The sequence below is a fragment of the Chlamydotis macqueenii genome, chromosome 5 (genome assembly GCF_036417535.1).
Source record: "Chlamydotis macqueenii isolate bChlMac1 chromosome 5, bChlMac1.mat, whole genome shotgun sequence".
NCBI lineage: Eukaryota > Metazoa > Chordata > Aves > Otidiformes > Otididae > Chlamydotis > Chlamydotis macqueenii.
In genome coordinates, this window is record NC_141560.1 from 15323716 (window position 1) to 15612073 (window position 288358).

The following is a 288358-nucleotide window of genomic DNA, read 5'->3' on the forward strand; positions in this document are numbered from 1 at the left end:
CCAGCAACACCCTCTGTATAGATGCAAGAATCCCTTTGCTAGCATGGCTTATGTCACTCAAAAAGGTAGTTGAAGAAAAAAGACTCCTTTTGCTAATATATATTCTTCCTCTGGTACAGCTCAGCCAATAAAGTCTGTGTATCATGGACCAATGATTCCCAAATTTTCTGAAGTCAAACCTTGCTTGAGAAAATTGGCAATATGTAACACTTCCCTGCATCCAGCTCCCTTCCCCCAAATTGGGCTTTTAGTTCCACCTTATGTCCCTCTTCTTGCTTCCTATCTCTCTGGCACTTGTTCTATGGCTTCCCTGTCTCCCTCCCACCTCATGAGTCCCCTGCTCTTTGTGGGACCATTTCTGTCTCAAGTGACTCAGACATGGTCACCTCATATCTCCCAGTACTTCTGATTGTGGCTGAACTCACTGATTGAGAGACCTCAATGCAAACTGTTATGGAACCTGTCAAAATGAAAGCAAGGAAAGACTTCCTATGTTACCATTTAGTTTTGTCACTCTCACCACTGAGACTCACTGAATCTCAGGATGGTTGAGGTTGATAAGGACCTCTGGAGATCATCCCATCTGATCCCATGGTCAAAGCAGAGCCAACTACAGCAGGTTGCTCAGGATCTTGTCCAGTGAGGTTTGGAATATCTCCAAGGATGGAGATAATGGAGAAATACATGTTGGAACCAGTATCATTTAAACCATTCCCCCACGGAAAACATCTCAAAGTCTGCACAGACTCCAGCAGGTTTTTCTCATTTAGTTTCAATACCCTCGTACCTGTCTGAGAGACAATTACAGATAGAGAACATGCATGGGGGAAAAAAAAAAAACAAAAAACAAAAACCACAAAAAAACCAAAATTGGAGGTGTTATTTTGATAAAAGAACATATGTTTAAAAAGCAGGCATCCTTTGAGGGGTTCATCTATCTTTCTGACTAGCCTTGAGTAACTGGAAGACTGTGTCCTCCGTTTCTTTGTATTGAGGTTGTTACCTGGCCCCTAATAAGTTTGTATCTACTGATACTTTAGGGGATATGAAGAGGTTTAGCAGGAAGGATTGATTCTTATTTTATATTTTTGATTTAGAGTCATGTATTTCTACTGAGTAGGCTAAGGTTATTCTTATTTTATACATTGGATTCAAAAATATAATGACTGCTTAGAAGTACGAGGAAATCAGTATGAAATACAGAGTTGTCTCTAGGGTGTAGACATAGCCTTACGAAGACATGCTTATCCCCTCCTCTCTCTTTTTTCTTCAAGTTATTCTCAATGGGTTAGCTTGCCAGACACACCCTAAAGCCACTTTAGGTTCATTTAACTGAAGATTTAATCTTCCAGAATGGAATCCTCCTACACTATATCTTATGCTTGGATAGATCTATGGCTAACTGGACAGGTGCAAGGATGAATGATAATACATCACTATATTAGCAAATGCTGCCTTCACATATAACTGTCTGAAGGAAACTCTGGCCTATAACGATGCTTCATTTGCTTTCCAGTTAAATACAGTACTTCACCAATGTCCATGGAGTTACATTATTTTTTTTTTTAAAAAAAGGTAAATTAAAAGAAAATTAAGTTCTGCAAAGCCAAACATAAGGGTTCAATATTTTGTTTTTTGTTTGAAACTGTGTCTTTAATCTTAAAAGCAGAAGAGTAGTTAATATAATTTAACAATAACATTATCTTAATATTTATATGAGGAATTGACTGAGCAACTATTACAAAGAATCTAACTTTAGAAGCATTCTTTTAGAAAGTAAGAAAAATGTTCATGATTTCTTCTTCAAAATTAATGGAACCATGTGAAATCATTCTTCTGTCTCTTATCCATGCCACAATATTATAGCAAACTAGCAACAACATATCATTAATATATATGCATTTGAGAATTTCTTCCCAAAAGAGCATGAAGCTCTGTATAGACAATGAAATTTCTTCAGCTGCCTCTGAAAATCAGCACCACCAGAGGTGAAACAGAGCAAGTACTTAACACATAAAAAAAAGGATGACTCTAAGTGAAGAAAAAGATTGTACTCAGCTGAAATTTCAGGGAACATAAGTAGGGAGAATGTAATTACCCAGTCAGAAGTTGATTAAGATACCACTCTTTCAGCTGTGAGATCTTTAGTTTTTGTAAGTGGCTAGGACCAAGTTAACATTTCATTCAAAACACGCTACCTTGCAAACAGCATAGTCTTCCCAACAAGGCAGGGAAAGCCATGCAGAGGAAACAGCCATCGTTGGCTGACATCCTAATACCACGTAAGTTCAAGTTCTGGATTCTCCATCTCTCTTGCCCCTAGAGCTGCTTCATTCCTTGAAACAATAAGTTTAGAAAGAAATCTTATAAGACAAGAAAAGAAAGTATATGGTACAAAAGAACTAACCCTATGCTTGCAAGATTACTGAAAACAGCATAAGTTTCCTATGTAAACTGCAACAGTAATTCCTAAGTGGTAATAGTATTTTTATGTTTACAATTTTTTTCTCTGTTTGTCAATTACTCATACTCTAGTAGACTATTTTTCTCATTAAAATTCTCAGTAACAGTTGTGAACTGCAAAATTCAGCTGAAGTGAATGGCAGAACAGGCTCAAACTGACTTACGACATTTTGTGAAACCTGAGTCTCAGTTCTGTTTGTCCTTAGGGACATTGCCGTAGCAATCCCCAAAAGTCCTTAATTTGTACCATAAGTATTTGGCCTTTAAGGATACAAATACATAGTGCTCTGCACCTCCATAAAAAAATAAAGGTAAGACAAAAAAAGCCATGGTCTTAGAGAGTTGCTTAACGCATCACTGAAGCCTCTCCCTGTAGGAGGGAGACTGCAAAACCAGCCTTAGGGCAGCTGCTTCCCCAGCAGCAGCACAGGACTACCACAGAGGTCATAATCCAGAGCCTGTTCGTGTGTCCACCATGCCCTCTCAGTGCTTCTTGTGAAAGACGGACACTGATTTAGCAAAAAGTTATGCCAGCAGTAGATCAATGCAAACTGTGCTGCCTTCCAATAATTTTAATGCTAGATCATGATTGAGTAAGACATCAGGTGGACTGCAAAGTACGGCATGACACTGCCCTACTGTTAAGCTTTAATTAGTTAAGGCAGCACAGAGCCTCCCTGGAACAAGATGCTCATATTTCTTAGAAATGCAGACAGTCTTTTATAGAAATATGACTTAACAATAGCTTTTTTTTTATATATGCAAGGTAAAGGCAGGGGAGGGAATTAGGGCATGAAATCCTCTCAGGACAGCTCATGAGCTTTCTCTTCTGGGTGGCATTTGAAATATAAATACTCCCTGAAGAACAGCAACAAGTAACAGTCTGTAAGTGCCAGGAAGTTCTGTACCCTGTATGACACAAGTGCAGCGTGTACAACAGGAGGGAGGAAAAGGATTAAAATTGCTTGTGCGTTACCGTCTCCTGCCTCTGCCACCGGTGCTCTGTGAGATCTTTAGTGATGCACTTCACTCCCTACCAAAACTGAGAAGAAAATATGTGTGCCATAAAGGTACTGCGTGTTTCAAGTATCTGCAAAAGTATTTTGATCTGTGGATTAAAAAGCCATAAAAGAAATTGAATCTCAGGGCTGAACACAGGAGAAACACTGGGGGGAAAATCCAAAACCATAAACATTGGCTTGCCTGATTATGGGAATGTCACCTGCAGCAAACGGGCAGAGGTGACATGGCCCTGCCTCAGAAAACAAGGATGTTGACCAATGATGTTACAGCATGAAGCGTTAACACATTCCTACAGCATAATATTGTATTAAGTTTCTGTATTGGAATTTGAAGTCTACGGATATGCAGAATGGAACAATTTTAAATGAACAGTGTAGTTTATCCTAAGTATAGTCACTTCAGTTAAAAAATGAATGGGTTTGCAGGCATGTATTGGAGAATAGTTAAAATTGACTGGAGTACTCTTCAGAATATTGAAGTAATCTAGCAAATCTAAATTGGTCTGCAGTGCCCATGCCCAGAGCACCCTATTCACTTCCAAAATGAAGTGCTCTTAAAAAAAAAAAAAAAAAAAAAAAAGTTAAGGATTGCATTTGGAAAGGATAGGAGTTCTGGAGTTCTGGGCATGCACTATGCAGAACAATTTAAAATTACTGGAGCACTTCAGTTTCTCTTTTTTTAAACACACACTTATTTTTGGAAACAAATAAAAAAAAAAGCATTCTGTCATTGTAGGCAAACTCATTAATGACTTAAAAATTGAACCCTATGTAAAAACAAAAAGAGGAGAATAATTAAAATGATAACACTAACACCCTCCTGCCCTGAAACCCACTGAAAGTGAAGGGGAGATGGAGAAAAAAAGTAGACAAGAGAAGAAAAAATCCATACCTTCAAGGGATTAAAAAGAATTGTAGGGACATCTCTGACCTGGTCTATATGCTTTGCAGAGATCCACAAATCAATACGCCGCTGGAACGATAGGATGGTCTTCGGAATAGACCATGGTGACCCTACTTCCTCACCTTTGGCTACATGAGCGTCCTTCATATCATAGAAAATGCCTGTCCTCCTTCCTGGTTGTATCTGAGTGCCTGCTCCCTTAACAGTTGCACTTAGTCAGGACTGCTTAACAACTATTTTTGTATAGATTTTTCTTTCTTTGCTGAGAGACATCTTGTACAGGCCCATTCTACAGATTTTGTTGTGATTTAGTCAGGGTTAAAATTCCAGATCTTCAGTGTGTAGGACTAGGGTGAATTTCAGCTTTCATTTAACAGGAGAGTGTGTTTTCTAGCCCCTATAGACAATGAAAAAACTTGGAAATGTATCCCTAGGAAACTATAGACTCCAAATCCCAGCAGGCAAATAGAAAGATCTCACCCTTCTCACCCCTCCCCACGCAAACCAAATTATTTTTAAAGCTCAGTATTTAGAAACCATCTTCACAACTATGGAACATTTGGGTCTGGCAGTCTCCGTTTGCTTTGCCTCCTTCCTGGTATGCAACGTTTCCTTGTGAGCTAGATTAAACTGAGAACCAAGAGACAGTCCCCGGTTTGACCTACGCCGCGTTGGAGGCAGTGAGACAAGCCTGGAGCTGGGAGCTCAGCCTCCCCAAGCATCAAGGCAGAGGCGTTGCCCCTCCTGGAGCGGCTGCTGAGGGTGAACGCGCAGACTGGCAGCCCACCGCCTTGCCGGGAGAAATCCAGGGAGGGTTTATGTCTGCGGGACCGAGGAATGCTGCCGGCCCCGCTCCGAGGAAAGAAGGAGAGTCGTCTTCGCTGCCAACAAAACTAGGGCTCTCTTCCAGCATTCAGAAACTTACATACTTTTATATATTTGCCACATGGCTTTGCTGTGCAGCAGCACATGTGTTGTGGCTGCGCAACACTAAGTGAAAAGAGCACCCAAATCGAGGAGCGTTGCAGGTGGGGAGGCGGCACCGGGTGGACTGTAGTACCTGAGGCTGGGGGAGACAGCTAGAAACACTCATTTCTGCCTGCCAAAGAAAAGGGTTGCACCTGATTGCCTTTGTGCAAGAGCAGGAGACACATTACCACCACTGATCAAAGGTGCTTGGGAAGCTCTAGTCTTCATTTTCTTTCCCTGATTTTCTTATTGTCGATATGTACCCTGGTGTTGCTGTCTGCAGCACAAAAGCCTTAATGGAGACCAGGCCCCATTGAACCAGGCAACAAAACCATAGGAGATAATCGTAAAGAGCTTACATTGAAATCTGACAAGAGGGGCAAAGGGTAGAAGGAATGAAACATTATTATTCCAATCTCAGGTCCCCAAAGTCCCACACCAGTGTCTTAACTATAAAAGACATCCCTCCTCCTACGACTTAGTCAACAGGGGAACAGCCATTGAAAAATCAGACCCTGTTTTCCCACTGCTCTCCTGAAAACAATCCACAACATAATTTCCTGCATACATCTGTGCTTAAGAGGAAAAATTCTATGAAAGGGGACGATTTTGACAAACACGCCGATGGTTCATGAATAGCCTTGGAAAACAAGGAGGCAATTTAGGAAGAGTCAGTTACAAATGCAAAAGAAGGTTTTCCTTGCCATGACTGCAGTCAGTATTTGTTCAGCAGAGAAGCAGGTGACACAAGACAATCTGCATGCAGCCAAAGGCTGATGGAAAGCTTGTTTGTGCTCAGTGCGCTAGAGAAGTTGTTCGGGAACAGTTACGTAAAGATTAGCCCTGTAACGCTGCCAAATACTTTGTGTTATTATGTGTTGTGTTTGTGCCAGGCAGCCCCACATGTCAGAACTGCCTCATAGGGCAGTTTTAACACCCACATTTTCAGAGCGCTCGGAAGAATATAAAAGCCACGGAGAAACCAACTCTGACCCCGTTCGCATGGCTGCCGCCACTGATTCCCGTCAGCTTGTACCTGCCTGAGTGCAACCAGCGTAGAGAAGGAAAGGCATAACCACCGCATTTTGGAGATGGCTGTCCTTGCCTCCCCTCCTCCTCCTGACCCATCATGTTCCCTCAGAGAATCCCAGCTGCATGGATAAAAAAAAAGTAGCAACTCAGCCATGTGGGAGCATACAAATTTAATGTCGGCTAAATAGGAAGGCTGTCTAAATAACACAATGATCGGAGTTATGCAGGTCATAAGTCTAGGGAGTAAGGAACTCACAGTATTTCTTTTCTTTTCTCCTTTGCTCTGTTTTCTTCACAAGAGTTCATTAAACAATGATTCTTTCCCCTTAAAAAATTTATAAATGAATGATGTGTTCATGAAAATAAGAGAGTAAAAAGCACTGGCCGTAGCCAGGCGCAGCACAGTCTGGCACTCTGCAACCTCCCCCATGCACCCTCCTCTCTCAATGCACCTCAAGCCTGACCCGAAACGTTACTCCCCATGATGCCCACGTCCTCACGGAGGGACAGACTCGTCAATAACGCATTCGGGTATTACATATGTGGGATGTACTTGTCCTGGCAGGGAGTGGATGTGGAGCCCAAGACACAGGAAAACATTGCTTCATCAGCCCAGCACACCGCTTTCATTTGCACTACATAGATATCAGTTATGAGGATGCCACTGCAACAAAAGAAAATAAGAATCTATCTGCAAATGTAAATACAGATCTCTTTATCTAAACTAGTATCAAAAATGGCACCATCCTCTTCCAAGGCTGGACATAGCTACATCAGTGTAGCTTGCCTGATGAGAAAAAGGCAATAAATAACCAACAGTAATGACAAGTTTTTATATAGCCCTTTTCATGGGCAGGTTTCCAGTACTTTGCAAAATATAAAACTGCCCTTAGTTTCTCACTCATATTCTCTCTCCATCTCCATAGAATCGCTTTCTCTTTTTTTTTTTTTTCATTTTAAATATCTACATTTATTTCTTTATGAGGCCTTTTAATTTTTTTTTACTTTTTCTTTTCTATCCTCTTTATTCTCACTTAGTTTCAGTTTCAGACTTTTTGCAGTTTAAGTTTCTCCCCAGTTTTTCTAATATTCTACTTCTTTTCATTATTTTGTATTTCTGTGTCTCCTCCTCTCTGTTCTTTGCCTGTCTGCTTGCCCTTTCCCTACATCTCTTCCTCTTTATCTGTTGCCTTCTCTCTTCATCCCCTGTGACGGTGATTCTTTTCCTTCCCAGCTCTGTTTTCAAAGTTCTCTTCTCACATCATGTTCCTTACAGTGATCATTTCACATGCCCCATTCCCTTTCTCTTCTCCTGTTGTTCTTGCTCTTATTTATATAACTTACTGCAATAGTGCCCAGAGATCTAACCTTGACTGCCCTTTCAAAACTACCACCACTGTCACCCTTCTCAGTGATCTACTGAAACAGTAAGGGGCATTCCCTTTCTCAAACATCTTCTCTTTTCCAGCTGTATTTTTTTACATCATCTGTGGATAGGGCCTGGCTGACAACAGAAATGTTAGGATTAGATTGTCCTTGCAGTATGTTGGGAGAATAGGTTTTGGCTCCAAGGGCAGTCTGCCCTGGAGTCTCCAAAGAAGGGGCCACACCACAACATGATCTTCAGGAAGGAAGCCAACTCATTTATTACAGAGTACCTGCCAGTTTCAAAGGACACAAACTCCTCCAACAGCTCCAACTCTTCCATAATCAGGATGGCCGGTGATTGTAGAGAGAAAACAAGCAAACTCCAGGCTGGGTGGCTGTCACCAGCAGCACTCTTCTCTAGGATTGCCCTCAAGATTAAGACTGTAAGTGAAGCTACCTGGGCATGCCTGGCACAGCAGGCTCCACCGCAATAAGCATAATCCCCACTGGGACAGGAGACAAAATGATTCAGAGTACCTCATGGCTGGAAAGTGGGACATTTTCCTTGGTACTTTTAAAGGAGTAAGCCTGATAATAATTAGGTTTAAAAAAAAAAAATAAAAAAGAGTAGAGCTTTCTGGGCTGCAGAGGGAGTATTTCAAGCTGCTCCTTAGCTGTGGTAAGGTACAGTTTTACTGAAGCTCTCAACTCACTTCCACTTGCCTTGAGCTGAATAGTGTTTTCAGATAGCAAACTTTGGCCTTAAGAGGCTGAATCTTTTTGTGGATTTCTCTGTCTTTGAGCAACTGAGCCTCAGAGCTTTGCTGGATGGGAATGGTATGCAGGACCTCAACAGAAGAGACAGGACCTGCTTCTTTCTGGAAGGATAAAATGTAGACGATGATTAGTTGTACCACTGCCAAAGGAACCCCAGGTAACCAGGGCAGGTTGAACTTCCCTTACTTTGACAGACTGCATTGTGTGTCATAACTAAGAGAGGTCTTCAATCCAGAGGGCTGTGAAAGCTAGAGGAACAAAACAAAAAAAAAAAGTGAGAGGGTTGGAGTGACATAAGGAAAAAAGTGGCTGCAGGAACACTGAAACAAGGCGGAGAGGGAGAGGGAAGAGAGATACAGACAGCAGAAGGAAATTGAGAGCAGTATAGTTGTTTAAAAAAATGCTACATATGGAACAAAGATCCAAAAGCTGGCCCTGCATTTACTGAGGTTTTTTTCATCTTTTAATTCCTCCTTCTTTCACCTTTCTTTTGCAGTCAAATGAGTCATAACCCATCAGTGTATACTTGTTATGTCTCTGGCCATGCACACCATTATGACATGGTCAGAACATTTTGAACACAAGAGCTAATAACACCAACATATTTTACACTTACTTTTACATTTTGGAACACCAATATCTCTCCCAGGCTTGTTCCATCCCCAGATGCATATTATATTAATTGGGCTACTTCCACATGCTTCCATCCTTTTTTGTAACAAATGATTGATATTTAAACCCTTTCCACACAAATCTGGGAGAATAAATCAGAGGCTTCAGCCAAATCTACATTGTCTGGCCAGTGGCAAAGAAAGTTTTTTTTGATACCACAATTTTCTTTCCTTTCTGTTTAGTGTGTGTGAGTTTTACCTAGGAATTTTGAAGGTCATTAAGCATCTTGGGGAGCAGATTTGCAGTCATCCCACAGATCAGAACAATGGGAAGACTGCTTGTTTTTTTTCTGGGGAAAAAAGTTTTACACTAATACAACAATGTTTGATGCCACTAGCAGGGATATATATTCAAGCTGCGCATCGTCAGCTGTATAAAAAATAGATCAAGAGGGATTTTTTTATTATTTTGAGAGGAAAAGAATGAAACTTAATATGTTTGAAATGTTTGTAAATTTTTAAACATAAAAACCCGACAATCCCGTATCCCTATCAACCTGTAGCTCAAATTATTAACTTAGCATACAACATTAAAAGAAGCACAGTTATTATTGCATGCAGGAAACAGGGACGGATGGGGAAAGAGAAGGGAAGTTAAAGGGGAAAGATTGTTATTTTCATGTACTTAAGTTCTGACATAAAAAATGGAGATTTTTGTCTGTTAAATGTTGATGTGCACAAAATCATAGCCAGGTCTAAATGCCTTAGTCATGGCAGGGGTTTAAAAAAGAGAATATTTGAGAATAATGTGAATTAAAAAGGCAAGTTAGTTTAAATTTCTGTTTGGTAGGGCCTGAGGCCTACAACTCCGATGGGAATACACTGTAGCCGGAGGGCTGATGAATGCCCTTAATGAAGTTGGACAACCTGGAATACATGCATAAAATGATTTTAAATATTGATATGATGTCATTGTGTGTCTGAAGATATTGAAATGTTCATTTTCAGAGCTAGACAGGTTGCATATAATTTATTATGGGGAGGGGAATGATTATTTACATTTTTTAATGTAGCAATAAAACAATTATGGGATTTAGGGAGAGAGAAAATATTCATGCTTCTTGGAGAGCAAAAATGCATGTTGCGATGGAAATTATTTAAAGGAGCTTATACCAGCAGATATTAAGAAATATACGTTCCTTTTTTCCTTCCCGATAATTGAGGTAATACATTCATAAAGTATGTAAAGTAAAGGGACCTTTTGACCAATGTTAATTATATTTAACGTACTGTATGTATAGTAGAAGGAACAGCTTAAATTTATCACTGGGGACGACTAACTCACCCATATATTCTGGATGTGTCTATTATAACATTTCCATGACATTGCCTGGTTTTCAGAACAATTCTTACCGTGAAGAAGAGGAGATGTGGTGTTATAATGGTACGTTCAGTTCCGTTGTGATATGAAAGTTTTTATGGAGAATGCCTCAGGGCAGCTGTCTGCCTTGTGTGTTCAGTATTACGGCTGTATAACACACAGGGGTGGAAGTGTATTAAAGGCAGAGCCATTGCAGTCTGCTGGAAGTTGCTGGTACTAAGGTCCAATCCTGATGATCCTCAGACCAACCAAAAGCAAAATTTGCTTAGGTTACTTTTTCACCTGTTCTTTTGTTCCCAGCTGATATTCATCCCTTCATCCCTACCTGCAAAGAAAAAGAATTTAGATTACATTTCAGCTCTAGTGCAAATTGAAGCAGCTCCCTTATACATGGAGGCATTGGAAGGGTGATTTTCTGTTTCTCTAAAGTATCTTTTTGGCATTATCCGCACTTATGATATGTGTTAGCAAGCAGGAATGACAACTTTTGCACCTCTCTACTCCCATGCACACCTTTCACATCAGTGGTTTAAAAGAATTTAGCAGAATAGTTAAGCACATGCCTAACTCTAGTCATGTCACTGAGGCTGTTTCTCTGCACAAAGATGGGTAACTTCTTGCTGAATCATGACCTGTATGACTACAGACACAGTGTAACATCAAATAGGTCCTTTAAAGGAGATAGATACGTGCTGCACTCTCTTGTTCCACTTAACAGATCACTGGCAACAGAAACACTGCCTATGATATGGGCAGAGCTCTTGCTGTGTCCGGTCTTGAGGTGAGCTCCAGAATGAGCAAAATACTTTCAGGAAGCAATGGTAAAATTCCCCCAGAAGCCCTCTTCCACTGGATGACCTTCCTCTTCCTGCAGCGTATGTATTGACAATGACTAGATGGGCAAATGAGGCAGGGAGAGGAAAATCTTGAACAATATGGCTAGATCCAGTCATCAAATACGAAAAAGAGTTAGAAAACATAGAGGGAAGGGCAGCATGGCTGAGGACAAAGGATATGTGAGAAATTCACATTTTCTAGTGAGTAAGACAGATAATTGAGGAGGACTTGACAGGGATATGTAAGGTCGCAAGTGGCCCAGCAGAAGCACGTCTGCATTGATTACTCCTCTTCACACAGTATCAGAAGGAAGGAGAACTTGATGAAATGAGCAAGCACCTCATTTACAACAGAAGAAACCATATTTTTTCCAGAGACCACATAGTTGTGCAAATTTTCTGCTGCAAGATGATTAGAAGAGGCCAAAAATACTAACAGATTTTAAAAGAATAGACAAATTCATGGAGGATAGCTTCTTAAGTCTGGATATAACCTCTGATTCAGGAACTCCTAAACCAATGATTGTCAGAAAAAAAAAAAAACAAAACAACACTTTGCACATCTGCTGTTTCCTCTGCTTTTCCCCTGACTTTCCATTCCTGTTCATGCCAGATAGTAAACAGTGCTAGAGAGGCTACTCAGCCTCTTATGAAGGTGTAAAAGTTACAAACAACCTTCAGATGTGTATTAGTTCATCTCCACCACCTAGTCACTGAGAAGTGAGTGAGTTCCTGGCATTCTTGACCCATTTCATCCAAACAGGAGCAGCTGTCAAGAGAGAATGGGTTAGAGACTAAGAGCACAGCAGACAGGGAAGCGTCTCTGCAAGCTCACTCTTGGTGCACGTGTCCGTGAACCTCCACGTGCACTTTCACACATCAGCCCTACCTCCAGTCCTTGTTTGTGCATCCTCAGCTTTCCAGCCATGTTTCACACACCATGTCTCAGCAGCTATTTGCTTCTTAGATTTTACAGCACATACATTACAGCTATATAAAACTAATTTCAATTAAGGAATGGATCAGATCTCATGACAATTCCAGCTACCCTCTTTTCTGAAGTGATTGCCCTGGAAGGAGTGGTGTTTGGATCTCAATTTGGTAATCAAATAGCCAACCTGTGTGATTAGACTATATCAAATTAGTCACTGTTCACCAGCTGACACCCCCAACTAATGCCTCCTGCCACTAATTGACTTTATTTCCACTTCCTTTAATGTGGCTACCTGTTTTCAAGCTGTTAACTGGATTTACAGGCCTTTCAGCTCAGTCTCTCTGATGAACATCCTGCATCCCTCCTGCTCTTCACCTATCTCTACCAGCATCAGTCCTCTCTCCTTCCACCCCTCTCTTCTCTTTTGTCTTGCATACACTTCTATTCTTAAGCTTCATCTCTCAAATAAACAGGTATCATCATTTTGGCTAGTATATAATGAAACATTGTGAAAATTTAGTGTGAGAAGGCAGGTGAGCGCTACCTTTGAGTAGAAAGGTGTCCCACACACGAACAAAAAAAAAAACAACTAAGCCAACTGAGAGGTCAAGACTCTAACTACATGGAGCTTCCTAAACTTCACCCGCTCAGGCTTGAGGGGTGGAGCATGGCCAATAACAGGGAATCATGCCTGAGTCCTGCGTACCCTCAATTCAGCCTTGTTTAATGTGGCCGCTCAAAAATAATGTGTCTCCTATGCCTTCACCTTGTACTGCCTATGTGCACAGAGCAGGTGTAAGGCAACCTTGAGAAGGCAACCTCAGCTGGGACAGGGCACTCCTGCCCTGTGGGGTGCTGGTGGCACTCATCTCTGTAGGAACATATAATGTGCTGTAGCTTTGCCCGGCTACCACAGTATCAGCTCCGGGTTATCTAGCACAAACCAGAGCAAACCCCGGGCAGCTGTAAATGGTGTAAGCAGAGCTCAGAGTGCTACGCTTCTCTCCAAGTTGTGCTGAGTAACACAACAGCCTTGACCTCTCTGCTTCTAAGTGACAGATCGGCTACATACACAGCCTGGCTCAGGCTGTACCCTTTATTTGGCTTAAGACTTTTTAGGTTAATGAATATCACTCACCAGTCATAGAAAGTTTGCTAAGAAAAACAGCTATACGTTAGCATCATTCACTGCTAATGTGGGATACAAAGGCATTTTAAAAGCACCACAGCAATGCCAACTTTTCCTGGGAAGAACATAAGCATGGTAAGAAACCATTATTTTCATTATTTTTTAAACCTTTAAAATGTTCCTAAATATCAATATTATTTTAAAATACCGTAACATTTCTAGAATAGAAATGTGATCTTAGCCGTCTAAAATTGCATTCACCAAACAGAAAAGTAGCATTATTTTAATGCTCATAAAATTGAAGGAAAAAAATTTAATTCATTTATTCAGATGAAAAAAAATCTGAATACAACTGTAATTCAGAATAAGTGAAAATATGTTTCAATTCACATTTAACTTTTTGACACTTCTGTATTGTAACATATACAATTCCAAAATTATTTAATGTACTTTGTTTCTTCTTTTACAAGAAAAATGAAAAGCTTTCTACAATATGGGTCAAAGCAAAATCCTCATTCCTAAGCTTCCTAAAGAATTGTGTTTACTCAGCTGATCTTTTTTATGTGTATAAAAATCACCACTTTATTTGTTTTCTGCTAATCAGCAACCATCATTAGAAATGACGGACAGCAGAATTTTTCTGAAGAGCTGCAAAATTTTTAGAATACATTTGCAAGGCTGATTTAAAGATCACATCTTATAATATATATTACAACATTGTCTGGGCTGCCTTAGAAGAAATCATTGATACAACTGAGTAAGCCAGCACTGGCCTTGATGGAATAGCACTGGCACAAAGGAAATAATGCAGTAATGCACTCCTAAGAATTGAGAGCTAATAGAGAGCAACAAAATGGATATTACCCAGGATGTAATACCCTTATTCTCATATGTACCACTTCATTTCACATCAGGATGCAGACAAGCTCAGAAGAGAACTTGTGGGAGGAGAGAGGGAGGATAACGGACAAGGGTTTGCCCATGAACAGATAAATCTGATTTACCAATGAAACCTCTCAGGCCCAGGTGCAAGGCAGAGATTCAGCAACACTAGGTGTGAACTTTAAGGAACTCTCTCAAGCTAACCAATTTTCCATCACTCCTTATCTGCCTTTGAGCTTTATTCCTCTTCTACAGCCCCCTTCTCATCTTCAGCTGGGAAGTCCCATACTGGTAAACGTCTGAGGGCAGCAACCCTAGAGATGGTTCTGAATTGGTTGAAACAACTGTTGGTTTTGGCTGGATCTGGATAATTTAGCAAAAAAATGCTGGGGGGTGGAGTGGGACAGTTCAGTCACATTCATTACACTTACTTGTGTTACTCTTGTGCAGCAGCCCAACTTTGTTATAACTTCACAGGAGTGAGACAGCCCCTACCATAAAACTTGCAGTAAGTTCTCCTGGCCAAGAAATACAGAATTATATTGAAAGAGGGAAGGGCAGGTTTCTGAGTCTCTATGAGTTCCTATATTTCGCTGAATGTTTTGCCTCCCAACATCTGTCCTGTAAAAAATTCAGATTTCTGAATCAGCGACTCTAAAATCTTAGTTTAAAATTGTCACTCATTTACCATCCTTTCACAGAAAGAGTTTCTTTGTGTGTGCATGTGTGAGTGTCCATATCCCCCCACACTTGCCATGATCTGAATCTTTTTGTGTTGTAGCACACAGGTCTGCATCTCTGCTGTCCTGCATCTTCAGGCAGGCATCCACATCACCAGGATGCAGATGCTAAACATTACTATTGTTATCAGGCTCTGTCTTACACCCACTCTGCGCTCACCTAAACAGCTACACAAGACGTATGGCAAAGGACAATCAGCCCCCAGGTTTCTGGGCAAAGAACATACCTCTCGATTCTGCCATTGATTTGTCAGGCGATGTATACTCAAGTAGGTGGTTCAGAAGAGGATCCTTTAGGAAGAGTGTGGTCAGATTGACCTCACTTTCACTGAGCTGACAGCCTAGTGAAGAAAGTTAAACTGAATATCAAAATCATCAGCAAAAACCTCCTCTTTCTTTGATTGTACAGTTTAAGAGGAGCCGTTCGAGCTCAATTTATTCTCTACACAGGAACTTCATTGATTATCTCAGACAGTCATGCAGGAAGGAAGATGAGATAAGAAGAAAGGTCTCTTTTTTTTTTTTTTTTTTTTTGTTAAAGTGATTGCAAGATGGAGAAAACTGCTTTGTGAGTGTAATATATACCATAAAGTTCCTTTTGTGTAATCTGCTACTGAAAAGTGAGAAGAGTTTACCTTTTCTGAACAAAAGAAACATTAGAGATGGGCTGATGATTACCAAGGGCAGAGATATGAATACTAGGATTAGGGTATATATTCAGATGCAAGATTAGCATACAAAAAATAAGTTTTCTTGGCAAAAATATTGTGGAGGTTCTTCCATTGTCTTGTACTGTCAATCACCAGCATTGTCAAGAAAGACTGAACCCTATTCATTCTTTTCCAAAGGATATTCTGGTTTGATCTCAGACCATAATGGGGATTTCCACTGACTTCGAGAGGGAATCAATCCTGACTCAGGACTGCTGCCATGGATGGAGGTGGGTGTTCAGTTATGTTCTACCAAGTCAAATGGCTGCTCCACCAGTCTTGCTCCAGTGGGGAACTGTGGGACTGCAAATCTGAACTTTGGGGGCATGGGGAGGCACTGCATCACTGCTTCACACACTGGTACATTACTGGAAACAGTGAGGAAGCTGTATGTGTTTTATCTGAGCTTCGGTGGTTGTAGTATGAATTGAATGGATTAAGTGTAAACATACCCTGGGATGGTCTCTTTTCTCAAGTCAGTTGTTCAAACGCTGTTATCCCCTTCACAAAAAAAAAGCATCGCACTTCCTAAAGGAGCCATGATGTGTACCTTTATATCAGCAAAGCTCTTGTGCATTGATTAATGCAGAAACTTTAAGTTTACAGATTTCTTGGGTCTTTTCACAGAGTACCAAGAAAAACTTCAAAGGCAACCTCCTCCTCAAGCAAGCTTTTATGGGCACACACTTTGAAACAGCTGTTTCAACTAATCATCATCTGGGAAGAAACAGGGACAACAAGGCTCAGTCAAAATGTCTTTGTGCTTTTTTGATCTTGGGATTGCTCTATGTCAGTCCAGTCCTTTGGCACAAGCCAAAGTGACATGTGAAATTAATCAGTCATGAGTGGCACTAAAAAGCTGTAACAATTTGCACTCTTATACATAACACCTTTGCTGACATCAGCTGAGGATTGGCATTGGGGACCCTAGAACAGCTGCACCAGAAAAATAGCTACAACCCTCCACGACTAGCTGAGCAGCCTTCAAGTCTCCTTTACAAAACACCTGGAGAGATTAATCTTACCAATATCTTAAAATAAAGAGCATCTCTACTGTCCCAGCCAGACAAACATGAACTAAGCTAGCAGAATCACTCTTGCTTCACAGGTCACTTCAACAGGGTCACAGCAGAGCTGGCTATAGCTACTTCAAGAATTAAGAGCTGCAAAAGCAACTGGAAGCATGCCTCAGGGAGGAGCTAAGCAGATCTGTATCCATACCATCTCTTCTATATCTGCTTCTACTGGTGTTAGATTTTGGTGTAAGTATAAGCTATAGAGCACAGAAGCAAGGGACTCCTGAATTCTAATATCCTCTCTTACATTAACCCCTTTGGCCTTGGGCAAATCTCCTAACTTTTTCGACTCCTATCATTTATCTTCAAAATGGAAATAAAACTGTACTGCCTATGTCACATTAGAACTGAACGTTTGTATACTACTACAGGTTTTAACCAAAGATTTATGCAGAAGTAGGATTTCTCAGAAAGAGCTTGTAGAGAAGCGGTATCATGTCACACCTTTCAAAAGCTTGGTACAAGGTAGAATATTTACGTTTTGCATTTCTCTGCAATACACATGCAGGGTGGGATACTTTCTAATATTTATTGTCTCCCAAACGCTCTGAAGCTGACAAATCAAGCATTATTAAATAGACACTTTAAAAAAAAATTACTCAGCTGCTAAACCAATCACTGTAGGTTGCAGCTCAAAATGAAGTTGGAAATCTGCACCTTTTAATAAAAAAATCTGCTTGAGAGCTGATGATATTTGGTTATGGAATATATCTGTAAATATAATTAAAAATTCAACAAGAGAGTGCTCTGAACTGAGGGGTAAATATTCAGCACGATGCAGAGTGCTCAAGCTACATGATTCCCATTATCGTTAATGGGAGTCCTACAGCTAAATCCCTAAGCATCACGCTAAAAATTTACCCCCTAGTGTTTGCAGATGGAACAAAAGGATTATTGTACATACCAGCAGAAAATAAAGTTACCACTGACATTTTGACCAGAAAGCTTCCATCAGGATTGATCAGCGGAAGATTTAGTCTGCTAATTCCCCCGCAGACTGTTTCTTTGGAGTTTCTCCCACCTGAAAAGGCAGTCTTGATTTTTATTTAATTCATTTCTGTTTACCGGCTTTCATATCATTGTATCTCTCAAATTCCTCTCCTTCTGGCTTCCTACCAGAACACTTCTCTCTGTTTCACCCCAGGCTTCCTGGCTTCAGTGTGCACAATTTCACGTCCTTGAACCTTAAACATAATGGACATAAGGACAGAAGAAAAGTACGTATGCCAATGACCTTTCAGCTGCGTTAGCTGAGTGTGCAAATTTACCCAGCACTAAAATGCTTCAGGGGACTTTGGGGGTGATTAAAAAGTTGAGGGGGAGGGGAACTCGCATAAGCAACTTCATTCTTTCCTGATTTGCACCTTCTGCTCTTCTTGCATCGGGGCTACCAGCTGTCAGGTGCCCTTAGCCCTGTTGAAATCAATGTCAATTCAGGAATTTAAGCCTGATCCTGCCAGAAGATTTAACAAGCACCCTTGATTAGGAGCAAAACAATGTAATCCATTAACTTTTCTAGGTGTTTTTTGATAACACTTTCTTAAATAATGGAAATAATGCTCCCGAGACATCTTTTAAAATGTAAAAATGTATGTACATACATACACATACCAAAATGAGAGAAAACCTCTAAACATCTAATTTCCATTCTTGATTTCACTTATTCTAACTCAAAAAATAGCCAAAGGGATTTGCTTATCCTTTGTGGACCATGCTGCAATCCTGAGTGAATTTTTATGTGTGAGTTTTAAAGCCCTCAACAACGGGGGCTTATAATGGAAACACTGATAGACCGTTATTATAGTGCCAGTCACAAATACAATGCAATTTCATTTTATATAACATTCTTCATACGAAATATCACAAAATGTTTTACAGTAAGCATCAACTGCAAGAAAGGAAAGGGAAAGAGAATTTAAAGGAAAAATTTCATTGACTTTAGCAAAGGGGAAAGAATTCCTTACAGGGTAACATAAACAAAAGTGCAAGCTTTCTCCTGCCAGGCCTTTCTGTAAAAAGCTCTTAGGAGGCTGAGAATACATGTATAAAACGTACCCTTTTCTCCAAAATTCCAGATTTCAGCTCCCAGTTCCTCTGTTTAAATTTATGTACCCGCGAGGCTCCCTTACATACCTCGGAAAGGATCTTCGATAAATATTCCGGCAGGATCAGGCCTAAACTCCTGAATTGTCATTGATTTCAAGAGGGCTAAGGGCACCTGACAGCTTGTAGCCTTGTAGCCCTGACCCAAGAAGAGCAGAAGGTGCGAACCAGGGAAGAATGAAGTTGCTTATGCGAGTTCCCCTCCCCCCTCAACTTTTTAATCACCCCCAAAGTCCCCTGCAGCATTTTATTGCTGGGTAAATAATATAATGAAAAAGTGCCTACATGACACAAGCCACATGGGCAGAGACAGCTATTAAAACTGAAATGATTTATTTCATAACAATGCGAGGTAGCACACTTTAACTCTAGGTACAGCAACCCCTCCATTTCTGCTTGCCTCATTTGCATAGGTAATTGACAGCTTGTTAACAGCTCATTAGGAACACTGAAAACCATGTGACAGATACAAACCTAGTGCTAGAGGGGAGAAAATCTGTGAATTACAGTATATTGAAAACTCAATCAGATTCAGAATTACAGGTCACAAAACAAGTTGGTTACTTTATTAGGTTAAAAAAAAATTAAAAGGTTAACATACCATTTTTTGACCTGTATTTTTAAAATAGCAGGCTACAGGGTAATTAATTAAGAAGCTGATTGTGATGTGAGCTACTCTCCACTGCTGCGGATAGGTTTAGGAACAATACTAGGTTGATTCAGTAGGACAAGTAATAATTGCTGAGAATTTTTAAAAACATTTAAAAGTCTTGATGTGGTATTTAATTTTGGTTTTGGAATATATCTTTCTCAAAAAACTAAGTAACCTACAGACACTGCAATCTAATATTCTGTAATTGAGAAAAATGTGAGGAATAATTTGATTTTAGTCTATAAAAAGAAGATAAGTGTTCTGATTTGCACACTCTTACTATGTGTAAATTTTGATGATGCTTTTTTTTAAGAACATTTGAATATAAACAGTGCAAGTAACAGTTATATCAGCAAATCTACTTTTTGTATTAAACACACACACCCCATAATCTTGTTTTTCTAGCACTGTTAGCAGAAATACAGTAATTTGTAGAAATAAAATGGTCTTCTTGCAAAAACTCTCCCTTTCCTTGAAACCTGATGTGGATTCCCTGTAACTCGAGTGGCATTTGCTGATGAGGACAGAGCTGGCCAACTGCACGTTAGTCTGTAGAGGAAACCAGTAAGCTGTGTGATTTCAGATTTTCTTCTTTCAGACGCCAGTGGTTTATAGATTCTTCCCTCATCCCTTTGAAAAAAAAACACCAACAAAATGTGTGATCAGATCTAAAACCCTGGCTATTTAGCAAAAGGAACAACGCCATTAAAGTGCGGGATTATCAAAATCCCCGGCTGCTTGTTCACACGGAGGGTTGTGCTGTTTCAGTTCAAGAGGTGCAGCTGCTGCAGTATGGATGCATACGTTATTTAGATAAGTCCCATAAAAATAACTTCTGATAGAGTTTCTTATCTGAAATCATGGATCTACTACTGTACTATGAATATAGCCATATGACTACAGTACTCTGGCTGGTGGGGATAAAATCTCCCTGTGCAGACATGGATTAAGAGTGATTAATGAACCTGTGACCTGTAATACGACAAAAGTTGTGCTTGTAAGTCACTTCAGCACTTTTGAAAGCTCCATCTTTAGTCTTCGTTATGTATAAAACTAATAGGACTGTTGAACACCCAGCATTAATTACACTGATTCCTGCTCCCGCTCCAATGGTATAGAGAGAGCTTACACATGGTACAACTGACCCCAGATTTACACTGAGCTTAGGCAAGGCATGATTCACATAGACTGAAGAAAAAATAGCTCATTTTTTGCCCTTGAACCCATATCAACTGAGGTGTTTTGTCCAAAGAAAAAGTTAGTTCATGACTGCTGAGAAGCGACAGTGATAGAAGAACAGTCAAAGTTCAAGATCATAATTAAGCAAGCCTTCATATCATGGCAAATAAAAGAGCTGGTAAACTTAACAGAGGTGAAAATAAGAAATAGGTGAAACTGAGGCTCCTAAACCAAAAATCAGTGAATTTTACTTTACACTCCCTTTTCTTTTATCATACCAGTACAAACAACAATGCAAATACTGTGTTTGACAATAGGTCTCATACTTGAGTACAGAGCCAAAAATCTCAGGAAAAAGGACTTGATCTTGATATTTTCCTCGTGCCATGCTTCAGTCATGTACATGTCTAATGGAATGACTTCACTAGCAATGTTCCTTGAGGCCTGGGCTTTGTTTTTCACTTTCTCTTTTTTTTTTTTTCACCTTGGTTTTTACATATGAGAATCCCACTTTGATTTGGTTCCTATAGGGCAAAGATAAACATTTAAAATCAGTAACTAAACTTTTTCAAAGCACAGATCACTTTCCAGTTAGGCTGGCCTGAATTACAGCTAAAATTCTGGGAATTTCTTCTTTTTCTACATTAACCACTCAGTCAACCCTTATAAGCAGATGACATGATTAAAATGAAGTTTGAACTTTTTCTGTAGATTAATTCTCTGACTTATGACAAGAGTCTTCTAGTTTTCATTAACTTAAGTGCCATTTCCTTAGGACTCTTATTTTCAGCTTCTAATCTACAGCTTTGTAATGACCTGGTCTCAGGAACATACTATGCTAGATTTTCTTTCCTTCAGTCCTCGAGCAGGGGGCATACAGGCTTTTCAGAAAAGCAAAAAGGGCTGCTTCACTTTGGCTTCCAGCTTATGAGGACATAAGATACTGGATTTTGCTACTGAGAGAGCTTGATGGTCAACCCATAGCTGCAGTCCTCTCACCCGCTTAATGAGCATTCCGGTTTCAGCGTCACTGGCGAAAAGCCTCCAGCTCACTAATTGTTCCCTATTCTTGTAGCACATTCCTAGAGCATCGTTAGACAGAATATGCTGCCCATCACTTCACGCTGATGTTAACTAAAGGTTCACTTCCAGAGTACCAACCCAGCACAAACAACTGCTTCAGCATTCAGGTGCCCAAGTGCAGTATGATACTTGAGGGAACAGAAATGACCTGGAAGCCTCTTTGGGAAGCATGGGATAGAGTTTGGGCTTTGCACCAGTGTGACACTATTGTTTTGAGCAAAACCAAGTAATTCTTCATCTGTTCACAGCCTAAACTCATACAACAGGATCTATCTTCTAGTATCTTTATACAGCCCTTGCCACAGTGGCAAGCACATTTGCCCACCAGCTTCCCTCAAGTTTTTCAGTTTCCAACTGTGATCTTAGGATGACCTTAATACAGATAACAAATATCAGAAGAAATTTTTTATTCTTAGATCTTTCCTAACAATATATATTTTTATGTGTTTGATTATTGACAACAAGAATAAATAAAATGTATCTGTAAAGTTAACTCCTGCTAACTTCTCCAGTGCAGCACTTAGCAATAAAAACATTTCTATATAGGCTTCTAAAAGGCAATAGCCCTGCTGCCAGTTTTGCAAGATAGTTACTGAAGACATCTTTTCTTTTTTGCATGGCTGGAATATATGTGTAAGTGACATAGTGTATTTTTAGCTCAATGCCCAATGCACTTGCACCAGGATGCAAAATCATGTCGGGGCCAGTAAATCAGAGGAAGGAAAATACATATTTAGAAGCAATGAAGTCAAACTTGCAAGTCCATTCTTCAGATATCCAACTTCTTTTATGCTAGAAAGCTTTAGACATCTCATGCTTTCCTAAATATTCTTCCTGTTTAAACAAATAATGTAACTAGCTGTAATGTGTGCAACAGATCTCTCTAGGAGTCTGAGTGGGATAAAAAGCTTCCTCAAAGCTTTGGAAATAAGATCAGATTTCAATAATGACTGACAGAAATCACATTTTGCATTTGGAGTTTTGTTTTAGGGGAGAAGGAATTCAACTGTGGAGTAGGTTTTGCATGTGTTCTTTCATAAATTATGGCAACACTACATCAGCTTTATGGAGTGGCAACCTACAAAGGTTCCCCATTTCGACTCTGAGCACCTTGCAAAGTACAGCAATTCCTTCAGTAAGTCAGAAATGAAAGTGTAACTAGAAATGCTGTGTTCTGGGGATGAAAACAATATCTCTCCAATAAACCATTCTAAAAAAAACTCTTTGAGTTGCTGTGTCTATATGGGTATTAGGCAGTAGGTAAGTTGAAAATATAATCAAATCCACTAGTGACATTTTCTCTAGACCATGATCTCACTTTCTGCTACACTTCTACTGGACATTGCTTCCTGTGTAAGATTGTTCGACTCTGAGGATGCAGCATAGGAAAGAATAACACAAGGACTAAAAAAAGCCAGGTTGCAAATAAGCTGCACACAAGGAAGGGATGTGAAAGTATGTCCCTGAAGCAGCCCACCTACAAATGTTTGAATACGTTCCTGAAAATGCAGATGCACCAGAAATACCTCTGTTTGTACTCACTAACATAACTGGTTGGGTAAATGTGTATAAAGAAATAGCCAGGTGTTCAAACATCTTCCCAGCTTTTGAAAACATTACCATTCCAGAGAAGCACAGTTAGCACATCTAATACATACACAGATTTGGACAAATTTACTTTTTTTTTTTTTCTTTTTTTTTTTGGTAACTTACTCTATAGATGCACGCTATCGTGTGTGCCATAAATTAGAGCCAGAATATAATTTACCTGTTTTTATCCACAAAACTTCTGAGCCACTGCACTAAAGTTCCCCATGCCTCACTAAGCACTACAAGAGCATGTAAAACAAAAGCAGATGGAGCAGGCACACACATAGATTTTATACATATTAACACACATACAAAAAACACAAGCAAGTTTTAGCCTTTTGTACACCCGAGCCAAAACCGAGAAAAGTAACTTAATTCCTGAGATGGATAACATCACTCAGGATAGGCTTCTGCATCTTTACCTTTGTTCTAGATCCTAACATATTATTTCTTTTTTTAAGATCCTTTCCTAACTGGAATAGCAATAGCAAAGTGGGATTCACCATACCAAATCTACATCTCAAAACAATCGTATACTTTTACATTGCTCATGTGTGGTGCAGTTGTACGTACATCTGGCTCTCCCCACCAAGCACAGAGACAATTTCTTCTTCGTACTTTATAAGTAATAGTTCACTAGTTACTGTCTTCTATCAAACCTAAGTTATTAATTCAAGATAAGACTTCTTTACCAACACTAACTTTAAATGCGTGCATATTTTTAGGAATGGGTGTGTTTATGTGGATGCCTGTATGGGTGTGTGTCTGCACATGTCTGTATTTCTACACACAAATACACAAAATCTCTATTTCAGGTAGAAAGCTACAGAAAAACGCCTTCTTTCGACATCACCTATCTGTAGGGTAAGTACCACAGGCAGTTCCCTCAGATACTCTGGAGTAGCCACAAGCGCTGCCCTGTGACTACACTGCTGATGGGCTGTCATTTTATTTTAATTCCTTTCTTTGACGCAGAAGAATCTGCAATGAAGTTCCTGGGCAATCCCAAATGACATCTGTCTTTTGAGGCAGTCAGTCAAGGTTTTGGGTTTGGTTCTTTTTTTTTTTTTTCTTTTTTTTTGTGAGGTGTAACTGCTAAGTGTTGCCTTGTAGGCTTCAAAAGCCATTTATTTAACACGGCAAGTGAGGAAAATCTAAAGCTTCTCCAGTTTCTTGGACATAAAGTTTTTATCTTGTCATAATTTGCTAATTCAGCTGCAGTGAAGGGCAGGCAGATTACAAAGAGTAACCTAAAACTGGAAGATTAGGTCCTATGAACATTTCAGACAGCACAGATCAATGGACTGGAATATCTCCATCCAGAATTATTCTTAGCTCCACATATGTCGTAGTTCAGCCCTGATCGGGACCAGACTACGCAGTCTCTCTCTCTCACTCCCCCCACACTCCGAGAGAATAGGAGGAGATGATATAAGGAAAACGGCTCGAGGTTTGAGATAAGGACAGGGAGAAATCCTTAAAGTTACCGTTACGGGCAAAACAGACTCAACTTGGGGAAAACTATTCATTTATTTCTAAAATTAGCAGGAGAACGAGACAGGGAACAAGATAACCTCCCCCCACCCCTCCCTCTTCCCAGGCTTAACATTATCTATACTACCTCCCCTCCCGAGCGGCACGGGGAGGGGGGGAAAGGGAATGGGGGTCACGGTCAGTTCATCACGTGTTGTTTTATGCCGCTGCGTCATTGTTGGGGGAAGAACTCCTCGCATTCCTCCTCTGCTCCATCGTGGGGTCCCTCCCACGGGGCACAGTCCTTTGTGAAACTGCTCCGGCGTGGGTCATCTCTTCCACGGGGTGCAGTTCCTCCAGAACAGCTGTCCCAGCGGGCCCTCCACGGGCCACAGCCTCCTTCAGGCCTCCACCTGCTCCAGCGTGGGGTCCTCCACGGGCTGCAGGTGGATCTCTGCCCCTCCGTGGACCTCCATGGGCTGCAGGGGGACAACCCGCTCCACCATGGTTGTCACCACGAGTTGCAGAGGAATCTTGGCCAGGAGCCGTCTTACTCCTCCCCCTTCTTCTCCACTGACCTTGGCGTCTGCAGCCGTTCCTTACAACAGGCTGGCAGACGCCTCTCAGGATCCTTTTTACATCTTATTCACTTCCTTCTCATCTCCTCTCCACTTCTTGCAGCCAGGCCAGGCCGAGTTGGGCCCAGTCAGCTGCCCAGAGGGAGGCCAGAGGGTGAGGCCTGCAAGGCCCATGAGGCTTGCGCCCCCCCCCCCCTGCCCCCCGCTCAACTGCTTCACGTCTTCTCTCCTCTTTTTTTTCTGTTTTCCCCTACTTAAATACGTTATCGCAGAGGTGTTATCGCGGGACATTCTGCTACCAATTGGCTTGGCCTTGGCCAGCAGCGGGTCTGCCCTAGGCCCGGCCAAGTCCACTGAACAAAGGGGAGCAACTTCTAGCAGTTTCCTACAGAAGCTACCACCTTAGGCCCCCCCTACTAACAAAACCAGAACAACATATCACAGTCGAAAGTCCTAATAGTGCTGCAGTATGGTTAGTCTTCATTAAGATTTTTTTTAATCTCTGCTTTCATTAGGAATATGTCTAATTAAAGGTAATTTACCCCCACCTGGGAACCCCTTGTGCGTGTCTGAATGAAATAGTTCAAAACTCTGTCCTTTTCTGCTTCCATTTCATTCAAGTAATGACAGGGTTAAATTGCTAATAGAGGTTTCATGAGGTCTGCCAGAGCCCACTCTCCAACACTTACATCTGTTCAACAATTATTACAGCATTTTTGTCATAAAAAATTCAACACCCTGAGTGTCGTGCTAGCAAAACCTGAAAATTTATGCAGTGAATAGAATAGCTAATTTCTCTGAGGAAATGCAGGGGGAAAAATTACAGATTTAACTTAAATTCTCAAGTACTGTAGAGCACACATCTGACTCCCTCTTTAGGTTTTGTCACCATGTAACATAAGTAGGAATACCGTCTACAGTAGATCAAAAAACCTTTGAAAAGCAAATTTATGCCTTCGAAGAAACAATGTTTAAAACTCAGAAGGGGGGTGTACTGGATTCATCGTTTTACCTCACAAAATCTCATTTAAATAATAAATTATTCAGTTTATTCTCAGGATAGGGGTTTTCTCTCACTACCTCTTGCTGTTACAGAGTGAACCGCACCCTTCGCAGGGTACAGGTAAACGACACAGATGCAGAGGCAGAAAGCCGACAGAAAAACATTCTTTAATCTCGTGAACTTTTTGTCGGGCTGCTTGATGTTTTCGGTAAAAGGAAACAGAAAACAGAACCTGCCTCGCTCCTCCACAAGGTTAGGAATATGGATTTTATGCTAAAACTAACGCTGTCTAGTTAAGACGCCAGTGGACTGGAACAACATGCTAGAGGCTATAGCCTTCTATTCTCAAGGGCCAAACTCTTCCTTCCAGTACCAGTGGTTCAGCCGTAACAGTAATTGCAGCCGCGATGAGCAGGGAGCTCTTCCAGCGATACAAGAGCAACAAATAAGACAAATGGTTTGGGAGCAGAGGGAGAAGTCATTTTCCAAACATAAGGTGTGAAGAGGACGCTGGCTCAAGCGAGGACAAATACTGCACATTCCCTTTCTTCAGGCCGTATCCTGCTGGGATGGCAAGAGCTGGACAAATGTTGCTGTGCAGAGGCATTCACATATGTGAGTTCAGATAAAAACTGCAGATTGGCTCAAAAGACATTGACAAGTATTTTTGCTGTTTTTCACAAACAATATTAGTGCAACAAGCTTATGAAAGTACATGCTCAACCACAATTCTGTAGGGGCTGGACCTGCTAGACCAGGCTTTCACTCGGGCATCAGAAACCACGAGTGCAAGCACCCAGTCCCTCAGGAAGTTCCTAGGGCAGCAGAAAAACTATCCAGAAAAACTTTGGCATTGGAATTAAGTGTTGGACCAAGATTTCAAGTAGCCACCATAATCAAAACCAAAGTTTGCAATTTTCAAACTGCCAGGTGACCAGATTTCCAATGGGTTTGGGGTATTCCCTGTAAGCCAAGCATTACAGAATAGTAGGCAGTGTCCAAGCTTCAGCCGTTTGCAGTATCTGCTGAAAAGCCACTTCTCAAAATGGATATTGCTTCTATTTCTGCCTGTTTCCCAAATACCAGCGGTGTCTTCATAGAAACTGCCAGATTTAGTTCTTTCTTACTACTACGTTTTGCCTGATGTTCACATTATCGATCTGACTGCTAACAGGAAAAATATGTATGACAACCAAACACTTTGCTTAAATAAGCATGATTTTCACTCTAGAAATTAGCAACTAGTGCCAGCACAGGGTCAGGTCATGTACGCTCTGTGAAGCCTGGGACCTGCAAAAATACCGTTTCAATGATTTTTGTCACTCAGTATGTTATAGCTATAAAATCAAATATCTCAGAATACTTTTCAAATATATATTTTTGACAGTGGTGTGTTTTTTTAAATACAAATTGCAAAAATGCATAGACAAAATGATTTCAGTTTCCTAGGTCCTGATTCTAAATTACTGTGAAAATTATGGGTTTGTATGTGAACAGATAATTCTCTGCTACTGCTCTCCTTTTCCTTCTTTTTCCAGCAGGGGAGTCAGTACCCATGGAGGATGGTTGGCCATCACAGGACACAGATGCCAAGTGCTGGCAGATATTATTCCAGTGTCAGAATCTTTTTCCTTGTCAAACTCCCCAGGCAGTTGTGTTAATGGCTCTGGAGCTGCCTCTGGGTCTGTCACGTGGGGTAGCAGCTGATGAGTTGTTTTCTACAGTGTCCTCCTGCATGACATCTTCCTCTAACTCATCTTTAGTCCTGAGGAATTTGTACACTATTACCTAATTGCAAGTGAGAACCTAAAAATTTTGCATTAGGGCTATGATTTCTTCACAGATTTGCTTACCGCCCTTGGAGCTCACGTGCATTTTCTTCTGTAGCACAGTCTCTCTATAGCTTTGAATGCCTTGCACTCAAATTACACCTTGGCAATGAAGAAGTATTTGAGCAAATGAAACTGTTTACTAAGAATTTGTTTCTCTGCGCCCTCATCACCACCCTGTCCTCCCTCACCCCCATTTTGTTTATGATTAGTGAATCTTTCTTTGTGAACTGAAGCCAATCTTTTTCTGTGTTTGTTACTTCATTCACAGGCTAGGAGCAAGAGCTTTCAGCCTTTAGGTTGTTCATAGACTGGCTATATAGATTATTTGCCATTCATGCTGCATGAGTTAGTCACTTAAATTTCAGGATCTTAATCCTGCAAAGATTAGCTTGAACTCAGATGGGTTGCTCAGAACACATGTAAATCTTTGCTGCACGGCAGCCTTTGAGGACCAGCCCCTATGAAGTCTTTAAGCTAAAGAGTCCCAGACCTGAGCTGCAAGATGCTGATCATCTGTGCTTCCATCCAGCAGAGAACCCCAAGCATGAGAGTAGCTCTGCTACAAGAACCAGATCAGGACAAAAGCACTCAGAAATTTGCGCTGGAGGCAGTGAATGGAGATCAGTCCCTGAGGAGAGCTGCTACGCTTGACTGCAATATAAATACTGAATGTAAACAAATATGTAAAGCTAATCCACGTCATACTATCATTGCTGCTACTCAACTGAAATATTTTAAGAAGGAAAATAACAATTAAAAAGAGGCAAATTACATACTCTCATGCAAATTTTGAGAAACATTCATTGCAAACTCTGTGAATCTTTCCATTCTCGCAGGCACTTTCAAGAACACAAGACAGATAGCACATTCACAGATAGCAAATTGTATCTCCTACAAAACAGAATCAGCAATTTTATTCACAGTTGATTTGGGAAATATACAGTACAAAATCTTTGTGGTTCTTTTTTTTTTTCCATTGTTTTAGTTTTGATAACAATTTGTGTAAGCTGGTTTGGGATCTAATACCTTTCTTTGTAACTTGCAAGGGAAATCTCATGGAGTCTATAAAGGATTACTGGATAACCCAGTAAAGGGTTGGAAAGGAGTAAAGGAGTATTGAATAACCCAGTCACAGAAACAGCCTTTGAAGGTCTTTCATTCTTGTTTGGTAACAACAGTCAGAAAAATCCTGCAACAAATTTTCTATTTTTCTATTTAAAAGAGAGAGAGAGGGAAAAAAGCTTACTTTGATTGCTTATAGGCTTCTCTGATGTGAGCAAGAAGCAGGCCTTGACAAGGTGCTCTTTTCTTTGGTGGCAAACATGGATTAAAGACAGGCTACGCCGAAGAGTCACTTCACAGGGCATCTTCACAATTGGTCTTGTTCAACTGAGAATGCCAGAAACTACAGAGCAGGATGGGGAACATCATAAATGGATTTTGCCATCAAAACAACATTCAAGTTGTTGCACCCTCAGCTGAACATCAGAGACAGATCCAGCCTAAGAGCTGAAGAAAAGGATCTGCCCCAAGGATTTCAGTTGTATCCTGCCCCTTAAAAGAAGTGAGGTTCTTTATACACCTTATAAAGGAGGAGATAACAGCAACTAACAGACTCAAAACAAAGTAAGGAAAACAGTATTTAGTTAATTTTCATGTACAGACTGATTTAAAGGTATAGCTTGTTGATAGCATGTTCGTATAAACTTTGCAGATTCCACTTGCCCTTTTAGCTGTAAATTCATTCTTCATCTAAAAAAAATCCTAGCTATGTTAAGGTCTTAAAACACTCCTGTAATGCTCTGGATGAAAAAAAAAAAAAAAAAAAAGAGAGGAAAGACCTGATAAGTCTCTGCAAATGAAAGCAATGGGGAACTGGTAGCTCCCACCTCCTAAATGCTCTCTACCTTCAGCAATACACCTCTCCACACCCATCCATAGGAAGCTAGCTAGTCAGTTTTCATTCATAAGTCACATAGGAAAAAAAGTTTTGAGGAAATGTCTACACATCCAGCTAGAAAGACCATGGGGTCAAGGCCCTTCTGCCCTGAGTTCTCTCCCTTTTTGCACTCCCATGGTTCAGTCCTATCTGAGCACTGGAGAGTTACACACAACCTGTACAGCCAGGGTCACTAAGAAGAAATTGACATTCAACTTGACTCAAGGTCAGAATGCAAATAACTACAGTAAAATATAGATTTGTCTAGATTAAGTGGTTGTATTTTGTATTCAAATTGTTCTTCACATCCTTATTCCTTGTACAAAATATTTTAAATTTTTCTTTTTTTTTCTTTAATGTAATAAAATTCATTCTTCCTCACTATCCTTTGTGATCTGGGAGCAGAGTGCAGTTTTTCTTCTTATCATAGAAGAGTTGTGAGTGAGCAGCTAATGAATTTCTCTCCTTGTACATAGGCCAAAGACAGACTCAGCAGCGTCTGCCTTCCTGTGACAAAGCCATTCCTTGATGCAACAACACAGACTGTCCTCAGAGTGGGACTTCGGCAGCATCACCTCCTGAAACAAAGCCTCAGAAAGGTCGTATTACCCCAAATACCTCCTGCAGGCTTAAATGCTTATTTTATTCTTAGAGTATCCCTAAACTGCAATGATTTGAGCCTGATTCTCGGATCTGTCCAGGCACGCACGTGGGTGTAAAGTCACAAATTCCAGTGGGATTACTTCTGTTGCACATCTGCACAAGTGGCAGCACAAACAGGACCATTGTTGGTTTTAAGTTTACCTGGCTTTCCTTCATACTGATGAGTCAGTACAGAGTCACAGCTATCTCTTATCCTCCCAGAGTATGGCTCCGTTTCAAAAACCCAAAATAGCAAAGTCTGCTGTACTGCCAAACAGGAGACCCAGATTAAAGAATTTCAGACAGCAGTCTATCACAAGCCCGTCAAAACCATGTATATCGTGCAAATAGTGATCGGAGAGACAGATCAGGTGACTGAACCAATATAGCAGCGCAATATGTTCGCTACCTTAATTATCCCGACTTTTTGTGTGTGTGTGTGAGAAATCAAAACTATTTGCTTCTTCCCTCCTTATAAAGATATTTAGTGTTACTATGTCTATGGTTGTGGAAATACTTTTTACACAGGATTAGTAAAGGGGAATGTTTTTTGAAATAGGGCTTTTGTTTAAAAATGTGTAATGTCATTGAGTTGGTAACCAAATATAGCCATTTATCCAAAAATACCCTCTCTCCACTGTTTGTCCTGCTGTCCTCTTTCCTCCCTCTCCCCTGCAGCCTGTGAGGATATCTCCTAGCTTTTATTGAAGAATCAGCAATGAAGACAAACTAGTACATACAAGAGGAAAAATAATAGTTTAAAAAAAAATGTTATTCTTTGAAAAATAGTCCTAGCATTATTTTTAATTCTGAGCACAAACAGAAATGTGTAGACTAATACTGCTTCAGTTGGTTTCAGTTTATAACACGGCCATTAAGTCCATATTAAACGTGTGTTTTAGAGTTAAATCCTCTAAGACAACGAGATGAAATAAGTAATCATTTGATAGAAGTGCTTATAATGAATTAGATTTGAAAATGTTGGAAAGTCGTTCAAGGAAAATCCTTCTTTTACCTTACACTGAAAACATATCATTAGCCTTAATTTAAGTCAAGGTGAGGAGGGGAAGGGGGGCGATGGGGAATAGACATTGCAGGAAACTCTTGAGTGACTATTGTTTAATCCCATTTAGGGACACTTTGAACAATGACATATATATAATGAGATATTTAAAATTCTTTGGTCAATCTCTAGCTAAAGGCTTTTACTGTGGATAGAATGAGTAATTCAATACGGACTACACAGCCTTTCACATGCTTTTATTCTTGATTTGTTGGACATGTGTAACATAAATTTCAAAACCAATCTATTAATGACTTAAATTGGAAACTGGTTTCCTTTGCTTTACATGCAGCATTTCAGTAGCAAGCATAATAACAGGTGGATCAATAGATACTATTTGGTGCAGTATTTGCAGTATGTTAACATTAGTCCTGTATCTCTATTATTGAACATTGTATCATCAAATTCCTGTTTCAAGGAGGATGGTAAAAATATTTTCCAGTGTCAAGGTTATTTAACCACATGAAACGGTAAGAGTTTTTTGTGCATTTTGTTTCCTAACCTTGCCTCTTCCTCCTCCTTCTTTTAAATAATCGATGTTTTGATCAAATCAGTGGATAAAAAAATATTTTTGCATCGAATCTGTCTGCTGTCAACTCAGATTATGTTCTTTAAAATGGACAGTGGTTCTGGGAAGAAAATCAATTTTTTTTTTCTCTTAGAGAAATGTAAGGAAAGAGAAAGGCACTAATGTAAACAGAAATTTAGAAAGAAACAGAAAGAGAGAGAGATTACAAATGGTTGAGTTTACCATTTGAAGAAATTTAGCTAGGGAATTATTCCCAACCTATAGTTCTCAAACACAGCATGAAAAGACAGAAAAATGAAATTTTAGTCATTAGAATTTGACAGCTCCCAGTCATAATATGCTGACATGTGTAACAGGAATTAAGGGGTTCTGCAGGCAGTATAAGCACTAATAATTTTTTAGGCAAATCATTTCTTTCAGCTGCATGAATCACACAATGTTGGAGGATCACTGGACGCTTACAAATGACAGGTATAATATAACTGTACTCTGCTTTGTATTCTTTGTTAAACGGATTTAATCCAGAAGCATTAATTACCATCTAACTGGAACAAAATTCCTATGCCATAAATAACTAAGGGCTCTATGTGAAGACCACAGCCACAGCAGGGAACAGCTTGATGGCTGCAGTCAAAATCAGTTCTGCAACTCCTTGACACTCACCTATAAACTGAAGATCTATTTTTTTTTTACCTGTTTTTTTTTTTGTTTAAAAAAACCACCACCTCATTTAGCCCACAACGGCTGTTTCACATTTGACTGATGGCCTCCAGAGTAGGACTGCACCAGAGTTTCTCAGACCTCGAAGGTGTGAGGCACTCTTGGTTCACCTGATCTTTAAGCAATCCACCAAACACACAACAGTGTTGTAGTTTTACAATCTACACTTTAGCTACTTAGTCCTGCAGATTTTTGTATTATAAAAGACTGCTTAAATTATTTTCCTTTTATAAATAAATTTAAAGATGCCTACAGGTTTTCTGGACACTTTACAATCCTTTCAGAAGAACGCTTGGAGGTTCTAATCCACAGACTTGTAACTCAAAGCCCAATCCCAAACACATATGGCATTCACATTAGCTATATGTTGGGCAACACCTTAGATCACATTTAAAGGGCTCAGGCAGCTGATGAGAGCTGGCTCAAACTGGGAAGGTGAACTCAATTGGCTTGAGCTATGTGGTATGGCAGCAGCTGAGCAACGGGTAACAACGGCAGAGATACAGCATTGCTTTCACACTTCAACATATGACTCATGCAGAATATGAGTGACTCACATGCAGTATGTCATACCCAACAAAACTGAGCATACTCAGGGAAAACCTGAATGTAATACGGAGCATCATGCTCAGGCCCTGATCACCTTGTAGAATTAGCCAGGATATATCCTTGCTACCTCCTGCTATATCGCTGCTAGCTACAAAGAGAAACAAGGATGAACTCAACATGCTGATTTCAGGATATTTCTCCAGTGGAATCACTGGCATTTTATGAGCAGTACATCATAAGGCTTGTTTCCAGCAGGTGTAACTTTATAACATCTAGGTCAGGTCTATTAAGCAACAGGGGATGCATTTCTTTGGCAGTAATCTGCCGCTGTGGCACAAACAATCAGGGATGAGTATCTGACTCAACAAACAGCTGTTAAAATTCTCCCTGGTCTTTCCTTTCTAAGCAGATGGCTCAATCCACCTAGCCTGTACCCTGTGCGTCATGCAAGTTCAAAAAGCTCTTCAGCCAGTGCAGAACTGGCTCCTAACTCAGTTCCATAAATCTGCTAACTTCTTTTTGCATATCCTTGAATCGTGTGGAGAGGATAAAAATACCTCTGGAGTTGACAGTCTCTATGTTTTTACACTTCTGTGTTGCATAAACCCTGTGAAGTCCAACACTTGGTCGCCGTTTCCAAGTAAGGGATGGGCCAAGGGCAAGCAGTACTATTAGAAATCTTTTTGACAGAGAATGTCATTTGCTGTTGGAGGCTTCAGGACTGTCTGTTAGGGCAAGGAAGAGGGTTAGTTGTAGTCCTCAATCTGGGAAGAATTTCTCTTTACTTCTTGTTGAATATTCATCTGTGACAATAAATAAAATCCTTTGTGAAATCTATGAAAATTTTAAAGGGAGAACGTAGAAGTAACTGATAGAAATGAAATAGCACACATCTTGGATCCTGAATTCAAGATATTCATCCTTCAACCCTCCAAACCCCCTATGCTTTTCTGAAGTTTATCATATGTATCAAGAATTTATGTTCTTGTCTTTCCTCTTCATTTGTATGCCAGCATTCTTTCATGCAATTTGAATTTTTCCTTCTCAAAACCCATCCCCTTCCTTCACAGTAGAATTTGCTTTCTATGCCCAGACCTAAGGAATTGCTATGCTCTTTTCTGAAGCTTTTGTTTCTATTTCCATGAGTTCAGTACTAACCCTAGATACCTGAAATTAGATGATAATTTAACACATCAAATCTTCTGGTTTTGCCATGCCCTGCATGTCTTCCTTTGGATTAGCACTCGAAGATGCGTTCACCTCAAAACATACTCTCCAGACTGTCTGCAGTGAGAGAATAAAAAGAATGAATGAATTCTGCTTGAAAGTGACAGCATGAAGTTTTAATTTCAGATAATAAAGACTGAACCCTACCCTCCAGAGGCCTGTGATAATGAACAGTCTCTAATGTTGGCAAAACCCACCTCTCATATACACTGCACTGTGTTCATGGGCTCAGCATTGAACCAGCAGTGCCCTTTATTTCTTCCTCTTTGGATCTGGAATGCATGTGTCAGTTGAGGTATCCAGAGACAGCACAGATGCCCAAACGTGGGCAGGAAGCCAGGCTGCAGGGCTTACGGTATAAATATATATTTTTTTAACTTTGTACAGACCCTTTTTTCCCAGTAAGTGTGTTTTTTGGGCTTAGAAACTCTGTGTTCTTAGCTATTTTAAGAAACCTGAAGGGTGAGAGATGGAGAAGCAGCAGACATGTTGGCAACTAAGATCTCTCCATGAACAGAATGCCAAGATGAAAAACAACCAAAAAAAAAAAAAGGGATACCTTTGACTTTTTCTTGCTCTTCTATCTCAGAAAATTGGCTCATCTGAAACTGTTGGATTCTGGCAAAGATTTAATATCAAATGAGAGAAATAGCATGTTCCTGAAGCAAGGTGATTTCCAAAGTGAGGCTAGATGTGCATTCAGCTCCTTCTACTTGGCAGCTATAATGAAGGGCAAAAAGATTTACCAGTTCTCCAGAGGGTATATAACAGGGTTGCCCCAATCTGTCAGGAAGTGTTAGAACTCAGAAAGACTTGAAGTGGGACTTAAAGTTACTGAAGCTCAGATGCTCACAATGTCAGGTGTGGATCCACCCCAATCAAAAAAGAACTAGGAAGAAGCAAAAAAATGTGGGGAATCCTAAAGTGAAACTCTTCACACAGCCAAGCTTAGCGAGAACACTAAATAAAGAGGACAAATGGAGAAGTCCTTGCAGTTGCTGTGTATCAGCTGGTCTGTCGGCCCTATCCACACGAATGCTGTTTGCCTTCAACAAATATGAAGTAAAGCTGAGTTAGGCTGGTCTATCATCACAGGGAAGTTAGGCATTTTATATATACAGAGACAGAGAGAAAGAAAGAAAGGCAATATTATCCATCATACCAAACTTAATGATTTTGGACACTAGCTCACACTTTGTACGAGGAGATGATGATGGGATACTAACGGAGGTTCTACATAGTGTTTCTGCATTTGTAAGAAAAAGAAAGCTAAAAAACAGCACTGTGTAACCTCTACAAAATGGGTCACAACTGGACTAGAAGTAATTGCAGAAGTCCCATTTTGTCTAACAACATTTCTCCAATGCTCTGTCCAGATTTCTGTCTAATCTAATCAATTCATATGCCCATCACTTTGAAAATGACTTGCCATTTTTCACATTTTATTAATTCACCTTTGAAAATTGAAAATATAACTCAGAACCAGGAAATAGACTTGTAAAGCAAAAATAATAATCATAATTAAAGGCACATGCTTAAATCTGCACAGTCTTACTATGCGAGAGTTAAAATGCATATTGCATCTCAAAGATCTTTTTATTCTTTCAAAGCAAGAGCTAATGGAATAACGGAGGGAAAAGTTTCCACGGCCCAGATATGTCTTTGCTGAATCACTTTGTAAGGTGCGGACAATTGAGTCATAAACTTTCACACTACAGATGGCTGTGTTTCTTTCATAGTGAATCAAGCTCTAAAAGATCTGTGACACTTTATGTTATATGTTAACTAGAGAGGCATATTATGTAAAAAACACATAGGGTTTCACATGCACTAGTGCTCTCTACACAAGAGAGCATCATTTTCAATATTCACTCATAAAACCAGCTTCCATTTTTATTTACTAACTTGCTTGTGCAATTGCCTGAAGTACATGTAGGTTGGTACATTCATATTGCTATCGGACTTATTGGAAATCCTGCTGTGTAGAGTTTCACAAATTCATTAAATGCATCTTTTTATATCCCATACAATTGGTATTTTTTATTGTAACATTTAAAACTTCCATATGTAATATCTTTCTAGATTGTCACCCAATCAAATGCCACTTTAAGAAATGAAAGAAAAGACAAGCAACTTGATATATACACATTTGTGTGTTCCCACATGATAAAAATGTCCAAATATTTTAGACACATTTTAGAATTTTGGAGATAATCTGACAATGGAAAAATACTTGGTGTCTATCTTAAAGCAAACCTCTCTTCAACACAAGGCCTCACAACAGAAAAGCTGATACCTTTAACTACGGGTGCACCGTGTACATTTACATTGACACTGCAAGAGGTTTAAGGGCTCCAGTAAAACTCCTATTTTCATTTTGAGTGTAAGTATGCTCCCTATAAACATTAATTTTAAAAACAGATAAAAAAGCTCAAAATGATGCCTCCCCAGCTGACAGGTGGTTCTGTGGCAATGGACTGAAGTGTGATCACTGAGGAGGATCAATAGCTAGAACAAGGTTTAACACTTCGTTTGTCTGAACAAAGAACATCTTGTTTGTACTCTTCTGAACCTGTGGAACATTGCTATACACCATACAAATTGTTTCTAAGGCAATTATGACCGACTTTATATTTAAAACAAAGAAGAATTATAGGCAAAATATTACTACAGTCCACCTCTCGGGATATATCCTCATCTTTGGACAACACTGCCTCACACAAACCTATAATTTGTTGTTCAAGAGGAAATTGTATTAATTATAAAAAGGACTATATTCACAACCACGCTTCCAGCCAGACAGGGGCTAATGCTCGGGATGAGTCCCTGTATTTTTTGAGTTCTTCTTCAAAGATTATGCCATCTGAGCTTTTCTGGAGATGTAACAGTGTGTCAGGCTGAATTATAAACTATTTATGTCTTAGATCATGCTGGATAAACATCTTGACCAAGCAGATGAAAATTTATTGGAGTTACTGAAGGACCACATTCCAGTCACATCTCCAGGTGCATGAACTAAAGGGAACAGTAAAAATAGGTAGTGGAAAACAAGAGACACAATGAGAACAGAAATGAGAACAGAAAACTGTCTTTCACTGGCTTTACAATTAAAGATAACTTCAAACACACTAGATGCTCCATGCAGAAGATTGGCTTGATCACTGTTCTAAGGTCTAATGATTGAAAGTTTGCTACCAACACTTTTTCAGCTTGAGGTAATAATCAGATTTCCAAATATATAACCTGTAAGATATTTAATTTGATTTTTTTTACAACCTTTCCATCATGTCCCCACTTCTCTCACCCTGATACGTATATATAGGACCATGAGATAGATTTTTGGTATTCCTTTTCAATACAATACGCTGTCCTTCCTAAGTGGCAAAACCGGAGCAGTGTCTGCTTCAAGCTAGGTTAGCCTAAATAAACATTGAAAAAACTACTGTAACCTGATCCCCAGCATGTCTTCTCAGAGGGGTTGGATTACACAGGGTCCCACTACTTGAACTGGCTAGGAAATTAACATCGGTAGCAGTCTACTTCTATCAACAGAGACCAAGGACAGCAAAGGGTACATACAACCCACTTCAACACTTTCAAAATTATTTCCTAAGACAGGAAGTACAAACTTGTGATTCAGGTAGCATTGTGTCCATCTCAGGTTCTGCATGACGGCTGCACACCCTTCACTCTGGCTCTGTGAAGCAACCATGATCCCACAGCTTTTTTTTATGCTCTTGCATGAAATAACTATATTAACCATAATATAGCTTTTACCTCTCTTCCCCATTTCTTGACAGCAAGAAGACAAACAGTGTTATGAGGGTTCCTACTAAGTCTATTTCACAGACACCTTTATTGCCATCCATCTGAAATTTCTCACAAAAGACAAGCCATTGCTTTTGCTTATCATCCACTTTTACTGTCAGCTGGTTCCCAACTGAAGGCTACCACTGCAGGTATGATGTCTGTTTTGACTGCTCTTAGATGTTATTTCTGCTGTGGTCTTTTAAATACCTTGAGGTATTTACAGGTAGTAGATGAGTTATCTAAGCCATGGAAAATGTGTTTGATTATGGTGATACAGAATTTGATGATTATTCTTTCTTAAACTATGGTTTTATAATGCATTCTATGAGTCTTCAAAGACATTTGAGCCCATTTTGCCCAGGTGAACCACTGCAAATTCTTTCCTCTGGTCTTATCTCCCTGATGTCACTATGCTCTTTCAGGTATGCATTAAAATCTCCAGCAGTTTTCTGTTTATTGCACATAAGCTCTTTTACATGTGGCACAACTGGAATTTCAGACACTCACTCATAATAACCTGCTCGTTAAATTACTTCTACACCCACATCTTTAGACAGATTATGAAGGTCTTGCAGACTAATTTGTCCCACATAATTAGGTCCTGTGAGCTTTGCAATATACTTTCTTACTATGCTTTAAATTCCAAAGAACGTCTTTGGAGGTAATTTGACACATAAAATGCATGCAGTCCTCAGTATGTTTGCCACATGTTCTGCTGTTTCCTGCTATGTTATTATGGCCTTTCATCATTTCCTCTCACCACATCCTTTTCATTGTGCTTCTTTCATCCCCTCCTCCGTATACTTTCACTGAGTTTTCACTGCTCCTCAGAGAGTTTCACTTTCACTGGGAAGTAGCAGCTGTAATAAAACCACTTGGTTATAATTTAGAAAAGAAATTATGGCAAATAATCAACATTTTGAATTTCAGATCAAAACATTTTCAGTGCAACTTTCAGCTTCTGTTTGTACTCTTTTTTTCCCAGCCATGGCTAACTATCCTTTTGTCTGTGTTCATTCCACACTGAACAAGCCCATTGAAATCTATTTTACTGGCAAGTTTAGAAAGATTGAAAATGAGTGTTAACAAAATCATGCATTTTCAGAGCAAGGGCAAGTTTTGACAGACTTACTCAAGTAGGAAACAATGTGATCTCTCAAGGAATAGAGTACCAAAAGGTAGATGTTATATTGCTCCCAGTGGAATCCTTAAGTCCCTTGCCAAAAACCATTTAATGTGCAACCATCTCTACTGTAAAGCAAACGCTGACGAGGTGCTGTCAGTGATATTTGCACAGATTCATTCTCATTAAAGGCTTTTATACTAGCATTCACTCTGGTGTAAACTTTTAAAAATTGACTCCTAGACCCATTAATCGCTTTCATCAGCTGCTCATGGACTTAATGTGTGACATTGTAGGTAAAAGGACTAGATTGGTCCTTAGATGAATAAACAAGGGAATACAGAGTAGAAGTAGAAAAGTTACACATGTTTTTAATAGCAGTGGGACCAGTCCTAGATGGGTTGGAAAGACTTTGAAGCAGGAAAGACTTCGGAGCAACTAAAAGACTGGAGAACAGGACTCAGAATGAAAGACATAAATAACTCAGTCTATTTAGTCTAGATAAATGCAAGAGATAGCTTGATTATGGTTTAGGCATGTCTTTAGAGATAATAGGAACTTAATACTAGGGGAATCTTCATCCAGGAGGAAAAAAGAAAAAAGATTGCAAAAATCAATAGGTAAAGACTAAAGCTATAAATCAGATGCACAGTTCTAACAGCATTGAAACAGCTCGATGACGTTTAAGGTGGATTCTTCGCCACTACAGCTAGTAAAAATGTTATTGGGTAGTTGAAAAAGATGATACATATCTTATCCAACCACAGCTGTTAGATTTGAAACAAGAATTAATCCAGAGAAGCTCTGTAGCCTGGAATATGCAAATTAAATTTTAGATTTAGTCTCCCCAGCTTCTGAAAATAATTCTTAAAAATCTTCCTGCAGCTGTAGAGAACACACTTGTGCCCTACTGCTGTGATACTTCCAACCTAATCACTGCATAGTCAACATCCCCAACTCTAGCTTCCTACCTTCCACTCAGTGAAAGAAAGGGAGGGACTGTCAGGGGAATGTTGTCACTGGATGCTTACCCAGGAAGACACTGCTTCCACTGTTGTCCAACTTCTGGCAGCGTCAAGAATTTCTACCTAGTCAGTAGAGCTTCTGGAGTATAATTCAAAACACCGGCATTAAAAACCTGCACCTTTCTGTTGACTGTGCATGAAGCCTGGGATCCTGTTGATACATGGTGGGATGGCACAAAGAGCCATCAATGCATTCTCTCGTGCAGCCCTATTATTTTCCCATAAACATAATTGAAATTATATATGAAAGAATGAGAGGAATGCTGCTTCTCTGTTTTCTCCTTAAAAAAACACATTCTGCTGTGTCCTTCCTTTTATCTGTTTTTTCACTTCTCTTGTTCATTCCCCTCCCTCCATATTGTTTGCAGAGTAGAAAGCGGGGCTGCAAGAAGAATTGTTAGGATCTCTGCTCTGGTGCAGAGAACTCTGGTCCTGGGGCTGTTCTCCGCCGTCATGGAGCTGCCCACGGCTCTGCCTTTGCCGTGGGTGTTTCCCAGGGTCTATATTGGTGCGGCTTGTTCAGACTTCAGCACTCAATGTCATGTTATACATCGGGATAATGCTTCTGTGCTGAATGTATGCATTGGCCTAGCTGTGTGGGCACAACAGACAGGATTAAAAGTGTTTTCTAAGGTTCAGCACTGAGCATATAATGACTGTCACAGGGGAGAGCCACTTCCCAAGGTGATGAAAGAGCAACACGCCATTACACATTATTTAAACACTCTCTGACATCCCCTGCAAATGCATAGCCATAGTGTAGCGGCAAAGTGAGTCTTACAGCACAGCTCAAAAAAAAAAAACAACAAAACAAAACTTCACTGAGGAGAAGTATCCTCAAACCATGTCATGCAGAACTTCATTATTATAGAGATTATGGTCTACCTCCTTGTCCATCGTTAAAACTGCCTTCCTCACTACAATGCCAGAGGCTAGAGTATAAATTGTTCAATATTGTTCTTCAATATTGTGCAGTTGGAAAGACCACACTTTTCCTCCTTGTTTTTCCCTTAGCAGTAATTAGCATAGGGGACACCATTAGCTTAGCACTAGAGGGTTTGTTTTTACAAAAACTAAATTAATTTCCCTTTGCCAAAAGCAGAGGACCTGTTGATAACCACTGTAAGAGTCTGATGAAGTGGGATGCACCCTGGCACTGTGCCCTAGCGCTGAGCTAGACTTTGGTGGACTTTCCTGAGCTGGTTGTCACAAAATTCTCCTACCTGAAGCTGGTAAAGCTGAGTGAAATTTCATGAGGGTGAAGACACCCTGTTGACTGGAGTTTGTTTCCAAGACATTATGAAAGCAGGATTTAAGTACATGCGCCTGATTCCACTTGTGCATGTACCTACAAGCTCACTATGCAGACCGTGGTTTAGGATAAGAGTGTATCTTGACTTGTGGGACCAAAGATCCTTGAAATCAGCTGGTACCAAAGATAATATCTATTTAACAGTAGAAAGATTCTGAATTTCACTTCACAGTTAACTCTGAAAATAATTGGGATTTCAGGTTGAAAGGGAAAGTTGCACCAACCTCATATGAATTATTGTTTTATTCTTTAAAATAATAATTAATTTTTCTAAATGTCAATCTATTTATACATAAGAGAAATTAGTCACTCCTATTTCACACTAATGAGGAACCTTCTTAATGGCTTATGCAGACACAAATATGCCTATATCTTGAAGAAGACAGTAATACACAAATAACGCCCCTGTAAAAATGCATAATGAAAACAAATTGAATATCCACTTTTATTTCCATAGGGAACACAGCTATAAAGATTAATGCTAGACAAAGATATTTAATTAAAGCTTATTTACTTTATAAGTACTTCCACATTTTCAAGAGTAGTCTTCTCTTTTGCAACAGGAAGCTGTAATGCATTTCTGAGCCATCTAACAGTCATGAGCGGAGGAAACTAGTTATGATCACAGCACAGCGCTTACAGCGATACTGACAAACTGTCTAGCAAAATTTTTCATATTAAAGAATTCTGGTGTTAAAGAATTTACATGCATTTTAATTGACTGTTCAAAATTCCATTTTTTATTCACAGATACACCTGAACACAATAACAGAAACTCATTTTTATATGCATTATTCTCTCTGATGGCATATTGTTGTACTGTACACATACTTCTCTCTTCATTTTTGACATACAAACTAAAAGGTTATGCTCTTGTGAGTAATAACCAAATAAGTTTCCTTTCCTTGGGCATTAGTCTGCTGCTGTATTCCAGATTTTTTTTTTTAATAAAATGTTAACTACTGGAGAAATTAGGGGAACTAGTTTGTATATGAATGCAGAAGAAAATTTCACAGAATGGCACTTTCATTCCGGTTATTGAGGTTAAAAATTACAACAAGATTTTTGAACACGATTTTCTAAGAGGAGATCTAGTTTTAAAATGCACGAATTGTTGGGATGTATGTGGTTGATGCTTGTTTCTCATCAGTATGAACACACAAGCTCCAAACACAACAGTTCCAATAACAGTTGTATTAGTCATCTACAGCTACAAAGCTGTTTAAGGTACACAAATAAAATAACTTTATTTGGATTGTAATTAACATGGCACAATATCACAATATTCTACAGGAAACCAACATTCTGAATCTATGTGTTTTATTTCTTCTGACAACTAGCAAAGTATATTTTAGTGCAGAATGCTTTATTGCTTCTTAACTATTCACCCTACACAGTATACATAAAAGCTTAATGAGTATAGCTGCATAAAAACTAATTTTAATGCTTTTAAAATCAATGGTGAACAAAATGTTGTTTAGATTGTTTTTCAAACTATACCACATCTGATCCTTTGAGGAAAAGCAATTACTTCTTCTTGTCATAGCCAATACATTTCTTCATTCTCCCATTTCAGCTGCACCATTTTTAGGGACCTTTACACCAGTTACCATGCAAACAGTTAAATATTTGAACAAATGTAGAAGAATGTTGTTATGAAATCTCTAATCAATAAAATATGACTTCCACTATAGGCTAATAGTGAGGAGGGCAAGAGGAGAAAAACTAAAAGGATTTTTTTTCCAAATTAATAAATAGCATATGCAAGTTTGCCTAATAGATCTTCAAGGAAAATTTGCAGAAAATAATTTATATAAAAGGTATACAAAGATCTCTACAAGACAGCTGCTATATTCTGAATTTAGCTACTGATTCTTTTATCCACTGTGTGAATAAGCATCAGCTTTTTGTATTTTCTAAGGAAACATCAAATGTAATCATTTTTCGTGAGTTTCAAGTGCTATAAATCATTTGGAACTTATGCACACCTAATTTATGCAATCGTATTGGTAGTGAGGAAACCATCATTCTTTAGTGTTTTGTATCTCTGTCATTCTCTCCCAGAGAATTTCTTTATTACAGCAGGCACCACAATAGTTGAGAGTTTCTCGGCGTTTATATTAGCAAGACCAATTTTTTAAGGTATGTAATTCAGTCATAAAAACTGAGACCATAGCCTGAAAGTGTTAGTTTGTGAATTTCCAAACATGAACACACACACGCGCCCAAACACACCACACACACATTTTTGGATTTAAAATGCCTCCTTTTTCTTTCTCCTCCCCTGCTTTCCTGAAATCTAAAAATGTATTCCTTCTTTTTAGTAATTTTGCAGACCATCAGGCCAGAATACAGACTACCTCTGCAGTACAGTCAAAGAAAAAAATAACAACAATCACTAACCAAATGGCTGAAGTACTGAGCTTTATAAAGAATTCTTAACACATCTAGAAAAGCTACTTTTCCTTTGGAGTTGTGATGCATTCTGGAGTATGTTTCAGAAATACAAGGAACATATGTAATACACAAATGTGTACTATTGTTCACAGGCATTTGCTGTACAGCTGTATGAAGGGCGTGCTGAATCCATATTAAAAGCCACACAGAAACATCACTAAATGTGCTTCTTTAATATAGCCCACACTCTCCTTTTATGACAACACAGCCCCTGTTGGCAATGTTAGAAATAGATGTTTCTTTAAAAAGTCATGTTTCTGTCAGAAATTTTGCCTGTGCGAGGACTTCAAGCTTCGACATCACCACAACCGAGCAACTGGTTTTGGGGCAGCTTGCTCATACCACTGTGAATTAACTCAGCCATTTGGAAGAAGGCTTTTGGGGAACACCTTCTTAACCTCCTTCTAGCTGCCTGTCCCAGTAAAAATCTTCAACATCGCAAGTCTTGTAATTTCTAAGCATAGTTATTTAAGTATTTCTATTGTAATGAATTTTTTTCCTTGGGAATGTAAATAATGAGACAGCAATAGCAGCAACAGAATCTGAGCACAAAAATACAGCCCCAGCCATTTCAGTCAGGAATTAAGTAAAAATCAGGAAAAAAAATGAGATTAAATTTTGACTTTAAGGTAATAAAAGATGGAGATAGAGGTGCCAATGAAATCTGCCGAAACTAAATTTCAGAAGCACGGCTTTCTCATCTTGAAATGTTACACCCATAAAAGCAGCCTATAAAATTAATCTACCTGGAGATTTTCCATGTTAAATCAGCTCAGAAATAACTTTTAAGCACTTATGGCATTATATCTAAAATACATATTCTCCTGTTGTCCATATATCAAACTCCTGTGTATTTCGAAAAATAAGATCCAAGCTGCACTGAAATGTTTGTACTATAAGAAAGAACAGTAATAAAGTATATCACTTTCAGAGAGATTTGACATTTGTAAGCATTCTCTAAAAATTTGCATTGGGTTGCAGTATTGGAGGGGTATGCTGTTTAAATGTTCCCAAATTAACTTTTTTTTTTTTAAGAGAAGTATATAGAACAGTGAAAGGCAGCAAAATGAGGCAAAAAGCCTCAAACTGGATCTGAAAATGAAATTCCTAAAATGCTACTGTTGTCTGTTTTACCTGGAATGCAATATGGCCCATTCATATAAACTCTTTTATTCCATTTGCTTAAAGGAAAGGATGTTCAACATGAGAAAGGGAAAATCAGTGGAGTAATTTCCAAAGAAAACAAACCTTTACTTTTATCAGGAAAATAATGTGCTTTTTCAGTTTGCCAGATCTGGAAATAAAGAGCATTTAGATAACGATGTTTATATTCTAATCAATTTGTTCAAATTAGGTTCTTGTAAAATTTAGCATGATCTATATAACAATATGTGAAAATTCAGAGGTGGATTATTTTTTTCTGCATAGAAAGCTTTAATAGGCAAAGTAGCAGATACAAGAGGAAAAAAAAAATGAAAAAAAAGATTTTATACATTTGGGTTCTTTCCAAGAACTTTGCCACATTTTGCAGATTCTCAGTTTTCAAATAAAGGTGTCTTAGCCCTTGCAATTGTGAAGGTATTCTTGCCTCTGTAAATCAATGTATTGTTGCTAGCCAGCCTTGCAGAAATCTGTCTACAGCCAGCCAGACAGAAACAATAGGAGCGACAATTATATGTATTCCTTTTCCTCCCTCCAAAATTAACGTGGTTTTGCTTTAAAATTGCAAGACAATTTTAGTAAAGGATGTGTTCAAAACAGTAAGTTGGAATCAAGCAGAGGTTGCATTGTAAAAGCACATATAATTAAAGCGTACAGAGTCCTTTTTTTGCTTATACAATGTCAGTTTGGGTTACTTTTATCAACTCAGCATTGCAGATTAGGCAGGGAGACAAATGAACTCTGTAAGGAAATAAATTTGGGATGAGCATTTGGATTTTATCAGGTCTGGATGTTTGGTTAAATATGATGTTTCAGGCAAAGTTATTGAAGAAGGAGAGAAAAAAAGCCAGTTGCAGACTGAATTGTACCAATCCAAACCACTGTTAAAGTACTGCATGCCAGGAAGGGATAAACTTCAGAAAATCTTGATTAATGTCATAAAAAAAAAACAACAAAACCCACGCTAGTGAAATATCTCTGCATTTCAACCAACATAGCTGAGTTCAGGACCTAGTCCAATCCTTTTTTTTCATTTTTTCACCTGGAACTTTAATTAAAATCTATTTTGCCCTCCTGTTTCAGCCCTTTATAACTCTCCTTACTTTACCCCTCTGAAAATTCACCTGAACTTGAATGAAAGGTTAGGTTCCAGAATATAACAACTGTACAAAGGTGGTGTGGTATAGCATGTTGTTAATGTGCTTTATATTTCTGAATCTGGAACCTCTCAGCAACTTAAACGTGTTCACTCACGTTTCTGACACATTTATCCGCAGAATGGGTTCAGAGGTGGACACTCTTTGATGTGAAATCAAGGTGTTACAGAATTCTGCAGAATCTATAGAAATACCTCCACAGATTTTTGCCAAAAAACCTCAGCAGATTTATATTGGCCCTGCCAATGACTTTCTGTTTAACTTGTAATCAAAACAACTCAAACCCAGTTACTGTTTGCATATCTGCCAAGCCTCTCAATTTCAGCAGTAGGCAGCAGACTCTCAGTATGACAGCCTGTCTTTCAGATTCAAGCTGAATCTGCCAAGGCTCCACTACAGAGGCAACTGGTAAATTAAATGCCAACAAGCAAGGACATTCATGTACCTTTACACTCTGCACATGAAGAGACATCACAGGCCTCTTCATTCTAATGGGTGCTTTGTGTGTTTTGGGCTGCAAAGCAAAGAGTGCCCGATCTCATGCATAATGAAGCCATTGCATATATATTAGTTTAACTGTACTGCTCTACTTCTATGGTCACAAATTACCTAACAGGTTTTCTTGTTACCGAAAACCAGAAAATCCTTTTGTTGGTGAAATTAACCCACAGAAATCAAGCAGTGAAAGAAAAATCAACTTTCAAGACCTCTTCTACCTAAAGGCAGCAGATAACATTATATAGCCAGGTTACAGCAGAGCTATTGCAAAGGGTAACAAAATAAGAAACATTCAAAATCGTACTATCAAATCTTTAATTCTGTTGTTCATAATACAGGCAGATCTCTGGTTCTGAAAAAGGGCATCTTTTTAAAGCCATCAGCACTACAGATGATTCTTTACAGCAAGCAGAATATGTTAATTATATTTACGTAATTATTGACTCTTATTAATACTTACAAGTAGCATGAGACTTCTTGATTATTGATAGCTGATGCAGTCACTATTACCAAGTTTAGATTGTATTAGCGATTTTGAGTGCACAACCATAATACAGGCAGAGATATTAATACCAGTGAGCATAAATAACAGTACTTGACAGACTCAAGTGGGGGGAAAAGCACTAACACTGGTTACTCTAATGGACAGAATAAATGATAGAATCATATAATGAGTTTACAGCAGCCAGGTTTAGTGAAATTTATTTCTGAAGTAAGAAGCGGGGGGAAAGGTAGCAGTTTTGGTAACAGAATGAGGGTACGAACTCATTAAAAATTAACAGGGTGTTTTCAGATAATTGAAAGAAAAAGCACCGACATGGTAAACTTAGCTGTTGTAACTCACACGGCTCTACAGTGGGCATTATCACTGTTTCCTGCCACGGATTTAATCTGCCATCACACCTACAAATGAAAGAAAGAAATATGAGCTTCCTAAGAGTTTTTACAATAACATGAGAGGATTTTCTTTTTTTTTTTAATAGGAGGAGGAAGAGAAATCCTCGGTCCAATATAAAAGAGGTTACTGTTGTGCAAGTGTCTTTTTTATTTACTGTAATTTGGCAGACACAGCTCTGCACGACTTCAGAACTAAGAAAGTGGAAAACTTTGATGTTCCTTTGACATGAGCTGGTTGAGATGCATCTTCTTCGTAATTGTGGAGAAATATTATATTGTTGCAGCTGCCTCGTGCTAGCAGTGAACTATGCTTCATTTTACAGTGCCAATTCCTCCCTTATCCACTTCCCTCCAGCATCGGCAGTACTTACCTTTGTCACACCAAGATTTACTTTAACTGGAACCATGTCAGGTGTCCCCAGAAAAATGACAAACTAAAATTAACCTATAATTGTAATACGAGCCTGAAGGCATGTGCTTGGTGGGAAAGAATTCACCTTCTACGGACACACACACGGGGGAATGTTAGAGGGGTATTTGAAATTCCAGACACTGCAATTTCATTAATCAGTGAGTAAATCAGTTAGCAACCAGTCATGCTCTTTTGCAGTGTGACCTAATCCTTAGCTTGAACTTGCCATTGCCCCCATTGTATGTCATTTCCAGGCTGTGATGCAGTGGTTGCTGAAGATACTGGGAAAGCTCCTGTGAACCAGAGCAGCTGCGGCATCAGGTCCCTGAAACAATCCTTCCCCTTCCACTTATTAATGATGTAAGTACAAAAGTGAAATCTGTCACTATAAGAAGTGCCTAACTGCGGAAGTAAAGTTAAAGGCATGTGTCCCTCAAGGTTAAAAAAAACCACAGCTCCAGAAATCCTTGTAGTTTTCAAGCTCCCTTTTTCTCTATCCCTTTTTTTCAGTCACCTGCCTATAAGCTGGAAGTTAGTTGCAGGCTGGCCTGAGACAGGGATATTGTAGCCAGTAGGACAAACAGCTAAAAATCTCATGTAACTGTGGTGTATAAAGACACGCTATCCCCTCCCTGAGGCCTACCTAAGTTAGAACATAAAGTGCAAGTACATACAAGTTAAAAATAATGAAACTTCTCCACTCTCCAGGAGCTATGGAACTTGACTTCTGCAAACAGATATTTCCATGTAAATATTCTCCCAACCCTAACTTGAAACAACCCAGTTCTGTCTGTCTCTGCTAGACCTGTTTTGTTAAAGCTTTTTTTTTTTTTTAAGGTAAAAAATTCTCATTGGAAAATGATTAATAGAGGTAGTTTAAAAAAAAAACAACAAACCAAACCCAAACTAAAACAAAAAACCCTGCCACACACTTTGCACTAATAATAGGTAAATAATTTATCGGTTTGCATTCTGACCCACTGGAAGGCAACAGATTTGGGACTGGGGGGAGGGGAGCAGGGTGATTAAAGGGTTAATATTCAAATGAGAAATTTGCAAGGCCTGCATAATGGAACTGCCACCCTGATAACAATAGGAATTTTTAACAATATCGAGCCTTGTTAGCAAGAGAGTTACAAGCATTGAGGGCAATCAGTGTGTCTTGTCAGTTTCTTTTTATCTACCATCTCCAACCGCCAAGGAACCGAAATGAAGCACTTTGGAATTATCAATTTCAGCCACATTTGCATAACAAAGCCCCCGAGGAAGAGGCATGATAAATGTGAAGGACCCCTCTTGGAAAAGGAACTGTCAACCGCGCCCCGAAAGATTCTCCGACCGAGCGCATTCTCGGGGATTGTAGTCAGCGAAAATAAAATGAAAGCATTAAAGAAAGTCATTCTCTCAGAGAGAAAAATCTCCCCCTCTGCACAGAGAGAACTGGATGAAATGACATTATGCATATGAAAATGTCCAGAAAGATGTTTGATTTATGTATGCATTAGATGCAAATTCCATTACCGCACGCGCGCTGTTGTGTGATTTGGCTCTGAACACATCACTGCCCTGATCAAATCTGATCTCATTAATTCCGACAAGGAGAGAGAGAGGGAATTGAGAAGAATTTATGGCCTGGACACTTGAAAGAAGTAAATTGTAATTCTGTTTAAAGCTGTAGCGAACCTTTTAAACACCTTTTATTATAGAAAAAAGCACTTACTTTTATAACACTGTTAGAACTTACTTAATCTTGTACTTGGAACTTCTAGTCCTCATTTTAAAAAATCTATGACCTTGTTTGGGGGGGGGGAGAAAGAGAGAGACAGAGAGATAGAGAGAGAGAGACAGGAAAAAATATGCCTGTCTTAGACTGAAATCCAGCAGAAGCATCATAATAATATGATCAAAGAAGACCTATTGACTATCTGAATAATCGTGTGAAAATTCTGCTCTGCTGGTATATGTTTATTTTTAAACAATCTTTTAATATCCTCAAATAAAATATCAAATACTTTACAAGTGTTTTTATGAGACTAGATAGACATTGCATGCTTAAAAATGTTATTAATTGTGATCTAGATAAAAATGGCAATGAGCACATATTTTATAACAATATTCTCAGGCAGTGCAGTGGTGTCAGCTAAAACTGATATGTGTTCCAGTCTGAGATATAGACAATTTAAAGACAAAAACTCCAGATCTTTGCTAAAAAGGAAGTATATTACTGTAGGGAAAAAAAAAAAAAAACCCCACAAAAAATCAAACGCCCAAAAAATCCACAAAAAACCCAGATTGTTTCTTACATTAATAAAGATTCTTATCCTTGTTTTGCTCCTGAGAAAGACCTTAATAACTCATTTCCTCCCTTCATGAAAGATAATCACCCTTCATGGGTGAGATATCCTGTATTTACTTGATACCAAGTGTAAAACTGAAATAGTGTCTCAATATGTTATTGCATTGTATAATCAGTGTTCCTCCCCCAACATTCATGAACCCCTAGGGTGCTTCATAGCCTAGAATAGTTTCTTTTCTGTTATGCATCTTCCGTTTTAGTGAGATATGATAAACTACCTCCCCAGTAAAGAAGAGAGAGGAAGAGAGTGAAAAAAAAAAAAAACAACAAACAACAAACCCCGCTTGATTCCTAAAATCTTAGTTGCCTATCATGATTCATTTTTAGAGAAATGAAGTGATTTCTGCAAACAATTTACCCAATGAAGCCTGCAGTTTTCTTTGATAATCTGCTCCAGTTGAAGTAATTGTTGAACAAATGTTATCGAAAGAGGTACAGGAAACTTATGAGTTATTGTACATATAAACACAAAACAATAACTTGTAGGTAAACCAGGTGAATGTATTTTAAGCATCGTTCACATTTTCAATAGTTAATATTGATTTCTTGTAGAGCTTTTTTTATCTTTCCACATGCAGAAAGTATGTGTTTACAATTTCCATTATTCAAACACAGAAAAATGGGGTTTTTTTAAGTGTTACTTTAGTATATTTGGCTACCAAATTCAATCGTTAGTTTAGAAAAAAGGGAACATAGTCCTGATATACGCAGAAATTTCAATGGAGTCCGAAGTATACATTCAAAAACCACTTTACAAAAACATGCAGACATTACAATACATAAATTAGTACTGATATGTCCTGTCATTTTATTATTTTGTCATCGGTATGTACACATTTCTGTTAAAGTATTTGAATGTGTGTAAGTATACATGAAAAACAGCAGAGAGAGATATTTTGTAAATTTATAATAGACTGGGCATTTGTTAAGGTGAATATAGCACAGAATGCTGCTTTTTTGGCTGTACTAAATTGAGCATACTGAAACGTGCAGTGTGTATTGTGCTAAGTGTATGAAACAAATTAGCAATTTGAATATCTAAAATATAATTATTAATCATGCAATATTTGTCAGACTGAAAGTGCTAAAGACATATTTTTTGTTCTAAATAAATATTCTTTCCATTATTAACTAAAGTGTGGATTACTTTATGTCTAAGGGAAAAAAAAATCACCCAGAATTTTCCTTACATATAGACTTTAAGAAAATAAGCACAGTTTGAGAGAAACTGTAATTGCTGAATTTGGTTTGGTGTTTTACATAAAGTTATCTCCCTCCTCCTATATACCCTTTAGCGTATCACTGTGTTGATGTTTAAGTGTGTGTTTAAGTTTAGTGTTTTATTAAAATATTCTAGCTACCTGTCCATTTGAGCCTGTTTCAGTTATCACCCAAAAATAAAAGCAATTTTGTACTTCAGAACACAGAGATCCAGAAATAAGTTTCCATTACGGGTGGTTAATTAAGAAAACTGGGCTTGTTGTCCCTTTAAATTAAAAAAAAAAAAAAAAAAAAGCCCAAGACAAAACACACCACCAACAAAAGAAACCACATCCTTTTTGCCACCCTAACCCCTCCTCTTGTGTCCCCCCCCAACCCCAACCACATACACAGACTTCCCCTCAGTGAGTGGTTCAGGCTCCCTGATTAAGGTCATGCCGTTTGTTCATTACTGGCCTGGCTAATGTGATTGAATTGGAACAATACCTTTGAACTCCTTGGCTCTGATCTGCATACTAATTGACTCTCTTGTCCTTGGCAGTGACCTTGACAGGCTTTCCACCATTCTCAGAATGGCTGACCAGTTTCTCATCAAAAGTTCCTAGTAAAAAAAAGCCCTAACCCCAAAACAAGCATTAGTTGTTTACACCACTTTTCTTGATAATATTTCCTTACATACCATTAGAAAAAGCTAAATTGCTACTCCCTAGCTCCCCCTGGATGTTTATTAATATTTGAAAATCACAGTGTCACTTTAAAGTACTGAAACAGTGACAGCATTGTTTGGAAAGAGTTCATTGTTGCAGTCTAAAACACATTTTACACATATTTTCAGATTTTTTTTCCTTGTTACACAAGAGTTTGCAGTTTAACTCATGAACCTTTACATCATCATAATTTTTTTTCAAATAAAATAAATAATACTGGGTGTATCCTAAGAAAACAGCACAAATTAGTTTCCTTTTTATGATTTACATTAGCACTCCAACAGCCTGGGTTTCAACAGCTCCTATAGTAATAGAAATACTATGGTTTCAAACAAAACAAAACCAAGTCATGCAGAACACGGCATCTCAGAAAATGCCAGGTTTAAAGTAATGAGCTAAGGATTTTATTTTTATATCTCTGAGGCTCTTAGACCAATATATTACTCAAGAGAGGCATGATTTCTATACAGAAGACATTATTAAACATTATAACAATATTTTTAAAAAATATTACAGAAGAATACTCTTCTGACTGGAAAGGAGAGATTTACTTCATTTGCACTTGAGTGGAGATTTATTTTGTGAGACAAGCGTCAGCCTCAGTGAACTTTTATTATTAAAGTAATAAAGTAATAACTAAACCAAACTAAAATTAAGCATCATCAAGAAAAAGAAATGGACAGCATGCTGAGGAATGTACTTTCATCAGGCTGTCAGTAAAGATCCACCTTAGAAAAAGTTCTGGTGTTTTCTTTAATACTCATTCTTACTTTAGGCAAAATCTATTGCGGGGAAAACAGCTGGAATTTTAAACTCATTTAATGACACTTTGCACTTCTCTAGCAGCTCTTTACGAGATTCTCAAAGGGCTTTAGAAACATGAAGGAATGAATATGTGTTATAACCAGGTGAGGTATTATTATGAAACGTTAACAATGACCTGCAAATCTATAAATAGTAAATCAAACTACAAAATTTCTAACACACTTTCTTTAATGCAATTCCCATTTTTATTCTGCTGTTGCAACCAGACCAGTTGGGTTTTTTTTAAAAAAAAAAGTCTCAAAACAGAGGTTTTCACTATTGAGAAAATTATTTTTAGTTTTTAAGGTACTAGTACACAAGCATCTGGCCAATATCCCGGTACTTAGACACTGCAGACCTCAAAATCTGGCATTCAGTTCAAGATCGTTACAGAAATAAGTCACAAAATACAGATCTTGATCCAAACTTTCCTAAAAATTCAAGGATGGCCTGGATCCCAAATTTCAGTATGAATTCCAAAATTTTAGTACAAAGGAACATGTGGGGCTCCATTTAGTTTCTATGACCATTTCCACTCAAGACCTGATACTGGAACAGGCTTCTCATCATCACACTTGAGCTTGCACGTACCCCTTACCAGCAATGCCCTTGCTTTGCTGGTGAAAGCCTCAGGCTTGCTCATGAAACCAGAAAGCTGGTGCTGAAAGAGGGAAAGCCAGAGAGGGCAAAGCACAGACCTCAGAGGGAAAGCCAGAGAGGGCAAAGCACAGACCTCAGCATCTGTGGAGACCTGCAGCAGCAATGCTGAGTAAGCCTGCAAGCATGACACCTGCCGGAGCATCGTGGCTAAGGAGAGGCACGTGCAAGCAGTTGGATCTGTGAACAAATTAAAGCTCCACAGAGCCACACAAGTGACATAGGACTGAAGAACACATCTTTGAAGATATTTTGGTACCTAAAATATGTATAGACAGTTATAGGAGGTTCAAAAGCATTTGGGCCAAATTCTCATTGATTTCACTTTGCTTAGGGGTTCTAGAAGCAGCAGCTAAACAGGTGGAGTTAGCATTTTATAAATTACCAATCAATTTTTCTCACCAAAAATAGCACTGCTTACATAAAAATTTAACATTTCTGGTATTCTGAGACCTTCGTAAAGTGTACTGAAATACATGTAGTATTTCACAAACCGCTTAAAATCAGCCACCTCTGCAATAAAATATACCAGGTGTCACTGCAACAAGAAAGCATATAGAGGAGTTTTAGAAAGAGTATTTTTAAGTGAAACTGCAAAAGGAAATATTATGTAGATAGAATGCATTCTGTTAAACAAGGCTCTGCTCTTTTATATACATATATATTTTCATATATTTTTTTTTTCATCAAAAAATGTGCATCCTTGGTTTTAGGACTCAAACAAAAACTGGTATGCCCATCACTGTCACTACTTAATTTTATTTAAGCGGTGAGCACCACCTACTGCAGGGGAAGATTGCAACCTATTTACTCAGTACATCAATCACTTCCTCTAATAATTCGTTTTCCTAAAGCTGTTAATGCTGAAGTTCTGACCAGAACTATGTATAGCTTTCGTGTGAGATTGGAGCTGATCGCTGCTCAAAATGGAGTGTTTGTAAGCTATCTATAACATGTATAGGCCTTAGATATTAACCAGATGAAAAATGAAAAAAGTCTAATTGATTAACCTGGTATACAAAACCAGAACTCAAACAAAGGCAGCTGCAGGGATAAGCTAGTTTATCTTACCCTCTACACTTGATCTGTCACTAGCACATTAGAGAAACCATTCACTGACTGGTGAGAGAGCGGTTGCACTCCTTAAAATAATACATGAGTAAGTTTTAGCACTGAGATTGATACACTTCTATACAAGCGCTAGACTCAATTCAGGAGAAGGGAAGGGAGAGCACAGAAAATCTCTCCCTTTTCCTGAAGATTGGCAGGGGTTCTGACACCACTTACGTGGCACTCAGGCACCCTCTTCCCATTGCAGATGAAACCCCCTCACCCGCTGACCTCTTATCTGCTCCCTCACAGCTGCTACTGCCTGCTCACCTAGTTGCTCCCTAAACTGATTCAATAAAAGCTATTTCCTTAACCTGCATCAGCTGGACTGCTTTGGACCAGAAAGCCGGTGTGTGACTCATGTCGGTAGACCCAAGGAGGCGGTAACTTTCAGCAGGAGCCTGGGCGTGAGCTTCAGGGATGCTTAAGGAGGGAGAAATCAGGGTACCATCTGCAGCCAGAACAGGCTGTCTCACTGCAGCGCTGAGCTGTTGCCAAGCTATGCTAAGTTACACCGGTCATACAGGTTCCTTAACGGCTTCTGTCTGTGATGGAAAGGTAGAGAAAATCCGAGCTCTGTCAGCCCTGGTCCTACCATCGCAGTCAGGATAAAGGTAAAGATCCTCAGCAAATGTACTTCTGAGGATGAGGATGCTCAGTTAAATGCCCTGCTGGGCATTTACAGTAAGATTGCACATGCCTGCACACTGAAAAGAAGCTGCAATGCATAAGACAATTGATATGTCAGAGGACTATTAAAAGAAAAATACTAAACACCTGCAAAGCAATATAGACTCACGCTCTGAGCACTTACTGTTTTTTAATTGCAGCTGACATGCTGTTGGCAGAGTAAGGCAGAGAAAACCTTCCCCCCCAATCCCATGATAATGACCATAAGCTTGCTTTGTTTCAAAATGTGTAACAATATGTATGTAGAGATCTACATATTATAAAAAATAATCAAAATTTGTCTGGGTGCCTTTCTGCCCAAGAAGAGTGCAAGAAAACAAGCATGTGACAGCTGTGGAAATGCACAGAGCAAGACAAACAGTGAGTGTGGTGATGAACAAGGTGTAGTAACTAGAAAGAAGAGAACAGAATGCAAGTGGAAAGTATTAATTATTGATAAGGGGCGCACAGATAATTACCGCACTTCATATCTGCCTACCTGCTATAAGGATGCAGAAGACATTTCCTAGCTGTCTAGTAAGTAGCAGTGGAGGGTTGCAGTTTGCTCTTTTGGCTCCATAGGCAGGTTCTCTTCTTCCTTACTGGCTGGCACTGTCATGTGCATGCTACATTATTCCAGGTTACTGTTAGTAGTCTATGGAAATCACTTTAATAATAATAATAATAATAATAATAAGGGTAATTATTACAGTCAGATCTGATCAGAACAGAGGTTACAACAAAAGTCCAGGACTAAAGTACATCCCTCAGTTGAGTCATTTAGTAGAAGGAAGATAGATAAACACATGAAAGGAGTCCATTATTTTACTTCGGATAAAAAATACAGTGAGAGATTTATAGTCAGCAGCAAACTTTAAGCTGTGTCCTTTTGAAACCAATGAGAGAGTAAATACCTAACATTATGCATGTGAATATTCACATGCAGAACTTAGGATATACATTACCTGTATCATGCAGAATGGGTAAAAAAGCTTAATTAAATTCTGAACATCTACCTGCCAAACAGACAGCTGAGGCAAGTTTCAGGATTGCTTTTGATTTAAACTGGTTTTATTCCATCACTTACTGTACTGCATGTGTTCATTCTTAATGCAGTAATTTAATATTTAAGAGATACAGAACTTATATTTCTCATCATTTTGCTTCGATCACTATCTCTTAATGACTACCTCTGTTAATTGAATAAAGACTTCTCTATTTACTGTTTAATCTAAAAGATTAACATAAAAACATGTGACAACAATAAAAACAGCAAAGTTGAACCTCAAGGCACAAACTGTATGCTGTTAGTTATCCATAACACACTGTAATGAGAACATTCATAACAAAATCCTTCTTAGTGGTAACGCACCTGTCTTCAGGCTTGCAACATATTTGTTGTATCAGAGCAATCTTGCTAAATGTCAAGCTGGTTTGCGTTCCTTTTTGTTTAGAACTTTTTTTAAGTTGGTAGCTTGATGGAGAAAGCATCAACATAGGTTTCTGCACTCTTTTCCTGACATGATAGGAGATCATCCGTCAGTTGGGAGTAGGCAACATTCCGGACGTCCGATGACAGTCCTCCAATGCCCCAACCTCTAGTCAGATCTGAATCTGCTGATGTACACACTCATGAGGAATGCCACGTTCATGCCCGAGAAACCAGTGAGCCACTCTGCTACCTGACAGGTACCTCAGCTGCCAAAGAAATCCAGTGATATTGTCCTCCAAAGCTCTTCCTGCCACTGTGAATCCTGATAACCCAGTGTGCGTGAGAGGACTCTTGTCGCTGGGGCCATGTAAGCACTTAGTGAGACTCCTCTCAGGAGCCACAGCTTGGCTACACCCACCTCATTCAAACAGCTGAGGAGCTCTGAGCCTATGTTTGGTCTGAAGGATAGGCCAGATCACCTTTATGTGTTCACTCACTTCAGAAAGTCTCCCTCTCTTTTTAGTATGTTTGCATTTCCCTTTCACTGAGTGGAGGCACTGGTTAGCAGTGCAAGACAGTTTCTAACTTCACAGGTTATAAACAGTGCCATTTTTCTAACATTTCTTGCTCCTGTTAGCTTACAAGGAAAGAGATTTAAAGTACCTTATGCCATGAGGCATCTCTGTGGAGATTACGTGATTGCCAGTTTGCAAGATCGCCCTCATGAACAAGTTCAGTGACTCCCAGACAAGGGATCATGACCTCTGATGACATGAGAGAGACTCAGAAACACAAAATGCAGCAACTTTCAGCTGACAGACTGCAGTTGAACAGGGAAGTAGACTATCGTCTTTGCAACTTTCAGGTGCCAAAAAATGGGTGCTGGCAGCTAAATCACTTGCCTACCTGCAACAAATGTGTTTTCCCTGAAGCACCTTCTGTGAATCTAACTGCCTAAAGATATATGCTATAGGCTGAAGGCCTGACCTTGTAGTCACCTATTTAAATCTGAATTTGGAGGAAAAAGCAAACAACTTCAAAAAAGGCCACTACATGGGGACAGCGAAGAGAGAGAGCGCACAGAGAAACAGCTGTCAGATGGGGACACCACGGTGACAATCCAAACCGGTCCCCCTGACTAGGGTTAGATTATGGCATCTCTGCTCTACAAACAAAATTATTTTTCTAGGGATCACTAGCCACAGGCAGTCTCTTGATGGCACACAGCATGGCTTATCCAGGCTCAGGAGACAAAGCATGTCTTTAGAGGGGCACTTGTGAGAGGCAGAGACTCCCCTACCTTCCACGCTCAACAGGGGCTGAGAAACTACGGCTTTGTGCAGAGAGATGATACCTCCAATAAGGTCATTGGCAGCATCTTGCTTCTGTGAAAGGCAGTATCTCCCAGCTCTTGCTGAGTTCCTAACAGCACGCTTAACTTCTAATTTGGGAAAGAAAAATACCATCTGGCACCTCAACTTTGAAAAGTTGCCAAACCTTGACTTACTCTCTGATTCCACCCCAGGAAATCATGGGAACTACCTACCAAGAACAGCATTACAAAGTGTGAACAAGGCTCACATGAGCTAGCTGCATGTAATCTACCACAACATGTCTTTAAACAGAAAAATAACTGATCTGGAGAAGTTTAGTCATGCAGTCACCTTAAGAACTTGCTTGAGCCTCCACCTGAAATTAATGAACCAGTGCTATAAATTCTTGGTGGGTTTTCAGAATAAGGAAACAAGTTGTCTCTTCTAAATTAAAAAATTGGAGGTGACTTAATTTTAGCAGGAAGGCTAACGATGAGCCCTGCAATATCATGCTGGATAACACTGGACAACACATGAGCATTTGATTCGTGTTTGTGCTTATTAAAGTCTTATTTGTGTATTGTTAAGAATAATCTTTTTTTTTTTTTTACATAAAATTATTTTAAAATAAATAGTCTCAGAAGAGTCACTTTGTCAGAAGAAAATGCATTCATGTCAGAGAAAAGATTTTTAAATTGCAGCCAATAAAGAATGAAGAAGAGAAATTTATGAAAAGGGAAAATCTGGGAGGAGAAATAAAATTGTTGTTCTTTACCACCTCATTATTTGTAACCAGTGGTATGTAAACTCCATATTATAATACAGGATCAATTCAGATGCAAATATCTGAGCTGTAATTGTATATGTGGAAGAAAGAAAACAGTTAAAATATTCAAGCATGCTTTATATTACTATTTCTGTGTCCTCCAATACATACATTCAAAGTTTAAGTAGTAACACATTACCTGGGTAGATTTATACTGAAATAAGGTAATAAAAGCCATTATAAATATTACGTTAAAATTGAAAACCAGAGCAAGATGCATTGTACTATAGCCAGATTGCAAATCTGTAATATTATTAGCTCAAATTATTTCAGATGAGATGTATTCTATAATAATCTTACATATCAGTCACTAAGGTGTTGAACTCATCCCTATGTTACTTTACTCAAGAAAAATTTCTTTTGAATTCAAACATACACATTCAAACCACTTATGTTTTTCAGTCTCATACATGTATCTGTACAGAGAAGATGAAGAATGTATCTATTTATTCTTTAACAATATGCTGAATAAAGATCAAGTGTACCAATTTATGACAATCCGTTTCTTTAGTCTAATTGTTAAGTTGCTTTTCCATGGGGACAGATCTTTTTCTGCACAAGTCTACTCTTTCTGTGATTCCATGTACGCACAGTTCTCATTATGCTAACTGCAGCTGTGCATGTAGCTGGACACAAAATTCACATCCCTCGTGCAAAGCCAGATATCACTGGGTTTGCAACACTGAGTCCTGACATGAGGATTTACAGACGTGGAATGCCCTTCCACCATCTGCCAGAGTACCAAAATCCCACATCCTTGTGTCTCAGTTCATTATGTTCCAATCCTTCCTGTTTTTTTTTCAATCAGGCTAGATAGTTTGCATTTATAATGCAGGCTCAGGTCAAAGCTCCCCTGAAGTCAATGTAAAGATTCCCTATGTCTTTGACAATCTCTGGAACACAAGATATTTCCCTTAGCCCTTCCTAGCTCACATTCCTGCAATACCATGGGAGGCAGGATTATGAAAATCAACCCCATAGTGTAAACAGTGCTACAGAATTTCCTTTCGTGAAGCTTTTTTCTTTCCTGGCCTTGTGCGCAATTATTTGAAGCTCAGCATCATTTCAGCATGTGTATGGCATGGGTGGCAACTCAGTTTCAACCAGATTTTATCCACAGCAAAGGAAAAGTCTGTCACTCAGACTATCCTTAATTCTGTAAATTTAGTTTAATTTGCTAACAATGTACATAAAAGCATCACAGCCATACTCAAGATATTTATATAGTTCACAAAAATGCTATACACTTCAAAGGCCAGACTATAAACAGGCATGTATGTATATGTCCTAACTTGAGAAAGTCTTAGTGAAGCTCAAAGAAGGGGTCAATCTTGTGCCCAAAAGGGGTCAATCTTCCAACTATGGGTGACAGCAAAATGTTAGGAAGTTTTCTAGCAGAACTGGAGAGTAAAGAGGAGACTAGGGTAATAACTTCACCCCAACCCATCCTGCCTTCCTTCAGTAGAATATTTCTGCTGTGAGGAGTCTGGTGCTCGCTCTGTGTACAAGTGGACTGGAATGGTGCTTGACCATGGAGGTGGAGAACTCAAAGCCAGGCCTAGTCCTGTCTACAACATCTCTGGAAAATCAATCCAGTGTTTTCACAATGATCCGACAGTGCTCAGCTTACCAGCACACTTGCTGCCATTCGTCATTAAACTGACACATATCCAACATGGGCAGAAAAACATTGATGCAGATAAAAAGCCTATGAGAACATATCATGTCCTGCAGCAGCATGATGAAATGTAATATACATCCAAATGTGCAAAAGATTGCATAATTGAACTATTTTTTTCACTATCCACATGCACAGGATGCTTTTATCAAAGGAAAAAAAAGGGGGGGGGGGAGTTAAAAGTTTCTGACTTTTGTTAACCTTCTCTTGTAGTTCAGGTTATTTCTTTAATGCATTTATCTGCTTTAAAATTGTCTCCTTAGCCTCTCAAGGGAAACCAATATAATACACCATCACATTTCTCACAGGAGAAAAAAGAACACTTACTCTTAATAGGTGGCAATTTTGCCAGATGTTATTGACATAGTAAGTGCGAAATTTCAGTGATACTAAATGCAAAGTGCAGCAGATTAAAGAACAATGGAACAAAGTGCAAAATGAAGTTTAAAAAGCAGCAGTGTCAAAGTCAGAGAAAGTGTGAAAAAATTACATTTTAACAACACTATTAAGAACAAGTTTACTAATTACTGTAGCTGGCACAAATTTAAAAGTACGTTCCTTAGCTTGGGAAAGTTTTTTAAAGTGTGATATTTTTTTCTTGTCAGTATTCCTCCTTTTCTTTATGCACTGTAGCAGAGACATAACATTGCTGGTACTAAAACAATGAGACTTGGAGCTCTTTATCTTTCACTTCTTAACCCTTTCTTACCAAGTAATATTGCTGCAAATCCTGCTATTTGAGCAAGGTAGTGAACTACATAAAATGCCGTGATAACTAATACTGAACAGTTTAAAATAAAGACTATGGGATTGATTCAGTCATGCTTTACACATTCACCCACTGACAATAATGGAATTTACACACTAAGAATGACTTCTCATTACAAGATTGGCAAAATTCTGTTTTCCTGCTACAAAAAAAAAAAAATCTATATAATGTTCACAGTTTCCTCATCTTCCAGTATCCACTAAAATGCAATAATAAAATATTACAGTTGAGATGCGCATCGTCTATAAATCAGAGAAGCTCCACTGCTTTCAATGGCATTACACCAAACTTAAAGAACTCAATTTTCTAGATTTCATTTGTATTCTTTTTATTGTAGTGACAAATATGACCTGCTTCTTAACTGGCAGCTATACATGGACCTCTGCTGAATCCACTGCACTACTCTTTGTTTGGCTCTCAGTTCTGGTACTGTAGCCCATACAGTCTTCAGTCAACAGGAGCACAGCTAAGACCTAAGTGTATATCCATAAAAAAAAAACCCAAAAAACAAATGTAATGTTTTCAGGCATATGAATGACCAGGTCTGTTTTGATGTTTTAGAAATGAATGCTCATTGTAGCAGTGCTTCAAGCAGTTCAGAAGTCCTTGCCCTGACTGGTGATGCAGCCATCCACACATCTGTTGGTCTAATGTGGGAGAAGATAACCTCGCTCTAAATTGATTAGTTTTCTTCCTGCTTTTTGGAGACCCTAAAGTGCCTCAGATTTCAGGGACAATTCTTGGGCCAAAATCTAACACCAAAATCCTACGACTTAAAACAATTTGCACTAATTATGATTCCGTTAGTGGGAGTTCTTCTAGCGTATGAATGGCTACCCTTCTCATGAAAATCTGATATTATGCAGCTGAATACATCTGCACAGCTTTCTTGGGGCACTTTTCTTTAAAGTGCATTTATCATAGTCATCTATCACCACTTTTCCACCTCATGACTGCACTTGACTCAATCAAATAATTTGTGAACTAGAAATAAAATTGATTCAACTTCAAAAATTGTGAAATTGTGTACTGTACAATTTAATGCAAGGCCTAAGGCTCTACTCACTTAAGGAAGAAAAGATGTGGCATGGTAGATGATTCATTTGCTGAAAGATCTAATTCTTTCTAATAAACAAAACTCAATGTATACAAAGATATACCCTCTAGATCTTCATAAGACCATAAAGAAAGCTACTGGGTTTTTCCTGGGGAGAGGTGGGACGAGGCAGAAGTGCCATTATTTCCCATGAATGTACTTTTTAAAGCCTCAGAAACCAAGTATAGATCCTGAACCCTGATGTCCCATTAATATCATACAGTTTAATATTGCGAGCAGTGAAAAATAGCCTATAGCAGATTTAAATGGAAACTTGCTTTTTCATCTTGTGTTGTGGGTGTAGTTTGCTCCCTTCTACCGTGAGCTAAATGCAGTTGATGGTGTTCACACTTTTCACTGCCTTTAGCCAGAGGTCATCAGCAGTAACCTGTACCAATGACATGCATTGGCTTCCCATCAGGTGTGATATTACTATCAGTTTAGTGTCTCAAGTCTGCAGTAACCAGTAGCCATTGGTTTCCCTGTATCAAACAGTATATATGTGATTACCCAGATGACTGGGTTGTCTTGGCTGGTGACCTCACTTGTTACTTCCAGATTTTAAAGTAGTTATTTGATGTTAAAATACTTATTCTTCTGGCCCTCCTTGCTATTTTTTTTTTAATAACAGTTTCATCATATCTAGGGGTCCAGGTCAGAATTATGCTCTGTAATCACTATCTTCTATGTGCAAATCCATGGACAGCCTTAGCCCATAAACAGTTTGTGCTGGGATGCTGGAGGAAGGTATGCAGTGTGCTAGGTGCAGAGGGGGCAATCTGGCTCTCAAGACTTGAGCCAGCAGGCAGCACCACTCTTTCAAGCACTGTCAAAAGTTCAGCATGACTCAAGGTGAGTCTCTTTGGCTCCTCAGCCCTCTTGATTTCCTTTCCTTTCCTCTCATACAGGTAAAGAGAATGGCCATATTCTGTGCTCTATTCTGAAGTGCTTTGAGATTTTACTAACAACAATCATAAAGGACAAAAAGTATATATTTTAAATTATTAAATTATTATTAACTTTAGCATGCTAGTTCTTGATGTAGATCTACGGCCTCAGCTCTTTACATAGACCCTCCATTATTTTCATTATTTTAGAACTGTGATAATATTATCTCTTTACATCTTTTTCATTAAGTAGTTACAAAAAAAAAGATGCACCTCTGAAAGTCCTCCCAACCACAACTAGTGGAAAAATAGGAGGCAGTTTTCACCATTTTCCCATTGTGGCTTTTTAAAAAAAATTTGTTTCAGTAAGTTCAGGGTAGGTTTGCCAACCATGACTAATGTTGAACCATGATGTCAGGAAGGGGGTGGAGGGTCCTTACTTGACTTGATATTTTTGTCTTGACATGTTTGTGCTAAAAGAAAGTTCACTGTCTAGGATTTCATCACATTCAATTATTGCTATCGGCTTGTGCATTCGAGATGTATTCCTAAAATCTACCATTAGAATAATTTGTTCTGCCTCCTCCTTCTAGACTGGTAGTAATTGCCCACCCATCTCCCCCTCCTTTATCTCCTTCTCACCTACTGAGTCTCTTCCAGTTCCCTAGGGGGGCCTCATCAGAGCTACATAAACCTTTGCTATATATATTTTACCTCCTACTGCACTGTTAATGGAACTCTTTGATCTCTTGCTAAACCATAGTGGACTTCTTTGAGATAATGTTTAATCTTTTGCTGGAGTTACAGGTATTCTGTAAGTCAATAAAACTGCCTTTTAAAGTTACAACTTCATAAAGAGTCATCTCTCTATTAAGCAGTCTGTATGAAAGACACTACAATTTCTTGCTACACTATACCCAGGTTATAGTCCATCTCCTCATTCTTCTGGAAGTGCTTTTCAAACCACTTTGGGGATAGCTGAGGTCACATGTTTTGACTTTGACTTATATTGCTTTTTTTTTTTTGTGACCCTGCACAGAAACTGTTTGAGTACTACGAAGATTCTCTTAGTTTGTGGCTGATTTAGGCAACTTATAAGCCAATTCAAGCAGAGTCAGAGATATTAATAATCAGCAAATGCAGACGAGGGAGCCATAACAGCAAATTTCAAAGGAAGAGAGATATCAGATCAGATATGGCAAATATCCTTCATTCAGTAATTCTACTATTTCAATTGTAAACAAATCTATGAAAATAAGTTTTTGTTTTTAGTTCAGCATGGCTAAAAACATGTAATATCATTCATTCTCATGTGATTGCATCTCAAGGTGACACACATCATGAGTAAGACTAGTTTAGACATTCCTATAGTTTAGTGCTGACATCACAGAGTAGCTTTGCAGCTTTCCCAAATCTGGACCAAGAGGCTCAAACAATTGCCTAAACCCACCTAAAATCTAACCACTGCTCCAGAGTCAATCTCAGTTGCTGAAATGCTGAGGGTGTAAAATGTTCATACCACAGGAGCAGCTATCACTACTTGTCTTATGAAAATTATATTAAGCTATCTATATTCTTTTGATAGTTTCTGTCTGACTGTTAGCATTCTCCACTGGAAACAGACAAGACTTCCAGAGAAAGATTGAATGAAATTTTGGGAATAGACACATCCTAATTCTACAATTTCTGCCCTTTTGAAGGATATATGTTACATTTTTCACCTCTCACACTGATTACATTATAGCAGAGAAGTCAAGTAAATGACTGAAAATCTAAATAATCACAAAACCTATTCTGATTTTTCTCGCTTTTTATTTTATGTTAATTTAAAATTCAACAGTAAACTGTTCCCACCGCTGGCTGAATGTGCTGCTTTCATACAGTGTGCTCTGCCCATGCCCCCATAAACCTCAAAGAGTAAAAAGAGAAGGAGCAATAATAGAAGGCTCAACCTCATATAGTCTGTTCAAATAATCAGCCACACTTGTTTATTCACATGGGCTAGACACCTAAACTCAGATTGACCTTGATACTTCTAGGCTACAATAAGGAGGCAGAACTATTTGAGCCTGCAGAGAACTCCAAAAGACACTGATTTAATAATCCATTTTTAGATCTGTTTGGAAATTAATGTAAAGCTGCATTTCATCATACATGGAGTAAAATATCATGTTTCTGCATTTTGCCAGCATGATACGAGGCGATTAATATACATTAGTAAAAGAGTGTTGCTTTCATGATTATTAGGCTTGTATATCTTTTACAGTCATTACAGCTTTTATACTTCCCAAGTAAAACCGTCCAATCTATCTTTTCCCCCTGAATTTGCATGAAATTGGCACTTTTTCCTAGAACTCCCCATGAAATTAGCACTTTTCTCAAAAGGTCACATGAAATTTCATAATACTGTTTTTGCTGTGGTTTTGTTTACTGCAACAAGTTGGCTTGCATAACTCTTTTTCAGTACACTCATTGACAGATATTTCCAGTATGATGGGGAAGTGGTAGGCTACAGTAGTATTTAAAATTTGCCTTCAGTTATGTGCCTGATTTGATAGCTCCTTAGAAATCGTCCAACAGGTCATTTCTGCATTAACTTCTCTGTGATGTCTTGAGAAGGTAAGAACAATTTTGATACAAGAAAGAGAATAATCAGGAAGTTTTTCAAGGATGTATTGAAAATGTCACAATACTTTACTTGCAATTGACTTGCGTTTACAACTATGTATGAATTACTAGTGGGAGTGTAATCTTTGATTAAAGATATGGATAAAAGTTACCTCTCTAAGCCCTCTTCATCTGTTCTTCAAAACATAATGCAAGACAAAGAGTATGAGGAGGAAATAGGAAAATGAAATGTTACAACCAGAAATCCCTCTTTTTGCCTTTTTTAAAATATCTTTATATGTAAGCTCAAACATCCACTTTCTTTTTTTCCTTGTTCTCATTCCTCACCAGATAGAAAGCAATAAATGTTCATTCTACCTACAGTCTTCTCAGAAATCTGTCATTCTTCAATGACTGCACCAACAATGCTAACAAAATAACTTGTCCTATCTTCTACTTCTTCAACCAGTTTCTCCCTATGGAAATTAAGACTTGACTGAAATAATGTGCCAAAAGCTGACCTGCAGAGACTGTCCTCAAGGCTCTCTTGGTAAGCTCTTGCTCTTGATTCTCTGTCTTCCTGGTTCTTAAATAAGAGATGTCACTGCAACCACAGGAGGTAGGAAAACCCAGACTTCTGGTGGCCATGTAAATTGATTGACTGCCAAGAAGTTCTTCAAAACACTAACCCTCCAGGAGACATGCAGGATGCACAATCACCTAAAAATGGGGAAGAAAGTTCCTCAAAATCAATACTAAATTTTGACAAAATGGCCAGGATGAGCTGCAATCTAATTACACTCTCTACAAACCTACATAATAAGTTACAGACTTACAAATATTACCAGCAAGAAGCAAAAAGAACTTCCAGCCCTCAGAGAAAATAATAAAATATACCTCCCACTTCATTTGTCCCAGAAGCTCAGGAAAGAAAAGACAAAATCATTAGGTTCCAGAAAATTTCCAGAATCCATTTGTTTAACAAGACCATTCCAATTTAAATAGTATAGCAGCAGTAGGGTCACAGAATAGTGGGAATGCATACTTAAGAATTCCTAGTCGTGTTCTTAGAAGTAGGAACCTTAGGAAAAAGCCCTCAATACAAAAAGGTAAGATCTTACATAGTAGGAATGAAGTGAATATAAAGGGGACAAGACAAGTTACATTACTTTCCAAAAGAAAGAGTTAAATATGTTTAGATTCCTGGAATGTGCTTTTCTGCAATTTCAAATATTTTAAAATGTAAACTTAACTCCTAATTTTTCTTTTTCTAATGTATATTTTGATAAGTACAAAATGGTCTCCAAATATAAAAACTGTTGCATACTCCTAATCTTCATTCCAGCTGAAAAATGTTTTTAGTTAAGTATTTGCATAGTCGCTCTGGACTGGATAATTTCTGTGAATTCCTTTGTTAGTAATGGCATGTTCTCTGAATGACTGAAAAAAAAAAACAAACCCAAACAAAAACAAAATCAAAAATCAAAAACAAACAAACAAACAAACAAACAAAAAACAAAAAACCTTCAATATTTACCTTCCTGAACGATTTTATGGTCTCCTCTGAAAATTTTCCAAGTGTTTTTTCCTCCGAATTGTGCAATGAAAATACTGTCAGATCAAACTTATTCTGACTGGCATTTTTGTCAAGACAAATCTTATTCTAACTAGGTTTTTTTCAGAGTCTGTCCTGCAATGCTGCTATCCATCGCAACAGGCTGTTCTTAGGAGAATGCTGAAGCCTTCAAAAGCAAAGATTAATGGAACAAAAAAGACAAAGCCTTATAGGTGTGGAAGGCGACTCAGGCCAAGATAGTATAACCAGCATAGTCGGAAAGTGTAATTTTCAAACTTGTGTTTTATGTTCTGGCTTTTAAAATGAAACAGGGAAGCAGATATTGGAAATAAATATATGACAAGGGATGATAGAAGGAAAAATAGGAAGACAGAAAAAAAGTAGAAAACTGAAGAGGAAGGGATTGTTTTTAAGGGTAATTGGGGAAAAAGCACAGTGTAATGAGCAATAGACTAGAGGCAGAGTTAGTGCAGAAAGGTAATAGAATTTGTTAAACCAATTGACATAGTTAGAAAAGAACAGATGAGCTTTCAGGCATGTGAACTCTTCTTCAGATCTGAAACAGCAGGGAGTACAATGAAACTTTTCAGGTACTGGATCTCTTATTACCCACCCACAGACAATGTCAGAATCCTGACTGGCAGAGGAGGCATAGATTAGTGATATTTGACATCATCTAAATTGTTCAAAATACTGATACTCAGAAAGTGTTAAGATACGACTAAATTAAGATATGCCATTAAACCTCTTGGGCAAGGACTCAGTTGGATATGGAGAATGTAAATTTGGGGATCTGTTCTCATTCCATTGTTAACTCCTCACTTTCCCTTTGACATTTCAGGGAGATATGACCAATTCCAGGGTTCTCCTGAAGCACTGATAATGCAGCACAACCTGTCCTTAGACCCACAGCTGATCCCATAAGCAAGGCAGCACTGTTTTGCTCTTTCATTTTGGTGCGAAGGAGAGAAGTGCTCTCAACTGGATGATGGAGAGCAGCTCCAGCTCCCATACCTACTAAGAACATCTGAACAGAGGCATAACAAGTCCAAAAAATGCAATAGGAAGCTGATCTGGTACACAAAGGACAGAGCAGAAGATTGCATAGAAAAGCACAGCAACAACATTTAGGGTGCCACAATGTTCTCAGCTTCAGTTTAGTATTATTGTTTAGCCTTTACCACTCTTTAGAGTGATGGTATTGTCACAGAGTTCAGGTATCACTATCGTTTTCCACAGATGTATGAGTGTCGTACCCAATATACAGTAGGGGCACATGTGTATGTGTGCACAAATGTATTTGAATAGAGGCTAGTCATGAAGGATGCCAACCATCTGGAGCAGACCCATTAGGACTTTGGGGTTTTCAGCAACTGCCAGGGTCAGGGCTTGGCACAATATCTTTTACTGAGTTTACTATAATAAGGACACTATCAACCACCAAAAATCAGAACCAGTAAGTACTGTCAAGATGATCCTTCAATTTCATTTTAAATTACAACTGTAACAGAAACATGTTAGAATAACAAACTGTTCCCCAACTACTATTACTTATTGCAGCAGCTCCTGGAGGACTAGCAGATTGAGGTCCTCTTGTACTTGGTGTTGTTCATGATGTACAGTAAATAATAGTTCCTGTCCTCAAAGCTCCAAAACTAGTAAGCTGACACAGAATCTTAAATATTTAATATGCTTTCCATACCAACGTAAATACCTCACTAACATCAAGATGCTACAAGACAAAAAAAATATTTCATAGTGTAGTAATCTGAACAGATTAATTAATATTTCTTGGAGTTTTCCTTCCATGTTCAAGAGAAATGGACATTGAGGGGCTGGGTGAAACATCTGCCATACGTACTTCTATTTCTAAAGGAAGAGGTTATACCAAACAGCAAACACACTAAAGGAGAAGTGAACAAACCTGCTGAAAATACAGGGTGTAATTCTATACTTACACACACCCATCCAAAAGATGTATGTTGACTTCTTGAGACTTTTAGAAAAAAGAAGGCTTTTCTTCAAGAGAACAGAAATACTATTTCTGAAAAAGCCATTCCTAGAGAATTCTGTGGGAGCAAGAATGGTACATTTGGGACAATAGCTATTTCTATCATCTAGGTAAGTCCATCCTCTTTCAGAAAAAAAAATGGGCCAACTTTTCTGAGTCATACTGCTGCAAACCCATTAGTACTGTCACATTTCAGAAATGCTATTGTGAGTGCCTCTCATGCTGACATCATTCACTGTGTGTAATAAAACCACAACCTTTTCTCTTGGGCGGACCCACAGCTTTGATAGGTTCTTTGGTTTCTTCTCTTTTTTTTTTTCCTCTATAAGCAGGCTGTATCCAAATTCTGCCATGTCTCCTTGAATTATATCTTCAATAGTCAGATGTTTCTTTCTGATTGTATCTCTAAAATACTTGTTCAGGCCCTTATCTTCTGCTTTTACCCTAATTACCTCCTTCACTACAGCTCTTCCTTTCTAGCCTCCCACATATTCATATCACCTTCTTCTCTGCACAATCCTCTACAACTAAGGAACATCTGCCTTGCCTTTCAGTCTGACCCGATGTATCTTTCCCACACCTTGAATCCATCAATTCCCTGATTATGACATTTAAGCTTCTTCCCACCATTTCAGAGCTTTGCTCTGCTTATTTATTCAAGTTGGCCCTTATTGCACCTCCTCCCCACCACCCTGGCAGCAATTCCAGCTTTGACAGCTGTCTCCCTATTTCTCTGTCAAACTAATAATGGTCTCTTCTTTGCTACCCTTTTTTTTAGCCAAATAGCAAGGCCACTGTCCTATTTTTCTTTTAAATTCCTTGTCAGTACATTCTTCTGATGAAACGCCTACGTGAAAAAGTGCAGCAAAGGCTGGTAAGAACACAGGTAAGGATGGAGATTGTGAGACTACTTTTGCCTAAAGCATTCAGAGCAAAAATTGCAAGTGCTTGCCCTTCTATCTGTCTGCTTAGTATTTGCAGAGCAAGGTCTACGCTTGACCACTGCCCCATTCTTTCTGAGCTCATTGCTTGCTGCTATACAAAATCTATCAGCTAGGACAAATGCCACCTTGGTCTCCACCTCCACATTGGCCATCAACTTTGAAGCTGAATGAGTTTTAACTGAGGGCAGAATTTGGCCTGTTTCCTTAATTAAATATGGTCCTGTCAGAATGCTCTTACATTAGCTGGGGACAAAAAGAAAAGGAGAAGAAAAATTAAATTATGGAGAAAGGGTTTAAATCAGGAAAAGTCATTAAAAAGACATCATTAAATATATGGGAATTTAAGCAGCTTTTAACAAAGAATGCAGCTGGAAAGAAAGCCTAACTGTATTTTAAAATCTGACAATTATGTTCTGCTTTATAAATCCTAATCTTTAAAAGACAACACTACTGTACATTGAGGAAGGCTAGGGAAAATTTTTCATGCAAAGCCAATGACAATCCTAAAATTCAAGGACAGATAAGAAATATGGTTCAGTCTTATGTTTATAAAGTGCTATCCATCCACACTTGCATAATATATTTTTGCAGAATCCTAAATCACCTAATAGTGTGATAAAATGCATGTTGGCCCAAGTGCCAGCATCAGGATGTTGCAATAAATTAAGTTCTGATACAGAAGCATAGCTCTGCTTATTTATCTATGCACAAATACACATTTGCATGTATACAGCAAACATGTGACCAAAATCACAAAACAAAAGCCCTAATTCTACATGTCTAAGATGACAAAACTTCCAGCAATGTAAATGCAAAATGAACGGCATAGTGCAAAACCTGAGTCCTCTATAACTGCATGCTGCATCCTGCAAGATTCATACTGAGTTTAATTAGAAGAGGTACTTAAGGACTAAGTGAATACCACATAAAATATAGATTAATATCCAGAATCAGAAATTGACTGCTGCTGCCTTTAACTAAATATTGGCATGACAAAATTGAAATTATATGGGTATAACCTTGTATATACCTCATCACACTTTCTAACCACTCCCACTCTCTACGAGGGGTCATCATTTAAAACTTTACAGCTTAATTTTTCCAAATAGGTACCACTACTCTGGCTTTTATAATACTTTCTATGGTTAGTGTATAGAAAATATACGGAATATTAAGATGAAGTTAATGACTTGCAATGTTATTTATAAGAATTTTAATGGATGTTGCTGTATTCTGTCTGATGTAAAATTTAAAGTATAATAATTTCTCCTGTTTTCTCCGTTTTAAACAGATTGCTCTAAGAGTTTCCATGTATCTCCAGTAGCTGTAAAGAGTCTGTTACTGTGGGAACTGAATATCACCTCAGTGCACTCTATATGTAATAGCAATGTGTGCTTTTTTAACAAAAATAGCTGGCTAAGGCCAGCACTTTTTCCTCATTTACTTTGCATTGATATATGGCAATCCTGATAAGAAAGAGATAGACCTGCCATATTTATAATGAATAATTTTATAATCAAATACTGTATATTAACCTGGTCTCTGGCCAATCCAGCACCTGGCTGCCAAGTTCATAATTACACTGTTCTACAGTGAAGGGTATGAAATAAATTAATTTCATGCCATTTTTGGTCTTACTCTAAAGTACATTTATTAGCTGGCTAGTGTCTGCAACAATTAAAGTTTGCTAATTCAGGTCTTGATTTTCCCTATTTAAATTCTTTTTGATGTCTCTTTGCTCCATATTCTCAAGTCAAATCCATTTTTTATACTTATTTTACATCTTCTTTCTTTGCTTAGTGGTTTTGTACTTTACAGGCTTGTTCCAACTTGTTCTCTAGTGAGAACTTAAAAACATATATTTTTACCCAGACTGTAGCAAGTCTAAAGCTAGAATCATGAACATGCTTAATATAAAATTACATTTGGATTGCTGACTTTTATGGCACATCCAGCTGTAATGATACATTACTTATCAATCCTTCATTTTTAATGTCAGACATGTTATGTTAAGCTACCTTGTTCAAGTAATGGATTTACTGATTAGTTCCTGTTTTGGTCTATAATTGTTCAATGATTTCCTCAATATTAGCTTAACCAAAAAGCTTATATATAATTCTTTGCAATGTGCTTGACAGAAATGCAGAATCATTCATGAGAGAATCACAGTTTAAGTTAATCAATAAAGGTTTTATCAAGAGTTTTTATTTATAGCTAATGCAAATGTTAAAAAAAATGTTACAGCCATTAATTATTAGCAGTTTTTTTAAAGCACAAAGTAAGAGTTGAATAAATGTACTTTAAGACACTTAAAGCCCAGGCATTCTTTTTAAAATGACTAGCTAAAGAGCCCCTTGGGCTGTCTTTTTACTGCTTTTCAAAGCTCTAATAGCACTTTTTCACCAACGACACACCCCTTGAATCCTCGGAGAGATACAATAGCATAATTGTTCTTTTAGGTTTTAAGGCCTTGACATATCTGTCACTGAAAGAACAGTGAATAATAATACCAGAACTATTTTATGCAAATTCCACTTAGAGGTTTCAAGATTTTTGTGAGACTGATCTTGCCTCCTTGTTGACAGTTTTATTGTCACATTAGCTTTACATGAGAAAGTGGTAAAGTTTTCTTCTTTGTTAAATAATACCCCATTTAAAAATCTTTTAGATAAAGTTAAAAACAAATACAAAAACAATGAGATGGAAACATCAATTTGGAAAGATATCAAAGGATAAAACAGTAGTCACTTGTAAGAATTTTCCCACTGGCTTTCATTTTCCAAATTATAAATCACACTCATTATAATGTGTAATATGTACAAAAAGAATATTTACTTGCATATATGTGTATATTTACACACATATATAGGGCTATGAATAAAACATACCAGGATGTGTATTCTTAGGCTAGTCAATGATAAATGGCTCATATCTCAAGGTCGCAAAGCTACCAAATACTTTCTGTGTATATACATGTTTATAGGCGGCTGACTGTAGACAAACAAAATACATGCTAATATGTTGCAACTACTAGGTTCAGTTGGCAGAGAGGGAAAGAGAGAAACATATGCATACATCATAGAAGATGCTTTTAGGTCAGTTTTGCAAAATTTCCTAAGATGCAGAGATATGAAGAAGATGCTATCTAAGATGCAATCACAAATACATCTTAGATACATTTCACGAATACTCATAAATACATTATTTGTGAATGTATCTTAGATGGAGCCTGGAGCCTGTCTGTTACAGTGCCAAACAGTATAGACTATAGATCTCTACAGAATTTACAAATAACTCATTCTGCAAAAAGGATTTCTTTCTGCTACACTGAAAACAATTCTGTATTTTGCTGTATTATCCTGTTCACTAAAGAAGGTAAAGAAATACCTTTACTCTGAGCCACAAGAGTCTTTCACCGTACATTTAAAAGTATCCTCAGAATTCTTCAGACCATGGCTCTAGAGCCAGTCCAGTCCGGACCCAATTCTTGTGGCTCAAGGGTCTCTCGTTAAGGTGCAGTAGGACAGGAAGAAGAGCAAGAATGACTACAGAAAACTCATGTTTAAAGAACAAGAGGTGCACTAGGAGTCACATCCTTCTTTTTGGGGAATGCCTGTAGGATAGACCAAAAGGACCTCATTTTCCTTTCAGTATAGTGTCATCTTTATATACTTGCATGTAAAGTCAGAAGTTCAGCCACCTCCCAGGTCCAAATCTTTTACAGAAAAAAAAAAAAAAAAAAAAAAAAGCAGAAAAATATTATAGACTGAAACAACAGTGCTCTCTGTTAGCCCAGCTTGTATGGGAAGCAACCCCAGGATGAAAATCAAACTCCCTGCAGAACAAGGAAAGGGAGAATATCCCAGTACAATCCCAGGATTTAACCCTGGGACTGTTCATTACAATCTAAGCACAGAGGCCGCAGATAGTCCTTCCTGGAAATGGGAGAGGAGAAGGTAGGAATTGAACTGTATGGCTTCATATCCCACTCATGAGTAGGGATGTCTCCAAGCACACAGAGCTCGTTCACATACAGACAGTGAGAAAAGAGGATTCGCAGAATCCAAGAGATTTACGCTGCACAAGTGTTTTTGCAATGGATTTTCCACTGTTCGATTGTACTCTTCTACATTTATATCATGCCTCCAATTTGACTGTTTTCAAAGTATTGTCTCAACTTATAGACATTTGTTTGGCTGCGCAGGGGTGCAGAACTACCCAGTTCTGGTGGAAAGGTAGCTCTGCTCAAGGGTGTGCTATATCTGCATGATTATTCAAAGAATCCTAGGATATTTAATATTCATGAGGAGCAAACATGACCTCTAATTTTAAGCTCTTACCTGAAAGCACTATTACAGAGTAAACTGCACAGAACTGTAGTATAATAAAAAGTTATTTTGCATAAAGTTGTGCAAAAACTTATACATTTACTGTAAAATAGATTCATACTATTTTTATACTCAATCCAATTGCATAAATTCTTAGTACTGAAAGTCAAGAAGTACCAGGTTCAAACGAACTTAGTTTTCCCTTGAGTTAAACTCATTACATAGACACCAATTAGATTCAAATTTACCAGTTTATAACTCATTTTCAAAAAAGATGGAGATTCACAGGACTCTTAATTCTCAGTACTAATTCAATAAATATCTCTGATCTGCAAAAATCAACACTTTCTTTTGTAAAGCAAAGGATTGCTATTGACCAGACTGTGTATCACTTAGTCCTGGTGGTGAACCTGGTCCCCTGGTGGGGACCTCAACCAAGAACCTGTAATATAGCCGAGAGAATTACTTGTAAGACTAACTGATCAGCACTGTGTGAGGAATTCAACACAGTGCTCAGTGAACCCAAAAGATACAATGATAATGAGACAGCTCCCATTAAGTGGCAGAATTACAGAAAAAAAAAAAAAAAAAACGACAATGTGCTGTACAGGTTGGACAAATGCAAAGACTGCTTGAGTTTTTTTTTCTCCCCTCATTAAGTTGTTCTTTAAGCAGTTCATATAATTCAGATGACAAGTACTCAACCAGACCTCACACTGGCTCAAGCTGGCCCAGCCTGAACTGTTGGATCCTTCATGGCAAATAATCTTTTTGATAGGGACTGTGGGGAAAGAAAAGCACTTAAAGCAGAAATCTGCCCAAAACTAATTTAGGATATGGTTTTCCAAGGCATGCAACCATCACAGCAGAAGGTATTTGTTGATGTGTACAAAACTATGCATGCTTGCTACTTACACCACCCTAGCAGGAGCAGGGCAGCTAGGGGGGGCACCAATGGCAGCCCCAGACCCCAGCACTGGGCATCTCCCTAGGGACAGGCTAAGGCTAGGCTGGAACATGGGCCCATAGGTGGGCCCACTTTGGTGGGACACATGGAGAGCTCCCCACAGCCAGGGCGGAATGTGGCTGCGGGGAGCTGCAAATCAGCCCTGCTGTAACATCTCTGAGGCAGGGACTGATGGCTCCAGGAAGCTGAAACAGGGTTCTAGGCCATGGGCAGGATGGGGGAGCCCCGGGGATGGAGGTTGGACAGGGCCATTTAGGCCCATCAGGGCCCTGATGGAGGTAAATGTTCTGAGTCACCTGCTTGGAGATTTCAAGTGGAAACCATTGCTGAGTGAAGTGCGTGGACCGCATCTTAAATCCCAGCAGGCATGCAGACGAGAATGCAGTAGGTGACTTTTCTTTTGAGTGGTGCATCTGCATGATCCATAAAGGAGTTCTATTAAATTACTACAACTCCTGCATTCAGACAAGCAGTAATATCAAAATCCATACTTCAAGGCTTCAGTTGGTCGGGAAAGATTTATTTCTTCTAAATGCACAAGTACTCAGCAGCAGGAGAGAACTGCCTTGTTCTGAATGAGCACAGACTAGCTATGACAGGAGACAAGCACACTAGATAATATATACCTAAGGTGAATTTTCATTTACAGATGCCTGATTGATATAGCTATCTTGAATAACTCAAACTGGTAGGGACACCAGCAATTTTCTGCCTTTCCCTACAGCCTGGAGTAGGTTTAATTTCCTGAAATTTCCCATGATCATATAGTTTCTTCCAGTTCTTTCCCTTTGCAGGGGCTCAGGTACCGTGTCACAGTGGCCTTTCCAGTTCTATGCCTGTTGATCACAACATTGGGTCCCAACAGTGTTAGGTCATTATTATTTTGATTTATCCTGAGAATCCCAGAAGGTCAAGCACCTGAATTTCTGTGATTCTCAGGTTCAATCCAAATAATAATGACCTAACACTGTATGAAGCTCCACTGAAGCCAGGTCTTACTCTAAGCACTTTGGCTGTTTGAGCTGAATTTTAACATTGACCTAATATCTAGTGAATGGATACCTAATTTATATCTAATTAATTCAAAAAATCACTTAAATTCTAATTAATTCAAGATTGGTATCTGATCTAATACCAGTTGTTGTCAGGCATCACGAGTACATTATGGTATAAACGTAATAAATAAGTTCATCTAGTTCATTTGTTCCCTGAACTAAAAATTGTGTCCTAGAGATGAAGCGGGTTCAGAAATTTGTTCACGGTGAGATTGTAACACAACTTTAAAAATTACAACTAGAGAAGACAATATCTGTCTTCAGTATAACTTTAGAAATCAAAGAAGTATTTGTGGGTTGTTTTTTTTTTAGTCAGTAAGAGGCATGAAAGAGAAAGTATATTTTTAAATACAAGTGAAGACATTTTTTTTTCTGCTTTACCTGTTAGTCTATTTATGTCATAATTTTCTGGGTCCTATCCTTAATTCCCTGTACATTCTCAAGCATCAGCCCTGAAGTGAGATGATTTTATCTTTTTATCTCCATGTATGCAGCTGAAACTTGTCTGCCTGCACAAGCTGCTTTTCCTGCTAATTTAGTATGTACAATCAAATGTCTACATCCAAAACACACCTTTCTACAAATCCAGCCCACTGAATAAAACTCATTATCTTAACACATTTCTATGGACAAAGGTTATGCTTTTCTAAACTATATTAATCTCTTTGTCTAAACATCCCTGTCTTAATTGGTTTAGATCAGAGCTATACTGTTTTGAGTAAAAGGGTGTGATTAATGTGAACTAAATACGACTGGTTCAGCTCAGCATCACTCTACAGTATACACAAACCTATTATCATTAGAACTGTGAGAGTGCTTGGGAAAACCCAGCCTTGGCAAGCAAATTTCTTGTTAAAACCACCAGAGAAGGTGAGCAGATGAAAGATATCTTAACTGTGCTGAGGACTTTCTGTCAAAGAAGGTGTATTGTGACCCAAGACAGTTTTCACCAGTCAGAAGGGCAAGATATGACATGAAAGGTTACATTTCACATTTGGCCAGGAGGCATGAAATAAATAAATAAATAGGAAGGGTATCTAAATGCTGCAGAAGCAGCTCTTTTACTGCAGAGCACATTGCATTGATGCTATGAAACTAAGGACAGAGCGAAGGACAGAAGCTGGCGGAGCTGAGAAGAGTGAGGGAGTGGAGTAGTCTTGTCATGCAAAAGTGTTTCCTTGCATCTGAGTATTGCCTCAAAGGGCAGAAGCCACTCTCTCAGCTAACAAAGAGACAGAAACGGGCTCTGTCCTGAACAGCACGTAAGTCTATCTCAGGACTTTAGAGCCTGATAAAATATTCAATTGCCAAAGACGTCAATAGGAATAGCCATTGTGGCAAATAAGGAAAAGAAGAGGAGAGTTGAACAATCTCATACCAGACAGAACGTGGCACAAAGATACTACAGAAGAGTGGAAGCTCAGGACAACAGATACAAAACAAAATCAGTAACAGAAGGCCCCATGAAAGTACAAAGGAGATGGAAAAAAACACTGAATGGAGAATGTGACTCAGAAGCATAACACAGTGCTGTGCAGATTAGATTCATGACTGCTCCGAGTGAGGAAGCAGGGGTACCTCAGCAAGACTTCCAAGCATGGCTCTCGGCCCTCTCCCTTTCAATAGCTGGAGAGGAAATGTAATAAACATTAATCTTGACTCCACTTGAGAGACAAATAGGGAACAAAGTCTTACCCAAATACTCCTTCCTGATCTTCAACTCTCCCTTGAAGTGGCATTCCTGGAAGGCATGAAAGTATTTCACACGTCACCTCTATAAAACACCATGAAGTTTCATTCTCTAACTCCTGAAACTCCAACTCCCATAGAAATCTCATCATCTTTATTTTAGCTTGTTGTTGGAATTGCAAAACTTATCTTTATCATAGCTATCGCACACAGAAAGAACATAGTTGAGTCTCTGCATTTATAGCATTGAATTTTTGCAGTCAGCCAACAACATCCCTTCGTGGCTGAGCTCTAAGTTCTCAGGTATCTTATGCATTTCCCCATTTCCCTCATGAGCCTATCTCCATCCAAAGTAAAATCTAAGCGTTTCTCACACACATCTCTTTGCAGATGTAAATTAGTCAGCTCAGGTTTAACATGGAGAAGAAAGAGCTACTTCTCCCATTCTTCCCAATCACTACAGACAATATCCATAGCCTGTCTGCCACTCAGACCCAGAAAGTCAGAACCCTCTTAAGCTCAGGGCCCTCTGTCTATGCCCGCACAGTGAAACTCCAAGTCTTGCTAAGACTCCTTCTGCATCCCATTCATCTAAGGAACATATCCAGGCTCCCATCTCTCATCTTGATAGCTGCAACATCAGATGCAAATACAGTCATGCCTGCTCATATCCCTTCACAATTCTGCTGCAAAGATAATTTTCTCAAAGATAATCTTCTCAGGCTGTTGTTTTGACCATGTCATTCCTCTTTCTGTATCTCCTTGTCTGTCTCCAAGTTATGTTATTACATCAAATATAAGCATCTCCAGCCTTCCATGGACCAGCACAGTCTATCCTCAGCCTATATGTCATTTCTCAATCAATTGCTCTCACCTCTGATCAATTTATGATGTTAGCTTCCTTCTCCAGATTTTCAGGTATCCTAGCATGAACCAGTTGACTATTAGTATTCTTAGAGAGTTTTCAGAGCAAAAATCCCTCCTAAAACCTCTTTTTTTTTTTTTGATTGATATCTACAAAACGCAATTACTTTGCTGCTATAATAGTTCTGATTCTCTTCTGCTCCAAGATCCCCTTGGGACAGGATGAAGATTTCTTTCAGGGAATAGGTTACATCTCCCAGATTATCCTGAGCTACCTGTACTGACTCTAACAACTGATTTTGAGGCAGGCTTCTTCAGGGATGTATTTACTTACAGTAGCTAGCAGTAGACACTTTCAAAGCAAATATCCATCAAGAGTCAGTAGAAAAAAGATTCACTTATCTTGCCTTTTCCTCAGACTCCCAAACCATGAAGGCCATCCTCTAGAAGGTAGAGTTGAGCACATGATTTAAGAGGTGCCTCAATTTCCGTTATTAGTTGAGTCTGAGTCTTTCTGAGCTTGGCAAGACTCTCCGCTGGTCAGCTTGGTGCTTTATACTTCTTTCACAAGTACAGATTAACAAGAGAGAAGGGAAAGACTTTGTCGTTGCTGCCTGTTGTCTGCTTCTTCCAATAAACATTATATATATTCCATTCCAACTCTTGTTATTCTGCCTTCTCATCCTTAAGCTTTGACATTTTTGCAAGGCTTCCAGGCAGTACTTGTTCCTCTAAATTCCGTGAGATTCTCCTACATGCACTTCCAGTTGTGGTAAGAGCTCACTTTGACCTTCCATTACTGTTCTTTAGCCCCATCCTAACATACTGACAATATGGTTATTGCTGTTTCCTTACCTTTCTTATTTAGATATTCTCTTTCAATATACTTTCCGCTGATTCTGTTCAATTCCTGGAGTGTGCCATCAGCTACAACACTAGTCTCAGTTTCACTAGTGCATTTCACTTAATACAGAGTAAAGTTTTTGCCGAGTAATTCAGGATCTTTATCAGCTGAAACAATAACAAAATATAGCTTTTAATGTGTAATATGACTTGAAATGCAAATAAAAGTAATATTGTGGACAGTATCTATTTGTACGAGTCAATTGTCTTAAAGTGGGTTAGTGCTCAAAAATGAAAGCTCCTACTAATTTGGATACTGGGAAAAGTACTAACATTCAAACTTTCAGAGTATCTAATGTTCTGTGCCTATTACTTACCTTGTGTTGGTCTCTCCATTGCTTGAAGGCCAAAATTCAACTTCAAGAAAAATAATTTAAGAAAATAATCACACAGATGTATAGAAAAGTACATAAAAGCATCCTTGACACAAAAAAAATGTAAATCACTTATAACTTATTTTCCTTTCTTTGTCCTCCCCTTCTTTTTGTAAGGCATAAAAAGAATTAAAAAAAAAAAATAAAACAAAGGGAAAAAAAGGAAACCTGGCATAGTTATCATTCATGTTGATGTCAACAGCCCTACATAGACAGGTAACAGGAAAATACCACCCCAGGGATCCTATTCATGGTGCACAGCAGGGCCTTGTCTGTAATTACTGTGGCCTAGTTATTTCTCAGGGAAAAAAGTCCAGCACCAGATCCCTTTTTTTCTTAATAGGTGAAGTTGAACCTAAAGCACTGTAATTTTAATCAAATCTTTCCCATCTGCGTGTAGTGTCTCTGAGAAGTTGAAGATTTAAGTGTATGTTGTAGGGTTTGCTGAATAGTCCCAGCGGGGGGAGAAAGGGCAGAGAAATGGTAATTATGTTACACTTAAAGGTATTTCTGTTGCCAAGGAAGGGGGGTAAGGGGGCTTGTTGTTTTTTTTTTTTTCTTTTCTCTCTCTGTCTGTTTTTCCCCTTCCCCTAGTGAGGGTAAAAATTATGTCATGGACGGAAAGGAAATAGTGCAATGGAATAGAAGGCAAAGCCAGAGTGAGAGGGGGAAACGATAAAGCAGCAGTTTATCATGGGTCCATGAATTGTTTTAAACATAAAAGGTTTCAAGAAGGATGATGGCATAGTGGGAGGTGGTATCTTCTGCATTGCTTCTTTTCCTCAGTGAAGTCTCATACTCAGAAACCCCAAGTAAGAGCTTATAGTAAATATGTTACCTTTAAGATTTTTTCTTTCTAATCTGTCATCCCTCTTTATGAGGAGATTACATAGTTTGCATCACAAGTCTGCTCTTTGTGCCATTTGAATTGCATCACACAATTTGTCAGTTATGGCAAAATTTAAATGGGAGAAGGATTAGACTCCTGTATCAGATGTTTCAGTCTAGCAGCTACTTGGCCATAAAAGAATGTTAAGGAAATACGTCCTTTAGCACTTTTCATGAACAGAAGTCAAGGAACTGACAGCTAATACAAAAAGGTTATCCAGAGAAGGGCTTATTCAGTTGTTATTGTTTTAAAACAACAACACACTTAAAATCAAGTGTGCTTGCACTCTTGCTATCAAAATATCATATTGTTTCTTTAAGTTGTGGTTTTCTGTTTTGATCTGTTGCCACTCTGGTTTCTAGACAATACCAGCATAACAAGGGTAATGCTTAGTGTTGAAATATTGCTTATAATAAAACTATTTCCTCCCACTGGTTAAGTTGTGTGTATATTTGGGCAGCCAGCCCACAGCTCTAGAGCCAGTCAAAACGCCAGCTCCATTCCCATGGCGTGTCCTGTGAGCAGGACAGTAGCTGTGTTCATGCAGAGATTAGTAACGATGCAAATAACTGGGTACCTCAGACGTGCAGTCTAAATAACAGAAATTGTGGTTCCGGTATCTGCCTTAACATCCTCCCAAGGAAAGTATGATAAGATTCTATATTTACTGAAAATGGACAGTTAATTAATCCCTAAGTTATTGACTGACTAACTCCAATACCACAGTTCCACGAGTGTGGTTTTATGTCCTATCTCTTTGAGAGGGTGCAGTGTGAAACACCAGCATTAGTTTTGTGGCCACAGCCTTTGAGTTTCCTTATGCACCAGTTTGGACACACTTTCATTAATGTTAGATTAAAATAAGTTGTTAGACAGAAATAGCAACATGAACAAACTATACATCCTGAAGCAATTGTTTCTTCTGGTCTAGCATTTTCCAGGATATGCAGGAAGATCTCCACTTGGAGTCTACCTTGCTGAGGGGTCACTGAATTACAATAAGAAGTCAAAGTGTAAAAGTGCGACAATCCAAATATGTGGTAAATATGTAAATATGTCAACTCCAGACAAGACGGGAGGAGTAAAACAAATAATTATTTTTTAAAAAAATCACAAAACTGCAAAGTATAGGAACATTTAGAGATTTTTCTAACAAAAACCCAGAGTCTCTCTTTCACTGAAGTTATATTCATTGCATCTCATAATATTCTCACAAAACTTAGTTATTAGAAAAAAAATAAGGAAAGAAGGAACATTAAGAATTAGCTTTGCTTTTTCTGTTAAAGTTTCAGGTCATTTAAACAGTTTTCTGTTCTGACTCACAATTTTGCAGTAAATTTCACTCCACAGCAACTTCTTGGTTTTTATATATATATACTCTTGATGATTGTTGTTAATTTAAGCAAATATTTTTAATTCTAACAAACATGATGTCATGGTTTTGTTTAGTAGGGGGTGGGCCTAAGGTGGTAGCTTCTGTAGGAAACTGCTAGAAGTCGCTCCCCTTTGTTCAGGGGACTTGGCCAGGCCTAGGGCGGACCCACTGCTGGCCAAGGCCGAGCCAATTGGTAGCAGAATGTCTCGTGATAACGCCTCTGCGATAACGTATTTAAGAATGGGAAAACAGAAAAAAAAGAGAGAAGAGAAGAGAAGAGAAGATGTGAAGAAGCTGAGTGGGGGCAGAGGCGCAGAGGGGGAGGCGCAGGCCTCATGGGCCTTGCAGGCCTCACCCTCTGGCCTCTCGCCAGGCGGCCGACTGGGCCCAACTTGGTCCGGCCCGGCTGCAAGAAGTGGAGACGAGATGAGATATGATATGAATAAGATGTAAAAAAGATCCTGAGAGACATCTACCAGCCTGTTGTGAGGAACGGCTGCAGACGCCAAGGTCAGTGAAGAAGGAGGGGGAGGAGTAATGTGGCTCCTGGCCAAGATTCCCCTGCAGCCTGTGGTGACGACCATGGTGGAGCAGGTTGTCCCCCTGCAGCCCATGGAGGTCCACGAAGGAGCAGAGATCCACTTGGAGCCCGTGAAGGACCCCCTACCGGGGGAGGTGGATGCCTGAAGGAGGCTGTGGCCCGTGGAGGGCCTGCTGGGACAGCTGTTCTAGAGGGACTGCACCCGTGGAAGAGATGACCCACGCCGGAGCAGTTCCACGAAGGACTGTGGCCCGTGGGAGGGACCCCACGCTGGAGCAGGGGAGGAATGTGAGGAGTTCTTCCCCCAACCATGAAGCAGCGGTGTGAAACAACATGTGATGAACTGACTGCAACCCCCATTCCCTCTTCCCCCCCTATGCCGCTCGGGAGGGGAAGGTAGTAGAGATAATGTTAAGCTTGGGAAGAGGGAGGGGTGGGGGGGAGGTTATCTTGTTCTCTGTCTCATTATCCTGCTGTTTGTAGTAATAAATGAATAGTTTTCCCCAAGTCGAGTCTGTTTTGCCCGTGACGGTAACTTTAAGGATTTCTCCCTGTCCTTATCTCAAACCTCGAGCCGTTTTTCCTTATATTTTCTCTCCCTGTTCTCTCGGAGTGTGGGGGGAGTGAGAGAGAGACTGCGTAGTCTGGTCCGATCGGGGCTGAACTACGACACATGATTAATAACACAGCAATGTTGCATAATATACATGTGCATTTGTATACAGCAACCATACAAACATGGTAATTTCAGAATTTATTCTTATTAATAAATTCTTCTAAAACAGTTACTTATCCTCCAAGACAACTTTAGATAGAGAAATGCATGACAATGCAACATTAAGGCTGTCAATATCAGAGTGAGGGAATGCAAAAGTTAACAGTTTAAAGTAGTGGATGTTCAATGTTAATATTTTCTCATTTTATGTTATCCATAGACAGCAATAGTAGTAAGCTACATGTCCAATAAGAACAGCTGGAGTGGAAAAATACCATCCAACCGATAGCTGAGATAGAAGTTTTTAAGAGCCCTATTCTTTTCATTTCCTGACCTTCATTTTAACTTAATTATTTACTTATTATAATATCAACAAAGAGGTTTTACATTGTCTAAATATTTCAAATAAAATACATTAAATTGGCAAATGAAGAAAAAAAGTGAGTGCCGCCTTCTTGAAAACACTGAAATATTTCTGAGGTCATATGTGTACAAATGTCTGTAAAACTTATACAGGCTTTGGTACAATATTATTCCACAAATATTCTACCATTCAATATGAACCATGTAACTGGACTAATTATATATATGGACTGTTAGGACAATACCGTTCAGCTTTATGCAGTTTTGAGTGACATATTTATTAGAGTTAAAAAAAAAAAAAAATTTAAATTCTATAGAACTGTTTAATGGTGGCTATGGTTTGTTCCATAGGGCTTAAAGAGTAACGTTTACAAGAAAAGAGTCTCTGGCAACTGGATACAAAGACAAGCCGGAATTTTGTCATGGCAAGTAGGGCCTGGCAGTAGACTAAGTTGCCTCATAGGAAAAAAAAAACCCTCGAAATTCTTTCCCAAATAAGCAAAAAAGACGGCAAATATGTTTAGGGATCAGCTCCCCTGTTATCATCGACAGCAAAATGGTAAGATACAGCCTAATTTCCTCTCTCTAGTCGACTTGTGAAACCAAAGGGTAGTTATGGATTTGCTAGTTGCAAGATAATTTGGTCTCAGTTTTGCTTTCACTTACCCTTTCTGGAGGTTCCTCTCAATTAACAGAGCTGTTTTGCTAGATTCTCTTTTATCCTGATCAGACAATTTTGAAACAGGGCTGAAGAAGTTCAAGAGGAATTTTTCACAGAAAAAAAAACGGGTAAAATATGTTGGAAGACTTTTTTGTTTAGGCTTAGTTTTGCCTTGGTTTTGGCTTAGTTTACTCAGTTGCTGTTTGTATTTACTAAAATATCTCTAGTGGCCTAGATCACTCTGTCTTAAGAACCAGAAGAAAGAAATAACAATTGATTTGCTGCTGTGGCTGGTACTAAACATGGCTTTTCTAGATTTGTCTTGTTTATGGTAAGTTGCTCCCTGCCTATAACTTAGGGATGCAAGGGCTGAAACACTTCAACGTTTATTTTAATGCTGAAGTAGGCAAAAAGTAGCCTTTTCATTTGGTATGTCAGTTTAATATTGCTTTTTTATTTTTCCACAGTCCCTCATAATTGTAATAGAACTCCTATCCTGTTGAATCAATTTACAATTAGTACAGTTGCAACCTGTTGCTTACTTCCATGTTGTGTATCTTGCTCTTCTTGCATGCACTGAACAAATACAAGTGACCATGTATTCTGAGGGAACAGAATTTCCAGATTGCATTTTACTGCAGTGGTTTTCTTTCTGGAAACTTGCAGACAGTCTGGAAGAAAGCTATAGGATGGATGCTAATATGCATTGAATATAATATTCACCGACTAAGTTGCTGTATTTCCTGCCCTGAGGACCAGGAATATCTCCCACCCTCTGAGTTTCTGTCAGCAATCAACACCATTTACAACACATGCTGTATAGAGAAAAATTACATTACAATGATAGTTGATCTCTGTTATGACATGTATCTTCCTGGCTATAGAGGGGAGTGATAACTCATCACTGAAATAGCCATGAGTGATATATCTGTCTTTCCTCATAAGAAGTGTCATAATAGATATTGGCCCTCATGTATTACCTATTTACAAAAGCATTGTTCTTCAGAACAGAAAGTTATTTGTAATATCTAAGAAAATTAAAGCCCAGAAACATAACTAGAAAAGGAATTTTTCAATCCTCTACAACTTAAGGAAGTCTGAATTTTGCCATTACTCGACATACCTAACCCCAGCCCTACATCTAAACATTAATGTTTGACAGCATATTATTGCATTCATACTTAGAGGTAAGTGCACATGTTACATGGAATATAAACCAAAACGGTACACCAAAATGTTATCTTCGAATAAATTTACTATAGCTAGGCTGTTAACGGGTGAGGGAAGAATAAGTCATCTACAAAGACAATTCCACAAGAGCTCCAATAAAGCCTTTATAACATTGTGATCTGTCACATATACTACAGAAAGACTGCCTTCAAGACGGGTGGGGATGTTTGAATTTCAGCCTACTTTCTCATGGAATAAAAGAAATACCTCCCATATGCCTGTCAGTCTCTCTTTGCACCTTTTCAAACCGCTGGCCAACTGCATCTATGTTTGAAAGAGTAAAACTTTTAAAGATAATTAAATTCCTAGATGTTTTGTGAAAATCAGTGGCTGAAGAAGGGAAGTCCCTCATGACTTTCCATCTAGGAATAGCAGGGAGAATTTGGCTATTATCTGTTCCTCTGAGCAGTAGCCAGTCAGCGTGTGCACATGGTAAGTTTGCCATACAGGTGATCTGAAGTCAGTAGAGGGTTCGCAAGGGGTAATCTTGGGCTTCACTAGGCGGTGGTAACACCCAACAAACACCTTAGGAAACTTGGCCTTGCATGTTCTGCTGCTTGCAGACAATCTGATTTTTAAAAAATGAAAAAATCTTCTGTGTCCCTCCAATTGTACAATCAGGGCTGCTCTAAAATCTGCCTTTGCCTTCGGCAAATTTCTTTTTAAGAACTTCAATTCATTGGTTTTTATGGCCAGAAAGGAATTTCTAAAAACCTTGAGCTCCTAGCTTGACCTGCATAACATAAGCCACAGAATTTTATCTTGTAGCTCCTGCAGGATTATTCTCCTTTTCTATTTAAGTTAACTGTATTGAATTTAATAAGTCTAAGGAGCAAAAAGATTTAGAGGTGAAGGATTATTCTCATCTCCAGGTTAAGGTTCCTATCCAGCAAAGTGCTCGAGAACTGGGAAAATCGTACGAATTCAGTAATAGTATGTGTCAAATTAAGCAGGTATTTATGTTTTTCAAGGGATCTGAACTAAGCTTGTTACGGGTTGCTTCGGAGTTAGGCAATCAAATTCAGTTCTGATCTATAAATCTTCATCCTTCTACAATGCAGTGACTTTGGTCATCAGCCTGAAAAAGTCCAATCTTGACATCACTGTACAAATGCTAAGTTTTTCAAACTCTTCAGAAAGTTATTGGTACACTGGGTAACCACTACATAAGATTATGAAACATTGTCTAAAGTGACAGATAAGTCTACAATTTCAAAATACTCTTCTTATATGCACTGTCTTTTATTTTGATTAAGAATAATTACGAATAATTAAGAATATTATGCTATTTTATTTCACATGTACACTGAGATATAGTTTTCAACATAAGATATAAATCGCAATAAGCTGAAACACATATTTTTCAAGCTCTAAATCTATTGAAATTCCTAAAAAGCAAATTAAACAAATTTGTATGTTCACATTTTGTTACCTGTTAACACCTCTGATTTGTTAAAGTAAAAACATTGCTTCCTGATAAAATATCCATAAAACTTAAGTGTGAACTACTCTATTTCCCCTTAAATATACATAAATGTTATAATTTAATATTATATATACAAGTGCATGTAAGTATTTAAACTTTAATTTATAGTTTAATATTTATATAACTAGCCACTTTTGAATATACTTATGTGTGAGATATTTCCTAGGCAAAATAGATATTAAAGTGAACACAGCATAAAAGTAACTTTTACCAAGTTACGGATGCTTCATTTTACATAAAAGAAAAATCTATGAAGTGCTAACCATCTACATAGTGAAAATAATAACTCTTTCTTCCTTTATTCCCTCTAAAACACAACACAAGTCATTAACCTTTTCAGAAAATTTGAGGGTTTGCTTCTCACCTCAGCAGGTTTTTAAGAAAAATATTGCACACTCAACCTAAAGAGATACTTTTTTCTAATCTCTTGAAATTGGTTTTGAATGTTGGTTGGACCTTGTCTTGTCTATGCATTTTGATCTGTACATTTTACAACAACATGCTATACCAAGACACTGTATATGGATATAATGAAGTGTTTGGGTTAGGAAGCACTCAATATATACCTGTGATATTACATTATGTCTGTATGATTTTTAGGCTGTGGTGTGTATTATTGGTTAATTAAGGCATGGGAAATAATGTATATGAAAAGATATGTCTTCTTTACTTCCAAGGAAATAAAAATTTCAAATCAAAAACATCTGTCTTTTTTCGTTTATATGTCAAAATGTAATTGGCTATGGTTGGGGTTTGTTGCCTTTATTACTTTTAATAGCTGTACAGCCACTGATTGCCCAAGCTGATGGTTAATTTAATTTCTGTCAATACAATATTGGGGCTGTCTGCATATTCAGGCTATGATTAACTGCAGTAGAGTCCATAACAGTAGTGTTATTATTACTGCATTTAACTACCTCTCGGGAGAAGACAAATTAAATTATGTTGAAAATGCTGTTGATTATCATTACGGACTTATTTGTAGAGCACAATTACTGATCTGTTGTAAAATAAATCAAATTTTTTATCATCTTGGTATAAATTAAATGTAATGCAGGCGAATGGAGAGTGGTTACTGAAAGAGTTCAGGCAGCTTTGTGTAAGTCAACCGAGCACTGAATTAAAATAATAATCACAGATGAACATGATACTATATTTTAATAACAAGCTACTTCATGACCAAGTGTGCCTCATAGATTATGGGACTTCAACAATAAAAAAGCAAACTTAAAATGCTTTATGTGCTGTTGACTTAAACAAAAGGTTGAGGCCTTCATATAAATTATTTTCTACTGTTTCTTCTACACAAACTAGGAACACAGTTCAAGTAACCAATTTAAAGAACCACTTAAAAATATAATTACACTAATAGCTTACATATGACAGTACTTTAGCTCTCCTCCTCCCTCTTTGATATACTTATCTCTGCCATACTGCATTAGTACCTTATGGAATGTGGGGCTTTACTGATAACTTCAGTGAAAACAAAATATGTGCAACATACTTGCAAATATTTAATTACATTGAATGCTCACTATTAAATGTCCCCCAACCCTACTACTTCAGAAAGGGCTAGGCAGTTACTTACTGATTCATGAAGACAAATGTGAGCACGTATAAATGAGTCTTATCCTGCCTTCTCCATAGATGAGTGACCCAGCTTCAGTCAGATTTCTTAAGACCATCAAAAACACCAGGAAATCAAGAAGAGGTAATGCAAGGGTAAGACATAAGTAGAAGATGCCCCCACTTTCTTTCCACCCCAGTTAGCAGAGTTCAGCCTGAATCTCTCTCATGGGAATAGTTCCTCAGCTGGCATGTATCTGACATTGTATCTCCATCAGCTTCAGCAAAATTCAGACAATTAACATCAACTAGAGATCTGCTTAACTTAAATGGACCTGTACCACTACAGTGTCCTTATGAGTCATACTTGCCCAGCTCAACCATTCCTCAACAATCTCTGATGCAAAACAAGCCTTACTAACTACAATGTATTCCAGCACTCCTTACACAGAAGAAAATCCCGCTGGTATCCATGGGCATTTTGCTGACAAAGAAGCTACATAAAAAGCCTCAGGATAAGCCATTTCAGTAGATCTCCATCAACTTTAATTATAGAATTCTACTTTTAATTTTGCCAAACATTAGTACTTTGGTCTACAATCATCCACACTTTCTCTTTCTGCCTCAGAATTACTATCCTCCCTATATTTTCAGCAGGAGTCACTCAGTCATTCCTACAAATGAACTAAATCTGCCCTAAGAGTACTTGAGCCCCACAGTTCCTGACATGCCAAGTCCTCTGAGTTTTTGTTCCCGGCACACTGAGCTCCAAACTGCATTAGGAATGCCTGGAGCTCCATGGCACTCCCAATATGCTACTCACATCCATTATACTTCAAGCATTGCAAAAACTCATATAAAGCTCCAGAGTATACAAGCAATTTACTTCTATAAAGCACCCTTTGGCCTAGCAAAAATATGATGGGCAGTGAGCCACAAGTTCTAGTTGCAGCTCTTCATCTGACGATAATAATTCTGTGCACTACATAACCCTTATTATGCAGCAAGGCCTCATTAAGAAAGAGACAAGTATCATTTGCCATATTTTGCAGATGGATTAGCTCAGGATCTGTCATTTTTGGTGCAGCAGGAATCAAACTCCATACATAACAGAGCAGACCCAAGCTGCACATGCTTAACCAAGCTGCATTGCAAATCTATGTGTTTGGCTGTGCTCTCCACAGGTACCAAACCACATTTCCACAGAAAACCAGACGTTGAACCAAGAAATCTTGTTGCTGCTGATAAACCTATGAACATTAGCATGATTTTGGATGACAGCAGTTTTGTCTCCGTGTTTTCTCTTATATAAAGACATGAAAAATGTCACATAAAATTCTGTCTGTCAGTAAAACAGCAATAAAAGTAATTTGGAGAAGTGTCTTAATTAGAAGATCACAGGAATCAAAAAGTGAAACTGCTCAGACTGCTCTCTGCCTCTTTGTACAACACATAAAAGCAATAAATGAAGTACAAGGCATTAACATTTGTTCCTTGGCGTTCGTACCACTGGGTTGAAATCTAGAGAAGTCGACGTCTGTTTCTCACTCTGCTGTAGACTTCCTTTGGTCATGGCAAGGTATCACTATCATAATTCAAACTGTTCTTGCTATTATTTGTATTAAATATACATCATTACATTCCTACTTTATTTCAGTTTGCTTTACTGGCCTGAAAAGCTCACTTTTAGGATAATTTAAAATGAGAATGTGTGTCACACAGCCTGTTCATTTAAACCATGCATATCAGCACCACAGCCATCCATAGACTTGTATATAACCAAAAGGATTTTTAAAAAATCTTTAACCATTAGCTTTTCAGTACATTAAATTCTACTAGGCATTTCAGACTGCCGTAAGAAGCAACAGGCCCTGTCACATAGAATTTATAATACAATTTCAAGTGTGAGACAAAACAAGGGTTAGCAAAACCAGAAGAAGGGCAAGATTTTAGCTATACTTTGAGGAAGAAAAGATATACTGCAGAAGGAAATAGAAAATGTGCAGATATGATCTGTGTTTAAAATACTCTCAGAATGTGTTATGAAAAAGAGTGGTAGACTCTGAATGGAAGGAAGTTGCTAGCAAGCTTTCCATAATATGTGAGGAAAACACTTTTGTTCAGCTTATACTAGCAGCCAAATGATTTTCAGTTTTCAGTGTAGAACTCACTGCTTACTTTCTTAGTGTTTCAGCTTTAAAAATAAGGACTTGTAGAAGCCTGGTCCTGGAAAGCCTTAACAGATCATGAGGGCAGAAACAGCACGTGTAGTCCTAGGCTTCCTATGTGCACATTTATGTGGGAAAGGCAAGACAATCAAAACCAGTGTTTATTTTTTAGCCATTATTTCTGTTCACATACTGCTTCTCTCATCCTAAGATGGTGCTTTACGTTACAACAGAAGTAAATTGAAGCTACACGGAAGTCAAGGGTTTTTTTTAAAAAGTGTTAAAGGTTTCAGTGTGTGTAGATACGTTCCTACCAGCTTGCACCATTTAAACTTCTTGTTGTTCACTTCCAATACAGCAAATTAACACAAAATTGATCAAAATCTTCTCATATGACATTGAGAGAAAAATGTGTGAAATCATACGTGCAAAAGAAAATGAACTTAATATAGTATTTTATATTTTTTGAAGAGGTATCCAATGTAAGCTTTGAAGACACAGGAATGTAAAAGAATACATCACTATTAATAATCCACTTGATTAAAGACTAAAAAGACTCATAAAAAGCACACCAGTCTGCAGTAAAGTGTGCCGATACATTCTCTTAACAATTAATGCTTCAGTGGAAATAGCTATGCTATTCCAGTAGCTATTCTTTTTCAATAGCTATGCTCAATACAGGTGAAATGCACTCCACAAAGGGGGAGCTCTGAAACGATCCCAATACAGTAGTGGAGGGCACTGAGCTTATTTGATGTGACACGCTCCATTCATCTTCATAAAAGTTTCAAACCTATGAGATACAAACTGGTGTCTATTGTCATTTACTGGCAAACTACGAGGTGTAAACACTTCATACAGCTCCCTTGGAAACATGAAGCAGGATGATAGCTTTGGTGGCACTGATGGATAGTGTCCTTACAGCCAGGGGAAGGAGACTCACATCAGCACTGACATTGTGGGATCTATGAGCTGTCTTTAAAATAAAGTGGATCACAGTATAGTACCAGAGCACAAACAGACAACAGTGCTAAGACTCCATTTACTCCTCAGGAACAAAGCACAGATAGTTTGACAACTGCTTACAAGATGCCAACTGTGAAGTTCAGATATTAACTCTTCTTCAATATGTGATTATGCCTTATAATTGTATCTTCCATATATGATTAATATATCCCATATATGATTAATCATTTTATAGTACGCTTTTGAACTAATCCTCCATATATGATTATGCTACAATAGGTAGACCTCTCCCAGGACACACATGGGGAAAAAAAACTACTGTCTCTGAAAGAATAGTTGCACACAGCTTGCTATATATCTCCATGTAAAATGCACCTAGCACGCACTCTCACATCAGAAACACTTATGAATGAGAAACAGGAGTCTCCAATTTATCTTGGGCAAGAGAAGTTATGTTGCTAGGTAGGAAAAAAATACTGCAATAGCCATTCAAGTTATTACCCTCATTAACTGTTTAAGCCACCTATCTGCTCTTGTCTAAGCAAAGCCATCTAGGAATCCTCCCAGAGCTTGTTCAGCCTCAGGACAAACTTTCAGCATGGTCTTTAAATATCTTTGGAAAAACACATACAATACTTTTAACTACCTACATCAGCCTTCCCATGGACCTCTGCATACTCAGATACAGCTTTCTTAATTACAGCCTAATAGCTTTCTTAATCATTCCAAGTTATAATGAATAGCATCACAGAATAGAAGTAGATGATAATATAATATGTGGCACACTGACAGAACTGAAAGTAACTGTAAAGGGAGGGTATAATTATACATATTTTACAGATCTGTAAAATGAAGTGCAGAGGGGTAACATCTTTCCCTGGACACAGGGAAGCCATAGAAGACACAGAAGCAGTCGTGTAGCCTTCACTCCTATATTGTCCTACTGTGTTTTGAAATGTGGAGTAAATGAGATATTACCATAAAATACACTGTAATCATGATTTTGACTAAACCCAGATCATGTTAAAACACTGGATTAAGCTCAGTATTTTAAGAATAATTACATACAGTTCAATAATAGAGGCACAGGTTGAGCATTTTGTTTTACTGGCTCTAATTAGAAATATATGCTTTGTTTATCATAATACTCTCCATAGGAGATCAAGATCCACAAGAGATTTCAATCTGATGTCACTACATGAGGAGATTTGGAATACGTACTTTTCTAAAAATTAAACTCAACCCTTTAATAGGAAACAGAAAAAAATGCCTATAGGAATGAGTAAATGACTGTTGTATCAGTATACTACTTACCTGATATGTGACTTTTAGATTCCTACTTTTTAATCTTTTATAGGAAATATATTCATCAGACTGTTAGATCATATTTACATCTTCCATCATATAGTTCTAGGGTACATGTTATAATGAAACTTCTGCTATTCTAGGGCAACCTTATAAAAGCCACTCAAATGTCTCCTTTTGTTAAATCAATAAGATGACTGTTGTAATTCTCTGTTAGACTAATAGCTCTATATTCAGTTATATATGGCAGATAAGTTACTAATGCCTGTAAAACTTGTTCAACTAGTATTCTATGCTGCTCTTGGAAACCATACACTTTACCGCTTAACCAGTGAAAATATATCTGTTTAATTTTGTAAAATAATCCCATACCTTATGGTATATTTTGTGTACTATGCAGCTAACTGAAAAAACTGTCTTTCTGTAAAACACATGGCCTGACCTGAAGCCCACCCTTGCAATTGTAATGCTTTAGACAATTATGTTACTACTTTCTATGGTGTGCTCTGTAAAACATTTTGAATATTTGTGCCAGATTAACTTAGTTGTTTGTCACAAATTGGAACTAATATGTCATTTATGTTACAAAGGTAAGTGCTAAGAAAGATTTCGTTCAGATAAAACATTTATTTTCCACCATTTTTTCCATAAAGGGGAATATTTTAATATCTGACCACAGTCAGATTCAGTCTGCAACGTCATGTTTTTAACTGACTCACATTATACTTATTTTATAAATATGACTGAAATTTCCTTTGGAAACTTCTCCCATTTTCTCTCACAAAGAAAGTGTACTTGCTGCACATGTCCAAAAAATCAGAATCACAGAATCACAGAATTATCAAGATTGGAAAAGACCTAAAAGATCATCCAGTCCAACCATCACCAATACTTCTCAGCTAAATCATATCCCTCAACACAACATCCAAACGTTTCTTGAACACCCCCATGGTCGGTGACTCCACCACCTCCCTGGGCAGTGCATTCCAGTGCCTGACTACCCTTTCCGAGAAGTAATATTTCCTAATGTCCAGCCTGAATCTCCCCTGGCGCAGCTTGAAACCATTGCCTCTAGTTCTATCACTGTCTACACGAGAGAAAAGGCCGACCCCTAGCTCACTACAACCTCCCTTCAGGAAGTTATAGAGAGCTATAAGGTCTCCCCTGAGCCTCCTCTTCTCCAGACTGAACAATCCCAGCTCCCTCAGCCGCTCCTCATAAGGCCTGTGCTCCAGACCCCTCACCAGCTTTGTAGCCCTCCTCTGAACGCGTTCAAGGGCCAAAATGTCTTTCTTGCAGTGAGGGGCCCAAAACTGAACACAGTACTTGAGGTGCGGCCTCACCAGTGCCGAGTACAGGGGGACAATTACCTCCCTGTTCCTGCTAGTAACACTGTTTTTGATGCAAGCCAGGATGCCGTTGGCCTTCTTGGCCACCCGGGCACGCTGTCGGCTCATGCTCAGCCGAGCATCAATCAGTACCCCCAGGTCCGTTTCCTCCACACAGTCCTCCAGCCACTCCGCCCCAAGCCTATAGTGCTGCCTGGCGTTGTTGTGGCCGAAGTGCAGGACTCGGCACTTGGTCTTGTTGAACCTCATCCCATTGGCTTCAGCCCAGCTCTCCAGCCTGTCCAGATCCCTCTGTAGGGCCTCGCTACCCCCAGGCAGATCCACACTCCCAGCCAATTTGGTGTCATCTGCGAACTTACTGAGGGTGCACTCAATGCCCTCATCCAGATCATCAATAAAGATATTGAAGAGGACAGGCCCCAGCACCGACCCCTGGGGAACACCACTTGTGACCGGTAGCCAGCTGGATTTAACTCCATTCACCACCACTCTCTGAGCCCGGCCCTCCAGCCAGCTCCTTACCCAGCCAAGAGTGTACCCATCCAAGCCATGGGCTGCCAGCTTCTGCAGGAGAATACCATGGGAGACAGTGTCAAAGGCTTTGCTGAAGTCTAGGTAGACCACATCAACAGCCTTTCCCTCATCCAGCAGATGGGTCACTTGATCATAAAAGGAGATCAAAATGCAAATAGCAGAGCAAAAGTATTTGCTACCAGACTTATTTGACAGATAGAGTGTGTCTTAGCATTTAAAAAAAAAAACCCTTGAGACATAAGAAATAAAAATTGTGGAAGTCTAGATTAAGAGTACAATTCAAGCTGTTGCAGATGGGTTTTTATTATTGTTGTTGTTGTTATTTACTGATCCACTGACATGTTGAATTCGTTCGTGATCCATTCCACGGATATCTGTAGTTAATAAGAAAATGTATCAACAGAAAAATCTTAGTCCTTTAAGGGCATGCAGGCAAAAATGTACATTCTATACACCAAAGTCTTGATTCTCTTGGAGTTAACGCATAAGAAACTGACCTGGAAGCAGAAAGTTCATGTGTCTGATCCAGACCATCAGGCCTTATGTCTGGTTTTCTTGGGCAAGTGTCTCAGAAAATCAGTACTTAAAATACTCTCATGTTTTTGTTTTTATTGCAAATTATAAACATTTTGAATGTTTCTTCCTGCATTACTTAGAGTAGCAAAAACCAAGGGAATACATCCTGACAGACATATTCTCTCACTTCCAGAACAAACCAGAACAGTGACTTCTGTTTTTTTTTCTCACTAAAACTGAATTATGATTTTCTGGACAGTTGCACTGCAAGGGGCATCCCTACTGCTTCTAGTTTCTCTAAGCAAGAATCTAATTGAAATGCAAACAAACCCACAAAAATCTGAGCAGAGGGTACTCTAAGGAGCAAACAGAAGAAAATACTACAAAGGTAGAGAGCAACAGTAGCTTGTTTCCTGCACAGGTGAAGTTTACTTTGAGGTAGTATGTCCATGGGCCTGACTTGTGATACCAGCTGAGGATCGCCTTGACATGAACTTCAGAAGTATTCACTACACCCTGTGCTACAAGGATTTTTATTATTTTGAGACTCATTTTCTTACTACGCTTTTGAACATGATACCCTAAATAATCAAGTACACTGAAATCAACTGATGAAAAATGCTAAAAATAGGTAGAAATTTTATTATCAAGGGCACTAAAAATGAGGCTGAGCTGCTTTAAATGCAGATATGTATTCCTAGCTAGTCTAATCGGTCCCATATAATACATGTAATTGCAACTTTATATCTTATTATTGTCTCCACAGGGGTTTTGTGGAAACAAGATGCTACACATTACACATTTCGTACAATAACATACAAACACTAAATTATGTTTTTAAAGAATACAAGCATGGAAGCCTCAGTGAAAAAAATGGCAGCATTCTTTTGCATGGGAAATCTTGTTTGTAGAGATGCAGCCCAAGGACTCATTTCCCCCAAAATAGCACAGAAAAATGTCCAGCTGCCTTTGATCAAAAGAAAAGCAAACCCTGTTAAGCAGAAAAGTATAGCAGTCAATGAAAGTATGTGAAGGACAAAATTAGAGAATCAAGCTGAGAAAGGATTCAAAACTAAGAATCTATTGTGGCAAAACAAATCCTTAATTTAAAATGCGACATCAGAAAAAAAACTTCCCAAAATCCATTGGTTTTTTTAAGCATCTTGCACTAATTCAGCAAGGAATTACAGTGATGAATAATTGTAATAAATTGTTAAATTCCATCACCTTCAATAGAATTCAGGAAAAGAATGTGAAGGTGTTTAGGGGCTGTGATACCGAACTGGAAATTATTTCAACAATCTGTTGTTTCTTACTTAAGAATCGGAATCCTTATCCATGTCACAAAACAAATCTAACAATTTTCTTGCTCACCATGTCTGTGCCCTTTTAAATCATTATAATTATTATTCGCAATAAATTTTTACTTATTCATTTGTCCAAGTATTCTGACACCAAGACCATGGATATTAAGCACACAAGATGCTGATGAGCACTACGTATATTTTACTGTTTTGATGAAACAATGCTGTGGAAGGCCTCTGCAAATAGAAACTATGATGTGTTCATTATCATAGGCTTCAATATTTCACTAACAATATGTGACTTGCTTTGGCATTGTAGGCTAAAAGCATACTGTACTTCAATATTTTCAAGAAAATAAAATAATCACCTTCAAAGGTTAATCTATGATACTGCTTCTGCTTATCACCTTTGCTTGAGATTACTTCCAATGTACAAAAATTATTTTTTCTATTTTTTAATATTCCATTCTACTCTAACTACCTATCTGCTGATCTAGATTCACAGATCATCTTTAGACAAAAATATTCCCTCTTGATTTAGTACCATCCATAGTGAAAATTACTTCATGATTAATTACTCTTGCTGCTGATGTGTATCCAGTTCCTTGTCATCTCCTGCCCAGCTTCAGCTATCAACAATTAGAGTTTTTGTTCTAGTTCTACCTGACAGGTCAAAAATTCCTGTCATGTTCTCCAAACAGATATCTAAAATAGCGTGAAGAAGTTAAACTTTACCTTCTGGAGGAGGTGTCTTTCATTATGTTAATCATTCCTGTAGTGTTTCTTTTCTCAGGCTCTCCATATTTCAATATTCTTTGTAATCATTGATATCAAGAATAGATACATTATGCCAGGAGCTATTCCTTCAGTATCAAAAATATAACGAATCCATTCCCTTATTTCTAAAGAAATCTTCTATATTGGCCCCTACAGATCCCATTAACTTGTTGGACCATGGCGCTCTATTAAGAACATGAGTACATCTGAATATTGACCAATAAATCATTTCTGGAGTTATTTCTCACATAACAATTTTTTCCTACACTTCTTTGCTCCTAGATACACAACACTATCTTTGGCTACTGAAATGGAACCTATACTTAACTTTTACACTTGTTTATTTTTCCATCTAAAACATATTTCAATAGTAATCTGCCACCAACTGCAGATTTCACCAGTTCGAATTATTTGCTCACTTCCACATCAACAATCATGCTAAAAGTGGTATTAGGTAAGAGACTGTAGAGTATTAGCTGTACTCTACAGCCTCCCTCATGCATACTCAACTTACAAAATTGAAACACTTAATTATAAAATTTTACACTTTAGTCTTACTCCTACACTTACACTAGCAGTGTAGGAGTAAGCTAGTTTTCTTCTCCTAGGCCCAAAATAATACTCAGACTTTATCAAATAACCTGAATGTAGCTGTGTGTATTTCTCCCTCTTGAATTTTTTTTTTCTCCTACATCATACATGAAACTAGTTTGTTTTCTCTGTAAAGAGCAGGACAACAGTGTAACTCTGCCATGCTGGGGCACATAGATTGTCAGAAAAAAAATATCATGTAAGTTGTAACACTATTGTTAGGAGAGTAAAAAAGGGGGGAAAAAAAGTTTTATATTTCCAGGAGACAATCCTAACAGTAGTGTAGCAACTGTGTTTTATTTTCAAAAATTTGATACAACATGAGTTATATATTCTTGCCTATAAAGAATGGCCTTTCTGCTATCTCTCAAGGCCTTTTGGACAATAGGTGTTGGCTGGTCAGAAAGTTACAGAACTCAGTAGAAGTCACCTGATAAAAACGTTTCAAGGAAGAAGATAAAGGTCAGGTCAGTGGTTCATGTAGGAAATACAGCCTTCAGTCAAAAAATAGTTCTCTTCCCACCACAAGACACACACTGGAAACAACAATTAAAATAAAGACTGACAGCTGTATTGGTCTCAAGGGATGTCAAGGTCTTCTCAGATCTTCTGATGTCAGGTCACTGTTGACTGTAATGACTATCATATGATCATTTATATGCAGAGGTCTAAATTTGGGGGGTCTATCACAAATTCTTTACACCTTATTTGAATATATTTAGTGCATCACTGTGAGACTTCTGGCAAAAGGTACTAGTTTGGGCAGATAATATCTTATAACCACCCATAAGGCACAATTTTATCAGAAAAAAATCCATTACGTAAACACGGGTTTTGATTTTCTATCACTGCAAGCCTTTCAGTAGAGCATGTCTTCTACAAAGTGTTCAGTAATCCACATTTTAGGATTAGCTTTAATTATCATGGTTACAGATCAACTCTTTGAGACTATCCATTCCCTTTTGGGTGCCTTCTTCAGTTAGTTATAGATAGACTGTTGTGAACTGAACAGTTGTAAAGCAGAATGCTGGCAATAAAAGCATTTCAAAATAGTCATAAGCCACAGAGAATATTTTTCTTGCCTTTGGAATTTTTTTAGTGGATTTGCCAATCTCTATGCAGACAACATTTGTGTTAGTGGAGAAACAGAAATTTCAAAAAAATTTACTTATTATCAGTTACATTCCATGAAGATAAAGCTGTGCTTCACTACGTCTGAAAAAAAACCAGATACGGAGAGAGTAGCCTGGTACATCATGTGAAAAATAATGCAGAGATGCCTAAAATGGCATCTCATTGCTGAGGTCAGCCAAAGATTTTGGAACAGTATAGTTATTATCACTGAGTAGCTGGTAAGGACTTGGTTTCATAGAATCATAGAATAGTTTGGGCTGGAAGGGACCTTTAAAGGTCATCTAGTCCAACCCCCCTGCAAGAAGCAGGGACATCTTCAACTCAATCAGGTTGCTCAGAGCCCTGTCCAACCTGGCCTTGAATGTTTGCAGGTATGGGGAATCTACCATCTCTCTGGGCAACTTGTTCCAGTGTCCTCATTGTAACAAAAATTTCCGTTATTTCCGTTATATCTAGTCTGAATCTGCTTTCTTCTGTTTTAAAACCATTACCCCTCATCGTATCACAACAGTTCCTGCTAAAGAGTTTCTCCTCATCTTTCTTGTAAGCCCCCATTAGATACTGGAAGGCCACTATAAGGTCTTCCCGGAGCCTTCTCTTCTCCTAACTGAACAGCCCCAACTCTCTCAGCCTGTCCTCTGAGGAGGCAAATTACTCTATATTCTGCAACGTATATCAGGAAATTGTAAATGTTAAACAAGGATAAGATATGAAATAGAAATAGTATAGTGAGGACCTAATCTATAGAGGATAAAGAATAACAGTTCTTCAGGAAGGACCCTTTGCAACATGACAGATCACAGGAGACTAAAGGTGCTCTCAAAAGGGAGAAGCAAGGTCATAGTTATAACACGTACCCTGAGATTTTCTTTTCACGTATATCAAGCAAGGGAAAATAAAGCAAGTGTAGAGCAGCACACAAGAGATCATTTGTAAGATGATGAAGACAGACTTTAAGTTACTATAGTAGATTTTTTCTTTCACAAAATTAATTTGGTTGACTCTTGTTGCCAAGTGATGTTTGGGAGAGAGCCAAGAGACTTATGGCAATAAATCAACAGGAAATAAAATAAACACAAATTACAGATATTGTCAGAAAGTTAGTATCTTGCTACCTTGCTTTTTATAATACAAGCTAATTCCTCATAAATGTTCTAGTTAGTTTTACAAAGGAGTATTTCTTTAAAAAAAAAAATGGCATTAACCCTAAGGACAATTGAGAGGACTTTAGTCAGAGTAAGCAGAAAGAAGCAAATAAAATTTCTCTCTGCTAAATACAGTGTTTGGAGTTTTTTTAATTAAAAAAAAAAAAAACAACCAAAACACACACCTAAAAACCCCCAACCAACAAACACCAAAACAAAGTCAAAACAACAAACAACAAAAAAAACCTGAAGTGAGTGATGATGGGAAGACTGCAATGCATAGTTCATGCCGTGGTCAACTCATGCTTACATTATACTTAGTGCTGACAGAAAGTAAGCTGGGCTGACACCGGTCTGTTATCAGAAGAAATCTGTTCAGCAATAACTCAAGTACTACAATGCCTGATGGATAATATTATCAGTACAATTTGTATCCTCTTTGTAAAATCATGATATTGGGAGGCACAAAGACCATTAAAGTCAGCTTTTAGATCAAATCTGAAAAAGGGCTAGGGTACATGTAGTCATCAAGAAGTCATGACACTTCATTCCGTAATGGGTATGTATTCAGGAATGCAAGTAATTACAGTCTGTCTTTTCTAAAAAGGTATCTCTTTTGTTTCATCCAGAGGATTCATTATTTCACAGAATCCACTCTGGTGCAGAATTGCAAACAATTTGTATTGTATTGTATCACAGGAAAATGGGGCATTTTTAAAGAAAAGGGACTGTCCTTGTATTTATCCAGCTTTTGAAAGATTTTAACATCTCCTGATAAAATTGTCATATAAATACAAGATATAAATTAGTATTATTATTATCAACAACAAATATTTTCTTATTTGAGATTATTTTCATTCTATACAGCAAACAGAGAGATCCAAGAACCAAATTGCCCATCCTTCCATGGCAAGGAATGCACATACAAGCAAATGAAATTGATAATTTAAAGTACAAGTAACAAAGAAATCTCACTTTCACCTTCCACTCCCTCCTCTACTCATATATACGCCACACAAGAGAGGTGAGGTGCTTAACAGCATGATAAAATGATACTCCAATAGCAGCCACTTTAGGGAACCGACTTTCAGCTTCCAGCCAGTCTTTAGGTTGGCCTTATTGCTTAGGTTGTACAGTCAGAAAGTTATTTAGCTGTACACATTATGTTCTGAGTGGGCTGAGTTCATGTAATTTATGACTGTTGCACTTTAATGCATATTTAATAAAGCTGCAGACATTTATACACCAAATCAACTGTGTCAATTTTGTTTGCTTTGGGAGGATGGAGATGTCCCATGGCAATGCTGACGCTCCTAGTGAGAGATTTAAATTGTAAGACATTTCATTTGAGAGGAGAGCACTTTTAATATACTGTAGCTTGATACAGCAAAAATAATCAGCAAGGGCTGACTAACAGATATAGGGAATAACAGAAATAGGATAAGTCTTGTAAAGAGCCTCACCTTTTGCTTACAGACAAAAAGAAGGAAATTATATACTGGCTGGTTTAGAAAACCCCCAACCAAGAACCAAAGCTGACGATCAAATTTCATTTTACCTCAGGTTTTAAGGGGAGAAGGGAAGTGGATGGAAAACAGGGAAAGGTGGATAATCTTTCAAAATAAGCATTGTCTACAGAAGTTCTGAGCATCATTTCTTTGTTTCCATGCAAGGACCACTATATAAACAAAACTGACTTTTCTTCTCTGCCATTGAGATCCTCTCCAGATGCAGCCTCTATCTCCCAATTGCTGTTCCTGTATTTAGATGCAGAGGTAAATCATTCCATTTTTTTTAATCATATGAGAGGCATACCTTGCAATATTAATTGCAGTTTTAATCTGATATATTTGTACCTATTACAAGCAGGATGCATTTGTATTTCATCTCTTCTTATGCTTTTCAATCAAATAAATGAAAATGTTAGGGCAACGGTATCAGCTGACTCTGTAGGCTATAAGGGCTTGACTTTTAACTAGCTGTGCATGGGAGATGTCTTTCACTCAGTAAAGGAGCCCGGACTGAAGCTCGCTGTTATTTGAAGGGTAGACCTAGACTGCAGTCCTTGTTCTGACAGTCTTTCACACGGATCCACTTTACCTAGCCAAGTCTCAATACTGCTAATAGCCTGGAGGTCTGCAAGGCAGATTTTAAGAGACCATGCCAAGTTGCATACTGCTGCATCTACACAGCTAGCAGTAGCCAAAGCAGCTAATTTGAAGATGTGTGGATATGTCAGAGTAGTGATTTCAGGGTAGGCGTGTCCTCAAATGTCCAAGTTTTGCCCACCTTTGATGGTATGAATATTGCTGCTGAATCAGGTTGTGTATTTGAACCTGTTTAGATAATTACTTCTTTTTTTTTATAGTACATGTGAATTGCTCTATTGGGTACAACCTAAGTAGTGACATATATATATATGCATTGTGTTTGACTGAGGAGCCTAAAATCTGAACTAACCAACACAGCTGAGAGGTGTTAAAGCCACAAAATCCTTCTTAGACAAAAATGCACTCAGACATATGCAATATATATTCTGAAAGGATTGATGATAAAAAAATGTAGTCCTAATTAAAACGATGAATTAACACTCAACAAAAATGTGTCAAAACATCTGTACATTTTTTTTTGTAAAAAACCTAGGATACACAACCATTTAATTTGGAATATTTTATTCTTTAAAGAACACTAGGAAAAGGAACATAGGGGACAAAAAGTTGACTCTAGGAAAATCAGCGTGAGCTTTGTCAGTGATGTCAACAGATCAGGATTTCACCTGGTAAGGGTACTTTGCTCCCACATACTGGATTATTGTTATTCTTTTTAAGTCTAAGTCACTACTTGTACTAACGGTGACATTTCACAATGTTCATATATACACAGCATGTGTCATATTTATTACTCTCAAAACTTAGGGCTATGGTAGAAAATTACTACTCCCCGTGCTCAGTTTACAGAGAGAGGGATCACTGTCTCTCAATCAGGGAACAGAGCCCTGCTGGAGCCCCATGGTTCATAATGGGAGACGAAGCCTGAAAGCAGGTATGTGTGCTAAATAATCTGTGTGCACAAACAGGTAAGAGTGAAATATCCTGATTTTATTGAATTTCTCGTTATATTTCCTTTTGATTTCTTTTTTCCCAACAGATTTTCCAGACTTCTTTCTTGTTTTCCTTACACATTTTTTTAAAATGTTCAGCAATTTTGGTTTTGATTTTTTTTAAACAACTTCTTTTAATCTAATTTCTACCTTCCCCTCCCCACCCCCCCACCAAATGCTAAGGCTTTCCATCATTACACAGAGAGAAAACATATTAATATAAACTACAAAAAATTACCCTGCATGTATGCAGTGTTTTCCAGTTTGAGGAGCAAAAAAGGTGTCCAAAAAGCCACATGTAAAATAAGCTTATTTGGAGACAGGTCATTTTTGCCATAGCATGACAGTACAGCACAGTATGCTATGGACTGCCTATTCTGATAGCGTGATTTATTCCTGCTCGTCTGGTGTCACCGACTCTATCCTCACTGTGGATGATTACAGTACAAAATCTTTTAAGGTTACAAAATCCTGCTAAATCAATACTATTCAGTCCAGCAGTTCAAGGGTGTAAAAAATACACTGTATCAACTGTTTTCTATTCTACTGTATATATTTAAATTGGACCTTGGGATGACCATTTATTATACTGCATGTTATGGGTTCCCCAAAATAAATGACTTTTTGACACAAACTTTCAGGCTTTCTAAATCCAGCTTCCACACTGCTTGAGGCTAGAAATTTCATCTAAATATTATTGAATTCCAGCACAACATTAGCATGCAGAGATATTTACAATAACACAGCCATTACAACTCAATCAAAAGCTGATTTCAGCCAGAATTATGCAGAATTAAATCTTGCAGGATTCAAATTATTAAAAATCAGAGACTCAATAAAGTGCGGTCTAGAAGTGCCATTTATCAAGGGAGCAGAAGTGCCTCTACAGTTATAGTGACTTTTTCATATATATACTGCAAGAATTTGCATGCATTTTAAAAGATCCGAGTTTAATTCTTACGGAATTCAAGTAACTATACTATATTTATACGGCAATAGGAGCCAACTCAGAATCACTTCTTTATGTTTTCCTTTCTACATATCACATTTTAAATATATTACTTTTTTTCTGGTTCCCACTGGGTAGAAAAACGCTATGCCAAAATACAAGAAATGTATGTATGTTTCATTCCAATAAAAGCTGAATCAACATACCGTTAAAAGTAGGTAGAATGAATTCCAAGCAACAATTAAAAAGAACGTTGCTATCCAGATAATGTACTGAAAGTAGTCTCTCACTTATAGTTGGCCAGAGTGATTGTTTTCAAAATTTAGTATATTTATTTTGGCCATTTTCCAACTCATCAAATGCAAGCAGGGACAGAGAGTCCAATTCTCAAAAGTAAGGCACCCCTGACTCGATATACTCTACTTAGCCGTCTTCTCTTACCCCTTTCCACCCAAATCCTTCAAAAAAATCATCCTGGAATTAATATCAGGATTTTTCGTCAACCTATTCAATGTGTGATGGAGGGAGTCCTGCCACCTGTCTCACTGAATTCTTTTCATTACATGCTTTTCTCCAAACCACAGCATTAAAATCCTAATCCATGTCTCCAGTGTTCACAGGTAAACCGAGAGTCTGGCTTGGCCCTTATAATATAATAGTAAGAAGTAAAGGAACGGGTCTTCAGCCAGTGAATTCAACATGCATTTTGTACCAACTAAACATTTAGTTACAGAATAGTAATATCAAACTAGAAACAGAAGTTATTAATTACCCTGGTTTTACCTCTCCTCTAGAAATTATGTCAACTGCATTTCTGAGCAAGTGCCAATCGTTTTTGTGTTAAACAGATGTAATTTGAGAGATTATTAAGAATTACCAACGTCAATGATGAAATATCACTTTTAATTCTTGTTTCATGGTCCATTTTTATAGTAACCAAAATAGTATAAATAACCAAAACCACTGATGTCAAAAGAAAATACCTCATGCATATTCACAACGGTAATTAGCCTTGCTCACAGCGAATTTTCCTAATGAATTAAAGAACTGAGTTGCCTTCGTCCTAACCCAAGCTACAGAGGATGAGGCCAGCTGATACTAAAAGCTACTGGCTAAAGTAGCACCCATAAGCAGCATCCATAGCAGTCTAGGCAGGACAAACATAATCATGGACCCATCTCCCTGATGCTCTCTTATCTAATCTCTGTCTTTTGGCCAGCAGCAGTGTCAACGCACACAGGCTCTTCAAGCACTATCTTTGTCAACCCAGACATCAGCAGCTGTGCTGCTTTATGGAACCAGTTTCTCCAATTCTGTCATCGCAAAACAGCTTCATCACATGCAGTGCAACTACTGCAACTTACACTACAGGAAGATCTGATCTCAGGCTTTCTGCTGTATTGACTAGAGAGGAAGGATTTGGCTCCAATTTGCCATATTCTAATTTTAATTTCATTCTTATTTAAGATTAATTTCAAATTGACCAATTATTCTTTAAGTAAACAGCTCAAAATTAAAAGGAAATAGGCTCAGTCAGCAGTAAGAACAATCCAATAGCTAAACCACCGCTAAGAAAAGGTGTTAAAACACCATCTGTAGATATATTTAAAAAGGGATTATAGGACATACTGAAGATTAGATGATCTAACACCCCTTCTAGGAATCTCTGTGATTCTGTTGTTCAATTGGTTTAACAAAGCATAACCACCTTAAAGGCGGTCATATACAGTCCAACACTGAAGGCTTTTCAGGCACAATTTTCATTGACTGAACAAGGAACAGTCATAAAGTAGTAACCAAGCATTTGATCTTTTAGTTATGACCCATAAGTCTACAATCATGTGTTCTTCGCTCAGTTGTTTTTCTTTTAATTAACATTGTATTTTGATGAACGTATAAAAGGAAAAAGGTTACATAGTATTGGTCAAAATTTGACTTTGATTTAGGATGCAGAACACCAAGTTAATGGAAGCAACAGGGGCACATCTAAAGGCAGAATTTGCCCCTATATGATAATATAAAATTATACAGCAGAAGAGGGTGAAAAACTTAAATAAGGAATTAAGTAATTTAAAAGTAGAGGTTGCAATTTCTATCAGAATTTGGATGTCTACAATCACAAATATCTTATGCTCTTTGACATGTCCAAAGAAAAGTGATTATTTTCCACTTGGGGAACATATTTTAGTGTCACTTAAACTTTTATGCTATAACAAATTTCAGAAATGAGCCTTTCCTCAAAGAAAAGAGATTGTTTCTTTATACTGAAATTATTTTTTTTTTGTTACTTCCCAGGAGATCTCCGAAATAAAATGGTAAAATTACTACATGGAAAGTATGTGTGCATGTGAGTGCATCTGTATGTGTCAGGGAGAGCGAATTATTTTCTCAAGCAAATAAAAAAAAAGTGCTCTAAAATCTTTAAATCACATTTATGAAAGCTAATACTTTTAATAGCCTTTACTATGGATAGGAAGAAATTTTCATTCACAAATGGATAGATGAATTAAGATACATACTCAGACATAATTAAATTTAATTGCAAGTATACAAAGAAATCTAGTTCAGATATCCTTTGTGCAAGTACCAAGTTAACAACAATGCATCAAGAAATCAAGAAAAAATCTCCAATATTTTTGGCCCATTGCATTTCTATAACACAAAGGAAATTATCAAATGAAATTTTGAGATAGCATTTATTCATAAAGAAATGTACATTTTATTGCACCATCTTTCACATCCAGTGTTCCCCAAAGTGTTTTAGAAACCAGTATCTTAGGCATATGTGCACATTGGAAACGAGTATTGCCAGAATTTAGCTTTGAAAGTTATAGCTTGTTTTAGTGATAAAGAGAAAACACTGCTAAGAGGAAAGAAGTTTCAACTTTCACTCTCAACATTAATGAAAAAGGAGGAATCACCCTTTATTTAAGGTAGCCACCACTGATGGGCTGAATAAAGCATAGCTTAATGTCTGAAAGGCTGGAACCATTTTAATCCTTTAACACAGCTTGCGACACTGTGGACTTCAAATGGAGGAAGAATGAAAACTGTATTAAACTAGAGATGAGTCCAGTCTTTTTTGATGACTGAAGTGACAACCCTTCCACCCAGGCATAAACAAGCTGAACTCCATACAACCTGAAAGTTTTTCCTACCCATTTTGATGCATTTACAGGCATTCCTAAAATAACAGTTCTAAAGAGTACGCTCTTCCTTAGGTTTTACTTCTCATGCTCTCAAATGGTATAAGAGATGAGTGAAAACAGGGAGAAACCGTGATATTTGTATTTGCGCAGCACCTATCACAGAAGTTTTTGAAGCTATCTAATGCAAATTGGAGGTGTAATTCTCACTTAAATTAATGGGGAACAGATACCTAGGATCAGTCATAACAAATATATTTTTCTCAGTTTATGCTAGTCCATTTCAGCTGAATTGCTTTCTGACAGTAAAACAATAAAAAAATTTGTTCCATACAATCCATAGTAAATAATTCACAACAAAAAGATGAATGAAAGTTCTGCTAATAGAAAATGAATGAAAGATGAATGAAAATTCTGTTAAATAAATATATTAGCACCAGTAAATTAAAATAGGAATATTCTCTGCTAAAAACATAATTGTTAGAAAAATGAAATTATTTCTTAATTTTCAAATACTTTTTTTATACTCTGCAGAAGCTCAGATAATTTTATTTTCTCCCTGTCAGGCTAGAAAGCCTTAGAATTAATTGTCAATACTCATCTTGATTTTCACTACTTTTAAGGACTGTCAGTTCAGCAAGCTTCACTTACATCTAGTTTATTTTCGTGGGATTTAACCCAGGCCATTTCTAAATGTTACAAAAATTACTTTGTATGATATATTACTTATTTTAATCAAATACAATTTTTTCTAATTGTCACTGCTAAGACAAACTCGCAGGGGATGGTCTGACTTGTGTACATTTCTGACAGTGAAATCGGTAACAACAGCTGCTTTGTGCCAGCTAGCGCATGTACCATACCTCTCAAGCCTTGTCATTCACATCTCCCCTAATTACCAAACATCTGCTTTCCATTTCCATTAACACTGCACTACCAGCTTGCCTAGTTTAATACCAATGACTCTTGACCTCCCCCAAGGAAGACACTTTCTGTCAAAATTCCCCCAAAAGAAACCAGCTCTGCACACTAAATTTGTGTTTAAAAAAAAACAAAAAAAACAAAAAAAAACCCAGCCCAAAACAGTTCCCAAAGGAAAAGCCTCCTGCAATCAGATAAATAAGATTAAAAGTAATTTTGAACAAAAGCAAACATCCCTTGCAAATTGTGCTTTATGTCCCCAAGAAGCTTAATGTCTTTAAGCCCAGAAACATGAATATTCAAATGTAACATACAAAGCGATGGGTTACGTGACAGGTTACAGTAACAGCCTATAGGTTAGGGTGACTGCATATCTGGCAAATACAGAACTATTATCTGTAATGATATCTGTCTACTTAAATAGAGACCATAATGGAAGGTCCCAACTGCCTTTATTATTTTTTTAATTATAGGTTATTATAATGGTGTTAATGTTCACTGGTTAATCCAGGATCCTAAAATTCAAAAGAATTATGACTCTATAACTTACAGCAATTCTTTTTCTTTATTCCAGGTTGTGATCTCATAAAAATTTATTCCTATTTGGAAATCAGATGGTACTTAAAATATTTAATAGCTTCATTTTGTTTTCAAGTTACAGTACACTATAAAAGTACAAGAATAAAAAAAGGTTAAAACTGGGGAAATGTCTTATTTTAAAGTGACTGTAGAATATAACCATTGCCCTTAAAATCAGAGAGAAGTCTACATTTCCCTTAGCCTTGATGACATTTTTACCCTGGACTATGATATGCAACTTAAGACATTGTGTTTCTTAAATTGAAATTTATAGAAAAAAAAAAAGGGGGGTGATTTTATAGGAATTCTGATAATAAAGCTGAAGAAAATCAAGCTGAGCCTCTCCCATTTTCACAACCATGATCTAACTCAATTCTTTTCCATTCCGAAGTTTTCCACGCAGTTATTTCATTAACTGTAAGACAAATAACTACAATATAACCAGGCTTTTTTTTTTTTTTTTTTTGCCTCTATGACCCAGTAATATAATACTTTAAAATGCTGGCAGCAGGTTCATTGCCTTTACAGAACAGCTAGTTTCCACTAGGGGAACGGACACTCAGGAGAGATTTGCACTTCTGAAAACACAATTCTAGAACATAGTCTTCAAAACTGTCATATACTAAATGTTCAAGTTTAACTTTACTAATGAATGGGAAAGATAAATTGCTGGTGGCAGGGGAAGGAAAACCAAAAATTAAAATCATTACCAAGCAATAACACAGCATCTTGTTATTTTCTACCAGTAAGTATAAAAGGATTCATAGCACTTTATTGCAGGAAATCTGCATTGGTATCAGCTTAGTGTCAGTTGATGGCATCATGGACAATGAAACAATAAAGAATTAAACAGAGAGGTTTGTTTTGTGGGGGTTTCAATGTATTTTGGTTGTTTTTTTTAAAAAGAAAATAAAGTGACAAGATAAAATGCTGGAAAAATGATGATAAAAACTATGGGGTTTCAATGTATAGTATCTTCCTAATTGTCAACCTCCCTGAAGAACCTATCACAGAAAAACAGTTTAACGGAAGAAGAAAAAAAATGATCTTTTAATCTCAACAATAAAAGCATTCCAGCCTTTGTATCTGCTGACTTACAAAAAAGTGCTTTCTAACAACAAAAGATGAAGCAGTAATTACATAAATCTCTTCATTCTTGATGAAGACACAATGGAGTATAAGGAAATCAATAGTGTTTCTGCTGTAATTCTTGTTTTTATTATGAGCTGAAAGCAAACTTGTTAAAATTGGATTCCGTTTCTTGTGTGTGTACGCCTGTGTGTATGAAAAAAAAAAAAATTAAGACCAGCAACACCAAAGCAAGAACATGCAGCTTTTAAAAGCTTTGAAATTATTCTCCCCCTATAATACTTATAAGACTTATGGTGCTGTGAAATCTTACATTAGGAAATGGGTATTATAAGAGCAATTTAGCATTTTACATATATCTTGAAAAATTGATAGCAACATAAAAAATACAGTTTTAGTGGTTGTTCTGCAGACAGCCAAAATGCCTAAAGGTTACCAACAAAATTGAAATCCATGTATTAAGTAAACTAAATGCACCCTGAAGTCAAATGTTTCCACCTTATTTTCAATAAATTGGCTGTAATGATTTTATCCCACAACACACATTTATAATATATGCCGCTCAAGAATGACTAATACTGTTGATTTTGCAAAGAAAAGGTGGAAATTATTGCATTTAAAAATAATTAATAGATGGGTCTGCATACCTTTGAATTAAATTAAAAGAAAAATATTTCTTTTTTGTGGAGATGATTGCATTCATATCCTGTTTGGTGTGAAAAGTAGATTCCAAAAAGCTTTTAACTAATTTGTTCAATTTGTTTCAAAGCCAACATGAATAGGCTTGGTGCAAATTCAGATTCATTAAAACTTAATTAATATGCATCATTATGCAAATGAGGTTGCAGTTAATGAGTTCTTAAAAGAAGCTTTCTTTAATTAGTTCAGTTTTAATGGCATCATCATTTATCTGACTTGTTTTTAAAGCCACATGACATACAAAAAGTGACCATCCTCTACAATGTTGCAGTTTTCTGTTCCTAATTGTGTTTCATCTTAATTCTTTAATGCTGAAAACTTTGAAAAAGTTAAATGTTTTGATGTTCAGTTCTACTGGATGTTATTTCAATTAAAAATACAGTTTTGTTTAGACTTGAGGTATGTCTCTCTTCTTTTTTGTTATTTTTGCCTCCTATTATCTAGTCACTGTTGTTTTCCACTATGCATACAGCAAAGGCAAGGTATGTAACAGCAGGAATTCTTAAACTCTGGGCTGACTTAGTCTGTGCATTATTAGTGGAGTTCACAAGGTTGTATCTGTACTGATAAGACTTTACTAAAATATGAGAGTTCATTGAGAAGTAGTACTATGAGGAGAATCAGAGGATAAATGTTGGTGTGAGAATAAACAGGTTAAACAATTGCTTGAGAAGTGAATAGATAAAAGCAATGTAGTTACACATTTCTGTAGTTTCAAATCTGGAAGCTTCAGAAATATAATAAGTTTAAAAACATCTTTAAATGTACAAAATATTGTGCTACATAATTACAATTATGTTTTGACAAGCTTTCTTCAGAACGTAAGTTCTATGAGGGGAAAAATTATAACTCTTTTACAAAGGTGTCATTTGCAACGCAGCAGAGAACGATTCTTAAGAACACGAGAGTAGCAGGATCTCTGCAATGAGCGACTCTGATCACCTCCGTACGGTGATCATATGCAATCATGAGACTTTCATGCTTGCTTGTTTGAACCTCAAAACCATTACAACCTAGGTTTTAGGTAACAGAAAAACTGCTTGCAGTGACAGTAAACTCTTTGGAACAGGTTCCTGAAACACACATAATTCAGTGGAGTGCTGGCCTGCAACTAAGTATTTAAGTTACAAGTAACTGGAACACTTGAGGCTGACTCCAAAAACACCTCTTGTTTGCATTTGTTTACAACTCAGGTTCTGATAGGCAACCAGATTGGTGGTGTCAATAACAATTACCAAGTAGGAATCTTGAATGCCTTCTATGTTTTGTTTATTCATGTCTAAACCAGAATGAATTTATATCAACACAAAGACTCCTAATGTTTCCAGTGAGCTCCAGATCAGGTTGTTGTCATATCACTTATTAAGGGAAAACGGAGTTCTACACAGCTACTCTTTTCTGTTTAAATCTGTAGATCTGTTTGCATGAGCAAGGACAGTTTACCTCACTACATACTTGAAGGATCAGGCATGTAATAGATAATTATTCTTTCCTTCACCATTAGTTATTGACTACTGATCTATAGTGGTACATGTGAGAGGACAGTTACTTTTCTAATACCTTCTCAGTGGTGGTCCTTTTTCCAGACCGCTCCTCATTCAAAAGCAGATCACTACAGAAGCTGAAGAAATAGAACAACAATAGGCAATTGATACCTAGGTCATTTGGATTTAATGTACACAGGACAAAACTTCCATATCTTTAAAAGAGGTTTTAATGTGCAAGGATGAACCTAGTGATATTATATCATGTAGAGAAGGCCATCTGGGAAAAGGCACGAAGGTGATTATGAAACTTTGGTAGAAGATATAGTAAAGGAAGGGGGAGAAAAGAAGACCTGGGCAGTGAGGAAGAGTTCACGTATAGAGGCAGACAAAACATTAACAGTATGGGTGCTATATGAGTATCATTAGCAAGCACTCACAAAATATTTGAAATTCAAGTAGTTTAAGTGACAGAAGGGAACTGAGAATCTGTTACAACGGAGGGCAGAAATTTCAGTCTTTTGATGTTGTACCAGGTTTTCTGAATACAGTAAATGGAAATCTGTACATTAGCTCCAGCTCTCCATCATGTGTGGACTTCACTTGGATAGCAGCAGCTATATTTTGGCTGTGATTCTCAGGCAGCTGGACACACCCATCAGAAGAGTCCAACACAGATCTACTCTATCTTCTATGAGAAGTCTACTACGGCCTTTTCTCTGTCATCTATGCTTCATCTACACCTACCTTCACACTGGTCAAGCGCTGAAACTAATCAGGAAATGCACCATGAGTTATCTTCAGCCACTTTAAAGCCAAAAAATCCTAGCCAAACATTTTGAGATTTAAAGTGATACAGAATATTATTTATAGAAATTTAGCTTCCTGGACAGGAAGGTTCAGCTACTCAAACAGTGGTTCATTCTATCTCCATGAGTGCTTTGCATGGAAATAGATAATGAAATCTGTAGTGAATATGTGAGAGGATGCAGAGTGTTTTGTTTTGCCTACAGTAACCTCCTCCATCTGCAAAGAGAGCAGAGGTTAAAAGCTATGAACTTGTCACCTGGAAGAACAGAGGATTCAACAGAGATTGGTGGACAAAACCCAAGAATTTCCAGGTACCAACCGCTACACAGATCATCTGTATCTTCCCACTATTGCAAACTTTTCTGTATCTGTGCCTTTTTGATAATCGATTGCCAAAAATTATATTAAATAACAAACATTTTGACAGGCCAAATTCCCCTTCTCTCTTTTATTCCTATTCTTATATAAGTATTACAACTAATTAACATCATTTCTATAAGAGGAATCAAGTTCCTCCACCCACAAGTTGTTCTATCATTTGAAGCTTGGGTCAAATATCTAAAATGTCACACTATCATCATTATACTGATGTTTTAATCCTCCTTAATACATGACAGAAATGAGCTGTCAATTACAAGAGGAATATTGACATTTTATTCCTGACATCATTTTCAATGGCAAGAATAAAACACCAATTAAACAACAATTATACACCAAGGTATGACATGTTATATATTTGACATACAGTATAATAATTAAAAAAAATAATTTCTCATCAATAGTAAGGAGAATAGGAGTTTATTAAGAACATCAATTACCTTGTCTTGAGTCTTTATCTTTGCACACCTTAATACTCCAGTGGGAGTACAGCCCAAAAACACACCACCAGCCTCTTAAGTTAGGAATAGAGGAAAAATACTCAGAAAATGTTAAAGGAGGCAGTGACTGATTTCTGAACTTGGCTCTGGAGAGTTTCAAGAAGGATGGAAGTCTTTCTGCAGGGACAGAGGCAGAAGAAAAAAAGAAATAAGCAGAGATTAAAATAAGAAGACTAATTTTAGGAAAGTTACTTCCGCTTGCCAGTGCTTCCTCTTTGATCATGACTTCTTTTCACTTTCAGCACTTCTCAATCTGTGCTCGCATGTTCAGGAAACGTTTCTTTAGACATGCAGGAAAATGCTCTACCAGCAAATCACATAATTCCAGGGGATTCATCTATGCTGGATTCCCAACAGAGCACTGTGAAAGGAATCTGCCATTAGTACCAGCTGTATGTATACCACACAATCACTCTCTGGTGATTGCAGGGAAAAGGCAAGTATTGGTTGAACTCAGCTGTATCTTTCATTTTAGAGAAAGCAAACGGCTACAATGTGTCAGGTCCTTCACAACTTCCAACGCCATGTCTCTGTGAGAAAGCTTCCTCTTATTAGGCTTCAATGAAACCTGTCTTCTTGAGGGACTGACTGCAGAATGAGAAAATCTATGAAACTAGGGTAGCTAGAACAGCTGCATCCTCCCCAGCTCTTGCAAACATTAGAAGCTTTTTTTTCTGATGTCAAGATAAAAGAGATTGCAAAAGATGGCTTTCTATTTTAACACAGTAAAAAATTTTAGAATCCATTTTCATTTGTGTTTATAATTTCACCAGTGACTTTCACTGAGACCAGAACTAGGCCTTATTTTTGAGCATCGTATAAAGGCATTTCCTAAAGGCTGAGATTCTTTAATTACAATATTTTTTTTTAGCTGTGGACAATAATAGGAATCTCAGACCCAACACATTGTATAGAAGATCTCAGTAGGACATTGTTAGGAAGCCTGAGAATGTCTTGCAAAATGTATTCAATAGGATACAGCCAATAGACAAAGTCCTGTACGTAGATAACCACACTCCACTCTGGATGTTATATTTATATTCAGTTGAAAGCTTCATTATCCTTCTGAAGGTGGGAGAAAACCTTAATCTGAACAAGAATCAGTCCCTAGACTATCATTAGTGTCTTTCAAGTACAGATAAGAAAGCTTAATTCTGATTTTATGCTCAAGTAAAGAAGAAATAACTCTAGTGGAACCCGGTGTGAAAGCATACAGGCTGAGTCACCATGGTTCCAAATATTACCATCCACCAGCTGAGTTCTGGTAACAAATCACATGTCTACTCCAAACTAACCTGACTGCAAAAGAAAACTTTTTTTTTCTTTAATATGCTGCTCTGTGGGCAATCAATAACTCATTAACTGCAATAACTCCTTAACTTGCTTAAATACAGTGACACCTCCCCCCTCCATTTTTTGTTGTGTACTCTTCAGTAAATCAGATCTCTTCATCTACATTAAAGCAAGAGATAGTTGTTGTCACTTGATCTTATCCTCAATTTTTGCATCATTTTCCTCTGGTGGAATTGACACATTTAGCAAACATCCTGCGATACCATCACCATTACAAATGTCTACAATCCTTTTGCCATTGAAATGGCTGTCTCTCAGACTCAAAAAAGGCCTTGAATAGTAACACCCTTTCTTAGCCTGGATGCTCTCAGGTGATTCTTCTCAGCAAATATCTTTCCTTTGTTTGCCCTTAGGCATCCTATTTATAGGCATTATTTCTCCCACAACTGATCTGGCAGGCCAGCCAACAAAAGCAAAAATATATTTTTATTTATGAAACACCCAAGAAAACTTTGTTGATCTAGTTGTAAAACACTGTAAGGGCTAAGCAGTAAATAGGAAAGCAAACATAAAACTGATGAGCGCTTACCCTCTATTCCCTACTGATGCTTCTACTTAGCCCTGCTTAGCATTTCAATCTATATAAAGTCAATGGGCCATATAACCTTCTTCTATATACACTAACCAATTAACATTATTCTTTAATAGGAAGAAGTTTAGGGAATTCTTTTTTTCCTGTTTCATTCAAAGTAACATTGTTACTAAACAACAATGCTAATGGGTGCAAGAAGATGCACTTGTGCTATGAAGACAACTGGTATCTAAACTACCAAAATATGCATTTCTTTTTAATAATAGAGCCATCTAAGCAATAGTTTCTTAATATTAAGTCAATGGTCAAGATTCTTTTTACAATAGTTACAGTAAAATTTTAAACTTTCAGCACTACTTAGGTAGCCATTTACTTAAAGATTTTTAAAAGATACAGCAAGGTACAGTAAAGTAAAAGGGATTGAGTCAGGTTAAAATAAAAAATTACCTTGCTTGTCTGTTGTTTTTTTTTTTTTTTCAAATGGGCAAGAAAAACAAATTTTTCAAGTCTACTTTTGTTTAGAGCATGTTTATAACTCATTTCACTTGCAATTGTTCAAACACAAAAATAAAGCATTTTTGCTTGCAAACCCTTCAAAGGAGATAGATTGGATAGTTCTGGTGGGGAGGTTCTGTTTTGGGATTTGGAGTGGGTTTTTTTTTTTGCTCCCAAGTGTCTAATGTTGGATTACTTTGAGGGAAACATATCTTGTTGAAGCCTAGATTCAGCAATTTTAGTCAGTATAATCTTTTCAATATTCTTTTCATCTTACTACTGCAATATGACAGTACGATGATTTGAAAATGTGTCTTTAATATCACCCAAAACCGGGCCTCAATTTACATCATCTTTGCTCTTTCCAATATAAATTCTTTAATCATGCTTTTTAAGACTTCTCTGTGGAGGATCTCAGCTACACCATCCTAAAGAAGGACAGTGCCTGAACAGCAAGAAAACGGCCCAGCGTCTTGCAGATCTCAAGGCATACCATCTGTTTGCTAAGTATTTCTGGAACCTCATTCTTATTTCATACCAGAGAGATTCTCGCCTGCACCTGCCCTTCAGAAGCAAATACAAATGCTCCTGAAGATTCTTCCCCAGGGTTCTTCCCACCTGTCTTTACTTTTAAAACAGTAAATGGCAAATGTAGGAATACAAAATGGATTAGGTTTTTCCTCATACGGGAAGGATAGTGTGTAAAAAAGTGCTTTGGCCATCTTTTCATTGGCTTCTTGTGTACAACACAGGCAGCCACACGAACCATTTAGACATGGAGCGGGAGAGACTACAACGAAAACTTAGGCTTGGTGAGAGTTGATAGACTGACAATGCAGGAAACTGATTTAACAACACAGCAGACTAGCCCAGTATTATTAATTCTGACCACTAAATCAGGAATAGGGAGATGAGATATTTTTTGAACATTTAGCAAAGAGGAGACCCCAGGACCAAATGGCAACAAGGATATAATTTATTGGATTAGCAATGCTGCAGGACAAAAGCTGTCCAACATTTATTGGAACATAGCACCTAAGACTCTGGATTTAGATGGAGATGGTAACTAAGGGGAAAGCTATTTCAGGTTTAATTTCGATCATTTTGGTCTCATTGAAAAACTGAATGTGCAAAGTAACACGAAAGTTACTGTGAAAAGACTGTAATTTGAAAAACAAGGAAAAAAACATAAAGTATTAGTAGAAGACTGGAATTCACAAAAGAAGAGGCCAGAAAACTTTGAGAATTAGTGGCAAAAATTCAATGGAAATATGATCTAAATAAATTACTACAGAAAATAAAAAAACTAAGAGACTATTAATTCAATACTCGGGATACCATCTCTAAGGAGCTGTTTCCAAATATTCAAAATTTTCATTAGCAGTTTGGATGATACAATAAAGAATAATTCTGTGGTGACTAGGGCTTAACTACCACACAGATTATTAAAGTAGACTCAGATTGAGAAAGAACCAATGCTGGTACTGCAAGAAATGTCAATGTCATCCTGGAATTATTAGCAGGAGTACCCCAACAGGAAGAGAGAGTTTTCCCCTCAACTAGGATGGGAGTGCCCTCAGCATAAATTGTGTCCATTTAGGGCACTCCATTTAACCAAGATGTAGACCAAATTGTCAGAAGTTTCAAAACCAGCAAGAAGCTTAGAAAACATCTGCTGCAAATAAAATCTGAAGGGAATGAATTTGTTTAGAACTAAGAAAAATGAAGAAGCAGCACAACAAAAGCCTTCCCATATATAAAGAAATTATTATAAAGATAGTAAGCAAGACTGCTTTGTGCCCACTGAGGACAAAAGCAACCTGTTAATTTGCAGGAGAAAAAAAAAACGGTTGTTAGATATTAGAAATACTTTTATGTATAAAGCTTTAAAAAATGAACCAACTTAAGTAGGTAAAGCACTATCTTGAAGATTAGGTAAACAATTGTCAAGGATGATTATATACATATATTTTAAGAGAAAAGGCGAACAGGTCATGTTAACTAAAAAACTAGCTCCGAGTTGCCAAAAAGTGCAAGTTTCCCCATACATCCCTTATAAATATTTTTTTTTCTTAGAAATTATACTTGGGATTTTTTTCTTTTCACTCCTTTGAAGGCTATTCTAGAATCTCTTCATTTTAATGGTTCAGAAGCTTGCTCTCCTTTCCACTTCACATTTCCCTGTTTGCCCTTCTGCCAAGTGTCGCTTCCTCCTAGACACTTATTTTCCTTCTACCTTCCTCACTCTAGACGCAAAACACAGATGAAACATAATTGTATTAGAATCTTTAACCGTCAGTCAGAAAAGAAATTTTAAATTCCAAAAACACTAATACACAGAATTTAAACAAAGAAGAGTTTCAGACAAGACTCTAAAGTAGGTAAAAGTTTTGTGATTTTGGACTACCAAACTACTAAGTGTCAATTTTGGAACTCTAGATGGTTTCTGAACATTCTCCTTACTTACAATTTCTGTCAGAACCACCTCACTGTTGTTCATTATTGACCTGCAGTTCAGATTTTTCTTTATAATTTTATTTGTGTTCCTTTTCATATGGTCAAGAGACTCTTTGCATTTAATTACTTAATTTCTCTAGTAGCTAAAGTTACATGTCAGTAGTCTACTGAAATAAGAAAAGTCTGTTTCACTTTCCTTCACATGCTCTTAATGGACCCTATCAGCATACTTAATCATAAGAAAACTCCACGGTCATACTCAAAATAAAATCTTCCTTTGTGGTTAAAACCTTGCCTCTGCTGTGGCACAAAATTATCATGAAAGCATACACCAGTCTTTTTCCCTAAGTTCCTCTCTCTCTTACTGAGGTCCCTGTTTATGACATTGGGAAGATTCCTCAACCTATCTGAGCTGTTTCCAGCTGAGATTGTTGGCCCAGTCAATAAAGATTTTAAAGTCTCGAAGAGCAGAATGACTTCATCCTACATACCTAATCAACATCTAGTATGATAAGGCTTCAGTTTTGGTTAAGCTCTTTACCTACAATTGCATTGTAAATAGTAATGTTTATTGATACTCATTTCAAACTTGTCGTCACCTGGTTTGATTAATAACGGGCAACCTGATAATGTGAGAGAGTTAAACCATTTTGTTGTTACACATTTTTCATTCATTTTTAGGTCTAATGAGGTGATATTTCAATTAATAATGTTTAGTTAATATTAAGTATTCACCATTTATATTACACAGTGTAAAGATTTGAAAAAATAGTGCAACTAAAATACAATTTTTCTGAACATGGACCACTGCATCTATTAATAAAAATGCAAACAATTTGAGCTTAGACATAGTGGGTAACTACAAACAGCCACGTACACAGAAGAACAGGAAGTCCCTTCCTTCCATTATAACTATAAAGTTCCAAATTTCTTTGTCAAAACACAAAAGCAAAAGGAAGATCAATTGAATTAAACAAAACCAAATTTTAAACTGACAACTGCAACTCCAGGTCAGAAAAAAAAAAACCCAACTCTTTCTCCTGAAAACAGGGGTTTGGCAGGATTAAAGTAAGTTAATTATAAATCTATTCTTAAATTTCCAGTGTTCTACCACCCTCAGTGTAAAAAAAAAAAATTTCCTAATATCTAGTCTAAGTCTACCTCCCTCTATTTTGAAATCTTTACCCCTAGTCCTGTCACAACAAGCACTCTCCCCATCTTTCTTGTAGGCCCCCTTGACCTACTGCAAGACCGCTATAAGGTCTCCCCAGAGCCTCCTCTTCTCCAAGCTGAACAGTCCCAACTCTCTCAGCCTGTCCTCATAGGAGAGGTGCTCCAGCCTTCTGATCATCTTTGTGGCCCTCCTCTGGACCCTCTCTAACTGGTCCATGTCCTTCTTATGTTGGGGGCTCCAGAACTGGACATAGTACTCCAGGTGGGGTCTCACCAGAGCACAGTAGATTCAGTATGCAACTAAAACAATCAATATACTTCATCAGACTGCAGGATATGAATAAACTGGAAGGCAACATAATGTTAGTATGCTTCAGTTAACGTGAGCCAATTAGCAGATTATACATGGTGGCAGAGACAAGCAAGTGACTAGTTTAGCATATCCTGGAGGGAAAGTTCAACTTAGATTTCCTGTTCTCTAAACACAAAATTTCTGTTGCTGTCTACCCAAAGCCTAACAAATTTTGGATTACGCTGCTGCCCTGGAGTTCCTTGTAACTTCTATTGATGCAGCTGCTGCCAGTTAGAGATAGGATGTTGGACCAGAGCGATTTAGAAATACTCAGTCTGGCATCCTGGGTAACAAATCTACCAGAGAGCTGCTTAGCTGAAGTTCAGAATCCAAGCCAGTCCCATCCAGCATGACCAATTTTTCCAGGAGAACTAATTGTGAGTGCTCAGCCACAAACAGCAAATCACGTTCACTCTGTTATCAGCCAAACTCGGGATGTTCCTCTGAACCTTCGCAGTTCTTCTGCAAAAACATTTCTATTTTCTAAGGTGCATCAGTTTGGGGGACCATCACTTAATGGATCAATTTTCTCTCTGAATCACACAGAAATACGCAGTGTCAGAATCACTTTTATTCAATGGTAACCGTGGGTTAAGTCACATGGTATTGTAAAAGAAACTGTATATATTTTGGCTTGCAAGCTTTTTCTGTGAATAAGATTTATTTTTAAAAGAAAGAGAGCATGTATAAGTCAAAAGGTTCATTTACAAGGCTGTCATGGAGACAGCATTTTTAAATAACCACAGTTACATCAAATGATAATCATAAAACCAAATAAACTAAATGCCAAAATACTCTGAAACCTGAAAATAAGAGCCAAGACTAAATTACTCTATTTTCCAAGGCTTTACAACATTTCAAAAGGTAAGTCACGTTCTGAGTGTATATTCTTTGTTTTTCATTCTTGAAGAGCAGTGAAGTGGTTTGTGAATCAGGCTTTTAAGACATTTGATTGTAGCAAAATTGTAATAAAAAATGCATAATATGTACTTAAGAAGGAAAGTAACACCTCTGCCATAAATTGGTTCTTTGAAATATTTAAATTAAAAAATATAAAGCATACTATGCTTGCATAAAACAGAATTAAACAGCGTGTGACTTAAATACGTGGGTTTCCTCACAGGGATAAATTTAAAATAGGGATTGCTCAAGGAAAAGAAACTTTTTTGAAGACAATATCAACATTATTAGTGGGATTTTCTCCAATTCAGGTTTTCTTTTGTCATTCTCTGAGAGATCTTCCTTTGCACTGTAATTCATGGAAATTATCATTAACAATGAAAAAATTACTCATTTACTTACATTCCCTTTTGAATAGCAGAGGAATTTCACTGAAAAAAATAAAATAAAAAAACATCCTTTAATGAACAGCAAAGTATATCTCTATGGCTTAATGCCTTGTTCTACTCTCCAAACACAAAACCTTAAAGTCCTTATACTCTGTTCCCACTCAGGCATAATTCCCACTCAAGTAAACTGGCATTTTGCCTGAATAAAATGAGTAACATGATAGGAATTCAGCCATGAGACTGTATCAGTTTATTGCAATATTTCCCCACAGACCACAAGCAAAACTGTACTCTGGACGACAGAAGAAGGCTGCCCAGCACATATGCAGCTACTGGAATTTTGCCAGTCGGGCAATATCCATTGTATTTTTTTCAGAATGGAACAAGAAACATACTATGAGAGGCAATCAAAGCAGAAGCCCAAGGTAAAGCCAGTTCTGCAAGCAAGGGCATATTTCTTCCCAACTTCCATTTTAATATATTTGGGGAAGACATAGAATTTAAAACAAGATGCATAGAACAGACATATCCCAAGTTCAGGCGGATGTCTGCATCTAACTTCTAGTTGCCAACTAATTCCAACACTGAAATATATATCTTTGTAAAGATAAAATATGTTCTTTTACAATTTCTCTGTCTCACCTGAAGTTCAAATGGACCATGGACTGGGACCTACTAAAATATAATACATACATTAATGTAAATTCAGGATGCCCAGAATACAATATTCTAAAGTGGAAAAGGATAAAGCAAAGTAAAAATAGCTGAAAGTAAATACAATCCCTCCCTTCTACATGTGTGTGCCTCTCTTCTATCTTAAGGAGTTTGCCTGTTCTGTTCAGTGACATTTATGTAGAACCCCTGCATGTTTTGTTTCAAATTCTTCTGTATTTGTCTCAGTTTAGCCTCTTGGAACCTGTGGTTATTAGTACATTACCAAGGAAAGTCCTGATCTAAAATGAGAACCACCTCTATGGGCTATAAATATAAAACAATTAACTTCAATCATGAATTTATTACAAAATACATCCTCTTGTTATATAATGACCAACACTTAAGAGGAATAAAAATGTATCAGTAAATTTATATTTATTATTGCATTCATTCTGCTTATCATGTTTATATATATCACATACACAAACAGAATTATTAATAGCCTTCTCTCTTCATTCTCTGTATTTTCAGTGGATAATAAAATAATAAATTTGTCCTCTACAACTTTTTGTGTTCGAAGTCACTTCACTGTGTGCATGCCTCTCAGAATCTCGGGAAAAAAAGGCAATATTTATTAACTATCCAATTAAATGTATGTATTATATAGTTTCTGTTAGTGACATGGTAGTAAAGAGAGTAAAGAGAAATCTGTCAGCATTTCCCTTAAAAACACTGCTTTCAGAGATTTATAATTACAGTGCAAAAATTTGCCTTTTCCACTGCAAAATTTCAACTTGAGGAGAAAAATTGTTCTACAAAGATCTGCTTTCAGCTGTCCAACATACACTATTTAAACATGTAACCAAAATTTTCATTAATGTGAAATGACGTTCATAATATATCAGACTTTCTTTCCTTTAATTTTTAGTTAATGTGAGATGGCCATATCCATATGTAGCTTGAGACTTAAGACACCTACTCAACACCTCTCAATGCCAATTTCTGCAAAGATTATGTGGGAGCTATGTGACACAAACAAAAAAAAAAAATCTGTATTGAATAATCAAGATAGTACAGGCCAAGTCACGCAGAATTGTTTCTTTTCCTAAACTCTTTAAAAGAAGCTGCTGATAGAATCATTGAATAGTTAGGGTTGGAAGGGACCTTTAAAGGCCGCCTAGTCCAACCCCCCTGCAAGGAGCAGGGACATCTCCAACCAGCTCAGGTTGCTCAGAGCCCTGTCCAGCCTGGCCTTGAATGTTTCCAGAAAATCAAAAGCACTATGTAGATATTACAACTTATATGGTCACTACAAGCTTAAGGAGAACTAGGTAAGTTTTAGCAGAACAGTAGGTATTGTCTCTTGGCTAAGCTGCTCGTTTTTACCTGTCTGCAATGCAAATGTATGTAGTCATTACTGTTGCATCTTGGCTTGGTCTCTCAATATCAAATCCATCTGCCAAATTGAAAAAAGAACTAAGCTGCCTATGTAATAAGTGAAAAGAAAGGCTGAATTGTGGTACTAGTCACTGGTTTCAGGAGCATCCATATATGTTACCACAAGAGAGGGAACATAACCCCAATTTTTAAAAAGGGGAATAAGGAAGACCCAGGTAACTACAGGCCGGTCAGCCTCACCTCTGTGCCTGGCAAGGTCATGGAGCAGATTCTCCTGGAAACCATGCTAAGGCACATGGAGAGCAAGGAGGTGGTTGGTGACAGCCAACATGGCTTCACCAAGGGCAGATCGTGCCTGACCAATTTGGTGGCCTTTTATGATGGGTGACGGCATCGGTGGACAAGGGACGAGCAACTGACATCATCTACCTGGACTTGTACAAAGCTTTTGACACTGTCCCGCACGACATCCTTCTCTCTAAACTAGAGAGACATGGGTTTGATGGACAGACCACTCGGTGGATAAGGAGTTGGCTGGATGGCCGCACTCAGAGAGTGGTGGTCAATGGCTCAATGTCCATGTGGAGACCGGTCACGAGCGGCGTCCCTCAGGGGTCCGTGCTGGGCCCGGCCCTGTTCAACATCTTTGTTGGCGACATGGACAGTGGGATAGAGTGCACCCTCAGCAAGTTCGCCGACGACACCAAGTTGTGTGGTGCCGTCGACACGCTGGAAGGGAGGGATGCCATCCAGAGGGACCTGGACAGGCTGGAGAGGTGGGCCCGTGCCAACCTCATGAAGTTCAACCAGGCCAAGTGCAAGGTCCTGCACCTGGGTCGTGGCAATCCCAGGCACAAATACAGGCTGGGCGGGGAATGGATTGAGAGCAGCCCTGAGGAGAAGGACTTGGGAGTGCTGGTGGATGAGAAGCTTAATATGAGCAGGCAATGCGCCCTTGCGGCCCAGAAGGCCAACCGCATCCTGGGCTGCATCAAGAGGAGCGTGGCCAGCAGGTCAAGGGAGGTGATTCTCCCCCTCTACTCTGCCCTGGTGAGACCCCACCTGGAGTACTGTGTCCAGTTCTGGAGCCCCCAGCACAAGAAGGACATGGACCAGTTGGAGAACGTCCAGAGGAGGGCCACGAAGACGATAAAAGGGCTGGAGCACCTCTCTTATGAGGACAGGCTGAGAGACTTGGGGCTGTTCAGCCTGCAGAAGAGGAGGCTCTGGGGAGACCTGATAGCAGTCTTCCAGTACCTCAAGGGGGCCTACAAGAAAGATGGGGAAAGGCTGTTTAGAAGGGCCGGTTGCGATAGGACGAGAGGTAATGGTTTTAAAATAGAGGGGGGTAGATTTAGATTAGAAATTAGGAAAAAATTTTTTACGATGCGAGTTATAGAACACTGGAACAGGTTGCCCAGAAAGGTGGTGGAGGCCCCATCTCTGGAAACGTTCAAGGCCAGGCTGGATGAGGCTCTGAGCAACCTGACCTAGTCAGGGATGTCCCTGCTCCTTGCAAGGGTGTTGGACTAGATGACCTTTGAAGGTCCCTTCCAACCCTAACCATTCTATGATTCTATGATTCTATAATTGTTAACACCAGTTGTTCTGTACTATCCAGGCACAAATGTAGGTGTAACTCCTAATTCTTACTTTTTTATTCATGCAGACAATACTCCGAGGTAAGAATTTAAACGTGGCTGTTATAAACTTAACTGTATATGAATAAAATAATTCAGCCATACTTAGGGATCTGCACCTTTACACTAGATTTTTACATTGCAGATAAAAACTTTGCAAAATGAAATCCATATAATCACTGAGAGAAATATTTCCTATATGCGTCCCCTGTAACACAGCAGTCACCAAAGCTCTCAAAAATAGCTTAATTTTGTCTGAGGCCCACACATTTAAACTACAGGTAACTCCATGAATCCAGTTTCTTCTAAAATCTGACACATTTTTATTTAGCTCCTCCCTTCATACTAGGCCAAAACTGGGGCTATGCAGCTGCAAGCTACTAGTAAAGGACCCAAGTAGGTGGTCTGCAGTGTATCTATACTGGCTTGCAGAGGCACATGTTCTTTCCAAATATATTAAACTTAAATCGATTCTCATTCCTCAAACAACATGGTCCAAGAAAAGCTAGTCCGACCTTTGAGAAGAGATGTTAAACAGTTCCTGGTTAGGAAGACTTCTTTGTTTTTGATTGGCAGCCCCACCTAAGAGCGCTCTGTAGGGCTGTTTACAAACAAAGCCTAATATATTTGTGTGAGGTGCAGTTTGGCTGCAGAACATGATCTGCGAATGGGTTTTGTTGGAGCTCAGAAGAATCACAATTTCAGCACAATATGTTTTACTGTTGCCTTTAACTACCTGTTCCCTGCCTCTGTCCATGCTTTCTTTTCTTTCTCTGGAGGAGAGAAATTTCCTAAGAGGAAAATATCTTCCTCAGGGTGGCCTGTGTCATACATGTCTCTCAGAACATGAGTATAACTACATATGCACATATAAAGAGATCTTGGACTTAAAAAAAAACAGAGCTGACAAACCTCAAAACTTAGGAGTATTTCAGCACAGCTGCCTTTCTATCTCATCTCTTCTAATTTTTTTTTCATTCTGTTAAAGTACTACACAAAAAATCTACTGAGCCAGCACAGAGACTGAAGAAATTAAAGCCCAGAAGGAATCTAGATAACTTGAAGTATGTTGCTTCTGTACCATAGTCTAACCTAGATCACCTTAGAGGCAGCATTTTAGCAGTTTGAGGCTGTACTGTAACCTGCTAAACTGTCATCTCGCTGCATACTCCAACATTTCCCTCACTGGGCTCTTTCTGTCCTTGGTACCATCTGGCTTGCAAAGACATCCTCAGAAGTCCTCATTCTATAATGACTCCTGTGAAAAGATCTTCTTCCCAAAGAAATGGCAATTTTAAGAGCTCATAAGATCATTCTAGATCTTTTATCAGGACAGAGCAACCTCAAAATTTGACCTTGAATGCTTTGTCCCCTCTTGCTGCACATCTGTGTGATTTAATGTCAGCTGTCAGGCTTGGGTGATGTTTTTGTTTGACACACAGCAGCTGGAATCAAATAATTAACTATTGCACTTCAGTTTATATTAAAACAGAACTAATTCTTAGCCCTCAGAATCACTAAAGAAAGTTTAAAAATGTGAATTCTACCTTTTCAAAAAAAAACAGAAGGCAAATAAAAGAATTTCAAATGTTTTGGGTTTTTTTAAAGTCTCATGAATTTTGAGTCAAAATCCTGATTTTTGCCAATGACTTGGCAATACTATCTAGCCTAGCAATTTTACAGTTATGGCTGCATCACAATGCAGCTGAGATAAGCGAGATCAGCACTCCCTCAGATTTGCCAGCGTAACTGCACGTGTAGCTGCCCTCTAATTTCTCTCCTGTCAAAATGGTAGGGAGTAGGGCTTTTCAAACACAGCTGATTTTGACTAATGTAGGGTAGGGAGAAATACACACACAAAAAAATATGCATTGGACTGAAACAGTGATAACTTCTGTTGTGGGAACGATAGCAAACAAATGGAGGAAAGGCAGAAGTGGTAATCTCTTCAGTCAGCTCAGCTATATTCAGAACAAGAGGCTGAAGACCACCCACTTCATTTAAGGCAAGGAACACTGGGAGAATAAAAAGAATTATTTGAATATCAGGCCAGGTAGCTACATTATAGACAACCTCTTACATAAAAACAAAATTTGTCATAACTTGAGACATTAATTTAAAAAGTTTATGCAGCTATTTTTACTTTTAATTATTAATGTTATATTACAGCATTAGGAACTACTGCTGCAGTTATAGACTAACATATTTAAAAGTATCTTTATGCTTTCAGCTGTGACAAACAATGCAAAGATTGCTCTAGAAGGTATGCCCACTCAATTTTTTTTTCCAGACACTAAGCATAGTTAATATTAATTCAACATTAAAGATAGATTTTGCAGAGAATCCTGAAGATAGGATTCTCTGTTGCAACTTAAAAAGGAATTTATAAACACGTATGTGAACAAAATTGATCTTATAAATGGAAATAATAAGCAAAAATTTTCACCCAAATTTTCAAACTGTTGTCCTTCAGCACAGATCCACACATCATCTGGCAGCAAGAATGAGCATAGCCAAAAGTAATCTATAAATCTGATTTTTTTTTATATACCTGGCTTCTTCAACATCCTTATTATTGTGTGACTAACAAGTCCAGCTCTGATTTCAAGCACACAACCAACGGCCCAGAAAAGCTTTTCTGTTGTCTATGGAATTTCGCACAAGCATGACCATGGTCAGAATCCCAGTTTTCTCTTACAGAGATAAATATTGTACTTTTGGAGCTTAAAAATAAGGAGAGAAGGAGGAAAATAAAACCAGAAAATAGTAATTTCATATTAAAAAGTCATTTAAAATACTGCTGTGAAAGACAGACTAAATTGATTTACTCTATTAACTTCCTTACTTCTGAAAGATATTTTCACCATGGAGTTTCATACAGAGTAGAAGCAGGTTGGCCTGCAGCTGCTTGCCTACCCCTCTGGAAAACATGTTTTTCATGGAATTTGCCACCTTGAACCACTTTATTCCCAAAAAATCCAAAGGATTTGTTATATTGGGGCTTTCAAAACATTTTTTGCCAAAAGTGTTAATGTGTCATTAAAGCTGCCAAGCTGTACATAGCATAAAGAGACTCTTGCTCGAGTTTATAGAATCTGACATAAGAATGTTAAAGAAAACAGAGCACATATATGGAGAGTGACAGCTGATTATTTATTTTTACATATTTTTTGGAGTATCAATAAATCCATCTGAAACTTCATGGGGTTGAGATGTTGTAAGAACAGCAAACCACAAATTATAATTTAGTTTCATTTGCCTGCTACACAGTTTCCTCTCAGCCCCCAAAGAAATTTAAACAGAATATATGCCCAAAATGAACTTTTCATAATTAAACAAAATTCAGCTTTCTTGAACGCCTAGAAAGTTGCTATCAAAAGAAAATTATAAAGTAATATTCACCTCACAAAACACCTAGAACTATTTAAACTTCATTTCTGGCTTAATAGCTCAGGATGATAAATTAAAGAATAGTGTGTTTGATTCACCACAGAACTTACATACCTGCAGATTGCTGCTGAAGATGCAAATCCTGCCTCAATCCACAGCCTGTGACAAGCTTAAAGTGCCAAGTTCAGAGACCACCTATAACCACAACCAGAGGGGAGGCTGCTGATTTAAGGTAAGAGAGCATACAAAGCTAGTTATAAAATCTTGACAAATTTTAGTCATTTGGGATGAAATACTCTTTATTTGCCATATGCTTCACATAGTGAATTATTCAGGGCAGAGGCTTTCTTTGGTCACTGCTGCATCTTTTGACACCACCATGGAAATTCTTCTACATCTGCTCACTTACTAAGCCATTACTATAGCTACATTTTGTACATGCTCCACAAGGACCTCTTCAGGGTTCAGCAGCTCCCTAAATGTTCTGAACACTGAACCTCTAAAGACCATTTCAACACTGGGGTCAAGCTTGTCTTTACAAGTGACTGCAAGAAACAGTTATGAGCACAAAGGATCCTGAGGGAGACTTGTGTCTGCCATTGTTTGCTTTAGCCAGATCTCTGGAATCCAAGCTGGTTACCTCTGAGGACTGGCTCAAAATGTGTCCAAGGTCAGGACCACTAGTGCAGGGAAGGAGAAAAGGTTGCTTCTGAGATCAGCCCTCCCCTCACTGCTCTCTGCTCCAGCAGTAGCAGTGACCGCCTTGAGTTTTCCTCCCAGCTCTACCTCTTACTTCTCCTTACAAAAGAAAAAGCCCAGCTGGGACTATAGTTCCTTATCCTTTTAAATTTTGCCTGCAGAACTGAAAAGCCTTGAAGTGGCTCTGAACACAAAGCTGGCTCCAGGTGTCTCCCTCCTGTGTTCTCAATGGACTACATGCCTTGCAGCCTGATGGACAATTCAAATAGAGTAAATTCAAATACAGATTGAACAAATGTTAAACGTACTCAAAGAGCAAGACAGTCTATGAAATAATCCAACATTAGATAAAAATTGAGACTGGAGGCTGCTAAGGAGAGAGAAGACAAGGAGTAAGTTCAAAGTAAATAAGGCCTAGGATCTTTCTCTGAGATGTTTTGAAGCCATTCCTCACCTCCCAGTGAGGTGTGGGTGGAACACTAGGAGGTAGATTTCTGCTGCAAGGATGTTCTGGAGATCCCAAGATACAGCTGAAACTACCTTAGCCAATTCCTATGCTCTGTACAGGCAGGAAAGGCTAGAGGATCTGGACACACACAAAGGGCTTAATTTAATTCAGAAGCTCCTACTACTCTTTCCAATGCTGCCTGAATTCACCAGAAACCTTTCCAATCACCTTAGCTTCCCTCCGTGCATTGAGTTCTCAGTTTTCAAATGCCAAAATTACTCCAATCTGCACGGCTCAGTGCCCATCTTCTACTGGGATCCACAAGTAAGGTACACTATGCAGAAATCTTCTAATAGGCTTGACTTAGCATGTTGGCTGGGCAATGTAAGATATATTTTGTGATGATCTTTTCCCCACTATTTAAGCAGAGAATACAGTCTCCAGTCTCCAGTATATTGTAGTATAGCTCATCTCAGAGCATAAATTTCCATGAAAAAATAAGAAAAAGAAAACCTGTATTAATTAGTGACATGCTAGAAGGAAAAAAAAATCCTCCTTCTTATTAAAAAGTTGCTATATATTATATTCCCTTAGAGCCTGGCATTTAAACATAGCTGGCTTTTTTTTTGTTTCCAATAACATCTCAGCCACAATTACTTAATAAATTATAAATCACAATATAGTTTTTATGTAAATGCACTTTTGTGTTCAAGCACAGGATTAATGTTTGTGTATGCAAATGATAAAAGGATATGTACAAAGAGGTTGTGGTTCAAATCATTGCAAACTTTAAAATGCTTTACCATGTTCATGGTTGAATATGACATTGTTCTCTTTTTTTTTTTCCCTTAACAATTAATAACTTGTTTTAAATGCACTTGTTGCTAATACCAAATTTCTGTTTAGTGCAGCTTCATGGAAAATATGGGCATGTGTCAGTGTATAGTTCCTGCTTGATGTTGCATATAATTCTTATAATATTCTGAATGGCATGTGCTAATTATTTAGCACAATAGCTCATCTTATGGAGCTGTAAGGCTGTAAAAGAAGGGTGGTAATTACTTAGGATGAGAATGTCTATTTTTTTTTGTAAAAATCAAAGTGTGGGAGGAAAAATAAAAAAAAAAATTAAATGGGAGAAAAGATTGAGTAACAGCCTAGGAGCATTGGAAGGGTTAATATTTTGAAGATTTTATTATCTCTAAGTCTAGCTCTGAAACTTACAATGCAGATAGTAACGGCTACACATTTCCATGTGCTATACTAAGTGGCCAGCTTCTGTTCTTCCACCACTTCCCACACAGCTGACAGAGCATAAGTTCTTAACCTACCTCTCTCTTGAAACTTCATTATAAAAGCTTACCTATACACTTTATGCAGAGGAGATATGCCTTTGACAGATGTTTAAAGCAGTTTCAAAAATTCATGCACAGAAAAAGCTGCTTAAACTTACATAGATGTGAAGAAACCACAAAATGAAAGCCATGAAGAAAACAGGTTCACAGAATATATATACTTCTATGCTTATGCTAGACCTAGATTTGAAAACCCACAAATCTGTATGTGGAGTAAACAGAAATAATTACAAGGACAATATCTTATATTTTAGAATATGATCTCTTGGAGTACTGAGTATCACAACTGCTTCAGGCTAAAACAAAGAAGGAAATACTCAAAAACTCATTCAGGCAAAGATGAGATCATGACTTGGAGGACTAATCTGGAGATTGAGACAAATTGGATGGAATATGTACAATTTATGAGTCCAATCTTTTGGTTCTACTGCTTTTAGTCACAAGATCTTGCCAGAAAGGTCACAGAAAGAGGTTGGACGTGTAAGCAGAATCAAGACAGACTACGAAAAATATACATGTAATACAAAAATAGACATAAACTACCAGAACAGCACAAAGAACACATAGACAGGACAGACTCTCAGATTATACTCTGAAAACTCACTAACCGTGTGGAGATAATAATGAATAAAATCATATGAATATTCATTTAAATAATAGATATACACACTCTTCTGGTCTTTTCTCACAGTAGTCATGGAATCAAGATTTATTAGCTCAAATGCTCAGAGAGAGTGAATCTTCAGCTTCTGTATTCTACAGTTCACCGAGATACAATTTAAAGACCACAGTTTCCAAAATCCTTGCAGCAGAAAGCAGATTAAAAGGCTTCCACTTATCCAGCTGAAGTACAAACAAGGCCATGAAAATCACATCACCAGCCACAACTAAGCTATATATTTTACATTTCTGTGTACTAGGGATTAGCTGTAAGTTTCAGGTAAAAAGGAAAGGGTGGAGAGGACTGCTCAGGAAAAGCTCCTTTCATGAATTTCTAAGAATGGAAAAAATGTTGAGAAAATTGCAATTTGCTTGTGAATATTTGTATAAAAGAACTGGTGAAGTCCACTGAATAGATTGTACTCCAGGTTGTAATTACAGAACTTGGATGTCATTTTAAATATAGACACAGAGCACAAAGTCCATACTTAAATTGAGAAAGGATAAACTAATATTACCTTAAACTGCTCTAGATCATCTTTGAGGCAGGACTCAACACAGAAAGATCCAGCTTAAGCTGAAATTTTACAGGACATTTGTGAATTGCTGGTACAGAGTTCACAACTAACTCTATGCTGAGCATTTATCTACAGTGGGCTTCCTGCTTCCACTGATGATGTGAACATTAAATTGCCACTGACTTCTAACAGAACCAAATCAAATACTATAATTATACACTTTGTGCTATCTGTACTGTACTGTATTATTATCTATAATTGATTATTCAACTCAGTAGCTATTGTTCTTTAAAATGCTTTTGACACATTGTAGAAAAAGTGCGATATAAAACAAAGTTGATGAGCATAGAGATTTTGGACATTCTACACATGTAATGATGAAGCTGGTGCAAAGCAGACCAGTTTCACTAGTCACATCCAAGTTTTTTGAGTCTGTGTTCCACACTGACAGCATTCAGCTGAGAAACAGACCTATTCCAGATAGTGTGCAAATGCAGTAAGAGAAAAAACCCTACTGCTAAAAACTTTTCTACATAGACAAGAAAAACATTTAGTGTGGTGGAAGAAAGGCAGAAAAAGCATAGAGCAGTGAGTTACTTGCCAAAGAGGCACAGCATCTTAAGTTACAGCCTAGCTCAAATTTCTGTAATACCCATCTCAAGCTGCCGTTACAGAGTCATTTCAAACAAGTATGAATCCACACAGTCACAGACCAGTGTCCCTCTTGGGGCAATCTATTTGTGGCCATGTGGCCATGTAGCAGACTGGACCAAAGAACAGAACTGGCTGAAAACTAATGATTTCCTTTTCTTGGGCTAGTTTTCAGGTTTTGTCCTCAGCTCTTAAAACATGCAAAAAAAAAGGCATTTTCAGGCTCTTTAAAAAAAAAAAATAGCACTCAAATTATATTCTCAAGATAGGAAAACACTGTGGTTTATCCCCTTAGATTTCTATATATCAACCTGTTTTGCTAAGCACAGAAAGTTGTTTTTATATTTCCCTTTTTTTTATATTCCAGTAAGATAAATAAGGGCTGGGTTTTTAAGACATCTAAAACTAGTAGGCTTAGTTCCAAGTAGCCTCAGTATTTACAAGAATGCCAAAGTAATGTCTGCATTATTTTCAGATTAAGAAAAGAACCCCAAGAAAAAAAATTATTGTTGGAGTGTAACAAGTTTCCTAATCACAAAAATATTTATTTTTGTGTCTTCAGAACACATACTATTGCTTCCCATAATTAACAAATGAGATTAAATGTTAACCAGTTCAAATCTGTCAAAATATTTTAATAAGGGGGGCAGATGTTCTGTTTTGTTAAGTATCACTATTTACTTTATGAGGTAATAATAACCTTACCTTTCCTCTGCAATAGTTAATAGTAAATGGTTAGAGCTTGCCAAAGAGCAAATAAATCATTACACTAAATACAGGTTGTCAGGCTAGTTTAGTACCTTGTACACTTCATTTTGCTTAGATAAATGGCTTAGAATGGGACTTACTGTCTGTGCTATTTTCTAGAATATTTTGGCTTTCCTATTGTGTGTAGTTTCATACCAGATGCTAAGAAAGGTACTACATCAATATGTAGCTTTTACACTCACAGGCTTACTTGTTTGGGTTAACTTCATAAATGTACAAATGTGAGACAAGCTGCAGACCTCCCAGTAATGTCATTTCAGAGAGTAATTTTTTAGAAAGACCATGGCTTTGGTAAATAAATAAATACATCAGTGCAAAACTCAAGGAAGTTGAATAGTATAAAATGAAGGCTCCGAAACATTCCTCAGAGTTCTCTTTGATTTAACCATATTAATACCTCTCATATCCACTCTTCATCAAATTTGCTATTGTTCAGTTTTAGTAAAACACACAGGCAGGTTTTAAAACTATTGCTGAACACAGTAAGGGTACATTAGATGTCACGCTTTTCTGAACGGCTGAGACATTTTCAGGTCTAAGCACAAGTGGATCTGGACAACACAAGACCCTCACTCCTGAGAAGGCTCCTGCCGAGCTTTTACACAACTCAAGCCTCAATAAAATCCACCTGTCAGCTAAGAGTTTATTTATTCTTGCAGTTATATAGATAATGGCTGCTTTTTGCACAAATAGACATATTTGAAATTTTGTATGAAACAGTATTTGCACAGAAGTATGCTTATTCAAGATTCACTATTTCATTTTTTCCCACTTTAAAAGTCCTGCCATGTAACCACAGAAAAGCAATAATTTTGAAAATTACGCAAGGCTAAGAGTTAATAATGGTTGAAGGAAAGAGATCACAAGTTCCATTGGCCGATATTCATATAAACTATTTACAGAACACTTGAGAAAAGCAGCACTGGTCATGGAAAGAAGGATGAGGTTGTGAGTGATCTGTGAACAAGGAAAAGGTCCAATAAATTGGCTCACTTATTCACACTGAATAATTCAAAGAGCTTGACTCAACACTAGACACACTCCTTACTCCTTTTAAAGGATTAAAATATTCATGGTTTCTTCTGTCAAATGCCATTATAGCTCTGTAATGTCAGGAGCAATGGTTATCTTCCCAAGGGCTGTAGGAGACTTGGATGTGGGTCATCAACTCCAGTTGTAGAAGCTGCCTGGCAAACACTGCTTCTACCAGTGATCGCAGACTCAGATCTGTGTGTCCCACATCTCAGTAGTCCTAGCAAAGGCAAGTTGAAACACTATTGCCATCTTTACTGCTCGTGTTCTAGAGCCACACAAGCACTTTTGTGCTGCCCAAGAGCACTCCGTAGTGAAAGCTCCAAAAGAAGGATATCTCCCCTCTATCACAGTTGTGACAATAAAAGAATAAATTCCATTCACCAGCTCAAGAATGAACCTCTCTCTGCCCCTTTCCACAGCCAAGCACACCAAGCTGCATGAGAGCAAGACAAGGAAGGAGGATGCCGAGTCTTAAGTATTTTACGTCAGAGAAATCTACTACAACAGGTTATACATAAGCCACCAACATCCTTGAAGTGGCTGTTAGCATCTCTCCTCAAAGAGCTACCCTTCAGCACATTCCCAGACATCAGCTCCCAAAGATACTTAGAAGGCAACATTTCTTTACCTGTGTCAACATTCCAGTCTACTTCAATTCATGTTTTGCAAGATGTACACACTTTACAAATTCTTTAAGAATTCTCTGTGAATTTGGTAAATTCCTCTTTAAGACAATCCAACCTGTTCAGATTTTCAGTAGATTTTTTCTTCCGCTTTCTTTTAAGGACATCTTAATTAGTCTAATCCTGACTGGTCTGTTTCCAATGTTCCTGTTGGCACAGTAGGATTTCAATTAACATTCTGCTTTAGCGCTGCAAATGCCCTTGCTCAGATTTTTTTTTTTTTTAATGTGCTATTTTGGATGCCATCTCTCTTCTCTTTTCTTCCTCAAAAATTGTTCAACTTCTAAAAGGTTTTGGAAACAGAGGTTGTTCTGCCAACTTGTGCTTTCTGAGCTTATCAAGAAATAGCGCATCATTAATTTTTTTTTTTTAACTTGAGGGTTATATTCCTTGTCTACTCTGACCACATCATTCATCCCCTTTTCAATCCCTCCTGGTTTCACAACAGCAAGTTCATGCTTCAAGCCTCTTCAAAACTCCACCCTTCTTTATTTGTCTGTTCTTGTCTCTAATTGCATTTCTCTTTCCCTCTTTCACACACACACACACACACACACACACACACGCACACACTTTCTTCTAATCCACTGACAATAACAATCTTCTCTGCTGTTTGTCAGCTTCTCTCACGCACAGCTCCACCCTGCCCCTCACACATGGAGTGCCCTCTCTGAACTGAGCTGTCAGGCGATTGTCCTCACTTCTTTGAAATCTATCTTTAAAAATCCACCTCTGCTGCAACGTCTAAAATAAATCAGCTAATTAATGATGGTTATGTTGAGGGGCAGATGGAATAGCTGACATTTACTTTACAATAATAATAAAAAAACACAAACCCCCTTTTGTGCGAGTGTGAGTAAGTGTCTTAATCTATGCTAGACTGCTCCACCAAAGGGATAGCAATTCGGATGGAGCAGGGACTGAATCCCGCAATCTGTGCACATCATCCCTGACTGATTTTAGATCATGAGAAACACTCTCTTTTCCTACTCTTCACCTGTTTTGCATGTTTAAGCTATAAACTCTGCAGGATAGCATCTGTGGATATGTCTACTCTGCATACCATGTAGTAACTGATAACCTTTAAGTGAAACAGGAGAGGATAGTCACAGCAGCATGGAGCTAATTTACTCAGAAAGCATTCTGTATTATGCAATATGTGTCCACAGTAATTAACACAATAACAAAATTATCTTAATTGAATTATCTTGGAAGTGCACAGCATAAACAAAAATAACAATACTGAGCTAAGTACTTTGCTACTACTGCGATGCTAAGTAACAAAAATATAATATAACCAGACTTATGCTTAACCTGCAAAAAGCCAACTGTTCAAACATGTGGGCTTGAATTCAAAGACACTGCTACACAAAACTATCCACTTATGTCCACTGTGTTTATAGTTGCTCACAGGCAAACAAAATCCTACTGTGGATCTCAATCTGTACATTTCAGTTCCAATCCATACTTATGTAAAATTCTGCTACTTTAATACAACTGGAAATCTCATCTATTAGGCTAGAAAGCAGAGAGGGACACATCTGTTGCTAACCTCTCCTTTGCATTGCTCTTGGCTATGGAAATTGGCACACCTTAACCACATGAGCCCAATAAACCAGTCAGACCTTTCTATGCTTACTCATCTTCTCTGGAAAACTAGCTTATGTTCTTTGTACATTAGTTTTCAATCACTAAAAAGAGTGTAAAATATCTACTGGTTGACAAATTTGTTCCAAAACTTAAATATTTAGAGAAGATTGCTGCCACAGTAAAACTACTTCAAACAGGAACAGTTAACCCAGATAGTAATCTGCAGCAGGTGGATAAAAGTTTTCAGCTGTTCCAAAAGATGTGGCTAAGAAGAAAGTGACTAATATGAAAATATTAATTTCTACTCCTTTCATAGTGGCTGAATACCGTTTACTCTTTGTGACTTCATATTACATTCCCCTGCTTCCAAAATCCAATACAAAATTTGAAAATAAATAGTAAAATTAAAAAAACCTGAAAAACTACTGCAACATTCTTCCTGCATTAAATCCAAGTACATTTTCCACTCTACAGTCTATCTGAAAGCAATACAGATCACCCTCCCCGTTGACACTGAATGCTGCTATGAACTTCCAAGATTTCACAAGAGATCAGGTACAACCATATGGAGACCTAACAATATCACCTCAGGAGCCCAAATGATCATCCTATCCCATTTCCACACAGTGTGACCCTACTATGACCACTTTGTGGCTGCACCAGGAGTTTCCATTCCAAAGCAGGCCCCAGCAAGCCTGGGTGTCACCTGCTATTTAACACCTTCTCATGAGTCTTCATACTAAGGAGCCTCACCCATGGGTTCTGGGATGAAAGCACTGCAAGAGACACCCAAGCAAGTCTGCTAAGGTGGAGAAGGAAACTAACTGAAAGAGAGTTTGCTCTGTATAAGGCTCAAGTAAGCATAATTTGGGCCAAACACCTCAGATTGTACAACATGTCAAAGTCACAATTAATTTAGCATCATAATCCTGTAATACTACTGGGTTATAAGTTCTACCTATCAGGGAAATGTGAATGTCCTGTTACTTTAGCTTTCATACAAAACATGAAATGAGGTGTTTACCCACTTAATATTTTGAGCATGCAAACCTATATATGCTTTTTTCTTTCTTTTCTTTTTTAAATTAAATTGATGGTTCTAGCAGGTAGGGGAGGAATATGTAGCTAGTAATGGTAAGGAAAAGAAGTGTGTGGGATCTTCTTTTGAGTATAATTCTTCAGTATATTAAATGAGACGAACAAAAGAGAAATTAAACATAATACTGTGCCATGGTACTGTGACATAAGTGTCAACTTAGAATTTCAAATACAATTATAAGAGTCTTCTAATAATTATATAGGTGGCAAACAAGGCTTTAGGGCAAACATATGTGGCAAAAAATTACTAATGGCATTCTACAGAAAATCAGCTAAGCCTGACCCCTCCTATGCATCATATTGTGGTAAGGTCAACTTGGTGGAAAGGTTAAGAGTAGTTAATGTTAAACACTGACCCATCCCTTCCCAGTCTTTTCCATATTCATGGGAAACTATCATCCATATTCATGCAACAAGATAAGTACCTTCAACATACAGAGGTTAAAAAAAAAAAAAAAAAAAGATTTTACTTCTTTACAATCTTATTCAGTGCCATGACACTAATTCCCAGAGCATGGATCAGGACATAAATTAGTGTGTCTGTAAGCCTGGGCAGGATGGGTGAGCAGAAAACACAGAGCAGCCTCTTGGTGACACTTAAATACTGAAAATATACATTCTGTAATCCTGAAATTGTAACAAGACACATGAAAACATAGCTCTTGTACATGGGTAGAGCACAATGATTTCAGGATACATGATGCATGCAAGGGTCTGCCTTACACAGATTCAGCTGCATGCCTGTAAACACATGGATATCTGGAACCTGAACTTCTAGCCCTTGCAGGTAAGTGGTATGAAAGGTCCAAGGCTACTTTATGAAATCTTAGGCCAATATCCTCAAACCACAAAAATACAAACAAAAGGCACAGATATTCTATTGCCACTGCAAGACTAGGGCTACTGGTACTTCCCTTTTTTTTTTTAGTAGAAACCTGTCTAAGAAAATTACAATGTGTTATGTACCTCTTCTTTTGCTATTTGCATATCTTTTCTTGCACAGCAGTGAATGCACTTGGAAAGGAGCAGGGCTCAGAACTTGAAAGCACCTGCTCATTTTGCACAACTTACCCTCCATGCACCTTGTTTTGTCTTTCTTGTGAAATAACTTTACAAACATGAGTTCCTGTTTAGTTTCTCCTTTATTTTTCTGTCTTCATTTTTATCTCTTATAATAAATAAATAAATAAATAAATAGAAATCTTAACATTAACTTTATATTGTGTTGATATTCCTTTGCTAGAAGCTTTGGGGTTTTTTGTTTGGTTGGTTTTTAAACCAGGCTAGACAGCTAAACTGATAGCTTTCTATTGTTATTGTTTGGTATAGATTTATATAGCACTTTTGCAGGCATCAATTTACTGTTTTTTAAATGCAGATTGTATCTTCCAGGGTTTACTTACGGAAGCCCAGGTGCCTGTGCTGGGACTTTGGTGAGGAGAAGTCTGGAAACTTGCACATATCAAGAGCTTGAGGAGCTACTTCAACCTCAAGTGATTAAAAAAAAAAAAAAAAAGAAAGAAAGAGAGGGAGCAGGTGACAGAGTCACAAAGGACTCACACTGGGCAGTGGCAGGCAAAACCTTCAAGCAGTGGTGGAGGCCTGGCAGGCTGCCTCCACCACAACATGGCAGCCAGAACAACCAGGCTGCTGCCAGCAGATTACCAGGGCCTCTAAAGGAAGGGCCCACGCCCATGCTGAGGCACTCTCTCCCTCTGGACATCAACAAGGTACTAAGAAAAAAGGTGTACTCTTTGGAAGGAACTGGGGCTTGCCCTCAAACACCAGCTGAGCCCCATGAGGTTTCTAGGCGGTGTGTGGACAATGGGGCCATGCTGCCTCCCCCATACCACAACATGGTGAGCTGGGGCGCGTATCCTGGCTTCCCTCCTGCAAAGGAGCCAGCCCCATGGACAGCAGGAAGACACAGTGCGACATGCAGTGCTGATAGGGGCAGAGGAGACCACCGCCATCGCATCTGAGCTCTGGTGCCACCACACGCAACTGGTGCCTCACAGCTGCAAGGAGACAGCCATGGCCAGGGCCAGGCTTTAGGGGAGATTATGGAGAGAGGGTGGCTGGGCATCTGACAGCAAAAAACCCGTAAGTTGTCTCTGAAGATTAAAAGGTTTCACTAAAACCTCCACTCTTGTTTGTAATATACAACTAGGCTGTAGGGCCTCCTCTGATTCTTAATCATTGGTGTCACAATAATTCCATGCTAGCCTTTGCCACCATGATAGTAGCCTTTCATTTTCTTACCTTATACTCCTTTCTCCTTTGAAGAATAAGGCATTTTTCCCCTTCTATGTTTACTTCAAAGAAGGCAAAGCTGTGTCTCTGTTAATCTACTTCTGTTCCTAAAGTGCTTAAATGATCCCATGTTCCCCTTCCAAAGCTGTGGTGACTAAGTACCTTGCTGTCTTTAATGTGTTTTACGTTGGTGATGCCCTTCTGAAGAAAGGAAGCCATCTCATTCCAGCAGAGTGGGAGCTGCAGGGCAGAGGGCCAGCGGAGCCCAAGTCTCTCAGCCCCACACAGCCCCTCGCCTGTGCTGCCCCTTCACAGCCTGCGGTGCTAGATCCAGCCCCTCGACTCAACCAGTCTGACCTCAGGGTGGGAGAGTTTCTTCCAGGCTGGGGTGTTTTGCACTGCAAACAAATGTGATTTCTGGGTACATTGCAGAGACTAGGCTGCGTGGGGATAAGACAATTACAGCCAAAACCCCACAAACAAGAAAAGCCCAAAAGAGTTCTAGAGCTCCCCAATTTGTATTATGACTTTTACACTTTTCTCATCTTAGTTCTTTAAAAGATGGGTAAAACAGAGAAAAAGATTAATATCTATCATGATGTAGTGCATTTTCTAATTTACCACTTTGTTTTGCATGAGCTGCTGAGGAGTTTCATAAAAAGCACTGAGAAACTTTATAAATATATAAGTAAATATTTACTTCCCTTGAGAAGCGTTTTTTGTCACTAACTGCTGCAAAAGGAGTTTATTATTGATGAAATCAACTGCCCTAGATGTTCTACTTTAGTAGGCACACACACACACACAAAAAAAAGTCCTAATTCTGAATTGTTATACAAAGGAAATTATCAGTCTTTTAAAACCTCACAGATTTCTTTCGATAGCGGAGAAACCAAGCAGAAGTAAATAGTGTTAAAAAAACCCCTCTAAATAAATTTGTTTAATCTTTGATTCTATACCAAGATTTTTTGCATGTTTGTTAACACTAAAGCTGTGCTGTGAAGCACATCACTGATTGCAGAACTAGCTGATGATACTGCAACTAATAAAAACTCTATAAGAAAATAATTTGGAAAGAAATGTGGGTTTTAAAATCCAGAGACTGTTTTTAACCAAATACTTATTTGAGAACATATTACCCAGAGTTGTCTTTAGACAGCAAAAATGACAAGCAGTGGTGAACGCGTACCATAATGAGGGTAGACTACCAAGCAGGATAGCTTAGGGGTTTTTTCTGTGTGGCTCATTGGAGTGCCATGCAGAGATACCTAAGACAGTTGGTCACCGGCAACAATACAGTCATGTTACACCGTGTTACTCTGAGGAGACTAATTTTTTTAGCAGGGCTTAATCACCCCATGCAAAGCATCATGCTGTTTCAAATCACTCATGCCTAGCTCCTGTGTGGTCATATCCTTGATATATTGACTGTCCAGATCCATGATTGCTTCTAAAAGTTACTATACATTGCTAAAATTGAAGCATACGTTATATGCACAAATTTTAGCTCTCAGTTGAATAGAGTATTTGACCCTTACTTTTCTGACCCTACACACATTGTGGCCTCCTCTCTGTACAGGTTGAAAATCACGTAACAGCAATGTCGGTGAACAGAAGGCTTGCTTGTGAAGTGAGGAGAACGTACCTGCAGGGAAACAACACGGAAGACAGCATGGATACTACACGCAGCAGAGGAGAACAGCAGGTCTCCAGACTGGGTCCTAGGACATCTACCTATTTTGCAAATCAGAATTTGTTGATTAAAAGTCCTTCAACAAATATTGTGTAGTTTCAAAGCCTTTAAGTGCGTCTATCTGTAGAATTCCACAGGTCTGTAAGAAACTTATGCAAACAATCTAGCACATTTTGTGCTTTGTGCTTTCTTGGCAAAAGAACAGGGAAAGTCCTGTCAGCAGCCTGGGCTATGCTGTGTGGAAAAGCTAAGTAGACACGCTGAGACTATAGCAGTGGTTTAGGTTAAAATACATGTTACTGCCTTGGATTACACATTTTTCTGTGTTTATTTTACGTTTCCATTTGTCAACATATCTATAGTGAATTCTTTGTGGCTTTGGCACATTTCAAGGGAGCAGTTCTTTCTCCCACTGATCTACAGAATTGCTTCAGTTCTTTGACAATGAGAATTACGGAGACTGTTATTCAAGTAAATCAGGCACTTCAGGATTCATGTAGACTTAATGCTTCTCAGAGAAGTTGTATTATGTCAGCTTGCGTACCCTAGGATTTTGAGGGCCTTCAATAAAGTCGCTCTTGGATAATATAATGCTAAATAGTTTTTCTTTCTGTTTGTTCCTGAAATTTCCAGTTTTCCATTTCAGTCCCAAAGTTCAGTTCAAGATGCAAGATTATAGCCTTGTATGATACTTTTCCTCCTGAGTTGTCAGTCACTGGGAGAGGGGGTAAGGGGATGCTCTTTTTCTTCTTGCTCTACTGTTCAGCATGTCTGAAGAGAAAGGAAGATTTGGCAACATGCCTCTTTGCCCATAGTAGGGAATTTACCAGCAAACGTAGATCCCAACCTTGTTGAATATCCCAGCTTCCATGGACAGTATAGCCTACTGACAGAGCACTCATGCCAGGGGAGGCAAGGGCCTTTGTATTCTGAGTCTATGAGGCCTGAACATCAGCTCTGAAGTCTGTATATGCCCTGATCTCCCTCCAGTTTGCCTTTTATTCTGTAACCCTTTAGTCCTGTAAATAGCAAAGTTCAGGCTGATTTTTACCTAAATCTGCTTTGTGCCTTCTTTAGGATTACATTTTTAAAAAGTCTCTCCGCCCCCATCTCTTTTAATCAATAGAACGGAATCAATATTTAAGGGTCAAGACCTTTTCTTTTTCCCATGGCTAAGCTTTTTCCAGCCTTGCATTTTAAATAAAACCTGTATTCCCAGCCATCTGTAAAAAGGATAGGAGGAAAAAAGCCAGCTGATTAGTGTCTCTCTTTTAGGTCTTAGGGTAATGGCTGCTTTTACCTTTCTAGTTTAATTCAGCACATTTACAAAGCATTAAATCTGTCAGTATGGCATTAACTTCTATCATGTGCATATTAATAGGAATAATAATCAAAACATCAAGTGAGTTTGGGTGTTAAAACTGGTAATATTTTCTTTAAGTGCTATACACATTTGGCTTGGAAGGTGCTCAGTATTGAAAAAGATTTTTAAACTAAGATTTATCTCCTATCTACATAGAAGTGTTTTGCAGTAAACCTGCTCATTTGTACCCCAAAGGGCATGACTTTGTCATCATGCTGATGTTTTCATGGAACACATTTGTAAAACACAATTTCTAACTTTTGTCGCCTCCATTAAGAAGAATGTTGATTAAGTGGAATCAGCATGTAAGAAAATATTTAGCAGCTGTTCTCTTAGTGCAAAATTGTAAATATATGGAAAAATAATCACACAGATATTTTATGCCAATTAGCAAATACTTCTTTTAATTAAAGCATGTTGAACATTATGGCATCGTCTTAAATTCAAATAAAATATAGAGATAGTGGAATTAGAGAGAAAACATCTTCATCAATATATTAGAAAGATTTTGTTAACAAGCCAGTGGAATGGGTTCAGAGGGACTCCTGTTTTCCAGGATTTTTAAAATTTTCCCTCTATACATTTTACATCATTAAAGTGCTCTCATTAAAAAAAAAAGAAAGAAAGAAAGAAAGAAAACAAGCTGCTTTCCCTTTAAACAGCACAAAGGATCAGAAAAACTACTGCATTACTACACATTATTTGCAGCTTTGGTGTTGCCAACAAGTAAGAGTTCTAAATCAAGGATATATTTTGAAATATCCTAAATCAGTTTTTACAAATCAGTACTCTTAATAAGAGCTTTCAAAGAATAAAAGAATACAGCCATGGGAATTCAAATTTATGGCTGAGCGTAAGTACGAATTAAACGTATCTCATTTATGTTGCAAAGTACTATTATTCAGTGGTCCAAAATATTATCAATTTGTCTGTATTCGCTTTTTATTAGGAAAGAGATGCACAACCATGCAGGTTTCAACAATGTAGATAATAATAATCTGGAAAATAAATATTCCCTGGTGAGGATGAAAGGAATACATGCTACCTTCTCAGAGGCTCAGTACTGTATCTTTAGGAAAAGCAGTATACATACAAAAACATTGTCCTGAAACACACTAAAGGAGTTGACTGGCTTTGTCGACTGCAAAGTAAAAACCGTTGCTATACCCTCTGCTCATATCTAATCATTTTTGCTTTGCACACCACCTACACACCTAACACTTCACTGACAATGCTTTGCCTTTCCCCACTACCCCCTAAATACAATGGAAAGTTAATTGAATGTTTTATGCTTTAGCAATATCAAAGAAATGAAAAGAACGTAGGTTTTCAACTGTATTTCAATAATAAGTGCATTAATTTTTACCTTTTAACTGACACTTGTACTAATTTCCTTAAATGCTCTTTTTTACTCTTTTTTTTGATCTGTCTGGCTTTGTCGGGTCTGATGATGAGGGCTTACTTCAAATGCAAAAAGATTAGCTCTCTTTCCTTTAATAGCACAATTATGGCTTGTGTGATGTCTAAATCATGAAAGATATCAGGGACAGACTTCTAAAGTTGCATCAGTTTGTTACAAAAGTGGTAGTAATCATTTTAATATCAAAATTACTCTAATTTCCTAGTGGCATTTAGGAATTGTTGGGCATACATACACATGCACACAAAGATTACTAGCCATTTACTTCTAATTTGACTTAGATAATTGTTATAAATAACACAATGAAATTAAAAGGCTCTGTGCTACATTTTTCACCTCTACCCAAGATCTTATTCAGGCACTGAAAGAATATTGCCACATCAAAGTAAGAACCAAAAGATCCAGTTTGACGTTTTTAGATATGCAAGAATCTACATCTCATTTTTGGATTTAGTTCAACATGGGACTTAGCACTAAACACTAAAGAATAAATGTGCCTTCCTTTAAGATATGTAATATGTTTAATCCCATCAATGCTTAGTCTACATTTTAAATCCTGGATTTAATATACTTCACCACGAGAGGGCAAGATTAAGATACCCTTTCTAGTACTGGATCTTACCTACCTCCTCAAGTATTACTATTAGTTATATTAAGACAGCAAGAAGAGTCCCTATTCAAGACGAAGGCCTGCAAGTGATGAAGTGGAACACAAATCTAAAGAAAGATGGAAGATTTAGCTTACATGCCAACCTGACTTTGATTGACACACATTCATGGAATAGTCATTCCTGGCCAAGATAAAGAGGAATATCAAGTCTTGGACAAGGTAGCAGCTATCTTCTTCAAGCATGTTCCCTAAGACTACACTTCTGCATTAGAGAAGAGATTTATAAACAATAATAATGCCCCAAAGTATCTATATAACATGTCGTGTGCAGAAGGTGAAGGTGGAAGACTGTTGCGGTGATCTTTTTCAACTATTTTAGCATGTTGTGGCTGTTAAACAGTAGTTTCTAAGGAGAATTTGATAGTTAAATCCAGGAGTGAAAATACAAATTGCTCTGGGAAGAGCGAGTACTAGCTTTGATAAATTTTAAGTTCATAACAGATAAAGTAGAACAGTTTGACCCATTGTCAGTCTATTTTAAGATGAACATTTGTTAAATTCTAATGAAAAAATGTAGCACTTAAACTTTGGCAGAAAGACAATTAGTTTTTTCCCCTGAATTGAATAAAATCACATGGCACTGATTTTTACTCTAACTACAAGCAATAAATATGAGCTGCAACAGATTCTAACAGCTATCAGCCATATCTACATGGATATGTCATACAAGCAAAGTTCACTTCAATTTCAAGCACACAAAATTTATATCTACACCATATAGCTTATCATGCATTAAGCCTGTTCACACAAGAGATGATTTTCTAGTGTTAAGAACAACTTGCACCTTTTTGACATGCAGGACTCTAATCAGCCCAGCCAATCAATGCTGTCTGCACCAAGAAGCAAGAAAAAGACTGAGCAGCTATTATACACCATCAGCTAACTCCTAACCACTCCAGGCAATTCAGTCTAAGAAATTTTAACTCAATTTGTTTTAAAACATCTTCTTCCTACCTGTTATGTGCTACATGGATTAGGAGTATTTGTTTGCTTTCCATTTTCAGAAATTGCTAGTGAAGCACGGTGATCGGGGAAACACACTGTGCCCCCAGCAGGCACTTGAGAAAGTTTATAGGGCAAACAAGCTCCCAGTTTCCCTAGTCATAGTAGTATAGTAGATTTACACGTTACTGGAATGAGAATGAACAATAAGCTGTCATTCATCAGCAGACGCTATATGGGCCTGTCCATGGAGACAAGACTTTGGAAGTGGATAATCTTTGCATTCTTCAGATCTGCTTTGAATATGTCGACTTAGAGAAAAATAACAGACGAAGACAGGCAGACGAAAAAGAAACAGCAGAGGTCTGGAAAACCTCTGGAAGCAAAGCTGATAGTTAGTGTCATTTGTAAGACTGAACAAAGTAAGTGAGGAGGGGCTTGTCTGCACAAGTTTCACTTCTGTGACTGACTTTTACACGAACTCAAGATAATTAGAGGATGCACTAACTCAGGACTCTTAGCACTGACACAGCACATTGTGGAATGGATAATATGAATTCTTATCTTCAATGCTGGTCCACTATCTTATAAACACAAGACATAAGCTCCTGAATTTAAGTTTTAAGCTAGCTGGACACAGAAAACATAACACAGCAGTTTGTCAGGCTTGAAAGTGATCAAGCTGTCCAGGTGGAGCTAGCTAGAGTGTTGATGATCAAAAGTGCATTTTTCCTCCCAGTAAGGTTCTCAAAATCATCCAGTGATTGCCATCATACATATTGCCATTCCAGCACAACAGGGCAAGGGTAGGCAAAGAATTATTATTAACATAATTAATAACAGAATATTAACAAAAATTGTCTCTTTTTAATAACTGAGACATGTATGCTTGAGAATAACAAGATGAATGTTTTATGCTGTTGTTTATTTGAATTCCATTTTATCTGCTAAATACATTAAATTACATATTACTTACCGTTTGAAAATTATGAATGTGGGAAAGAGTTTTGCCTTTACAGGCTTCATAAAAATAATAAATATTTAAAAAATATTTTCCCTTCATTTTAAGAATTTGTTAGTGTTGATGGAAAATAAAATTTTATTTTATCCATCAATATGATCAGATTTTTTAGTCTTCCTATTTAATAAACCTAATAGAAAACAAAGATAAACTTTGTTACAGAATTTCCAGAAGAGAAATTTTAAGGGAGACACCAGAGCATAAATGAATCCCAAGATGAGAAATTTTGACAGGAGTATAATCAGCTCTTACTAGAATCACTTGTGCTGATTTATGGTAATTATGATAAAGTATATGGCCAGAAGTCTTTTTTTACCTTTAGTATGTCCATGCTTCGTCTTATATACTTCTGCCATTAGGATCCAGCCAGCTTTTCCCTCTATTGCCAAGCTTATTGAATTTCTATCTGTCTACATCATCTACAATTTCCTGCTGAATTAATTTCTTGTAGCCTATTTCTTGAACCTATTCAATCAGGTTTTCGGTCTGTACTCCACTGAAAACTCTCTTAAAGGTTGTTCTATTCTTCTCCTAGTCAAATGGGTGTGAATCTTCTTATATCTTCCTGAGACATTTCAAGAGCTTTTCACATAACCAGCCATCCTTTCTCTATGAAATCTTGTCCTAATCAGTTTTCGTTACTCCAAATTCTCTTTCTGTTCTTCTCTCCCTCTCCCTCCCTCCCAAACAATGCCTTTGATGTCTCCCTCGGTGCACGCTCCTCATCTCTATCCACTAGTGTCTGGGGTGATGTCCCACCCCTATCTAATACAGAAGGTAACATATAGCCTTTTGTAACTAACATCTTTTCCACAATATAATATATATGAATAAATAAGTATTTGCTGTGTAGTAGCTATGAAGATAGGAAGAAATAAAAGCTATGGTATATAAAGATGTTAGAGCTGCTTTAAAAAAAAAAAGAAAAAGAAAAAAAATATTAACTATTTGAATGACCAAGTGAAAAAAGGTACCCATAAGGCTAAATTATCCCCCTTCTAAGCTTCATAAATTCACACATGTGCACTCCAGAGAGGGAGATAATGCAACCCTAATTGTGTCTTGTTGAATCTGGCCATTTAGATGGCTAACCTTTTTCGAACATGGTCTTTTTTTAAATTAATAACTGTTCCAAATGATGTCTTTTCCTATTAGAGTGACATCCTGTCAGCCATTTGGACCTGATTTAAAAAAAAAAAAAAAAGAAAAAAACAAACAAACGAACAAAAACCCCCAAAACCCAAACAAACAGCAAACCAAAAAATATGAGGCAGCAAAACAAAGTAGTCTTGGCAAAATGGAGAGAGCATGATATCTGGCAGGATCCATTGTTAATGTCTTAAAAACACCTTCAAAGAGTGTTTTAAATTTCTTTTCAAGTCAAATGCCAAAAGTAGATCTTTTATTTCAGGTCCTGTTTGGTAAAGGAACATGAGAGTCATCTACTGTAAGATTATGTTGCTTTTCCAAAAAGAGGTGACAATGTTTGGTCAGTACGATCCGGTTTTCCTGACATTCCTGGTTGCTTTGCAAAAGGATTGCTCTGCTTTTGGATGGCTTGCATTCTCTTTCTATGTGGAGTTCTCTAAAAAGTTTTGCCATGGGCGAAAGATCAGGTTTTTTCCTTTAGACATAGGTGGTGTGGAAGTAACCTAGTGCACACAATGGGCCAAGTCTTGGTCTTATCATATATATGTGTGTGTGTGTGTGTGTGTGTGTGTATAATGACTTACCTTTTGATTTTTTAAAGTTTCTAGGGTGGTTTTGTCAATTTTGGATCAAAACAGCTCCTACAGCAGATAAAAATAGATGAGACCCAATCACACAGCAATGACACTGACTTTAGTCAGATTAAATGCAAGAACAGGAGGTCAATTTTTTTAATTGCAAGTGGCTAATTCACTGATTGCTAAAAACTATTCATGAATAATTTATATCTCAAATATTAAACTATATATGGGATAAGTTACTGGGGAGAGTGAGGAACCGTGAAGCTGCAACCCTTCTCTGTAAAGTCTGTGCTAAGCTTTGACCCGTAACATCTACTTCACAGTTGTTTAAATAATTCATCTTAAAGCATGTAAATAGCTCAGTGATTTATGAAATGTTATTTGAGAATAAAATTTAGCAATTTTAAGAAGAAAGTGTGATGTACAAAGAATACAAAGAAAATAGAAATCTCATAGGGCAAAACTGGAGCCTGCCATTCGTCATTGCTTCACTTACATATTGTGATGACTTTGCCTCTCCTTTCTGGCCTACTTAAAGCTTTTTTTTTTTTTTTTAAATGACCATAATATGGAATATATACATACACACACAGTGTGTATAAATATATACACACACACACAAAACCATATGTACATATATATGTATGTATGCATATTTGCTCCCTAATATTTATGATTGTCTGGAGCTTCAGGGAGGATGCAGCTCAGTTTGAACCAAGCCATGACAACAGGAAAAGACAGAGAACCCAAAAGTCTAGGAGATTAACTTCATAAAGAGATTCTTCATGATAACCATGCATATAAGCACAATACGCAATTTTTATTATTTTTTTTCAACACAATGGTTCCATTTTACAGCCAAGAAATTGAGGCACAGTGAAGTGAAAATTAACACTTTACAAACAGAGACGTGCAGTTTGAGATGTTTGAGGTCTGGCTGATGAAGGTCTGAGAACTACAAAATTACTTTAAATGGAACTGCAGATCATTGACTTCTGAAGACCTAGCAAATAAACTTTCCTCAAATTTACCAGGCAAGAGCAGTAAACTTTTTTTGAAAGTAGCAGCCTAAACAGTGTGCTGGACATCAGAGTTGTGTCTTACTGACCTCTAAGCTTTGTTTCCATTCCCTATGTAGGTCTTTGGGCAGAACTGGACCCTGAAGCCAAACATTGCCCAGATGCAAAAGATGGTCCACACCATAGGCCCTGTGTCTGTCCTCTGCACAGGACAGTTATGGAGGATGCTGTTGTGGCAGACAAGCCAGGGATTCTTCCCAAACCAAGCAGACTGCATCCAGCGGAGGATGTACTTCAACCTGAGCACGGGTAAATGCTAGTCCCTGACAACCCAGCAGTGCAAGCTGAGGGTCTGTCATCTAGGTCCCTGCAGAACTCCTGGTTCATGTACCATGTAACACCTGGGACTGATCTAAGGGGAAGAGTGCCACCTACTGAACCACCAACACGAGCTATCAGTTCCTGCAGCTCTAGAGAACGCTGTTCCATGGAGAGCCTGGACACCCTCTGAAGCAAAATGTTTGCCATAAATTTGAGCTAGAAAACAAACATACACAATCAGATTGGAAGGAAATAAAAAAAATAGGGCTGGATCATAGAGCAGATGTTACTAAGTGTTACTAGGCAGTGCCAGTACATGCCTCTGACTGTGATGCGTATGTCAGCGCACAAGAAAATAATGTGTCTATTAAAGATACCGAATTATGATATTCACTCCACTAGAGAAAGACTAGACTGAGCTTTTCTCTCTATCATTTATGAATAGGGTTGCTGAAGCTCACCAAAGAAGAGGACATGGTGCTTAATCATGTGAAAGGAAAATGCAGAGCTTAAGCAACTCCTATTTAAAAGTACTTTTCTTTCCAGTACCTATGTGGATGCTTTTGTTTTAATCTTGGGATCTCTCAGTCTGTCTACACAATTTCATAACTATTATGCAGCTGCTTAGCTTGCACCGCTGAAATACTTCCACAGTTCACTCAGTACGTCATGTTTTATTTACAGCCACCATCAAAATCACCTGAAACCAACATTTTTCATATAAAATCCATTATGTGGCAGAGTGCCATATTTACATCAACATCTGAAAATATATACAAGACTGAGCTGGAAAACCCAGATAGCTTACTTTTCAGTCCTGCTCATCTTCTGAAGTAATATGGAATTTAGATCTTTAGCAATATTTCAACCTCAAACATTTTCAAAAGGCACAACTACAAAAAAAAAAAAAAAGAGAGAGAAGAGAAATGGTTAAACATTTTATTATTCACATTGCATTCATAGTAAATTGTGTAATAGTTTTCATGTCTTAATTACTTAAATTTTATATTGAGCTATAGTGATATTATCTCTCTTTTTGTCTCCACACAATTGTATTTTATAATAGCTTTTATTAGGGCCTACATGAATGGAATTTAAAATGAACACATCATTTCTGTTACTTCTGCAGTTGAAAAAGGAGAGTGCTTTTCTGATATTTGGCGTGAAAAGTGCTTTCCTTTGTGTTTTATGACATATAGCAAATTGTATTAGTTAGGCAAAAGGCAAAACTTCCACTGGCTTCCACAAGGTAAACATCAGAGTAGCAGATACATAAGGTGACGCTGTGTTTCTACAATCTGCCTACCTACCTTTGAAACTGAGGTCAGGTCCCCTGCCTCACAAACTCCACCTGCTCTGCCAGCAGTGCCTACCTTGATACCATCATGAGTGCCTCCACAGTCTCATGTTGCTCCTTGGATTTGGGGTGCCTCCTTGAAACCTGGCTGCAAAGCTCTTTCCTTCACCTTTATGAAATCCTTCCTAAAGTCTCCCTTCTGCCAGCACACCTACACTCAATCTGTGAGTAGGATGTGCAAATAAATATAAATAAACATTTGTTTTCAATTGTTAACAGAACTAGCAAGGCGTGCACATCCAGGGCTTAGACACACAAACAAGATACCACAAGGTAACAAGTTTCTGCTGAGCTGCAAGAACTGCCTGGATGCACACTATTCCCCCCCAGCAAATGCAAGGCGAGTCAAGTCGGCCTCACACACCTGCACTGCGGGCTAAGCCCACTCCAAATACCATGCATTTGTTGCAGGCTAAGAGGACGCACATGGGCAGCTACCATGCATCAGCTGGTACTTACTAACCCCTTTGTGTACAACTTGTTCATGCACACTTCTTGTTGCTACCCTGCCATTTCTCACAGGTAGTTTTGGGATTGTAATACAATCATTTAAAATGTGTGGATAAACACATATTATGAAATCAAGGAAGTGGGAAGGGTGAGGGAGAATAACTTGAATCTGTTAGTTCTATTAAAAAAAACAACAAACCTGTAGACAGATAGACTTTTGCTTATTCTTTCATTATAATTCAATGAATGATATTTTTAAAACTTGTTTACAAAAGTTTTAGTGACACTTGAACATAATGAAAAACATTGCTTAGAGTTCTTAGGCCAATAGGAGATGTCAGCAAGAAAGGAGAGTAGGCAAAGAGTATCATTCCAGAACATTAATGAAAAATTAAACAAAATCAGAATTTCACTGAGGTCTCTGCAAATGTCTGCACATGAGCCTCAGTCTTCCTATTCAAACAGTGGGCCAGATTCTGCCTTCAGTTACCATGTCAGTAACCGAAGGAAGAATTTGGCTTTTAATTTCTTCTCCCCCTGCAGCCAAAAGTTGTGAAATGTCACCTTATTACACACCTCATCTCTTTGTACAACTGCCAGAATTTCCCTAGTCATTCCATTCAGTCTTTCTCTTGCAAAATGAAATGCCTGCAATGCTGATCTCCAAGAACAGTTGCTCATTCTGAGCATTTTTTATTCTGAAAATTGGTTTCCTTTTTTTTTTTTTTATTAACATGTCCACACTGTTACTAAACATAAAGGGTTTCTCAAGGAACCAATTTTACCACATTTGTTTGGGTGTTATATGGATGTTCAGAATAGAAATCAAGAGTACAAAAATAGATTTTCTTGATTTATGAGACATTCCTGTTTTCAATTCACCATCAGTATGTGCAGACACGATGCAGTCAAGAAATGAAGCATCTGGTTCTCCCACGTTTCATTTATGAACTTTAGCACCAGATGTAAATCATTCATAAAATCCCAAAGTGTTGGAAGAATCTCTTCCTTCATTTTAACAAACATATACTCCAAGTACTGTACCTAACACTTCACATCATTTGTTACAAATGATGGGATCTGAATTTTAATGACTTCCAGAAATAAATTTCGTGGAGGAAGAAAAAAAAGGAAGAAGAAAAACAGGTGAGTGTGGCATTCCTTTTTTCTGACCGTGAATTCTCTTTGAAACCAAAAGATGTCACTTTAAGTTATTATGAACAAAGTCTACATGTTATTACCCATATAGAGAATGTTTTGAAGAAAATAAATCTATTAGCTTATAACTATTCTTCTCCCAAATCCTTTCCATTAGTGTCACGTTCATACCAGCAAATGCTGATTCAACTTCAAATCTGAATTTGTTTCCTATTCTCATCTGCCAATCGCCCTTCCTCTCCTCCTTTCAATCTCTCTTTCAGTCCCATTTGTTCAGAGACCCCCTCTTGCCTTTCTCTCAGCATCTGTAATCCCTTCCCACTCCTTTGTTTCACTGTGTGCATTGAATTTCATAGGGTATCTCACACTTTGGGAATTAAGCACCTGCCAAAATAATTATGGGATCGGGGCCTATTCTTTATGTCAAGGAAACCTGTCTTCTTCACTGTATACAAGAATCCTTTCAACAGTATGCATTAGACAATGCTTGCAACAACAAATCAGTCTTTTCTAGCCCTTTTTTAATACCACATTTCTTACATATTAATTTAACTGCAGAATTATCAGGCATGCATTTCATGCACTGAGGTTACCTTACAACAGAAAGCCGAGAAAGTGCAGAGGAAGTGCAAAGAAAGTTCACCAGCAGATATAGCAAAAAGGCTCCTCTATGAAGGACTCCTTGCTGGAGAAACCTCTACATGAGGTTATGAGTATTCACAGAGCTGCAGATCCTCCTCAACATCCTCTCCACCCAGCTGCTTTTGAGGCTGCCGTTCAGGGCAACTCTCTTTGCTGTCCTCTCTCCCATTGTACAGTTGCTACGCAGCGCAACTCCTAAAGGAAACGGCATAATTAGCCCCAGTGTACAGCTACCAGCAGTAGAAATCTTACGGTAACGTTCATACAGTTCCAGTAGTAATAAATGCCTGTATAAATTTTCTTACACTTAAGAAATTTTCCATGGACTTCAACAATATCTAGCACTTTTTTAGTTCTTTTTTAATAGCTAGATCACAAATCACTACAGTACCTGAGCACCTAGAGTCCTATATAACACATTTATCTCCAAAAATGGACCTGGACAAGGAAGCGTCGTTCCACCAGGCTATGGGTAGTCTACATGAATTGATAAGGTTGTGGAGAAGCCTCAAGATCGCCCACAGCCTGATGTGCAATGCTTTCTTCAGAGACGTGTTGGGAACATGGTGAGTTGCCTTAAGCAGGCTGGGAACACAGCAGGGGCAGATCCACGGGCTGCAAATCTCTTGCAGAGATCACAGCTGCAACTATAGCCTGCAGTTTATAGTACAAGCTGTAGATCAGTTGCTCGGGTGCCTTAAGCCCTTGGGTGGAGAAGGATTCTTTCCAGTCTCTTGCAGCCTCGTTCTCCAGCACAAACGCCAGTTGTTCATCCCCTGCCCAGGGAGAGCTGGAGCTCCAGTTGAGTTAGTTCCCCTTAAAACTAAAAAAAAAAAAAAAAATAATCCCTTCTGTCACAGGCAAAATTCAGCAACTTTTGAAGCTGAGCAGATGTTCAACAGTGTGGGCAGCAACGTTGCACTGTACCGTTTAAGGCACCAAATGAATGATACTGTATCAAATCAAAACTTCAGGGGACATTTAGGTAAGCATAATATGAATACTGAAGCTAAAATCTGGCCTGAACATGGGGAGTTAACATCTCAGTTCCTGAGAAATGTGATACAGGAACTTTAGTGATGGCATGTGCTCAGTGTCTCAACCTCCTACGTCATCTCAAAGATACTATTGCCAAGAATGTAGCTGACAACCCTCTGGGACATTGGTTATGGGAGGCAGAGTGTCTACAAACTGCCAGCATCAACCCTCTGCGGTTATGGGGTCCTGTGTTAAAGGTGAGCTGCCCCAAGGCTTCATGTTACAACTTCTGGCCCAATCCCAAACCCAAATCAATGGCTGACCTAGCACAGCTTATATCCATATCGGACTGTGAGTGCTGTTGGATTGCTATTAGAGGTGATTAAGCATGGAGGAAAATCATTCCATGGGTGGAAAACACAGCATTTTTTTTAAACCATGCATTTTTGCAAGAACAGTTTTTAAATCATTTTAAAACTATTTAAGATTGTTTGCTATAAGAGAAAGCAAATGTTGGTAAATACAAAGGTCCAATATTCCTTCAATTACAGAATCATAGAAACATAGAATGGTTAGGGTTGGAAGGGACCTTTAAAGGTCATCCAGTCCAAACCCCCTGCAAGGAGCAGGGACATCTCCAACCAGATCAGGTTGCTCAGAGCCCCACCAAACTTGGCCTTGAATGTTTCCAGGGATGGGGCACCCACCACCTCTCTGGGCAACCTGTTCCAGTGTTCCAGCACTCTCGTTGTAGAAAAGTTTTTCCTTATATCCAGTCTGAATATACCTCCCTCTATTTTAAAACCATTACCCTTTGTCCCTTAGGCGCTGCTGAAGAGTTTCTCCCCATCTTTCTTGTAGGCCCCCTTGAGGTGCTGGAAGGCTGCTATAAGGTCTCCCCAGAGCCTTCTCTTCTGCAGGCTGAACAGCCCCAACTCTCTCAGCCTGTCCTCATAGGAGAGGTGCTCCAGCTCTCTGACCACTTTTGTGGCCCTCCTCTGGATTCGCTCCAACAGGTGCATGTCCTTCTTATGTTGGGGGCTCCAGAACTGGACGCAGTACTCCAGGTGGGATCTCACAAGAGCGGAGTAGAGGGGCAGAATCACCTCTCTCGACCTGCTGGCCACGCTTCTTCTGATGCAGCCCAGGATGCAGTTGGATTTCTGGGCTTCAAGCGCACATTGCCAGCTCATGTTGAGCTTCTTTTCTTTTTTTAAAAAATAGCATATTTTTCATATTTTACCTTTTAATTCCTACTGGCTTTCCTTACAGCTAATTCATTACTATATGTACATTGGTAAGCCTTCACCATGTGTAAATATAAAAAGGTGGTCAGCTACACTCTAAGAGGTTTTGCTGTGAATTATGATAATTCCAAAACTCAGATCTCCTTCTCCCTTGTAAGAATTCTAAAGTTATAACTATACATATATTTATAAGCATACTCTCTCTATCAGGCTCCTTTTAAATTGGTATTTTTTGGTAACAATCATCCACATTTTGCAAGCCTTAACCATGTGAAATGGGTACCTTTTTCCATAAGTAATTCCCACTGACTTCAACAGACCAGTTATGATGCAAAATTCTTCTTAATGTCAATGAGAGCATCAGATTTCAGCTTCTATTTTCTGAAAGTCACTGGTGGCAAGCAGTGAAAAACATACATAATACATCATTAATATCTTTTTCTTTTTTTTTTAATTGCACCTAAATATCAATTTATTTCCAAAATAGGCATAACTATTACACCTTTGCCATTTTTTTCTTTTCTTTTTTTTTATTTTATCTATGCTGATAATTTAGCCAAAGGCAAAAAAAAATATTAACAACAAAGCCAGTTCAGAGAAATGACTAGTCACACCTGCTGTTTGAGAAATACCGTCAATTTTATTTTGTTCCCCACCTTCCTCTACTGTGTTAGAGGCTGCAGTCTGAGCTTTTCAGAACTCTACAGGCACAACTTACAGTCACATCTTAGTCCCACAGTGCTTAGGTGGTCTCTCTCAAACCAACCAAGGCAGGAATACCACCTCCTTGATCTGTAATGCGCTCATCCATTTCACTTGTCTACTCAGACATCCCAGTCCAATGATTTATTCGCAGAGGTGAAGCTAGGAAAACCTCCCCCCTTCCAAACACATGTACACATACTTTTATAAACTGGCTGAAATATTCAGTAAGTTCCCAGAGGGGAATGGGTTTTCCCCCTCCCTCTCCTATATGTTTTATACAGTTTCCATTATTATTTGATAAATGTGTTATGACACACTCTTTACCTCGGTCAGCAGCTCTGGGGAGCCTTGTGCAGCTTTGCTCCCCACCTCTGCCACCTACTAGATATTTCACAAATAAATCACATTCCCCGATTAAGACAATACAGTTTGGTACTGAAAAAGGAGAAGAGAGTTAGGATGAGATATGCTAGAGGAGGCTTTGGTTTCATTTCTCTCTTTCTCTTCTGAGCCATGTAGAGCTGATTTTCACCTTGTAACAGTGGCTTTGCCTCAGTCAACTCCTTTTTTCTTTCAGGGGCAGGAAGACATTCTCTGGTCACATTCAGAGATCAGGTTTTGATACAGGCAGGAGCAAGTCTAAGGAGGTCTATCGTACTGCACGTATTCACAGGTATTGAAAGAATTTTTTCCAAGGACAGGAAGTGCGCCAGGATTTACCGTACGAAAGAAGGGCTGCAGACTTGTCCTGCTGGAAATAAATATATTTAGGGTGGACGGTCACAGACAGCTTTGTGTGGACTTGCTCAATAGTATATTACAGTCAGAAATTTGCAGGGAGGAGGAGGAGTTCCTTCCAAAGCAGTTACCAAATGACATTACTGCAGCAACTACACCTACACTCAAAACAGGAGTTATCAGGGAAACACTGGGTGTCATTATAACTTCTTTTTATATTTGTTTGGTACCAAAATCCAGAAGGGACACGAGTGGGGTCTGCAGACACAATGAGCGGTTTGGGAAGCATTTTGAAATCAATGATGCAGATGTGTGCACACATATGTGTGTGTCAGAATGGGGCAATACTAAACTTGATTAAGCCTGCTCTCTTGAAAATTACTGAAAAGGAGGTCCTTCCTAGAGTCACAGGCTGAATTTCCAAAACCAAGCAAAACCAAAAGCTCAAATGAAATTGGGTCCATGAGAAAAAGCAGCTAACTGTATCAACTGAAAATGTTTCAGAGAACACCACTGTTCCAAACACTACCTTGTTAATCCCACCAACATGTAGTAGTTTCTGTAGAAAAGGCAAGAACAGAACCCAGTCACAATATTGTTGACTCCAAATATTCAAAAAGTATGAATTAATGATCTCGTCTTCTTTACCACAAATAATAATAATAATAATAATAATAATAATAATAATAATAATAATAATAATAATAATAATAATAATAATAGTAATAATAATACTGGCTGAGAGTTACAGGAGTTTTGTATTTTTTGTTCTCTGTATTTTAAAAATACAATAATTTTTTTAATAAGTGACTTATCATAGAATCATAGAATGGTTAGGGTTGGAAGGGACCTTCAAAAGTCATCTAGTCCAGCCCCCCTACTAGGAGCCGGCACATCTTCGGCTAGATCAGGTTGCTCAGAGCCTCGTCCAGCCTGGCCTTGAACGTTTCCAGGGATGGGGCATCAACCACCTCTCTGGGCAACCTGCTCCAGTGTTTTACCACCCTTATTGTAAAAAATTTTTTGACTTATGATAGAAGCAGGCTAGTATAAGTTAAAGGAAGTTAGTGTGCCCTCCCCCACGACTTCAGGGTGCCTGACAGCCCCTTGTTAGGTTAGTGGAAAAGCATCTTTGAACTACACTCAAAGTGAAGTATGTCAGGGACACCAGTGCTGACTTCTCACCACCTTCACACTCAGACAGAGTCCTTGCAATCCTTCTTTGAGCTCACTAAGAAAAGCAATGTGGGGAGATCCTTCCCTAAGGGACTGTGTGGCTCAGTGCTCATTACTTTTCCCTCTCCTCATATGCTTCTATAGAATTTTTAAAGCTTTTGTACTCAATATTTCCTCTTATATTCATCAGAGGAGGTGAAAGCTATCCTTTCTCTTCAAGGCTTCCAGGGTAGGCCTCACCCTTCAGGTAAGACAAGCTAGCCTGCAAAGAAAGTAGAGCAGTCACACACCTTCTGTCCTAGTAGCTCTAAATATGGGACCTCTATGTAGGGAAGTAGAAGCTGCTACTGGTTCCTATTCTGTACATCTAGAATAGAAACCAGTTAAAGAGCAGTGCCTGCAAACTGGATTTGCAGGCGAAACGTTTCCCATCTCCTACAGACCTTTGGAATAAAACACCTATCCGTCTCATCCTCTGTGCTATTAGAATGAGAGATAAATGTGCTCATATTTGTAATTACTAACCTCAAAAATATTAAATGTGGGTATTTCCCTATGACTATGGAAGTCCAGTAGCAAAATCTCAGTAAAAGTATCCCACTAAATTCCTATATTAAGGAAACCATTTGGCAAATCTTTGTCACAGATAAAATTTAGAAATATGAGCTGTGTACTGAATGGGATGCTATATTATGACAGATTATAATAATAGATGGCATTATGCAAAAAAATACAGTATGCCAATGTAAGTTGACGTGGCATACTCTACAGATGATAATTCCAGTCTGTCTCAGCAACAGTATGAAAAGCAAAGCAGAGCACAGAAAAATCTCTACCAAATAAATTAGAGATAATAATTATTTACTGGGAAAAAATGAGGAATATCAGTTTGATTTGGTAACTGACTCATACACCAGCAGTGGTTCTTTGGCACGACAACTTGTATTTCTATACTTTTAGAGTCCAGATTGTTGTGGTGTTGATGTGCTCCTGTGCCTTTTTTTCTCCTCAGCCCTATTGAAGAAATGTGTAAATTTACAATATTGAGAAGAAAACCTAATCCACTTCAACATGCTAAAATAATGGAATTGCCAGATTTTAGCTTGTTGCTCATGAGTTTGCTAAAAAATAAAAACAATCAAGGAGAAGTAGGTGAAGTATATTTGTTACTTTCCTAGTAAGAAATAGAGTATTCTGTGAAAATCACCAGCCTGAAAAATAATCTAGAGATTATGGAGGGTTAACAAATGTTAAAGCTGAATCAACAGTGGGGGTCAGGGGGAACGTGAAAGGAAACAACTTTTTGCTGTGATAATTTTTGTCATCATTCTTCCCTTTTACAAATTTTAAAATATTCATGAAAAATATTGTCAAAGATTCAAAAAAAACCAGTTAGGTTATTTCATCAGAAGTAGGAAAAATGAAACCCTGATGTCTTACAAATATTTATCCTATGCCCTTCATCTACCTGTCAGAATAACCCCAGTTAATCTATCAGCACACTTCTCTTCCCATCCTGTGTAACCTCCCAACAAGCAAGAGATAATTCTTGTTATAGTTAGTCTAGAATCGCAAGCAGGGTGTTTGGCTAGCCAGTATATGTCTACTAATTGGCTAGCTGAGGGGTAATTAGCATAAACTGTTTTTTTCTAGTCATTTACTCATTTTCATTGAACTTACAGGAATTTAAGTAGGGACTTCCACTCCTCAATCAAGTTTGTCAAAATTGGACCTTGTTTTCAATTGACTCTAGGAACGGCAGACAGACAGTACGGTTGCATCAAGCCTCACTCCTAAGGGAGATGAGGCAGAAATTGAAGTGTCACTAGCAAGGAGCATAACATGAGCACTCAGAATTAGGTTAATAAGTTAAACTGCAGTAATTTGTTGAACTTAGAATTGAAAGATTTTCACTAGGAAAAAAAGGTTCCAAAAATACCTAGCACAGAGTCTTGTTTTATAAACAAGTTACTCCATGAAGTGAATCCTGGTTTGCAGTGGCTTTATATTACAATTCCCTATTTCCACACCTCTTTCTGTCGGTGTGTATCATCACTAGGTCTTGTGGCACATCACATAAAATGGCCACTGCCACCTCATCCTTCCACTTCCTCTCCCAAATCCATAAGGATAACCCAGCTCGATAAGCCTCCCAGATCCTTCTGTGACGGCAGAGCAAGGAGCAGGATGCGTTGTGCTGGACTGAGAGCCACACAAGCACTGCCTGGCTGGCCAGTGCAGGTGTAATGATGGCCAGCTCAGCAGGGAGCATGAAGCAGGTGACGGGTGAGCCAGAATTACAGCCCTTCTCTCATGCAAAAGGCATGCCCCTGCTTGATAAAAGCAACAACTTTTAGAAATTGCATTAAGAACTTCATATTTCTGAGACATCTACCACTTTGCCAAATTTGATTAAGAGTGGCCAATGGCTTATGAAGTTACTGGGGGACAGAAGCTGACAGACAGGTGAACATTATGATAGCACATGCCTCACTTCCTTAAAAAAAAAACAAACTAAAAAGATGAGGAGGCTCATGTTCACCTGATTGTAAATGATTTCCTGTCACTGAGCTGTGTTTCTGTGACCCTAGTCATTTAATATGCTTGCTTTTCCCTATGTTGTCTGATAGTGTCTTGGCAGCCACCTTCCCTATGACGATGACTCAGTGTGCTGCTTTTCCTATCTTATTCTATGAAACACATCATTTGATGTGACTAACACAGCTCATTTTGATGAGTCACAGAGCCAGGAAATGTAAAGATGCAGTTTTCTGAAGAGTGCAGTTCAAACAAATGTTAGAAAAATAAATTTTAAAACAATATTTCTTCATCTTAAAATTGTGCATATGGTATAGCTCATGTCTACCTACCTACACGGTACAAAGCCTTTTTTCTGTTGAAATCATTAGTGTTAACATTCCCGGTAGCATATCTGATTAACTGGGGAGATGGGTGGGGAGAATACATGGAAGGACATTCTCTCTGTCCATGTTACAAATTTGACACCCATTTTCTGCCATTCTTAGGGAATCCTCAAAAAGCTGAGCCTCACTTTCTAATTTCTGTAAAAGTCTGTAACTGCTGCCTTTATTTCAGTGCATGTTTGAAGAAATTTGTATTCTAATTATATGGGTCCAGTGAAAAAAAAAAAAGTTTTTGCCTGTGCTTACAAAAATTAGACACACCAAGACTCCGGATCCACTTCTTCCCTTTTCTAGCCTACAGCTATAACCACAAAACTATTCTTCCTCTATGTATAGTTATAGATGTTTTTCCTATCTACATAGGAAGGGAAAGCTGTATGGATTTTCATATTTATTGTTTAAGGATTCTTTATAATTAGGAAAGAAAATGGCCAGGGAAAGAGAGTTGCCACAACCTTCCTTCTCTCTCTGACCTCAAGCAACTGGAAACTTCTCCAAGAGGAGAGTGGGGGGTGGAGGAAAACCAGGACAATAATGCTGCTCTTCTACACAGCTTTTTAACATTGTTTTACTGAAGAAAAATCCCTCTACTACAGCCACTGCTTCACTGAGGATGTGGAGAGCTTACAGATGCTTTAAGTACCTTTGTATTCCTTAGAATGCAGAAAAGTTTATTAATTGTCTCCCTTGACAGAACTACCAGCTCAAAGAGCAGGAATGCAATAAGAGCTTTTCCCCTACCTCCCCTTCTGTCTCCTCGGAAGTTTGCATTGCCACACACAACAGGAGGTGTCTAGCATTTCTCCTTCTTTCTCCTTACTGGCAAAATAGAGAAAGCTTGACAGGCAGCACCTCAAAAATTACCACTCACTGCAGAAAGGGAATAGCAGCTCTGTCTAACTAAGCAGAGACCATCTGGACTGGACATTAGCAAGATACTTCAGCTGCAAGCAGCCAGACAGAAGTCAAGGAATGGAGGAGTGTAGAGCACTGTCACTACAGCCTTTTTCTTTTTGAAGACAGAGACATAGTTAAACCAAGCAGCCATCACCTCTCAAATGCACCGAGTGCACAGATTATAGAGTATTTTTCTGAATAAAAATAATGTACTTATTAGAAAATAAAGCATGATTTTTTTTTTTTAGGAAATGGCAGAGAACAAAGTGCACAAGGCCAAACTTTCTAATAAATGAGATTTATTATGGGAAAAAAGTCCAATAATTGCATTTTCAGGGGAAAGGTCATTATTACTTAGAAAGAGGTTAATAGAACAATATTAATAGCTTTTTACAGGGCAAAAGATATAGATGCAGTATTAATATGAATGAAAACAAGAATGAGGATGCTCCCTGTTACCAAAGTTTAGACTAAAAATTCAGAAGGTCAAATTCATCTTTCATATTCTCCAAAATAAAGAATTAGACAGTATAAAATGTTATCAAGCCTTTTTATTCTGTGAGTTTAACAGAAAGTAGCAGAAATAAGTGATCAAAAGTTTTAGCCTGAAGCCAACAATTAGAAGCACGGCTCAAGTTCTGTGTCTCTGGGAGACTCTCAGGGAAGATTGTTGAAGATAAAAGTCAACATGACTCTATCATTGAACTTTTACTAAAGGAATTGCAGCAATTCTGTCTATTTGGCCAATATTTTAGATTAGACTAATTTTCTAAAGTAACGGAAAATTGCCAGAGATAAAAAATAATTTGCAATATACATTAATAATAATGTTACATTACACATCCATAACGCATTTCATGCAAAAGTCTTAAAGTGCTTTATAAACACTTAATTAAGTCTCCCAGCACCCTGGAAAGTAGATTATTTTTCTCAACTATTCCTCAGCTAGGGAAACTAAGGCATAGACTATTTAAAGCAAATCATTTGCCTCAAGTTATGTAATGACTAGAATTGGTTACAAAGCAAGCACGTAGGAAAGAAGAGGACATATGCAAAAAAATACCACCAAAACCAAATAATTTTTCAGTCAAAACAAAAATGTCCTACATACTTTCCCAATTTTGAGCACGCAGCAATCTCTTAAATACTTCTGAGTATTTTTTAAATTTTTTTCCTCATGAACATCTTTAAACAAATCTAGGAAAATACATTGTCTACCCATTTTTTTTTTTTTAAAAAAAAGGTAATTAATTAAATGAACAGTGTCTGCTTAAAATACATGTTTCAAAATATCTGCTCATCCTCATTGGCAAAAAAAAAAAAAAAAAAAAAGGAAAAAAAAAAAAAACAAACCCAAACCCCAAGAATCTTGAGTTTTAATCCCCAGCCTTGACCCATAATACTTTCTCTTTTAGAGAGTGTTGAGTAAAGAAGAAAAGAGAAATCCAACGGTAATTATAAAGATGGTTATTAACAACTGTCATGCCCATGTGTAAACTATTAGCATGTTTTAACTACAAGGCTAAGCAGGATCTGTCTAACTAGTAATTCCAGCCTGAATACACTCAGCAGTACCACACCAGGACTCACAATTATGTAAGTTTGCTATTAAAATGCAAGTTGGAATCAACTGTTAAATCTCCATAGTGACGAATACACTGAAAAGCTGTCCTACTTTGGAAGATTAAATTGACTTTATTTTTGGTTATTGTATCTAAACTCTGTAACTTGCTTTATTGTAGTCTCACTAATTCAGTTTTACTTTACCAAGTACCTCAGACAAGAGAATTTGCTTGAAGCCACAGTCAAGCTGGGAAACATATATATTTAAGACATCTTTTCAGAATACTGTAATTACAAGTATAAGTATTTGAAGTCAAAACTCATAATTGTGCATGATGAGGGAAAACTGAGGAATCTTTTTGTTGAATGTTTTGGCTGTAATGAGAGCCACCAGCCCCACCAGTCTGAGGAAGTTTCAGAGCAGATGTCTATACAGTATTTGGGCTACAATTTTGTCATGGAGTTAAATAAAGAAAAGTATTCAAGGGCTACAATACTTATAAAATCCTGATGTGAAATTTATTTTACTGCATTGTATAGTCATTTAAGGAAGAGATTACTTAATATAATGTAATGGGGGAGATTAATGTAAGAGATTAGCTCTTCAGCCCTTACTCTTGTACTCTGTTCCTTATATACTAATCAGGTAAAGAGATGGATAGTAGCATTTTAAAGGCTTCCTTTTCTGTGATCTATTTCTCCGAGTGAAAAGATGATGTCTAGCCTTTCTCACATTGAATTCATTGCTTTGGTCTGTAGGAAAGGGCTTTTGGAAGAAAACCTTAATATAAGTCAAGGCAAATTAAATTGAGATAGTGCAAAAGGCATAATGTGAACAGAGAAAATATCATGTGAGAACACATAAGGGCTTAATTTTCCCATTACTAAGGCAAGACTAGGTGAAAGCTAATAAATCACGGCAGCACAGCACCACATGGAAATCAGCATCTTACCTAGATGGAAGTCACAGCTGATGACTGCTGCAAAACAAAACTCAGGATCTCTTAGTATTAATGAGGTACCCACTCACCACATCTTTTACAAGGCACAACGAAACACTGCAAAGTAAGAACATTCATGAGTTTTGGCTATCGCAATGCATGCAGTCTGCAGAGAATCACACGGGTACTTCAGCTTCCTTAGCTGCTGCCAACAAAAGCAGCCAAGTGAGAAGGACACACAGATCTGGGTTCCCTCCCCAGCTCTACCATCCTGTCAGGAAATCACTGCCCTCTAATTCCTCTGAATTCTGCCTGGAAAATGACTTTCTGCAGGGAATTTTAAAGAGAAGGGGGAGCTTTAAAAAGAGACTTCAGGAATACTCTGGTGCAATTCAGAGCTTGGTGATGAAAGTATTTTGTTTTCTGGGGCTTTTTTCCTTTCCTTGCCATCTTCACAGATAGAGAAATTAATTGACTTTTTTCAAATAGAATATTTCTTAAACATTTTACTGTTCCTGCCCCTAAAATCGACTGTTGCACAGTCAGTATTGAAATCTACTTATGTTTCAAACTCTGTGGTATTATGTGATTTTGTTGGACAGAGAAGTGGATACAAAGGAACAATAAATGTTGAAAGTATTTTAAAATAAGCTATTTTAAGTATTTTAATCTTAAAAAGTACTTACTCAGTTTAATCATAATTTTCATTAAGTACCCTAGTTGTCAGTAAGTCTTAACCCTAAAAATGTGAATGCACAGGGATTTTTATTGGTTTGTTGGTGGGAGTTTTAACATTTTAATTTTTTTATTTGTTATTGAGCTGCTCGAGAAGGGAAGAAGTCTTATAATGGGACTGTAGCTGAATCCTTAATTAGGAACACTTTATCACCTCTTCAAATAAGCTGAAGAGTTACATAACTAGGCCTTACAATTCCTACAGATAAAGACAGTTTATCTTGACTTCCTATGGAAATAAGCTTTACGTAACTATTTTGTCTCTCTCCATCTTTCTTTTCTCTCCCCTTTACTTCCCCTTCAACAAAAGACTGAACCATTAGCCAATTTGAACTTGAGGGCTAAAAATCTCCAAAATGATATTCCTACTGGTTTCATGAAGACAGCTGATGAGATAAGAGGGAAAGACCTAAATCACTGCCCTAGTTTCCTCCAAAGGAAAACAGAAAAAGTTACAGAAGTGAAAACTTGGTGTGAGATTACTATTTGTAATGCCTGAGCTGCAGAACAGGTTGGCTGCTTTAGATTTCATGGGCTCAATTGCCTTGCACGGAGAAATAAACGGACAATTTCCTAGCCTAACAGAGGCCTGCTTCAAATCACTATCTTCTCCTGGATCACTGCAGGTAAACTCTGCCATTGCTCCAGGCTCAAAACACAGGCCTTTAGGGAGCACATGGCCACAACTGTAATAAAGATGAATGGTTTCTGTGATTTTTCCATTTATTTGATTACTAATACACCTTATATTGTTTTGATTTTTCTTTAAGCTGAATGCAATGGTAAAAGCCGTTAGACAATGAACTATCCAGAAGTGCTCATGATTGTTTACTTCAGCACACACTGAGGCAGAGTCAGGTCAATGCTGGGAGCAATTTTTAAAGTCAGAGCCCAGAGTAATAATCTTTTGTTTATTCCCTAGAGTAATATCTTGACAGGACAACCTTCCTCACAGAGCAAAGACAATCTACTCTGAGGTTAAGGAATCCTGTAGTTCAGTCATAGTGCTGTTGTATGTCTTTCATTTGAAAATCTCAAGGAGAGAATATAATTTGAGCTAACTGATCATTGTATCTGTGAAGCACTCTACTCCATTTTATGTTTCTCATAGGTATATGAGAGAGACACTTTTAACTAAAGGTAAGCCCAAAATAAAATTCCTGAATTTTCAGAAACATTTGAAAATTGCTGGATTTTGAGAAAGTTTGAAGAGAAGTTAAATTCTCTGGGTCATTCTTATCTTCAGTGATCTAAAGCAGAGTCTCATATATTGGAAGATTTCACAGTCCATACCCATAAACAAAGAAATTGGAAGAAGCTGCATCTTAATCTAGTCATTATTGTACTGACTGTCTTATTTCATTATCTTTATATGTCATTATACTCTTAAGGATGAATTTTCTCCCATCTTTTCAACCTGGTTAGTCTGCACATCTGGGGATGAAACCGATCTAACTTGTGAAACCTCATGGTATGGTCTCAAGGGGAAATATCATGGACCTACTGCCAAAGTGAGTAATGGATGCACAATATTTGTTGTCCATAGGAGTTTTTTTACCCCTGTGTCCTTGTCTCAATTCTGTTTCATTAACTCAGCGTACTGTTTTACTCTACTGGTTTTACAGTTGTAATTTTTCTACTCCTCCTTTCTGCGTCACAATGTTCACAACAGGCCCATCTTAATATAATTTCATGTAGGATTACACAGAGAACAGTTTCACAATGTTAAAAAACTGAACACAGAGACCTTCACAACTGCCTCTTTTGAGATAGAACTGAGGGGAAAGGTGGTGGATCTTGTGAGCCGTATTTTTGCTACAGGCATTAAAAGCATTATTTTGGTCTGAGGAAAAAAAAAACACCATGTTTTTTTGCCAAAGGTAAACTGATTAGAAGATTTACAGAAGTACAGATATGTCTATCTCAGCATTATTAGAGATTAGAACACTGGAACAGGTTGCCCAGAAAGGTGGTGGATGCCCCATCCCTGGAAATGTTCAAGGCCAGGCTGGATGAGGCTCTGAGCAACCTGACCTAGTCAGGGATGTCCCTGCTCCTTGCAGGGGGGTTGGACTAGATGACCTTTGAAGGTCCCTTCCAACCCTAACCATTCTATGATTCTATGATTATGGTAAGATTGTACCAGTCATAATCAGGTATGTACTCAGAGCATAACATTCAAGAATCAGTACAGATGATAAATATAGTAAAAACAACATAAATGCGCAGTCATTGAAATATCCTCAAAGAATGAAATATTTAGAAAAATTATTAAGATTAATATAGTTCCTCATAGATCTGCATGTCATAAAGAGTAGTAATGTTTCTTGTATTAGTACAAAAATGAATAGTTTCATCAAGTTTTCATCCTGATAAAGACTTTTTTCTTACAGTTATAGAAATGTACTAACGTATTTAAATCACTTGTCAAATGTAAACTTACTTGAGCACTGACACTTTAAAAACATAATGTGAAATCAAACATCATTTATACTTGCTAGGATTTTTCATATTGTCTTATAACACATAAATGGTGAGGCTAGTTGCAGAAATAGTAGATTTTCAATTTTAACTTTTTTTCTCACTAATTTCCAGAATGTAATTCTGCCCCCAGCTGGTTAAGACATAGCTGACATAGGAGACTGAAAGTGAGAGAATATTGAACCTATGAACTCTGCTTCTTCTCAGATGATGACTACAATTTGCATGCAAAGTATCAGCAGCTTTAGTGTTCAGCACAGGTGCTAATAGATTCTAAGTTCTTTATGTAAGTATATACTGCGCCCTCTTCATTATAGTACCAATAGCACAAAGGTGAAACTGTTTTCAGGAAACAGAGTTCATTGATTACTCCTACAGAACATTACAATTAATGACATTGGTCTGTGGTAATTGCTACACCTGTATCAGATCAACTGAAAAGTAGAAATTTAATACACACTCTTATCACCATTACATTCCAGAAAGCTGCATACATCTACTGCCTGAGATGGAATTTTACATGTCTATCTGTCTTCCTATTGCTGTTTTCCGTCAGATTCTAAGTCCATATTTTTGCAAACAGAACATATGTACAGAAAAATTTACATGACTTTCACTCCTTTTTCATGTATAACTGCAGCCCATCCTTATCTCCCAGGGAGGAAGAAAAACAAAGGCAAAAGGAAAATATTGCAACAGAAAAGCAGGGAGATAAGTTATTATTATTACCTTTTGAAACAAAAGCTTTCATTCACCCTTCAACCTCTCTCTATCTTCTATCATATTTCAGAACATCTCTTCTGATGCAGCTGAAGAATAGATTACAAATACCTTCAAATTCATCTAACTTACTTTCCATTCCATATATCACCTTTTCATATGCAGCTGTTTCTGTCACATCAGCAATCCACTCCCTCAGAAACAGCCCTGATTCATCCTTTCAGGTTCTCAGTATTAGTTTTCAACACCACGAGACTAAAGGGGCCGATGTCAGGAAGCTTAGCCCCCATATTTAGACTCTGTATATTCAAATAAATAAGACTGGCAAGAAAATATGGTATAAGTGGATACATTCATTGGAAATAGTTTTTATAGAACAAGAGAAAAAGAGAAAAATATAAAAGGAGTGATTCTGGGGAAAAAAAAAAAACAGTCCAGATTTTAGCATCTATGCAAATGTTAGCATTAGTACAAAGTATGAACAAAATGAAATGGTCCCACTAGTAGGGCTCCACTGAAAGATACAGAATCTGATAACTATTGCTTTCCAGAGTTTCCTGCTGCCTCCATATCTTGGTGTCCCAAGTGGGCTCAGAGGAGAAAGCAGCTGCAAGAATACATGGCCCATCTGAGCCCTGCAGAAACAGGGAACAGAACTGGAAATGGTGAAATTTTGCACTACAGGAGTATGAACACTAAATGAACTTAGTGAATTTACACTGCAGCAAAGTGGAATTATAAGATGCAACAGAGCTGCTGAGGGATCATATGATTGAAGCGATGGGATGTGAATACTCAATCCATTAGCCTTGACAGAAAATCTCTAGTGTAGGTTTGGGAAGAGGCAGAAGGAGAAGGAGCATTGTTGGGAGGTCAGCAGGGGACAGATGCAGTAGGTACAAATAACTGGTAATGAAGAATGCTGCAAGCTCACCAGATTACTCCTTGACTAAGCACTGGCCACAGGCTGAAGATGTCAGAATAGAAAAGTGAACATATGCCTGAAACAGGAAGAAGCAGATCCAGTCAGCCACATCATGAAATGACTGGGTATCACAAATTTACCAGAACAAAGAAGTATGTCTCTAAGGATGTAATGAGTGAGACAGGGATGATGCTATGTGGTAGGAAGCAGGTGAGTATCATGTCTGCTGGATGAGGAAGGTGGAATCCTGGTCAATATGTGCTAACTCGGAGGATGCAGCTGTCCCATACCCAGCATATGAAACTTCTGAAAACCTCCTACAGCTTATTTTAAAGATTAAATTTCTCTTTATCATTTACCTGACAGCTCTGGTACTGATTTATAGTTTTCTCTAGATAAACCTTGTCTCAGGTCAGCTTTTCCCTTAGATTCCATGGCAGCTGGAGTTTCTTTGTTTTCCTCCACCTTTTGCTTGTCACATAGCAGCATTTATGAAAAGTGTCCAATCAAATGAGCACTGGAAAAACTACCCTCTCTCCATTGTCCTTTTTAAAAGGTCTCTTCATTTTGCCTTTGATTAGAGCTGATCAGGAGATGAAGCTAGGGGAGGGGCTGAGCACACCCTAAAGACATTCAGAACAAAACTCTTTTGACAAAGAGCCAGGCTGTGAACTACTGTGTCTGTAAAGGAAAAAAAAAAAAAAAAAAAAGCCCAAAATGTAAAAGCAGGTAACTTCCAGGCTGACAGCGAGGATCCAATAATAAAAATAAAATTTCCTTCATTATTGTGTTGCGATTATTTTCCACGGGGCCAACTTCTCTACTGATTCATCTGAATACAATGGCCCTGATCTACACTAATAGAAAATTTGAGTCACAGTATGACTTTAAATTATACTCCTAAATATTTGCAAGGCACATAAACTGCACAGACCACTAAAAGGACTGGGATTAGCCTGGGTAATCTGACACATTTCCAGTCTGAAGAATTTTTTTTTTGCCTTTTAACTTTTTAATTTAAAGAATACCTCCACATTATAGTCTTAACAGCTCTGGTTCCACAGCTTTTTTCAAGGTTTCCTTGACACGCACCCCTCCTCCCTCAATTCTTTTAAAGTCCTGGCATAATTTGTGGTCAGAACTAAATTCCAAATTAAGTCCATCTGGCAAAAGTGGAAAAACCTGAACTCCATCTTGTTGTCTTGAACATCCTATGGTTGCATAATAACAAAATGCCTTTGTTCTCACTACTAAAGTATGCATCAAGAATCAAAGAAGCAAGAAAAAAAGGGAATGTTCCAAGCTATTACTGTAACAATCCAATTACAATGCCTATCAAACTTAACTTCACAGGTTATAGCTCCTAATTGCCTGACAAAAATTGACACTTCAGTCGCAACAGCATAATATAATCAGAGTCCAAATTAAATTTGATCGTGGGCAGAAAACGATGCTATCATTCGGCGGCATGGAAACAGGAGATCAACTAGCATGATATCAAGGATCAGAAATGAAAATTATTCATTAATGGCAATGGTTTTCTGATAATGGAAATGACACAGTTCAGACGGCTTCGTAAAAACACTATTAATTAAAAAGATGATAGACCTAACAAGGCATAGAAACCAGTGGAACCTTTCTCTGTGCTTGTTAAGGTGAAGGATGACAATGTTTAAGAACAGAAGTTTATGCACTTTTGTGAGAAGCATTCCGCTGATTCTGTAGGAAGTTTACTAGTTCTTGCTTAGTGAAGCATCTTTCTCTAGGGTGCTATGTTATAGGGACATAAAAAGTGTCTAAGGCCATAATATGGCATTGTAATAAGCATGAATACTACCAGCTATAAAACAGAAGGGCCCAATTCATAAAAAAAAAATGCACATGGGATTTTTGCATGCTCCCAAGAAAAAAGTGCAGGGAAAACTATTTTATTTCCCTGTGCAGGCAGCTCTCTCCCCATTTTACTTTAGAGAAATACAGAGGTGCCTTATGCTGAAGAGAGAGCAAGCCAGAAATCCACCCTCAAAAGTTTCCCTGAGCAAGAAAAGGAAAGGCCAGTGTCTCAGACTGCTGGAGTTCAGACGATGCCTCTGTGTTCCTTACACAGAGCTCCAGACATTACCACAATAAAAAACTCCAATACTAACACAATGCCACAAGCATTGTGTTTGAAATAACCATCTCAAAGGGTTGATCGCTATGCTGTTGAAACCACTGGGTGCTTTTGCCACAGCTGGAACAAATCAAACTGCTGCTGCCCAGTTTGAGGAAGAAAAGATCTATTGGCTTGCTAAGAATCTCCATGATCTCCTCCCGCGCATTACGTTTGGGCTCTACACCCTGCAGGACTGGTACTGTCCAACACACAAAACTAAAACTAGTCTTGAGGACTCTCACTTCTTCTTCAGTAGCTGAGAGAACCAAAGAGGCATCCCCTCCTGCAATTCCTTGCTTGATAGGCATCTACTTTGGAAATGCACCAGCACAGGCCTCTGAGACTTTATGCTGTGAGAAATCAAAGATTCAAAAGCCTGAAAAATAAAGGGCTTTCAGAAAGAACAGAAGGAAAGAAGGGGCAAAGATAGATGCTTCCTTGGAAAAGGATGGCTCAAAGCAGATCCTCCTGACCCTAGAATGCAACTACACTAGGTTTTAGCAAGTCAGAAACCAAAGAACAAATCTCATGTTCCTGAGATTGTCTAACCGAGCCTCACTCAAATCCAAAGTGCATTGTCCCAAGCTGCCCCTAAACATTCTTCACCTGCTAAGTAACATCCTTGAAGATCATCTCACTTCCAAAAATAAAATAAATAAAATACTTAATGTTGGTCTGCTTAGAGCAGCTCTATAAACTGAAAAACATGCAAACGATGAATATCCTTTTAACTTTCCATAACTGTTTGATAGTCCTTTTACAGCTTGCCTGAATTGTCCCCTTTCTTTACAAAAATAAAACCTCGGAAGGGCAGTGACACTACCTGAACTGTACCTCAGCAATGCACTGTAACTGTAGAGCTCTAGGGCAGGTCCTCCAGTTTCAGTGCATTTTATTGAAATACTCTTTAGCCCTTTAAACATGACCATTTAAGACCGATGTAAGGATTGTTGGAATTTAACATGCAGACAGCTCAGGAGGAGACAGTAATATATTAATAGAGAAAACAGCTACCCTATAACATCAGCATGTCATTAAACAATATTGCAGCTACCATACGATTATCTCATGGATTTTGATAGCTTGACTTCATGAAAGGGTTTTTACAGATACTTCCACAAATTTAAAAACACACTGTATTTACAACTTTCCTATGTTTTTTCGTTATATAACAAAGCTCAGAACCAGGAAGAAAGAAAAATGAGGAAAAAAAATAGAGACCAGAGTTTGTGTTGGTTTGTTTTTTATTTTTTTTAAAAAAATAAATAATTGAATTATATTGCTTTGGGCAATGAAGTAAACCCCTTTCTGATAAGAGTTCCATTGTTCATCAGTGAAAGTGGGCATACTTACCATCGCAGCAGGGAATTTAACACATTGTGACCATTAATCCTGCAGGGTAAGGTTGTAGATCAAGTCACCTAAAGGATAAATTCCCTCTCTAAATTCCAGCAAATTAATTCCCAGATACGTTCTTTGAGAAACTCAAGGTCAGATTCATACCCACTGACTATCAGGCTCATGGGGAATTTTCTGATGAAAAGTTTTGGTTGTAAGAAATATCAATTTATTGACTTTGACATGTTTTGTGGTCATTCTCTGTTCAAGGGTGGTATTTCAGGTATAAAAGAGAGCCAGAACATCTAGACTAACAAACAGGTGAGCAGTCAAGATGCTTTGCAAACTAGTAAAATAGATCCATGTCCTTGTCTCTGCAAGGCCTCATCCAGGTCACATTGGTGATGCCAAATTACTGTGACACCTCTTACTCCACCACCTGTCTCTTCATCATATCCCACTTTCCCGTTAAAATCTCAAGTGGTCTTGAGTCCATGCTACTGACAGCTCAACATCTCTCATGAAGTAAAAGCCATTTCCAGTTTATCTCTGATAACAGTGTAAAATAAAAACAATTACCATTCTTTAGTTCAATCCTGGCAACAGCAGAATCACTGTAAAAAGAGATTCACCCTCCCTGCACCCCACAGCCTTTGACCTTCGAGGAGTTAATGCTTTACTCAGGTAGGGCCACCGTGGCTAGCAGTCCTTGTACAGTCTCATTGTGGATCGTAGCTTGTGATGGGTACAACCTAGAATTATTCTTTTTTTTTTTTCCAGCACCACTCACTGAACCAGGAAGAACACAGCATTAAGAAGAAAAATAAATAATGAAATTAAGCTTAACAGGGTTGCTGGCCCATTTTCAGATCCCCCATTCTAAAACTTGCAAGTACCACCATTAGGCATGTTGCCAAGTCTATTTCCCTGGTGAATTCAGGCTTATGCACCACTCAAGAGGAGTCTGCTAATGACTACAAAGATCCACAGCTGTTTACAGTTTAGACTCAGTGGTGGACCAGGCAATAAGCTTGATCCAACAATGAAGTTGTTGGACTCTCACAGCAAGAGGAGACATTGTGTCAACTATTTGCTTGCTCATAGTGCGAGTGACTACCAGGACAGCTTAGCAGGGCTGTACGGAACAGGGAAAGGAGTAGGTATGGATTGGAGAGAAGCTGTGCAGGGCCCTGAAAATGAAAGAAGAAATGTATAAAGAAACCAGGCTTAAATAGCTTGCAGAAGCATAAATGAAGAAACAAATTAAACAGGCCAGAGAAGTTCTTTACCACATGTCTAAATAGAGACAAAATCTATTCAGAAAAATATTTCAAAATCAGTTGTATTCACTTGTGGAAGTCTGCTGTGACCTTATCTACTGCAAACTTTTTTTTTTTCGTTTTTTCGTTGGTTGCTTGATGTGGGGTGCTGATTGTGGGAAGTTGGGGGTTTTTCATGAATGAATAAATGAGAGCAACAGCTTTTCATGGTAGGGTCTGGTCTTTAGGAAATGATAGTGAAGGACAGACAGATTACCAAAAACCTGCAAAAAACTATTGGAAAGTATAAGAGAGGCTTATATTAAGCTTTTCATTTTTAGACATGGGAGGGAACATAATGTTAAAGAAGATATGTAAGAAGGTACTTGAGGTAAAAAATAAGGGAAGCAGATAGAAAAAGCAGAAATTTTATCAGGGGACACAATCTTTCAACAATATATCAAAGTAATATGAGTTGAGAACATATTTTCTACTCATGTTCTGGCTACAAGTCTAAACCTGCTGCTGACTAGGAATGGATGTAATAATCTACTTATAAACAAAAACAGTACCCTTCAAAGAAGGATTCCTAGGTACCAAGACCAGCAGCTCTGTAAAGAAGGCTTCAAATATTAACAATTGATTAAATTAGAAAATCTGCCAGAGGCACCTTTGTCGATGCTAGATTTCAAAGCATGACCTGACAATGTGCACTGATCCAAGTTCGTTTCACTTAGAAGCAGTGCATTTATCATTAGGGCAGCATTTTCAGTCCTTTCAGTTAAGATGGTTCCCAGAACTCCCACATCTGGTGCCAAAGGGTTGTTACAAACTTATAGAAAGCATTAAGGACATGTCTGCGTGGATGGGCAGCTGATCAAGTAATTTATTGATTAGCCATATAGTATTAAGTAAAAAAAAATTCAAAGGGAAAGGATGAAACTATTTCTGGTAAGGTGAAACCTTCCATATTTACCAAATAGATTATCCACAACAGGAAATGCTTATTTGATTGCTTGATTGCAAAGTCAGGCAGGTCCTCTGCCCCACTGACTTCAGTGGAGCTATAACAATTTACCAACGGAAGATCTGTGCTCCAAGATAATTTCTTAATGCAGTGGCAAGCTCTTACATTTATAAAAAGCAGGACATAGGAAATGCAAACATGAAAAATCTTTTATTCAGCCACTTTTCTCACATACAGGATTTTCTAATATACACAGCTCCAAAAAGCAGGAAGAAAAAATATAGAAATTAATAAACTCACAAAGATCTGTTTCAAACTTAACTCTCATTTCTGACTCATATGAAAAGTGCATCAAGAGTACAAAGCGGGGGCACAGAATAACTACTGGAAACCAACCTCATTCAAGGTGCAGCTGTGATGAAGCTTTCCTTGACTTGCTGCCTGTCTGAACCCTTGAGCACTCAAGATTTGCAGCACAATTTCAGAGTCAGAGCCTTGCCTACCTTCAGCTTTGAAAATTCCCTTTTCATCTGTGGAGGCTAAAAGTGGACCCCCAAACTACAGTGTGTGCCTGTGAACCGCCCCCTGAAAATGTACCGCTCCACCCTACGACACTGAACTGTCACCAGAGAATACAAAGAGATTTCAGCGCTTCCTAATTCAGGCTTATATCAGAGAGTGAAGGAATGTCTTTGCGTGGCACGTGCTTATGTATCTTCTGGAGTTACTGCAATCTAAATATTAGCAGCCAATAAGAATGAGAATACTATACCATGCCGTAAAACACTATTCATCATTAAGTACTGTTCAAGGCAAGTGTTATTAAGCAGTTGGATGTCAAAAAAACCCCAAACAAACAAGCACCAAAAGGCAAAAATCTGTACCATAAATGTATCATATTTGAGAGCCCAGGCCTGGTGGACCAAAGTACTGCATGGCTACACAGGTTCCCTCTGTTCCTTTACCCTCATTTTATATTCAATTTCTTCAACGGTTCAGAAAACTCTTTCAGTATCAAGTAAGTCAGATCAAAGTAAACGCATAATATGCATGAATGGGTCCACTTTGTATAATATTAACAATCTAATTTCTGTCAGAAAAATGAAATTAAGAATGTAAAAAAAAAATGTGATTAAAAGCAACAATGCAGCAAGCAAAGAAAAAGATGTCTGAGATTTTGGGGGAAGTTACTGCAAGAGACAAGGTTTTTTGTCATCCCACTCAACCCTCTTTACAGCCCCTCGCTACAGTAGCATCTTGGATTGTAGATATTATTCTCTATTGATACCTAAGGAACGAAACCTGTAGACGGTCCCCATTTCAAAAATGGGGTTTTTTTGGTATCCATTTAAGATGTCAATTTATACCCCCCAACAAAATGGAAACTGTTTCTTGTAGACTCTTCTCTTATCTCAGGCCTGGTTAAAGTAAAGTGCGAGTCACAACACTTAGGTCCTCTCCTCCTACTTATTTTTACCTGCACATAGTATAGTAGAAGCAGCTATTGCAGTGAGTGCAAGCCAATTTGTCAAGTTGTAGGATATCATACGATCTAACAAAACCTGCTAACAAAGTAAATGTGCCATGATTCATAATTAGGTGGAGAAATAGTGCTTTTATTTTAAAATTTTATTTAAAAATAAATAGGTACTTCCCCATGGCTGAGATATCATTCTGCAATGCATAGGAGTTTGCTGCTATCTGCAGGTAAAATACTCTATTACTGAGTAAAAATTTTAAAGGAAGGCAAGCATTTAGCATCTGTTTTTAATTGCAGCTTCACACAATTCCATGTAAAAAGGCCAGGTCTGGGCAGGTTGAATGAAAATAGAGATCTCTCACATGGGGCTGAGAGGTATGCTCTCTCTCTAATACAATGACCTGTAGGCACACCACTCAGGATGTTTTACTAGCAATATCTGCTTGTAACCATGGGTAGGGTCAAGCTTTCACACAGCCATCCAGGGCAACTCTGACACTCTCTAGCTATTGCAGAAGCAAAGAACTCCTGGGAAGTGAGAGTATCCTTCTGATGCTCGGTAGACCTCAAACGTCCTCTGAGCTGTGATAGGTTGCCAAGTGGATGGGACACAGAGCTGGTTCTGCAACTGCCAAAGCTTTCAGGGAGGCTGTACACTGTATCAAGAAAGGCAGTTCAAAAGGGTTACAGATAAATCACGATTTGCCCCTCTGTTTGCGTGGCAGGCCTAGAAAGCCTGCTGTCATATAGACCATCCCCCATAAGCCTCCACTCCACTCATTCCACTGCATGGCATGGTTGTGTATTCTTTTTTTCTTTTTTTTTTTTTTTATTTTTAATCCTCACTTTGTCCTAAAGGTATGGAATGAACTAAAATACATTCAATACTATGGAAGACAATTGTTACTGAATTTTCCTCGCTTTAAAAGTCAGAAGCAGACAAAAGAGTCTGCATGTGCTTTACAAAGCTCACTACATGACGATACTACCCCCGAAGTGTAAAATACGTTGCAAATAATTTCTAGTTTTATAGTTACACTGCTACAGCACTTTACCTCTTACAAAAAGTAGTTCTTTGGGAATACTATGGATGACACACTTTGTCTTCATTTTGAGCCCAAAATGGATTGCTTAAAGATTTGTTGTAAATGCAGTAAGACAGTTTTGACTAGTCTGTGGATAGAAAGATGGACATGATAGAAGTCGTTAAACAACATTTAATCAAGCAAGATCATATTGGAGGAGTCATTACAGGAAATATTGACTACAGGAAATGACATGCCCCACATTATCTCATCAAGGCTTAGATACTCATCTTGCAGTTTTTCAGTGCTGTGTTGCAGTACTATAGTACAGCTCTCTAGCTTGCTATCAAACGCACATCTCTAGGGCTCTGATCCAAAATTAAAGTCATCAGTGTTAAACTTTTCCTGCACCACCATTTTTAAAATGTGGCCTCAATTTACAAAAAGCTGACATAACTTTCGAGTTGTTTTCAAAGAAGAGTTTCAATATGAGCTGATTTCAGCTTGTGGGTAAGAGGTGGGCACGAGAATCACTTAGCACAAAGAGAATACATAAGAACACAATAGAAAGAAAATTACAAAATATCCATCACCAAAGATTCTCCTTTTAACCTTTAAGTGCAGTCAAAACCTAATGACTTGCTAATTACCAGGAGTTTAATGATGCCTCTAAGCAGAGGTTGCACTACAGGGCACAATGTCCACGAATCTCTAGGATCTGGGGTTACCTCGTGACTTCAGCCTGCAGTGAATTCTCCTCTTCTCCAAATCTGCTTCTAAGAAAGCTTTCAACCCACTATCCCCCTCCCCATTGTTGCTACCAACAGTGAAAGAAACAATTTTGAACTCTGGCGTAGGCTGGGCTCCAGATGGCTGCCAGCTTTTTAAGCGCTGAATTGACTAACCTTCCTCAAAGCAGGTCTATAGAACACAGCGCTTCAAATATCGGTGTCTGCTGGGATTGCATCTATATATGTGGTGTCCCACAGTTCCTATCACTAGTGTAGTTGAATGAGTGAATCGGGAGCAAGAAGGATAAAATTGAGGAAAACGCATGAGACCTGTCCCTCTCTGATGTTGAATCAGCCCATTAAACAGCAGGGAGCAGCTGAGCATAGATTTTCCTTCAGCTTGCTGACCACTAAAAGCAAATGAATATAACCCAGGCTGAGCCTGAGGCTGGGAAAGACCAGGAGGCTGGCTTCCACGTGGAGATGAAAAGGACTGTCCTGAATTCAGCACAGGTCAAAGAAGTGGTTCAGGATGGCGCAGAGTTATTCCTCCTCAGAGCCATTTTTTGAGAATAGAGGCCATGAACAATGCCTAAAATTCAATCACTTGATTATGATATTTATAATTGTTCTCATGTATTGACAAGAATAAAAGCACCAGTCAAACCATCCTGGAATAGAGTCACTCACTTTCTGAGAATAAAATTGATGGGGATAGTTTGATGCATTTCCCTGGAGTCTGTCAGTCTGACCTCAGCCACAAATAGTCTTTTCCAATGTGAGGAAATAGCTCTGGGATATGTAATATCTGATGTAAAGAAAAAAAAAAAAGCACCATCTTCATCCTTAGCCACAGGAAAGCCTATTTTCTTTGGTTCTTGGCCCATATGAGAGTTTGTGCACAAAATATAAATTGCTGCTCAACATCTAAGTTTGGCAGAGCCAATTAATACTGCTTCTCAACAAGGGCTTGGATGTTATTTCAATCAAATCTTCTGTATGGAAGTAGTTGCTGTTCACTGGATTTCTTGGTAGTTCTGAGAGGCTGTCCTTAGTGGATAGTTTAAGTTCTGCAGTACATTCATCTCTCCCTTTGATTACTGCAACCTCCCTCTCTCTCCCTGATATCTGTGTCACCATCCTGCCAGCCTTATGAACACTCCTGCCAAATAGATGGCCTGCACCTTCTCTCATATCAGCTTACTGTTCTGATCAGATCTCTCAGTCAGTTCCCAGTGATCCATCATCTTGCTTCATATTTTTGTCCTGCTCCTCCAGGCTCATCTCTTCCATCTTGGAACAAAATAAAGTGTTCTGCTTCTGTTCTGAGAGCCTACAGGCTTTCTGAAGGACAATTGACTACTGTTCCAACAAGAAGAGGGAAATTTTGTATGTAACAAATTGAATAAAACAGGAGTAGGGAGTCATTCAGGAGGCCACAGGACTGAAACTATTGTCTCCCTATTTCTGTAAGGCTTTCTAAAGTCATGCTGATTCAACCAGCTCCTTGAGACAACAAGGAAAATAAGGACCTGATACTCTGCCAACACAAGAAAATCTTGAACACAGAGTAAAGGACACTTTATTTTTAACTTCCTCTAATGGCTCATCACTTCTGCAAAGTTCACAGAAGTCATCATCATCCCAATTTCTCTTACACTTACTTACTATTTAGTTAGACTTGTACTGAGGAAAATAAATTATCTTCTTGTCAGAACACAATACTGGCTCTCAGCTCCCTGCTGTCCTGCTGACTTCTGCTGTAAGCTTGGACAGATTGCCTATCAGTCCATGCTTCAAGTCTCCAGCAGTACTACAGGGATAACAGTGCTCCCCAGTCTCACAGGAACTGTGTGAGGAGGAATACATTCCTGACTGTGAGGTCCTAAGGCTCCGCAATGGCAGTAGGGAGAAAGGTACCAGGGCACGGGGAAGTATTGTAGAAAGACTAAACGCCTTCCATACCTTGTGTTGCTGCAGCCAAAGCCTAAGTATGGCAGATACCTTCAGATAAAAGAGAGTGGGATGCATCTCACAATTATAGATGTCTAGAACTGAGGTGGTTCTATAGTCAGATGAAGGAATTAGAGACTTTCCACGTACAAGTAATTTGAACTCTTTTACGTATCCACATTCATTGCACTTTGTTTCTCCTCACACACAACTGATGGAGCCTGTTTTGTTGCAAGGTCTGGGAGACAGTGAAAAGATTTAATTACTTTTATTTGGTCCTTTGGAATTAGTGGGATGAGGAAGCACAGAGAGTATATGGTACCTACAAACATTTTGAAAATATATGAAGAATATCAAAGGAGCAAATATTTTAGACATTCTTCTCTCTATATTCCAGTCATTCACCTCACCCTTTAAGAGGGATCTTTAAGTTCCTCCTCCTATCATGCAAACTGGTTCTTCCTTTTATGTATTGATGTATCAGGAATACTAACTCTATGCGACAGTTGCTTACCTGCATACAAATGTGTCTTACAACCATTAAGCAGAACAAACTTTTTTCTATAATTCTTCAGTGGGCTCTAGTTTGCTATGTACAGCACTTATCATGTTCTTAGAGGGTCTTTCAGGCTTTTATCTTAACTAAAATTGCAGTATTCCTATATAGAGTAGTTCATAGAAATCATTAGTAATGTGCTAGTTATTATTGTGTGGTGCATGTGATACCTTTGAGACACATCAGATCTGTCACATGCAAGATGATTAATTTCTCTGCAATATTTAGCTGTATGTTGGAAAATCTGATCCATTTTTCAGAGTCCTCAAATCAAGCCTGGGCAGGAACAAAAGGCATTTCTGGGAAAAATGTCCTTGAATTTACTGCCCAGTAAATCTGAAATTATAATCCCTGGTGCACCTGGCATACTTCATCACCATGTGTTATTAAAAATCTCCTGATAAGATGTATCTAGATTTCCTGAAGGCACCTTCAGAGAGTCCACCAGACAATTTTGAGTCCTGAAGGTGTAATGGCTGGACTTCAGCTATTCAGGTTGAGCTACATGGGAGTGTGTAGGTCTCAGAATTCACTATTTGTTTTTGACTGCTTGTCTGTTGAATTGTTTTTCATTGTAAGGAGCAAGGAGCTCCTGGACCAACTGAAAGTGAAGAGGAAAGCCTATAGAGGGTGGAAGCTGGGACAGGTAGCCTGGGAGGACTACCGAGTGACTGTGCGAGCGGCCAGGGATAGGGTGAGGAAGGCTAAAGCCCTGATGGAATCGAATCTGGCCAGGGATATAAAAAGTAACAAGAAAAGATTTTACAGGTATGTAGGGGACAAAAGAAAATCCAAGGAGAATGTAGGCCCCCTCCGGAAGGTAACGGGTGTCGTGGTTACCTGGGATGTGGAGAAGGCTGAGGTACTCAATGACTTTTTTGCCTCAGTCTTCACTGATAAGAACTCTTGTCTCCCCACCCAAGCTGTGGAAGGCGCAGGCAGGGACTGCAAGGATGAAGAACCGCCCACAGTGCTCGAAGAGCAGGTTTGAGATCATTTAAGGAACTTGAAGGTGCACAAGTCCATGGGGCGTGATGAGATCCATCCGCGCGTCCTGAGGGAACTGGCGGATGAAGTTGCCAAGCCACTGGCCATCATATTTGAAAAGTCGTGGCGGTCTGGTGAGGTCCCCGATGACTGGAAGAGAGGGAACATAACCCCCGTTTTTAAAAAGGGGAACAAGGAAGACCCGGGCAACTACAGGCCGGTCAGCCTCACCTCCGTGCCTGGCAAGGTCATGGAAACCATGCTAAGGCACATGGAGAGCAAGGAGGTGGTTGGTGACAGCCAACATGGCTTCACCAAGGGCAGATCGTGCCTGACCAATTTGGTGGCCTTTTATGACGGGGTAACAGCATCAGTGGACAAGGGACGGGCAACAGATATCATCTACCTGTACTTGTGCAAGGCATTTGACACTGTCCCGCACGACATCCTTCTCTCTAAACTAGAGAGACATGGGTTCGATGGATGGACCACTCGGTGGATAAGGAGTTGGCTGGATGGCCGCACTCAGAGAGTGGTGGTCAACGGCTCAATGTCCAAGTGGAGACCGGTCACGAGTGGCGTCCCTCAGGGGTCCGTGCTGGGCCCGGCCCTGTTCAACATCTTTGTCGGCGACATGGACAGTGGGATAGAGTGCACCCTCAGCAAGTTCGCCGATGACACCAAGCTGTGTGGTGCCGTCGACTCGCTGGAAGGGAGGGATGCCATCCAGAGGGACCTGGACAGGCTGGAGAGGTGGGCCCGTGCCAACCTCATGAAGTTCAACCAGGCCAAGTGCAAGGTCCTGCATCTGGGTCGTGGCAATCCCAAGCACAAATACAGGCTGGGCGGGGATTGGATCGAGAGCAGCCCTGAGGAGAAAGACCTGGGAGTGTTGGTAGACGAGAGGTTCAACATGAGTGGGCAATGCGCCCTTGCGGCCCAGAAGGCCAACCACATCCTGGGCTGCATCAAGAGGAGCGTGGCCAGCAGGTCGAGGGAGGTGATTCTGCCCCTCTACTCTGCCCTGGTGAGACCCCACCTGGAGTACTGCGTCCAGTTCTGGAGTCCCCAACACAAGAAAGACATGGACCAGTTGGAAAGGGTCCAGAGGAGGGCCACAAAGATGATCAGAGGGCTGGAGCACCTTTCCTATGAGGACAGGCTGAGAGAGTTGGGGCTGTTCAGCCTGGAGAAGAGGAGGCTCCGGGGAGACCTGATAGCGGTCTTCCAATACCTCAAGGGGGCCTACAGGAAAGATGGGGAGAAGCTGTTCAGTAGGGCCTGTTGTGATAGAACAAGGGGTAATGGGTTTAAATTAGAAGGAGGTAGGTTTAGATTAGATATGAGAAAAAAATTTTTTACAATGAGAGTTGTAGAGCACTGGAACAGGTTGCCCAGAGAGGTGGTGGATGCCCCATCCCTGGAATCGTTCAAGGCCAGGCTGGATGAGGCTCTGAGCAACCTGATCTAGTCAGGGATGTCCCTGCTTCTTGCAGGGGGGTTGGACTAGATGACCGTTGAAGGTCCCTTCTAACTCTAACTATTCTATGATTCTATGATTCTATGATTCTATGTAAGAACATCTTCTTTCCTTTGAAAGTACAGAAAACCATTTTAGGAACTTGTTTTTCCAGCACTGCCTTGAAACTCCTTTGCAAGACAAAGAAGAAATCACCATAAAATTAGGGACCTCCAGCCAATCTTTTTGATGGTACTTCTGCACACCCACTTTGTAGAGCTCTAAGTGAGCATATAAATTTCAAGACAATGCAAATTCTAACTCTGTCTTGATTTTTCTTCGTTTACCTCACCAGTGTACTTGTCTCTTAAAACACATGAGAACAAGTGCAACCACTGAAGATGTGAGCTTGGTGAGATGTAGATATTGTGCCTTAAACAAAGATAACACTAATGAATTCACAGTCAACCTTTTCAGCCCAGTGATAGAAAAAGATTTTCAGTCACTTTAGCCTGAGCTACATTTGCACTCAGGGTCACCTAAAGAAAAGGACAACACATTCATCTTTATCCCCCTTGAGTTGTGGAACCACTCAGATAATCTATAGTGAGTCACAAAGCGAAATTAAATACCTTAAAATGCCATCTATCTGATCCCCAATTAAAACATAATCTTTTTAAAGCTGTCAATAGCTGCTGACCAGAATCAATATGGGGAAGATTATGACTGGCACTTCTCCAGTGATCTTCAGGCAGACAGGAAATACATTGCTGTTGTCAGGTCAGCAGGAAAATGGGAAAACTGGACCCCAAGCAGAACTACATCATATACAAGTGGAATCTGAGATCCTCTGCAATGATGCTGCTGGAAAGTTTGGGGGTTTATTGGGGGGTTGTTTTGTTGTGGTTTGCTTTTTTTTTTTAACTAAGAAGGGAAGGAATATGATACATATGAAGGTTTTAAAGACACAGCCCTGGAGTCTTAAAATCATGAATCTTTAGAAAAGTATTTGTAAAAGAAGTTTTACTTTGATCCTTATATGAATATACACTGAAGTTCCTAAGTAAGATTCAGCAACTGTCTTAAGAATTTGAGACATACTTCCTTTTCATTTGCATTTAAGAAATATAAGCTTACATTTATCTAAGTAGATCCTGGATATTCCTCATCATCGCTACAGGAGTTAAAGTTTTAACTATCTAAATCTAGTGTTTGACATCAGTGACGTGAATGATCCTTACTACAGCATGTAAGTTTAGGGTAAAAGGCCTAAACTACTTTTTTTTTTCCCTCCTGACCTACATTAGAATTGCTTTTATTTCTAGGCCAGATTGGAAAGTTCAGGATAAAAAACTGTTTCCCGGTGTGCAGAGGGCTTAGTAGCCTTTCTACCCACAAGCTGTTGCTTTCCTCCAGCCTTCCACAGTACAGATTGTGGCACAAATGCTTCAACCTGCCTGTGAAGCTTGAGCAGTCAGAGCAATACACTTATTGTACTGACAAAAAAAATCACCAGAGCACTACCTTTAAAGTAAATTTTTTTCAATGCAATCCATAAGTGATGTTAAGTTATCCAACAGTCCTTACAACTATACGCAGAAGAGTGGCTCATACATGTGAATTTTCCTTCCTTTGCTGCAAAAGCCAAGAAGTAAGCTCTAGACCCAGAAGGAAAAGCTACTGCAATGATCCAAACTTACCTAGACCTTAGGAATGGTGATCCCAAGGGCTTGCTCTGACAGAGTGTCTGTGAAACACTAAATGATTTCATCTCTACGCATCACTTTCCATCTGCATAAAAGTGGGTGACAAATCTTCCATGCCTCTGCTGATCTTGGGAGAAGCACAAGAATCATTCAAAATGTGGACTTGATAAGCACCTAAGATCAACAGAAGCAAAGCTTGGGTCTGAAACTGTTTATGTGAGAAAACACATAAGGGATTGTAGCACAAATGTAAAAATGTAAAGTGCTGAAACAGCACTTCTAGGTGCTGCTTGCATTTAAGTGGGTTGATGAACGACATATCTGACTTCTCTCAGTTATCTATCATTTAAATATAAGCTTTAAAACGACCACTTTTCTTACAAAACTTTGTAATATATCGCAAATAATTTAGGCAAGAAGATCCCTTTGCAAATAAAACAGCCAATTCTAAAGTTACTTTCTCCAAAAACCTTGTGAAGTACAGTATGTAATTGTATTTTCCTGATCACAGGAAAACTGACACAGAAACATGCATAGCATCTCAAAACACAATGGCAAACATGCCACCATAACATTTCTGAAATCACTCTGACCTTGTTCTTTTTATAGGTGTGGTTTGGACCCCTGCAGACTTGCATATCCCCCTGCGGATTTCTCTGCAATCGGTCACTTCTGTTACTTATCGGACGGCTTTATAATAGAACTGTTTTATTCAGAGCACAACTTTCCTGTCTCATTAGAACAGCAGAGATGAGGCCTCCTACAAAATGACTGCATTGCATTGACATTTTCTATCTCCTCTCTGCTTGTTTGCTAGCAGAACCACACAAACCTGCATCTGGACAAGGTTAGTTTCAAAATTAACTCTTCCTACTCATAAATCACATGCAAATAATCTAGTTATTGTGAAGTTAGAGTTGTCAGCACTCAGCTATCAGAACATGTAACACCATGATCACTACCAAACTTAAACTAAAACTTACAAGAGAAAAAAAAAAACAAACTTGCTAAATGTTATTCACCACCATATTAAATAATTTCAATCTTTTCTGGGTTTTCTACTACTTTCTTTGTCAAACTTTGCATTCAAAAGTAAGACTCCGTCCTCAGAGACTAAGGTCCCTTATTTGTAAGCAACAGCTTCCAAAGTCTTTTGTCTATATAAGACTGCTACATATGACAAATAATCACTGAAATTAAAATGAACCCAGACAAAGTGACTAGAAACAGACTTTGGATACAGACAATTTCTTAAAAGAAGAAAAATAGATCTTTCTAGTTTTTCTTGATCAATGGAAAACAATGACAGCAAGCAAAACAATAATATTCCAAAATGGTTCAAAATTCATCTTATTATTTATAGTGAAGTGACATTCACACTGGAAGGGAACAAAATATCCAAAACAGGCTACTTCTATAGTAAGCAGAGGGGTCGGGTGAAGAGAAAAATCAGGCCCAGGAAAAGTAAGAAAGTTCTTCCAAATTATTTTCAAAGTCTAACTTTAGACAGCCAGGATTCAAAATGTTGGCATATGCATAAAGGAAATTCTTGTCCTGTGTTTGAATATGAGGTATCTTACTTTGTGATTCAAGCAGTATGTTAATGGTTCATCAGTACATTATTAATTGCAACAAACAATAACAAAGAAATCAAAGAAATAAAGGAAAAAAAATAAGCCTCTACACAACTGCAACCTCTTGTTCTCCTTAATCATTTAATTCCATACACCTATATTGAAATTTCACACTATGCCTTAGCAGGGCATTGTCACAGGAAAACACTAGAATACTGATATTGTGCTAGGTCAAGAGTTAAGTAAGTTCACTCCACCCCTACTATTTTGTGTTTTAAAGCAGTCCTTACTGCAGGCAGACTCTCTCTGTTATTATTACTTCTTGAATGATAAGAGCTGGGATTGACCTTCAAAAGAGATTTAAATGGCCTTATCCGAAAAACAGTCTGTGAACATCTATAAACTAATGTGCTGCCTTTACACCTCCTTTCTCAGAGAGGAGGTGTAAAGGCAGCACATCAAAGTCAGCAAGGAACTTACAATAATGGATTTCAAAGTCAAAAATCTAATGCAAATCTAAGTATTTGCTTATAGACTCTTTGAAGTCTTGACAGATTAAGTTTAGAAGTATTTTCATAGACGGTATCTACATAATCTAATAGAGATGATTTCAGGAACTGAGTAGATATTTCCAGTAGATGTTTAGATTATGGAACACCATTTTTCAATAACATTAATAAAGAATACATTTTTGTTTAATTTCTTTTAAGTTTACAGCACAATGCTGAGCAGTTATAAATTGTATTCTGCATATGTGGAAAGGTTTTTATCTCAACAGAAAAAAAAACTGGCAGATGCACAGGATAAAGGAGTTTCATATCTGTTGCACTTATATAATATAATTGACTTTGTTAAAGAACATTTAGGTGTTGTTTGATTTACATCCTATGTCAGCTTAATGCATGAACCACGTAAGGTTCCACTTTTTAAGTATTTCATTTTAAAAGGTGCAGTAAGCTCATAACTTCACCAACATCCACTCTTCCCTGACTAAAATGAATTCTCCAGCTTCATCTATTACACTAGAAGTAAATGAAGACTTCACCCTTTCCCTTGACAGAGGAACTGAGGCTGTCATATCACTTACTACCATCAAAGTTGAACAAGGTACTGGTAAAAGTGTGACAGTAATTATATGGTACTTTCCTTTTAAAAAGAGTGTAAAATAAGACTTAAAATGTAAAAATGCAAAAAGAAAAAAAAGCCAGTAGTGCTTGTATTGCTTATTGAAATCATTCTCTACTGCTACTTTTGATATCAGAATTTTTCTTTTAAGTAAAAAAAAAAGTGTTTGTTCTTTTTCCAGGTTCAGTTTTATTTACGTTTATTTGTTAACATACTATCAGAGTAATTTTTTTTTCAAATTAGATACACTTACAGCTGTTGGAGTTACTTAAAATGTGTTTGTAGAGCCAGTCTGCACCAGAAAAGTTTTCCTCGTTCTAGCATACCAGAAGAAAAAACCTCCTAGTGTGTGCACAATTAAATATCCAGTTAGAAGTTATTTTGCTGGTATATTTTTTTTTTTTTAGAAATTTTACTAGCAATATTGCAAATAAATGAATAAATAACAATCTTAACCAGCATAGCTTTCCAGGAAATCACCAGCATAAGGTGAACTTGTTTATACTTTTTCTTACTAAAATTCTAGAGGACCTCTGACCCCATACAATCGCATGAGGATATAAATTATAGAATCATAGAACAGTGTGGGTTGGAAGGGTCCTTTACAGGTCATCTAGTCCAACCCCCCTACAAGAAGCAGGGACATCTCCAACTAGATCAGGTTGCTCAGAGCCCCATCCAACCTATAACAATTAGCCCTAAGAAATGCTGGCCATTTTAAAACAAACTTTGCAGCCTTAGCCCTCAAATATTTTTCAAAAGAGCAAATATGTAACTCCACATTTCTGAACATGGGTAAATTGAGGCTCTGAGACTGCGTGTGATGCACCAGATAGTGTAGAGACTCCAGGGAGAAGAACAAAGTAACCTGGAGATCCCACTTTGTCTCTTTGTAGAATTTTTTCAGTCTACAGATGAGTGAAACTACACAAGATACAGGATACTGCAAATTCAAGTCCTCAGTCTCTTACATGCAGGCTATCAGACAGCAGAGTGATGCTGCCTTTCTTTGAGCTTCACATGGATTTTTTTCTTCTTACATACCCAGGAAAAGTAGGGCAGAGAAATGAGACCGTAGTCTTTTGTTTGTCTCACAATTATATTATAAACTTACTTAATACCTGCGAAGTTTTGAAAATGTAAAGTGCCAAATATTATCAGATGTGGGCTTGAACAGAAACATCTGTTCTAAACTATATATACCAAGGAGCTTGACTGCTTCCTGTTACAAAGTATACAGAGCAAGATTTTAAAACTGAAGTGATCTTAAAAACCAATCAGTTTTCTGGACAGGCCATTCTCCAGTCTTAGGAATTAAACTACCTAAACAAGCAGACAAGTTATTTTGCCTTCCTAAATTGCAAAATTATGTTAACTAAACTCCAACCACAAAGACAGAATATACTTTGTTCATCACGCTGCCTGCTCCTTTGAGCCCAAACTAGAATATATATGGATATACTTTCCCTCTTTCTTTCCTGGTAAGTGTTTATAAAAGTGTTTATAAAACAGCAGTAGATTGAAACAGAGGTCTGGGATTTTTAACTTTCACAGCCTAGAAGGCTGGAATAAACCATTTCATAGCTCCCTTCTCTAGGTTTCTGTCTTTAAAATGGAGTTGATGACACCAAGTACTGCATCTCTGCAATCCACAGATGTTTCTCCAGGTAAGTTGGTATTATTTAATTTTCTATCTTGGTACATTGGTCCCTTTTTTATTGGCACTGATATGCAGTTATTTGATGACTTCTATATTAGGTTACATGCATTCCAGACTGCACAAAGTGCACTAGCTAGACCACACTTGCTTCCAGATAGATTACAGGTATGCAAAAGTTCACAGGATCCCCATTCTCTCCCTAGGTATCAAGTGAAACTGCAAGGTCATACCAGTGCCCGAAGCAGAGTCACATTCACCCTTACAGTGGAGATGAGGGATTTAAAACACCAAGTCATTTTTGGTACAATTGCCCTAGAGTGCTTGCTTTTCTTTAATGAATTCATCCTTTTGAGCTATTTCTGGGGGAAAAAAACCCTTTCTTCTTCATGCTTGTGTTTGTTTTACTTTTGAGGTGTGATCAAAGTCAGTCCTGGCTGTGTAATCATGTAATGCATTTTGGCTGCAGTTTCAGCCTCCTTTGAAATTTATCCCTTTTCTCCTGCCTGTGACAGCCAAACTTTACCTCCAGGTAGTAGAGGAGGCTTACAAACTCTTTTCTACCACACATCTGCTTTCAGCTCATTAATCACCCAGATTGTAGACAGCTTCTTCCCTCTCTTATAGAGTGTGACTTTGTCTAGACTAGGAATTAACGGGTGAATTTTAACATGGTCCATCTAACATGCTTAAATGTGGACCAGGCTTTACATTCTTTAACTCATATTCAACAATGCAAGTTAAACACTTAAGAAGAAATTATGCTTCAACATGACAAGCTTAGCACGTGCCAAAAGATGCTCTCCCTTGTTTAAATTACAGGCAAAATCTTGGCCCTTACAAAGTCAACATAAATTCCCTATGAACTTCAAATCATCCAGAACCACTTGAGTAAGAGCACTGACTTCTTACTACAGCTCTGATTTAGGAGCTCAGAAGAATTACACTGTGATTCCATATCTTTAGGGACTCAGCTTCTTTAGCACTGTGGCCCAGCTACACAGTGATATTGAACCAGAGCTTCTAGCTGCAGTAGCTCAGAGGTAAAACAATAACCAGCCCATCAAATATAGCTTCACAAATAGTAGCCAATTTACCTTTTAAGATTAATTGCAGAAGGTCTACCAGTTTTATTTTCCTTACACTCCTGGCTGCTTATTTCCACCTTTCTCCAAAGATTTCCCTTCAGCTGGGATAGAAATCTTCTCTATCATGGGTAGTCCTGCTGTCAGCAGTTTCTCCCCAGCCTCCAGTTCTCATTTTCATGTCCCAACCTGGCACTCACTGGACTGTCATGAGTACTGAACCAGTCATTTGTATTGCTATGCTCTCACTTGGGGTGCTGAAACCTTTAGCAGAGGAGAGGTAATCTGAGGGGGTAGTTCTTTGTGTTTTTCAAATAAATTAGTTCTTGGGCATACAAAGCAAAGTTAACACTACTCATTTATTCACCAGGCTCTGAAGAGATGTAACAGACAGACAGACAAACTTAGCAGTAAATGAAGGACCAAGGAAAGGGGAAGAAAACTGTGACAGACAAGCTTTTGTGTATGATGGCCTTTTCATCAGGAGCACACAAAGCCATTGAATCAAAGTCTCACATGTAGACAGATCCAATGAGTTAGTATGGGGATATACTCCTGTTTTCAGAGTCTGAACTTTTAAAAGTGAATTAGGGATGATGGAGAACTAGCTCCTGCCAGCTTTCACCTCCTAAAAGAGATAAGGCCATCACCGCCTCTATTCTCTGATTTTGGAAGAAAGCATTTTGTTTTGAAGTATCCATTTGATTAATAAGCTTTGTATAAATGATTAATAAGCCATCAAAGTCTTTAATACCATTTTAACTTGTGTTTTGTTTACTCTCTATTTGCCATCTAAAAAATTATTATGCAACATTATGAGGCAATGCATATTTATCAAAGACTACAGGTTAATGGAGGATGATCAGGAAAGCAGAGAGAAAACATGATTTGCTTATTAAGTTGAATTAGGAGAATTTGGAGGAAAAATGCATAGTAACTGTTACTCAATGTCTACCAAACCTTAAATCATCATCTTATATCAATGCTGTGCCTTCTGTCCCAAACTACATTACAATCTATGAGAGAATCATTTCACATATTACCTTCAAAACTCATCCACCTCTTGAGTGGCATATAGAAACTATGAAGCAGCTTCACACAATAATTTTGGCTATTAAAATGAACTCAAACACAGCATCAGAGTGAAACAACAGGCCAAACAATGTAAGGCAGAGTACCGCTAGCCAACTGGAACACAACCAGGACATAAGGTTATGCACAAGTTCGGGGGTTTTTTTAATTACAGTATTTGTAATACCCCACAAATGGCCAAGCTGTGAACACAGGGGACTTAATGAAAGCCCGTACAATACAGCCACATTGCAGACTCACAATGAAGTTTCCCTTTCTTGCATTTTACACTTTCCACCTTGTCTCATAGGTGCTGTGGCATGGCTGGGTAGACATACAGCAGCAGCAACCAGGAATATATTATAAGAACACTATTCCCTGCCAAGCAGAGTTACACTCTCTCTTTTTTGCTGTTTTTTTTTTTTTTTGTGTGTGCACATATAATGAATTTCACAGAAGGTAATATCTGCTCTCCAGATAACAGTTTTGCACTAAAGAAAGTAACCATACAACTATGTTAACGTGACCTTGAAGTTAAACAGCTTAAGTCTGAGGCATACCAGATTCCCAAGCAGTGTCCATCATTTTATAAATCGACCTTCATGGTAAAATAATGAAATAGTAGTCTTTCCATATAAGGCTCTGATCCATGATGCCAACACATAAGACATGCAGGCCTTTATGATTACCTCTCATTGCTGTTAAGCTGTACCTCAGAAGGAATTTTCCTTTGGTTTACATATGCCTGTCAAACTGTCATGGTCTAACAGCTCCAGAAATCCAAAGATCAGTCCCTGAGATTGTGCTAAAACTCCACAGTGACTCGACTCTGAACTTTGGCACAAGCCTGCCCTTTCCTGCTCTGTTCCTTCTCACCCACCCAGAACACACGCATCAAATTAACAAGGAATGGAACATTTCATTAGTTTCATTCAGTTCTATGGCTTAGCAAGTTTTATGTATGTTACTGGACTGGGAGGGTCAAGTTTTAACATACTCTGCAGTCTCAGTCTATATAAAAGCATAATTGTTCTATTCATTCTCATGGAAGTAAGACTGCAAGTAATATAAGCACTTGGGAGATTTCAAGGGAGTGTTTATCTACACTCACCTCACCACAGGGCAAATGGATCTCTAAAGTTTTATTCTTAAAGTATATAGTCTTTGGGCAAGTTTTACCATCATGCTTGGTGGTTATGATCGGGACTTTCAACTAGTGTGCTGTCATACGAAGTGCATAATCCAGTTGAGAATAAGGGAATTTATTACATACTGTTCATCAAAAGGAAGTCCGACATGTTGGGTACACAGTTTATCTTTAAATTAATACAAATAGGAAACAAGCAAGCATTTTGTGTGTTAGATTACGTTCTAGAACTTAGAGAGTAGTTGCAGCAAATATAATGGATTTTAATGTAGTCAAGAGATCTGATGAGAGTCATCACTTCATCTATAATCCTTTGTTTAGAGTCTGAAAATGAAGACTGTAAAGGAAGATGGAAGACTTCAATGTCAACTGGAATTATTTTGGGTTTATCATGGAGTAAAAGAACTCAGAATCTCTTCCCACTGAATGCTGTTTTGAAACAAGTTCAGGAAAAATAACAGAAGAGAACAATGCAATAATACAATATATTCACAAGAGAGGTTGTCTCTTGTAGGACAAAGGCTAATGCATCATCAAATCAATTAATATTTTTCTTATGAAAATATGTAGTATTTTTGACTAAAATTATATCATTTTAATCTCTGCTCATTTCCACTGAAAGAAATATTTATTTTTTTTTTTTGTAATACAACAGCCAAAAGCTCAACCACCTTAGGAAACCACACAACTGGAACACACTAACAACCAAAATACACTTTTTTATTGGGTTTGACTTACCTTAAGTTTTAAATCAAACTAAAGCAATCAAATTTTTAAAGTCTGATCAGCTGAGAAATAAGGATATTAAATATGATTAAATGTGATTGCATTTGAGTGTAAGGACTGTTCTTCCATTACCGCTTTGATTAAAAAAAGCAATCTGAGCTGTGAGGTAGAAAAGTTAAATGCAGCAGGAAAAAGAAAAGAGCTTGAAGTTTCTTTCCTTTCTTTTTCAATATATATTATTTCTTGTATGAGAAAATAGTATTATCTTAAGTATTTGCTTTTGCAAAACTGAAAGCACATTGGCAAAGTTTCTGCAACTTAATATTCTTTCATGCTTTTTAATTATAGGAAATATGAAGATGAAAAAGGGAAGAATAAAAAGTTTTTCTTCTGGGACATCTGGGAACAGGAATAGGAGATACATTTTCAAATGAAAAGTGGACTGGAAACCTTAGTTCTTAAGCTGGAATTTAATTGGTGCAATATTGGAGTTTGAAGAGTAATAACGTTTTTGTCCTCAGGTTATGAGAAGAAAATTACCTGTAACATTTTTTTGGATTATAATATCTCAGCTGCTTCACCAGTATATCTTTTTCTAGTATTATCATCATTACTACTCTGATCGTTTTCTATGTTTCATACCTTCACCTCCAAGCATTTTGAACGGTGCTGAGAACTCAAGTGAACTTTTCAGATGCAAGGTGGAGATCAGGCACTGATCAAAATGCACTTGAACTGCAGAGTCTTTGGAGCTGTTTTCAGAAAGACAAACTGTGTCACTCCTTAGAGATGAGATAAATGGCAAAACCAGCACAGATCACTCACTCTCACCTCCTAATTGAAAAGTTGGCTGCTGATCAAGTGCTGGCAGTGACCAGATCAAGTAATCAGCATGCCAATATATACTTCAACCTTATTTCTCCACCTCAGAAAAGATCAATCACAAATTAATGTTATATTAGTGAAAGCAAGTACTTTTATTGAAGAAGGAAATCTATAAAAATAGCATCCAATGAAATTATGAAAAACAAGCTAGAGAGAAAACTAGCCTAGACTGGCAGTGGAACAGTGTGTTTACCCAGTACGAGTAAGATAATCTGGAATCTTAATCGTATCTAAAACATCATAAGGCAAATCACATCTAAAACGTGAGAACTGGAATACGAAAGGTTCATTTTGGGTTTGTTCTGTTTTTTTTTTTTTGTTTTTCTTTTCTGCAGCAGAAGTTGCAATCAGCTTCTTGGTTTAAATATCTATTCTGGCATGCCACTAAGTATTATCTGCACTATATATTGTCATTGCTCCAAACCATTGAATTAAATAAAAATTTCTCAAAATGATTCTGGTTGTATGATAAAATGGCACATTAGGATGACTCCAAAGTAGAGAGATGTCTTTTTTTTAAACCTGTTTCAATAGATAAAAGCTCTGGGAACCACACAAATGAAGCATTAGTCTCTGTATCTCTTATTCCTTGCTCTTCTCTGATTTAAAAAAATATTAAATGCAAACCACTGAACACATTGATGTAAAAATAAATGTGACTCCTGGACATGGACCTCAGGTGGGTGTACATGCCTGAGTAGACAATGTCTGCATATTGATCCTTCTCAATGAGCATGGACTGCCTGCCTGCATCTGTACACCAGGCATTCAAGCCTTAAAGACTCAGGGGAGTGACACAAAGAAAATATATTGTCGTGGTCCAAGGACTAATTTTCAGGCTTGGTGCAAGGAGCTCAAAAGTGTTTATGTAGTTAAGAACGAGGTTTACATACCTGAAAATCTTTAGGGCCAGACTTCCATGCTAAACACTTGTGGATCAGGTAAACCACTTGTAGAACAGATGTAGTCTCTCCAAGCTTGACAGACATCTTTTAGCTCAGTAAGAAATACAAGGAAGCTAAAGGTAACCCCTCTCCACTCACTCACACACATGTGCACATACTTCCACTTCCTGCCTTAAATTGAAAAAAAACATCTAGGAGGGAAGAGAGACAAAAAGAAATGGGCAAACCAGTATTCTACAGGCTGAGACACCGAGGGCACTGCCTGACAAGCTCTAGTGACTTATGGCAAGTGCCAAAGAGGATATGGTTCCCACCTGCCTACTGTTCTTACCAGGCAAAAGGTCTGTTCTTCAGCTATCGCCTCTGTTTTATGGACACTCACACAGACTGGGAACTATGGTGGTTATGGAGTAAGCATACTGTTCATTCAGCTTACTTTGCTATGGCATCAGGGTCTTCTTCAGCCCCCTCAGAAGTACCACTAGAGCTCATGAGTCACAGCATCAAGACGGAGAAAGAAGTTGCTGAAGAAACACCTGCTGAGCTCAACTGTGCCAAAGAGCAGGAAGACAATCTCTGGCAGAACTAAAAATAGATGGTGGCTTTTCTAATTCCAAGTCCAGGATCCTATTAAAAAAACACACTTTCTGTTACAAGAATGAAAAGAAGAATGATTTATGGTGACAGCCCCGGAGATTCAGCTAAAATTCCTCATGACCAGGCAGAGTTTTGGAGGTAGCAAGCAGTTTACACAGTTTTCATTCTTAGACTTAAGCCTAAACCTTTCCAAAATGAAGAAAAAAACCCCAATCAACTACCTCCTCTAAAAAAAAAAAAACAACATAAAAACAAGGCACTCCAGGACACTGAAACAGATGGATCATGCCAGCATTTGCTTCAGCAGGAAAAAAAAAGAGTTTATAATGGAGGCGCTGAAACAAGTTTAATTATAGAAGCATGAATGGCATCCCTATACTAAAACAAACTAAGAAGTCAAATGAACGTCCTTGCCCTTTATTAAACAGCTGTGTGCATTTGTTCTCTGATATAATGCTATGGAAGCTTACCTCCCTATTACTAGTTCTTCTTACACTATTCTGAGTTTTACAAAAAATGCAAAGCTCAGAGGCACAAGGCTCTTGTAAAACTGAAGAGCATTTATTTCTCATATTTAAACCCTGGTTTGCCAGGACAGCCTCATAAGATAAACAGTCTTGTTTTCATAAGGGCCCTGCTACAGCAGGAATTATATTCATTCTAAATTTCAGTGCCATCACGCTAACATTTCATATGAAGCAGAAAGTACTTCCCTACATATCAGTATGAAAATGTGAAAGACATCCTGGCTTAGCGCTACTTTAAGAGATCAGAATTCATCTTGCAGTGTGTGTATCACTCTCTCAGTAGTATAACGGAATAAAATCATATTATTGTTCTGTGCTCAGGGAAATAAAAAAAAAAAGGCATCTCATTTTCAGCATGCAGAGTAACTTCTGAGTGAATCTTATGATTTAGTAAGAGCATGGTGCAAAATCTGCTGAAATCAGTGGGATTCTGTCTATTGATTTCAAAGGGCTTTCAAACATGCCCTGTGGTACAAAGAAGTTTGTGAATCATTCACTATTAGCCTGAATTTGTTATCAAACACTAAAACACTTTATCTAAGATGTTATATATCTAACACTTTATCTACAGATGTTATAAACCTCTACTTAGCTGTGATGGACTTAACATTGTTCCAAATCTCTCCATAATTTACTCAATAAATTGGATAGACTTGAGACAGGACAAAAAAAATAAGACATATGCTAGTATTGGTAACTCCAGCAAAATCTCCTTCTGCTGTACAATTTATTGTTCACCATTTCTTCTTTAATATAAGTAGAAACATTTCTTTTTCAAGCAAAGCATTTGAGAAATATTTCTTTCAAATAACATGCCAAACTTTAAAGCACCACTTTGTCAAGAAGGACAGTCATTAAACATTTGTTTATGGAGTAACTGAAAAATGCCATTTAGGATCAGAGTTCCTTTGCTTTTTTGGTTCTCACAAAGTCCTACCTTCAGATGCTCACAACCTAAGAAAATGCTGACTCACAGCTGTGCAAGGCAAATCAGATATTTTGGGCCCAAAATGAGAGTCATAAGTTGGCTGGTGGTAAATCAAAAGCCAAGTTGCCCCAGAGGAGCCCAGATGCCACTGATGGCCACTCCTAGAACAGCTCTGGCTCCATGCAATGGCAGCGCCAATAACTTTTCTGAGGGGAAAGATGTGGTCCTCAGCTCATTTCTGGTAATATCTTGCCTGAAGTTCTGTGCCCTTTTGTTCACCTTGAACATCTCTCCTACAGGCCAAAAACAATATGACCCTTAACAAAACTATTTCTTCCTGATTAAGGCTGCAACACAAATGGACCAAAGCCAGGAATTTTAAAATTAAGCTGACACTTAGTCCTTTAGTTCTAGCTGTCAAGGAGAAGGAGAAGAAAAAAGAAAATCAGCTTCACAGAACAAGTTCTCCAGTCTTAAGTTTTAATGAAGTTTCAGTGTCCTGTTTCTTTATGGTTTATGTCCCAAGTCTATCATTATTCAGTGAGTTGAATTCTTTTTTTTTTTTTTTTCATTTAACTTCTTTGCTTTTTAAAGTGAAAAGAAGAGAGGTAGAAGTCTTTAATGGAAAGTTCTCCAATGCATATTAATTATCTAAGAGACTAGAACAACTGCTTTGGTTAAATACATATTTCTAAATCTTTTTTAAATTGACATTATTTACTAATAGACTAGAACTGTTCTAAAGGCAGTCATTTCTGTCTGAGCAGGTAAATATATATTTCCTTACCTTTTTTATTTAAGGCACATTGTTTGAGTGATAGGGAAGAACAGCTCTCCTGAAAGGAGACCATAGAGTGTAGTCCTGCCTTCCCTGTTCAGAGAATTCACCCACAGACATCAGGAATCTGTCACTTCAGGCAAAATTTACTCATTTCAAGAGTCACTAAAAATGTTGTACAAAGAGAGTCCCTAATTTGCAAAGATTTAGGGGAAAAGCGCCTTTTCTCACCTGTCACAACAGATCTGTACCTTTAGGCTTATGACTTTGACTCAGCACTGCAACTCCTACCAGTTTCAGCTCTTAGACCAACTTGCACTTTATAATCACATGCTTTATATTACCCAGGTTCTGCTCTGAGTAGAGGCTGACCAGGACTAAAAAATATCTGACTCCAGCCAGTGATGTGGAGGGGGGAAGATGTTTGCAATCCACAACTCAATCATTTGGTCCAGATAATTCCTTCTTCTAACTTCCAAGTTTCCTGGAGTTCAAAATCTGGATCCAAAGCATGCAGCTTCTACCTGCTGCACATTCGAAGGTTTGCCGGTGAAATTCAAAAGTATAGGCATAGCTTCTGGCTGATCGAGTTTTTTTTAATCTACGTGTCTTCCATGAGACCAAATGAAACCAGAGGACAAAAGCATGGCATTGAGCATTAAAAAAATAAATAAATAAAAAGTCCTGCTTCTCTAGAGAAACAAGTTTAGCTTTTTCCTTGAAAAGTTTGTAAGACAATTTCTATATAAAACTCTGCTGAGTTTATTTCTGCATTCAAACCCCAAACTACTAGAAGCTTTTGCATAACTTCAGATTTTTTTGTGAAGAGCTTACACTGCTCTAATCTGCACATGAAACTCAGACTGACGTCAATGGCTGGTTTATGCAGGGATCAAGGGCACAATATGCAGTCAAGATCCCCTCTGCAGATAACCCAAAAGCAGGGTTTTGACCTTACAGCTCAGCAGAGAAAGTTAGATGCCAGGTGAGATATTGATGGCCTAAAAATATTCACATTCAAACCTCAAACATATGTTCAAAATATAGAATAAACTAAAAAATCTCACATGGTGTTTATATTTTTTTTTTTTGCTATCCTGCCATTTTTATTTTATCATTAAAACCTGTTTAAGATATAATGTAGGTGAATTTAAAACCATAATTATGGTCACAGATTTCATGTCTGCAGTTCTAGAAACAACTGTTGCCCTTTGGACGGCTTTGTCCATGACTACCATGAAGCATCAGCAACATACTCAAAACTGCAGGATCTGAAAGGTATTTTGAGGCAGAACTCCAGTTTACAGTGTTCACTTCTAGGAAGAATGGTTCTCAAGTTTAAGACCAGAACACTGGCGAGAAGATGAAGATATTTTAGACCAATATGCTTTATTCATTCTCATCTTCTTTTGCTAGAGAGATTCTAAAGTTGCACTGTTGAAAATACTCTCTTCTGCCTGACAGAACATGCAGCCCTTTTCCCAGAGAGCTTGCAAGACATGGTAAAGAAAAATACTGTTTTCTCTGCCCTGAGAAAAGAGACCTACTGATGAGTTAATTTTAAATCATCAGCTCCAATCAAAATCCAAGATTCAATCGCACCTTTACTTTGGCGAAGGCAGGAATGAGGATCCAGGCTTAGTGATTGCTCATAGATAGTCTCTAAAATAAACTGCAAGTTAAAAAGGAGAGAGGATCAAGGTGGACATGGACTTTGGAAAAACTGTTATCTGAAAATGAACTTCACTGCAGATTCTCTCTCAAACTAACTGAGTCCACAATAATCTTGTACAAAGCGGAACTGCGCCAGGGTGTTATTCACCAAACACTTTGGCAGATAATTTTGATAAAATTGTATTTAGGGGAAAATATAGTTGGGAATAAGGGAATGGTCCAAACAGACCATAAAATCACCAAAGCCCTGTGCTTTCAATGAAAGAACAAAAACTTCACCATGATCATGCATTAATTATGAATTGGACCTCCTTATGAAGGCATTTCATTATAACCTGGTCACTATGCTGTTGATTAGACTTCACAGTATGATGGCTTGAGTCCAACCCATTGCAGTCTTTCTATTGTTATAAGGAATATTCATCCTGAGTCCAATTTTGAAAGGATAGCTAAAAAGCTTTTTAGGGAGAGGGAAAGAACTTCCAAAAAACTGTATGTGAAATTTAATATTATTAACAACTTAAATTTCCATTTAATATTTTGCACTGTAATGTTTTCTTGACAAAAATAATTACATGTGGCAATGTAAACCAAAGCTTTATTATGTATTATACAATCTCATATGCAAAACAGAATCTGATCAGCCTTACTGGCTCCTCTATTATTTAAGAAGATAAAGAGGAGAGCCCAACTTAACATACGCAACCACACTTCGTTTCTATCTGTCGTAATCTTCTCTTTGTTCCTTTCTATGCTGTATTGCCATGTCTGTGTGCAAGAGGCAGAGTTAAGGTTGTTCCTCAAGCATGAATTACATTTGGGTTTTTTTTAATTATTATTCTCAGGTGTTAAACAGTAACATTCTCCTAATTATTTTTTTTTTGTAATTCAAAACTTATCAGGACCTCATTGGAACTTTTGCAGGTTGGTGAGATGGATGTATGTAACAAAATGAAGCAAGTGTGTTAGATTCATCAGAGTGATATTTCTTTCCATAAATCCTACGTCATACCAATCAGTATTTACTGCATTACTTTACTTACTTGCTATGCAAAGAATAAACCTAGGACTCAGCACAGCAAGCCACCTTCCCTAACCACTTTGTCAGGTCAGAAAATCGTTCATTTTGCAGCAAAGTTAGTCTATCCTCTCTCTCTCAACACATATACGCAAACACACAGAGCATGCCTCTCCTTGAGTGCATAGTTTACAAGCTTAGCAAAAAGCTCTATGCAAACTGTACCAAACCACATGTCCAAGACATGCAATTTCTGAAGGGTCATAATTCAATCAACTGAAAATTGACTTTTTCACCTGCAGAAGTGTACCTTGCCAATTACTATTGTTTCTGTAGCCTAAGCCAGCTTTCCACTGCCACCCATATTGCTTAGAAGGCTATTCATGAACAAAATGGTTACAAGGATTTTGTTTGAATAAACAGAAAGCTGTCTCCCCTCACTTTCCTCAGAGTAGCTCAAATTCCACCTCTGCCTCCACCTCCCCAACAGTCTTCTTTTAAACCACCTCAGGAAAAATTTGTCTTAAGAGGTGCCATTTTCAGAAACTTATGTATGATTGAAAAGGAACAGGGACGAAACACAGAACAATAGCATTGGTATTTTGTTAGTTGTGATTTGACCTGAGTTGACTGATTTATATTTTAATGCGGATTTCCTCCAACCAGGGAGATTGTTATGCCCCATAAATCCAACATTCACGGAATTCCAGTATCAGCTAGTACTGTGGGATGAAAAATACTAGGGACAAACAGTTTTCCTAGGGTATCCAAAAGAGGAACTGGAGTGCTTGGTCTTGGAAAGAACCCAGTCATCCTCTCCACACAAGCAAATGACTGTCTCTCCAAGCCACAAACTCCCAGCAGCATCTGAGGCTAAAAAGCACATTTAAAATTGACAGGGTTAAGAAATCTGGAAGCCACAGGTATAGGTTGTTATCCACGCTTCTGTGGTTAGCAAAATATTACACCTCTGCAATAGCTTAAGACGGCCAGAATTGTATGCACTTGGGTTCTCCACTTCCTTGAAGATTGGAGCTTCAGTCTCTCTCTCAAGAGCAAGGTATAAAGAGATTACTACCAGCATCATTTCATATCTTCTCCTATCCAACCTTGTAAATCTGAGCCTGCCCTTGGTAAAAAAGTAGTGATGTTAAATACTAACACTGCTTCTCTCCTTGTGTCTTTCCCACTCTTCGCCTTTCTTTGCAGATTTCAAGGTGATGACAAAAGAGAGAACAGTCTTAGCATTTGTTAATACCCACTTGACCCACAAAAGAAATTCACTAGCATTCGCAGCTTCTAATTTAAAAACCATTAGACCGTTCCGCTTGGCGGACCAGATCTAAATATTCTTAAAGGGGTGGTTTAATTTAATCATTACCTTAACAAGCCCCCTTTTAAAATGATGATCCGCCAAATTCAGGGGATTTGTTTTGGAATCTGATCCAATAACTGGCTTTGTACAAAGAGAAGCATAGCCGCATCTGATTTGGTTCAGAACGGGGTGATAATCATGAAAATTACTTTGCATATTTAATCACTGTGAAAACATGAGTACAAACTACTTTCTAGAGATTACCTTAAAAAAAAAAGCTTCAGGCTTTGCAGCAAGCATGCCAAGTACTTTGATTTACAGAGAATTATTTGGATTTTATAGAAAGCTCAGTGTTTCAAAGACTTCAAGCTACTCAGCCACTGGCAAAGAAAAAATTTTAAACAGTAAAAGGGAAAAGTTTTGTGTTGGAAAAAAATTATGTTGAGACCAATTGCCTTTTTTTTTTCACGTCTATGTCACTTAGCAACCTAGATTTGAAGCAAATACCTTACCCAAAATCTCTCTAATTCTGTCAAGAGAGCAGAGATACATTCTCTCCAGGTTTGACATAGCACGTTGCTGAACTGCCAGAGATGGGTCAGAAGCTGGTAAGTTAAGGCTGTGATGAGGACTTTCACAAAGTTTGAAATAGGAGAGTTTGCTTCAGGACTGCTCTCTGGTACCAGCATGCAGGGCTTACCCTGGAAAAAGAAGACCAAGAAACAAGGCACAGAAGTGTCATCATCTTATAGCTTCAGATTTTTATGTAGATACCATCATTTAGGTTCAGCTACACATAGAGCATTTAGAAAAAGATGTCTAAATTTATTATTTTTCTCATCGAGACGAGATAGATAAATAAAAGTACACTGACTAGTAGTTAGCAAGGGGTACAAGAGAGACACATACATATACATGACTTGCAAAGATTTCCCCAAGCTGAAGCACGCCAGATGAGTATTCCATGGCATGTAAAACTACATTTGCTGCTGAGATAAAGAGGCACAGCTCCACTAAATCTATGCAAGTTGTCTCTGCTTAACACTTGAAGTGAATTAGACCCTACCTTTATAGTCAGTTTTAAATCCTTGCACTTGTGATACATCAAAGTTTGCAAATAACTTAGCATCTGAGAGCTACAGTGTAGACAGAGTATCTGAGGGATAATAGTCACAGGCATCTCAGATTACGAAACACACTATACCAAATACTTGTAGGAAGCATCCCAGAGGTGTTTATCCATCTGCAGCTACCGTGCATGTACAAAACTCAAGAAAAAGAGAGCCTAAGGTTTGCTGTAGAAACTGGTGTAATACATACACATGAAATATATATGTATCATACAGACCGCTCTATTATGGACATGCATTTTTATATATGCAACGCACACACAAGTATATACATATAAATATACATATACACATCTGTATCTTTTGCATATGTTTCATATAGAATACATATTCCTCAAAGCATTATATGTTCCACAGCTTCAGCAGACTAGAGGTTAATGAACAGGCTTTTTCTCACATATGCACAGAACAGATAATTTTCTTTACTGTTCACGATAAGTTGAAGGAGCATTTGAGTGACAGACCAATTTGTCAATCAACTACAAAGTGTTGAGGAACCTTCCTCTGCATAATTTTACACAGAGAGATCAAATGTGACCTCTGATTGTACAGTGGGTATGGACAGTCAAGGTTATGAAGTCCAAAAGAGTCATGCAAATCAGGTACTTTTTCTGAGTGCCTTGTCTTTCTAGGGTTATCTGTGCACTAAAATAATCACAGGATGTTAAGAGAAAGATGAAAAATCCGTCTTTATTATGTTCAAGTGTGTGTATGTGTGTGTGTGCATGTGTGAGGAGGGTGTATGTATGAATTTGTTATAGAGCTTGAATGTCTGTGTTTTTATTTTATAGCCCAAATTATGTTTTAAGGTCTCAACACAGAGCCCCTGGTTCTGACATCTCACGCGGTTTTTCTTGAAAGCTATGTTTTAGTAGCAGCTCCCTTCATTTAGTGTTAGCCACTTCAGATGATTTCTTTGCTAAAACCTGAATTATGAAAATCGCTTGTCAATTACCCTGGGTAGCTGTGTAAAAGAATTATTGCACATTCACAGTGAAAAGAAAACTTTATTTTCACCACTTTCCAGTAAAAGCTAATTCAGAATAACTCCATTTAACAGTTATTTTATGCTGAAATACTGAATACCTCAGGGAGTCTTTTAGGGATTTTAAAGTCTCTTTATTTATAAATGATTCATGCTGCATTTTCAGAAAAACCTACAATTAGTGTGGGAAGCACAGAGACTCCTCTGGGAAAGGTAAAAAAAAAAAAACAACAAAATATACATGCATTATATACAGCCTTTTTATCTATTGTTGTTTTGCAGTGGACTATAAAAAGAAAAGAACTGGAAAAAAATGGCTAGGAGATATTTTATCTAACCTTTTAAATATATGCCTCAGTTGACAGTATTTTGCGAAGTAGTTACCCTTATGATTTGTACAGCCCACAAAATTCTTTTAATGCAGGTTTCGTTTTGGTTTGCACTTTCCAACCCCAGTTATAAATGAGCAAGCAAGCTAAGAGGAGAAGCTTTCTGTGGTAACACAGAAGGACAATTCTGTCCTTCTGCCAGACCCTTACGAGAACGATGGTCACTAATGTTTTCATATGGTTCGCTGTCTGGAGTGCTGCTATACCTTAAAGGTCATTTAAATGTTCACACTGGCAGGCATCAAAGATCACACAGGCTCATTCATCTTTACAGTGAATCTTTCCACTCACACATGTCAGACGACAGATATATATTGTGCTAGTTGCCAGCACTGCAGGAGCTTACGCACCCGCTCTCCCTGTCACATGGGCAGGCAGGAATGAGTGGGCAAAGACAATGAGGGGTTTGAAACCCCCAGAACACACCCCAACATCCCAAGGCTCCCACGGCTTCACCCTCACCGCAGCTGTGCTTGTTGGAGCCATGGAGTGGTAGGCAGCCTCCCTGCAGCACCCCAGTGAAGCCCTGCTGTATGTGTTGGTGTCAGATTTGAGAGTCACAAGATGGCATCACGTTAAGGGTCATGCTCTTGCATGTCTGTACACCTTAGTAAAATTACACGCAAGAGCATGTCAGGAAGAGGCAGAGTAGCACTAGGCTTGAAGGCTGGATACTTTACCATTTATACGGCCCCATATCTCCTCTCCAGCAAAAACAAAAAAAAAAAAAAAAAACACCCTTAAATCTTAATTCATACAGACCTTATCTGTGTTTAAGAAAGCCAAACAGATACTATCGGCTTCCAAGAGACAACAGCTACTTTTTGGTTTGTTTTTTTTTCCCCACCTCCATGCTGGCTTTGCACTGATGCTGTTACAAATGACGAAATACCAAACACAAACAAAATTTCTCAGGGTCAGACAGGTCACTCACAGTTGTTTTACAATTACACCAGCATTTACAGCACGGCAATTGCAGTGAACTGAAGACTTAATCACCCAGACCCACTCACTGACTGATACTGGTACCCACAGAACCTCCCATGAGACATGCAGAAGAGATGACAAGGAGAACAGGTGGGGAAAATGTCAGATACTCTGTCTCATTGACCAGATGCACAAGTGACATGGAGGAGTGGTAGTGGGTTGTTATTACTTAATTAAAAATGGGAAATCTTAAACTGATTTACTTAAACCTAGAGCTATATGGAATCTGCATCACAGTCTTATTGGCTTGAATTCACCTTGATAGTTTCCTAAACTGCCACAGTAAGGATTGTTCTAAAATAAGCAGAAACTCTTAATTTACAGCTAAATTATATATATATATTTTTTTTTTCCCCTAAAGTTCAGTGAATAATACAAATGAAGTAGCAGACTACACATATACCAGGATGTGTTTTGGCACTGCCCCAGTTGCTTGGATACCAACAGGTGGAATGCAAAAAGGAATCACTTGATAAATGGGAATACCAGCAAGAAGAACATTGCTAGATAGCAGATAAAGCAGAACACCATCACTGAGATATTTGCTGTGTGTCAGGCCACTGGAAAGAAAAACGGGACTCCTAAGTATAACTACTGACTTTTTAACACGCTGGTCTATATTTTTTAATTCTTCACATAATCTTGCATGACAGTGCTATAAAACTCAAAATATGCAGCTTGTTCAGTACCATTTTTAATGCAGTATCAATTGAGACGTTACCCATCGTCTCTTGCATGCTGAGTTTTCTATCCCATCCACCAAACAAAGAGGAAGAACACAGGCCTTCTCTTTCCTCTATTGAAACCAGAAAAATAGCTAAGCACATCTACTATTTCAAGTATCCTCCAAGCAATTGTCCTAATTATGCCTTCACAATTAAGAGTAAACTATTAGCAAAATTATCCAGAACTGGGTGAACTTGTGAGTTGCATTACCATGAAGAGAAGGAAAGAGAAAAGGGGAAAAGAAGGAAAGGGAAAAGGAAGGAACACATTTTGTTTTAAAACAACATCCAAAATGAACACACTCCAGTTAAACTTTCCCTGCTCTAAGACTTCAAATGATGGTTTGTAATTTCCTGAATGCTGTGGACCTAAGAAGAAACAGCACAGTTTTTATAGGACAAAAGATGTGTCCCTTGCTCTATTTACATTGCAATAGACCTTATCATAACCAAACAGCAGAGATGCATCAAGATTTGATTGATTTTCATGCCAAGAGATTTCTGGAGATTTTTCTCCTCATGGGAAAAGTCCTGTAAAGGAAGAAGTAGAGACTCTGAAAGTTGTGACAGGTGAATTAGCAGAGTGAGATAAGGTTGCATGTTTGGGCCAGTTGCGCCATTTCAGCGTTCTCATAAAGGATGAGGAGCCAAAGGGTTTACACTCGTTTTTCAGGAAAAAAAAAATCACATTCAGAATTAGAAGCAATGAACACCATATTGCTGAAGCAAATTAAACACTATTTTTATATGAGTCAGTCATGATCTCCACCTCATATGAAATCCTCTGGTCCCTCAGAAGAGCTGTAGTTTAGGTAACTCATGGCTCAATTCTCTCATGTCTGTGTGGATCTCCAAAATGGCATTGCTTTTATATAATACTGGTGCACTGTGGGCATGTCAGGAAAAATTCAGAATAATACTATAAATTAGTAGGCTCAGAATAATACTATATCAAGAGATGCAGAAGTAATTCTGAACTAAAACTAAGCTTTTTGTTTATGTTCCCTCTAGGAGAAATGCTGTCCCAACTTTCACAACTACAAAAGTTTTGATGCAATTGTTTCATTCATTTTCTCTTTTTTTTTTTTTTTTTTTCAAATTGAACTACAAGACATTTCCTGGGCCAGGAATGTAACATGAGATGGCAATGTAAAAAGAACAAAGATAAAAATAACTCATGTAACAAAATCTGCAGAAATATGTAACATAGAAGAAATAGTTTTGTTGTCTTTTTTCTTCTCTGTAAATAAGAAGATGTGATGATTATTCCACAAAAATTGGCATTGAACTTGAGCAGGTGGAATGTCTGAAAGTGCTTTTACATCTAAATAATAATAATAATTTAAAAAAAAAATATTTTTACAATGGCATCTAAAAAGGAAAATATTTCTTTTCTAAAAGAGTTTCCCTCCCCTAGTTTTTTCTATCCATTAGAAATAATGCTTCAGCAATAAAATTGCCAAACTTATGCTGGTATCAAAATGCAGCAGTGTACATTTTGGCTTCTGAATAAGTAGCACTCACAGTAAACCACTCACAATCATTTCATTGACTAAGATGTACCTTAAGTTAGGTGCCAAGTAAAATTCAAGAAGCCACCTGGGACCAGCTGGTTGATACTCTGAACGGGATGGGAGTTAGTCAGTGCCTGTGTGGTTTTGTTAGTGAGGGGGGGCCTAAGGTGGTAGCTTCTGTAGGAAACTGCTAGAAGTCGCTCCCCTTTGTTCAGGGAGCACAGGTCAGTCATTCCCCTGTCAAGGGTTCCAGACCCTTGGGAGCTTTTATTTTAAAAAAAAACCCAAACTGTTTCCTTGCAGCAGAAGAGGCCTTACAAGGAAGCTCAGTTCAGTGGCCTTCAAGTTCACTGTAAATCTTCTGTAGATTTCAGACCATGGGATTAATGACAAATCCAGCAAAGCATATGACTAACTTTAAGCCTGTATGTAATCTCAGTTAAGTCAATTAGTATGCCTAAATGCTCAAAGGTAAGCAGATCCTGCAGTACTTTGCTGGTCTGGTGTGATTATCCATACTGATGTGTAGACACGGTAACTGCTAACTCATACATTGAGGAAACCTGACTTCTGCATCCAGCTCAGAGGAGTGCCTAATATATATCTCACCAATTCTCCTCTAAGGCCCTGAGCCCACTGAAGCATTGAGGAAAGATTAAATAAGGAATAAATATGGTGTTCCTTTCTTATTTTGTACAATATGTTATAGAAATGTTGTATATGCAGCTGGATTCTTTAACGGGTAAGTAATATTCACCTTTGTTGTCTCTCTACAAAAAGTAAAGCAAAACAAATTTTCGATTGCAATTGTTAATACATTTCTGTGCAGAGCTATTGTCTGGGTCGCTCATGCTACATTAACACAGCTCCTGTCCATGGTACAACCATATTAACATTTAACTCAGAAGCAGCTTAATTGAGGTATATCACTGGAGAATCTCTGAGATCCTTATATCCTGCTTGCGAGTGCTGGTAAGCCTACAGATAGGAAAAGAGCTCATGAATGCCACAACTAATCCATTTCAAAATCCCTAGGAACATTTCTGTGGACAGATTATGGTCTGCTAAAACAATATTCAGCACTCAAAGGCCTTCTGTTTTGTTTCTGTCTTCTCCAACTGCTAGTAAATTACCAGGGATCCCAGTGAGGCTGTCCATACTTGAGTCTGCCTTGACATACATCAGCCAAAGCTTCTTTTGTTGGCATGAAGCATGAACCTGATCTGCGGCTGAAATGCCATTTCTCTGCAGTATATTGAAGGTTATGGAAGACATCACCTGAAAATTGTGCAAGATCTCCAAAGCAAATCATGTAAATCTGTCATGTAAATATGTATTTATGGGGTTTTCAGAGCTTGGATCGCTGCCATACAGGCGGCTCCCTATCTTCTGAACATGTATTTAAGGACTTCAAAAAATATGAAGCTTTGACCTGAGCTGTTGCCATGTGTCTCATCACTGGTCAGACTGCTATACAGGCATAGGATGGAATTCTGCATTTCCCTGCTCTGTGGGCCCATGTGTAACCAAGCCAAACCTTACAAATGATGCAGCAAGGTTCCTTCTTGATATGGAAAAGTGTTTGTTCAGGAGAAAGTGCTCCTGCATCTCCTGGAAAACACTAGCTTTGGACTGGCAGAGTTTGCCTGATAAAGAAAACGAGCCCTTCCTCGGCACCAGTGCACCTCAGGGGGACCTGACACAACATCATGGCTTGACACATTGATATTTCTCTCCTGGATGTCTCTCCCTGTGAGACTTTAAGTTAAAATTATCTCACTGCAAGTCCAATAGGGAAACAAATATGCTTTTCTATTTTCACCTCCATCTGCTAGTATTAACAGGAAAGGGAAAAGTATCTTGTTGCTGCACTGTTTTCCTTCCACCAATTGTAAAAGCCAATCAGAGTCATTCAGATTTTCCCATCTCTAGTAGATTTTAACTGAGATTTGGACTTCTTGGTGAGGTTCTCTCCTATGGTGTGGAATCCTCTTTGCATTGTGTTAGAGACCAAACTACATAATTACAGGTGAAACCATATGTTATGGTCTGATTTTTCAAATGGGGAGGACCAACCCCCTCTTCCCATAGTTTTCTCCATGGAAAAAAAAAATTAAAGCAGTAGTACATATACTCTAGCAACAAGGTTGCTGAGTTCATCCTGAAATACCTGATTTCATGCATTGTGTGCTGGTATCTTAGAATTATCTGCTTTTTGCAGATATCCCAACCTGCTAATTAATAACATGAATTCATAATGGGAGTTCTCTGGCTGAAATCACAGCTAGAAATAGATAAGAAAATAGTATATATTTTTAATTTCAAACATTCTTTTTCTGATAAATTGCATGTGGTTGTTCTACTATGTCATACAATATCTGTCATGAGTTGTGACATAATGAAACATGACATGATGTAACCATTAAGATGACCCAACATGGCATGACCAAACGCAAAATGATTCATTCTGACTAAGCATGTCGTAATTTTCTTATTATTTTTCTTAAGTTATACACTATATCTTACTGTTAACTGGTTAATTCTATTTAGGGATCAGGTACAGGACTGCAGGAAACAGAGCTGTCCATGCAGTATCAGTAGCAACACAACATACAGATAAGCAGGAACATAAATGTTGAAGTGATGCTAAGGCTGCTTTTAAACTAAGGCCCCAATACTGTGTTGGGAACTATGCAGGCATGCTCTGCAGAATAGAAAACCTGATGTTAAAAGGTTTTAAACACGATTAGGGCATAAAATGTGCTTGCACTTTTCTGCGTACACATTTTTTATACCAGCTGGAATTGTGTAGCAACTGCATTCTGAAAAAAAAAAAAAGCTCTGAAGGAAGAATACTAGGAAGATAGCATGAAGTGCAGCAAGTTAAGGCTGTGAATCTTTATCAGTCTGTCATGGTCTAACATACTAAAGTGTTTGTTATCCATATAACGCATCAGCTTTGGGCTCTGACGATTGTAAAGGTCAGTTATCCGATGTAACAGACCACAACGTGAACATTCTCCAATTAATTGTAAAATCTGGTATTATAGGTCTACCTTCTACACCCTGTCATAACTAACGGGTGACATGAGTAAATGACAGACTGTACAGACATCTCTTAGTTATATTAATACTCAGGCACAGTAGCAAGGGTTAAGGACAGAGTGTCAGGTTTAACTTCCCCTCATTACCATTCAGAAAACTATCATTTAATATTAAGGTAATTGTAACACAAGGATATGAGTCACGCCCTTGTGTTACAATTACCTTTAATATTAAATAATAGTTTTTGTAATAGTAATTTCCTTGGGGATGTTTCATTCTACATCAGGCAGTTCTGACTGATGTCTGTCTTTGCAAATATCTCTATCAGCCACTAAAAGCTATTCTACAAGTACACATCCATAATCTACAGGAATTCCAGACCATGAATGTTGTTCTAGCTATTAACAGTTTGACCACTTGATTGTCACCATAACTGTGATTTCCCTTTTGAAATCTACACAGAAATGTGCACCTCTGGCTCTGCCGTGCTAGGACTTCATCCGCATCCCTAGCTGCCTGGTTACACAAGAACACATGGTATACACATGAGGTGGGCAGTCTAGCAGAGGTATAGGATTTAACTCGTTGTTAGCATGATGTCTTAATAGTAGATTCGAGGAGCTGGACAAAAGTATTGAAAAGAGATTGAATTAGACTTCGAAAAAGTATTCTCTATGTACAACTGTGTTGGTGTAAGCTCATAAATCACAGGAGCTGCAGTAAACCTAGCTTGTGCCTGTACTACGATTAGAGTTCCTCTTTCAATTATTAAAACCATACAAACCTGTGCATTGTATAAAAAGAAAGGCATAATTTAAAACATAAAAGAATAGATACTAAAAGCTACAAGATCCTATTGTTGATAAATCATGAAAGGAAAGGTATTCTCAGTAAGGTCTCAATATCCTCTCTGAGGCTGTAAGAACATTATGGAATTATTTTCATTTAAATGGAGCCTTCTGCACTCAGAATGGCAGGATGAAGGCATAAACCTCTTCGGGAAGAGTTACATTGTCCTGCTTTAAAGAAGGTATGAAGGGCACTAAGACCTGCTGATGTGCAGGAGCTCTCTTGCCAGTGGCAAGGAACAACATAAGTACCACAGCAACATCCTGAGGAAGAACCTGTACCATGGCAATTTTGCAAGACCAACAGAGGGAAAATGCCGGACTAGGTTTGAAGCCAGCTGGTTCCACAAACGACTTGTTACCCTAAATTGACAAAAAGCAGGCAAAAAGGTGGAGACCACTGCCATCTTTCTTGGTCCTTATAAGGCTATCAAATTAATATTGCAGAAAGGGACAATGTTGAACTCCCTAGTACCCGCAGGCCAGTTGAGATTGTTCTGAGGTGGGACTAAAATCTAATGCTAATTGCCTGTAAAATTTCTATGTTGGGAACAGAAAAAATTTCTTGCAGATTTCCTTTTCTGATTAGTATCTGGGACTGAATGTCAAGCTTTCACCAGCAGAAGATATGTATAGCAGGTATGAATTCCAGAGAAATCGAGTCTCAGAAAGGAAATGCTATCTGAAATGACCATAACTTCAGTGTAGAAGCAGTTTAAAGAGCTCTGCATTTTTATCTTCAATACTGTTTGCCCTTGTCAGTGACAGCTCAGCCAACAGTTAATATTCTTTTCTTTTCTCTCTTTCAAAAGTTTGGAGCGTGGCTAAGGCCCAGGTGACACCATGCTCTCAGTGTGGTTATTACTTTAAAAACCCATAGAGTTCTACACAAAGCAAGCCAGCTCTATGTAGCCTTTGCAGTACATTTGAATAACACAGGCAACGAAATATTGGTGCTTCAGATGATTAGTCAGGTAATTATGATTTTTGTTTGTTTCAATTTAATTAAAATTAGTCCTGGAAAGTGTCCACTACAAGAAGAGGTCCTCACTGAACAAGTACTACACAACAGTCCTCACCTAGTAAATAAAGAATGTCCATTCTTATCCCTAGCTTCAAAAAACCCTCCCTAACTGTTGAAGACTTTTTCATTTACAGATTTCAAATCACAAGTGAAAGGAGGGCAGTATCACTCTCTCATTTAACCAAAATCATCTAGGTCAGGGTAAAAGAAGGAATAGAAACTCTATTCTGTGATTCATACCTAGCCCTTATGTACCTTAGATATGCCACAAAGCCACTCATCGGTATTTTAGTAGTAACACATATTTGCCTACTTAAGGCCAAATCCTTTGTGCAACTCTGCACACCTTCACGTACCCACTTAGACCTGGCCCATATTTTTTTCTTCAGATGCAAACCATTGCATTTAGACAAATTTGTTTTCCTCAAGTGCTGTCCTGTATGTATTTGTGGCAGAGAAACCATAAGACAGCAAACACATTCCTCTTTAATCTGATGAATGCTTCACCACATGCTAGGATGTGTGTTTCAAGGTATATTGTCTGAGAGATCAGTTCTCAGAAATCATGGTGTGGGGCTTTACAAAGAGACAGCTGTAGAAATGCTTACATGTTGTGACTAAATCTGATTGGCCCAAGCACATGAAATTATACAAATCTAAAATTGAGACTAGCACAGGCTTAATGATGCAAATTTCCATACACCAGCTTTATAATCCTCACCAATTTCCAGGAAACAATGTAACATAGCAAAATTAGGGGGAAACAAAGGGTTTCTCAGTTTATTAGGTACATGATCCAAATTCTGTGAAATTCAGAGGCAGCCTTTGCACAGAGAATAATGGACTTTGGAGTGGGCTTCGTGCTGTAGAGTTATTCCTGGCTGTAGAAGCAAAAATGCCCCCAGCCAGAGCCACAGACACATATTTTGTATGTAAAAATGTGATTCCTTGTTGAGAACTACACACATTATGCTTATAGGTAAAAGTTAAACAAAGCTTCTATCTGTTACTACTGTTTTTCTTATTAAGCAGAAAGGGATGAATTCAGTATTCAATTCAGAAACAAATTTTGGAGAAAAGGAAAAGGGTGGGAGTAGGTGAATAAATATATGGAAAATCACAACATGATACTAATGTTCAATTACAAAAACTTTACAGAAGTCTATTTATTTATTTATTTATTCTAATTCTAAATCCCTACCACTACACAACAATGTCAAATTTTAATGTAATATCATGTCCAATGCATATTCATGAAATAAAAATCTTGGCAGTGGCACAAGAAAAGTGGGATGAAGTGTGTTTGGCGGAGTGCGTCACGTTTCCAGACCAGCGGATTTTTTGATTAAAGTCCCTTATCCGTTTTATCATGCATATCCACTCTCTGATTAAAGTGATCTGGAGCTGACACTCACAATGTCAGTATGCACTGAGACCCTTCACACAAAACATGGTTGGAATTCATATGCTTTAAAAAAAGGGGGGAGGGAGGATGGAGAAACAGACCAACCAAACCTGCTGCATTAAATTAAGTATATATGTATATATCTATCTACTGAAAAAAACACACTTTGACTTGTTTGTTTTAATCTTACATATTTCTTTTTAACATTGCCAGGCTACAAATACTGCACATTTTATTTCCATTTCAAAAAGTATCTGTGGTGCAAGTTGTTTATCTCTGTTACACTAGGCTTTCGATCAAAATGCTTCCACGCTGAGGTGAAAAACATAGCTAAGGTCTCCCACAGTCACAAATAAATAATGAATTTCTCCAAATTTACACGCATGTTTTCTACCTTTTTTTTTTCACCTAAACTTTGTTTAATTAATGGACCATATCTGTGTACATCTAAACCACAGGTTATCTGCTAAAAAAAAATAAATTCTGCAACAGCAGAAGTACATGGACGTTGCAAGTGGAAGTTTACCACAGATCCACAGATGTCTTCTGCAGGTCCTATGCTCAGTAGCCTCCAAGTATGTGCAGGTTATCTGAGAATTTATTTTCAAGCCTCAGGACATTTAAGAGCATGCAGATTATCTGAGGTATGTGTTATATGCATGAAAATATGGGAACCATTTTTCTGTCTTTCTGTGACTGGTTTAATTCCCCTTGAATTTAAAGAGCTTGTGGTCAGGCTCTTCACCTTGATTGCAGAAGGTGCTTAAGCATAAGCTCAATTTTAAGCATAAGATCAATGAAATTTAAGTACTTTAAGTGTTTGTCTTACCTGTGAACAAAGGGATTTCCACGGTGCCCTTAACAGAGGTGTTATAAATATTCATTCTCTTTAGCAATACAACAGTCTTTTACATTTCTAAATGCTGGTTTCCAATCATGAAATACTTATGAAATGGTATCCTTGATTTCAGAGACCTCTATCCATAAATCTCCCAGGATCTGCAGTGTTTTTTACAGCCTGCCTTTAAACTGAAGAATTCTGGATCTTTTGGTAAGTTTTATCTGATTGTGAAGTTTTCAATAACCTATGTTTCCATGATAGCTTTAATTTACCCAATATAACCTTGAGTATTTAATATATAGTTTACATAAAGTCCAAATGTACCTAAAATTTCAGCTGCACTACACTTTTATTTTGCTTTTATAAAACTTTGGGGGTTTTTAACGAGAAAAAAAAATATTTTTACTGAAAAAAAACAACAGGAACAGTGGCATATGTAAGGTCCAGTGTTGTCCTTCTTCTCATATCCTGCTCAGATGTGTGTCTTAATGCCAAAGTTCAATTAATGTGCTATTCCAATCCAGGGCTTTTTCTGAGCTTTTAATGCCAGTGGTGCTGAACTGTTGCTTTGACAGACATTTGGTTAGAACTAGTGAAGGACGGTCAAATTTCATTGTGAATTAACCCTCTCCCTTCTTCATAAACTTTAGTGTAACAAATACAATGAAACTCTAGGGAAAAATATATTCATTTATTTTACTTGTTAAGGCAGTGGTTTGAAGATAAACAGACTTTCTGTATACAGCATCCCCCACTCTAAAAGAGACGGTGGGCGCTTTCTGCACTTATTCTTTCTGTTGATCAGTATTCCATCCTCCCAACATCACAGTTCCATAAGGAGAAAAGTCAGAACTTGAGAACTAAAAATAAAACAAGTGGAAATTTTAGGAAAAGCCTTCTGGAAAAACATTACCAGGAATAAAGTCTGTTTTCAGAACTCAAACTGCTGAGCAGTTTCACAGTCAATAGCCTAGAAGTAGAGCTTCCATGTGTCACTGATGTGTACAGTCACAGTGGCAACTGAAATCAAGTAACCACCATTGCTTCCCCCATAAAATACACCCAGTGCTGTCCCATATTTGCAGTGCATACAGGGAAATCAATTCTACACAGACACTTCTGTTAGATCCTTGAGAGAAGGTTTCTTCTATGAAGACATGCCGGTTAGGGCACAATTTAAACACAATGATGGCCTATGCAAAAGGGATATCACAGTGAAGCAGGTCAGCTGCTAAATACCACTGCACTGAGGAGCTGCAGCTGTCTTATAACACAGGGTGCACAAATGAGTGCCTTATCTTGACTCATAAACTGCCTCATACATTATTTGCCTCTTCTGCCATTAGGGATAACCTAGGAAATACATAACAACTTCAAACAACTGCCACAACTGTAAACAAAAGACCATGCTTTTGTAGCTCTGCTATCCATGATTAAAAACCTAGAGAAATAGTAGGCAACACTTCATTAGGCATGGCATAATGACAAAAAACAACCCCAAATGAAAACAAGAAAAAACTCCACAGTTTTTAGTGGTCTGAAGTCTGATTTTGGGAATCGAAAAGCTTTCCAACTCATGATATTCTACATTTTTAGATCAACTGCTTTGAAAAGGATAAGTCATGGAAGAGGTACAAGGGCAGCATTCAAAAGACCAAAGCAAGTTTATACTACTGAGCATTGCTTGGAGTATTACCCAGGATTTAAACAGTTCCCGGGTCTTTTGCTGGCTCTGTGCAAAGTGGTGCATTTCATACCAGCAGAGAACTGTTCATTCACTTGCAAAACTGGTACTTTGTGTTCGGCAGGTCAGTTTTGAAGACACGTTATTGAGCATCTTTGCCCGCACTTCACATACAACTGCATAAATTAGCTCAAAATGTTTGTTGCCCCCACATTCATGGACTGATTTGTGCTCCATGCTGATAACATTTATCTAGGCATCACTGAGTGGATAGAAAAGGTACCCCTAAGTTTAACATCCTATTTTGAGCCAGTCACCCTGCATTCTGCTAGTGGCCAGTGGAGAGCAGTGAGCACTTCAAAGGACTCAGCTCATCTAGCCCTGAGCTGACAGGTCAGATTAAATCTTTCCCCAAAGTTTTTCTTCCTTATTATGAAAGGAGAGCTAGTTCAAGAGAGTAGTGTAGGTGTAACAAAAAAGAAAAACAAACTAATAAAAGAAGCCACACCACACTATGCTGTAGTAGATGCCCAGGGTGAATGAAATGAATCAATGAATGAATCCTTACCACACACAGCACAACTAGTGCAACTTAACTTTTTCTCTAAGTGCATATGCAGTCATTTCAACCCTTTCTCATCATGCATGTATTTACTCACTACTGTCAGTGTCACAAGAGCCATCTCAGAAGGGAGGAATAAGAAAAACTACCACATAGGCAGCCTAGGCCCCAAATACAATGATAGGCAGTTGCAAAATCCTTCATGGGCTTTTTATTGTCTGAATATCAAGCATGGGCTGGAAATGAAGAGCTCTACTTGCATATGGTGCCCAGCTGAGCACCATTTGTCCTGTGTGAGGTTACTGGAGATTTTGGATTAAACCAAAGATATAGCTGCAGTATTGAGAATGTCTATAGATTACACAAAACCTGGCATATCTTTTCAAGTAGCTGTTTACAACCACTTTGCAAGCCAATTATTACACCTAAACAAAATTTGTAGATATGTCCAGGTAACCCATCTGAGGATTTTGGATTCTGTTCACAGATTCCAACATAAAAAGGCAAAGAAAAAAAGAAAAAAAAAAAAAGAAAGAGTAAAACAATTACTTGGCATGGATTAATCATTCGACTTTAATTGTTATTATTGCCAATGACCATTATTAATCTACATGCTTTCTCATTTGCACCCCAAATGACTGCCTTTTCACCACTTCTGATCCAAGACTGAGCAGAAGCAATGCTGCAATAAGATCTCATATCACTTAATGTCTCATATTACAACTTCCTTACATTTAGCAGCTATACAGCAATAGTCAGTAGTACACGAGGCATTATGAATAATTAATAACTTACTACATTATAATTGCCAAAGTAAATGAATAAAGCACAATCTCTGTTCCAGTGTCCTTGCTTTTAAAGAGTGTGTTCTCTTACTAGAGGGAGAAATGAAGACAAATGTTTGCAAAAATGCAACAGCAGGAGTGTTGGAAAGAAAGAGGGGAACAACATAAATGCATACACAGGTTTAATTACACAAGTGAGAAGAGCAACAAAATGGTGAGTCCAAATGTGAATCTGACAGGGAGGAAAAGGAAAAATTCAGATACTTGACACAGGCTAAAGCGTGCAAGATGACAAAGGTTTGCAAAGCAATTTACAGGGCTCAGAGAGGGGAAACTGTGACCAGAAGGATGTCTTTGCATTTGTATTTGGGCAAGTGGGTATTCTCTGATGGAAGTGCTATTCTGAGACCTTCCCATTAAAAGACTGGAGACCACTACAAGCCCCTCTCCAAATACTTCTCAGATTACTGTTAAGGCAGAATAATGGTTCAGACCACTTAATAAAATTATTTTAGGTATAAACAGTAAAATTTTCCACTTTGTTTCTAGGTAAAATTCAGAAATAGTGAAGCTTGCCCTTAGGCTGAAATCACTTCTCTCCATTTTCACTCACCATAGGCAAAAGGCCACTTTCACTTACAGCATCTAAAGGCAGGGGCTGGAGAGAGGAATCTTAAATTTGTGTCAAAATCCACTGAATGGACCATATCCTGCAGCTGTGAACCATGTATGACAAGTAGAGGTGGCCTCCCTCCCCAGTAGATTTGTCCACACTGTTCTTACTTCAGTCAGTATCTAGACAGGAAAGGAAGCGTGCAGACTGGAGAGAAGAGCCAGGCCTGCTGATACCTACTGCAGCACAGAGGAAAAGGAGGAACTAAGAAAGGCAGAAGCAACCATAGTGCTGCGTTGCACCTCAACAGTTACCGCCACTCACAGCCCCGGAGCGCTCCCTTGCCAGGAGCTGCTGTTCTCTGTGTCTTCCAAAGCTGCTCACCAATACCTCGAGCCAGACATGCTGCACCACACATTCAGGAGAGAAGCAGCCTCTTTGTAATACCTGGGGCCACCTCTGGTCTGCAGAAGCATGAACCAGAATGGAACGCCACAACCTTTAGAAGAAATTTTTAACCTCCATAACTCCTTTAGGCCTTGATGTCCCAACTGATTTACTGGATCTCAGAGTATATTTTTTTTTGCTTCCATGAAAGACCAAGTGTAAATGCAACAGGGACTGGAGCACATGCCAATGTGTTAGTGGAAGAGCAGAGAGGATTGATTCTGCTTTAACTACAGTCCATGTCTCTCTGCCTCTCAGGTTTTTAATGCAGCTGCTGCCCTGGGTGTCTGCTCCACACATTAAGAATTACAACAGAAATACAAAATATTGCCCATGAGCAGGTCTACTTAACCCCCCATAAAAACAATATTCTGTACACTACACAGTCTGTGTAATAGATATCTGTTGTAAATATAAATAAAATACTCCATTTCCAAGTAATGGGATTTAGAGTTGGGGCTTTCTAACTTAACTCCCATGGTTTTCTTTTGAAACTTCTGCATATATTGTCTATTTTTGAGGGGAGTAATAAATCCTGTTTTAATGTTTTGCTGTTTATGTAAATTTCCAAATACAAAGGCATATGGTGGCAAAGTGGCACTAACTATCTGCTTTTCAGCACACATTCCTCTGCTATTACAAGAAAAGTAGGCCTGATGGAACAGGAGAAAAAAAAAGAAAAAGAAAAAGGAAAAAAAAAAAGCAGTGTACAAACTGACACTCTGCATTAGCATAGCATTGGTTCAGATTTCTTAGCTTTATTCTTGAACTCTGATTCACTAATAGTTCTACTGGCTCCTGCAGGGCAACTGCGGATGTTCCTCCATGTCATAAGGTAGAGTGGGTGCTCAAGTTTGTAATTCTAGTTTCAAACTAGCAGAGGAAAGGCAAAAAATAAAGGAGAACTTTTTTGAGTCAGAGGTTCCCCCTCACACTGGCAGCCTCACTGCATGAGTTTCATGTATCCAGTTTGCATTTTGCCTGATAACGTAGAAGGCACATCATGCTATTCTAAAACAGCAGGATTATTTTCTCCATTCTAATTGATGAACAGCTGTGCTGTAATAGACTACAAAGCACAGCATCACTGATCTCTCCTCAGGCCACCCTAGGAACTGAACACTCCACAGGGAACCAGAAAAGAATGAAAGCTAAAAAAAAAAAATAAAAAAGCAAAGAAAGAAAAGAGGAAAAAGAGGGAAGAGAAACCAAACATTTCAAAACATCCTCCCCTGGATTACTATTATTATTTGGCATCCCATTCGGCAACAATTAACTCCAATTTTCCCCACAGTAACTCTGGTGTATGACATGACCCTAAACCAGTCTTACTTCATAAAAGCTAAATATCAGCATTTTTGAAAATGAAATGTTGGAGTTCAGAATTGTTTGTCACTGCACATCAGTGTGCACAACACTCAAGTCACTTCTGGGATCATGTGTTCGCTAGAGCTGTTCTTTGTCCAAAGATGGCCATGTTAGCCTTTCATTAATCTGTTGGAATTAATTATCTTTCTCTTCATTCTACTTTATCAAAGTTATTATTTTTATTACATGCCTCACTATGGAATTGCAGCTCATGTCAATTTTTGCCTTGTCTATTTTACCATGCTATCACAGTATACTAAAATAAACTGATATGAAACCTTATCCAGCTCAGTCCGAAATCTGATTTGGATTTCCAGTCAAAGGTTAAATGAGGGTGAAAGACAGGTTCAGGCCTACCGCAACTGCATTTTGCTGTGCCATCTTGAAACGTTTTGATTCCTGAGTTTGGAAGTCTCCAGGATCACTGGTAATACTTGTGGCTTTTTGGATGGGTGGAGACTTCATAAACTTAAATTTCCATTGTCTTGTGCTTCTAAAGATGGCTGCTCCACTTGCCTTCAAAGTGAAATAGGAGAGAGTTTCCTTTATATTTTCGAGACAACCTAGAAGCAGCTACAAAGAATCAACCTGATGTCTAAAAGATAGATATGCTTCCCTTCCTTTCCCTCATCAGATTTACTGGGGGAAGGTAAGACGCACAATCCTCATTTAAGACCTTTCTGCCTTTACTGCTTTCTGTGGGTATGAAAGTGTAAGGAATAGTTAAATGAGCTTCTTGTTGTATCAGTGAACCAGTTCCAAAAGTACAGGCTCAATTCAATCAAAAGTAGTGACAAGAAAGCAATCGTACCATTCTGCTCAGCAACTGAAAGGTTTTGTTCTTCTTATTTTGTGTTATTTGAAGTGATTTGCTGCATCTTTCCCATAGGTAAGCTGTGTACTTATGTGTTCTTTTGTCTAGATAAGTGTTATCCTGTAAAATGAACACAATAAGGCTTCTGTTTACCTTAATGCTATTAAAAAAAAAAAAAAAACCAACAACCACACAGATATAAGAAATCAACCATCCACAACAATTTACCAAGGATTCAGTCTGGGTAGAAGAATTCAAATTGTATTGATTTTTGTACAGGGAAAGAAAAGCCACTTTACAATAAGCATCAACTAACACAATGTCATGTGTACACAACTGGAAGGGACTCAGAAAGCCAGTTATTTAAAAACTGAGCTGCCAATTAAGACAAGTAAGACAGGCTTGAATACAAAATCAGGTCCTGGTGCATTACTTAGTTTCCATGCCTCAGTTTCTCCATTGATAACAGGAAGGTGATAATGCTCATTTTGTGGGACAGCAAAACTGTGAAGAATTTTAAATCTTACATCCCAGAGAGAAATTCCACCTGGCGCAGCATGCCACCGCCCATAAGCTCTCATGGTCAGAAAGAACGTGTAACAAATATGCTCACCAGGACAAATGTGTTGCTATGTTTTTTTGGGGTGTAAGGTGTTGATTTTAACACACCAAGCCCTTTAAAGACTGACCCTTCAAGAAGCCGCCCTTCTTCTCACTTTTCTAACTGCTCAGTTCTGCTAAAGGGCATAAGGTAAAAGCCCTCAGGCTTAAAGGTCAGTTGTCTGCCAAATGAGAATCACCAGTGAAGGGATTGCTCACAGCTGCACTTCTCTGAAGGGCCTCAGGCCTCCAAGCAGGCTAAAAGATACATTAGGTTTTTATAAGATCATGAGTTATAATGGATTGAAGGTTTGGGGTTGGGAGGTTTTTTGTTGTTTCGGTTTTGGGTTTTTTTAATGGCAGCTTGCAAATTTGGTTGAGATTATTAGCAGACATGTGGTCAGCTTGTTAATTGTTTTTATTTGCATTGTTAATTTAAAGTGATTTGTTCCTGCTCACAGTATAATGTGATAAGCATATTTTAAAAATTATTTGAGAAGAGTAAATAATAAAATGTGTTGTATGAAAGCAGAGCAAAGCACAAGACATTTCCCACATTTAGTCTTTCCGTTTTCTCTTCAGTTTCATTGCTATTTATCCAGCACATTTCTCATTCCAACTGCATGAGGAGTTCAAAACAAACTCCGTACACACCTTAGTGGGTCACATCGTCTTTCCTTTGCAGCACACACACAAGGAGCCTTTCAAGACCTGATAGCCCATACAAACTTTTCAAATTGCCTGATCAAATATGCAAAGCCTGGAGAAAAGATGTTTGGTGGAGGATGGTAATGCAAGAATCTGTTTCCTAAGTCTAGGCTTTTCATGGGAAAACTTTCACACCAGTTACATCAAGTGGTGGCAGTGGGCTAGGTTGGACTTGACAGCTAGAGAAAAGAGCACACTCGTCCAGGAAGCATCAGCAAAAGGACCACAATAATATGGTCAAATGACAGCAGCTGGGTGTCAAAAAGCAGAAATGACAACCCAAGATCTGGGTGAAATATAGGAGTGGACTAATCTTGACCTCCTAGCAAGACTGGTTATTTAACTGGCTGAGGGGCATCAATAAGCTGGATCACAATATGAGACTGTGGTCCAGAGTAAATCTGGTCAGATTTTGCCTTTGGCTGTCCTGTCATCATCTGTAGAAAAAGCATTTCTGGGCACTTGCTAGAACATGTAAGCGAAGGAGAGATTCATACACACTTTTCGTTATAGCACTTCAATCAAATTTGTGAATGAGGTAGTGAAATCAGTTTTCTTTTGTTTCATAGGTTTCCAGTAAGGGCTTCAGGGAACTCCAACCTACCAGCCCACATCTAGTAAACACAGACTGCACCATCTGCCAGGCCACACATAGATTTGGTGGTTTCCCTTAATTTAATTTAAAAATTTATTTAGATATGGTTTGCCCTCAAATATAAATAAGCCATTTTTCCAGTTTTTCAAACCTCCAAACCTCCCAAATGTCTTGGCTGAATAGGAAAGAATGACAACGTTGAAGACAAACACTTGCTTTTAAATGTCTAGAATCAGGAGCCAAAAAAAAATTTTGAATACAAACAATCCACTTGATTTATTTTCAAAGGGACTCCTGAGGTAGGAGTCATGTCCACAGGTCTACTGAGAATATAAACTTTTTTTAAGGGTTCATACTACTGTGTTGTGCTGGGTTCAGAATAAAGAAATTGGGTTTCTCTAAAATAGCCTGTCTATAACTCCACATTTCTATTAAAATTCTGAATAAAGCACATACACTTCCTTAGAAATGCCCTGCACACAAGAGAAAAAGAAAAAGGGAAAGATTTCTCAGAGAAGTGAGCCGACTCATGTCCTTGTATTTATGTCCAATATTTTGACAGTGGTGTAGTAATTAACCTTGCAAGAGTACTGCACTCTACTTGGTATCACTGCATTTCTGCTGTGACCACTATGAAGTGCTTTTTTTTGTGAAAGGAAAGAATGAATCTAAGTGGGAAAATTACTGGAACAAGAGAAGAGCTCTAATGGCAACCTTGGCATCCTGCAATTTCACACATTAAAATATATTTTTTAAAAAACACACTACTACAGCGCTTGTTGTATAAGGCTAAGCTTTCTACTCTTCAAACTATTAATAAGGGCTTCCCATTGAGAAGACAAATACATGCTTGATGCATTTTTAATCCTGTGCCAATACATTTGACTAAAGCTGTTTGCTGTTTCAGTGACAGGATTTAACTTGCCCTTCTGTATTCAACATTTCTGATTATTAATAACATGTAGAAAACACAGAGGCTGTAGAAGTTATATTCTGGTCAATATTTTAAAAACTAAAAAAATAAGCAATAAGAGGGCCAAATCTTAATTACATAGTAAATTTAATCATTTAATAAAATAAATTTTAATCATTTCATGGGTGCAATGGAACCACTACAATAGCAAGGAAATTTATAATTTTGTCCACCCTCAGAGATCCTTAATGCCAACTGAAGGCAAAAAATTGCAGCCTTCTCAAAGCATACATCAATATTATATAGGTATTCTGTATAGGTACAAGTCCAGCAGCTTTTTCAAGAAAGTATATGTCAAGACTCCTCTTGGTCAGAAAGGATTCTTGTCTGTAGTTTCTTCTGTAAATACATCCCACTCTTAAATCAAAAATTAGTCAGACGCCTTTGCTGAAATGTAAACTACTGTGTTCTTTCTGAAGATGCTTAAAATTACAAAGAGTTTCTCTACTAAATTTGCCAGGAACATTTCTTTGAAGAAAAATAAAAAGGCATTGGTATCAGTAGTGAGAAGACCAACACAGGGATCACATTGAGTCAATTTTTTTAACTGCAAGAAAGGGAAAAAAGAACTCCCCTTTCCCAGAGACTGATTATTATTTTGTTATTTAAGTGATAATGTAAACCTAAGGTTAAAATGAAATTACATATACTGACGATCTCCTAGTGACCTCCATTGTGCTGTTCCATCACAGCATATAGTAATAATACACTAACAAAATGCACACACTTACGGTACTGTCAGGCACCAATGCAAATCAAACAGCACAGGAGGCACATTACTTTTGTTTTAACCATTAAAAGCTCTAAGAAACACAATATGACAGCCAGAAGAAAGCAGACTTAGATTTTCTAAAGGTACCCAGGAGTGGAACTGATTTGTGTTTTCTTTGGTATCCTTTTTAAAAGGCCTTTAGCTGTGCCAATATAATACATTCAAATTCTGACCTTTCTCAACACAATGAAGATACTCCATATATCTTACTGTATAACACAGGGAATCAATACTATATTTTACTAAATGTGAGTTAATTTTACATAGAGAAGGAAATTACTGCTCTTAATACTAGAATTCTTTTTTTTTTCCTCCTCCAAGTCAGTGAGTTTCAGGTTTGCCAAACCCTATCGCTGTTTAAAAAAGGGTTTGAGAGATTTTAATAGCTAATAATAGGAGGAAACATAAAAGGACAAATCCAATTTAAGTGAAAGGGTTCCTGTGTAAGCATTACTTGTCAGTCTTTGGTCGTACTGTATAGGGACCAGCTACAGAGCAATGGCAGCAAAGAAATATAAAGTCCAGATTTAATTCTGATACAGAGAAATACAATTTCAAAACCGGACGTCTTATCATAGGCATGTCCCATTGGAGAACTCATTTCCCTAGCAAAAGGCTGTCAGTGCCATTATGTTGTACAAGGAACCAATTTACTACTACAGCTAAACAGGGTTACTGGTGCTGTTGGAACTTAAGCATTTGAAGTTATCGCTAGAAAAAAAAATAGCATTTCAAATGTCAGTGAAATGGGAAGGTATAATTGAAAAGTATCAATCAGAGAAGCAAAAGGGTTTAGAAGGCTAAGACTGCAGTTTGAGTACTGCCTTTTCCCCCCACTTCCTCTTTTTATTTCTTTAAGATTCTTTCTCTATTTTCTTTTCCCTTTCACATGCAAGTAAAAAGATATTGGCTTGATACTTGTCCTGTGTCAGACATTAAATACATTTTGAGGGTTTTCTTCAGTCTAGTGATCATAGTTTCACCACACAAAACTCTCATCTCACCCTGTATTTAAAGATGCCAATCTGGAAGATATCTAAACGAACAAAACAAAGCTGATTTGAATTTAGGTTGGTTGGTTTGTCTTTTTTTTCTCCCTCTCCTTCTAAAACAAGTCTTACCTACCCATTAACTCGAACCTTCATTCTTTAATGGAAGCTTTTGCTCCATCCCAGGCTGATCCTATAGAGAATTAGAGAATGAACAAACCTTTGAACTTTCAGGGCTTGAAAAGTACAGAGAAATGGCCTATAACATAAATTTAAGTAATTTCATTTCAGAATATCCTGCTCATGCCACGACTGCTAACTTCATTATGTCTCCCACACAGATGAACTTTTTCAAACTGCCTCATTACCTGCTCCATTTTGTTGTATTTTATCCCGAATCAGTGTGTGGCAATATTAGGAACATCTTTAGCTAATTGCAGAATTAGAAGGCTGGATTTACACAATCTGCATCTCATATGCAGAATATCAAGCTTCCTCTCAATATTGCTTTCCTTTGTTGTTCATAGCAGATATAGGGGCCTTGAAAAAACAGCTTTCAGTCAAAAAGTAATTAGGAGGACAGAGCTGATGCATAGTCATGCTAAAACTTGCTCATTTTACCCCTTAAATAGGTTGTCAAATTGCATATAGTAATTTATCCTTTTAGCCCAACATCACTGCCCAGGTCCCAGGGACATCGGTTGCTCTGAAAAACCAGCTGTGCTTACTGGCATTGATACACAAAGCAAATTTATCTGCTGCTTGCTACAACTCTGTGAAAGTAAAACTAGACAAGAAATTCCAGTTCTGAGCACAGGCCCTTCACATTTTGAACAAGCTTTCACCTGCTAAAAAGAGGTTAAAAGATTATGTTGGAAAGCTCTGCTATAGTAATGTACTGTATTGTGAGCACACCTATTTACTATTTATTAAAAATAACTTCAGCCCCCTGTCTCACAGCAGGGAAATGAGATCTGTCAAAAGAGTCAGGCTGGAGATTTGTGGTGATGAGGAACAGAGCCCCCAGATAAGACATCCTCCCCTTTCCACAAAACAATTCCTATGTTTGGGAAAAATATGTACTCTGCATTTCTAACAGAGTTAGCTTCTTTAATTTACAAAAAAAAAAAAAAAAATCACAACAGTGTACAGGCATTAATTTTTTCAGAGTATTCATAGTCAGTTAGTCTGTAGAAAGAAATTTTCCTCTTACGAGTGTTTAGGATCTGGTTGGAAAGAAGCTGACTGTTTGAGCTGAGGCTAGGAGAAAGGCACTCTGAAGAGAAAGTTGCATGTCTTCTTCAGAGTTTATTTAAACTCCTCTTATTTTAGAAGTAATTTTATCTCACACAGAAGATCCTTTATTCACATTAAAGTGCAGATATATTCCTCCTCCACCACCTTTTTGATGAAATTCAAATTCAAATAACTTAATGGCTAACAGCCCGCAATTGTTCTTTATATTAATAGAAATACATGGTCTCTTTTGAAGTTCAGGTAGTAATTCAGTTCTTTAAATTCTTCTACTGTTTATAAATTATTTGAGCAGGAATGTCATAGCTTTTGATGCATCATTACAATCCATGTTCAGCTACATTCTCTTTTTCAAGTGGAAGCAACGTTTACATGCTTAGGAATCAAATTAAATGTTGTGCTAACTTGAACCACTGAGTTGTCAATTTAATTTATTTCAGACCACAGATTCAAGGTATTAATTACATCATGTGTCCACCTCAGGAAATAGTCAGAATGATTGTGAGAAAACAGCTTTTTGACTTAAAAATTTTTAGGGACTATTTTGTGTGTGTGTGCTAGAAAGTACAAGGCTCTAGAAGTAATCCCTGGGTCTTCAACACTCTCCAAATTTCATTTCATTAAAACAACTGCAACAAAGCAGTAGTGTGGGAAATTTTAGTAGGAAAAAACCCCACAGAAATTCAAACACAATTACAAATAAAAAAAATATATTAGATGCCGGGAAAGGACTTTTGCAATGAGATGCAGTTCTGCAAATCACTTGTTGATAGACTACTTCTGACATAAAAGCTCCCTTCCACTACAGATGTAGGTGATGTACTACAATATCCTAGAGTGCCTGGATTCTCCCAGTGTAGCAATAAGGTAAGTCTTGGCTGAAACGAGTCACTGTTGCTAGAACTGAAGGGGAAGGGAGATTGCTTATTTCATCAGCTAACGCTGGGGGAAACACTGCAGTTTCTACTTGGACTGAGTGTGAAAATTTCTTAACTTTGATTATGTTTCATGAGAAGGAAGAACTACAGGTTGTTCAGATGCTCCCGCCCACAACCGTCTCAGTCACAGGCAATGAGGAGCAGCTGCCCCGTGTCACTGCATCTTACAAACAGGGCTTAAAAACAGGAGCCAAAACCTGATTCTTTTTTTTCAAAACAGATTAAAAGAAACCCAAAGAAAGAAATACAGTTACCACGAGGATATTAATAAAGAGACAAAAAGAGAGGGAGATGATCCAGGCTGTCCACTGACCGTTTGAAAACAAAAAGAGGAGTTAATTTACAAATAGTAATTTTAAGCAGTCCATCCAACTTTGAGCTCAGAATAGTGATATTTCTGAACTACAGTATGCAGCCACTTGGTAAGGCAAAGCCTGTGTTTCTCTGATAATACCATTGTGTGTGGGTGGCAGAGGGGGGATAGGATAGCAGTAATACCTGAAGAATGTTTCTTTCCCTTTAAAGAAAGGAAAAGGTCTCTGGTAAAGGAATATCTCTTCATCTTATCAGCTTTTTAGCCATTTCTTGTCACCGGATGAATACTGGAGAGTCTGCTCCAAAAGACAAAAGGAAATATTAATGCTTTAAATACAATAACTCATTAAAAAAATAGAAAAGAGATGCCTAGATTTTTTTTCTAAGATAAAAGGAACCAGCTAGTTTTTAAATCAAAACTGGAAGAGAGGGAAATTAAGAAAAAAAAAAGCCAGAGGGAAAAATCAACAGGATTAATATTGATGCAGCTATGGCAAAAGCAAACAGACAGGCAGGGACAAGATTGCATCCAACCTCCAAAACACATGTAAAGTTGGAGCTAAAATGTCATATGCATATGCAATTTATATGCAAAATCTTTTACATAAAGCTACTAACTGCCAAGTCTTCTTTCACAACTTTTTCGAGGCTTGCAGTAACTCTGGGATTTTATATTCTCCCTCCGTCACCTTACTGAAGGCACGACTGTCTGTGAAGAACATGGAAACTTTCTTAAGGCCATGGTATTAAATTCTTCCTTACGTAGCCGGGCTGGTGGCTCAGCAGGAAGACCTATTTTTGCCTGCGTTCAAGCAACTTCCCTGGCAGTTATTGCCTGCAACAGACTGTAGGGAACTTGCCAACATTCAGAAGCTCTGATGATGTGAGCCAACCTTAGACTAATAATTTTTTATCTCAATATAAGTGGAAGAATTACATAAAAATAGACAATTTTTAACAGTATGGTATTCTGTTATAAGAGATGGCTAAATAACACGAGTGCCATATGAACATCTTTCTCCTATCTACAGCACCTAACTTTAGCATAGTCCATATGTCTATTTGTCTGATAGCTGAACTTATTGAAATAACACGAGGCTACAAAAGAGTTCTAAACCTCAGCGCCTCCAAACCTTTTGAGGTGAAACATCTATCAGTCGTAAACATTTTTTTTTGCATAACCCTCAAAATCAAAACCAATTAGCGAGTGTACTGCAATATTACATGGGAAACCCAAACAGATTTTTAAAAGTCCAGGAATCAGGAAGAATACTTTAATCAGGCATTCACTACTTTCTTGTGCGTCTATCTTGCTACATGTAAAGAGCTCTTAAGGACCTACAGGACAACAGCGTAGGCTGGAGAAACAAGCTCCCAGAAAACTCAGCCTCTACACAGAAGTGAGTCAGTGACCAACTGAGGAATGGAGGAATTGGAAACATTTATTTAGTTTCCAAGTTATTTTAAACTCAGTAGGAGCAGCTTCCTCCAGAAGGAAAGATGGGCAAAGCCACCAGAAGGAGATAAGCAAACAATGGTTTGACAAACATTTTGCGTTCATTTCTCATCTCTGTGGCTGTTGTACATTGTCAGACTGTTTAGTGAGCGCACATGAGCATTTCCAGAGCAGAGGCTTTGACATCTCTGCTCCCAGCAAACAGTTTAAATGTTGGCTTTAAATTCCTTAACAGATTCCAGGCCATCATCTTTTTTAATTAAATGCAAAAAAACTATGTTAATGCAACATTAATGTTGAGATTGTCATTGGACAGATGTCAAGAAATTCAAAGTTATGGTTCCCACAGCAACCATAATTTAGCAACCCCCTCCCCCACTTCCACAACCACCCTCCTGAAACATATTGGGCTCAAATTGTACAACAGGCACCAAACTGAGGGGAAGCTGTGAGAGGCAGAAATTGCACATGAGACTTCTTGGAGCCACTGCTGATGGAGTGGACTTTGTCTCAGTCCTTTTTCTGGAGGAGAAAGGACAGATTGACACTGACTACACTCACGTTATGGAGGTAAACTGGGAAGAAATTTCACACCCTTCAGTGGTGTAACCACCAGCATAACCTGACCCAGCACAAACCAGCTGTAGAGCATAGTTACAAAAATTACCTCTGTAGTCCATGTGTGAATTTTAAGTCAAATACAGATTCAGCTCAACGCAGCACAGCAAACGTATCTCCATACCCACTACAGTCGATACCACACAGCAGAACTATCCTTTGTTCGTAGTACATTTTGTCACTATGCACCAGAGTGAACACTGAAATACAACATTCAAAGAAGAGAAACTATAGTTTACAGAGAGAGAACATTTTTCACAGTACAGCTTTTCAGACCCTGATCCCCCAGATTTCTTATGTAAAGGAAACCTACAAATTTCTTCAAAAAGAAGAGCTTGGAAACTTAAAATATAACCTAATACAGTGCTAAAAATCATAAGGTTGGTAGCAATATTAGTTTTCTGATATTTTATAAATTTTCTTACATATCATTCCAAATAACTCCTGAAAATTTGATACATTAAAAAATAAAAAAAATACATTAAGCCAACGATCTCATCACCTCTCTCAAGCTCCACAGATCTCCAAATGCTCCACTGATCCCAACTGCCCTTCTTTCAAATTGTGTAATTGGAGTTAACCCACTTAAGTCAGCCAAACAATTACCCTCAATATATACTTTGAAGTTTGCTGCTTAACCTTCATACCTCTAAAAGCACTTACATTCATGAAAGCATATCTACCTTATCCAACTTTATCAGTACTCCTACACCTCTCCCTCCAATCTTACTTGGAGGTATCCTGGAGGACTACTACAGTGTCCTGGTTCTGGCCAGGATAGAGTTAATATTTACCTGAGCTGGGTGGAGAACTGAAGCTGGTAGCCCCTATGGCTGGGATAGTTAACTAATTAGCTAACAGCTGGGGTTAATTTACCCAAATTAGCCAAAGGGCTATTCCATCCCATCTGACATCATGCTCAGTATATAAGTGAGGAGGGTGCTGAAGGGAGGCCCTCCTAGTTGGAAGAGACTGGATGTGGAGATCTGTTGTGAGCTATTATACCGTATTTGTGTTCCATCACTCTCTTGTTTTCTTCTGTCATTACTGTTAAATTTACTTTTTGTTCAATCCCAACCCGCGTGTTTGGTTTTTTTTTCCTGGTTTTCTTTTGTTTGTCAAATCTCCTCCTATTCTCTTGGAGAGTGGGGGGAGTGAGAGAGAGACTGCGTAGTCTGGTCCCCGTTGGGGCTGAACTACGACATACAGCTACAACACTGGGCTTTCGTTGTTTTGCGCGTACCTTTTTTGAAGCTCTGGAGTCTTTGATTGATTCTGCATTTAATTCCAAACCCAGGGAATTACATCAATCCAGCATTAAAATGGTTACCACATCCTACACAGCCACTTGAGTGGAAGTGACAAATTTCAAGGTAAAACACCATGAGAAAAAAAAAACTTTTACTACTGATGTTGCCTGACCATATTATATTACATTACTCAGTGTTGGAATCTAGCAGAATTTGGATGCTTTATGTCATTTTGCAAAGCAGCAGCACCAATGCTTATGGTGAATAGGGTGGAGTGATCGATGGCCTTTCCTTACACATGTCAGTGTCACCCAGGGCTGGCTCAGCTGTGCTCACCTAAATGTAGACCTTTTTTTTTTTTTTTTCACCCAGAAAAGAAGAGAAAGCATGGAAAGAACATGAGAAAAAAAAAAAGTACACTTACAATAAAGTGTAAGAATTATTTACAGCTGCTCTCCGTGTGTCTTATATGCCCATTTTGCTAGTCTAGGCTTTAGGAAGCTCGCTCAGAGCTTTCACAATGGGTCCTTTCCCTAAGAAGCACTTGACCTGCATATGGAAGGGGAGGAGAAGGTGACAGAGAAAGAGGAGAAGGAAATAGTAACCTGTAGGACATCCATCAAGTGATTTAAGTCTATACATATGACTGCAATTTTGCCTTCGAAAGATGAATCAAGTAATGCTGCCAACACTTACTCTTTCCTGTCAGACATTTCTTTTACTCTCAAGCCTGTAGATAGCTTAAAAGTTACATTATATCTTGTCCAGTGTTAGTGCAGCAGTTTCACATTTGATTTCATATTTAGTTCATATTTGCGGAAGCAGGAGAGGCTCTTTACTTTACTTGATAAATGGTAACATCTGGCTTTGTGATGGGCCATCACCAGCATGTTTAAAGAGCTGCTGATGCTTCAGGGAAAACTTGGTAAAACATTCCATTTAGAGGCAATGCTAGTTATTTATTCTATTTTCTGCATTCCTTGTCCTCTGCTTTATACTAGGGACATTAGCATGAAAACAGACTGCCCCTCCTGAAAAGTTCACCTTCACATAGTATTTTTTCATCTGATATCCTAATCACTAACAGTATTTGTGTCACAGCAATCATATCCATAGAAACCACTTATGATGTCATCAAAATTAGAATATCTGGGAAGGGTAATGAATAGGGCATAATGGTATTAAAGGGCCAAACTCCATATTACACTACAGCAGCATAAATTTGTTAGAAGTCTGTAGCAGAAAACAGAATTGTGCTATCGCTGTTCTATAACACACAGGACTTGACCTTTTCTTTTGATTACAGAAATACAATGAGCTAAACATTCTTGAAAATCAGAATATTTGTATAACTGCTTTACAGATACCTTTAGCAATTGAAAACATGAATAGGCAGTTTCAAAATCACATTTTTGCACTTTCTCACAGGAACCCTCTTTCCTTGAAGTAGCAGCAGGTCAAATACAGCCAGAGGTGTAGACACTATCCAAACAAGGTTTTCCAAAAGTCAAAATATGTTTTTGACTCTTACATTAATTCTTTAAGTTTTGTACATTTTTGTGCTGAATATTTGTAAGCAAATAAGTATTCCTCGTTTCTAAGTGTGTGTTCCGTAACTTAGCCATAGCTGGAAATCATAAATAATGAGCAGGAACACAATACGAGGATGGAGATCTGGCCCAAGCTTTAGAATGGTGATTTATTTATTTACTGTGTGTAAATGTTAAAACATTCTTACTTCATGCATAAAGTAAAACGAAGCAAAGCTCTTCATCTCGATGATGTTAACGCCGTACTTCATGCATCAAAGAGGTGGGGAGCACAAATTCTTCTCTTAGGTGACTTCTAGAGAACATTAATTGCAGGAAGTCTGCTTCTGGGGATTGCGTTAATATATGCAGAGATACAAGGGCAGATGAACATTCTTCACAGTGGAAGAACTAAGTTGTGAACTTTTAGGTACTTCCCAGGAATTGCTGCAGGGATAGAAAAGTTGTCAACAAGTCCTACACTCTGAGCAGTCATTCTTCAACCTGTCATTCCATAGGTAACAGAGTGTGCAAACAATGGTATGTGCAGTTCTTGCCTAACTCTCATGTTCTACAGCCTCACCCAGAGGAAAAAAAAACCACAACCTCAGTCATAGCAGACCTCTCTTGTCACCATTTTCCTAGAAGCAAATACTACTGCAGCTGAGCGTTGGCTGAAATTTGATATATACTGCAGCGCCTTTCATCTCTGCTCCCAACTGCACCGTCTGGAAATGCCCATTTATGCACTTATATACGTTATTATAATGTGCAGAAACTTGAAATTGAAAAGCAGGTAAATAGTGTATCTTTATGCTATGTTACATTTTCTAGAAGTGCAATTGAAATATCAATCATTCCATTCTGGCTGCATTGATCGGTAATTTTCATTTTGCAATTTCAAATAAAGCTTCTCTCCACAGCAGCAGCGGCAGCACTTTCCAGCATATCACTTCAGTTCATTTTAGCTTCATGACTTAAAGATCTTCTCTCCCCATCATTCTTGCACATCTTTTAAGTGGTAATTCCACTTTTCCAATTAGATTACTGGAACATGCCAAGTAAACAGGCACCTTTCCTAGAGCCACAACATCTAACTAATGAGCAAAGTCAGTGCAAACAACAGCTTGGGCTCAGTCCCTACACTCCCATTGTAGCTCCCACACTTAGAAAGTGGATCTTTACACATATATAGAGACAGCGTATATATGTGTGTATACGTAAAGATATATGTATATATAAAAACATATACACATATTTAAAAAGCAAACCTCAAGTGGACAGTAATAATGAAAGTGATTGTTCAATTTACATCTTTACATTTTTAAGAAAAGGAACTTATGAAAGAACAAAAATCTTAGGGAAATAAGAAAAAAAAAATACTGTAAATGTCTGAAGCCAGAAGTCAAATCCCAGTTTGCCACATAGCCCCAGGCAACTCACTTCTCTCTGTCCCTCAGTTTGCTCATCAGTAAAATGGGGGTCATAAACACTTAATTCAACAGGCTGTTGCAATGACATACAAATTCATCGCTCTTTCAAAAGCTGTGAGCTCTCCTAATGAAGGGCTCCTTTGAGATACAAAGAATTCATAGTGGGAAATTATTAAAGTAGGAGTAAGGCTCATTTTGATTACTTCTGACCAACAGCTTTCTGTGATAGGTTTGCTTTAGACATAAAAGCAGAACATTTCTTACAAAGCTGACTAGAGGATGGATTGAAGGAGAGGAAGTGAGAGTGACATTGTCAGGATCGGTATTCTGCTTTTTAAAATTCTTTCTATTGTATTTAAATACCATGTACCAAAATACTTCAGGCACACTAGAAATATTCAAAACAAAGACACTTCAGAGAAGCTTTACAAATGACAGTAAAGCTAAATTGAGAAACCGAGACAATATCACCTAAAAGCTCCATGAATCCTGGATGAAAGACCATGTTACTAAATTCATTACAATACCTGTGCAACATTTTACATATTGTTTATGTTACGGTACCATTTTGGCATGCAACTATTATTCAGGCTGTGCAAGGCGGGATGCTGTGCTTAGCATAGAGAGTGAAAAAAAACATTGCTGAAGATCCATATTTGAGGTGGACAAAGGGAAGGAAAAGGTGAGGCACAGAGGGAGCTGGAGTGACTCATGATTCATCGCACCATAGCAGAAGCCAGGCAGTTTTGTCTTCCAACCCATCTGGTTAGTAGGCCACACATGCACATTTCACATACCCTTTAAGAATGTGCTCTGACAATGGCTGCATACCCTCTTATATTCATTTTCAACAGATAGTCACAAAATAAAAGTTCCATTCTAAAAATACTCACCAAAAAAAAAAAGTTACAAGCTATACATTTATGGAAAAAAGAATAGTCCAAGCAGAAATCATCAGCTTACATGTTTCGTAAGACCTGAATTAATACATGGACCATTGTACTTTCACAAAGCAAATCCACACAGCACATGATAAATCTTGTCCTTTGAGGCCAGAGCTCAGCAGCTGATGACAAGAGAGACGATGCACCGTCTGGGAGGGTAGCAGCCACAGTAGGAATTTTACAGCAAAGTTTTCCCACTGAGGCAACAGAGCACAGGAAAGGAGCTCCAGTCCCAACTCTGCCACCTGCCTTTTTGGTGACTTTGGTCACGCCACTTCACAATACCACTTCTTCCCCAGCCTTTGAGTCTGTGTGATCTATTCAGGTTACATACTCCATAAGGTCTACTGAGACTTCCCAGCTTCAATTTGATGCCACCACTACTACGATTCATTGCCAGTGCATGTGACGAGGAGCAACATCAGCCAGAGACAGACTCCTAATCACCCGAGTCCATGACAGCAAAAATGTCCCGAAGATGTAATAGCATTGTGATACAAGATGACAACAGGATTGCAGGGGTGTAAGACTCTCCATCTCCCCTTTTCCTCAAGGATTTTCCAGTACTTAGCAACTCTGATGTGATTTCGCACAGGACCATTTCCTGGGAGACTTGAGCCACGGGCAAGACTGCAGCCCAGACTACATGTCAATCCTCCTGCTCTTCTTCAAGCATTAGAGGACCTGATACCTCACAACTCTCTCCCAGAATTCAGTGGCTCCCACTGACCCCTATGCCTACCCATTCCCCTTTCCTCAAACTCTTCTAATCCTCTTTTCCTTGCTAAAGATACTGTTGGGCAGCAATGCGAGGAACTGCAACAGATACACCTTGCAAGTCAGGTATGGCCCAGAGGCCAGCAAACAATGGCAGCCTGGCCTGGGTTCAGTGCAGGCAGGATCAGAGGTTACAGTGGCAGCGGGGGTCCTGAGCAGAGGTTGCTGGCTGTGGGCCAGTCTGAAGGGTCCCTGTGCCATCAGCAGCCTTTGAACACAGGCTGCAAGCTAAAAAACGGCAAGTACAAAAACCCCTGCCTTCCTGTGAGGAACTGTCACCTACCATTGAAGTTTTCCTCAAAGTAATACCATACTACTATTAATCCACTTAGAAAAGTATGATAATAGAAAAAAGTATGATAATAGACTTACAGGAGTTTAAACTGTTATTGTTATAAGACGACAGAAATAAGGAGGAGGACCTTTACACTGCAGCAGGAGTTTCCTCACAGTCACACTTCATGAGAGGAGGCCAGAATAAGTCATTCAGCTCCTTTGAAGACATCTAGAGAAAGGTTTTAACTTTAATAGTAGTGCCAGCACGTCCTACCTTGCCACCAGTGTGAGGGACAAGGCCTACAGGGCAGGGGTCTCTTCACTTCCCCTATGGAGCACAGCAGGGCAGCAGGGTGCCGGGGCCAGGGGGTGGCTGGGACTGGCGGACATTTTGTTACTTCCCATGCCTGAGGCAGTGGCAGCTGACAGGAACTATTTATGGAGTTTTCTGATTGCATGCTGAAGCTAACTGGGTTTAAAAGAAAGCTCAAAACACCTGAGTGAGCAAGGAAAGCACTAATTATGCCCATTAAAGCTTTACCGTATCACTCCTGGTCACAGAAGAGTCCAGTTGAGGGCTAAACCTCCCCTACTTTTCCTCTTTCTTTCAAACTTTTGCTTACCCAAAGCTCAGTAAATACAGTTAGAGGCTTGTACAAACCAGAGGGATCCTCTCCTTATTCTGTGCAAAATTTCATTCAGTTTGGCCATCACTAGCAGCATCCAAATGACAAAGTCTACTATTTCCCTCAGCTGAAACAAGAATAAATATTTATTTACTTTACACATGAAGAAACTGTTGATATGGAGAAGCTGAGTAGTTTTGCAAGCTACAGCACAATTTTACTGAAAGAATTGAGGAAACTAGTTCCTCTGCAACCAATACTTTTAATGACAAGACTACATACATTCATCATTTTTTTTTAAATCTAAACTTTGGCATACATGAAATATTGAAATAAACTGAGTCAAGAAACAAATAAAATATGCCCAGAGCCACAAATGGGCCTTTTTTTGTTTGTTTTCCTGAATTTTTTCCCCCCCACTTCCCATCTCTGCGGTGTCTGCCTGCAATGATTAAGTTGACAAATGAAGTTCTGACTACTAATTAAATTGAAAATAGCAGATATACTGCGACAGTGATCTCTCTCTCGCTCATACATCACCAGTAACAGCAACTGCACGCTGCTTTCGCTGCTCCGCTACCTCCGAGCCCAGTGGCACAAAGCACAGCAGCTGACCTACGCCAAGGTGGGAGGGAGAGAGTCGATGAGCATCTCCTCTTGCATATCAAGAGAGATGAGAAGAGGAGTTTAGATATGTAACTGTCAAAGTTTAGAATCATCACTGTGCTGATGTGATCGTTGAGGAGACATGGACTTTAACTTGCCCTGCTTTAGTGTAGCAAAGGTTAGTTTGCCTTGTAGGACACACCTCATATCCCTGGTGACAGAGGATCAATGTAATGCTGTATACATCTATATAGGTCTATTTATCTCATGTCAGCCTCACAAACCTGCTTTTGACCTCCCATGTATTCTAGCAGTTCCATATTGGGCAAAAAGTGGTCAGTGCCAGGAGAAGTAATGGCAGGAAATCTCAGTTACCCATTGGGACAACAGTGTAGGGATCACTTGCCTTCCAAGAGAACAAGGAAGGAAACATATGTCTGGGCTGTAGCCATCTCTGCTTCCACTAGCTGACCTTTATGGTCTTTTCTAACAACTGCAGCCATTCCTTGGAGTAGCTCCTGTCCTAATGATTCTTCTCATTCTGTGATGGTTTCTTTCTTCTCCCTTGGTGCAGTTCCTTTCATCTACATAAATAACAGAAATTTGAAAGGCACTCAATCCACTGATTTTAAAGAAATACTTGATGTATATGAGCTGTGAAAATTCTAATCCAAATCATCTCTGAAGTTTATGACTTATAGCCAAAGATATTTTTTTTTCAATTGTTCTCATTGCACCTCCTAATTTATTGGAGTGGTCTATGGATTGTCTTTCAATATGCTCTGCAGGAGATGACTCTCACAGCCAAAAAAAAAATACAGGTATTCAAAGTAAAAACATCAATGTTTGTATCTACGTATATAGACCATATACATGCACAAAAACACAAAGATATTTTATGAATGGTAATAACAGAATTTATGTGTGCATTTGAGTCAGCTAAGATTATCATTTTTTCTACAATTTGGATTAGTTCATTTGATTTCATTATTTAAGTATTCTTTTAAAGAATATTCTTTCTGGTTTTTATTTTAGTCACAGTGAGCTACCTGTAGTCTTCTTTCCTCATGCGACAAAACAGTTCAACAATGTTTTCTGGTATTTCTGAAAAAAAAAAGAAAATTATAGCCAGCCCGATCCTGCTTTGATGTTAGTAAACTGACACCACCAACAACAATGACAGAATAAGAAGCTGTTACCAAAAAACTCAACTATCTGTGACTGGTTTTAATTTTTGTCTTACAGAATATGCTTTTGATTTTGGAAAATGTAAGGAGTAACCAGCTTATTTTCTGTAGAATACAATTTATTTCTAGCAGGTCCTATCTAACTGAAGCCTAAGTGAAGCTTTGGAAGTATTTAGGCCTTCTTAACAAATCAAAGTGATACATAATCATGCTGATTGGAAGCTATTTGGATCAAAAATTATGTTTTCATTCAGTGTTCATAGAATCATAGAACAGTTTGGATTGGAAGGGACCTTTAAAGGTCATCTAGTCCAATTCCTCTTGCAATAAGCAAAGACATCTTCAAGTAGATCAGGTTGCTCAGAGCCCCATCCAACCTGGCCTTGAACGTTTCCAAGGATGGGGTATTCTCCACCTTTCTGGGCAACCTATTCCAGTGTTTCACCACCTTCATTGTAAAAAGTGTCTTCCTTATATCTAGTCTAAATCTACTTCTTTCTATTTTAAAACCATTACCCCTTGTTCTTTCACAACAGGCCCTGGTAAAAAGTCTTTTCCCATCTTTCTTATAAGCCCCCTTTAAGTATTGAAAGGCCACAATAAAGACTCCCTGGAGCCTTCTCTTCTCCAGGCTGAACAACCCCAACTCTCTCAGCCTGTCTTCATAGGAGAGGTGCTCTTCATCCAGAGCCTCACACAACAGGAGCTGTGTTGGGCATCCAAAGCACAACCACAATGGCTAAATTAATCCAAGCAGCTTTTAGAAAATCCCAACTGAAAGCCAGTTGCTGAACTATTTGTCTATTCCTCCCCCTTCTTTTCAGTCTCACAAGGATGATGAACTCCTTTCACTCCAGAGAAACTTTTGCTGACATACCGAATGGAAAGTTGACGAGGCAGCCTGACTCATCCATGGAAAGTTAGAGAGGTTTCCATGCTCTGAAATGCCCCAATCTTTCTCACATCTCTTCCTAAACAATTTAGTTTGCCTCACTCGTATGCATAGAAATACACTTCGCCCTTTATTCACCCAATTTCAAGGTTATACTCAAACACATACTGGGAGATAAAAGCTTTAAATAATGTACATTCTCTCATTGTCCTTTTCATTGAGATCACAGGTGCATGACCTCATCCCCCAGCACAAAAAGCTGTTGTCATGGAAACAGCTCAGGATGCCAACTTGACAACAACTGACATTCAAACAGGGAGGGACACCTTGCCTCTTGCCCTCCCCACCAAATCAGCGCATTTCAGCGGGAGACAAGTCTGCAGTATTCCTTCCTTGCCAGGGCTGGGACATGCTCTGCTGTTAGAAGGAGGTGCAGTTGGCTCCAGCCCCACACACCACATTACTGCACCCCTAAAACTGCCTTGGGAAAAAAAAACATCTGACACTACAGCCTAATCAAGTGAGCTAAGAAGAGTAGCTTTGCTTTCAATGCTTAGCAACACATGGTAGGGGAAGAGGAGGCCACTTTTCTTCATGGCTAGAACAGAGAATCTCCTAGCAGATCTCTCACAGTGCCACCAAACGTTTCTGTTTCTTCCGGAGTGCCAATGGATCACCGCTTTCCTGGAGGAAAATCACTTCAGTGCTCTGCATTTGAGTTTCCAGCCTGTAAAATGTGGATAACTATACCTATGGCAAGTCTCAGATAAAGAGCTTTTAGCAATCAGTATTGTAATCCATTTTTTTCTTATTCTATTTCCAGCTGTGTCGATACTTTGTGGTAATTATTCACCATCTAGCTCTTCGAATTGAATAATATATAGTCCAGGAAGCAGGAGACAGACTTCTGGGCAAACATGCTGAAAAAGTGGATGCACATTCCAGGGAGAAATAAACTCGAGGGAAATGTCTCTTACTTATTTATATTTTGTCCCCCGGGAGATTTAATTGGAAAGAACTATATAGTTAAAACACATCCGCTCTCCTTGCCTGCTCCATACCTACAGATTGAAGAATATATGAAATTGTGATACATAACTTTAAAAGAAAAAATAAATATTTTTTATATAGATCTATATCTACACACATATAAAAAAATAAATAAATGTGTATCATTGTGATTGGGGGAAGGGAAACAAAACGCACACGGTGGCATTTGCTTTCCTGTAAGCTTGTGCATATTCTCGTGCCTGAATGCTGTCTTGTGATCTGTACCTAACCTTTGAAACACAAGTGCATATTTCACTCTTCCAGACTAGCACAACCATTTTTTTGTCATTCCAATTTCATTTCCAGTGCAGTGTGGACTGCGGGCTCAGCAGTCACTGGAGTCTGAAGTGACTCTTGGGACCTCCTCACTGTTCTATATGCAAATGGCCCTGCACCTGGGCAGCCGAGCGGGCTTGCCGACAGTTTAGTTATGCAAATCTGATTGATCGAGAGCATATTGCAGAAGAACACACGCAGGCCTGAGACACTGGCAGCTATATTTCACTGGCTAAATTCCCAAAGAAAAAAAAAAAAATTAAATGCCAAGCATTTTGATGCATATTCCTTTCAACCCCTGAAGTGCACTAGCGCTTATTTTAGTATACCCTTTGCTTAAATGTTGTTAATGCAATTTCTTGTGCTATTGCTAAATTCACATAAGGGTTTGTTTCCTCTGTTTTGTTTTTTTTTTTTTAAAAAAAAAAAAACAAAAAACCACAAACAACAAAAACCCAAAACAACAGAAACAAAAAAGAGTTACTATGATGTCACAACACAATAGGTCTGTCAGTTTATTTGAAATAATTCTCCAGGCAAATGGAGTAAATGCAGTGTTAAAATATAATTAGGTCCTACAGTACAGCAGAGTGCAAAGAAACTGATGTACTAGCACAAGTTGCCCAGACTTTATTCTTTCTGTAACAAAAGGTAAAACAAACAGTGGGAATGTAGATTATATACTGTCACCCAATGTCGAAAGCACTTCTTTCTATTTACCAAACACTCCGTATAAAAAGGCAGGGAACGAAAAGAAAGAAGAAAAGAGAACATAAAAGAATCATCTGGGATCAGCTTAAAATAATAAATTCATTTTTATTTAACACAAAAAGAAGAAAATAAAAGAGAAAAGACAACCCACCTATGTGTGAGCATGTGGAAACTTCTAATATAGAACACACTTCAGGCATCAGGTTCATCTCTGTTTATTGCATACAACTGATTTATCTTCATTTATAAATGAGTGGTGAGCCCTGGCTCTAATATATGCATTTCTTGTAGTTGTATTTATGTACTTTAATGCCTTGGGGAGCTGTTTATGGTGTTGAAAATAACATGATTTTTATTTTCTTTTCCCTCAGTTTTTCCAACAGCAGATAAAGACTATTTCAATGCTTGGACACTGGTAAAGTCACTGGGAAGAGATATGAAATCAGCCTTTTGAATCACTTATTTTATCGTTTCCAAGTCACTTTTCGACAGAGGTTTTCAACAACAATAGAGGTAATCAGTATGAATTCAGTACATATTTTTTTTATTGATTTGAGGTTGGGCTTTTGTTTGTTTGTTTAAAACAGTCTCTTCTCAGGCAAGTTTTGGGCTGGCAGTTCCATAGCTAAAGACTAACAGTTGCACAGATCCCAAAGCAGAGAAGAGACAAACTGTCTCAGATGGTATGCATAAAATGACTAATGCAGCAGAGCCTTATCTCAGTTGGAGCCACGAAGCATTCCATAACACAAATTGTTATAACAGGCCACTAGACAAACACCTATTAGTCTGGTCCTACACAATATGAATTCACAGAAACGCTCAAATAAAATATACTTCTATTGTAAATCAGTGCACAAAGTTCCATACTTGAGAACATTTTTACATAAACAGTAATTAAAATATGTAGCATCAGATTTAACTCTGAAAGAAAAAGTACTTGATTTTTAATTTCAGTGTTAAATTTGTCATAATCTCAAGACTGTGCACAGAACAAAATTTCTCGGTAACAGAAAATTGTCCAAAAACACTCTTAGAAACTCCCCTGAGAAATACAGTTAAAATTTCTAGAAAGAAACCCAAGCTATCTGAAGGACTTGAAAAGCAAAGCAACTCTGCTGTGGAAATGTTAGAGCACAACTTATTGAATAGAAAACATTTCCCTGCATGATAAGTTGTATTGCCTTGGGCACAGATTCTTCAGCTGTAAATTTGTCCAAGGAATGACATCCACTACACATCAGAGAACTAATGAAGGAAAGGGGTTTAGATGGCCACTTTGCAGCTGACGAGCGGACATTACTGAGCCTTGTCTGCTGTATTTTGCAAAAGAAAAAAAAAATCTTTGTCCCCAACCCCTGCTACCCTCACTTTGAAATAAATAAATAAATTAATATTTTAAAAATAGCCATCTGACAAGCAAAGCCTAGCCAGAGGGTCAAAAATTAAGATCCTGGGAAAGGTCAAGTTTAATCTCTACTCACGATGCCCTAGTGCATCCCTCACAACAGCTGACTAACAAAAGGGGCTCAGCACTGTGACTGACAGAATTCTTAATTGTATCCACTCATTCATGACAATTTGATTAAAATATTACGCCAAAGTCTCACCCCCTGTTTGCTTCGATCCTCCAAATCTAATTTTGAATTTTCAGAAAGGAGATTACCTCCACAAGCATGACTGGGATGCTATTAACTTCTACTTAATCTTTATTACTGATGTGAATTTAACATATGTATGGCTTCGTCTCGCTCCTGTTGTTTTCTCTCTAAAGTAACGTCTAGGCAATATACAAGTGGCGGACATTAATTTTCACTTTGATATTCTGTCATACCAAAGCTCATACTTTCATGTGAAAACTTAAAAATACACTGTCTTAATGCCATGGCACAATTAGACTGCATTAAAAAAAAAAAAAAACAGAAAACCCAAACAGACACTAGCTCCCTCCAGCTCCCACCAAAGAAAACAACAAAACCCTGCTGAACAGACTTCAAACTATTATAACTTTTCACTGTTATCTCCAGCTCTATCCCCTTCATTATAGGAGCTGCTCTAAGACCTGACGACAACTGGTAAAATCTAGTTAGTGTCAATAATGCAATTGTGAAGAAGTCAAGCAGGCAGTTAAAATTTCTAACCAATTTGGATTATTCCCAAATTTATGAAACTAGTATTGAATATGGCCATTGTTACCTGTATCCTAATTTTCAAAAGATATTATTTCATTTTCAAAGATACTTACTCCCTCACTCCTTTTGTCCCCACAAGTAACACAGAGCAAATTCACATCACCAGCTGCAATTGTGTTTACAGGAGTATTCACCCATGTATTGAACATGAAACATTACCAATAAAACAGACTGGGCTGGAAAAAATTCCATTGAAAATATTATTTCCTTTCCTTCTCTCTCCCCCAGAGGAAAGGAAAAAAAAAAAAGTCTTTTGATTCATTTTTTTTTGCAAAAACTTTTCCACAAAACCTCTTTCATAACTTCTGTCCATGTCTACTAATTTTTACTGTAAAAACAGAAGTAATAAATTAATCTTCCTAAAAATCAGACTCAGTGCCTTCTTAATTTGCTTGTCTAACTGCTGCTTCCATCAGCAGGAGAGCATTTGGATTTGATTCAAACTTGGTGGGGGATATAACCTACAGTCATTTAACATGTATACCAGTTACAAGGAGTTGTAGAACTACCTTAAGCCTCTCAAATCCCATACTACCTGGACAACGACTGATAGGCTGACAACTAGAAGTAATCACTGGAAGAGGTTTCTCAGAATCCTTTTCCACATTTCATATATCATTTTGCTCAAATAAATAGTAGCAGTGTTATTCAGGATTTGTTTTTTTTCAATCCAGGAAAATAAACTGTATCTCTGTATTGAAATCTCTCTCATCAGCTCCCCAGGGCCAAAATTATACCCACCCTCAAAGCATTTAAGACACTTCTACCACCTCTGTATATGGGAATATACACCTATTTTCTATAGCCTGTTCTTCCCATTTCTAGCACTGTACTGTTCTCCTCAGGGTAGGAGAACAGCAGCACAGTAAAGAGCTTCCATGTCCTGCAACAACTTTCAAGATTTCCAAACTATTCCCACTGCAGTTGCAGAAGTGCACAAATTGTCTGAACTCACACCACAACTGTGGTGATAATACTAATGAACACCAAAAACATGAATCTCACTGACTTATCCCAGAGAAATCCCTACTTCAACAAATTTCACTATAGTTGTTATAGGACTGATGCTTAAAGGATTTTGTCACAGGAAGCAAAAGCAATATGCAATAGATCTGCCAATCTCATCCTCAAGGAGGACACTCCTCCTTGACTCCAAACCTTACCATTTGTTTAACCCTTAGTATGACAGTACAGCATAGCAGACCCCTCGAAGGCCTCCCAGTACCATTAGGAGTACTGGTGTAACATAGCAAGCACATCATTATCAGCTTTGCTACCCTCCAGTGGCTCAGGAAAGGATGGATAAAAACTTCAAAAGGTGATAGAAAGCTCTGCTTCTCCTTTGTAAATGAACAGTAGAAGAACTTCTGCACTCCCAAAGAGAAGGCCAAAAAGCTAGAGTTTCTTGTTAGATGTGCAGAAAAGGAAAATGTATGTTGTTTCGTTCTCTGAGGACACTGTGTTTTCTGGGAGCTCTCTGGATACCACAGACCAGAAGCTGAGCAACAAAACTGTGTTGCAGGGGTAGGCTTTGCAGGACAGTAACAAACAGTAGCTGTGCCGTGTTTAATGTTACATTACTTTGCTTATACACAGATGCCACTAGAGGTTCCTTTTTCTTTTGCCAGATTTTTAACTGCAAAACTCCATCAATTTTTCTAGCTGGCTCTTGGTTTTCGGTAAATCACTGCTGGGAAGATATGTACTAGCTGTGCAGGCAGAGAGACAGAGGGATCTCTCTTGTATCCCATAAGCAGAAGGACACTCAGCACTCTTAACGACACCAACAAGCACTCCAGCTTGCTTTGACTCACTCTCTCCAAGAGAATGCATCCCCAGCCTCCCATCTTAGCTTCCTCCACAGCATGCACAAGTTTTCTACTGCACAGAAGTCAGCATAGCAGTTCCTCGGTTGCTGTGGGACCAAAGTGTCTAGAGCTAAACTTAGCTCCTAGGTTTGGACAAGTGTGGTTGCACCAGAGCAGGGTGATAAACTCAGCAAGCCAGTTTCTGACACTGTCTCAAGAATTCAGATGCAGGAGAAAAAAAGACCTGTTGTCACTAAGGGAAGGGAACTCTCACCACACATGGCCCTCCTAGGGCCACAGAGTCTCCCTCAGGACATCCAGCTGAAAAATCCCTCCAATAACAAAATTAAGTGCCTTGTAGGGTTTCACCCTAACTTTGACACAGGCAGTGGCTATGTCCTTAATGTAAACCGACATGCAACATAAAAATCACTAAGTGGGGTAGGACGGATGGACACTAACACCACACCAAGCTGCATTTCTCTGACAGTGGTAAAACTCTATGGAAGATGGCCAATTTGTGGTTAGCTGCCCACACTCCTTGATATCAAACTGGAAGCTATTTCCAACCACTCCAGTCTACTGAATGTCAAATATGTGTCCCAAACCTTCCTTTCTCTAGGAAGCTGTAGTCAAAGGGTCACAGGATCTGCTTCTTCCCCCATCCCTGTCTTCCCTCCATCTCTGAAAACTAAAGGGGGATTTTTCCTTGCTGTAGCCTTTGGAGTTTTCTTTCTCATCTCCAAAGCCCAGGGAATATTACAGGGTTTGTAGAATCACAGCAACAGAAACACAGATAAATCCTCAGCCGTGCTGAGCCTTGCTGCAGCTGGCAACCACATTAACACATTGCTTGCTCCAGCATGCCTGAGCTCCCCAGAAGGTTTCTACACTGGACAACTAGTGGCAAGAGGAGCAATAGTCAAAAGGCTAATGGGAATATAAATAAATAAATAAGGGAAAGCAGCTTGAGGAAATTAAGGCCTAAATACAGAGGCAGAGCACCCTCCTATACAGTCCTCAGAAACAGAGTGGAAGCTGAATATACCAGAATTTTAAAATTTCAATATAAGTATTTCTAAGTAGTCACACTAGGACTTTTGAAAACTCATTTTCACCACGGTATATGCAGAAAAATGGCACTCATTTTCCAAACTGGAGCAGAACATCGCCTCTCTCTTTCCATACCTAGAAGTTACATGCTCCTATAGGAAGACTCCCTGGTGCTAACTCAGATATGGAGCTTACTTGGAACAAGAAACTAAAAACCAAACAAACAGCTTCCCCCTCCCCACACATATCTCTAGATATCCATTCCCAGTGCAGAGGCAGGGACGTTGTCAGGAGTTTCTGTCTGTTTGAAGCATAATAATAAGCAGTCATTATTTTTTAAATATAACTGGGAGTTTTCAGTTTATCTCTGGTATCCAAAGAACTGAAATCAAACTGGGAGAAGAGAGAATGTGACACCCCAAAATGACGCTGGGCCCCAAAACAAACCTGATGGCTGCTTAAGAATTCAACTGTCATTTGAATAAAATCAGCCTGCTTTCTGTTCAGCTTATGCCAAATGATTTACTGTCATTTCCAGCAGTATTTTTTTTCTTCTTTTTTTTTTTTTTTTTGCCAGTTCACAACTGCCTTCTATTGTCAATGCTGTGAATAGCCAACAATGATTTAAAGTAGTGGGCTCCTATCAGCATTGTTCTCCTGTTCAGAAGCACAGAGAACAAGAACACATCTATGTTTTCCATACAGCGTAGAAAAATGTAATTCTCTGTTTAGTGTCATATCAACAACTCGTGTCCCAATTCACCACCACGGGCAATGAATGACAGACTGAGTTGTCCATCCTGACAACGTGACCAAGATATCTGTGGTCGAGACTGCTATATCATTTTTCCCCTTCCCAAAAAATGTTGCAGGAGAAATCTCCTATTTTTATTCCTTTATTTGTTTCTTTATCTACATACAAAGTACAGATAAAAATGAAATTGAGTTCATTAAACAAGCTGCAAATAATGTCTCGATAGCACAACAAATGTTACATTCCCTCACACTGCAGCACGTGCTCTCAATGGAGTTTGGATTTCTTTATAATACTAATAAAAAATAGATGTAGTCCCCTTCTTTCAACAAAGGCTTGCCCCCACCCCAGCAATTCAGTAGAAATACCTTATTTTCTAGTACAAAAAGAAGCCTTTTTCTTCTTTATAGGTAGCAGGCACATCACAGGTAACAATATGTAGCTGAAGGGCGATTAACTCCAGGTACCATAGGCCTGGAACCAGCAATAAAGAGGTAGCTTGGAGCTGTGCACTGAAAACAGCATTTATTCAAGGGAGTGGGAGAAATGAAACAAAACTTTGACAATGTTAGAAAAAAAGGAAGAGGAATAGGTTGAGGCAGCTATAGCACAGCAATGATTTACATGCCGTTAACATACAGTGGCTGTGTGTTGTGTTTGGGACAATATTTAAATAAAAGCTGCATTAGACTTGTCAGCCTGTGTATTAGCACATTGAATTTATGTTGTCTCCAAGGTAAAGAGTATCTTCTTATTGCAACATATACAGGAATTAGAATGTATCAAGAGTATTTTTGGCAGTATATTTTAACATAAGCATAGCTTATTGGATTTGTTTCAGTTTAGTTTTATTTTGCTATCATTTTTTGAGTGCTTTCATTTGTTCAGAAGTCGTTGATGATAATGATAATTTTTTCTTTCTATTGCTTCAGACTTAAAACCTCTCCAGCAGAGGAAAAAAGTAAATTCACACAGGAGACATGGCAAAGTGGAGGTTTTGGCTTAACAAACAATTGGAGTTGATGGAGTAGGGGTATTTGGGCTGCAGACTCGTGGCACAAGAGCTTTCCTATAATGCAATGGTTAACTGTGTATGAGCTGTGGACTGGTGCTGTGGAGAATAGAGACAACGGTGATGTCTTCAAACAGGCCTTTTGCCACTCTACCAGCATCAGTGTCATCTCTGTCTTGATCCTCCTTTGCTTCTTACATGGCTCTCCCAAAACTATCTGAGCTGCCAGGTATTGTTGGTCATAGGGGGATCTTAGGAGCTGGCTGTTTTGTGACAAATGACACAGAATCAACACTAGTACATGACCTTTATGGATTCTGGCTGTCTCTTAGAAGTATGTGAAATATTCACAATGAAATACAAAACCTACTTGAAATTCAAGTTGCTCCTCAGACAATTACTATGGAACCAAAAGACCTAACTGCCCTGTATTGGTAACATATTTATATTTCTACTGCCCCCATAAAGTTCTCTGCCTAGTGCATCATTATAGAAAATAACAAGAAGCCAGAGGTTTTTTAAGTACAAGGACTGTCCTAGAAGACTGTCTGAAGTACAGATGAATGACAGTGAGAAAAATAATCCCACTGGTAGTAATATGATCTGGAGGCATAGCCTTGGAGCTCAGGTGTGAAACCCTTCAGACTCAGCCAAAATAAACCACTGCTACTGGGAGGAAAAAAAAAAAAAAAAAAAAAAAAAAAAAAACCACCACATAGAATTCAGGCATTAGTTTAGAAAAGCAACTGCAGCATTTGCTACAAAGTTCTGAACAAAGCACACTGAATCAACAATATAAGTAAATCATAACATCCTCTCCTGCCTCCCAGAGCAAAAATGCTAATCATGTTAGGTCCCTCTGAACATCTGTCATCCTCCACAGTGTATGGAAAAGACTGAGTTTTAGATCAGCAGACTCGAATTCTGTCAGATCAAGTATAAGGAAGTCAGTGTCATACTTCAAGGGCCTCTTCTTTCATGTGTCATGTCCCCTTCCAATTTAATTGAAGGTAGGTTTCCCTGCCCAAATTCCTTATATTATCATTTACCATCACACTCTAAGGATAAGTTCTGGCCATTAAAAGGCGGTTGTAGGGAAATTAACAATCCCACTGGGTTTAAGATCTCTCTGTACACTTAAATATGTCTGGTAGGATAACAGGGAAGATAACAATAGGACTGAAGTTCCATATTTGGCAGTTGTAATTGAATGAGACTGTACCCTCTCTTATATAACTTGATAATATGCCACCACAGAAAGCAGAGATTATGGGCCTGGGGCAAATGGATTTTTTATTTGAACACATAATCAGCAGCATGAAAAAGAAAAATTAAAAACTGTAATAGATAGCTGCCTCTGCAGGAGCAGAACAAATGCCTTCTGCATCTCTGATGGCTGGGAAGCAACTTGGACTGCAATCCAGGGGTTCCGTGAATTCTCTTGCTTCCCCTTCTTCCAGCAATTAGGAAGATAACAAAGACTACACCCTTGCCATCATTGCCAAAGAAAGGTGATTTTATCACAACACAGTTGACATATTTCAGCAAAACTCTCATGGAGGCATGGAACAAGTTTCTTATTTAATACACTACCTACGCAAGATCCATAGCCAGCATCTATGGTTCCTCTTTCAATAAAAACTTTATTGCTTTGCTTCCAAAAGGATTTTGCAGAAGGAATAATAAATGTATAGGTACTATTTTTTTTCTAAAATACTTTGCTCTCTTTGGCATTAAAAACATAACCTATGTTTAGATTGGCCTGTAAGCTCCAGTACAGGCCTGAGAGCACTTTGGATCCTGTTGTCTCCTCATCATACCGCTGAAATCTCAGCAGCTCCTGCTATCACGTAAACGTTTACCCCCTCAAACAGAGTAAGGGCTTTCACCCCAAATCAGGTTCAGTCCATCTGACAGAGGCTCCTAGGTGTGTGGAAAAGGTGTAAAACCTTACACTAGAATGGCAATCTTTTGCAACTATGAAAAGCACTGACCTCTGAGGTAAAAACTGATGTTATTTAATTCCTCTCTAAGTGTGTTTTCTTTCTCTGCAAAAGATGTATTGTTTTTGTCATATCCAGAATGCTGAAAACTTACTGTAGCTGGTCACATGCTACCCACAGGCCTGTTTTTCTGTTTTTCCTTTTCTAAAATGGAAAAGAGTCCTCCACAGCTACATAGATATTTTCCTCGACCAATTCCACAAGGTTAAAAAAAAACAAAACACAAACAAAAACCCCTACTGGTAAATCTCTTTGAAGAGTTCCTCACACCATCAGAAAGAGTATTTTTAAAAGAACAGAGTACAGATTTAAAGTATACAAGAAATAGTTCTGGCAACATGTCTTAGTGGACAGAATTTTTAAAAGTAGGTTGTTTAAAAGGCTCCAGAAAAGAAGACCCAAAGCCTGGAAAGCCTGTGTTACTGCCAGAGCTGAAAGATGTGAAGTACTGAGTTCAGCAAGGAGAAGGATAATAGAGAGCTTATAGGCATGCATATAGGGAAAAGACTTTTGATAGTGAAAGCACCCTAAATCAGAAGATAAAAAAGGCATCCATTCCCAGGCAGAATGTGTAGCTACAATGATAAATGCAAAGTAGAAATAAGATATAAATTTTGAAAGCAATTAAATATTTAGGTATCTTGCCTCAGGGCAGGTTTTCTCATCACCTATAATCCTTAAATCACGATCAACCAGGCAGTTTTGCTGAAAGATATTCTTTGGCTCAGGAATCATCCAAGAAAGTCCTGCAATCAGTGCCATGTGTGACCAGTGCTATGTAAGATGTTAAACTAAGTTGTCACAACAGTCTCTCCTAGACTTACATTCTTTAAGAATTCGGAATTATCACAGCAACCATCTACTTCCCTCTACCCTCCACCTGATAGTATGAAACTATTTCTGTGGGAGAACAACATAATATACAGTTCTGAGAGTTACCAAAAACTATTGCCAGGTAACAAAAATCTATGAAAAGGTGTGAGGTCAGGAGGCATTTCTGTAGATAAAGCGACATCTAGAGTGAAACACAAGAGTTAAGAAAAGTATTTTCAGATAAACTGATGCAAGAGCTTATGAAGTTAGTACACAAATTCAAAGTCCATGCTGATTATAATATGATCTGATTTAAAATATTCCTCGAGGCGAGGTTTTAATAATACTTAAAAAGGCCTGACAGCTCCCTGTCATGGTATGTCCATGTTATTAAGTTGTAAAGCAACTGTCTTGCTCATAAAACAATCCAAACTGGAAAACACATGGTGGACAAAGCCAAGGACAACAGCAGAAATCAGTGCTGAGCTTTGGTTTGATTATGTGTTGAGATGTGCCTCCTAAGAACCTGCATTAGCTTTGACAAGTCACATCTTCACATAATTCATCTTCATCCCACTGAAACATGAAGAAAAAAATACCAGGCAAATGGAAGCTAGGCAAGGACAAGAACACCACTAGGACAAATTTCCCAAGTCACTCCCAGAGCTGAACACCAGAGCTGCAGTAAGTGAGAGACAAGATGACGATCTGTGAAAACCTTCTGTCGCTATGTCAAGTGAATGCTGCGGGATCATTTCATGCCTGCATTCCAGCCAGTGTTCAGGGTTTTCCCTGCCCTGCTCTGAGGCAAATTCTGGATTCTGTGATCAACTTGCCATCCTCCTCACCCATCAATTATTTACATCCACTCATCTGATCTTAGCCTGCTACTACTCCTCTATTATTGCTTTTCTAGGAACTTCATCATAGTCGTGGATTGATTTTTTTTGTACTCTACAATTCAGTTCTCCATTCTTCTGTTGATTCTGTTGTTTCACACACTTCCCATCTTGTTACTATACTTCCCAGTCTTCTGGTTTTCCTCCTGCACTTGAGCTCTGTATTGTGCATACAACTGATTTTCCTTTCATCATCTTTTCTTGGGATCATTATGCTGTTTGCTAAGTAGTTTTATTTTTTCATCTTGATGTTTTCAAAAATTTTACATTATGCAGTCTTGTATTTTCCCTGTCAAACTGGCCAAGCTTCTTAAGATTTTACTAAATTTGGCCCAGTCAGACAGAACAAAAACCTAACTTTGCTCCTTCTGTTATCTGAGCTAGTTACTGGTTCACCTGAATGTGAGAGCTTACATAATTCATTTCATTAATAGTCCATCAATCTGGTTCTTTTCTAAAGTTTTTCTCACATCTATTCTGATGGGTTGGTGTAATGCTGAGACCCTGCAATGTGCTTAGCCTCAAAGTTTTCCTTGAAAGTACATCTCATTCACAAATACTTAGCATTTCCGCCTGCTTTTGGTCACAAAGTCTTTTATAAAAAGCAAATCATAAAAACATCCATGCACCTTAAGCATTATTCTATTTTGAAATGCATCACAGATTGCAGAAGCGCATTGACAGACCTCAAGACAGTTTGAATTAGTCCACTCAGCCCTCCACACTGCTATGTCCAGATTACATAGGACATGTCTAAACTCAATGTGTTGTATAGCCTGAGATGGGAGATGGGAATCCTCTAACCTGCCCAAAAGAGGCGAAGAAACTTTTCAGGATTCAAACTGAATGGATCATGTAGGTTTTTTTCCCTCATGTTCCCATTAAAGTCTTGTCTTTTACCTTGAAAATTGAAGCAAGTTTCAATCCCCATTGTAGTGGGTGCTCCATGGAGACATGACATGTGACTCCTTCATGCGATTCAAGGACAACTAGAAGGCAGTAGAAGTCCAGGCCGTTTTGAAATTCATATTTAATGAACAAGACAACTTCTGGGTGCTTTGCCAACTGCAGAGCTATAGCCTCCCATTGCAGTACAATATCTCCAGCTCTGGGATGCTTTCACGTGCATCTTTATTCTCTCCTTCCCAGTTCCCAGGATGGTACAGAGTAAGATGCTGGGTACTGCTGAGAACTAAAGAGGCAATGGGGAGTCCAGGGCCATACAGTACTTATACTGCCAATGGCTGCCAATAGTAATGGGAGAGAAAAGACAGCTGAGATGGTAAAAGCTTAGCCAAACTTTCTGCATGTAGAATAGGTAAACTATTTACTTTTCAAGGTCAGCAACAAAAAAAAATGACACTAATGGGATAAAACTAGGAAAATTGATATAAGTCTTCAACAACAAGTGGACTAGTATGACCCTGGCAACGTCAAGCTCCCTACAGTAGCTCTTTCTCTGTCATCTGGGGTATCACTTATTTTAATAACGCATTTACTGATGAGAGTAAAGCTAATGTAGTATGAAGAGAAGGATGGAATAGAAGGCATCTTATTTGAAAATACATTGTCACTGTCACCCAGCTTTGGTAATGAGGTGCAATATGAATAGCAGTCTGATTTTCAAAAACACCATGCACCAGCACGTCTCTTCGTTTTCATCTGGAAATGTGGGATATCAGAACTATTGCAAAAAAGTTGTCATTGTTTGTTACTTTTTTTTCTCCAACTTGTACATTTGCAGTCAATAACTTTATCCATTTGAAAGGAGCTTTAGAATCTATTAGAATAAAATATTTATGTAGTAACATATCCTATTCTCATGATTCTACCATTATTTTTATATTGTTGAGTGCCTTCCTTATAGTACAGCTCATGATAATACCTCTGTTTTCATTTTTTCAGAAAGTATAAACTCTCTAATTGTAAAGAAGAGTTTGAAAGTAGACCCTTCCCATAAAGCTTAAACAAGAGAAAACAGACAGGAAAATATTTTGCTTCATATCTTGAGAGAAACAGGATTTGATTCATGATTTTTGAAAATCTGAGGTCAGGAACAATTTGCAGATTGTTTTACTAAACCATAAAGTAATAATAATAATAATCAAAATCTTAGACAAAAGTTATTATGTTGCTGTTACTGAAGAGAGATTTACCTCCATTTCCCAGGGATTACCAATTTAATAGTCTTTAATAACCTGCAATTGTCAGACAAGCATGTTTTATTCCTTCATTTCAACCATAGCCCAAAAGTGCCAAAAACATTTGCATTTATCTTCAGTCAGTGAAGTAGATGGCAAGACCAAGAGGAGCTTTATCTAACAATAGCTCTGGTGCCTTACAATTGTCTTAAATATTTCAACAAAGAGATACCTCAGTGTATTTCCCTGGCTACTTATGAGTTGCCAAAGGTCAATAACTTTAGCTTTAAAAATACATTGATCTCCAAAGCTTTTCTTGCAGTTGAGAGATTAAGGCAGACTCTTATAAACATATTTATGAAATAAGAGCAAAGGATGTTAGCCTGGCAGTTTGGAATGTAACACCATTCTGTATCTATATTATTTTTGGGATTAGAAACCATTAATTCCTAAAATTGTGCTGTGGAGCATAAGTGGCAACAGCTGCAGCTATCTGTTTGCTGTCTTTCCACATGGGCTATTTTCTGTGCAAGATATGCATGAAGAACACAAATAAATGGGGTGCTACCTCTTTCGACATGGCCTGGCAAATTTAAAATAAAGAAAACTAAAAAGCATGAATCATGTTTGCCTTAAAATTATGAACTTAGGTGTTAATAAAATTGGCATCTTAAGGCAAGTCCTTACACACTTCCTGTTACTGTAATCCATTCTTCTTGCATGCACAAACTAATAAAATGCCTCTTCTTATTATGTCACTACTGTACAGGAAACATTTCATGCATAAAATATTAATCCTCGACACAGGTCTTTGAGAGATTGTACTGGCTAAAGGAAGAGAGAGGGGTTTCTGAATACAGCTCCAGTAATGCTTTTCAATCCCAAAGAAAAACTGTAACCATATTCAAGCCCATGTCTTTTCAGTGGAACAAAAAAGCAAAGCTTTGGACAGTTTAATGATGTGGACAAATTGACCGAGAGAATCAGAATGAGACATACTATGTGTCCCATTCATATTTGGACTAGAAATAAAAACAAAACAAAAAAAAACCAAAAAACCAAAAACAAAAAAAAAAAACCACTTCGGTTACTTGGGTTTTCTTTGTCCTTCACTTTTCACAAAACTTAACTTTTGTAAAGAATTTATTTCAAAGTGAATCCAAACTGAAAAGCTTTCATTCCTGCCCACTAGGAGAAAAACAAAAAAAATTAACTGGAATGAACTTACCCTTTAAGGCTTCATAAGACTTTTATTGTTAACAATTATCACTGTTAATTTCACAAGTTCAGAACAACACAGTTAGTAAACCACTCACTCAAATATGTAATACCTATATCTCAATATAGGTATTTTAATTCGAAGAATCAGGCATGTCTGATCTTCCATTCCTTCTCGATGATATTACAGACTGTATGTGAACTGTGCCCCATGCTAGGGCCCTGCTGCCCCTTGTGCGCAGACCAGGAACTTGGCTGGAGCATGCTACTTTTCTCCTGTGGCCCACATTTCTTTAACAACTGAAGCCACAATGCAGGGCAGGGGGAAAGGTACAATTATTTCTCGCCGTTATACTGAGTCAGAACATGGCTGTGTTTTTACAACAGTAGGACAATTCCAGCTCCTTCAATTTAGACTTAACCACAGATCTAGTGTTTCAGAAAGAGATTCATGAAAGTCTTCTGCCCTCCATAGGAAGACCGTCCTCCAGAGTTGATTATATAGGGCTTTTTCCAGAGCACTTCTAAATGTCTTCCCTACTGGAACCTCATTTTCTTTTCTTGCAGGAGTATTTTACAGTTTAAGAGACCTGAAAACTCCTATAAAGAAAGATTTTCAAAGAAGTAGTCCATCTGCTGCCAGTGGGATAGCTCACCTGAGTAAAGGGTTATAGCATTAAGCATAATGTTTTTCAATAGGTATAACTTCGCTAGTCTGCAATCACTCCTGATAATCCCTCTTTGGAGTATACCAGGCAATTTTTCTCTTTTCTCATTGCCTACAGTCTCCAAATCCTTCTGGATATTTATTTTACTCTTTCTTCTTTATAAGTGATTCTCTCCATCTTCCCCTTTCCATCTCTATTATTCTCTACTTACTGATCTTGGAGGTGATACACTACAGTCCCAGGATGGTTTGTGGTGTAGTACTTGTGGTCTCACCTCTGGACTGTAAAGTAGCGCTTTACCCGCACAGGCCAAAAAAGACCACATAATAAATAGAAATTAAAGGCTGCTCTGCAATACAAATAAACTTACATTGAGAAGAGGCATGTGCTGCTGGAACAAAAACGACCACTTGTGCATGTGATTTCTTCAGTATTGGGTGGGAACAATGTCCAATTATAGGCTTTTCTTACAAAATAAATTAGAACTTCAATGGGGGTATCAACTAATTATCTCTTCGGAAAAGGGCTTTAATTTGATGTTAATAGGGCTAAAGGAATATTTAGCTCCATCATTTATGTATGAAATGGTGCTATAAACCCTTCAGTATCAAAATACTGAAAAGTGCTTAAATAGTAGCCATGGTCCCATGTAGTAACCTTGCTACCTTTTCCTACTTGGAGTGATGTACAGAAAATTGCCAAAGCTGCACCACAGGATTAATTACAGACTCATCACGGAATTCTAAAACCACACTACTTAGGCAGCTAAGCAAGAGCAGCTCTCTAATAGATTTAAACAACTGCTGGGTAAACCCTCAGACTAGTAGATGTGACGTAAAAAGAGAGGTCAATGAATTTGAGTAGGCCACAATGCCATTCACCAGGTTTTTTTCTTGAGAAAAGAAAAAAGCACTGACCCATTACGTGCATTCTTCAACAATGTTCTAAATAAAGTGCTCAAATAGAATTTAAAAAAAAAAATGTTTAAAACTGACAGAAGTCATGCTTACTTTATATTAAAGACTGAAAATAAGTACTTTCTTAACATACTAAAGGTGATCTTCCTTGCCAGAAGGACTCCTACCAGGAAATGTAAGGGTAGCTTATCGGAAGGTTTTCTAACTGTTAGATGCTATAAATGTCATTCCCTACTGTTGGCACAAGGCTGCCATTTAGCTCTCAGTGCACAGAACAGGGAGTGCCCTTTCCCAAATTTGTTTAAATGTCTAAGGCTATTACCTTGGTCTCTCACATAGTACATTATTTTATAGCAAACACAAACAAGTGAACTAGCACACCCAAACTCTCTTAAAATCAATTAAAAATAAATAGCACCTGAACAAACTTGCTGTCAATTAACAAGTAGTTGGTTGCTTTGATAATTACATGACAGGAGTATCTACAGAAATTCAATCACTCCAAAAATCAGTAGTATCCCAAAGGCTATGCAGACACAGACGAAGCAGTTCTGGACCACAGGAAGGTTAATCTTCTCACCCTCTCAACACTCGCTCCCCTTCCTCAAGAAAGGGAGCTAGAACCAGGCCATTTTCCCCTCTAACACACTAAAGCTTTCAAATAGCTCCCAGGCATTTTAGAAGCAGTTGTACAGTGTTTGCTTGCCACTTTCAATTAAACATGGTACAGCAATCTGATGTCACTAGGATCTACTAACAGGAAGAGTTTTCTTAAGAGAGTATTCAAACTTCAAAGAAAGAACTATTCACAGAGATCTGCATTTTATGGATAAATGCTGAGGCAGTTTATAGAGACAAGAACAGGGAGAACAACACAAAGCACTACCTTCTCTGTCTTTAAACTCTCCCAGCATTTAGTGAATCCACATAATTTACTGCATATGCCAAAATGACTGATCTATGGGATTCTATAAAATCGCTGCTAACTTTGTGCATCTCCTTTGAGGCAGCAGGTATCTGCAGAAGCAAAACTACTGGAAGTATTTGAGCCTCTAGTAAATTCAGGCACCATTGCATTTAACCAAGGTCCTGTCTCCACATGCTTTGGTTAAACGTAAGTTTTTCTAGTTAGCCACTTTTCCATTTTAACATTGTGTTTTAAACTGCATAAATACACAAAGGCCTGAGGAGAACAAAAGTTGAAAAAAACACCTGGGCACAAGATGCACAGTGAGTGGCTTCAAGGTGGCAATACAGATCAGAGCAAAAGTGGGGAAAAGAGGGAAAGTAAGTTAGTTATTCAAGAGCTGATTGGGAAACCAGAATAGAAAGAAAGAGATAGCAGAAAGGGAGTGGAAAGGCTTGATAACTAGAAAGAAGCAGTCAAGGGAAAGAGTTCTCAAAAATCTGTGTATTTTAAACCAATGGTGCAATTAACTCTGTCCCTGAGAGATCTGAACTCCAGTTCCATACTAATACTTTTAAAAATACATGAAGGTACTCACTAAACTCAAATACTTAATAAAGTTGTTACTTTAACTAGTGTCGTAGTTCAGCCCCGATCAGGACCAGACTACGCAGTCTCTCTCTCGCTCCCCCCACCCTCTGAGAGAATAGGGGGAGATAATATAAGGAAAAACGGCTCGAGGTTTGAGATAAGGCCTTTTGAGGGAGTGAGAGAGAGACTGCGTAGTCTGGTCCTGATCAGGGCTGAACTACGACACATAGGATTATCACAATGAAGTCACATCAGTTTGTTTACTTTTCCTACATAACTCAGAGACTGAAGGAAGGGGGAATCAATCTCACTTTTATTGATTGTGCCTGCTTCTAATCGGTTTCCCTGCCCTGTTTTTCACATATGAAGATACAGCAATGTCTGAGTAACAAACAATGCAGAGAAATACTGCTTCTTTAAAATTAAGATTCCCCCAGACTTTTTTTTAATGTCATGGAAGCTTTTCTATTGCTGCCAGGCTTTATACATCGTTGATTTACAAAACCTCAGCTTTTATATTAGATTGACTTGACAGTGTCTCACATAATGAGTAAAATTTAAAAAGCAGCAATAGATTATACTCTTGGCATGCAGACCCAAGCTTGACTAGAACTTGGGAAGAGAGAGGTGCCTCCCTTCCCCATAACTGTGGCCTCTCAAGGTGTTTAACACGTGGTTCTACTCAGAAAAGCAACTAAGTGCACGCTACTCACTGCATGTAGCTACTGTCATTTCTGCTTCACAGAAGTAAAAATCTGGTGTCTTCTGCATTTATTTATTGGTGACACAGCACTTGCACAGAGGCAACTAAAGCCTGCAGAACTTTTAGAACTGGTATGGACCAAAAATAACTGAGCTTGGGTCTCAGATGCAGAGGCACAGATCTGCAGTACTGTGGGCACTGGACAAGTCATTTTAGGAAAGTGAGACTATCTGATTAAAGGCTTTGAGAGATAGTAGAAAGCTAGAATCCGAGAACATGTTTACAAAGTGTTTAATCAGAAATCAGACTCTTTTTTGTTTGTTTTAAGACTTTTGAGGGTCAGCCCACAGCCTTTCTCAGATAAAATTAATTTCCCAGAAAATAGCTTCCCATTTCACTGATGCTCAAGAATTATATATATCCCAAACTTTAAACTACAAATTATTATATTATTTCCTCAAATTTATATTTGTCTAAATACTAAGAAATTGTAATCATAGATATGTTATGTAAACCTAGATAAAGAGAATTCTGTGTATGACAGGACTACACAAACTCAGCATAAAACAAAAGAAAGGAAGAAAAAAAAGAAAAAATAGGAAGTAGAAAGACTGAAACAGCTTTTCTAATGGTATTTATGGACAACAGAAAATGACATATATGTGATGCAACTCAGCAAGAATCTGTCTACTCCATTGCGTAAAATACAGCTGCCCTAGGAGTGCAGCCCCATCCTGTTCTGCTTTCATGAAAAGGACAACCTCCCTAAGGTCCTTGCTGCTCCTGTACACAACCAGGACAATCTCAAAAAGACAAGAGAAGCAGCCACACACTTTGCAACTGACTGTGTGGATGAGAATATCAGAACTCTGACTGCAACTGGTATTTTCTGACAATCCCTATGTGCAAGTATGCAATTTCTTAATAAATAAAATGTTCTTTGAAAATTATTACCTTTTTTAGTAATGGGTAGATATTTTTCTATGGTAGAAACAGAAAAGATTCAGTTCCATACCTTGATTACCTTTTTCTTGGGTGATTTGCTCACACACCTTTCCAGTCAATCCATGTACCAATTCTGAGTTTGCAAGAAGCTGAAACAGAGTTAGAGCTATTTTTTTTTCATCCTTCTACAAAAACCCTACAGCAAGTATACTCAGCCCTGAGCAATGGCATCTACAGAAAATGAAGCTCAGCTGTGAACTCAATATATGGAGCTGACTGGGCCATCACACACCCAAACTAGAATGCTAGTAAGAATCAGAGCAGATGCAGTTTAACGGTGCAGTAATTGAAAATATAAAAATGAAAAACTTCACTAATTGTAAAGATAATATTTCTGAAAATTTTATTTCCCCAAAGCATTTATATTTTGATTTTTATCCTCATGTGTCTTTTGTAAGATTTAATTTTTGATCAGGTTTGATTTCTAGATCTCTTCCTATGATGAACTGCATTCAACAAAATTAAGCTCATATACAGAACAGTTTGTGTCTTGTTTCCGTATGTTTGCCCCAGCTTTTACTTTGAGTCTGTATTACTTCTTTTTTGGATCGCTCTCAAGCTTCCTTTTCTCCAAAGATTAACGTATCTCCTCTGAAATTATAGTATCCCAAAGGAGAGAATTTAATTACCTGCAATCCTGCTTTTTTTTTTTTTTGAGATTTCGTTAACAAGGTCCTCTTTTTCACACACAGCTTCTCCAAACTAAAATAAAATCATTTAAGTAGGTAGTTTGAGTCATGATGTTTTGATTCCTGAACTGATTTGGTGGGGAGGTGTAATGATTCTGTTCAGCTGCCTTTCTTTTAGTATTAATTGTAGATGATCTACTGTGAAAAACTCTCACAATTTATCACAGCTTCTGCCTGTGGCATTTCCCTTTAGCCCAAGGATAAATCTTTCTAACTCTGGCAAATGTCAGGAATGCTCCTGTGATACAGGTGATCCAACAATAATAAAAATCAACAGCTAAAAGCAGAGTTTATTGTAGATATTCATTATGATACTTATAGCCTGTTATAAATTTTCATTCATTCTTATTTAACAAAGGCTATATATTACTATCCTCTATATCACTGTGACCAAAACCAGAAGACCATCTTGAGTTACAATATGCTATATACATAATCATTTTTACAGTAAAGCTAAATGTAAGAGTTATGATATTGAAATCACATCTAAAACAGTGAAATTGGTAGTAATATTTTCATATCATGACAAGGATTTGTACCGTAGCAAAGATGAAAGAAAGTTAAAGTCTTTAATGGTACTTAGATCATTAAATGTCAGAATACAACAGCCAATTAACTAAATGTTTGTAAAAATACCTCAGCAGTCTGCAACACAACTGATTTGCCAGAATCAGAGCTATCATCTCGATACCATCCCGACATCCACCAGCAGCACTGTCTTTTCAGTTCCCCAGGTTACTCACAATGATTTTGCTGAAGTCAAGCACGGCCAGTTTTCCAAAGTATAAAGTTTGTCTCTTGTCTGGAACATGCTGAACAAAGCTTCAGCACACATGGACATTATGAGGTCACATAGCATACATAGTGCCAGGCTAAGAAATACAGAAAATTAACACTTCTCACCTTCCCAATATCTTAGTGCATTTATCTTTATTTTCTGGTACTCTTTTTGCTGGGCAGAGATATGATTCATTTTTCGTTTCCTGAAAATTACATTAAAATAGCTGCACTAACATGTTTCTTTGAGTTTCCTGCCCCCTACAAACAAACAAAAGAGATCCAAAACTTTCCTTTGGAAAAAGAGAGTGCTGTTCCCAAACATGTTCCTCAGAACAATCACCAATCATGACAAGCATTGTACTGAAATCTAAGCAGGAATTACTTCTTATTTTGTTTCCCATTTTACATTCCTTAGAAAACATTGCCTTTGTCTTTGCATCAAGGAAACTCTTATTTACAATTGCAACTCTGTTGATTTCTCTCATTACAATGTCAAGCAGTTTATATATGAGAGGAGTAGCTGAGCCCACTACTTTGTCAGCAACATGCGCTTTTTCAAGAACACAGACTATGGAAACAAAGCTTCTCATAGGAAAGCTTTCTTTGAGTTTTGTCATCTTTGAGCCAGTGCTGAACCATTATCATATTTTTAGATGTGTCACTGGATACTTCTGAAGTAAGGAAATCAACTGCATTCTCGCAGTTGTTGTGTGTGCAATGAGTTGTCTCCAGTCTGGAAAACCGCCCTGCCAGAACAACTCCAAAGGGAGTATGCAAATCCTTGTTAGTTACACTATTCACCATAAAACATCAAAACACTATAGGGATACGTCTGGGAGATGAACAATAATTCCGTTCTGGTCAGGCTAAATTTTAGTCTTTAGTATAAAATCACAGCTACATGAGTGAGATGAGCAATAGGGTATGTAATGAGCAAAATGCACTTGAATGAGAACTTTCAGGAGTGTCTATATTCTACCATTAAAATCACCATTAACAGAGACATAGATTACAGGGAAATCTGTTTTTTCCCCATAACATTACTTATCAGAAGGCCACACTTTATATCAATGCTAATTTTAGAAACATATTTCTTCATAGCACTTCTCATTTCACAGCAAATAAAGGACACAAAGACACTGACTTCAGAAATCTTCCCAGTTCTGAAGTTCCACCAAAAATTAGAGAAACTCATGATTGCTTACAGGAACTACTTTTTTTCATGGTGGTCAAATATTTCAGGGAGACTTTCTTTAGAATCGAAGTATCATTAAAATTGCAAATATATTTAAGAATGTCAAATAACTCAACTTACCAATTAAGATGAATGGATATTGCACAAAACACACTGAATCTTGTGAGAATTCAGTCACTAGATTTACTTCCTAGTACATATGGCTTAAGCATGCTTCCAGGTTTGGTTTATCTTTTTCCCAGAGCTTTGAGTTTCATGTCACCAGCAGAGCATCCTGAAATGCTGTTTGCTTTACCAGTCACTTTAACACTACACATCCCTACCAAATATATGCCTTCTTACCAGTTATACCATTATCCCACCCCAACAAAATATTAATTGTAAGAGCGCTTGAACCTCTTTGCTCTAGTGTCTTTGCACAACTTGCCTTCGTGGAAGCTGTACGCACATCTCTTGCGTAGTGACAACATATTAGATCTTCCCTTCTCCCACAACAGATGACTTATGGGTAAAGCAATTAGACCACCATCAGTCCATTCTGAGTATTAAGCAGAGAGCCCCTCCAGTTGATTCTCCCAGTATTCCAAGTACCTATGGACACAAAGTACAGATTCACTCCCTTACCAGCACATACTCTCTACTGTCTTAAGAAACAGCATCCTGTGGTTGGAAAAGGTCAAGTTCAGTTCCCAGGATGGCCACCCACTCTCTGCACAACCTCAAAGTCCTGCATGCCTCAAGCCAGGCCCTCCAAAAACAGCAGCTGGTTTGAGGCCTTGAATCTCTTGTCATTCTCCTCAATCTATAAAATGGAGACAAGAACATTTCCCTCCTACCCAGGGACTGTGTGGATAAATACATTCCTGTTTGTGAGGCACTTAGATAAGATAGCTAAGGGAGCTATGTAAGTTGATAGATTCCTTGATCTTAAGGAACTGTACTCTTGAAAGAAGCAGCTTGACTGAGTTATAAATGCCCATATTATTCACAATATGAAACTGCCAAAAGATAAAAAACATTCTAATGATATTTGAGAGCAGGAACTCCCCTTCCCCTCATATGTTGAGGACCCTGTCCCTTCGGAGATGGTATGCCTTTCAGTGAGGAGGATTCCCTATTGTTTTCTTCCCTATTCTTTATAATGTAAATGTAACCTCATTTATTTATTTATTTTGTCTCCCAGGCCTCTTTTCATCTGGCAAAATGGCGGGGGAGGGAGGTGGAGGGAAGAGGAGCTGAAGGAGGGGGCAATTTAATAATGTCCTGTTAATCGCAGTGCACTATCAGCAGGCTTTAACCCTGTTCCAGTTCTTTGATTGCTTTTTAGGGATTAGAGCAAACTTCATTGTCACCCATTGCATTGCAAATAGGTAAATTTGAGTGATATGTACACAAAATATAGATAGGCAGATAGTGCATAGATATATGTGCAGAGTATATACATGCATTTATATAGCTTGTACACACACGCACACATAAAAATAAGCTACATCTCCCTGTATGCCATACGAGAAAAATCAAATCAAGGCACGGAGAAACTGAAAAAAAACCTACATGTATCATTCACCTGATTTCAATTGTGACTCCCTTTGAACCTCGGCCAAATCATTTTGTACATTAAAAATTGGTCAGGGATGATAAGATTCCATTTTCATGGTTGGTAATGCAGAACCGGTGAAAGAATACAATTACAGACCCCTGAGTAAACTCTGCGAATGTCAACTTGATGTAAATGATCAAGTGTCGACAAAGGGCTGGCGGGAGGGGGGGGGCAGGCGAGATGGAGGCGAAAGAGAGAAGGAGAGGGAGAGACAGAAAAAGAGGCTTCAACTTCTTCAGCAGCCTCTCACCCAGTGACGTGCCAGCACCTTCCCAGGCCCAGTTCTTTGGGACCTGACCTTTCGGGGCCAATGCAGTGCCTCCAGTCTCCCACGGCTGCCATCGCCATTGCCCTGGGCTGAGACCTCCGTGCCGTGCCGGGGTTGTGACACAAGTGACCTGCCCCTGCCTCCAGCAGGCTAACAAAAGCAAGCAGCCAGCACAAAGAATTCCTGCAAAACAACAGCACGCCCCCGACATAAACCCCGCCAAGAGCCCAGCCCCCAGGGTTTGCATTGAGGGGCTGTCAGACCCCGACCCCTGTACGCTGTGGCTGCCCGACTGCAGGTGCGGGAGCCCCCGGAGTGCCCCCTGAGCCCTCCTGCCTTGGCCCCATGATTGCCAGAGCCTCAGACAGCCCTGCTTGCTCCTCTCCGCCTTCCCTGGGAGCACCAAGTTGATGCCATAGCAACTTCTTCTCTTTTTATATTGAGCTGACATAGGAATCTGAGAAAGGATGCTGAGACCAAGGGGGTGAGAACAGGGGCTCAGGGAATGAAAAGGAGGGAGAGGTGCTCATCACTCATTAGGGAGATCAATGGTTTAAAAGCTCCCAGAGCATGCTCTCTATACTCCTTATGCCTCGTGATTCCCCAAGAAAGCAGATAAATACCTTCTCTTACAGGCAGGTAAACTGAGGCACGGAGCAGTGAAGGGACTTAACTATGTTCCCAAAGCGAGTCTTGAGCTGAGGACTGAGTGCCGGGCATCCGTTTCCTCCAGTCTCATGCTGACCGCTAGCCCATGCTGCTTCCAGGTGATAAGGAGAGAGTTCATGTCCAGGTCATAGCCAGATTTCATCTGGCCCCACATTGCAGAACAAGACTGCAGTGAACAGAACAGAACAGATACCCAAAAGCTTTTTGCCATTCGTGAGCGGAAAACACGAGTAATATTTCCATTTATTTTAGAATTATCACCTGAGCTGATTAAAGCAGTTATCAACTTCAGTTGTTCTTTACATGTCATTTTTGTTTCACATTTCCAATGTTTTTCCTGTGCACATTGCATAAATTATTGAACTATTATTTTATTTATCTATCCCCCAGTGACAGAAGAAGGTTCTCTGAAAGCAAATCTTTCCCTAATCAGTTTTGTTTGTCTTGGTTTCTCTCCTCAATATTGCCGCTGCTTTTAGGTTAGTGAACAAGTAACACTAGTTTGCTTTTGTGGAGAACAAAAAGCACTGTGGGCTGATAAAGACAGGGTGCTAAATTAAAGGTTATTCCAAAATACATCATTGGTGGCTAGGAAACAATAGGCCTGTAAAACTTCTAGCAAGCTGGGTGGGAAAAGAAGATAACACGCTGAAGTTAGACAGGATGGGGATAGTCTAGACCACAGCAGCCCTGCTTCCCGTTGAGTCCTAACCTCAGCATGAGACTTGCCTGGTTCACAACCACCTCCAGAATTGGCCATCAAGAATATGAGACAGTGAAATAAGCAAGCCCCAGGGTGCTAATATATGGACCTAGGTTTATATCTTATATAAAAATGGCATAATAGTATTGTCCGCTTCTAGCCTGTACTCAATTCTTTTTATACACTAATACACCCATAAAACACTATCACCCTATCGAAGCACTGTTACAGAAGCACCCACTTAAAATGTTGCCTTTTTTCTCCTTTCGAGTGCTGTGCATGCTATCCTAATTATGAGTGCAATAAAATTAAGCAATAGTGTGTACATGATATCCTGCTAAAAGCAAGTAATATAGTCAAGTTTGATGCAAACGTGATGCAACTTAAGCTTAGTTGGTAAGGGGTCTAAACTCTAGCTAGCTACCTGTACTTTAAAATTAGCTCTGCTTAAAATATCTTGAGCAATATTATTAAAGAGCCAAGTGACGTTCAGAATGTTAGCAGGACTGTTCTGGTTTTGAAGCACAGTTTCAAATAAAATGAATTTTAAGCAGTTCAAAACGTTGCAATTTCTCACCTGCACATATGGCTTACGACAAATTTGAATACTGAGTGTTATCTGAATCTTAAACTCTGAGCCAGTGTACACAAATACAGTTGGGGGGGGGGCTGGGCACTACAGTCAAATCTATTTGCTTCTCAGGATAAAATTATTTGAATAGTTATTATTTTTCTCCCTTTCCCTCCCTTGGTTCTACATTCATGGTTCCCCTAAATGACACAAAATTATATATTGAATTTTTCCTCCCATGTCACAAAAAAAATAATAAACTGGACTGAACCCGTTAACCAGGAGAGTTAAGTCAATGCACATCATCCTTTTGACAAAGTTAACTGTGTGTTGCCAGTTTTTGCAGATCATTACAGAAATTTAAATATAGTTTGTCTTTACTGAATGCAAGAAAATATTTTTTTCTATGTCTTACTCATATAATGAGAAAGATCTCAGTTAATATAGATTAAATCTACATGGAATGCTTATAAACTTCAGCACAATCTATTTCAGCAAATGCAGAAATGACCATTTTTATCTAGCATTGCTGAAGCATTCTAGATTTGACATAAAAAAGCTGCAGCTCTAATATTAGATTTAAATAGTGCACATTACAGCACATGTTAAATAACTATTCCCTTGTGTATTTTTAGCTTTAGGTTCTGAACTTGCTGTCTTGCATATTTTTCACACAGTCATTTTATAAAGTTTTCAGTCCCTTCACTGATAGTTTATTATTAATAATGATTAACATATAGCTATTGTCCCACTGAAGGGGATTTACAAATGTTATTTTGTTAATAAATGTGGTGAAAGGTTTTATTCTTTTAAAACACCCTTAAGGCAAATATTTTTTCAACTAAATAGTTTCTCTTGGCAATTCAAATCCAAACTTTTCCTTTTTTAGGTTTTTCAAAATACACATGCTTAATTTTGAAAGAAAAAAAAAATTAGAACTATTTGCAACAAAATGAAGAAAGATATTATCCCAATTCTCTCATCTTCATTTCCGTTTGAGAAGGACCTTTTAAAATCTAAAATAAGTAATTATCAGTAATTGTAAAATAGTTTTAAAAATATCCTAAAGAAGTAGTATTGTTATGGTTGCAGAAGTGCATTTTTGCATCAAGGTTTCTGTAGTTTATTTCCATATCTTGCAGTACTAAATACATGATCTTCTACTTTTCATATTGTAGGGACAAGTTTCTCTAGCTGGTTGTAGTAGGTGAGCAATTTTTATACGCACACCTCTGCAGGTGAATACAGGAACAATATAATACAGACTGAACCGATGGGTTACACATCCTGCTGACCTTTTTTATTAACAATTCTGGAGTCAGAGTTAGTTTTAAGTGGGAAATCATTCTAAATCTTTTTATACATGAATGATGTATGGATATATATTTTTTTTTCCAGGCAAAATATTCACCACTATTAAGAAAACCTACTAGATGAGTAGCAGATGAAATGCATGAAGGAACAGAGAAAGGCCCTTTCCCACTGCCCACAAGCTAGTAGCCCTGATGCCCCAGGGCTTGTCTTCAGTCTAGTATGAACCCCTCAGAAGTAGCACACTTCTGAAATGCAATACAAAATCTTGAAGGAAGAAACACTAGAAGAACAATCTCTGTCACCTCTCAAATAAAGGGAATATATAAAGGGAATATAATGTATTTAACTTCCTACAAAAAAGGCTGGCTTTGGAACACCTACAGTGATCCACACAGTGAAGCATTTGTAATAGTCAAACACAGAGGCTTAAGGTGTTGGGAAAGGAAATGGTCCGTGAAAGAGTGGTCTACAGAGTTAAATCCCTAAACTAGGCTCACCTCGCAGCCGATTTTGAAAACATATTTCGGGTCAGGAAATAGTAGGGAACAAGTTTAAGTGAGTGTTAAACCACTAACCCTTCTCCACAGAGGAGAAAAAGTAATTCGAGAAATCAGCAAAAGATTAAGGCAATTCAGGTACCTTTACACAGCCAGAGAAAAGCAAGTCAGAATGTGCCCTTGAGCACTGGATCCCTGATAGTCCACATTGCCTGATGATTATCTCACCTTTGGGTTTTGTTTTAGACCCCCAGCTCACTTTCCAGGAAGCAACTGTGGGCTGGCCCTGAGGATAACTCCCTACAGGGATCACTCCCAAAGCGGTGTATGTATAAGGCTATCCCAAGTTTGGCTTTTCCTATCCTACAAAATCCTTCAGAACCATTCCAGCAGGCTTCATGCCTCAAAAGCCTGTTCATACTGTTTAGTCCTACTATTCCTTCTCCTCCACAAGCACATAGAGACCTCTCTTTGCTAGTCCACTGCTTTATTTTGAAGATATTAAAGAGAAAATAAATCATAACCTCTCTCACTAGGTCTGGAGGTCAGGCCACATGCATGCGAGTACCCCTTCTCCAGACCAGAATGTCCCAGGCTTTTCTGAGTGTCCCAGGCCTTTCTGAGTTTCCCTCAACCTGAAAGCCCTGAGTTAACCTCTACTGCAGCTGTTTTAACCTCTACTGCAGCTGTTTTAACCAAGCACCACAATTAACAGCGGAAGTTCATTCCACCCTATGAAACAGGACAAATACACAGTCCACATCAGAAAGTTTCTACTCTCCAACTGAAGGTGAACAAGGCTGGCTTTAAATTGCTCTCTCATCCTAAATGGCCATTGCTTCTAAGGCTGTATCTTCACTGAAGAATTAATTAAAACTATTTAAATTTTAATTATATTTCTTGAGTCACCCATGCACACCCAGTAGCAATGCCATACTGCAACGTTACGCTCAAATTGATGCATGCGCTGGTTCAATAGACGTGTGCTGTTGCTACTATTTCCCTAAGAAATCAACAGAGGTGTTAAAAGGAAAAGGACATTTCCCAGTTAGGCTCTGCACCTTCAAATACATTTGATCTTTGGTTCAAAACAGCCTTCAGGTGTCAGTGCAAAACCAGTCTTTTCTGTACAGCTCATTGGCAAAAGATGAGCAAAGATATGGTTGGAGGGAACTCTGGTGGTGATTTGTTAGTGATTTTGATTAAATTTAGTGTAGTCACATGGTTGCTGTTGCATTTTTATCCATGGATAATTATGGAGTCTGCTCATTTTATGAGATGTATTTTTAAGAGTTTATCAGTGGCTTGGGATGAGTGCTCTTTTGTTTAGTGATGTATAAATTTGAATAATAATAAATAACAAAGTGACGGAGAACGAGGGAAGGGAGGAGACTGAAGTCTGGGAAGATGCCTTGCTATGCATCTCTGCTGCGTTTGATCACAGCGTAGATGATACAGCAGCAGGCATTATAGAAAGCCCTAATATAAATCCGATTAGATAAATATTAATTGCCATGTACTAACTGGGCACTTTACTGGGGTGTGTTGATGTTTGCAGTCAAAGGCTCATGTTATTAGCGTACACTTAATGATCAGTCGCTTCCCTTTGCACAGTTCTAATGTTTTGTTGAGCAGACGCCCGAGCACAAGACTGTGACGGTGTACCATGACGCTACGGTACAGCAACACATGGGTTCACTTCATCTCTCCCCAGCGCTGTGCGGCACCACCATGCTTTTCCAAGCCAGAGACACTCTCCATACCGACACTTCCCAGCCAAAGAGCATGGCGGGGCTCAGTATTGCAGATGTACCATATAATCTCAGTAACATCACAGCAGCTAAATATTAGGCATCCCATCCTTGCTGCACTAATTGTGGTATTGAGGAATTTTATTACTTTTCTGGATTACTAGTAGCGTCACCTAGGCACTTCCAGAGTTCTGCACTTGCCTTCTTAAAAAGATAGAGACAGAACTTCCTCTCTTGCACATTAAAAGAACTACTCCTAAACAAATTGTTCCTATTCAGAATCAAACAACTGCATTCACCACAAAGTAAAATCAGGGGGAAAACTGAGGTTAACTGTCATTGTGAAAATAACATTGACTTGATTGGTAAAATAACATTGACTTAGAGAATTTTGATGTATTAAAAACTTCTTAATCATAGAAAAATTCAAAGTGAAACAGGCATGTAAAAATGAAAAAAAGTCTAAGTGGATTAGTTAACATTTAAGAAATCACAAAGAACCTCCCCCCCTTCTGTCAAAATGTCATTAAACCAATACATTCCTATGGAAAGCCTGATTTTGACAAAGCTATACTTTCCACTGTTAAAATACCATGTAGGGAAGTTTAATATAAAGCAGTAACAAGGTGTTCTCTTTTCGGTTACTGTGGTACATTTGAGATAAGTTTTATTTTTTTTTGTGACAGTATGAGGCAAAGTGTTTTGTGACTGTGCTGTAGTATCTGTCAGCACAATTAAATTGTGCAGTAATGAGTGCATATGTCAGGCATTTATTTGGGTTTTATTATGGACTTGTGCTGTGGGTCCATGTTTCGTACCAGAGGAACACAAGCTGTGTATTGGAGCTGTTGCCCCGCGTTTCGCCGTGGTAGTTTGGCTATAGGTGCTCGTGTCTGGTCTGGGGTGGGTGTACAGCTGTGGCGAGCGGCGCCAGCACCGCGCCGTCTGTGCGGCTGAGTACAGCATGCTTCCACTTTTATGTATAAACATGCAACATGCCACCACACTTTGTGGCTGTGCTGAACAGCTTTAATATATGTTATGACAATGCTGTATTGTGCTCAGTGTTATTGCTGCTTGCTCCGTACTGTAGGCATGAATTTAGCTGTGTGATTATGCTATAATATCACTGCGCTCTGCATTGCCCAGTTGTGCCAGGCTTACATTGTGTGCTGTGTATTATAATAATGTTGACAGCCCTGAATGGCAGTGTTGGGCACTTTGCAGTTCTGCTGTATTCATGTAAGGTGGTGTCGGGGCTTTGTGCAGTTCGTTGCCAGGCTGGGTGAGGGTAGCGCCGAGGGCTCCTCACTTGCCTTATGGGGATGTGCAGAATTAATGTTATGTAATCTGCACTTTGTGGTTGGTTTGCATTAGTGCTGCGTGCTCTCTGCTGCTTGATTGTGGGGTATTAATGTCAAAATCCTCCATGATCTACTGCCATGTGGTTGTGGTGTAGCCTCCGATAAAATCATGGCTTGGTTTCTTAATAATGCAGAATTTTAAGAGACAACAAAATGTATAGGAATTGTTCTGTATTAAAAATGCAGCGTAATTGTATAATTACAGTATTTGCATCATGCTAAACAGATTGGCTGGGTTATTTCAGATTCTTTAAAGTCAGGATGGCATCAGGCCTACAGTATTTCTAAACTGTTTTACCCGTCTGCAGTTGTATAATGAAACACCACAAATTTTACCCAGCAATACTTGTGCTTTCTAAGTGCTGCATTATGAGCATAAAATTACCAAATGTACTGAGCACACTTACCAACACTGAACTAAAATCCCTTATCTCTCACCCACAAATTAAGTCTCCACAGATCCTTTTTTACAATGCTGAAGTAATAAATACATATATATTTATTTCTACAACCATTTTAAGAAATTAGAAGGAAACCCACACAGTAGTTTAGCGGTTAATTTACAGCGGTACAGCCTCTCGAGTAAGTATGTAAAACAAACACACATCATTTATTTCCCTCATTTGAAATCCCCGCTCTCTGACACACAGACAGACAGACTCATACACACAGATCACTACAGCCCAAATTGGACATCAGAGAAGAAACTAGGACTTCTTTGCTATCATCTGTGATTGCCCTGAGGGTTGAGGAGTGGCCAATTTACAGCATGAATATAGTCTGGGGATACGTGAATCATAAATCATGTTTGATGTATGGAAAGGCATAATCATTCTGAAAGGCTGCAAATGCAGTCATCTGCTTTTTAAGTGAAAAAAAATGCTTGCAAAACAACAACAACAAAAACAGAGAGATGAAATACCTGGGAAATATTATTTTAAAGACACTATCTTTGCTTTTTTTTTTTTTTTTGATTGGGTTGGAAGGGGTTACTTCATTATGCAGCAAATTAGAAAATTCATAATTTATCATTGCACCCAGTCGAAATGCCACCCAACTGAGTCGCACCCCTGTGAAAACCATCACATAGTAACAAACTGTCAAAGCCTGCTGCAGCCGATGGGCAAAATTAATATGCAAATGTATGCAAGAAATTAAAAAGCAGAATTACCCAGGCAAATGAGGTAGCTATACTTGAATTGTTAGAATTATGAATAATTACTGCGAATTTTCTGCTCCTAATATAACTTGTTTTTTGATAAACAAAGACTTAATTATCGAGATGCGCTGGAGAATTTCCGTGGCGCTCATTAATCTTGCAAAAAAAACAAGTCCCTGGTGCCCAAACCGTAATGAAGAGCGCGTGCCCTGAATCTTCAGAAAGATCAGAGGCACCAGGGTGCCAGGGCTAGAGAAAAAAAATGACAGTGCCAATGTCCCCTCCTGTACCCTGGAGTGTCATAACGTCTTCCACTAACTATCAAAGGGACTTATTTATGCCAGCAGCTGAGCTATAAGTCCAATTTACGATGCCTTAAGCAGTGGTGAAATGATCTGTTGATGTGCTATGGAAATGCCATCTTGCAGTAGCTCGATTTGGTCCCAGTGATACCAACACGATGAGGACCCTCCGCTCCTCTGCTAATGGATGCAGCATGACAGACCATAATACACAAGAGGGACAATCTTTTAGGACCATTCTCAATGGTCCTCCATTAATCTTGGTTCTGCAGCACTGTGGTGTCCATGGGAACAAGGGCATTATCATAAGCACTGGTTTTAAATGTTCCCATTAGGGACTGCAATACAGAGGAGAGATGCATGGGGTGAGAGGGTTAGGGGAAACAGTCCACTGTTAGTTTACTTTTTTTTTTAATGACCTGGATTCGATCCTTAATGGGTGGGAGAGAATTTTCTCTTCCTAAATAACATAAAGAAAACAACAAAGGAGGAAGCAGCTACGTGTACAGCGTGGTGAGGTGCTGTATGTTCGTCTTCTCTGTTTTTACAGCTAGAAAATCCGCTTGGCCCTGGTGGGCTGAGATAATTTACCATGAGAAAGCACAGGAAAAATAACCCCAGGTACTCTCAGCACAGACCAAATCGAACCCGCTGTGAGCTTATTATTACTTAAAAACTGGCATCTAAGTGGAAATGACTGACTCTCTGTCATTATCCCTATTACCACCATGATAAACCCGAGCAGATGATAAGGCAAAATTACAAAACATCAGTTCTGGAGCTCGGAGGCTACTTCAGAAGCTCAAGGCAGACTGCGTTTTCAAATGCTTCCTTCTCTGCATTCAAGTCCCCAAATTTCCTGATGCCTTGACAGAACCCTTTCACTGCATAGGCAAATTGTCACCTTTTAAACCAGGGCATCTGTCATTTTTATACAAGGGTTTACCACTCAGTCACTCTCATTCTTAATCCTCCAATTTCTCTACACACACAGAGCAGCTACGGTACTGTAACGTTTGAAATTTCTTTCTCACAGCCTGCATTACACTCAGAAAGGGGAAGAACAGGTGGACAACTGCCTCGTAACTGACAGAGCTGACATCCCTCCTGACCGCTGGGCTTTATTTTTTAATCAGCACAAGGAGCAGCTTGACTGGGGAGGAACAGTACTTCGGAGGGAGAAGAGGGGAGCGAATGGAGAGTACAAAATGCACCTCCAAGATCTTCCACCCTCACCTCAACCTTCAGGTTACCATGTCCAAGAGAAGCGCATTTCCCCCCCATATCCCTTCTGCTTTGTTCCCCAACCTCCCCCCGCAGAGGGGTGACAGGCACATCAGCATGGAGCGCTGCGGACTCTTCTCCAGCAGCTTCTCCCTGGTGCAACAGAGCTGGAGGAGACCCAGAAAGCAAAGCATTGCCTAGGTCTGAGCCCATTACACCTGGCTTAGCAGGCTCATAATTCACTCCATCGGTTGTCTGGGAAAAGAGGGTTATTATAAAAGGAGCAGTAATTGTGTCTGACATGGTTGCCTACCTCCCTGCTGCTCAGCGAGCAGGACAGCTGCTGAAGTTCCTACTGATATAAACTTTCCTTTTCCTCCTAGGGATGGGGGAGTTTGATTTTCCACTCCTGCTATGGCTGAGGCAAGTTTCACACAAAGTGTTCACGTGTGACACCCTGTAGTTTCTCAGCCCTCATAATGACTGTTACCATCCCAGGCTGAGCCATGCGCCTGTTGGGGCAGCTCCCTGGATCCCATGACCTGATGGTGTGGTGCTACCAAATCAGCTGCCACCTCCCCCTGTTTCAGAGCATGGGGTAGGTGGGACTGTGCACCTGTTGACGCTAAAATCTGTTTCTCAGCTAATGGCCACAGTGTCAGTCTAAACAATTTATGGTCCTGAAACCTCAGGAGGGATGATCCCGGGTATGGAATGAGCTTGTGAAAAAGTCTCCAAGAAACACAATTTCCTTCAGGACAGGTTTCTTGTTTCACAAGAACACTTCAGTACAAATCACTGAGTCTTTCCTCCACCTCCTTCATGTGCATGCATTTCATCATTTATAACAGAGAAAAATATGAGGTGTGAAACAAAATTTCTTTTTATCTTAGCAAAGAGTTGGGAAAACCCACACAAAAACTGCTGAGCATGTTGGGAGATCCAAATTACCTGTTCAAGAAATTAGGAAACAGCTTCAGGAAAGAAAACCAATTTGCACATAGCAGAGCACTTGTGACAATGTAAAAATCTCCCTCACTGCACAGTTCATCCAGTGGCTGCAGGGGAATGGACCTGGAGTGTGGAAAATGGGCTGGCCAACAGCTGCTATGACAAGGAACATAATAAATCCTAGTTCAGACTCCAGCTAGGCCTTATAACACTCTGCATTTACAATTGTTTATTACTTGTAGCTGAATTTTGCACAACAGAAAATGACACGAGGAAAGGCTTCAGTAATTCACACAAAGTTACTGTCACAACAATGTTTTAGCCCTTTATTAGAGGCTCGAGCCTCAGGCTGACTCTGTCCCAGGCATCAGTCCAAAAAAGGGGAAGAGATCCGAGTGTGCAAGATGGAAATAATTATTATCTGTGGCCAAAGACTGTGTGGTTTAGATTTTTCACAACCAGTCTTTGCTCTTAGTAAACTGGAATCGGGATATAAGCATATCCTCTGCAAAGGCCTGGGACACCAGCGGCAAAGAAATCTCCCTTCTCATTCCCATAATTACCACATCTAGGCAACACACCCAGAAAAAGATCTACATACATATGTATATGTGTGTGTGTGTATTCGTATAAATATACATTAATGTATGTATTTATGTTCCTGACAGAAATGGGTGCATAAGGGAGAGTAGGCATGGAAGATAGAAGAGGGCTTCTCAAAACGCTTGTGTCATGGTTGCAAGCTTGGTTGACAAGTCAGATTAATCGCTTTCCAGTAGAAGAGACTGAGACCATGAGAAGGTAAGCAAAGATTTCAGGTTCATATGAACATGTTACCACTTGGTTTTATGCAACTCCAAGCCTCTCTCAAAGAAACATAAATGTTTTCAATCCAGGTCAGTGTGCTACCATGGCAGAGCAGCACACACACCATGTGCACCTTTCTGACAGAACAGTTGTTCAGCTTGCTACAGAAATCCCAAAGGAGACTAACAATTTACTGTATTTATATAATAAATAGTTTTGGGGTAGAAGAGCTGTGCTTCTAGTTGTCAGCTTGAGGGTCTTTGCAGTGCTGAAAAAGGGGAAAAAAAAAAAAAAAAAAGATTATTCCTAGTGACCCACATACCACAAAACATCTGCTGACAACATGCTTGGCTTCCTGCCCAAGTTCAACTATGAGCTGTCTCCAGCTGATCATCTTTGCCCTCACCATAATCCGGGAAGTCCACAGCAAGCAAAGGCAGTAGTCAGGGATGCAAAAAGCAATTTGACCAGTTGAATAAGCACAAACTTGCATGAACATGCACACACTCTAGCATAAATCTGACCTTAAGAAAAAAAAAAAAAGTGCTTCCATCAAATATAAATCTTCAGATTCAGATTCTTCAGGTTAGAAGTAACAACTCACTTGTGTTTAGCATGATCCTTTGTGTTTGCAAAACTTGGGTTGTTTAAAATTTTAGGTCTTAGAGATATACATGCACAATATGATTAGACAAAGCACTGGAAACAAATAAAAAGCCCCAAGAAATACCTTTTGTACTGTCAAGTTCCACCATTGTATTAAGTACGGTATTATTCTGTTTGTAGAGACAGAAACAATATTTCTAGAAGCATTTGTGTTCCATCCTTCTTTTTACATCTGCAATGGTATTAGCTGTCATGCAAACACATTGATGTAACTTGACTGTCAACCTCCCCTTTCATTGTTTGTGGTTATTACCTTTTTTGTTATTATTTTTATTCAAATCAGTAATTACTCTCAACTTCCAAGTTTCTTGTGCTTTCTTTGTTCCTGCATTTAGGCACTCATTCTCCTTTTTAAATGCATCTGACTGCTTAGAACACAGCCATAATCATACCTGATATTGTTCAAATTAATAGTCACTCATTTGTGATAGTAAGGTTTTTTTCCACCTTGTATTACAGATGTAAGAAGCCTTGCCATGCAATTCAAAAAGCCATACAGCAGTTTCTCATTTTAGTGTTACCAACAGAGAGTACTTGTTATTCTGTTGTACTTTTTATTAGTATCAGTATTATTATTGTTTCTGCTCAGTAAAGGCCAAATGATACTGTGTTTCAAGGGGAGGAGAGGGTGCTCAGCCACCTCTCATTAGAGTCTCTTCTGGCCCAGCAGAAAGCCTTGAAGATTCCCCTAAAATTCCTGAACAGATCGCACCTGTACTTGGGTGAGGGCTTGTTACACACAAACTGTTTGGATGATTTAAAATATGAGTTTATAGAAATGTAAGAGAAAAATGTAACAGCAAGCGACAGAAAACATGATCCCTTAGGTGCCGTAGCTGGAGGCTTAGTGACAGATGATGCTGCAAAATGGCTTCAAGATGGGATATTTAGAAAATTGCTTTATGAGAATTTTACACTGCTAATCACAAGTCTCTAATAATAAGTCTTCCTTCATTAATTGAAATCTAAGTACTAGCTCACATTTTTAGACATTGTGTTTGATAAAACCTGTTATAAACTTCTAATATTCCTTTTCCATTTCCAACCCTGACTTCATATCTGACAGTTTCCGTATTGCCTTAGCCCTTCTGAATATACTAGACGCAGGACTCCTCATTTGATTAATTCTAATAATTTTTAGTCATTATTACTTTTTAACATATATTGGTATTGCAGATTAAATACTATTTATAGCTTTAATTTGTGTCCTGTTTGGACTGTACAATCACAGGGCTAACTTGGCTATCATTATTATCATATTGTTTTATACTGCTCCTAAAATTAAAATCCATTCTTGTCTTTAAATGTTTTATTGTACTTGTCTTTCTTGTTTTGCCTTGCATAGTCCATGATTAATTCTGTTAGCCAAGTGCATATGGCCTGCTTGGCTATCATCCATTATCTTCATCATTGTTGCCTCAAAATGAGCACTTTATTATTACCTTTTTCATCTTTCCTATTAGCAGATGTGCTTTCGCATTCCCATACTTTTCCTACTAGACTGAGATCTACATTTAGAGTGAAAGTCCTAGCTCATTAGTCATTGAAGATTGAGTGAATTTTCCCTGGTTAAACACAGAAAATCTAAGGGTCAGTTCCAGTGTTAGAGAAGTAGGTAACTTTTGAAAAACAGAATCAAGAATGGCTACATCTTGCTCTAGAAAGAAAGCTTCATTTATTGTCAAAAAATTGGTAGTTTGGTAGACGATCGGATTTACAGAAAAAGAAAATTCCCTCAGTAAATCCTGTAAGTACATTTGATTCAAGTATCTTTCCGAAGTCTCAGAAGTCTTATCTAAGCTGAGGTTTGCCCTTACCTGCCTATCCTACAACTGCGATTGCCTGGAATGGCACCCCTCAAAAAAAAAAAAGAAAAGAAACAAAAACTTAGAAGATTGCAAAAAAAAAAAAATGTTGAATTTCTACAAAGGGCTGGTAGCATCATCTCTCACTGTGAAAAGTCTCTTGCAAGGTTTCCATCCTAATTTTTCAGGTTCAGGCAACATAGTCTGGTTCAGCATGCCAAGACTTGAACACTTCTCTGACTGCATTCAAACTCGTAACCATGGAATGTTCGCTTAGCCAGAAGGTTAGCTGAGCTAAATGTGGCATACAGTTAAAAACCTTGACAAAGTAAGGAAAATATTTTTTTCTTTATTTCTTTCATAAAATCTAAAGAAAAATACCTATCTATCCACCTAACACCACAGTCCACTCCAGTATTATTTCTTTAAGTGTCTTCAATACAAATTGACTACTCTTTTGTTTGTTCATATTTTTATAGTCCCATTATCGAGCATTTTAAAAAAATCACTAGAGAAACATTTCATATAATACCATAAACTCTTCTTATGACATAGATATTTCTAAATGCCTACGAATTCTTTCTATATAAGGTCCTTTGACTAAAAAAAAAAAAAAATTAAATAAGGCAATATATCTCTCTCTCAAACCTTTGTTCTGTAAATCTGTTTCTGGGCAAGAACCTACTCATTGCCCCACAAAGCAATGATGGAGCCAGACCTGTTGTATCCCTGTGCATAACCCAGGGATACATAAGGGAAATGTTATATGATAAGTAAGGGAGGAAGCTGGCAGACAAAAACACGATAGCTTCTGTTTTCTAACCTAAGTATGCTTCTTTGAGGATTTTAGAAAAGTCTGTTAATAATCACTGTGAAGGAGGAAGAAAACATCACAATAGGAAAAATTCCCATAAAGAAGTGGGAGAACATAGGCTAAAACGTTCAGAAGTGACTAGAGTAACAAGTTTCAAATCTCCCCCAAAACTCTGATTTTCAAGAAAGAGGCACTTATTTCCCAATCTCAGGTGCCTCAATAATGGCAAGCAAGAGTACTCTGGTTCACCTTTGAAAGTTGTATAGTCGAGGAGAGGGCAGAGGAACTGCTGAAGTGCTGTCACTTACAGGAAAACTCACAAGGCTCTTTAGTGCTCTGGCACTTCGCCCAAGCTTTTAAAAGTAATTTGGGGACTTAATTGTTAAAGTAACACATTATAATTAGCCCTTCTTGTGCTGACCACAGCCTCTGAAAACCGGTTTCTTTAAATTGTCCCTTTTTGAGTATCTCAGAATTGAGGCTCCCTTCTTCCCCTAAAGAAAAAGATTTGTTCCTCAGGCAAATTCTTGTCCTTGATCTCTCTAGATCTGATGTTTATACATTTATGCCTCTCTATAGCCTCTTACTCCAGGCATAGTGACATTTACTTCAACAGAGCTCTGCCCAAGTGTTGTGCCACGGTGACATATCCAGACTTGGTTCTTCTGTGCCTGCAGAGGTAAAAGATATCCCACATGTACTGAGATGACAGGGCAATGTGTTGAGAACTTTTACATATGAACTGTCTTAAGATACCAGATCAAAAGAAATTGCAGAAGTGATAAATGTCATTTATACACTGACAGATTAATATTATGGCAATGTCTGTATTTTCATCTAAACACCACCAGGAAAAGTTTGACAAGTCTGGGATAGTATGGCATGGCTATTTCTCTCATTTGGGCTGATATTTGTTTGATCTCCTTGTATCTTAATGTTTGCTCTGAGCAGAAGAGCAACTCTGTGTCTTCCCTCCTGGCAAAAGATGCACAAAATACCTTTTTGATCTCAGTGAACAGTTTGCATTCTTCTGCAGGAGTTCACAAACTTGCTATTGCTAAAATATCCTCTCTATCTTTTGGTAATGTGGTTGCATTAGCAATGGCAGATTGCCTTTGGTACTCCTTTGTTCTGAAGTTTTAGTAACAAAGTGTCTGGATACAAAACTTTGTCATATCATGTTTTGAAGGTTTTGTAGCAGAAGAAAGCGGTGTGCGTCTACGAGCATTTATAATGGAGAAAAGCTAAGTGATAAAGTGCACCTTTAACATAATGACAGTAATTCAGTCTCAGACAGTGAATGCTATTATACCCTCTTTTAAAGACTAAAATCAGTCAATTGAAATGACAATTATGATAATCCTCATGTAATGAAGATTATTTTGAAACAAAAATCTTTTTGGGTGCGTGTGACTGTGAATGTGTGTGTATTTACTGTACCTAAGTACAATCTCGACATTCTGCTTCACTGGAAATTCTATACAAATACATCAGTATTTTCTAACTATTCTGCTGGGTTCAGGTGATATTTAGTGTAAAGTGATTTCTTAAAAAACAAAAACCAACACCACAACAAAAAGTCTTTCTAAAAGCAAGCTTTATATATGGTTTGGCTAAATACTCTGAGCACACAGCTTGAAGAAATGGGCAGACTTATAAAAGTGGTTAGCTTGATCAGTCTTAGAATGTGACATGATAACTCCTCCTCAAAGCACCCAGTGCATTTACTCTGTGTTTTGTCTTAACTTTCTAAAGGAAGCTACTGTGAGCTTCCAACAAACCACACAGAGAGTTAACAATGAGCAATAGTTCCAGCAAACATTATTCTAACTAGGAGTCAGTCTATGATAGGTGGCCTGTCACAGTTATCTGAGTTGAAAGAGAACATAGTGATCATCTGAATTTAGTTCTTATGGCAGCTAAGATTTTCAAAGTAGTCTAAGGGAGCTAGACACCTAATCCTACAAAACTACAACCAAAGTTATAATTTTTCTTGGGTTCCTTTGAAAAACTCATTCTGTTTTAACAAATCAAGGCACTCACAAACATTGTACAGCAGAAGTAAAAATGCCACAAAAGCCACAACAAAGACATGCATGTACAGGGAGTTCAATTGAAAAGGAAGATAAGGAAAAGATTTGATGGGGCAAAGAGGGTGATAAAGCAGGTAATAAGCACAAGATGATCATAGGCATCAATGCCTCCATGGTCTGATATAAATATTAGAGCTCCCGACCTATTAAACAGTTCTGACCTAAAATGCAGTAAATATTAGTATTAAGACTACAAAACACTTTGGAGAGATATAAGGACAATTTAGTTTAACAAGGAAGATGCTTGTTAGCAAAATGTAGCTACGTATTTTGTATATTACTGGCTGCCTCAGTTGTTCCAGCTTTAAAACTGTCATAACCATACCCCTCTCCCACCTCTGTAAAACGCTTTTTAGGAAAAATTATATGTATATATTGCTAAATGGTTTTTGTTCAAGATTTTGTACCTCCTATTGCTCAGTTAATTTCAAAGTACAGAATTAATGATGAGACTCACAGAAAATCCCCAAGATATCCCCTTAGGACAGGTGGCAGTTTACCTATAGTGTTTAGCAATCATACAGGATGCATTTCTTCTTCGTTGAGGGATGATAATTAGGACCAGGTGAATTTGTATTTTGCTTGCAGAGCTTTATTAATGTGAACTACCTTAAAAGTGGTAGTTCACATTAACAAAGCTGGTTATTTCTGGTTAATAAAGATGATACTTTCTTCTTAGACCTGACCTAGTTCTAATAATTTGCCATTCAAAAGATGCAGAACTTAGATCTTTGCAGGAAGTTGTTACAATTCACTGTGAACAGTGGCCTGAAAGGGTTGCTGTATGCAGTCAAATACATTGGCACAGTAGGGAAATGTGATCTTTTCTAAGGCTATTATTCTAATCATTTCATCTAGTCCCTTGTCCAAATATAATATGCACTGGCACAAAGTTAATTTAATTTTTTTAATCCCTGCAACAGTACAAAAAACCATGACAAAGCAGGGTGTCGAACATGTGCTTTTAGGAAGTCCTTCATTGCCTGTTAATTGTACAATGCAATTGTGTCAAAGTGGTCTAGATGACATGATGACATTGCTCTGCTGACTGTTTTGTGGCAATGTTTAATAGCTGGAAGGCCAAATGCAGTGGCTGGCATTCACTTTCCGCATGTCTTATTACTGAGTATGGTTTCACATGTACACATTTCAGTCATTAATAGCTGATCATACCCTTCTGCACATTCTTGTTTCTTGGTTTTTAAACTGTCTTGGCCCTGATCCTGCCAGCGAGCTGCATCCTGGCTCTGCACAAGTCCCTAAAGCAGTACTGAGGACTTCAGCGAAAAGCTTGCCAGGGGGCTTTCTCAGGCTTCTATCCACTGCAGCACAATGGCCCCAGGACTAGCTAATGACATTGTTGGGCAGATTTTTAAAATGGTGTCTAAATCTTAACAAGCCAAACTCTGCCCCGGTCTTAAGTCACTAATCTCACATGAGAGCTCAAACAGCTTCCCTTCTCCTCCTCCCTCCACTGTTTGTGAAGAAAAGGAACAGAGCATTAGTCTTTTTGCCACTCCAGAAAGCTGCATCATACCTGAATGTCTGACAATAAGAGATCCACAGGAGCAGACTGAATCACTTCTCTTTTTTTCCCCACCCTTAACTCGTGACTAATACCAATGCTGAGAGCCCCAGAGAAATACACACGCTCAGCAGTTGCTTCAGTGGGAGTCAGGCGCTAAAAGTCACCAGGGATCTAGGCCCATGTACTCGCCTAGCATTTTGTCTTCAAGTTCTGCGCAAATGTTAATTAATCCTCACAACATTCCTGAGAGGTGTCCCTACCCCTATTGTCCTGAAGGGAAAACTAAGGGAGATAATTAGAGGCTTGTAATGAAGTAGTAGTCTGATGACCTGGAGCCCAATCTGCTATCTGGGTCAATAGACAGATTATGTCCTCGGACTGACTAATTGTAGGCACCTAATTGTATTAACACACAAAAGCAGCAATTCACGCCGTGGCAAAGAAATGATCACCCTCAGCACTCCTTCCCACTTGGAAAAGTACATAATCTCAGGGCTCTGATTCACAATCCCTGTTAAATTCAGCTGTGGTTACTAAAGACAGTGCTGCCTCTACTCCTGTCACAGCTAAATCTGAACACTCCTACTCCGGAATGAGAAAGCAAATATTCTCCCTTATTAAGGATTAAATACAGCATTGCACTTTGTCTTGGAAAAACATTGTAAGCCCAGGACTGAAAGTGGATAATATCTTATCCTTAACGTGTGCAAGATCAAACAACTCACTGCCCGTTTCTGCCTCAGTTTCTCTCTTTATGTTTGCTGCTGATAACGTACAAGCTTCCCCTAATTGGTATCCTTAAATTTTGTCTTCTTCAATATTATTTTAAAAATCGTTAGGACAGAGTTCTAATAAGCAACTAAGGGAACTAACTGTTCAACTCAATCCTGAGTTAGTGGACTGAATATTGGCTGATCACACAGAGCAGCTTTGCAATTCCAGCTTCGAAATCAGTAATTTTTTTTGAGAAAAAAAAAAGAAGCATCGCTGTCATGCTTAAGACTTACTACTGCTAGAGCTAGTCTAAATTATTTCAACTGAGATAAAAGTGGATTATAATTTAGGGATTCTGTCAGAGTTTATTTCTTTGCTGATATTTTTTACTAAAAAAAATCTTGGAGTTAGGTTTTAAATTGAAAATCTCCAATATTTCCATGGCAAATATAGGGAAATTTAAATTTTGAGTAAAAGAGAATGCTCTGAAATTGAATTCTAAAGAAATGTGTATTTAGATTTTTTTTTTTAATCACCGTCTCATATGTAGAAAGATTGCAATTGCCTGAAGGAATTCACAAAATACTTTTATCAGTAAATAAATGCATTCTCCTATAGGAAATATTTGTTCCATTTAATGTTGGAAAAAATCTTTTCAGCCTCAAGTATTTAGGATTTGGGTTTTTTAATTATTTCCCTCTCCTCTCCTCAATATTATTGCTCTCAGAAGTTCACATGTGTTTTACTGACTTTGAAGCAATGTTTAGGGACATTCCAAAAGAAAAAAAAAAAAAAAAAAAAACAAAACTCAGATACTACCACTCATATGCTGAAATGCAAAGCCATTGCATTTCACCAGAAATACATGCTTTCCTTCCCTTTATTACAGGCTCTCCTCAGTATAAAAATCCCATTTGAAAAACTTAGACAAGCACTACATTCTGTAGTCCTGAGATTTAACAGAGTAACAGATGAATTTCAGAAGCATCAGCATAACCATGAGTGCAAATTGCTGGGGTTTGTATGCAGCTGCATCCATCCTCCAAACTTTTTTTTTAACCTACCTTGTGGCTAATGACCTCAGGTGGGAATATGAGAGTATTGCATTTAAAAAGCAAGAAACTTACAGGCAGAAGCGAAATGTAGGTTTTCTGCTGTTCTATATGCTCTGAAGAAACAGACCAAAATCAGAAACTTAATCAGAACACCTTCAATTTATTTTTGCTGCAGTTGGACTCAGCAAAACAACAATTGCTTTTTTTTATTTTCCATCACAGAAGTCTGAGAAAAGAAAAATACAGTGCTGGACACAGACTTCTAAAACACTGTAGAAACTGAGCATTCTGCGATTGATCTGTACTTTTGAAGAGAGG